Source organism: Bolinopsis microptera, chromosome 10 (genome assembly GCF_026151205.1).
Source record: "Bolinopsis microptera isolate Bmic1 chromosome 10, MBARI_Bmic_1.0, whole genome shotgun sequence".
Classification (NCBI taxonomy): Eukaryota; Metazoa; Ctenophora; class Tentaculata; order Lobata; family Bolinopsidae; genus Bolinopsis; species Bolinopsis microptera.
In genome coordinates, this window is record NC_087081.1 from 6,057,297 (window position 1) to 6,313,281 (window position 255,985).

Here is a 255,985-nt window from a genome sequence, read left to right on the forward strand (position 1 = left end):
AACCTTGAATTTTGTAACAATTTAAATTGACAATCCGCGACAGAACGCGGTAAATTTAATCAAATGAATAAAGCTAATTAGATTAAAGGTTGAATATTCAAAAACTTTTAATCTAAATATCAAATTGTATAGAAAATAGAAATTGGGCCCAATATACTGAAATTTGTAACATTAAAACGTCAGACGAGGTGAGAGCTAACGAGTTTATCCACTGAAATGGCATTAAAACGGTACAAAATTCAATGTTTTTGGTACAAAATTTGGTCAATAATATGATTGATGGAACCCTTTATGAGCTAGGCAAACTGGTTTGAACTTCAAAAACTATAATATAGCTTGCCTAATACCCCTCACACTATATACTCTATACATTTACATTCTAATGTTACGTTATTCAAGTTCCGCAGCCATTTTATCTAATTATACGAACAAGGATTGCTGTCCACAAGTTTCTCTAACAGCCCATTGAAAAAGTGTTACACAGAAGTGCATTACAAAATTCAATATCCAGGGACTAATTGATAGCATAGTATTATTATTTTGAGTTAGTATTACTATTTTGCACAGATCCGTGTCAGGTTGCATGAACAATAAAGTTAAACATATGGTTACATCGAAATAAATTTTTCGTGCACATAGAAATATACACGATTTTCAAATTCAATATGGAATTATATCAACTGGGCGGCGCTCGGCCTGTCACTCCGCCACATCTGCGTGCTTATAAACAGCAAAGACTGGGGTCCCCAGGTGGTATGGAACATGATAAAATACTCCATCACGGATCGGGAAATTGAGCGGCCATCCACAAAAGAAAAGCGGCCGCATTTCTTGTTAGAATCTTGGACCTCATTTTTTGAAAAATTTTTGAGGTTCAAGGCCTATCTCAAAATTCTGTCCAGCTAATCTCTTCGAAATAATCCCTAGAAAATATCCTGAAAGTTTCAGGGAGATAACTCAAAAACTGTAGAAGAAGATAGATTTTCAGACTCAACTTTCAGGGTGTGCGATTGAAACTTGCTTCGCAATACAATAACAGATGAGTGCTGACCTTGGATCAGTGATAACATCGGCTATGAAAAATATTTTTCCATGCAACTAAATGCAGCTGATGCAACGAATCACGATCGTCTATCAGAAACAGCTATTAAATAATTTTTGAGAAAAACCCCCACCGATATTAAACCCTAACTAATTTCTTAAGCTTTAGTCCCTCACCTGAGTTTTATCTTGGTATTCCATTCTGTTCTCAAACAAAACCCAAATTATTCTCCTCTAGGTGTTACCCTTTGAATTGTCCTCACTGATATTTTCTCTGACAGAGAAAAGCATGTAGTCAGTCAAAATGTTACATTCATGGAGGTGGATTTGTATTTTCATGGAAATGTAGACAGAGAGACGGCCGAATGCAGGCTTATGCTATACAGCAGTAGTGATGGTACTTACCTTATCAGATCAAAGGTGAGTTATTCAATCATGCATATTTCTATTTTAAATTCTAATGATTCAGTGGCTGTTTAAATAATGCTGGAGGTTGTCACAAAATATGTTTAATTAAACTACTTAAATAGATTCTGAGTCGTCTGATAAAAAATGGCTCTTTCAATTATAAATTGGGTCTCAACTGTGTTTAGCTGTATGAATTTTAATTTAATTTTCTATTATCCTTTGGATTTACGATCAACTGTTTTATCTAGGACGAGGAGAACTATGTTATAAGTGTATACTTTAGAAGACAGATAGCACACTATCTGATAAACAAACAGGTAATATTATGAAACATGGCCCATCTCAGCTCTTTATGTTGGGTGTTAAAACACATATTGGGTGTTAAAACACATTTGACCGGGATTGGCAATTTTGAGCTATCCCAGTCCCGGTCCCGGTCAAGTCACATTTTTCATCCCGGTCATGGTCCCGGTCAAATGCTGATTTATGATCCCGGTCCCGGTCTATCACTCAAATTTGCCGGGATTTTGACCGGGATCTTTAACATAATTTCATTCACTGTGATTTTAAGTTTTTCCTTTCATTCATATTGTGAATTTCATCTTTAAACATCCTCTGAGCCAAATAAAACAATGCTTAAAATTGCTAAACAAGTTTGAGTAATAAATTATGATCATGAATTAACCAGCAATTGACTGGAATTCCCGGTACCGGGAATCCCGGTACTGGGATTGGCAATTTTAAGCTATCCCGGTCCCGGTCCTGGTCAAGTCACATTTTTCATCCCGGTCCCGGTAAATTGATAATTCCGGTCCCGGTCCCGGTCAAGTCACATTTTGTATCCCGGTCCCGGTCCCGGTCAGGCCTGAAATCATGTCCAAGTCACCTCCTGCATTTGACACATATGGGTTAGCAACCACCTCACCCACTCATTCTTCTCTCTCATAATATATCACTATTAGTTACTATTGGTAATTATTTGTTACATAGCAAATTGGGATTTGGGACCATTTTGCGGATTATTTTAAATATAGTTTATTGTACATATTGTATACCAAAGTGTAGATCACCTCCTGACTAGTAACCACATTAAAAATAAGCTAAAATCTACAGGATGATGGTACGATAGTGTGGGATTCCAACCATGTGTATGAAAGTTTGGAGAACATGATTTATCAGCACAGTATTGAACCCGAGGGCATGGTAACACTGCTCACAGATGGGTGTCCTGTCCGGTACTTCATTGTGCAGGACTCACTCTTTCCTGGGCATCAGGTGGGCTTTATTAGGTTATTGGTTTATTTTTAATTAATTGGGAGTGGCCACTAGGGTTCGATAATTGTAGGATTATATACCTGTTATCGCTCAAATATTTATCCTGATTGATATCATATTCAAAGATTTTGAGGCATTTTCCAGATTCTTCTTCTTGTATAATACTAAACGGACAAGTGACATCTCAAATATCATCATACTTATCAATTAAAAACTACTACTTAACTAATTAACGATTAATCATTTAATTAACTAAATACTGACAATATGTGGCAGTGTGCTGGACTCTGCTGGTTTCACGGGAGACTAGCTAAAGAACAGATATCGCTGAGACTTGCAATTACTGACCCAGTAACAGGCTCTTTCTTGGTGACCAACAGTCAGTCCACTGAAGCTATATACATCCTTAACATCTGGAATAACAATAAAGTGAGTGGATTGTATTAACATGCTAGGCTGTAGTTTGGAATTTAAGTCATTTCCCTTTGCTATTTATTCAAAAAAATTCATTGTTTCTGCCATCTGGATGCATAGTATTTTTGGTGTAAAACTGTGTCGTGCAGATATTCCAAGAATTACACGAATTTCTATTAATTTCCTCTGGAAAATTAGTAGCTGTCTGCAGCTTAGTAAATGTACTTTATGAATTACAACAGTGTAGTATTATAGTAATTAAGTATTTCCTTATACATAAACTTTGCTCTAACGCATGTGTAAATTTGTTTTCAGCATTTGTATTTGGCATTTTGTGCAGATTAGATTGATCTGGTACGCCATAAAACCCGGATAATGCCTCTATTAATTAATGACTAAATGCATCTCCCTCACGAATCACATGTCATTACATATATTAGATAATATCATCAGTCACATAATATCATCACTCATCAGTCGATATAACACTGGTAATATAAGCTAGTAAACCTCAAATATTGTTATCATTTTTATCAGTGCAGTTGTTATCTGATGTTATCATTGTTATTTGTTGTTATCATTGTTATCTGATGTTATCATTGTTATCTGATGTTATCATTGTTATCTGATGTTATCATTGTTATCTGATGTTATCATTGTTATTTGATGTTATCATTGTTATCTGATATGATGTTATCATTGTTATCTAATGTTATCATTGTTATCTGATGTTATCATTGTTATCTGATGTTATCATTGTTATCTGATGTTATCATTGTTATCTGATGTTATCATTGTTATTTGATGTTATCATTGTTATCTGATATGATGTTATCATTGTTATCTGATGTTATCATTGTTATCTGATGTTATCATTGTTATTATCAGTTGGTGCAGTACAGTGTGCTAGAGAAAGATAACGAACTGTGTATCACACTGAACAGAAGATTCCGTAATCTTCTCAGTCTTATCGAACATTACTTGACTGACGATTCTCTCGGTTAGATACTTTTATTTTTTAATTGGTTCGTTAATTAGTTAGTTAGTAAGTTTATTGGTTAGTTAGTTAATTATTAAGTTAGTTATTTAATCAGCTGCGTTAGAAACTTATTTTAAGTTCATTAGTTTGTTAATCAACATATCATTTGGTTTAATAATGAAGTGTCGATATTTCAAACTTTTGTTTAATAACAATTTGGTGGAACCAGAACTGTTACCGTTACTTAACTTGTAAGATAATAATGATCGTATCTCCCCATGCCTCCGTAAAATTTTGTGTTTGTTTATTTAATTTATGTTTGTACACACTGACATGTAGCTTTGATCTGCAATTATACTCTAATTGAGACATTAATAATTGTAATCCTACATTGGTAAACTACATAGTTAAATACATATAAGTAGTAAAAGCTTGACAAGGTAAATAAAATTATCTGACCAGCTACCCTGACTCACCTCCAGGAACGAAGCTAATACAACCCTGTTGTGTAACGGTGTGGCACCAGCGTGGTCACCTCTCTCACCCCCCTCAAATATTACCACCTCACTTCTGTTCAAGTGACGTGGAGGCTTCCCTGTCTGACGGGAGTATTGGTGAGACGCGCAATGTGGTGCAGCGCACGCCCCAGCGCACTCAGCGCAAGGTGGCCATCCGGGGTGCTCGCAGGAAGGCAGCTAATCTAAATGTGGTTTTAAACCTGTGAGTTTCTTTTTAGCTTAGTTATATTATCAGTTTGGGTGGTGCTTCTATAAACAGTATTACCTATCTTATCACTTAATTCAGTTCTTTACTCCTTATTTAGGTTGCTTTTTATTGTATAATGTTTGAATTTTATTTTAAAGTCATATATCTACTTTCACGGCATGTTCCTATGTTATAGAATGGTAATTTTATCATTATTATTAAACGTGTGCTAATATTTCAGGTCGAACCTATCCTTATCAGATAACGATTCTCCGCACTGTGGTGAAACAGACATGGCCCTGGGCTTCTATAACATGACGTATAGTAGTGATGAGGAGAAGAAACCTAAGAAAAGTAACAAGGGTGAGCTCCTTCATAGGATACTGAACTGATATTTGCACAGTAAATGGGCCAATAGTTAATGGGGCACAGTAGATCTGCCTTTTCTGACAAATGTGCACTCTGCCAATTATTTACTTTAAAATCCTTTTGTCACATTTTTTGCCTGATTTGGCATTTTTAGTGGTTCCCAAAAAGAGATTTCCGCAATCAGTTCCGATCGTTACAAAGGTCTTGCCTCAAAAATAAATTTGAATAAAGTTTTTAAGCACTTTCGTTAGAAGACAGCAGAAATGTGGATTTAACTGTACTACTACTAATCTGACACTCAAACCTCAGATGATACAGGTATAACACTGGAGTTGCACAATACTCTATCGAGAAAAGGTAGTCACAGGATTAAACGTAAATCTATGGAGAAATCACAACGAAAACTACAGAAAATAAGGGTCAGTGCTTTTGAGTTAAGGGGGAGGGTTCACCCTGATTTTTTTGTGAAACTTGGTTTCGAGATAGCAGTTGACCAACAAACTAGGACCGGTGACCAAACTTTTGAGGGGGTCCCGGACCCCAACCGCCAAACGGTGCCCGCGGGGCAGCCACGCCCATATTTGGTCCAAATTAGGCCCAATTTAGCTAAATACCCTCAACATGCCCAAAACCCAGATTTTAGGTGCGTTACTTGTAGCTAGTGGTCCCCTGAACTCGTATATGAATTTTCATCAAGATTGAACAAAAAATGACTGAGTTATGAGCCAAAAACCATATGCCCATATTTGGGTATACGCACCAAATTTGGTCGATTTTGGCCCATAAATTGGTCAAATATCAATATTTTCGAATGAAATCAACTTTATATGGAAGGTAAGCCTATACTACACATTCTCTATGATTATCAGCTCAATATCTACCTAACTGTGGATTCTGTGTTCAATTAATCGCAAAAAATGAACAAAATCGCCCATATCTCAGTTCGCGATATTTGCAAAACTGATTTCGTTCAAAACAATAGAACTCAATAGGGTTTCAATATTTTTACATGAAATTTTCAGAATCAATGTAGAATCGCATTTCGACCTTAAGTTTTAATATGGGGGGGGGGGGGGGGGGGGTGTCACGTCCGTCTATGTCCGCTTGTCTCATAGAATCCAAAAAGGACAGGACATAGGCGGACATAAGCGGACATAGGCGGACATAGGCGGACATAGACGGACATAGGCGGACATAGGCGGACATAGACGGACATAGGCGGACATAGGCGGACATTAATAGACACCTAAATTGCTAAATAAAATGTTCAATTTTTGCTGTTATAGGGGGATCATGTTTTTTGTCCGTTCGGTACCCTATATTTTCAAAACAGACAAAAAATAGAGCGGACAAAAACGGATAAAAATGGACAAAAACGGACAAAAATGGAAATAACATTTAGATGCTTCCTCCTCCTACTCTTCCTCCTCCTCCCCCTGGGTCTTCCTGATCTTCCTCAGTCCTCTTCCTCCTCCCCTCCCCAGTCCTCCTCCTACTACTCCTCCTCGTCCTCAGTCCTCCTCATCAGTCCTCAACAGTCCTCCTCCTCCTGGGTCCTCCTCCTCCTCCTGAGTCCTCCTCCTGGGTCCTCCTCCTGGGTCCTCCTCCTCCTCTTCATCCTCCTCCTCTTCCTCCTCAGTCCTCAGTCCTCCTCAGTCCTCCTCCTCATCCTTCTCCTCAGTCCTCCATCCTCCTCCTCAGTCCTCCCCCAGTCCCCCTCCTCCTCCTCCTATTCAGTCCTCCTCCTCCTCCTCCTCCTCCTCCTTCTCAGTCCTCCTCAGTCCTCCTCCTCCTCCTCCTCCTCCTCCTCCTCCTCCTCTTCCCTCTCAGTCATCCTCCTCAGCCATCCTCCTCAGTCCTCCTCAGTCCTCCTCAGTCCTCCTCCTCAGTCCTCCTCCTCCTGGGTCCTCCTCCTCCTCTTCATCCTCCTCCTCTTCCTCCTCGGTCCTCAGTCCTCCTCCTCCTGGGTCCTCCTCCTCATCCTTCTCATCAGTCCTCCTCCTCCTCAGTCCTCTCCCAGTCCCCCTCCTTCTCCTCCTCCTATTCAGTCCTCCTCCTCCTCCTCCTCCTCAGTTCTCCTCAGTCCTCCTTCTCATTTCTCCTAAGTCCTCCTCCTGAGTCCTCCTCCTGAGTCCTCCTCCTCTTCCTTCTGAGTCCTTCTCCTGAGTCCTCCTCCTCCTCCCTCTCAGTCATCCTCCTCAGTCATCCTCCTCAGCCATCCTCCCCAGCCATCCTCCTCAGCCATCCTCCTCAGTACTCCTCAGTCCTCCTCCTTCTCAGTCATCGTCAGTCCTCCTCCTGGGTCCTCCTGGGTCTTTCTGATCCTCCCCAGTCCTCTTCCTCCTCCCCTCCTCAGTCCTCCTCCTACTCTTCCTCCTCGTCCTCAGTCCTCCTCATCAGTCCTCAACAGTTCTCCTCCTCCCCAGTCCTCCTCCTCCTGGGGCCTTTTCCTGGGTCCTCCTCCTGGGTCCTCCTCCTCCTCTTCATCCTCCTCCTCTTCCTCCTCAGTCCTCAGTCCTCCTCAGTCCTCCTCCTCATCCTTCTCCTCAGTCCTCCATCCTCCTCCTCAGTCCTCCCCCAGTCCCCTCCTCCTCCTCCTATTCAGTCCTCCTCCTCCTCTTTCTTAGTCCTCCTCAGTCCTCCTCCTCCTCCTCCTCCTCCTCCTCTTCCCTCTCAATCATCCTCCTCAGCCATCCTCCTCAGCCATCCTCCTCAGCCATCCTTCTCAGCCATCCTCCTCAGTACTCTTCAGTACTCTTCAGTCCTCAAAATGTTTGTCCGCTAATGTCCACCAATGTCCGCTAATGTCCACCAATGTCCATCCAAGTCCGCCAATGTCCGTCCGGGTCCGCCAATGTCCGTCCGAGTCCGCCAATGTCCGTCCGAGTCCGCCAATGTCCGTCCGAGTCCGCCAATGTCCGTCCGAGTCCGCCAATGTCCGTCCGTGTCCGCCAATGTCCCAAAAAACACGTCCGTTGTCTCATAGAATCCAAAAAGGACAGGACATAGGCGGACATAGACGGACATGACACCCCCCCCAATATGGAATTTTGAGTTAGGCCTTTAAAAAAATTTGGCGGCCAAATTCTGAAATTTGCCGGGCATTTTTTAGAATTTGGCTGCCAAATTTTTTTAAAGGCCTAACTCAAAATTCCATATTAAAACTTAAGATCGAAATGCGATTCTACGTTGATTCTGAAAATTTCATGTAAAAATATTGAAACCCTATTGAGTTCTATTGTTTTGAACGAAATCAGTTTCGCAAATATCGCGAACTGAGATATGGGCGATTTTGTTCATTTTTTGCGATTAATTGAACACAGAATCCACAGTTAGGTAGATATTGAGCTGATAATCATAGAGAATGTGTAGTATAGGCTTACCTTCCATATAAAGTTGGTTTCATTCAAAAATATTGATATTTGACCAATTTATGGGCCAAAATCGACCAAATTTGGTGCGTATACCCAAATATGGGCATATGGTTTTTGGCTCATAACTCAGTCATTTTTTGTCCAATCTTGATGAAAATTCATATACGAGTTCAGGGGACTACTAGCTACAAGTAAAGCACCTAAAATCTGGGTTTTGGGCATGTTGAGGGTATTTGGCTAAATTGGGCCTAATTTGGACCAAATATGGGCGTGGCTGCCCCGCGGGCACCGTTTGGCGGTTGGGGTCCGGGACCCCCTCAAAAGTTTGGTCACCGGTCCTAGTTTGTTGGTCAACTGCTATCTCGAAACCAAGTTTCACAAAAAAATCAGGGTGAACCCCCCCCCCCCCCCCCCCCCCCCTTAAGGGTCAGAGATTCCGCATTGTAAAGATTTATGAAGGAGATTTGTCTTAATTTCTGCAGCTGATTATCCCAGTTTTATTTTTCTGCATGATATAAATAATAAATTAATATGTTTAATTTAACATTTCTTAAAGTTTGTGTATCGATATTACTAAATCGTGGGGCGTAATGATTGTAGAATAAGGTAGAGATTTAATGTTGAGGGTTGAGAGGGGGGGGGGGGGGGGAGAGTATGCAGGAGAAAAGAGGTCCCTGTAATAATCATGCAGGCGTTCAACTGAAACTCAATCACTAAGAAACCTGAGAAAGTTATAAAACCAGCCAGCCCATGATCAAATGTTGTAAAGTTACATTGTATACTCTGCCTTAATCATGCTCATAAACAGGTCAACTAGCCCAGTCATCCTACCCATCCAACCTATCTAAAGGCTGCAAATTCGTCGTCGAATTGTTCAGTGTATTTTCTTCAAAATTTGCCGCACTTAAAACAATTTTAAGCAGGTGCGGGTTCGTACTATTGGCAAAATTTTACCGACCTGTATGTTGCCTAATGCCTATGGCAACATAATATGACAGTTTATCAATGAATCCATCAATCGAAAATAGGACAATTGCACCGTAGAGTCCTGTTTTCACCTCCCCATGCCGTAGAGTCTCACGCCTCACGGTGTAGAGTCTCACGCCGTCGTCCGTAGTTACATGCTAATTATGTGTATAATTACATGCTAATTATGTGCATATTTATATGCTAATTATGTGTATATTTATATGCTAATTATGTGTATTATTGCAGGCTACACAGCCCCAAGTTCAGAGCTCCTCTTCAGATGAACTTGTTCTGGATGGCCCCTCCTCTCGCGATCAAGCGCAAACTAAACTTAAACGCAGGTATGTATTAAGGGGGGGGGGGGGGTTCACCCTGATTTTTTTGTGAAACTTAGTTTCGAGATAGCAGTTGACCAACCAACTAGGACCGGTGACCCTACTTTTGAGGGGGTCCCGGAACCCCAACCGCCAAACGGTGCCCGCGGGGCAGCCACGCCCATATTTGGTCCAAATTAGGCCCAATTTAGCCAAATACCCTGAACATGCCCAAAACCCAGATTTTAGGTGCTCTACTTGTAGCTAGTGGTCCCCTGAACTCGTATATGAATTTTCATCAAGATCGGACAAAAAATGACCGAGTTATGAGCCAAAAACCATATGCCCATATTTGGGCATACGCACTAAATTTGATCGATTTTGGCCCATAAATAGGTCAAATATCAATATTTTTGAATGAAACCAACTTAATATAAAAGGTAAGCCTAAACTACACATTCTCTATGATTATCAGCTCAATATCTACCTAACTGTGGATTCTGTGTTCAAATAGTTGCAAAAAATGAACCAAATCGCCCATATCTCAGTTCGCGATATTTGCAAAACTGACTTCGCTCAAAACAATAGAACTCAATAGGGTTTCATTATTTTTACATGAAATTTTCAGAATCGACGTAGAATCGCCTCATGACCTTAAGTTTTGTATTAGAATTTTGAGTTAGGCCTTTAAAAAAATTTGGCGGCCAAATTCTGAAAAATGCCCGGCAAATTTCTGCTATCTCGAAACCAAGTTTCACAAAAAATTCAGGGTGAACCCCCCCCCCTCCTTAAATAGTGAGCTTTTAATGTATTTATATTACAAAACTTGTATACTTTTCTAGATATGTAGCAGTTTTAGTCGCACTGAAAAACTAGGAAATAATTAAATATATACATCATGTCAATGATCACAACAATAAGGTAGTTACATTCTCATTACCAAGTTTCACAATTCACACCCAGTGAAACACTCGCCGTTATTACACTGTTAGAGTCTATCATCTGACATTTTATGTCATACATTTCCCCAAGTTTGACACCTAATTACACCATCTAACACCTATCACCTAACTCCTGACACCTAATTAATAGTTCCTGTAAGTGCAGACACGCTCTTCAGTTGACGATGTGTGGTGTTAAGGAAACACACACTTTTTACATTACATATTTTAAATTCATGTAATTACTTTACACATCTAGAGCTTGATCACATAATTGGTACCGTTTATCGGTGAAACTCATACATAACTTAGCATAATATTCATTGTCATACATAATATCTGATAAAATAAATGTGCATTTTATTTTTATATTCAGCGTGTACTGCACTTCAATGACAGAAGATCACATATCATTATAATTGATGTGTGATTATTACTTTTTATCTTTACTTATAATAGATATGATATCATAATGTTAATTTTCGTTTCTATTTAAGCGTAACTTTATGTTTTTGTTTGTGTCCCTGGTTGTGTTATTTACAGTTTTTGTTTCAGTTTTTGTTTCTGTTACTTACGTTTCTATTTCTGTAACTTACGTTTCTGATACTTTCTCTTTCAGGAATGCTAAAGAAAAGAGAAAAAACAAAAAGCACTTTTTAAAGCAATCAGAAGTTGACGACTTGAAATCTTCTTCTGCGCGTCTCAGTTTAGACTTGAACAGTATTCTCTGCAGTGAATTACTAGGTAAAATAATGTTTTAAAATGTATTATAACAGTTTTGGTAGATGTAAACATCAACAACCTGGTGATTAATTACGGAAACTAATTGTCCAATATATGTTTTCTAATTAATTAATGTTAGAATTTATGTTTAAATGTGGAGTTAAATCCTGTAATGATACTGTGTGAGAAGAATATATTATTAAAGAAAATATATATAAGAATCGTCCCTACTAATAGAGTAATAAGATATCTTCAATTTCGCTGTAACGAATTTAGTAAGTAATTAATTGTTTGTCCCGTTATTCTTTTTCCTTCCTCTTTTCCTTGTCATCCCCTTTAGTTTTAAGATTCTTGCTATAAATGGCTACAGCTAACACTATTAATGCTAAGTACCAAACAACAAGTGGGAGGTGGATCGTTGGTACCATTAAATCGATTTAACACCGCAATTCCAGTCGCAAGCCTGGGACCACTACTAGCATAGTCACAACATCTACAAAGCTGCCATATAGCCTGACTGACAATTTTCTCGACTGACTGACAATGTTTCTTCTTTTTCCCCATTTAGAATACAAAGATTAGTACATTTTAGCTTATGATTAATATTATATTTTTACCTATAGTTTACTTAGACTACAGTATAATTCTTATTGAAAGTTTATGAATGTGACTGACTACACTACGATCACTTTAATTCTGATATTGAGTAATTTTGTGTGAATATGATAAATTCAGCCGTGTAAGTCCACCTTTACATGGTGTATATTTTCTCTCCTTTAGCATATTATCCTTGTAAACAGAAGAGTAACCCCATAAAGCAATATTAGTCAGTTTAAGACGGTGGGGGGGGGGGGGGGGCCAATGGCATAAATGGAGAAAATGGAGAATTACTCATGGGTTTTTCCATTTTCTCCATAGAAATAGTCTCCATTTTATGCCATTTTATGCCATTTTATGCCATGGAAAACCTGAAAAATTTAGAATTTCGAAAAAAATTATTTTAAAAAAAGATACTTTCGGCCAATAATGAACAGAGTATCATGAAACATGGAGAAAAGTGGTTTTCAGAAAAACTTTGAAAAATGTTGACTTAGAAAATGTTCGGTCCGAGTCATTTACGAAACGTACCTCCCGTATCGAGAGCTCCCGATTCCGAGCTCGTGTTGCAAAGGGGAGGCCTGCCTTCCGAGATCGCATTACCTCGAGTCCAAAATTGTGTATCGAGGGGAAGGTGTGGACTTCGAAAAACCGAAAAAATATTTTCGGCCAATAATGAACAGAGTATCATGAAACATGGAGAAAAGTGGTTTTCAGAAAAACTTTGAAAAATGTTGACTTAGAAAATGTTCGGTCCGAGTCATTTTCGATACGTACCTCCCGTATCGAGAGCTCCCGATTCCGAGCTCGTGTTGCAAAGGGGAGGCCTGCCTTCCGAGATCGCATTACTTCCAGTCCAAAATTGTGTATCGAGGGGAAGGTGTGGACTTCGAAAAACCGAAAAAATATTTTCGGCAAATAATGAACAGAGTAGCATGAAACGTGGAGAAAAGCGGTTTTCAGAAAAAATTTGAAAAATTTTGACCGAAAAAATATTTTCGGCTTATGAACAAGGTAGCATGAAACGTGGAGAAAAGTGTTTTTCAGAAAAACTTTGAAAAATTTTGACTTAGAAAATTACCCCTCGCTCGGTACACAATTTTGGACTCGAGGCTTCCCCCTGGTAATGCGATCTCGGAAGGCAGGCCTCCCCTTTGCAACACGAGCTCGGAATCGGGAGCTCTCGATACGAGAGGTACGTATCGAGAATGACTCGGGCCGAAAATTTTCTAAGTCAAAATTTTTCAAAGTTTTTCTAAAAACCACTTTTCTCCACGTTTCATGCTACCCTCTTCATTATAAGCCGAAATATTTTTTTAGTTTTTCGGTTTATCGAAGTCTGCACCTACCCCTCGATACACAAATTTGGACTCGAGGCTTCCCCCTGGTAATGCGATCTCGGAAGGCAGGCCTCCCCTTTGCAGTGCGAGCTTGTTTCGACTGTCGAGGATGTAGGTCTCACTTCTCAGTGCCTATTACTCTCCCCTATTACTCACTCCTGCTGTAGCCTGTAGAAATAACTTTACACTAGGCTTGAGTAATTATGAGTTTGCCTGAAGTGTGCCTCTACTAACCTAGTATAAGCATCTAGTAGCCTACTATGAGCTTTCATAAGCTTGTTACGCCCCTAGTAAGCGTAAATAAACATGTAAGGAGGTCCAATTTAGGTGTTAAAATGGTGTTAAAGATGAAATTTCGAAGACAAAATTCATGGCATAAAATGGAGAAAATGGAGAATTACTCATGGGTTTTTCCATTTTCTCCATAGAAAAAGTCTCCATTTTATGCCATTTTATGCCATTTTATGCCATTGGCCCCCCCCCCCCCCCCAAGACGGTGATGGCCCAGTATAAACAACATATTGAGGTTTTGTACGTGGTTATTGGTGTTAAGTTGGTGATGGAGATCATACCACTGGTATTGTGAACATATTGTAGTAATTAATCTGTGAACTGTTAGTGTATGCGAAAAATACCGGAACTGAACAGTTACACACACAGTTTTTAAATTATTTTATGTGAGCAATTATTTTTAATTTAAGTGAGATATTACTCGGGTGATAACTAAAATGTGCAAGTTAACAACCATGTGCGTGTGTGGGTGGGTGGGTAAGTGGGTGGGTGGGCAGGCACGTAGCCAGGGGGGGGGGCTAGGGGGGCGGCAGCCCCCCCCCCCCCGGAAAAAATCGAACCCCAGAAAAAAGATAAGCCCCATAGTCCCCATGGTCGCCTGGTAACTGGGCTGTGTTTATGACTGCAGTCAGTCAAAGATTTGAACTGTGGATTAGTAAATATATGTCATTAAATCCAAGCAAACATTCTAGAAGACTTCTATAATTATAGTCAATAGTGTCCCCTAGACCGTAGGAAATGTAAAAATCTTAAGACGATGAGGCCTGAGTAAGTCGTAAATTCTGATTGGAGAATGCAGATTGCTGTTGTGAAGTTACCAAATTTACGTGAGTACTTGATTCTTTTCAATCCCAGTTTATTGCTGTCCTACAAATTTCTTTAATGCCAAATGTCGTCTAAAACACCCTGTTTCGCAAAAAATTTCCGGGGGGCTGCGCCCCCCTAGCCCCCGCCAAGGGGCTCCGCCCCTGGACCCCGCTGAGGGCTGCGCCCCCCGACCTCTGCCACAGCTTGCTTGCTTCGCTCGCTGCGCAGCTTGATTGGACGCGTCGGCTCGCTTCGCTCGCCGACAGCCCCCCTCAAAGAAAAATCCTGGCTACGTCCCTGTGGGTGGGTGGGTGTTTGTGTGGGTGGGTGGGTGGCAGGGACGTAGCCAGGATTTTTCTTTGAGGGGGGCTGTCGGCGAGCGAAGCGAGTCGACGCGTCCAATCAAGCTGCGCAGCGAGCGAAGCAAGCAAGCTGTGGCAGGGGTCTGGGGGCGCAGCCCTCAGCGGGGTCCAGGGGCGGAGCCCCTTGGCGGGGGCTAGGGGGGCGAAGCCCCCCGGAAATTTTTTGCGAAACAGGGTGTTTTAGACGACATTTGGCATTAAAGAAATTTGTAGGACAGCAATAAACTGGGATTGAAAAGAATCAAGTACTCACGTAAATTTGGTAACTTCACAACAGCAATCTGCATTCTCCAATCAGAATTTACGACTTACTCAGGCCTCATCGTCTTAAGATTTTTACATTTCCTACGGTCTAGGGGACACTATTGACTATAATTATAGAAGTCTTCTAGAATGTTTGCTTGGATTTAATGACATATATTTACTAATCCACAGTTCAAATCTTTGACTGACTGCAGTCATAAACACAGCCCAGTTACCAGGCGACCATGGGGACTATGGGGCTTATCTTTTTTCTGGGGTTCGATTTTTTCCGGGGGGGGGGGGGGGGGGGCTGCCGCCCCCCTAGCCCCCCCCCTGGCTACGTGCCTGGTGGGTGGGTAGGTGGGTGGGTGGGTGGGTTTTTGGTGGGTAGGTGGGTGGGTGGGTGGGTGGGTGGGTAGGTGGGTGTATTTTTATATTCGTGTTCGTGTGTACATGTGTGTTTGTCTGTATGACTGTGTGTTTGTATGGCTGTGTGTATGTGTCTGTGTAATTGTATGGCTATGTATTATATATACATATATTATATAATGACTCAATGTCTATGTGTAACACCAGTTGTCCAGGTGGTGGTGTAAGCAGTAAAGTGTACAAAGGAACATTACACCACGCACCAGTTGCCATTAAGAAGGTTAACAGAGGATCCAGCAAGTGGCAGCACGAACCTGCAGCTATTGAACATGATAACATTCTGCGGCTTATAGGTGGGTCTTTATTCTTAATCTGTACTTGAATAATATGTAAACATATATTATATATCAATTACAACATACCCTATGAAGATATATACATACCCTATAAAGATATATTCATCATGATAGTTTGACCTGGTATGGAAAAACAACATTATGCTTCCTTTTGGTTGGGGACCGGCCCGAAGTACCAGCCAATGTTTACTCAAAAAATAATATATATAATAAGTGTTATCAATTCAAACTCAAAACTCAAAACTCATACAAGATTAGATCTCATTAAAACGATTAAAATGTATATAATAGAGCTTGTCGAACAAAACATAGCTGAGCACATATAAAGTTGCCTTTAGTTGAAATTATCATATTAATATGCTTTTAGAGTTGTTAGAGTGGAAACAGGCGCATAGCTACTGCTAGCTAGCTATTCCAAAATTTTTAAAATTTAACGACTGTTATCAGTAGCATAGCGTCATGCCGTGTTTGCTGGCGAATTGATGGCAGTGTAACTGATATGTTATGCAGTGAAATTGATTCTGTAATAGCGTGCTTATGGGACAGAGTTATTATTAGCATTACGGTTGATGTTGCGCTCTGATTTCCTTAGTCCCGTTATATTGTATAACATAAAGTTAGGCCATTCGTCTGCAATGCCCTCGTTTCGTTGATCAATGAGCATGTTTTTTATGCACCTTTTGTAGATGTTAAGGTTGAATAGACTTGGCAAGGAAGTTGCTGCGACACTATATCTGTTTATTGCTAATAGTGGACCTTTGTAGAATACTGAATTATTGTAAGGGTGTTTACCGTATTCATCTGACCATAAAGTTGTAAGACTCGAATCCGGATCGGCGACGTTAAATATTGGTGCACTGTTAGGTATCGTTTTCTTTATAGAGGGAGGCACTAGACTTGGGAAGTTTTTTAGCTTATGTATAAAAACTAATGCGTTCTTTACGATGATACTATGAACTGTCAATATTTTGTGCACATACAGAAACCAGACTTGGTACTTGCTGGTGGTGTACCATCTTTGTACCAGTAATTAACAAAACCTGGTAGTATTGCTCTAAGACCCATTTTCTGTTTAACAAATAGTGTTTCTATATGGGATTTGGCAGCAAAACCCCAGACGAGGGAGCAGTAATTAAGGTGAGACTGCACAAAGCTGTGATATATTTGTAAACGTGCTTCCAGAGGCAAATATTTTTTAAGTTTGTACATGACTCCAATGTATCTGGCCATTTTCATTTTCATGTCAGAAATATGTTGCGATCAGTTCAGTTTGTTATCTATTATAACACCTAAGAAACGGGCTTCTGTTTTTCTTTCGATTGTGACACCAGAAATTACTACATCGCGATAAATGAGGTTTCTTTGTCGAGAAAAGATCATATAATTCGTTTTTTTAAGATTTAGAGCTAATCCGTTGTTATCTACCCATTTAACTAAGACATCGCTAAGAATTTTGAGCTTATCATAAACCTCGTTTATATTTTCTCCTGTTAGGAAAATGTTTCTTCTTTTCTCCTTTTCAGTTTAATTCTAACTAACAGCTTAGCATACTAAATTCTTAAGAGCCTTAACACATGGTAATTCTTGCTCTGTTCAAAGGCAAATTTGAGTAATTAATCAACTGTATTTTTGGGCTAATTTTAGCGGTAACATTGCAAAATGATTAACGATTTGCGTGAAAACAAGTACTATTTGTTATGTGAGGCTAAGTGGAGATTTTACCAAAAATTCTCAAAGATTCGATTGTTTAATTTTCATTATTACGGAAAAATCGCTCCGTGAATCAGAAATCTCGACACATCATATGTGATCTTACTACACTCAGTTTTGCTTTTGAGATTAGGTAGAGTATAATTTGGAAACACATCCCTGTGTATTATGTCACTGACGGCGGGGAATGGTTTTTTTTGGTTTTGAGTAAAGAAAATTGTGAAATCTATTTAAATTTATCATAAAACATGGACACGTACACCATAATATAGAATTCAAAACACGGTATTCTATCATAAGTATTCGGTATCTCTAAATAAACATTATGTTGCAGTTCTGCCATCACAACACATTCAATTCAATGGAGTAATCCCAGTAATTAATCCTGATTTTTATTGAGCCCACCCTAAAATAATAGTCCCCGTCTTCGTCGTGTCGTTTACAGCAAAAACTGGGAATCTTTGCTTATCCTTGATTATACACAGTGACTTAGTTACTCTGCTCAAATCTGAAGTTGAGTAACAATCAAGTTGCTAACACAGATTATGTTACATGGTACCCTTGGGCAAGCGTAATATTTACAAATTTCGACCGGTCACTATTGAAGGTAGACTATCCTGTAACGCGCGATCAAGTTCATGGGATAAAAGTTGTTTTGAAATCATAATGTGCACAAGAGTAAAATTATATATATTAAGCACGCACGTCACGCGCAGTTTGAACTTATGTATATTCCGCGGCTCCGCGCATCAAGTAATTTTTTTAAAGCAACCGATTCAGCTCGGGTAAGTTATAATATAGAGGTTACCGGTATAATATTAAAGTCACTATTGTGACGGTGCATTAGAACTAGACAGAAGTTAAGTTTACATTTGTGGTGTGTTTAGTTTACATTTGTGTACAATTATGCTCACGATGGTATCCCCAGTGCCTGTAGCCTCTCAATTAAGCGTCTCATATTATGCGCAGAAGCTAACCCTGATACAGTAAAGTTAACCCTGAACAGCTCATATCTGGGAGAAGAGCCACAACTGAGTTCAAATAAACTTGTCTCTATCTGCCCGAACAGAATCGTAGTAGAGAGGAAAGCGTGCAGGCAGCATCCTCGAGTACACAGGCCATCCAGCCTTTGCGGGGTCGTCCTCTCAGTCTCTTTCCATAGTTTGGTTTCCAATCCAGTAAAAAATTGGAAAATCGTGTATCTGGCATTCTGACAACATGTCCGTACCACATTAATCTAGCCGCACCGATGAAAGTTTCGATAGACTTAATTCCAGCACGCCCGAGAACTTCTTCATTGGAGACATGGAAGAATCACTTTATCTTCAAGATTCTTCTCAGGGAGGTCAGATGGAAGACCTCAAACCGTTTCATCTGCTGTTGTGTTCCAGACTACACAATCCGGCAACACAAGTATAATTCAGAAGTATAATTCAGAAGTATAATTCACAAGTATAGTCCAAAACGTACCAAAACGTACCAAACGTACCAAACGTACGTAGTTCACAAGTATGATTCACAAGTACAATTCACAAGTATAATTCTCCTCACTTCTTTATCTATCATTCCGGTTCCGCCTTCCGTTAGTGATATTAAGTTTTATCGAACATTTAGCAACATGAACGTCCTAAGATTTGTGGTTTGCTTTGCTGCCGTTAGTGTTCAGATGGGCCTTGTTGCTGCCCGCGACGAAGAGGGAGAAATAGCTGAGATTGGGTACGTGACATACGAAAGACATGAATATGAAGATAAAATAGACGGTGGGGTGCAACTCGCGGATGTCTTTCGCGTTGTTGACTACGAGGTATTCTTTTCCAGATAAATATCATTCGATTTTCTTAATTAATACTAAGGACTACGATTTAAATTAGGGGTAATAGGTTTCACAGTAATAGTATCACTCATGACGTTACTTCATACTTAAAATTCATCTCTGTGAAGTTAGCTTCATCTGAGCTTACACAAAAAACAATTTCAGGGATCCGATTTGTTGGAAAGATATGTCCTTGTGTCTATCTTTATGTACGACAACAGGGATAAAGTCTGGATTGAAGCCTCTGCTGAGAAGGAGGTAATGGAAGGAGGTATCTCTGTAAGGAAACCACTGCTAGGGTACGACCTTCTCAAATCTAGTGGCTGTGAAGAGAAGGAGCTCAAAGAACAGCCCTTCACCAAAGAAAGATGGGGCTTTAAAGAAAAAGAAGAGGTCATACCAACATGCTACCTGCTCACACTCAGCTATAAAGACCAGACTGCCTCGCAAATGTATCCTGATAACTGTGTGGAAGATAGGACTGCTAAAGACAAGGACCTGGAGTAAGCTGAGGAAGAAGACGATTCCCACGGATCCAACAAACGGAACACCTACAGCACCTCCATCACCAAGCTCAGCAAGAAGAAGATAGGAAACATGCGGAAGTTTGTCTGCAAAGCAGCCCACACTTCCATGGGAGCATCAATGTCTCTTAACAGTGCCTTCTTAGAAGCAACAGCTAAGATCTACTACAAACCAAACAACAACGCTGATTGGGGGGACCATCTGTTGGACTTGAGTTGGGACCAGTATTCGGGTGGGGAGGACAGCTACGTGAGCTTGGTGTCTCAACATCATCTGAACCAACAGGGTGTCAAGTGGGGGAAGTGTTTTAAGTGCGAGGTGACAGTGGGTGGTGCTGTGGTGAGAAAGTGTAAGGGAGGGTGCTCTTGTGATTAGTGGCACAAACAACGTACTATGAGGTTGATGTGGAGATTTGAGGAATAAGGAATTTTAGTTGGAACCGGATTAAAAACTTGTTTATGGACCGTTATTGTACTTCTAGATTAGAATATTAGTTAGATTAGAATACATATTATGCACCCCACATGGTGGTTGAAGATATGTGTGGAATTTCAAATCAGGACGATGTTTACTGCTAATGTTATGACTTCTTAATGCTTTTCAAACAAAGTTACAACGAATTCTTCATGTAGTGCATCCTGGGCCTGGGTTTGGACAGAATATGCCCGTTTAAAATATTTCCATCACGTTACATTACATTATTCTGAAACATATATTATATTTGCAATAGATTATGCAATATCACAAGTAACAACAATATATGATTTTTACGTGTCGAACAAACTTTGGTAATAATTTTTACTTTTTGATTATGTAATTTCCTTAAAGTAATTGATTTTGATCATATATTTTTGTTTTAGTTCTTGATTGTTATGATAGCTTTTTAACAATACTTACTTTTTGTAGGCACAAAATACCATTATTTCGATCTGAAGTTAACCCTGAACAACCCATATCTAGGAGAAGCTCCACAACTAAGTTCAAATAAACTTGTCTTTATCTACCCGAACAGAATCATAGTAGAGAGGAAAGCGTGCAGGCAGCTTAGGGATCTGCCGAACCATATTTAAGGGAAATCCTAGTATAGTTTCCTTTATATAATACGATCTTTACTCTGAGAAAGGCAGTGGTGGGTGCAGGAAATTTTATTCATTCCTCTTACTTTTACTGTTCTTGAAAACTGTTCTTAACAGTAATTTCATTTTGACTGGTGAACATCTTAGTCGGAAATTGGACTATATTCTGTTGTCTGTTTTTATAACATTATGGCACTTCTGTCTAACTCATTGTCTGTTATCGCCAACTTTACAACAAGTTACACACAAACTACTTCCTGACAATCAAGAATGCACCATCTCGTGGATTCCGAGTTCTGAGGAACGATGCCAACAGCAATCATCTGATGTAACAGCGGGAACAACATTACCTATGAGTAGCAGAATGGTTCCAAGATTGCACCTGTTCGGAAGAACAGACGGTGCTACACATGTCACGTGACAATTGTTAGACTCACGTGACTGCAGTTGGTAGGAGCACGTGTCTTGTGGTGGTATCCGGCTACACAAGTACAATTCTCCTCACTTCTTTATCTATCATTCCGGTTCCGACTTCCGTTAGTGATATTAAGTTTTATCAAACATTTAGCAACATGAACGTGCTAAGATTTTTGGTTTGTTTTGCAGCCGTTAGTTTCCAGCTGAGCCTTGTTGCTGCCCATGATGAAGAGCACGAGGAAGAAATATCTGAGATTGGGTACGTGAGCTACGAAAGGCAAGAATATGGAGATAAAATAGACGGTGGGGTGCAACTCGCGGATTTCTTTCGCGTCAACTTAGAGGTATTCTTTTCCAGATAAGTATCATTCGATTTTCTTAATTAATACTAAGGACTACGATTTAAATTAGGGTAATAGGTTACACAGTAATAGTATCACGTATGACGTTACTTCATACCTAAAATTCATCTCTGCGAAGTTAGCTTCATCTGAGCTTGCACAAAATCAATTTCAGGGATCTGATTTGTGGGAAACTCTGGAAAGCTCTGATTTGAGAGATTTCCTTGTGTCTCTCTTTATGTACGACAACAGGGATAAAGTCTGGGTTGAAGCCTCTGCTGAGAAGGAGGTAATGGAAGGAGGTATCTCTGTAAGGAAACCACTGTTAGGGTACGACCTTCTCAAATCTAGTGGCTGTGAAGAGAAGGAGCTCAAAGAACAACCCTTCACCAAAGAAAGATGGGGCTTCAAAGAAAAGGAAGAGGTCATACCAACATGCTACCTGCTGACACTCAGCAATAAAGACCAGACCGCCTCGCAGATGTATCCAGATAACTGTGTGGAAGATAGGACTGCTAAAGACAAGGACCTGAGGAAGATGAGGAAGAAGACGATTCCCACGGCTCCAACAAACGGAACACCTACAGCACCTTTATCACCAAGCTCAGCAAGAAGAAGATAGGAAACATGCGGCAGTTTGTCTGCAAAGCAGCCCACACTTCCATGGGAGCATCAATCACTCTTAACAGTGCCTTCTTAGAAGCAACAGTTAAGATCTACTACAAACCAAACAACAACGCTGATTGGGGGAACCATCTGTTGGACTTGAGTTGGACCAGTATTCGGGTGGGGAGGACAGCTACGTGAGCTTGGTGTCTCAACAGCATCTGAACCAACAGGGTGTCCAGTGGAGGAGGTGTTTTAAGTGTGAGGTGACAGTGGTTGGTGCTGTGGTGAGAAGGTGTCGGGGAGGGTGCTCTTGTGATTAGTGGCACAAACAACGGACTATGAGGCTGATGTGGGGTTTTGAGGAATAAGGAATTTTAGATGGAACCGGATTAAAAACTTGTTTATGGACCGTTGTTGTAGTTAGATTAGAATATTAGTAAGATTAGAATAGATATTATGCACCCCACATGGTGGTTGAAGATATGTCATATGTGGAATTTCAAATCAGGACGATGTTTACTGCTAATGTTATGACTTATGATTTTTACGTGTCGGAAAATTTGTTTTGATAATGTTTACTTTTTGATTATACAATTTCCTTAAAATAATTGATTTTGATCGTATGTTTTCGTTTTAGTACTTGATTGTAATCATAGTGTTTTGTTGCAATACTTAATTTTTGTAGGCACAACATACCATTATTTCGATCTGAAGTTGATAATTTGCAGCAAGAAAGGAGAGTTCTTGAAAATATTTTCCATTAATGATGTATCAGTATTAGTATTATTTTTCATATAAAACTTACTAAACATAATCTTGTGAACAACTTGTCAAATATAAGTTACTTTCAAGTAAAATTGTGAACTGAAAAGTAAAACGACACCGTTAAATGGATAACAGATAAAGTAACAACAAACAACAAAAGTAACAACAAAAGTAACAACAAAAGTAACAACAATTACATTAAACTTTTATATGTTCGCCACTTTGCAGATATAGATTCTGTTAGGGAGATAAAGGCATAAAAAACTAAAACTACTAATATTTAAATTAACAACACTTTGTGATAATGATATCTAAGTGAGTAAGTTAACAATAATTATACGTTAAAGTGAGTAAGTTAACAATAATTATTCGTTAAAGTGAGTAAGTTAACAATAATTATACGTTAAAGTGAGTAAGTTAACAATAATTATACGTTAAAGTGAGTAAGTTAACAATAATTATACGTTAAAGTGAGTAAGTTAACAATAATTATTCGTTAAAGTGAGTAAGTTAACAATAATAATACGTTAAAGTGAGTAAGTTAACAATTATTATAGGTTAAAGTGAGTAAGTTAACAATAATTATACGTTAAAGTGAGTAAGTTAACAATAATTATTCGTTAAAGTGAGTAAGTTAACAATAATTATACGTTAAAGTGAGTAAGTTAACAATAATTATACGTTAAAGTGAGTAAGTTAACAATAATTATACGTTAAAGTGAGTAAGTTAACAATAATTATACGTTAAAGTGAATAAGTTAACAATAATTATACGTTAAAGTGAGTAAGTTAACAATAATTATTCGTTAAAGTGAGTAAGTTAACAATAATAATACGTTAAAGTGAGTAAGTTAACAATTATTATACGTTAAAGTGAGTAAGTTAACAATTATTATACGTTAAAGTGAGTAAGTTAACAATAATTGTACGTTAAAGTGAGTAATTTAACAATAATTATACGTTAAAGTGAGTAAGTTAACAATAATTATACGTTAAAGTGAGTAATTTAACAATAATTTTAAGTTAAAGTGAGTACGTTAACAATAATTGTACGTTAAAGTGAGTAAGTTAACAATAGTTATACGTTTGATAATAATTCAGGTTACGGTAAGGACCATATGGTGGTTACTGAGCTTTGTGAAATTGGATCGCTAGATACATACCTCCTTGAAAATGACCGCAAGTAAGTTTTATCATTCTATCTAAGTTTCAATCCACAAGTGAAATAAGCCCCAGATTTTTATTGAGCAGAATATTTAAAAATACAAGTTTGCAATATGTGAATAGGGCAATGTACGAGACATCACTTAAAACTGCTCCCCCGCCCGTGCTATCCATTAAATTAATTAACTAATTAATTAACTTAATTAATCACAGTTCTACACGACCTTAGTGTTCGAAAATTATCGTTAAATAATTTATGTGATTTAAACTATTTAACTTTAATCGCTCAAAATAGAGTTAAATGGAGAAGTATGCAAATTGCATGACTTTTGTGTGAGAAAGATTAGGGGACAGAAATGTTTACTTTGTTTACTATCTGTTTCTTAGAGCTTTTGTTTATATATATATATAATCACAGGGTCACCTCTCCCCTGAACGTGTTATCCTGGCTGCGTGACATCAGTAACGCGCTCCTCCACCTAGAACAGCTTAATATACCACTGCGCGCCCTCTCCTGTCGCAACATCCTCCTCAACTCCGCGCACTGCGCTAAACTCTCTCTCTTCTCCACCACCAGGCTTCTTAACGACCAGGTTTGATTGTGAGAAGGTGTTTTCCTGGGTTACTGTCACCAACATGTATAGTAACCCTGTATAGGAGCTTAACAGATGTTAAGGTCCTTAACATGTAAGTAGAATACATGTAAGTAAACCCCTGCGTATCTGTTTACGACCTTAACAGGGTAACATCTTGGTGACAGTAAGTCATGGTTGGAATGTCAATTATCTGGCAATTAATCAATTGACTCGTGAAAGCGAATCCGTGAATTTTGCATCTTGAATATTTTACCTTGCATGATTTTCTCTTCTCTTCGATTTTGGAAAACTGATATTCTTTCTCTTGTGATTTTCATCTTGGTATGAATTACCAGATTACCTCTATCTTCGTCGTAGGGAAAGAAAAAAGAAGCTTGTATATGTATTTATCCTACCCAAGTATGTAAAATAAGCACAGCTACGGACACACTTCTCTGTTTTGTTTTTCGTGCTTTTTTAAAACCAAGATACGCGGTATATCGAGGTTTTACTGTACTAGGAGTGAGGTATGCAATCTCCAATTTCTTTAGAGATGCCTCACTTTAACTCTAAGGTTGCGAATTGTAAAGACTTCTAGAAATTAGTGCACGATTGTTCAAGAGGCTGTGTTACTCACTTCTCAATTTGCGATCCTTGTTCTTTCAATGTTTACATTTGTGTGTTACATTTTTCAAATAGTTTAACAAAATTCTGTCTTATAAATTGTAATGAGTTTTAGCACTACAATTTATTTTATTGTTGTGCTTGAAGCATTATACTGATAATATAAGTATACATTTCTGTGAATATGCTGTGCATGTGCTGTAATGATTGTTTGATTTATTCAACATATTTTATAGCTGTTCAAACAGCCAACCCTCACAAATACCCGACATTAAGATATGCACTATCATTAATTGTTACAGATCTGATAATTATAATTAATTATGTTCAGGAAACCCACAAGATCAGATGGTATCCTACAGACAACAAAACGTGTTTAACTTGGAGTTTTGGTATCACACTTCTTGAAGCTATACACTACGCTCACTTTAAATACAAACATTTATTGGTATGATATGTTGTTTCGTCTTGTAATTGTTGGTATGGAATGTATTTCGTTCTTGATATCGATTTCTCGGTAACAGTTCGAAGTTGATTTTCCTGAATGATTGAACATTGAAATTATAACGGTCCCTCTGAGCTTGTTCTATGGGCTTATTTACCAGCTAAATTATGACTTGTGGTTATTCAAAATTATATTTCTATTATAAACGAGGTATTTTATTCAAGTATAACGATGGTTAGGTACTTTATTCAGGATCTCAAGTATAACAATGGTACTTTATTCAGGATATCAAGTATAACAATGGTATGCCGATAATCACATTCCAGCCCCATGTACCTATAGCAGTCAGGAACCTCATCAAGTCCTGTATCAGACAAAGGTTAGTAGCAATTTATTATTTATTTGTTGTTTGATTTAATCTATTAATTATCAATTTATTTGTTTCGTGTAATGTTAAATCTACTACCAAAAAGCTTATCTATTCTAAGGGGTCGTTCACGTAATCATTTTGTTGCAAATTTTAGCCGAGAAAATTATTATAACATCAATTAAATGTTTTTCAGGCCCTCGGATCGGCCAAGCTTAAAAGTAGTCGTGACAAGTTAGGAGTTATCCTTGACATTATCATTAAAGCGTACAATTGGAAAATCAAAGATCCAGCTTCTCTTATGAAAATGCTGAACTTGGACAGTAAAGCTCAATGAGATTATTGTTAATTAATCAGTTTAACAATTAGTTGATAATTGGTTAATTGGATAATTGATTGATTGGTTTACAGTATTTTTGCATATTATGATGAGTGAGGTTCACTGTTACGATTAACTTAGTTTTGTACAATTTTCGTCGTTATTTATTTAAGTAATTCAGAAGAGATCCCGGGGAATATGTGCCCGTCCTTACGTTTTAACCAAATTAAGTAGTTCGATTATTACCTTTTAAAAGTACATTGACTCAGGTTTATTTTTATAATATTGATAGAAATACCTTCTTCTTTCTATTTTACCTACTTTGATACATCGAGAATCATTGATATAAATTTCGTTTTTGGTATGCTTGCCGATGTTGATTTTTATCATTTTGATAACCAAGTAGATTGAATTAACAGAGATTAAGTGTGGTATAGGTGATTGGATAGAAGATTTTTGCTTGATATACCACGATAAATTTTTAAATATTATCATGAACCTTATTTGCCAAGATGATTTTTCAAGATGGTGGAAAATATTGATTTTTTGCGAAGATGTTATGGTATATTTGAATACTATTAGATATATACCGTAAATTGGGGTAAAATCGCCGTGTCGGGAAACTTCGCCACTATTTTTCAAATAATCATTTTACTGTTTTGAATTGTTAGGAGATCGAGTTTTTGTATAGTATTGTGTTGAACAAATGGTTATAAAGGTATTCATATTCAAAAATAAACGTTTACTATGTTAATTAAACTCAGGCAACATGAAATATTGCTATAAAGTGGCTAAAATTTCCTGCTTGCATATTTCCCATATTTTACAATTATATCCTTAATTAATTCTGTGTGACATCATTAGCATATGTCCTGTTCATTTAAGGGCAAATTTAGTTAGCCATGATGCACACAATTACTGATATTATAAAGTTTTCAAATTTGTGTGTGGCGAAGTTACCCTCTTCTGATCCCATCTGTTCGGCGAAGTTTGGCGCGAAATTCGCGCGCGGCTGGCAAAGTCACGCACGTGTATTGGCGAAGTTCGACTACATTTCTACTTCATCCCGGCGATGTTACCCGCAGCATGGCGATGTTACCCCGGCGACCAAATTGCCCATTGTAACACGCAGGCTAGAGCTAGATAAGTAAAATTGGCAGGTATACCAAGGAAATATAATTGAGTTTCGAGTGGTATGGTGCTTAGCACCGAATATGGTATAGTTTCAGAATGGCGAAGTTACCCCATATTGCAGGGTAACTTCGCCCTGATTTCAGTGGCACCAATCTAGCTGACTATTTATGCCTGGCTGATGTGGTTCATACGAAAACATTTGCTTTACCAATCCTGTTCATATGAGCTATAAACTTTTTCAAGTACTCGTGTCGTATTTTCTAAATAACATGAAATAGCTGTAAAACATGGCGAAGTTCCCCCATTCTACGGTAATCTAATGGTAAATTGTTGGATTGGAATTTATGGCGCTGTTCCTATGTCGCTGTGTTAAATGTAGCCAAATTCTCAGAAATATTTCGTTTCAACAACTTGTGTGTCTTTTTTGTCCTACAAGAGAAATCCGAATCGTATTCAAATTTCTAAATGGATTGTTATATGCCATTGTTCAAATCATATAATTTATTTTTCCTTGACCTATTGGACGATTTCAGGCTGAAAAACGACTCTTTCGGATGCACCAGTGACTACTTACAAGCTATTGGATCCCCCGGCCCCCCATTGGATCTACACCGAACAGTTGAAACGTGAACAAAACATGGCTACAAAACACCCCACCCCGAACAGTCACGATATGATACTTGAATGTTGAAGCAGCTAGCTGAATCCAGCTGATTGCTGTTGCAAATCATCTGTTTTGCTTGCCGGTAAGAGAGTTATTACCTTACCAACACTAGCAGATACACTGCAATCAATTTTAAATCAAGCACTTTTGTAAACTCTATAGCAACTTGCAAACTAAAAACGAGCGAGTATTCTATACGAGATATTGTTTAAATAACTTCATGTTGGGTTATCACCGCACGTTGTATTTGTAAGGGAATATAACTGGTGCGTGCACGCCAACGTGTCATATCACGTGATCACGTGTCAGGAGCACATGACGTTTAATCACGTGCACGTGGGCTGTTTAACTGTGCACGTGCACCTGTTGTGTACTCGCAACAAGCACAGTAATACAGAGTGCTTGGTTGCACTTGGTTGGTCACTATAAAGCGATTGATTGCATTTTTATCCACTCATTAATGGCTTTTTTCTCGCTGATGTTCGCTCAATTTGCTCCTACTTGAGCTTCACAAGTACACTGCTGGCCCCGTCGAAATGCCTGTGAAATACCGTCAAAACTGATTATTATTACCGACCATAATTTGTATTGATAAACACACATGCCCTAAAATGAAGTTTCATACCCTAGTTGTGTTTCATCTGCATAAAAAGTGATAAAAAGCTGAGAACTATATTTTGACGCACCACTGGCCCTATTCGACCGGGCCGGTAGCATATTGCACAACTGAATAGATCGTCGTAACTGTCTTGTTAAGTTGTTATAAAACACTTGGTTCCTGGAATTAATTTCTCTTATTTGTGCTCTGCACTGTATTTATGAAGTGTCATTCATTCCTCTTAAACAGTTCAACAAGTTTATTATTCAGTTGATTAAGATTTCTCATCAGTTGTTGATTAGGCTGTATTCATGCGCAATAACCATTTTAGAGAAGAGACTTAGTGTCGTTGGACAGTTGATGTTACATTATATTACAATGTATAAGCGTTGAGTTTGACGACATATTTAATATTTGCGTAGTTTTATGAGAGAAATAGTTTTATCGGCCTTAGCTTTTGAAGCGTTATTTGAAACTGCATTAATTTGATGTATTCTAAGAAACTTTGCTCAAACTCTAAGGTAACTCTAACAACAAAAAACAAAAACAAAACTGTTTATAAATTCATCTCCACCTATATAGTAAGTGACCCGTTACACGATGGTCGAAATCTCGAAGAGAGAATCAGAAGGAGAGGTGATCAAGAGGAAGGAATTCAACGAGGATGGCAAGGAGGTCAGGACCGAAGTAGCCTCCCCACCACCCAGCTCAGTCAGGGCTCAGAATATCGTCCAACAAGTTGAGAATGGAAGGGAGGAAGTCGTCCAGAAGAAGTAAGTTACACGTGACTATTTATGGGTGGGGGTGCTTATTTCGGCTTTTTTTCGATTGGTTATTTTTTTTTTTCGAATAAACGGCTAATATAGTAATATACCCCCAAAGTTACTAATGATTTGTAATATTAAATATATTAATAATATTATTAGTATTAGTTTTATTAGTAATTTGACCAAAACCCATAATCATGGGTAGAGTGGACCGCTGCCAGAGTCTCTCTTTCCAAACAAAAGGAACTGATATTAATATGAATAACCGTCCACAAATGGAAAATGATACGGAGAATGAAATCGCTCGCTCGCTTTTCCCATTCATTCACAGCTTACGAATTGTAATAAGTTTCGATTAATTACATCAATCGCATGCTGTAAAAATCTCTTTGGGTTGCTTTCGGGTCGATACCTAGTATTTCGGGATAAGGGTGATAGTTAGTGTCCAATAAGCTGATGTTTATTGAATCTTATTGCCGAGTACAGCTACCTTCGGGTAGTTCTTCTTAATCTATTACAATTGTAAATGATTGGGAAAAGCGAGCGACCTATTTCATTCTCGGTATCTTTTCGAATTTGCGGACAGTTGTTCAAATTAATATCATTTCCTTTTGTTTGGGAAAGAGAGACAATGGCAGCGGTCCAATCTACCTATGATTATGGGTTTTAGTCAAATATCATCTCTTTTTGATTATAATGTCAGGGTACTTTACAAAACTGAAAACTTATGAAAACTCTTTTGGAGTAAAAGCAGCCAAACTATGGAACCTGCTCCTCAAGGAAGTTAACACAATCCAAGTCTTGGAAACTTTCAAATCCTTCCTTGCTAAATTCTTGAAAGGGTTCCCGGATACCCCGCCCACAAAAGGGTATACCGCCATCTTCTGGAATGGACTCTACAAAAAGATCTAAGCCATGAGGAGTGATTGGAGGACGTACTTGATACTGTTGTCCAGAAGCGATCCCTGCCGAACCTACCTAAAGTAACCTAAAGTAAAGTAACAAAGTCGAGATGTAAATTCATAACTTCATTAATAAGGAGGTAATTTCAACAATTTCGAAATTTTACCTTTGAAAACATTTCCTTGTGCAATGTGCATGTGTTTAGGTAAGCATATCTGTCGATCACTGACTGAATATGCCACTTTATACTCATTTAAGTTGGCATTAAATTCATATATAATGCCATTTAACTGCCGTGGGAAAGCAAAATTTGTTCGAAATCACGAATGAGCAAAATTCTTACCTTTCACACGTGCAAACTTTGAGCGGACGTTGCGTGCGCATACAATATTTAATCACCATAAATTTTTGCATATTGGTGTTTTATATATTGTTTGATAATCATGCAAAGTTTCAAAAGATTTCAAATAGAACCTTGGATCACAACGGGATTTCAAAGTTGACAGAAAATGGTGAAAATAGCAATTTTCAGTGATTTTAGCAATTTTATATCAATTTGGGCGTGTCCCCACGTGTGCAACTTTTCGATTTTTAACTTTATAACTAGCCTAATGCACAATATAGACCTATATAAAGCAAAACTGAGCTCCACAACCCAAGGGATGGCCCAACACCAGAGAATACTATTACTAAATCACAACTTTTGTATTTTTATAAAATTATTCTTTCAAAAAGCACTAACTTCAATAGTGAATATCTTTATAAAGGATTTTCATAATACTTGAACAATTATCTAACTTCAATACGTCCTCAAATTTTGAGTTGTTACTTTGTCTAAAATCAAGTTTTAAAAACGGTTAACTTGATGACGTCATCAAGTGGTAATGATGATGTTAAATTATTCTTTCATATAATGTAAACTGAAGTCCAAAAGATTATCTTCAAGACCTGGGGTCCGAAATGGCTGTATCTTAAAAGCGTTTGAATCTACGGACACTTGAATATAACCTATAATTAACTGCCAAAGCGTATAATGTCTATCTATGCATGATACAGGATGCACTACATGAAGAATTCGTTGTAACTTTGTTTGAAAAGCATTAATATTTGTTTACAGTCGATTTGGTCAACATTTAGACGCCCTGCAAAATTTCAAATCTCTAACTCAATTTTATAACATGGTTTTTAAGGCACCTGAGGTTTTTACCGAATTTCGTAAAATAGTGCTGGCGCGTATTTTATGCAAATTTCTTAAAAATATCCACATAACTAATATTTATTCCTGTCATCTTTGACGGCGAATTAGAATGTGTTGAATTAAGAATAAACCTACCGAACGACTTCCAATGAGCCTTAATACCTGAAAAACAGTAAAGGCGGTATAGTATGGGAGGTGTAAAAGGCACGGTCATGCTTGCCAGCACTGTGATATTAGTGATGTTAGTAGTAATATATTATTAGTATTAGTAATAAGTAATCTAACCCCTAATCCCCACTAGATAACTCTCCCTCCCCCAGAGTAACGTTATATATATCAGTAATATTAGTAATATATCAGTAATATTAGTAATATATCAGTAATATTAGTAATATGTTAGTAATATTATAAGTACTGATATTATTACTCCCTTCAGAGTAACGGACGAGAAACTAGCAGCTCACATGTGGAATGAGCTAGAGTGCCCCATCTGCCGGGACCACTTCACCACCCCACGTGTCCTGCCCTGTCTCCATGTGTACTGTGAGGCTTGTCTTGCTCAGGCTGCTGGGTCTAACAGCTACGTCGTGTAAGTTGTCTTAATTAATTATGTTAATTATTTTAATCATGCTCATCATTATCATCATCATCATGATTATGTTGCTTCTTCACTCTTTTCGTATTTGATGTATTTGATGTGGCCAAAACGATCACAGTATGCGAATCAATTTCTGTCTTCAATTAGATTATTCTACTCGCTCTGAGAATGAAGGCTAATTATGATAATTTGACTAATTATGTTAAATAATGTTGTTTATGTTCTGCTCCTTCAGATGCCCCATCTGCCGTAAGGAGGTTGCCCTCATCAACGGAGATGTAAGGAACTTCCCCAAGCACAACATGATTGAGAACCTCATCCGTATCCTCACCCTCAACAAAGAGAAGGAGCACAAGTCTTGTGATGGCTGTGGAAACCGAGGTAATTAGTTGGTATAATTATAATACATTTATACTAATTGGATTATTCGTGAGTTATGAATAAATTAGAAGCAACTGGTCGAAGAAATTCGTTTAATTATCAAAATTAGTTGAAGAAAAGGTCTGGGTTTTTGATCTGATATTTTATTTGATGTTGTGATTTTGAATACATTGTGTTTCATAATTCATTCCAAGATGTACCAGGAAACCTATTACCTTACGAAATAAATTTTATAAGAAAATGCAAAATACGATGAAATTTTAATAAATTCAACCTAAAAACTAGTGTAAAGCTACCAAATATTTCTTAATGTACTCAAATCTGTTAAAAACAACTAACAATTACTGAATTAAACTAATTTACAGGTGCTGAGTTCTGGTGCGTAGAAGCTGAAGAAGCTTACTGTAAGGACTGTAAATCTATTTACAGCTCCCTAAAGTACACAAAAGATCACCACATCTTCAACTTTGATGAGCTCATCAAGGATAGGTCCCTTCAGGTAATTAGGAATTTAAAGTTATTTAATTAGAATTATCAGGTCTAGAATCTTCTACCATAAACATCATCTTAGCATTTATAATAATTGTCCGGTTTTATTTTCGACGTATTATTTAAATCATAATATAATATGTTCTTGGCTCTAGCTGCTCTTATGAAATTCAAACAATTAAATGCAAACAGTTAAATGCAAACAGTTAAATTCAAACAGTAAAATTCAAACAATTAAATGTGTTTCTTACCAAAGTTGCACCACACAATATCACATTAACACTAACTGTTTTCTCCGTTGGCAGGCTAACCACAGAATCCAACTGTGTTCCAAGCATCCTGAAGAGACACTGAGACTGTACTGTGAGACTACCAACGAGTGCATCTGCAGGGATTGTACCCTAGGTACGATTATAATTCACTGTTATTTATTTCTCCTTTACACGCTTGTGGTTGCGCTTTTAGTATTATATATTGTGGATTTTAAATCGATAAAAACATAAATTTGTACTATATTATATATGTATTTACTTGTAATTTAGTAAAATTATCTGTCTTAAGGAGAGTACAAGAACATGAAGGTGAAGCCAATCAACGAGATCATTGGTTCCCATCGGGACAACGTCAAGGTTGCTCTTGATGCCGTCCAGTCTAAGCTGAAGCCTCTGAACCAGAGCATCAGCATTCTCAAGGACGAGGAACATGAAATGAAGGTATGTAATTCCACATATCTGTCTGATTAATTTCACTTTCACTAACTCTGACATAAGTTTCGATTTCGTTTTTTTGCCTTCATTTATTTACACTCGTGAAATATGTGCCGTATTGCTAGCTCTGTAGATAATTCTAATAACACATCTTTGTCCAGGAGCAAGCCAAGAAGGCCCAGAACGACATCAAGACCATGATTGAGCGGGTACAGAAATCTATCAAAAACAGGGAACAACATCTCCTTAACACAGGTACTATTGAAGTGCATTTCTAATCGTGCATTCTGTTTGCTTTTTACTTTAGTCCTAGAGGAAAAATTCGAATGGTATCTAACAACAAATATTTTATATTTTTACTATGGGTCACTGATCAGCTTCCGATTGAAAAATGTTGTAAGCCCAAACTTTTGCACACTGACTTATGGACCACTCTGTGTTAACACCGAATTTCACAGGATACTCACATAATTTAAATGAACTCCTAAATAAACCTTTTGTATTTCAGTTGAGCAGATGAAGCAAGCTAGTGTGTCCCAATTGGAAGCCAAAAGGGAAGAGTTGACCGTTGCAATGCAGTCTACCCAGGCCGGTTGTGACTTCGTCGCTAACCTTCTTAACGACGGTTCCGATGTTGATATCTTGGGAATGGAAGCTCAGGTAAATATAGTAACCATAGTAACCATATTTACCATATTCATTGAATGATGAACATGAATATGTCGCTCCTCATTTAACTATCAATGTAGATCGTTCAGTGAAGTAATTAAGTCCATACCCAATTAATTAAATTTTGTCATAATTTCAGATCTACGAGCGAATGGAGGAGCTGAAGAATGTTGACCTTGACATTGGTGTTAAGAGGAAGAACATCGAGTTCCAGAAAGTAAACGAGACCATCATCACCACCTTCATTGACGGACTCGGCAAGTTTGTTGTTGAGACATACAACGCCCAGCCTATCAAGGAAATGAGAGAGAGGACTTCCACTGGAAGACAAGGAGCCAGCAGTCACGCTGCAACCAGTCATGGGCGTCCAATCAGGTATTATTTACATCTGTATTTCTTATGCATCCTCAAAAGCTCAAACCTCATGTAGAATCCGGCACAAGTGACATGATCACAGAATCTTACGATTGTTCGGGCAAATATTATAAATATTCTAGAAGGAATAATTCCTTATTTCTAAAATTATCTAACGAACTGTTCTCTATTTAGCCCCGGTGAGTTCTCAACTCTGAGATCTGCTGTTGACGGTGACGAGGACCATGTCAAGGGTTTCGGTGAGGGAATGGGAGACAATATCACTGACCATTACGTCGGTAAAGGTGCGTGATTATTAACTGTTTGGTGATTTAGCGATGATTTGCAGATAGTTGTGTCAACTACGATTGTCACGATTCTTCATCCATCTTTTACATTAATTAAAAATGCTATACAGTACATAAATTCTTCTCGATGATCCAAAACTCTCGCGAATTCTAAAAATCATCATTCCCCAGGTGTCCGTGCTATCGGAGCTCAAGGATGCAAACCTGGAACTGGAGTATGTGAATTCAAGAAACCCATGGGAATCAGTTTCGACAAGTCGGGCAACATGTTCGTAGCTGACACAGAGAACAACCGAGTACAGTGCTTGAAGAAGAGCGGAGTATTCTCTCACATCATTGGTGCTGGAAAGCAGGGCAGTGGCAAGGGAGAACTCAGCAACCCTACTGATACAGCTGTCGACAGTCAAGGGTTCCTGTATGTGGTAGATTCTGGAAATAGCAGACTCGCAGTATTCACCACTCAGGTACAAGCTTACTTTCAATTCTCAAACTGTTTAATCGATAAAATGTTTGAACAAACTTTGCCAACGATAAATTGGAAATTTAAATCCTTCGGCTATTTTCAAAAAGATGTTAACACCTGATTCTTCAGGGCAAGTTTGTTAAGACTATCGGAAGTGAAGGAAAACTAGAGGGACAATTCAACAATCCTCGCAAGATCTGTATCACTAAGGACAACTATCTGATTGTTACTGATTCTGATAACAACCGTGTCCAGATCTTCGACAGCAGGGTAATTACTCAATTATTAAATTAGACATTTATCATCAATGATAATCGTGTTATCAACATATCAATTACTTAATCAATTGATTGAAACTCAATTTAACGAGTTGTTGTAATAATCAATTAATTAGTCAATTAACCAATCAATTTATTGATCAATTAATTAATTAATTAACCAATTAATTTTTACAGGGTAACTTCCTGAGAGTAATTGGAGGTGATGATTACAATGACCCCAAGGGACGCCTTCACCAGCCGGTGGGTGTGTGCTGTGATTCTCACGGTCTCATCTACGTCACCCAAATGAAGCCTGCTGAGATCAAGGTACAATTTACAGCACAATTATATTCCTGTGATGAACTCGTGTAGATTTTGTGTTTTTGCGCGATCGTGGATGCAGATTGTCATGATGATTTCAAACAAAGTACAGGCGAGGTTTTTGCCTTTATACAAAATGCACCTATTTAATTGATAAATAATACGCAACTTCATTCCAGATCTACGCCTTCGACGGTGGATACATCGGTCATTTCGGAAAAGAGGGCAAAGGAAAAGGAGAACTTCTGGGACCCAGTGACATCACAGTTGACGCTCAGGGCGGTATTATTGTGTCAGAATGGGGTAACTGCAGAATCTCCATCTTTGACGAGCGTGGCCAGTAAGTTGACTATATAATATATTTATTACATTTACATAACATTATATCTGACTTTGACTATAGCTTTTGATTTATGTTGCTATAATTCATAATTGCTCCTTGAAATTCAGGTAATACTTACTTTAGGTTACTTTAATATGTTCTAGATTCTAGTGCTCAACGCTAAATTATGTTCAAATATTGCGTGTCCCTCCCAAAAGTTGGTTGGGAATTTGTGCATAATTCTTTACAAGTTGGATAATTTTTAAATCTATTTAATTTCAGCTATCACGGAAAATACGGAGTACGAGGAAAGAAGTACGGACAATTTGACGGTCCTTGTTGTGTTGAGCTGAACCAGGATGGTCGCCTGATCGTAGTGGACACCTGGAACCACCGTATCCAGATATTGTAAATCTGCACAAGGTGCACGTGCTTGTATACGTGATGCGCGCGCAAACGTCACACACACGTGGGTTTACACGTGATGTGCGCGCATACGTCACACTTGTGCTAGTCAGTCACGTGATGTCTGTGTATCAGTCACGTGACTGAGTGACCACAAGTAACGGGACACTTACGTGACCGTGAAATGTCACAATTGTAAACTCTCAATTTTGTATACCTTGGCCTCATATACCGTGAAGGTTTCACTTTTGCACCTTCAGAAATGTCTGAAATAATTTTAGATTTCTTAAATTTTTGAATTTGCCCTGGTTCCTATTTTTGGATGGAATTGTTCGCCGTAAGTGTCCACCCTGATGCTGCCTTGCCACTTCTATTTGGGGACGATTAAAATGTGCGGTTTTAAACTGTTAGTTTTTGCAAATATTTGTCATTTCTATCTACAATCAGCTGGCGTGATCTCAGTGTGATGCATTCTAAAAAATTTGAATGCTGAACACTTAACACTCTATTACATTTAATTGTTATTGTGTTTTTGGATTTGGCGAGAAAGTACAGTCGTGTTGACATGGCAACTTTCATTCAAAAGTACGAGTCACTGGGAAGCTTTACGGTTACTAAGGGGCCAATCAGCTTGTAAACTTGCTCTCTATTTATTGTATAATATATTCGTGTTCATAGTTTTCCATTTATTTTATTCTTAATCTTAGCGTCGAAGATCAAATATTTATGTATTTATATGTATTCAGTATTGTTAATGTCATTACTTTTTCTAAGATTAATAGTTATGATATGGTCGTTTTCTTTTTTAAAGTTTTTTATCCCAAGGCCATCATTAATTAACTACCGAAAAAGTAGCTCCAGATTTATTGTCGTTCAATAGTTGGCCTAGGTTGCAGCCAGCTGAAATTTTTAAAAAAATTCTTCTGCGTAACCCCCCCCCCCCCCCCCCCCCCCCCCCCCGTAATCAACCGTAAGCATTTGGAAACCCCCTCCCCCGGCCTCAACGATTTTGGGTTTTTTAACCGAATTCCGTATAACTGATTTGACCAAAACCCATAATTATGGGTAGAGTGGAGCGCTGTCAGTGTCTCTCTTTCCCAAACAAAAGGCAATGATATCAATTTGAATGACCGTTATCAAATACAAAATGAAACCGAGAATGAAATCGGACGCTCGTTTTCCCACTCATTCATGGCTTACGAATTGTAATAAGTTTCGATTTATAACATTTAATCTATTTCAATTGTAAATGAATGGGGAAAACGAGCGTCCGATTTCATTCTCGGTTTCATTTTGTATTTGATAACGGTCATTCAAATTGATATCATTGCCTTTTGTTTGGGAAAGAGAGACACTGACAGCGCTCCACTCTACCCATAATTATGGGTTTTGGTCAAATATCATCTCTTTTTGATTATAAATATAAAGTAAGGGTACTTTACAAAGCCGAAATGTAAACTCATAACTTCATTAATATTATTAAAGAGGTGATTTCAACGATTTCGGAATTTAACCTTTGAAAACATTTCCTTGTGTTTAGGTAGGCATATCTGTTGATAACTGACTGAATATGACACTTTTCAAGTCGGTATTAAATTCATATATATAATGCCATTTAAATGTCGTGGGAAAGAATTTATTCGAAATAAGAAATGAGAAAAATTGCTCACCTTTCGCACGTGCAAACTTTGAGCGGACGTTACGTGCGCATCCAATATCAAATCACCGTAAAATTTTGCATCTTTGTATTTTATATCTAGTTTAATAAGTGTGGAAAGTTTCAGAATATTTCAGGAAGAACTCTCATCACAACGGGACTCCAAAGCTGATAAAAATCGTGAAAATACCAATTTTCAGTGATTTTAGCAATTTTCTATCATTTTGGGCGTGTCCCCACGTGTGCAACTTTTCGATTTTCAACTTTAAAACTAGCCTAATGCACAATTTATACCTATAGAAAGCAGAACTGAGCTCCACAACCCAAGGCATGGCCTAACACCAGAGAATACTAAATCGCAAAATTGACGTTTTTATAAAATAATTCTTCAAAAAAGCACAAACTTCAATGACGAATATCTTTATGAAGGAACAAGCTAGAAAAACTTTCCGGTAGATTTTCAGAATGCTTGAACAATTATCTAAGATAAAAATTCCCTCAGATTTTGAATACAATTACTTTTTAATGGTGTAAAATCATTTTTAAAAGTTATTACTTTGTCAAAAATCAAGTTTTAAAAACGGTTAACTTGATGACGTCATCAAGGGGTATTCATGACGTCAAATAATTTGTTTATACAATGTAAACTAAAGTGTAAACAATTATTTTCAAGACATGTGGTCGGAAATGGCTGTATCTTTTATACTTTTGAATCTATGGACAATTAAATACAGGCTACAATTGACTGGCAAAGCGTCTATCCCTGAATATATATATATATATGTATATATATAGATAGATATCACGACAATCTGTCGTAAAACAGGGGTTCTAGAAAACCCACTTCCCGATGCTCCTGAAACCCGAAACTTTTTTTGCAGTCGATTTGGTCAACGTCTAGACGCCCTGAAAAATTTCAGATCTCTAACTCAATTTTAACATGGTTTTTAAGGCACCTGAATATGGCGATTTTGGGTTTTTTACCGAATTTCGTATAACAGTGCTGGCGAGTATTTTATGCAAATTTCTTAAAAATCTCAACGTAACTATTTTTTATTCCTGTCATCTTTGACATCAAATTAGAATGTTTTGAACTAAAAATAAATCTGCTGAACGACTTCCGATGAGTCTTAATGCCTGAAAAACTCCTACCGGAGGCGGCGGCCTTCGGCCGCCGCCTCCGGCCGGAGTGCACGCTTCGCGTGCACGAAAGAGGCTTCCAATGTGTACCAAAGGGGGTACAATAGTAAAGGGGGTACATAGTATACCCCAAATAAAGACACCGCTCGTGCTTGCCAGCACTGTGATAACACTTTGTCATACGTTGTATGACCCGCCGCGCACGAAGTGCGCGGCTCCCCCTGTATCGTCAGAACGACCGTGGGGGTCGCAACGTGATACAAATAACACTCAAACACTAACAGTGCTGGCGCATATTTTATTTATGCAATTTAAAAAAAACCTCCACACAACTATTTCTTATCCGTGTCATCTTTTGCATTGAATTAGACTGTTGAACTAAAAATAAACCTGCCGAACGAATTCCGATGAGTCCTTATCATTATGCCTGGAAAACCAGTAAAGGGCCGGGGTATAATATGTACTTGTAGTATAGGGGGGGGGGTACGTATATTAGAATATTAAGGGCGACAGCACTGCGTGATTAATTAACATTCTTTTCGTCCGGCGTGATCATCGCGTATTAATGTAAATGCAATCAGACTATCATGTTACCTGGGAACCTCAGATTAGTATATCAGGCGTATATAATAAATTATATATAGGCGGAATGACAGGCTGAGCGCGGCCCAGTAAACCATCATGAAGATAATTGTGTCGGGTACGTTGTTATTAATAGGCGGTGCACGATAAAAATAAACTTGCTCGGATTTTCAAAATTTTTGTACCATCGTTTTCTAAAGACTGTGAGAATTTTCACAGTACCAAATTTATTATACCTTTTTGGAATGATCAGTGAGTTTCGCCTAGGTGCCATATTTGATGGTGCGCGGCTTTTGGAGCAAAATTCGGTGTAAAAGTCGCGTAATTTGACGAAATTCGTTGATTTTTGTCGTATTATTCTGTCATATCTTCGGTTCCTGAACATGAATCATGCTGAAAATTTGTCAGAACCTTCCAATCATACTTAACTACCGAAACTAATTTAGTTGGGAGAGATTGGCCTTGATTAAGAGGTCTAAAAATGACAAAATAGGTATAAATTCGTTGATAACTCAAATTCTGACCATCAAAATTGCTCAAACTAAATTTTAATTAGGTTCAGTAAAATATAAGTGTTTACGTAAGCTAACCAAATTTCAACAAAATTGTTATATGGGAAGTATTATAACTTTTCGATTGTTTCCAAAATAATGTGCTGGCCGAAATAAAAGCTTAAAAACCATTCAATGGTCAGCGCGCGCGTCTTATTGTCGATGGCGCACTGCCTATTATTAAATTCATAGAGAAAGCATTATTTGGGGAATTTGTCCGGTAATTTGATTGGATACTATTAGTATTAATGTTGTTTAAAGTAATTCTACTTGCATCGATAATCAATCCCTATCGCAAGATCGTACGTTCGCGTTTCTTGGCAACGTTACGCTTACTAGGCGGCGCTCAGCCTGTCATTCCGCCGCGAATCGCCATGATTTAAATTATTATGAACATAAATATAATAGCCGGTGTCCCCAGGTAACGTTGTGCCACTGCATTGAATATTGCCTAACCGAGCTTGAATCACATACCTGTAATATTATATTGTAAGTGTAAAGTGTAAACCTTATAGTTAGTGTTATTTAAACCTTGTAGTTGTATAAGAGTTCAACTTCAAATTCAAGGTCAGATTCGATCTTTCATGGCCGCAAAAATGGCAAAAACTATAAATTATATCGCCTTCCAGTTCCAGTGAAAACTGAATTATCCTTTAATTTATTGGGAGGAGATTTTGTAACACATGTGCCAAATGAACAGGTTCCTAATATAATTTTTCCCTAAAATGTTAAACACAGATTCTGGAGAATCATAGTGCATGATTTGTAATTTAACTTCAAACTGGGACATCTTGTATAATAGTGAATAAATGATACAATAACTTATAGTAACAATTAACAATACATTACTATGTACATATTATTTATATCATAATTCACTGAAAGATAAAAAACGGGGTTGTAACAAAGTTCTAATTAATATATAGATGTCTACAATTTAATAGACTATTCGTGCTCATGCTTTAAGTAGTCCATGATCGTTCATATTTGTTGCAAAAGTGATAGGGGTCGTTTACATATTACGTAATCAATATTTTAATTACAATTTGTACCCCCTCCGCTCCCCCCTCCGTAATCAACCGTAATCAACACCCAGCCCCCCCCCCCCCTCGACTGACTACGTAATATCTGAACGACCCCATACCTCTCTTGATAACTATCCTGATAATGCTGCTCCGTCCTTCTGTTCGAACAGTCACAGTGCACAAGAACCCTTAAAACGTAGGTTTAAAACACATAGAAAAAATGAATGCGAAGAATTGTAGTGGTCTTATAAAATCATATTTAAAAAACTCAAAAAAGAGGAATGAAAATAATTGTAGTGGTCTTAGAAAATTATGTTATTGTTAAGACGTCATATTGATATAGAAAAGGATCAATAAAAAGAATAGTAGTGGTCTTAACGGGGTAAGTACAGTGGTCTTACAGTGGTCATGCTCTATCTTAAAGTTATAATGACAATGACCAGAGCCCACTACGAAGTAGAAGAATTAGTTTTAGAAACTTATGCTAAGAGACATAACAGAGAAGCAATGAAAATAATCGTTGCGGTTTTGTGAATGGCAGCATCGGAATAATCTCTCCGACCACCGGGAACTGTACAAAAGTGTGTACTTGCTGAGTAGGTACCACACTTGACCTCCATGTCTCGCCATCATCACACGTTAGAACCAGAATGTAGTCGGGCTCCACTTTGAAACCTACTTCCTTGTTCAGTGAGCCTCCTGGTATCTGAGGAAGGAAGGTTTTTAATTATTAAATATTATCTTAACTAAAAACTCGTCCAATTCTAAACTCAGCCAAAAATCAGACTTTGGCCTTTGCTGAAATCTTTACCCTAAAAGCCTAAAGAGAACAAAGGTCTCATCTTAACCCAAAGTTTTTTTTTATGGTTATGGCCTCTAGAATGAAACATTATTCAGACCTCATGTTCATTCGAGTAGAGTGTGGCAGCCTCATAGCGCATTTTTACAAATTGCCTGATATCCCCGATAATTTGTATGTTAAAGAATTGTTTTTGCTCCTAACGTGAAGATCTGTAAATAAAGATACTATTGTTATATAGTCAGATAACTTACTTCAGGCACGGTGCAGAGATCAAAGCATTGGTCAACTTTAGTAGACCCTATACCGTATGTAGTCTTATCTCCATCACACGCTATACAATCTGAAGCTCCCTCAGCTGCGTTGTATGTTGCTATCTCACATGCTACACATGCTCCGTCGACAGTCTTGTAACCAGCGGGACATTTTACTGGTGGAGGTGAAGGGGGATTTCAAATGAGGGAATTTGTTTAGCAAAGAATTCTTATCTATCGACTATATTCCTTGAAGTGAGATGAAGCAAATAATTTGTTTCATAAAATAATTAACTCGGCAATCATTTTAACGAGAGTAGTAGAGGACTTCAAACATCTGTCTCCTTAACTTAATCATAAATAAGTGTACTTTTAAGATGCAACAAATAACGATGCATTCTTTTAGCACTTTAACAGTTTAATGAAGAAAAAAAAATCGAGGAGCCTAAAATAGATTCTAATTTATAATTATTTTCTAATTTCTAATAATAGTTAAACGTACCACAGACTCCATCCTTGGTTACCTCCCCAGGTCCGCATGTCACCTTTTCTTCAACCTTCAGAAAATCTTTGTCAGCTGACATAGTGACCGACCTCCTTCTCCTCCTCTTTCCATCGTCAATTCTGAAATAATAAGTATCCAATTGGCATTTGTAATTAGCATTTAATTAATATCCAATAAGTGGAGATTAAACAAACACAATAGAAGGAAATGTATAGTACAATTTTATTCATCAAAGACAAAACATCAACAAACAGGGGCAAAATGAAAAATGCTCTTTCACTATTTTTGATTCTCTATAGGAGAAATAATTGAAAAAGCTAACGTCAGAGTGAAGGTTTCAGACGTCACACTATTTGTTATTTTCGTTTTAGCTTCCTCCAGCACTTCCAAGTTCAGCATATCACTAGTTTGCACCACGTCAAAATTTAGCACGATATCATCATTGCCCGGCGTACAAAGCACATCATTAACCTTGAAATGAAAGGGTTATAAAATTGGGATTTAATAATTCTGTAGAACGCTATTTTATTCATCGGTGAACAACAGTACGGTGTATCTCAGTGCGGTAAACTTCAGTACGGTATACTCCATTACGGTGTACCCCAGTACGGTGTTCCCCAGTACGGTGTACCCCAGTACGGTGTTCCCCAGTACGGTGTTCCCCAGTACGGTGTACCCCAGTACGGTGTACCCCAGTACGGTGTACCTCAGTACGGTGTACCCCATTACAGTGTACCCCAGTACGGTGTACCCCAGTACGGTGTACCCCAGTACGGTGTACCCCAGCACGGTGTACCCCAGTACGGTGTTCCCCAGTACGGTGTACCCCAGTACGGTGTACCCCAGTACGGTGTACCCCAGTACGGTGTTCCCCAGTACGGTGTTCCCCAGTACGGTGTACCCCAGTACGGTGTACCCCAGTACGGTGTACCTCAGTACGGTGTACCTCAGTACGGTGTACCCATGTACGGTGTACCCCAGTACGGTGTACCCCAGTACGGTGTACCCCAGTACGGTGTACCCCAGTACGGTGTACCCCAGTACGGTGTACCCCAGTACGGTGTACCCCAGTACGGTGTACCCCAGTACGGTGTACCCCAGTACGGTGTACCCCAGTACGGTGTACCCCAGTACGGTGAACCCCAGTACGGTGTACCCCAGTACGGTGTACCCCAGTACGGTGTACCCCAGTACGGTGTACCCCAGTACGGTGTACCCCAGTACGGTGTACCCATGTACGGTGTTCCCCAGTACGGTGTACCCCAGTACGGTGTACCCCAGTACGGTGTACCCCAGTACGGTGTACCCCAGTACGGTGTACCCCAGTACGGTGTACCCCAGTACGGTGTACCCCAGTACGGTGTACCCCAGTACGGTGTACCCCAGTACGGTGTACCCCAGTACGGTGTACCCCAGTACGGTGTACCCCAGTACGGTGTACCCCAGTACGGTGTACCCCAGTACGGTGTTCCCCAGTACGGTGTACCCCAGTATGGTGTACCCCAGTACGGTGTACCTCAGGTTATTGTACCTTCAAAGCTTCAAAGTGTATTAACTAACCTGGCAAACTCCTGATCCCAAGCAGGAGATAAGAAGCGTTTCTTGGAGGAACTTTTTTAAAGTTTCAGTTATTGCCTTTTTCTGAAAAAGTTTCATCAGTTGACATGCCACTAAGTGCCACAATTATATAACAGGTATGATTAATCTTTCGACGTTCCTTTTTAAGAAACCATGATATTATTTTTTATTCACTCATTGAGCTAAAGCTGTGGTGATCTGATTGAGATTACTTCTCTCATAAAGTCATAAAAATGTTCTTACCTCATCTTCAGTCTGACAGTAAATACTCTTGATCGTTACTTCGTTGCTTAACATCTTTTCTTCTGGTGCAATCATTGCTGAAAATTGGATTTATAACATTTATGGTTATTGAGATTAAACTTGTTACTCCTGACAAAATTCCCGTGACCAATGAGTATGACCAACCAATCTCGAGAATAGAACTATTAAATACTTTGTTGGTAACGTTTTTGTTAAATGTGGTTTATTTTAAACACATATTATCAAAGCCAGACCTGTATTTTATCAATTTCTAAATTCCTTAATAAATTTTTAAATACCCATTAAATACCCATTAAATATCCATTAAATACCCATTAAATACCCATTAAATACCAATTAAATACCCATTAAATACCCATTAAATACGCATTAAATACCCATTAAATACCCATTAAATACCCATTAAATACCCATTAAATACCCATTAAATACCCATTAAATACCCATTAAATACCCATTAAATACCCATTAAATACCCATTAAATACCTATTAAATATCCATTAAATACCTATTAAATACCCATTAAATACCCATTAAATGCCCATTAAATACCCATTAAATACCCATTAAATACCCATTAAATACCCATTAAATACCCATTAAATACCCAGGCTATTAAATACCCATTAAATACCCAATAAATACCCATTAAATACCCAATGAATACCCATTAAATACCCATTAAATACCCATTAAATACCCATTAAATAACCATTAAATACCCATTGAATACCCATTAAATACCCATGCAAGGCTGGAGTTCTGCAAGAGGATTGTCTGAATTCTGATGTGTCCACGTGAAACTATCGGCCTCGCACGTGGTTTCCTGAAATGGTTTCATGAAAGCAAACATAAATCACCCGAAATGCAAAATTGGGCTTTGTTGGTCGAACAAACCAAAACATTGACTGCTTTTCAGATACATATTAGCGCTAATTGACAGTTTAATCTTACAGTCCGTAGTAGTTACCTCAACTGCATCTTCAACAGCTAAGAAACTTTCTTTACAGAAAACGCTACACTTGCTCCCAGCTACAGCTTTACCCTCATCAAGTCCCGAGCAGGTAAAATCCCCGTTCTTGGGGGGACTTAACGGTACACATTGACTACCATCTGAAAATAATATTGGAATGTTTATAAGAAATGTCTTGGGGTACAACACGGTGTTTTATATCATATACAGATATACGAGGAAAAGGAAACGTCGCATTTGCATGAGATATTATATTCCATTAATATTTCCCATCCTTACCATCTGTAACACAAACAGGCGCGTCATTTTCCCAACCATTCTCCACACACCTTATCGGGTTTGTTCCATCCGGAAAGTAGTCTGTTCCACAAGTTACTTGTACTTCCTGGAGAGAATTGGGTTTTATAATTTATAGTGCAACTATATTTATAATTATACGTCACAATTATCACGGATGAATTAAGATCGATATCATAGGTACCTGGCACGTCCTTTTCATTTTTCACGTACAATCAAATTTTCCTACTGATGAGTACTCATGGGTAGATAGTTTCTAATGAGAATAAAATTAGCCGGGGAATAAACGGGTTGGGGGACACCCATATATGGGCATGTTACCAAGGTAACACTAACACTGCCATATAAAGTAATATAATATCGTTTTATGACTTGGTGTTCTCCTCAATATTTATCCTCCTTGCGCTATAGTGTGCGTGCTGTTCGCTATTGCTCACACCAAACGGCAACCTTGTAAAAGTTTTGTATGGACACCGGTCTCCATCACGATACAAAATTAGGATTGTAGAATTTATTGTATAACTATTAGGAGTGGAAGTAGCGGTGTGGTGCATTAAAGCATTAATAGAGTGACAGCCTACTGATTTAGAGTTGCTTTTAAGTGAGCATAATGGGTATATTTTTGGACCTAAAGGAGCTTTAGTATGACAACTTTAAAATTTGTTCTTTTAATCATTTATCAAATATCAGTTTAAAAATATATAAATCTGGAATTTGTTGACACTGTGAACCAGTCCTATAAAAATGACAAAAACCCTCCTAAATTAAATATTAAAAACGTCTCAATAATGGAAATAGTCATACAAAAAATTTACCAAATTCTTAATATCTAGTTCTATCTAAGAGAAAAATACCTACCCCTATCCGGATTTTTCCGAAATTCCAAAACCACCCCCAGCCCCCTCCCTATATTTGCCGGACGTCCTTAGTAGATGGCCCCTTAAGTACTTACATCATTAGTCAAGTAGGGATGCTTGATACTGAGTTTTCCATTTTCTACCGTAAACTCGTCGCAGTCGGTGTTGACAGCTGAACATTTTAAGGTTGGGATGGTAATTGATTGTTATGTTTTGTTTCATCCTTAAATTTATATTTTTGAATTACTGTTCGTGTTTTTCATTAAAAATGAAACACAGCCTTAGATATGTTATTAGATAAATTTAATCAATTTGTAATGTTGTAATTAATTATTTATGCAAAATTACAAACTTTCCTCCTGGATTTTCAAACCTGTACACTTAGGAGGTTGGCTGTTGAATTTGCCTCCTGCACTGCAGACCACAAAAGGATTCCCTTCCATAGCAAAGTTGTCGTTACAGATATAATTCACTTTGTCTCCATCCTTATAGTTCTCGCCTTCTTCCCTTTCCGAGACAAAATTTCCTCCAGGAATTACTACTTCTGCCTCCTCAGGGTCACAAGTCTCTAAAAAAGAACCAATTACCATGATTTAAACCCAGAAGCTTTGTGAGCCAGGGCTAATTTGGAAGATCAACGAACTTCACCCAGTGAAAGGATAAGGGTAACTAAAAGATTCGAACCCACCTCTTCTATATTGAAAGGTATAAGATGTGGCAACCAGAACAACAATAAAATTAAAAAATCGTAAGTTTTTTGGGTAACATTTAATAGAAAATTTACAAAACAAGTATCGATCAATTACCTTCACAATCTGATTCGTCTGAGCCATCATCACACTGAACTTCTCCGTCACAAACAAAAGAATTTTCCAAACATCTTTTACGATCAGCGCATGTGAACTGTTCTTCCCGACAAGAGATATCTGTTGGGTCTTAAGAGAAGTTTATCATTATTGAATTATGGATCATTACAGAATTATAATAAACTTTTGTGAATATTTTATACAACCCGGATTGCTCGGTGGAGAAATATACAATACATATTGTATACACTTTAATTCATTGTAAAGAATTTTTTATTGGTTCGATAATGGACAACCCTATCTGTCGGTGTATCAGCCATATTTAATCGTGAGAAGTTAAAGGTGAAACAATTGGATCGTTCAATATATTGTCAGTCCTGGGAGACTTCAAATTTTGTGTAGCTAAGTAAGTGTGCTCACATCAACTGCATAACAATAAAATCTAATACAGTTGATGTGAGCACACTTACTTAGCTACACAAAATTTGAAGTCTCCCAGGACTGAAAATATACTGACCGATCCAATTAAGACAGCTAATGCATAAGGGCTAACACACGCTAGACACAGGCCCGTGATAAGACGGAGTTAGGGATTTCAACTCTCTCACTCTGACTACGAGGACACACTGATTGCGAGAATTCCTGGCACTTCTTCCTCCAGTAACCACTTTTCAGGTCTTCTCAACTAGACAGCTAAGGGCTCATCTTCAGGCCATCACATTTAACATAGGGTTAGGGGACCGGGTTAGCTTTGCCACACTCTTCATTGAAGTGTGACTGGACGCTCTACAATAATCTAGTAGCAGCAGAGTTTGACTGACACCCTTACTGGTTCTAATCAGTTTCTACAGCGGAAGATCTCAACGCTCGAAAACAGTTCATCTCGGACATCCTGATGAGATGCTTTATCACAGCCTGTCCCATTACACGGAGAACCCTTAGATCTACAGAACCCTGGTGGACAGCATAGGTCACTAAAGCATAGCGGACCTCTTTAATTCTGAGACGCAAAGCTAACCGGACCAGGAATAAAAACAATGCAATGCTTCGGGGATGCAAATAGGACATACATCTTTTAACGAATGCATTACTCAAACTTTGGATTCAATTTATTAGCTCGACGTTACATGGTAACAATACAGGACAGACAATCCTCCTTCAGGTTCATTGAGGAAATCGCACCCGCTATTTGCGTTACACATGGCAAGTATCTGGACTAATGATAACTTAGGATCCCCATCAATCATTAATTCCTCTCAGATTCCCAGGCTGCATTTAAAGCGCTTAACAGCACTAGTTTTAACTCCAGGCTCGTTCTGAACATCTCAGACCAACTCAACTCACTAAGTATTCACATCGAGTAGAACTTAGATGTTCCAGGACATGAAGGAGTATACGGTAAAGAACTAATGGACGAATTCGCAAGGGACGATCAATCCAACAACATCCCCATAGGACCAGAACCCTTCCTCCCAATTAGGCCACACTCAGTGACAAAGAAAAATCACACTTGAGATGTTCCTCCACAAATATAAATGCAGGAACTTTTATTTAACATGGCCTCTGTCAGGATAGGTCACAGCCCACTAGTTTACTTTCAGAACGTGGCGAACAACATCAACTTCGAGATTCAAGATTGTGAACACTTTTCAGGAAAAGCAGAAACATCCCAGCACCTCCTCTGCAAGTACATCCAGCTCATGACGCTCAGAATGAGGATAATCGGTAAACCCCTACGGAGGATCTTAACAACAGTAAACTCAACCATATCTTCAAATTTGTGGAACAGTCGACACGACTGGATATGGAAAACTCTTCTAGGTAACATCCTTGGATTCTTCACCAGGAACTTTCGCTAAATCACACACTAGGAACTCAACCTAGGCCCATCTCCGCATAGAGACATATCTCCCAGGCTTTGACCTTGCTCGGAAGTCCCTTGTCTGCCCGCAGAAGTACTACAACGGAAGTGGGTTTGTTCTGAGACAGGTAGTGACATCTTCAAGACTCCAGAGGTCTGTTGCATTGATATTTATTAATTTATGATTTCGTATATACTTTGGGAGTCCTGGCGTGCAGCTAGCAGGAGTCGCATTCTGTGGGCACGGCGATAAAACCTCTCTCTCTTAAAGTAGGAGGCCAGAAACCGTTCACCAGAACAGAGAGAGAGTGTGTGCTCACATCAACTGTATAAGGATAAAATAGAATACTGCCTTATCGGGACTTTATTTTAGAGCAACCACAACAATTAAATTAAAAAATCTTAAGTTTTAGAGTCAAATTTAATAGAAAATTCAAAAAAAGTATCGATCAATTGCCTTCACAATCTGATTCATTTGAGCCATCATCACAATGAACTTTCCCGTCACAATCAAAAGAATTGTCCAAACATTTACTACCATCAGCCCATTTGTAATCTTCTCCACAATCGAGTGGAGCTGGTTCTATCGCAGCAAAACCTCTGGAAAGGCTCATTTGATAACGGAGACATACCATCTAGCATGAAGGCACAGTACATCACGCTTCTCTTCAAGAAAGGAGACTGAAAATGTGCTGCTAACTACCGCCGTGTCTCGATAACCTCTTACATCATTAAGATACATATTTGAGAGAGTGGTCAGAAGCATCTTTTGGAACATATGGAATCAAACAGCTTTCTCCCAATCAGCATGGATTCCGCAAGAAACGAGGCTGTTTAAGACTAATATCCTGAAAAATCTCAATGGCGGTAACGAGGTTGATGTGATATTTTATGATACATGATAACGCCAAATCGTTTGACTGTTTGATAAGGTTGATCAACAAATACTACTTGCAAAGGCAAATCGCTACGGAATAAAAAGAAAGACACTGCAATGGCTGACTGAATTCCTGACAGAGCGCCTGCAAACTGTGGTTGTGGAAGGGACAAAATCATCCTTTTAGCTATTAATCAGTGGGGCAACCCAATGAACAGTATTGGGACCCAATACCTATCCTATACATCCTTAGTGGCTCAGTGGCTTAGTTGGTTAATCTGCTTGTCTACTGGCCCTATGACGTTGCGAGTTCGAATCCCAGTTGGGCCAAGATTTCAAAATTGATGGGCAGCCGTCACTCACCAATCCATGGTGTGAATGGTAGTGACTCTCATTAAAGCTGCGAAAATAACACGAGTGTATTTACTATTTGCCTGGGGTTGCGTCCCGACTATGCTGCAGGGAAATCTGTACCAAAAGGACCGTGGCCGCACCGCATAAAGAAAAGGAGATCGGCCCCTTGATCCTAGCTTGCTAGGTTCGCCATTGTTGTTGTTTTCATCCTATTCATCCTATTATAGTATTATATTGACGACCAACTTGATACATTAAGGTTACCACTCTGGTAAAGGTCTTTGCTGACGACACCAAGATCACTAGAAAAAATCATTGACTTAGCTACCAAGACGATCGACCTTCTCAATGTAATCGGTTGGGCTTTAAACCCAATTACGGACTAAAACCGTCTGGAAATTAATGTTGCCATGTGTACAGGCGCACTATAAAATTACAAAATAATTGCACTTTCTCCGCACATAGTTATTTACACGTATTTAAATTTGTACGTATTCAACTTACCCTCGCTGTCGTCTCCGGAATTGAGAGGGATGAGGGAGATAAACAGAATCAGCGTTGACATCAGCGTTGACATTTTCAAAATTTTGACCCAATCAATCATGCTTTTACGTCTGCAATACTATAAAAAATAAAGTGTTTTACAGCCGTTCATATATAATTGAGTAGCTGTAAATTCAAACAGTAAATCGGATAATTAATAATTAAATTGGTGTACAAGAATAAAAACGACCCCAAGAGGGGTTAGATCAAATCAACAATTGATGACAATTAATTAGTGATGTGATCCATGGATACACTAGCAGGAACCCGTCTAACCCTAAAGTGGTGTCAAGACTCAAGAGACTAAAATAATTATTACCTATTTAATTCGCGTTTTTGACACCACTTGGGGGTCCAAATTTTGGGCTCTAAAACTCCTATTTCTTGGCCAATTTTTTATTTTTTCATGCTGATTTGAAGGCCATTAAAGCATTTGACCCAGTCAAAAAAGTTTCAGTTGTATATCTTTTACGGTTTTTGCGGAAAGTCGTGTTAAAGTTGATGCCGTGGTGTCAGTAAAATGGCATGGATAAATAAATATATATATAATAATCTTACTATATATAAAGCGAGACGATATATATATGTGTATATATCCGTGCCATTTTACTGACAGTCCAAATTTTGGGCACTAAAATTATTATTCCTTGGCCTTAGTAAGATATTGGACCCCTCCGGTCCTCCCTCGGTTGATCACCGGGAGACTTTGGGTCAGAAAACTGATCCGGCCCCCAAAAAGGGTCAGATCACGTCACCAATTAGTGACGCATAATTATTATTATTATTTTTCTTTATCATATAAGTGATGTGAATATAATTGACATAGAAATGGACTAGATCCATGGGGTAGAGTTCACATGACAATGACAACTCTGTACATAGAAGCTATAAATTAAGAAGTAAAAATGATGTCTCTGCTCGTGGATTCGTGGATCACATATAAAGCTAAAATAAAAAAAACGTTAAAAAAAGATGAAAAAATTAGGGTTTTTGATGGTTTGATTGCCGTCTAGCGTTCATATTAATGTCCGTTCATAACTATGTCCGTTCAAATAATGTCCGTCCAAATAAGGTCCGATAAGGTACTATCTGAGCGTTAATTTAATCATTCATTTACGTTTTACCGAAAAATAAATATTTCGGGGGAAAACGACATCCTGGAAATTTGGTATTTTTCGAGAATAAAATTCGGCTTGTATCGTACGTTTTTAAAACCGACTGCTTGTATCATACGTATTTAACCCCCGGTACGATACGTATTTCTCCTCTTAAATCGTGTCGTGTGGCAGGTTAAAAGTTGGATGAGTTGATAAGATGAAAGGAAAAATAATGGAGGCAGTTAAACAAGCGAAGTGAACATAATAGGTGAAAAATTTCAATTTGGCCGATATCCAGTTTTAGTAGAAGTAGAACATAATTATAGGCTCTGGTGCTCTGTTACAGTGAACATGAACCTGTGAACTAGGGACAAAACAGGAATTTTCCGCGATATAACTAAAGTGGACTGGTGTTAGAATGTGAGCTATACGGCGAATGGATTAAATGAAAACTTATATAGCCTATATAAAAGATATAAATGGATCAAAAGAATGTATGAAATGAAAGGACGCTGTGAGAATGAGTGCCTCTTAAGATGGCAGAGTGAATTTGCACAATTGAATCTGCGTGTGAAAGAAGATACGTATCTGTAGTCCCAAAGAGGGTTCCCATGATAGAATTAGAAGGTTCAGAGATATTAAAATAAAGGTGCAATCCATTAAAAGATTTAAACTGAAAATGTTTAAATCCTGAATCGAGTGAATAGAATAAATTCGCACAATAATGTGCCATCACAGCTGGACAGGGAGGTTTAAACAAAATATGAAATGGTAGGAAAAGAAGTGATCCGTTTTCAGAAGTGTGTTAAACAGTCAAAGGAACATGCAGCAATATATGCGATCGCCTGAAGAATAACTGAATAAAGAGCCATGATAGTACTAGTAGAATACAAGAGAGTGCCCGATAGAATTGGACTGTAATTACAGTAGGGAAATCCAACTGTATTTTTAGTAAAGAGATCCGAAAGGAAAATGATGTAACATATAAGAAATGTATGTAAACAATCAACAAGGAATATTAACGGGTGATAGTGATATTATTACTCGTAAAATAATAAATATTTGTTTCAAATATTATTACCTCATACCTGGGGACCTCAGGCTATTATGTTATCCGGCGGAATGACAGGCTGAGCGCGGCCCAGTAAAAATATTAAAGTTAAACGAGTTCAACTCGGCGCGCGTCTTCATGGTATATAATTATATGGTAGGTTATAAACCTACAACAAGGAATAACACTGGAGAAATGAATGAATATTGCATAGTCATAGTGTCAGTGAAGAATAACCAACATTTAATAAATGGTGACGAATAAGGATAATGATATGAACGGATGATAATTAATCACTCTACACTCGACTGTCACGTTACTTTTTCAACCCGTTCTTTAGCTGGTCCTGAACGACTATTCGAAACCCTTACCCTCTTATCTGATCCCAACCCTAACCCTAACCCAATCCTTAACAATAGCATATGCTTTGACCATTGTTAATGATCTGGCCCGGCGCGCGCTACTTCGTAGCACTTGCCGTCGGGCCACATTTCGAGAAGAAAGCGGCGCGCGCTACTTCGAAGAAATTTAGACGAGTAACATCCGTCAAGCATATGCTGAAACCCTAACCCTAACGAGAAATTAGACTAACTTCCTTATACGGTCATATCACGTGATCGAGACAGTTTTTCGCCTATATCTCGTCAGGGGAGCATTTTAAACCTATGTAATGGGGGTGATTTGGAATCAGCGTCCGAAAATACATCGATTGAAGTTGGTTTCAACTGTCGGGGGCCCTTTTAGAACAATCTCGAAGATCGACTGTAAAGTGATTTAGTACGCTCGGATATGAACTGTTGAAAGAAATATATATTTATATAATTAATAATAAATAGTTGTTGTTTGGTTTCCCAAAGAGAGTGCTCGACTGCAGTTAAGCAGGAGCATTATAATTCGAACAATTGAAACAAATCAAATTGGCGGGCAAACGATCCGTTTCATGATATGTATAAAAAACAATACCAATCATCAGTGCCAAATAGAATAATGAATTGTAGCGCTATGACATGTTGCTCCTTTATAAAATATTTTTATCGATCATGAAACATTTTCAAAATTATCAAAATTTACAAAATTCCAAAAAACAGTTTATTGTGTCCGTCCCAATTTTAAAATTGTCTATGAGTATGAAGTAAGGTAGTAAGATATCTTTGGCTTTTAAAGTTGTAAACTGCGTTGGCCTTCGTGTAGTGGTAGAGGAAAATTCTTTACTGAGTTCCGTGAAGCTGGTAGAATTAGGATCCGTATTTGAGTGTTAATTGTTGATTCTGGTTATCAAACGAGAGTGCTCAACAACGACGAGTCGAAGGAGCATAACTAATAAATAGTTGTTGTTTGGTTTCCCAAAGAGAGTGCTCGACTGCAGTTAAGCAGGAGCATTATAATTCGAACAATTGAAACAAATCAAATTGGCGGGCAAACGATCCGTTTCATGATATGTATAAAAAACAATACCAATCATCAGTGCCAAATAGAATAATGAATTGTAGCGCTATGACATGTTGCAGTTAATGCTCCTGCTTAACTGCAGTCGAGCACTCTCTTTGGGAAACCAAACAACAACTATTTATTAGTTATGCTCCTTCGACTTGTCGTTTTTGAGCACTCTCGTTTGATAACCAGAATCAACAATTAACACTCAAATACGGATCCTAATTCTACCAGCTTCACGGAACTCAGTAAAGAATTTTCCTCTACCACTACACGAAGGCCAACGCAGTTTACAACTTTAAAAGCCAAAGATATCTTACTACCTTACTTCATACTCATAGACAATTTTAAAATTGGGACGGACACAATAAGCTGTTTTTTGGAATTTTGTAAATTTTGATAATTTTGAAAATGTTTCATGATCGATAAAAATATTTTATAAAGGAGCAACATGTCATAGCGCTACAATTCATTATTCTATTTGGCACTGATGATTGGTATTGTTTTTTATACATATTATGAAACGGATCGTTTGCCCGCCAATTTGATTTGTTTCAATTGTTCGAATTATTTATATAATTATATATTTATATAATTATATACAGGGTGAGTTGAAAATAGTGTGTGGAATGTAAAGATCGATAATTTTTTTATGAAGGAGCAAATTTTGAAAGGTGTATTGCTATCAGTTCATAAACGTTACACATTTCATTGTTGCATCTCATTCGATTCTTACTCATAATTTGGATGATTTTTGGCAGTTTTTCAAAAATTCGTAAATTCGTCCTAATGGGGTTCTCAAATCGCGTGCCCTGAAAATCGAGTCTAAAAATATATCTTCTCCTACATTTTTTGCGCAATCACCCTGAAACTTTCAGGATATGTTCTAGGGATCATTTAGAAGAGATGAGCCAGACAGAATTTTGAGATAAGCCTTAAATAAATTTTTATTTGATTTTGAAAATCGTGGACCTCGAAAAACCATCAAAAAACGAGGTCCAAGATTTTAAAAATCGAATAAAAATTTTTTAAAGGCCTGTATCAAAATTCTGTCAGGCTCATCTCTTCTAAAGGATCACTAGAACATATCCTGAAAGTTTCAGGGTGATTGGTCAAAATATGTAGGAGAAGATAGATTTTTAGACTCGATTTTCAGGGCACGCGATCAAAAATCGCTCGCGCATTACAATTGCCACACACGCGCTGACCTTTGACTGGCAATAATTTCGGCTAGGAACGATATTTTTCCACGGGATTAAAAGCATCTGACAGATATTACTCCCCTCTATCAGAAACAACTAAAAAGTCGATTTTGAGAACATTTCCATGAAGACCCCCCCCCCTGCCCCCTTAATACAGTCAAGTCGGCTATAGACAATTGTCTTACACGTTATCAAAATGTCCTAGCTAATAAAGGACGATGGGTTGAGCAAATTATTAATTATTAGGAATTTTTATTGTATTATTATAATATGTATATATTTTCATTACCTAAATATCCAAAAATTAAGTGGAAATGTCATTTGTCAAAAAAACTAGAGCCATTTACATTCCACACACTATTTTCAACTCACCCTGTATATATATATATACTAGAAACCCGCTAGTCGAAAGCTTTGTTCGAGGAAATTTTAAAAATCAGTTATGTTTTAATTTCTCTTCATCATACAGCTCTGTTATACAGTAGACATAATGGAATTTATTTAACAATGGCGACAGCGTTGTTAGTATTCGGATTCCCAAAACGATACTTTTTACCGCATCAAAAAATACCAATCACAACTAAAGTTATGAATATAAGTCATAGCGTGAGCGTAAATGTGAGCTAGTTTTGAAATTATGACGTAGCATACAGCATAACAACGCGCGTAGTTAAGATGTTTTTGCTCGCGCACGTGCATTTTAACGTTGCTACGCAACAGCGCAGTAAACCTTTGCTAAAATAACGACATTATTCTAACGGTTATTTTACCTCACTTCTAAGAATGCTATAGCCTATTCCTATCCTTTTTCTACAACCCTGCTAAAAATGGCGAGGTTTCAACTCCATTTGCGAGCTGGGTTTGATTTCACCAGAGGGTCATTTTGAGGTCGATTTTCGGTGTTTTTTCTTCTATGTCCCCGTTGCCGGGGAAATTTCGTCAAGTTTAAAATATAATATAGATATATTATATACTATTTATATTATAGTGGCCGGATAGCACGGGTACGGTGAACAAATTTAAAATGATGTACAGAAAAGCTGGCGTTTAAAAGTTATTGTCGATAGAGTTCCAAAGTTCCTTTAAAAGTTTTAATGGCCTTTATTGGGCTATTAAAACTTCATGAAGGCCACGGTTGCTATGCGACAAAAGTTGCGGGCAACGATTTCCTGAATGATAGCGAAAAGCCCGTGATAATCAGATGTTCACAAACAGAGCTAGACGCTGTGTCTTAACTGCGGTCGCATACGACCCACTTGTCCGGGTCGCAAACGACCCATCAAAGCATCAAGTTTAACCACGTCATTAATAGATTAATTATCAGTACCAATATCATGCGGTTCCACCATCATTCGTATCGGTGGTAACGTTCTACTCGGACCCCGGTATTCTAGATGCAGATGTATATCAAGAATGCAGAATGATCACGAAGTAAACCTTGATACGTAATTCTAATTCTCTGTAGAGAAACAATAGGCCTAGAGAACATTTGTCGATGAAATATGGGCTTGTTGTAATGCCAATATTGCAATAGATTCTATAACATAGCATTAAGCAATAAAGCACACGATAATGCTATCAAAGTTTTCTATTTTTATCTTCGAAGTTCGAATTTTACCGAAATTAATTTTATTAAGGATTTTTCATGATTCAAGACTTAATATTTCTGCATTTTTGGAAGTTAAATTCAATTAATGATATTATATAACTACTAGAAAGCCCGTGGTCACATGGAGGAAGCTAATAGTATTCTTTGGTAGTCAAGTTTTTAAACACCACGTAATTACCACAAAACCGATCAGAGTGCCCCTCTCAAATCCTTGCACGTGCACGTGTGTTTAAGTTAACAACCTGAACCCTCGTTACCATGGTTATTATGTAGCTACCTATTTCTCATGTATTTTCACGTGGGCGGTCGTACAAAGATACAAAGGGAATTCTCTGAATTATAAGTAAGATATAACTAGAACTATATAATGACGCTCCTACTAAATCGCTCGCCCAAATTTTAAGAAAATCCTTGTGAAAAGGCCCTTCGGGTGTGAAATTGATCTGAATCGGTGTATTTTAGGACGCTGATTCCGAATCACCCCACATCATATAATGATGATGTAACAGGTACTTGAATTGGGCATAGGAGCATAATTCAAGTATGCAGAGTGCAGACAAATTACTTTTATTATCTTGCCAAATTTATCGCCGATAACCGATATTATCGCGATAATTTTGAAAAAGTTATCGATTATCGCGATACAAAAATTATACTGATAATGGCATTGGCAACCCTATTTCGTACGTCACCTCAAGATCAGGTACCAGGGAGCTGACCAGGCCGCCAGAAACCAATTGATTGGGTCTGATGTCACGTGATTATGAGCCTGAGGTCACGTGACTATGACGTCATCAGAGCTTGTTCTCGATCCGTTTTCCACTCATTGGACCAGGTGAGCTCACATGCTTGTGAATATGTGGAATGTGAGTGTATGTGTACTTAAAAAGTCTAGAGAACAAAATAGTTTACTGCTTGAAAGCTTAATAATAAACTGTGAAATCACAGAGTGGTCAACGTAAATAAAAAGTGTTCAATGTTAATAAAACTATAAAACAACGTAAATAAAACAACGTAAATATAGGACGCCGAGCTGCAAAAAATCCTGTTTACGTCGCGTAAGATCATATTTTCAAGCCAAATGATCTACAAGGTGGAATTTGCGAAAACGATTTTATGCTTAATGTCAGTCTGCGACCCAAGACGTCTTTTACTGGACCTCCAGGGATCATTATTTCAATAAAGCACCGCTATCATCTAATTCGATTGGAGAAGCAAGAAATAGACAAACAAACTCGGTCTTATCCTCAATGATTATATTTTCTAGTACAAACGACAATCAAAAGTAAAAAAATAAACTCTGTAATTCGCTTCCTAATATCGCCCTGACTATTGAGTAAGACTAAAATATTTCGACCTCGTACACCATAAGCATAACATTTCCGTAGAAATAAGTGATCAATAAAAATAACCAAGTAATCCCCTTCAACCGGTCATGTAATTGTGTTGTGATTAGATTCCTCGACCTTGCACATTATAAATATAAGAGTAAGACCTCGTACTAATATGTATTTCACTCTAACTGGCAGAAAGAACAGTGAGATGTTCTAAGAAAATTTTAAGACTGTCGCCCATAGTTTATTCTCAGAATTGTAAAAGTTTCGCCCACTGAAATATCATTAATAACGTATCATTTCGACATATGACATGATAGTACAGGGAAATCCGTCTGAAAAATCGATTTGCCGATACACAAAGCTTACAAAGGATTTTTGACGTTTATGAGTCCTAATAGATGTCCTTTTAGTTAGCAACAAAAGATGTAAAATTGCAGCCAGATATTTGACAGAAGTTGTACCATATAATAGGATCAAATACAAAATACGTTCGCTTTCAGCTTCCTAAGATTATTCTGTAATCACAACAAACTTTCGCTTACATGTCCAATGCTCATTGCTGTTAAAGGGTATAATAGTACAGGGAAAATGGAAATCCGTCTGAAAAAATCGATCTGCCGACACACAAAGCTTACAAAGGATTTTTGACGTTTTTGAGTCCTAATAGATGTCCTTTATGGCTGACCAACTTTTCCAAACTTTTCCACGTGTCTTAAGGCCACTTTTTGCCACTTAACCACTTTTTACCACCTTTCTTGTTTGTCAAATATCTTTAGTTGTGAACATCGTAGAAAGTTGCAGATTAATCGAGGGTGTTCATATTATCAGGAAGAAAAACTTTTGTAGAGACAATTTTTACCTCAGATAATCAATTAATTGGATAATTATCAATTAGCTTATTAGCAAAAATTTAAAATATTTTTATTGGCTCAAAATGATCGGAATAGCTTAAAACACGGAGAAAAGTAGTTTTTACAAAAACTTTCACAGCATTTTTTTTCGACAAAAGTTATTTAATTGCATGAAACATGGAGAAAAATGCTTTTAAAAAAAAACTTCGTGAATTTTTGTTTTCAAGAATACTAAAATCACTTACATTTGTAGTTGGAGTTCAGTAAATCTCGGAGTTTCACAATTAATTACAGTACATGCAAAGGGGATGGACTCGAAAAAGTTTTGACTTAAAAAAATATTCGGTCCGAGTCATTCTCGATAAGTCGATTCGTACCTCATGTATCGAGAGCTCCCGCTTCCGAGCTCGTGTTGCAAAGGGGAATGCGGAGGCCTGCCTTCCGAGATCGCATAACCAGGGGAAGCCTCGAGTCCAAAATTATGTATTGAGGGGTGGGTGCGGACTTTGAAAAACCGAAAAATATTTTCGGCTAATAATGAACAGGGTAGCATGAAACGTGGAGAAAAGTGTTTTTCCCAAAAATGTTTAGAAACCTAAATAAAAAAGTTGGCCCTTTTTGGCCCCTTCACCCTTGCCCAGATTTTATGGGGGCGATCGCCCGCCTGTCCTCCCCCCTTCCTGCGCCCCTGTCAAAACTGCTTGATCAGATACGACAGTTGCGCCCAATCCATATATTGAAATCCCTCCGATTATAAGTGAGTTATTGAGGATAATATGCGATTCTTCAGGGCGGACTGTAAGATGGCTCCCCCCCCCCCCCCGCACAGCGGGGTCAGCGGGGCCCTACTGTGTGACCTCAAGACATTTAATCGCTAGAATTGCAGATCGCCTGATCAATTATCCAATTTGAATTAATTGATTATCTGAGGTAAAAATTGTCTCCACAAAAGTTTTTCTTCCTGATAATATGAACACCCTCGATTAATCTGCAACTTTCTACGATGTTCACAACTAAAGATATTTGACAAACAAGAAAGGTGGTAAAAAGTGGTAAAGTGGCAAAAAGTGGCCTTAAGACACGTGGAAAAGTTTGGAAAAGTTGGTCAGCCATAAAGGACATCTATTAGGACTCAAAAACGTCAAAAATCCTTTGTAAGCTTTGTGTGTCGGCAGATCGATTTTTTCAGACGGATTTCCCTGTACTATAATTGTTGAAAGTTATTGCTGTATAATTAGGGTAAAGATTTTTGGGCTTTAGCCACCAGGTGAAGAGACCCAAATTAAAAGATTGGTAAAATGAAAATAAGCTCATTGGCATATTCGATCAATAATAATAATATTGAGATTTTCTGCTTCACCAATATAACCAAATTAAAATGATCTAATACTTTACTTAAACATTTGACGAATTCCTGCATGAGTCTGCACGAAGGATTGCTTTCTCTTCATCTTATAACTTAATAACATACCTTTCCAGCCATCAAGGCTGCAAGCTATACGATTTTCAGGTTCAGAGCGAGAAGACCTGCCACCACTGATGATCTAATAATCCCAAAAAGTGTTTGATAATGCATTTTGTATTAACCCCCATCAAAGTGACAGTGAAATAGAAAACGAAATGCGTGACTATATTGATAAAGCGATGTTGTTACAAATTGAGATTGAAAAGAGAAGCAAAAACACTTCAGTTATTATAAAGTTATAATAGGCACTGAGAAATTCTTAACATATATATTGTTACGAAATATTTTGCATTCCAGAAAATAATAATCAGTCGCGGATAAAATACAGGGGGTGGGACCAAAAGTCAGTACCCACTACCCATACGTTGGCCTTAATAATAATAGCTCAGTCACTGAGTGCCCAATTTAAATAATTCTTTTTGGTATGACTTACTACCACCACTGGTTCGAGGAATTTTTCAAATCGAAAAATATTCGAGTTCATTTTTTTCAAATGAAGGTTCATTTTCGCATTTTATATTTGATAGTTTAGATAATCGGATCGAACCAAATTTTATTGAATTGTGTTTGGTCATTTAAATTAAGGTTGTCCTGAAACAATGAGAAGTATTTATAGTATTCAACCTTCCTGACCCAATAAAGTGAGTAAAAATGAACTGAGGTTTGTTGCGTGATATGACTATAAACAGGATTAAACAGGATTAAACAGGATTAAACATGAAATTACCAGAGAGAACACTAACGGACTCGTCTTGGCTATACAAGAATGAATAAATCAATAAATAAAATTATCAAAACTGAATTATTTAAAAATAGTAAAATTTAACCGTTTACAATTTCACGAAAATAAAAGAAGATCGTCTATAATAATTTAAGGTAATACAGTAAATAAAGTTCGAGTACGAGGATTATGACTTATTCTTAGGATTTCGAAGGTTTGAAGAGTCTGTTATGTATTTCCCGAGTCATTAGTCAACTTGCAGCTACTTTTTTTAGAAAAACCAGAGTAATACCAGACCACACCTACACATGGCCCATAGCCAGCTGCTGGTAATACAGAAAAGTAACTTCACAGTCTGTTTCGGGGACATGGTTGGTATTTGGTGACAGGTCGGTTGTTATTAATATTATATATATTTTATATAAATATTATGAAACGTTATCTTTGACATTAAATTAGAAAGTTTTGAACTTAAAATATGCCTGCTGAACTACTTTCGGTGGATCTTACTGTCTTAATGCCTCAAAAAAGTAAAGGGGGTAAATAGTATAGGGGGTAAATAGTATGGTGAGTATAAGGGCGGCGGTTGTGCTTGCCAGCACTGTGATACTGATAAGACTTCAAACTTAGAAATTTTGAAATCGTATTATCCCATTATCAAATATTCAATATTAATCAAAGTTACCTAGTGAACACACTAATCGTTATTTTATCATGTACTTTCATCTTCGCCGAACATGATTAGAGATTACAATTACATGCCAAAAGTAGCAAGCAGAAGTTGTAGTAGTTGTGCAATGTTCCCTTTGTCTAGTTCGTCAGTTGTTTTGTCGTATATTTTAATTCGCTAGTTTCTGACAATTACGAAAAGATTTTTTTGATTTGCTCAATTAACCCTAAAAATAAACAAACAGGGAAATGTTTTCACTTGTCATTATTTGTCTGTTTGTCATGATCAAACGTCGAGTTCTTGCGCAAAGTTCCACCGAATTTCCCGTCAGTATCATGATCGATGGGGAACTTGGCTTGGATGGAGGTAAGAATACAACTACAAGTAAGCTATTATAGGTTTTGATTCTTAAATACACTGTTCAATGGACATGCTTTAGTGCTCGATATTATTGCGAGCTTAAATCAGCAAGCAAAATATTCACTGTTTTTATGATCACGATTTATCTATTCTTCAGGCCATCGTATAAATTCATCATAATTATATGATATCGCTTCTAGTTCTACTAATTCCACAGTAGATAGATAATATTATATTTATATTATAGTTCTACTATTTCTACAGTTGATAGTATTATTATATATTATAGTGGTATCTAATACATTTACTGGCACCCAATGTGAATTTAAATGTTTCCTTAACTAAAGATATGAAACGCAGTACATCAAATAAGAATTCACAAATGACAATGAATAGGAGAAGTTCACACTTTACTGCTTATATTTAATAGTTATATACGTGCCTCATGTGATTTGCCTGTAACTTGCCCGTGACTTGCCCGTGACGTCAAGTGCCTGTGACTTGCTTGTGACTTGCCAGTACTGTTTTATCTTGTAGAAAATAACTCAAACGTTAAATTTTAATACTTTCATCTTAGTCATACATGATTAATAATTACTACATGCAAAAGAAGCAAGCAGGAGACAAGCAATACAGCATTATCATAGTAGCTCGTGGTTGAGTAGGTACTTTGCCTAGTTCGGCAGTTTTCTGTCGTATATTTTAATTTGCTATCTTAATTCCAATAATCATACGAACAGATTTTTCTAATTTGTTTAACCACAAAAATAAACAAGCAGGGCAATGTTTTCCCTTGTCATTATTTGTCTGTTTGTCATGATAAAACGTCGAGTTTATGCGCAAGGTTCCATAAGTGACATCGATGGGGAACTTGGCTTGGACGGAGGTAAGAAAACAAATAAGTTATACTTATAGGTTGTGATTCTTAAAAACAGTACTGTTCGACGAATATATTTTAGCGCTCGATATAGTAGTGATCTTGAGTCGACAGGTAGACAATAAAATAATTTAATATAAGTAAAGAGTCAAGTCTTAATCAAAATTTAATTTTATTTAGAAACGTATAACTATAAGTATAAAGCACTGTACTAGTGGTTTCTTGATTATAGTTAACTTTTATTTCAGGGACAGCATGGTGGGAAAACGATGAGGAAGTGGATGCTAGAATATCACCTTTCTTCCCTTTTAAAGCAAAGCTTTACATCGAAATGCTTGGTTCTGGAATCTTGGAGGGAGAAGTAGTTAATTTCACAATTGAAGTCAGCTTACAGGAGTTAATAGACTCATTTGGTCAGGGTGGATCGACGTATTCCAACCTAACTAGCATTTATTTTACTCTACAAGCAGATGAATGGGGAGTAATAAAATCAAGTTTGGTCGTATTCGTCCTTGAACCGAACGAACTAATTACAGGAGAAAATCGTATAGAATGCTTTGTAACACAGAAAATGATCATTACTGAGACCATAGAAATAGACTTTGTAGCTGAACTGTTAACAATTGATGGAATGCAAGGGTTAAGTTGGAAGAACATTGGTGGCGGTGACTGTGGGATACAACAGTTTTTGGGGGAAAACATTCTGCGAGAGGAGCAGACATACAGGGTTAACTTAGTGTTGGAGTCACTGACTGAGGGATATTCGCCTTCACAAGTCAACGAGAAGCTTGGATTTACGTATGAAATGATCGGTGTTCGAATAGGTAGTATATCATACTTAACTTTCCATACATATCATTACACATTCAATGCAGACCATTGTATATTGTCAGCATATAGTTATATTTATTATTATATTACTATTATTATACTAGTACTGAATACTATATATTATGATCTTATGATGGTGGCTTTGCATGTTTCCTTAACAACAGATATGAAACCCAGTATATATCATTATCAATGAGAAGTGACGGTAGACGAGGCATTCTTGACTGTAATTACTGGCCAGTCTGCGGTGGTAGCTGTAAAAGTTAAAATGACGTGGGACCACTTAGCGGAAAGTTAGCCGTTTATAGATGGAGGTGAACACAGAACGAAAGTGGAGACAAGGAAACCAAGTTTCTGTTAAACTTTGGTTGGATGTCCGCCAAAAGACAAAACGAAATTGTAAGTTAATATTGACTTCCATACCAGTACCACCTTACTGGGCCGCGCTCAGCCTGTCATTCCGCCAAATCTATATTAATGAACATAATAGCCTGGGGTCCTCAGGTAAGTACCACCGGCACCTATATGGTAGTACTACTTGAAAGTGCATAAGTAAGGGATTTTTGGTAATCTGTTGATGAGTAGAGAAATTGATGACTTATTATTTCTCAATATCTTATTTCAGGATGAACCATTATTCAATAGAACGATAAATGAGTATGACGGAGTAGTTTAGGAGTAGCAAGAACTTGGAATGACTGAGAGGGAGACTGAGAGGATGTGATCGCTCAAAACGATTTTTGAGCGATCTGCACAATGATATTATTTCATTTCTGCACAACGATATCATCAAATTCAGTGTTTTTATACTCCAACCGGGCAATGATAGCGATAACTTTCCATTTAAATTTCATGTTTTCAATTGATGATTATGACATTGATAATTAAGTAGTATTTAATTTTTTTATAAAATGCGAGGCTTTTATTTTTAGATTAATAGCGGGTATCTATCAGTATCAAGCAGCATATTTTAAAAGATAAACTGTAATTTAGGGTTTTTGTTTAAAAATAATAAAAAGTTAAACTACAGTTTTGGTTTATAATTATACTTATAGCTCCAGTCTGTATTCACAATATTATAATATATTATTTGGACAGTTGTAATACAATTACATATATTTGATAATTGATATAAATTGTTAAAACTCAACTGTAAAAACGTTAAAAAGTTAAAATGGTGAAATAAAGTTACAATATAATTCGAAACTATGGAAATTAATCATTACCACAATTAAATTCAAATAACACCCACTTTATATTGACCATATTTTGGATCATAGCTAGTTAATAGACTTTACTAGTTACACTTACAGTAATAGTATGAAATCAATAAATTAAAATGAAAATATCGACACTCTGTCGCAACTACAATTAGTACAATCGTGGAAATATTACTATTTACTAATTCTAGACTTTAAGTTCAACTTTAACTAAGCCGCGTCAAGTAATTTAACTTAACCCTTCCGTGTACATATAAAATAATTGCAAAAGTAAATAGCTCAAAAATATTCTGTTCCAAAAATAAGAGTTTTTCACCTCCAAATTTTCACGTCATGATCGAGCACCCTTATCTCAGACCGATTTTGATTACTTATACTTGGCTTGTGTCACATGGGTTCAATACTGTCTTCTGAATCTGATTGGTTAGCTTAAACCGCATTGTGATTGTCACAAGGCTTTGAACACGTGATTTACAACACGTGTCACGGGGCTTTGAACACGTGATTTACAGCACGCGTCACGAGGCTTTGAACACGTGATTTGCAACACGTGTCACGAGGCTTTGAACACGTGATTTACAGCACGTGTCACGAGGCTTTGAACACGTGATTAACAACACGTGTCACGAGGCTTTGAACACGTGATTTACGCGCTCATGATCCACTAACTCGGACTGGTTCTGGCACCATACTCCGCAGAACTTGCAGATGTTAAGATCCATATGTTGAGCTTGGTGGGTGAGTAGCTTGCGTTGGGTGGAGAATGTCTTGGTGCAGAAGTGGCACACTTTATCAGCCTGACTTGCACTTGCACCGTCTGAAAATTAGACATTTTTAGTAGAGGCTTTTATTTTGGTCATTTTATAGACCCCTCTCCACTTTTATAATCATCTGTAAGTTTATAAACTTAAAGCTATTGTGTAGAAATTACACCAGCGTAACCATTTTTAAACTGTCTCCCCCTTAAGCTGCTTACGTTAAATGTGGACGATTCCTTAGGCCCTGGCAAGCGCCCCTTCTGAAATGGGGAGACATTCGGTCAGCTTATACCATTTATAAGGAGCAATTATATATTTGGCTGTTCACTGTTTGTTAGTATGATTATGGTACAAGTCGACCTTAACATTGATAAAGCTCTGAAGAGGCAGTCGAATGATGCATAATTTCTACTTAAAGTTGAATGAGCAATTTGATCCAATTCAAACGAAACTAAGTTTCTACGGCCGGTTAAATCATAAATAACCATATGAAAATAAAATAATTCACCCAGCTAAAAAACAGTTAAATAATAAAATCTGAAAAGATCGACCTACTTAGTTTAGCGTTAGCCTCCAGAATCTCCTGGTTATGAGTGTTAATATGTTTTAGGTAGTCAGCTTCAAGACAGAACTTCTTGAAACAGAGCGTACAGGTTCGGGGTGCCACAAAGTCTTTACTGTTAGCCGTGTTCCTTCTGAGGAGAGATATGTTCATTGTGAATGGTTCATGTTGGGAGAATCATTACCACCCGCGTGAGTCTAGGATAATATTTTTACATACCTTACTCGGGAATATTATAACCGGGATAAAGTGGTGGGTTTTTGAAGATTCCGCCATATTTTTCCCGGTCAAAAATTTTACCAGTCATAAAAAAACCCGCCGACTCAGATTATGGGGTTCCAAGGGGGTGGTGATCATCATATTTTACCTGAAGTCTCATATGTGCGAGAGAAGACTTTTGAAGCAGTCATGGATGGAGGGCTGTAACTTTATTGGCGGTTGCTACCATAATTTCGTTATAAAAATCACAATTTGGTTATAGAAATCAGATTTCAGGGTAGACCGTGATTCTCACTTCTCTTGCCCATGAATCAGTGAATCGTAGAGAAGAAAACAATTTATATGTTATAGAAGAAAACGAAAATAATAATAATATATAATACATATTATAATAATAATATACGTAACTGGTTAAAATTAATTAAAAAACAAACAAATGATGTCATCCTCTCGTCAAATGAAAAACTGTTGCATATGTACACAATTTATTTTTAAAAATGATTATTAGCGCTCTATCATAATCAGTGCAGGGGGCATTAGCGATAATGAGAATGAGAATACGCTTTATTGAAGATTTGACTTATTATTGCTTACATTTATTTTCCTTTAAATAGACGTGTCTTTTTTTCTATTTCTGAGTAATATCAATAACTGTAAATTGAAATAACTTCTTTAACAAGTAACAAAAACAGAAATTTCGGTTGAAAATTTGTTGACCTCTGAAAAAAAACTTGAAAGGTCGGCCACCGGTAAATACATGACCGGGATAATTTGGCGGGTTTTGGGAAAGTCCGCCATATTTTCCCGGTCATTAATTTTCCCAGTCATAAATTAACCCGCTATAATATTCCCGAGTAAGGTAATCTAATAATCGTGATTTATATCTTTATATGCGTTGTGACCTATAAAGCTATAAATATTAGCGTATGTAAATCGATATCCCTGTTTGAACGGGATGGTAGCGTTATCGCTGTCACTTATCTTAGTCGAAATTCTTCTGTGCAAATATTCATTACAAATACAAGCCCGCATGACTTGCTTTAAGAATATTTCAGTACGTTTACTTGCGCATGAAGTGATAATTTGCATGTTTGCAACTTTTTTCAACGAGTAGTTGAATTTGATCGATTGATTTTATTTGTGCTTCTCTTATGAGAAAGAGAACTTTTTACCGTGAAATCTAAAAAATATCTTGTTTTGCTTTTTTTCTTTTTGTAAGGCTAAGTAACGATATCTCATCAGGTAATGCAAATAAAACTACCAGAGGAGAAGTAAGAAGCTAAACAACCTGCAAGTTCGGATGAAATAAAAGTGATTGTTGCACCTGCAGACAATCCTCCTTTCTTCGTACAGAGTCATGAGATAACGCGATGGAGTGACGAATTTAATAAAAAGATTGAAAACGGGGTACTATGGCTGATTGATGGATTCAATGGAAATTGGAATGAAGTTTCGGACTGTATTAGCTTATTGAAAGGATGGGAAGTCGAAGTAACGTTCGACAATATCAAGGTTATAACAACATTTGCACTGACATTTGATATTGTTTAGCTTATCGAGGAGATTAATAATTGGTTCAAAATTTATCTAAAGGCAGAGAACTTTGGGAGGATCTTGAGAACAATTCACACGCTCAGAAAATTAGGATTTTCAGAGGAAAGGCTCACTAACAAAGTTACAGTAACTCAGATAGTGTTGGATTTTGTGAACAGCTCTGGAAAAGAAAATTTCAAAAACATTCTCACTGTAGAGTTCAACGATTTCGATAAAATCATTTTAAACACGCTATTGAAAGCAGAAAACAACCATTTTGATATTTTGCTGGATGTTCTGGTTGATAAGATAGACGTTAACGAGAAATGTAAAACAGTACTCGATTTACTTGGAAAGATCCTGAAATCAGACGAAGCAGACGTGCTATGTGTGTTCTCGCTGCAAGTTAGTGGATATTGAGATAAATCGGCACACTACTAGTTACCATAGTAACGGATATTGAGATAGTTAAATCACACTTTGCCAACTCGATTAAAGGTTTGTTTCAAACAAGCAACGTGGCTCCATATAATATAAGATTGGAACTATTGCGTCGGACTCGATGTTGGAGACAATATTCGATTAAAAACCGTAACCTAGAGTGTTGGCACTTCGCAGAAATAGTGCTTGACTGGATTGAGGTGAACGACCTTGACTTTTCTCTAAATTCCCTAAAGCCGAAACGAGACTATGATTTTAGAATACTTGATGAGTTGCGATCTATAGTTTATGACGATCTTAACAGGAACATGTCGAAACAGTGCAGAATTTTACGAATATTCAGTTCATATGAAGATAAAATTCGATAAAATATGCTCTTCAGCCCTTCCCAGTTATCATTAAAGGATGATCAATTGGTTGATGCTTTGATGGCGTCACCGGTGCATTTGAGGCGACTATTCCAATCAGTAACTGGATCTTTCGCCAGAATTGTAATGTTTTCTTTACGTATTTTCACTATTTTAGAGATTGCGTTTCTCCTTTATGTCATTGCATCTAGCATTGCAGAAGAGATTTTAAAAATGTAGAGATGCAGTTGACCAAGTCACATTAACTTAAGACTAGCTAATTATTCTGTAGTGACAGTTCATCCTTATTTTAAATCTATGGTACGGTTTTTACCTTCAGGTTGAATTGAAACTCTTTAATTTGAACGGTTAGGATTTTACTTGAGAAATGCCCGTTTTTAGGGGGGGGGGGGGGGTACCACCCCCCCTCCGTATATTATCTTTGCTACCGCAAATGAATTTCATTCAGATACTGTATTTGTATCTACTTTCACGAGAACTCACGGTGAATTAGTAGATTTTTTAAACACCTTTTTTTAAACACCTAAAATTAGATTATTCTAATTTCTTGGAAATACACAGCAAGCATCGATTATAAGTCTATTCTTGTAGTATCATTTTTGTATTCGACTGATTTGATTCAATTGAAAGGTTCCATAACAAAATTTTTCTAATTTGTAGAAGAACTAAAATGTGTATTACTTAACCAAAGAGCTAAAAAATTAAATAAATTAAAATAATAAATAATTAAAATAAATAATATGAAAGTCTAACCTAGACTGGTGGTTTTGGAGGCCGAGAGAAGTAGGAAATGATTTCTGACACGCCTCACAGCGTACTCCCAACATACTGCCGTGTAGTGCTTTGTGTCGTGTTATATCTCCTTCAAACCCAAACGAATAGAAACACCTGACACGTGACAGTTAGTGACACGTGACAGTTAATGACCGATCAGCAGAAAGTCTGTTTTAAGTCTGACTACGTTATTTTATAAAGTGTATATTTTCTAGAAACGTTTTGGAAAAATAAAATACTCCAATAGCAATGCAATGATATATTATTCCAACTAATCATTAAACTTCAATTGGCCAGCTAATTAACTAATTACCTTACTAATTATCTAATTAGCTGCACAGTACCTGGGACACCTGAGGGAGACCCTGTTGGAGCACTTTATCCTGTGACTATCCAACTGGAACTGCACTCCAAACACTCTCCCACACGTCTCACACAATGTCCCCCACGCACTCTTGTTACCTGGCAGGGTAGCGTGACGTCACGTGACGTGTGACGTCACGTGACGTCACACGTGACATCACGCGGCGTTACTCGAGGGAGGACCCCGGGTTATCTAGTCCAGTCTGACCACTTTATTTTAATACTTTCAGCACTACTATATGACGAATAATTTGAGGAAGCGATGGTGACACACAAGGTGACACACAAGGTGACACACAGGGTGACAGACAGGGTGACAGACAGGGTGACATACAGGGTGACACACAAGGTGACACACAGGGTGACAGACAGGGTGACAGACAGGGTGACATACAGGGTGACACACAGGGTGACACACAGGGTGACACACAGGGTGACAGACAGGGTGACAGACAGGGTGACAGACATGGTGACAGACAGGGTGACAGACAGGGTGACAGACAGGGTGACAGACAGGGTGACACACAGGGTGATACACAGGGTGACACACAAGGTGACACACAGGGTGACACACAGGGTGACACACAGGGTGACACACAGGGTGACACACAGGGTGACACACAGGGTGACACACAGGATGACACACAGGGTGACACACAGGGTGACACACAGTGTAAAAGTAACACACAGGGTGACACACAGGGTGACACACAGGGTGACACAATTTACACATGAATTATGATTGATGAATGATGATGAATATTAGGGAGACCCCGTAACAGTTCCTGAAGATAGTAAAACGTAAATGTGGCAGATCTGAGAGAAAAAGGATCTGAACCCCAGTATAATTGATATAATATTTAACTATTCAGTTGCATAGTAGTGTCCGAATTGCACTGATTCTAGCCCGAGTAGTGTTCGAAAGGGCGCCCTGTTTTGACATACCTCCTGAGCCGGTACTCATTTCCTCTCTGAGCTAGCTAGTGTATATCAGTTTCTTGTTGGTGTTTTGTCTGTGTTTGTTTGTCCGTAGTAGGAATTTACTGTAACTTTGGAGACTGGGCGCAGTAATGTCCCAGAGGGTTTGTAACATCATGGATGCTGACTAAGCTTACCTGATCCTCTCCAACTTGTATTAGTACACTACTTCATTCACACCAGTCATTTCACTACATTAAACTGATTGAGGTTAAATGCCCTTTGTACATGCTGAAGCGATATGCTATGATGAGTGGAATATGAGTTAGGATCAGTTTGGTCCGTTTCATGGCAAAAACATTTATTGATTTAATATTTAACTAACCATCTGGATGGTTTAGTTCTACATGTTTATCGTAGTGAGCTTGAACACAGAACGCCATTTTACACATCTCGCAACACTTTAGTGACCTGATAACCGGATGGTTAGATAAAACCAACAAAGTTGCCAAAAGGTATAAATGTGACGTTCTAGGCTGATTGACGCAAATTTTTAATCTAAAAGGAATTTAATGATTTGAGTTGCTGCAATAGTCCCTTAAACTTTAATTTGTTGATCTCTTCTAACATATTTAGGTAATTGTATTTGTACTACATCGGGACTTTATTTCTCATTATCTTCAGTTAACTATTCAGTTTATTCAGTTAATTATTGAGACACTAACTGGAAATGCTGGTCCATCTGTTGAGCGGAGTTAAAGGAAGAGTTACACTGTCTACAGTACGGGTTCTTGAGAGCAGGGGGTGCAATGTAAAGAGTACACCCTCCTTCGTTCATGCGTTTAAATAACATGTCGTTACTGATGATACTCTCCGGGAGCCGAACTAGCTGACCTGGGGGAGCGGGGGTTTTATTGATTAACTTATCGGACTTTTGAACGGACATTAATTGGACGCTGGAGGAATGTCCGATCAAATAACGTCTGATGAGGTAGAAGCTTGTCCGACAGTTATACCGCTAATTAAGACATTAATTGACAAATAATTTTGTGAATTGTAATTAACTGACTAATGTTGCAATCCAGAGAAATTATATTCTGTGCCATTTGAGTCTTCACCATGCGACCTATGCGACTATGCGACCTATGCGACTATACGACTATCCAACCTATGCGACCTAAGGTAGCTTATACTAACCAGCAACTAGCGTGTTATCAGATCCGTGGCCCACTGTAGCCACGATCTGACCAGGTGCCATTACACCTCCACTATTAGAAACCATGGGTACTGGCATAGCCATTATCTGAGGAGATGATGACGTCATCATTGGTCCTGATGACGTCATCATTAGAGAGGGAGATGACGTGATGATCATGCCGCTTTGAGGTGAGGTTAGGAGAGGTTGGAGGAGGTTGGAGCTGCACTGAGATGAGGTTAGGGGAGTGTTTGAGACGAGGGGTGGGAGGTCGCTGACAACAGTCGTGTTGGGTGGTAAACTGTCTAATTCAGAGGTAAACGGTAAATTCGCTGAGGTTTGAGGTTGGGTGTATGAGGTTTGAGGTTGAGAGTCTTTTTCTTTCATTGATTCCGCTTTTATTTCACCTGGTGTGGAAAATTGGGGTTAGTTATAACAGTGAAGAGCGTTATTTTATCATACATTTTATGATCGTTCGTTTCGTGGATACAATCTCGATATCAACTGTACAGTCACATATATCTCAGCTATTAAATTGAACACACCAAAAACTAGTCCTAGATATTTTTAAATCCGCCAAATTGCATGTTAAAAGGGTGCCAAGAACTATAAATGTTTCGCACTTGAAGTTGAAGCCACTGTTTTACCGAGAAATAATTTCATCGAACTAACTCTGCGTCATTGAGTTTGAGTGGTAATTTATAGCAATGTCTCGGCTGCGTTTAGTACTGGGTAAAAAGCGACCAGTGCACTTCTTGAAAAGTAGGGTCTGACGGGAGATGAACTATATTTTTTCTGACACACGGCAGCAATTAACCAATCAGTCAATTCAACCATGCAGACCAATCAAAACCAAGGGTCACGTTTCAAAACAAATCGTACATCTCTTCATGTTCACAGGACAATTAATCTGCTCTAGCTAAATAACGGTTTAGCCATGTCTCGGCTACAAAGCTATCCCCAAACGCGGGGTCTAGTGTCGGGGGAAGTGAACAATTTTTTCCTGACAGCGAAACCCCAATCAGCTTCCAAGGTCCAGCATTGACCTATCAATCTAATCCTAGAATCACTGTAATAATCCCAAAACTTCACTAACCTTCCCCACTTGGTCCCATCAGACTATTCACAAGGTCTTGCAGAAGGTCTGGCTCGTTTATCAACTTTTGTAACACATCCTGCAATTCCTCATTTATTCTGGATGTTTCCGAGCTCAATTCTGTTCTGGAATCTTCTTCTTCGCATTCCTCGCTCTGTGAAACGTCCTGTTTGAGTGGTATCAAATAAGATTAATAGCCACTCATTTAAGATCCATTTTAATTCCCATATTCAATGGTTGTTCACATATCCGAAAGTTTACCACTATCAGATTGGAATTTAGTGGAATCCGAATTAATATCATTCTAGAGGGTAAAATTAAAATTCTGATTACGTAATCAACAGCAATCCGTCATCATTCGGAAACCCAAATTACGTAATATTACGTAATATGTTAACAACCCTTAACATATGACTTGAAAATTGGATGTTGGGAGACTTAATCTGTCAATTCATTTTGACAAACTGAAGTGCCGCTACAGACTACGCCGATTATTACCATCATATTCGCACTCTTAAAACCCGCATTACTTAAATAAAATTATATTCGAGACTTGCGAAGAGCTCTGCAGTGACCCGGTGACCGTTAAACGAACGAGCAATTTGTCCATTTCAGCGAGTGATCATCAGATCATGTGACCCAATCACGAGGTGTCATGTTAACCTGGTGATGAATCACGTGGTGTCATGGCAACCTGGTGATGAATCACGTGACCAGTCGTATGAGATGTTAAAGTTTATGCCATACTGGGAACCTTCCTCAACCCATTATCTCGACAAGTCGACACGAGGCATTTAATTGGAAGGGGATAAAATCTTAAACTGTTATAATATAGCGATTGGGAGTCGTTAGTGCCGTTGAGTCACGGTGTGGCGGAGAGGGATTTAATGATTGGTGTATGCAGCAAAGTTGAGACACTAAATAAGAATTAAGCAAGCTTGAGAGGGATTTAATGATTGGTGTATGCAGCAAAGTTGAGACACTAAATAAGCATTAAGCAAGCTTGAGAGGGATTTAATGATTGGTGTATGCAGCAATGTTGAGACACTAAATAAGCATTAAGCAAGCTTGAATTTGAGAGGGAATGTCGAGATCGGTAGCTATATGGGTTATATAGTAGTGTTGAAAGTATTAAAACAAATAATTTGAGATCATGAATACGATGTTGTCACATTGAAACGTTGAATAGGTAATTCCTTTCCTCATAAGATTGGTAAGTGCCTTTTTCAAACGGGATCAATAGAAATTTACCCAAGAAAACACAGTAATGAATATGATATATAATTGCATATAAATGAGCTTCACGATAACTGCTTGACATTTCCTCATTTCAAAAGTTCAAATAACCCGCAAGTTATCGATTTCTTCTTAAGCTTGCTAGTAGATATAATATAGAGTGTTAAATCAAATTACATAAATCGAGACGATATAGGTATATCTGTTGCCATTTTACTGAGACCACGACATTAACTTTAATATGACTTCCCGTATAGTAACCGAAGACATCCAGAAACTTTTAAATTTAAGTTGCTATCTCAAAGCTTTCATATTTTTTGACGAAAATAGCTTTTTTAAAAAGAAAGGTGCAGGCCACACCCACTATAAACGACGACACCTTTTTACTTTTACAAAATCTAAGTTGGATCCATATCTGCGACCCTTCAAATTTTTCAGCAATTCTGACTAGAATTAGTATTACGTACGTTATTTAAGGGTGACCTGTGGGTAATGAGTCAGCTGGCCCACCCTGTAGCTGAAGAAGTGATTAAACAAGTGATATGTCACATACTCAGAGCAGGTTATATTTCTTGAAAGCCATTAATTCTATCAAGTTCTTCTTAAATAATAAAAACATAAAATGATAACCAAGATTCTGACCAGTATAGAAGATATATCAGGCGCGTTGTTATCTACGTCCAGTATGATATCCTGTGTTTCCACTTCCGGTTGTAGTGATGTGGATGATACTGAGCGTGATCTACCTGCAGAGGTTATCAACATCATCACACTGTAATTCTAAGATTAATTCTTATATAAATATATCTGGCGGGGAGGTAAAGGGGAGTTGACACTATTTGTTGTATTTAGTGCAGGCTCCAAGCAGAGCCCGCAAGAAAGGCCCTGACCCAGCTGAGTTGAACACATGTACTAATGTACTAATGTATCCTTTGTGCTATTGGACGGAGAATACATGATGTGCTGTATCTTAATTATCGGTGTGGTCTTTGATCGCCGCTACAACCACTCTAATTGGGACAAGTTTGGAATCAAGGAGCAGTTCTGCTTCACCAAGCCGTTTTGTCACTTCATATATTTATCATCAAGTTGCTTTGTCACTTTGTCGCTTTGTCGCATGTTAGCTCACTCATATCTCGTGATGTTGGTGTGTAACAATGCAGGTAAATGTTTTGTTGTTTGGGGACCGGTTTTTGGTACCCGGCCAATGTTTACAAAATAATATAATACATAACAATATAATTTTATTTAATATGCGTGAATATGAAATTGAAAATGTTGATTACGTCTATTCATTAAAAACAAAAACAGAAACTTTAAAAATTAAAACTTGTATATCATGATTTATTAACATAGTGACAATTAATTTGATTTGATACGACAGATGATCACACGCACTGTTTTATAAGCTACTTGTGTCAGATTACTGATCTAAATCCTTCCTTGGATTGAGTCTAGGTTTTAGCTGCATTGAATTATGTAGATTTTAAGGAGTATGATCGCAGGTGTACTTTGTGGCACACTTACACCACTTAGCAATGATTGTGGCCCTTAAACAACAGTTTGTGATCTACTCTCAGGAATTACTAAATAGGGTATTTAGGGGCTATGTAGATAAGCAGGCTAACCAGAAGAAGGCAGACTCAGTGATTATCTACAAATCTACATAATTGCACCTGAAACCGAATCTACAGTGCGTCTGACGAATAATATAGGCGGTAAAACCACTTTTAGTATGATAATTAGTAAAGATCGTTAATTAGCGAGCACTACTGAATAGCGGTTATGTTTATAGGAAAAGAGACTTACTTTCAGATTTCCTATTTTTTAGAAGAGTAGGCAGGTCTTGATCCAAATCCATCGTGTATTCGGGACTGTTCAGTTCCTTTATCAACTCCCGGCGTATCTGTAAGCAGATTATATGTTGTAACGTGATGCCCTTAGGTAAGGTAACACAAGACACGTGATACTCGCTAGTTATCGGCTAGGTCACGTGCCTCGTGATATCTGTACTCATGAATTTGAAGGGTTTCTAAGAAAAGTTTTGCGGATTTGAAATATGATGACTATTTGTGACTAGTTTATATTGGTGCTAAAACTCTAAAAGTAAGCTGAACGACGCTGTCAGAAATGGTGGAAAATTAATACAAGAGTTGCTCTTGAATTCTTGAACGGTACCTAACAGTGTTAAACGGTACCTTAAACAGTACTTAACGGTACCTTGTAACCCCCCCCCCCCCTTAAACGGTTTCTTGTAACCCCCCCCCCCCTTTAAACGGTACCTTGTAACCCCCCCCCCCTTAAACAGTACCTTGTAAACCCCCCCCCCCCCCCCCCCCCTTAAACGGCACCTTGTAACTGTTTTTACCTTGTAACTGTTCTTACCTTGTAACTGTTCTTAGCACCAGTCTTCAGCTTCCTCATTAACTCTATCGTCCTAGCCTCACCTAAAACACATTACCTTTATAAGCTCGTGATTTGAAGCAAGCAATTTATTCGACTTAGTGTATACTGTTGAAGTCGTTATATTTTGCTACAGTTTGATAAGTAAATGAATAATTTCGCAAGTCGTGAAATCAAGTTCTCAAGTTAAGTGATCGAAAAGTTCAAGTTGAGATTTGATAAAGCTCACAGCCATTTATTGAACTGTTTCAATTTCGTGTGCACTCAGATTGAAAATAGTCACGTGACCTGTGAAATGACTCATTTCAACTGTGAAGTGTGAGTTCAATATTTGATTGGTGGTTTCTAAGAAAAATTAGAACTATTCTGATTTAGGAGGGTGATTATGACCGAATCACCTAATTTAAGATGGTGATTATGACTGACTCAACTAATTCAAGAGGGTGATTATGACTGACTCGCCTAATTCAGGAAGGTTATTATAACTGGCTCACATAATTCAGGATGGTGATTATGATTGGCTCACCTAATTATGACTGGCTCACCTAATCTAGGAGGATGATTAAGTTGAGATTTGATAAAGATTTGATAAAGCTCACAGCCATTTATTGAACTGTTTTAATTTCGTGTGCACTCAGATTGAAAATAGTCACGTGACCTGTGAAATGACTCATTTCAACTGCGAAGTGTGAGTTCAATATTTGATTGGTGGTTTCTAAGAAAAATTAGAACTATTCTGATTTAGGAGGGTGATTATGACCGAATCACCTAATTTAAGATGGTGATTATGACTGACTCAACTAATTCAAGAGGGTGATTATGACTGACTCGCCTAATTCAGGAAGGTTATTATGATTGGCTCACCTAATTCAGGATGATGATTATGACTGGCCCACCTAATTTATGATGGTGATTATGACTGGCTCACCTAATTCAGGATGTTAATTATGACTGGCTCATTTAATTCAGGATGATGATTATGACTGGCTCACCTAATTTATGAGTTTATGATGGTGATTATGACTGACTCACCTAATTCAGGATGGTGATTATGACTGACTCACCTAATTCAGGATGATGATTATGACTGGCTCACCTAATTGAGGATGGTGATTATGACTGACTCACCTAATTCAGGATGGTGATTATGACTGGCTCACCTAATCTAGGAGGATGATTATGACTGACTCACCTAATTCAGGATAGTGATTATGACTGACTCACCTAATTCAGGATGGTGATTATGACTGACTCACCTTATTGAGGAGGGTGATTATAACTGGCTCACCTAATTTAGGAGGGTGATTATGACTGGCTCACCTAATTTAGGAGGGTGATTACTGATTATGACTGGCTCACTTAATTTAGGAGGGTGATTATAACTGGCTCACCTAATTTAGGATGGTGATTATGACTGACTCACCTAATTCAGGATGGTGATTATGACTGACTCACCTAATTTAGGATGGTGATTATGACTGGCTCGCCTAATTTAGGATGGTGATTATGACTGGCTCACCTAATTCAGGATGGTGATTATGACTGGCTCACCTAATTTAGGAGGGTGATTATGATCCACAGTTATCTCCACATGATCGCTAGTACTACCCTCACAGTAGTAAACCCTTGTATAACAGTTCAGCTTGTACTTGGCTCTACAGGCCCAAGTAGAGCCTTTACCTGAGGAAGTTTAGTGTAATTTGAGATTGAGCAGAAGTGCAGGGTTATAATAGCTCGGTGTGTATTATTAGTATAATAGCCCATATTAGGGGTTACAGGTATAATATAGTTATTATTATAGGTGGTGTTGTGTGATTAATAGGGGTGTAGTCAGTTTAGTGGGGTACTGGCCGGGTTAAGTTTGTCGAGCAAACTGAGGTGAAATCTCACCAATAGGAGTGATGAAACAATAAGTTGGTCGGTTAAAGCAAATATTTAAATTTCCAAGATCCTATATTTGCTAATGCCTAGTCGATCTTAACATGCAGTTTATATATATAGATCTTGAATATAAATACTAGGAAAAAGAGCTACTTTATTAATCAGTAATAAGGGTAAAACAGGGCAAAATGATGATATAACGACACGTTAAATCTATAACTAACCAGTTTCTCTCAGGTAATTGTAAAGATAACCATCCTGATCTATTAGAATCTTTCCACCACGCTGAGATTTCAGTATCTTCTTGAAAATAGGCATGATTCCGGGGTGGTTCCAACTGGGAGAACCCTTTAATTGTTGGGCTGTTATAGCAGTTATACAGGTCATACATTACAAGACACATTATATATTCATGTCTTTTCAACACCATGCGGACGCGTGTTTGGATTTCAAAATTGCTTATGTCATTACACTCTTTATATGGGATCAATACGATTTATTAGCCGATGAAACTTAATTTAGTTGGACAATAATAGCTGCTGAAATGAGTAATTAAGCACCCGGATTGAACAAACACGATGGGAAAGTTTCACAATGCTAGCAGGATAAGGTGAAAGGGGACGGCTACAATAGAGGGAGTCTAATTCGCACAACGAAACAAATACACCTAGCCACACAAGAGACCAGCTCTGCTCAAGATATCACCCTTTAACCCGGCGATGGGCTCTCACTGGTCCATACAGGTCACATGATCTTACTTGAGCTGGTCACGCGCTCGCGTACTGTCACGTGTTAGCGATCAGCTGAGTCACACGCGCACTTAGCCGGCCTATATGCGAACTGGCACGTGGGGTCACGTGACCGCGTGGTCTCATCACCTGACCACTCGCGTGGCTCATTACGGCTATTAAAAGTTGGAAATATGCTCTGCCTCGCTGTCTAGAGTCACGTGACTATCGCGAGAACACTGATGACCAATATACTGGCGGGTTGCTACCGTACTCGCTTATATAGGGAAAACATTATATATTGCGAAATTGAACCAGGTGTCACGTGTTACTGGACTGCCAATCCGATCGCTCTGTTCAGGTAGCGTGATCAGCTGAATGGACGAATTTTACTAAGAGAGGATTATACACATTATATAATATACGGAGAGTGTAGTTATGAGCTATAAGCTTTAAGATGCATTGGTTAGCATAATCTCCATATTTGGTGAGGACACGTGACCAAAGCTTATACCATATGCGAGGATTGCTTGCGGAGGTGGACGCGATCCTGCTCCCAGGATTTGCTAGTTCGTTCACTTCAGGATAATTTCACCTGTCCAAGTGCTGTTGAATATTTGATGTTTAGGGAGGTGAGATGTTTTCATAATTTGGTGGCCATCACACGTAATTCACTCATCTGCAGCGTATTTAATATGCTGGTTTCGTATCGAGCCCCCACAATTGGTTGGTTGGAATCCCGTGGTGCGGCTACTGTGGCCTTATTGGCTGGTTTATCATTATGTCAAGTGGTGTGTGTATGTGTGTGCATACAGTCCTATTCACTATTGTCATTGATTAATTTGGATCAGTATCACGTGTTCAACTTCATACACGGCCGATGACAGACGCTGCAATAAGATTAAGAGGCGTTTTTTGTTCTAACCATGAAATTTCCTTGAAAGGAAACAACCACAAAGCATGAATGGTCTTTAAATCAGTCTTTAAAATGAGAACTCAGTGAATATTTTCGTAACGCACGATCATATTTATTCCAAAAATTCGAGTCGGTAATGTTTCAATGAAAATTCGATATCTTTGACGGATTTTAACACCGCGTACACTGTCGTGAACTTAAAGTTAATGTACTTGTAGCTAATATATGCAAGTCATTGAATAACTTATCGGCTATAATTCGGTCGAGGTCGACTAAAATAACGATGGACTAAATACAAATTTGGGCGGTTAAAAGTATAATGTGCGGCCGTTTGCGTCCACGTACGTTACAGTGTAACGTACACTTACACTTTACAGGACTTAACTTATCAGACTTTATTTGAACGGACATTATGTGAACGCTGAAAGCCCTAGCGTTCATTTTTTATTTCTGTCAAAGTTAAAGTCTGTTCAAATTTCCCCCAAAAGTATTCCTCTACAAACATTTCAATTTTCATCTTATAGGGCCGGCCGCATGACTACTTTTTCATTACGAATTTGAAAGGTTTTGAAATATCTTCGAGCGTTCATAATCATATTAATGTCTGTTTAGAATTATGGTCGTTCACAAATTACAGTAAACAGTAAAACCCCGATTTACTGCAAACCCCGATTTACTGCGAACCCCGATTTGGTGATTTACTGCAAACCCCGATTTGCCGCGGCTATTTCCTTCCCCCAAATAGGGCTTAACATGTATATTGTAAGCAACTGCAAAACATCGATTTACCGCTGAGGTTTCCTTTCCCCCAAACTCCGCGGTAAATTGGGCATTACTGTAATACGTCCGATAAGGTATAATATTGCAATATAAATATATTATAATCCTAAAATCAGTGCAGTTCGATCACATCTCCATTTTATCAAACTTTTCTTTCAAACCCTGGTACGGTGTCGACCAAAAGCCTAGTTTACAAATCCTTGAGGGTAAAACAGATCACTGGACGGATTTACGTCTTTATATATTGGTCAATTACATTTACAAGATTTGTCGAAAAGTTGGTTGAAAAAACAATTGAACGATGTTATTTTCGTCCAATACTATTTTGCCCACTTGAAGTTGACCGGTACCAGACGTGCTTCTCGTCAGAAACAACGAGCGGACTCGGAGCCAATCACTGCGCCCACCCTTACACCCTAAAAAATTCCACTACTCTGGCAATTGCACTGAACCATTTAATTGTGTAAATAGTTATACTTACTAAGTCTAAGTGAAAGTCTAACTATATTCACTTAGTGTTGATTTAGTAATAGTATTAACTTTTGACCCTGCAGCATTTTTGATTGAAAGTCTTGTTTCGATTTTATTTTATCGATTCAACTTCAAGTTGGGCATTGTAAGTGTAACCGAATTACAAACTTAAACTAGGGTGTTTCGTTTAACGGGTGCATTAGCATACTCGTTAAATATTTGTTCAAGACTGTCGACTAGTCCAACTCAGCGCGCGTCTTGGTACGGTTATAGGTTATAAATATAAACCTACAATTTCATGACATTGTTTCGTTTGACTCTAATCGTAATAAATTACATTTTTATTAAATCTTTGTATTACTACTACTACTCTGTATGTAATAGTACCAGTATTATTTTGTTTCACGTCGCGTCGTGACCCCCACTTTTATTTCACTTATAGTGCCAGTGAGTGTCAGTCGTAGCTATAGTCGCGTCGTATTGCCAGATTCGCGAGAAATTTCAGGTGCAATAATTGAACGAAAAGAACTCGATCTAGATAGTTACTGCGTGTGTCATGGTATATATACCATGACACACGCAGACTCTATATATACTTATTATATATTATATATAGTAATAGAGTCACATTTAGAAGGTTCTAGACTATTTAGTAGAGGCTCTCACGGGCATTGTCTGCTCGATACGCTAGGGACCCCAGATACACCTTACTAGACGTATTTTTGACCGTAGAATCGATTAAAAGTGATTTTAAGATGATTGGACTGACTTTTTGGGGGTAAAATTGCAAAAAACCGATTTTTGGGCCAAAAATAGGCCAAAAAACCATGTTTTTTTGATATTTTGAACAAGTTAATTTTGTTGGCATGTCGGCAAAACTTGCATGGAGATAGCTAAAACACAGCCGCACAAGATGATATAAAAATTTGAAAAATCCCTCTATTTTTTTGGGGGTAAAAATCCAAAAAAGTGGTAAAAATTTGACTTTTTTTGCTTGAAGTTTGAATAATTTTTTGCAGTTGTATTAAATCAACCCAAAAATAGTCACATCGTGTTTGCCTAAATTTTTCCTTTCCGAGAAGTACCCACTTCATATACTTTATCGAAGTTTGAATATTGTCACTCCGCAAGCTTTTTTGCCAAATTTTCGACGCGCACTACGCGCAAAAGCATTTAGTTGTTATCAATTGGCAGCCGCGCGTTCATCATAAATTTCAAACAGCTATAACTCAGCGAGATTATGTCCGTTCTAGCTCATATTTTCACACTAAGTAGAAAATAATGTGATCTTATTGCTGACAAAATATGAATATAATTACTCTATTTGCCTTAGAGTAATAGACTGTCAAAGTTTAAAACGCGCATTGGTATAGCACGTGACTAATAAGGCCAAATTTATACTTCTTAACATATTATCGATCCTTAGACATCATACTATTGTGTCCAATTAGCGGTTAGGTCTCTAAACTCGTAGCAGAAAACACGTCTTTTTGCCCGTAAGAGCCTCTACTAATTTGACCTTTTAATTTTATGACAATCTTCCTCGATGACTTGATCGTCATTAACAAGCAAGCTAAATTTTTACTTTTTACAGTTTTCTTACTTACAGTTGCAATTTTCTTACTTGAAAAATTGTTCCAAATTAAATCAGTTATTTTAATTAGAAGCCGGCATTTTAATTTAAAAACATATCCCAAATTTAATTTTACCCACAAAACCTTACTAGCTGGATGAGGTATATCTCCGAAAGTAAAAAAGATACGGCCGGGTGGTGTAGTGGTAATTCACTTGCCTCCCAAGCGGAAGACCGGGGTTCAAACCCCGTCTGAGGCAGGCAGGCCAGGTCACCAAGCTGTGATTGGTACAGGATTTATCCTGGTAATTATGCTCGGAGGATATCAGTGACGCGATTCCCACTACAGTGTAAGCTGCAGTGTAGCTGTAAAGTCTACCGCCATTCGGAATGAGTGTGAACTTGCATACCAGGCAATCATGATTTCCGCTTGGTTCTCATCAGGTCTCTAAGAAAGCCAACAGTGTGCTGATATGCACTGTCATATGTACTTCCTAGAAGCAGCACACGGCCCATTTCGGACTTGCACGAGTTATAATTATAATTATATTAAAAAAGATAACGACTTCCGGTTTTTTGCATAATGTTCGTCTTGTAAAAGTAACGTTACCTCCCCGGCCCAAGAGGAAAATTGGGGCTTCTCATTTTAAAAAGTTATTACAGATAAATTATTATTAAGATAAATTTGAAGCTAATATTATTGTTATATCATGATAGAGTGCTTAAAAGCATTATATTGTTATGTCTTAAATTTTAATCAACTGTTAATAAAATTCTTAATAAGATAGACTGTGATCAAATTTACTTTCACATGTGATCAAATTTACTTTCACATTCTGAACATGAAGTTGAACTGTACTGATAACCAAAAACTATACATAGTATCAAAGATAATGTGTCACTTAACAATAAAATCACCATTTCAGAATCCAGAAACGAGCTTCATGACAAAGATTGGTAATGAGTACATTAGACAAAAGCACAGAACTCCGTTATTGTGAGATACATTTGTGTTATATATATTTGTGAATATATAATTTACTTAACTTAACATTAAATTAAATTCAAAATCAATTCAAAGATTTAACAAAATTTTGACGTATTGCTATCATATCACATTATAACACTTTATTTCAGACCCTCACTCAACAGGGACGAACCTTTCAACTGACAAGACAAAAAGTGAACCCTTTTTGAACCTATCTTAGGGAGCTGTGAAAAGTAAGAACAAGAAGAAAAAAAAATATTCTACTCGTCGAAATATTTCAACAAAATGTTCGTTGAATATCCAATAATTGTTATTTCATTCATTATTCTACTTTTACGTTCCGAACACAAACTGTTGTGTGGTGTTTACCAGATAGTAATACCAGATTTTTGTCGCTCGACCATTTCAGAATCCAGAAAAGAATCTTAAGTAACGAATAACGCGAAAAAAAGACATGTGACGCCATGGATAGAAACCAAACACGCAAAAAACTGCATTTGGTAAGATAACCTCGACACATACATCATTGTTCTGTTTAAATTTTAATTAACTGTGCTACTGAAAATGGTAAACTGTACACAGTATTTGAGAACTGCCCCATTTTACAGATTTTTGTAAGTCGACCATTTCAGGGTCACTCCGCAGTTTATTAACTAGGTGTCTCAACTCTGCTTTGTTGAATACTGCTGGGATTGGCCAGCTACCATGGGGTAAGACCCATATGATAAGACAGATAGTATGCCTGGTTTTGGTCTTTAGGTTGGGTAGTGGTCGGAGCCTGCAGCGGATCTGCAATAGAGAAGTCAGACGGGGTCATAAAAGTGGCTACCTCAGCCTACATCGGTACCACGCCTCCTGCTTCTCTAAGGCCCCGGGAGTCTTTATTTAGAGACGAGTTGCCCGGGTTAACAATAAAGGCTTTGTAGGCATCCCTCCACTTACCTGTACTCCGGAAAAGGACAAATTTAGGTAGTCGAGAGTCCTCGACGGTTGAAGCAGGAGAGGGACAAAGTTGTATCTGTGTATGTGGACGTCGGTTTGACACAGTCAAAGGCAGGAATATCCATCGGGGTCGAATGAAGTGCAATTGGGAAGGGGAGTCGTCGGCTGGCAGTATGCCTGTAACTTCGACGGAGGTATCTAGCCAGGAAAACAACCACAGTGCTAGAGATATCCGGGCTCTCCTTGACAAGATAATTTCAGTCGAACCACCTGCTAGCAAAAGAGACAAGGTGAAGTGGCCAGCGTCCAATGATGGTCGATGGAGTAAGTTTGATGAGTGTGTGGTAGAGAAGTTTGCAGTGGTTCTCAAGCGGAAACCATTTCAAGAGAAGATGGTGAGTCATTGTGATGTAGTGTACGACGAGGGTGTCAAGTTGTTTGGTATTGTTGAAGTAGGTGCTAGTAGTGGAAAGAAGTCCATGAGCTTTAAGAACAGGCGAAAGGAGGAGATTGACAGCCTGATTGAAAAGAGGAAGCAGTTGAGGAGGAAGAAAAGGAAGGCAAGGAGTGAGATAGAGAAGAATGGTTATGAGGCATTATTGAGAGTGTTGGCTGGTCGTTTGATGAAGTTTAGGAGGGCTGAGAAAAGGAGACAGAAGCAGAGAGAGAGAGATAAGGAGAGTTAGAGGGGATTTTGGACGCGACCCTTTCAAGACAGTCAAGGGAGTGCTAAATCCAAGTCCAGTGGGGGAGCTTAAGTGTTCAAAGGAGGAGCTAGATGATCACTTGGCCAGAACGTACGGAGATCCAGCCCGGCAGCAGCCCCTTGGTATACTTGAGGGTTTGCCTGAGTGTGCTCCTGAACCCTCTGTTGCCTTTGACCTCACAACGGTATCCAAGAAGGAGTTTGAGGAGGTTGTAAAGAAGGCAAGGAGCAAGAGTGCCCCGGGTAACAACGGGATCCCGTACACAGTATACAAGAGATGTCCTGGTATTGCCAAGAATCTCTGGGACCTGTTAAGAACTGGATATAAGTTAGAAGAATATCCTGACAATTGTAGGTATTTCGAGGGTGTCTACATCCCGAAGGCGGATGGCGACTTTTCACCAAGTTCAGGACGGCCTATTTCCCTGGGTAACATTCAAGGGAAGATCTATTTGGCGATCCTGGCAAAGAGGTTGACCAGCTTTGTTGTCTCGAATGGATATGTAGACCTCTCTATACAGAAGGGTGGTGTGCCAGGCGTCCGTGGGTGCACGGAGCATTTTGGTGCCATGTGGGAGGTACTGAAGGAGGCAAAGGTCAAGAAGAAGGATTTGAGTGTAGTATGGCTTGACCTGGCTAACGCTTACGGAGCGGTACCCCATGTTCTGATTGCCAGGGCCCTCCGTTTCTACAACGTCCCCGAGAAGGTTATCAACATTATCCTACGGTACTTCTCCGGGGTAGTCGGAAGGTTCTCCTCAAGAACGGTGACATCAGACTGGCAGCAGTTTGAGATAGGAATCTTCGTGGGGTGTGTGATATCAGTCATCTTGTTTTTTTTTTTTTATTTGAAAATTCAATTAATCATTATATATATAAATCAAGCGTTACATTTCAGCCATGCAAAATTACAATGACATATTTTGATATACTAAATGATAAATGGTACTGCAATATAAGTTGCTTAATGATTGGCCGGATGACAACTAACGAGAAAAATAAACTTGATATATAATAATTAATTCGGCTGAACCAACACATAGCAACAGCCACATTAACGTTGGGGCCGTCTACCAAATTTGAATGACAAACATTAACAAGAAATCAAACATATCATAAATAATTATAAGGATTTTGTTCATTACAATTCCGTCACAACTGATAAAGAAAAAAGAAAGGACAAGCAGATAGGAAATTGGACGGACAGAATTGTAACCAACAAAAACAAATTCCTGAGACTCATAAGACTGATGAGCTAATCTGGCCAGACTGTATCGGCAGCCCAGAGGTACTTGATCAGTTTGGCCTTAAAAGTAGAAATCCGCTCTGACTGCCGGATACATACTGGTAGACTATTCCATTTCAGCATAGATCTATGAAAAAAGCTATTTCGGAAGGCATCCGAGCAGGGCACAGTGGTACTCATGTAAGTTGAAGTATCCGACATATCAATTATTTGAGCATTGTGCCTAGTGTATCGGGTGCCCTCTGGACGGCATAGGACTATATATGTAGGAAGCGAAACTGGAATTATGCTATTCACTATTTTATAGAAGGTCATAAGATCGTTATAAATAAACTTCTGTTTAACAGGGAGAATATTTAGTTTCTTTTGCTCTGTAGCAAGTTTATCGTCATTATAACTGGAGTAAGGTTCACCATTGATCCATTTAATAGCCCTCTTTTGGATAGCAACAAACTGTTGAAGATGAGTTGCAGATTGAGGGGACCATATTTGTTTGTTTGGGGCTGGCTTTTACACCAGTCAATGTTTACTCAAAATATATAATAATTGTAATAATCAATATTAATCCCCGAAGGGCACGCAAATTACATGCCATCGAACTCATAGCTATTTCGTCTAGATTTTATCAGTTTATTCTGATGACCCTGATCTGCAAACACATTTAAAAGCTTAAACGTTTATATAAAATTCTTTACTTGATAATACTGTCGTAGGTGTTTTATCAGTATAGGTTTGCGCTAGTTGGCAGTGAAATATGGAATGTGCTGTCAGGATGGCACGATAAGTGATTTAGATGGGACACTGATATAATAGTGAAAGTTGAGCTGCATATGTTAGGTTGATATCTAGTTTTACTTATTCCTAAAGGTTATTCTCGGTAGTTGATTTGTTGAGTTCCTGATCTTGCTGATTTACGTAGCCCGGGTAAATTATGTAACAGAAAAGTTGGCCATTCTTCATCGTGTCCTGAGCTTTGTAGTTCTATCATTACACGCTTTGCTGATTTCTTATAAATGCTTATTGAGAAAATGCTAGATGGGCAAGTTATGCGACTAATGTTGTGCTCGGTAATAGCTAATATAGGACCTTTATACAGAACACTAGCGCGTAGATCTGGTTGAGAGTACGTTGTTAGCCAGTCGATATTGTCGTCATAAGATGTGCCATACTTTGGTAAATCGGGAGGAAATAAGTCTTTTATCGACGACGGCAGAAGGCCAGGCATGTAATTTATCTTGTGCATCAGAGTCAGAGCATTTTTTATGATTACCCCGTGTACAGTTAATATTTCGTACTCTTTAAACGTAGCTTTAGTATGATCCGGAAGTTTACCATCTTTGTAATAGTAATTCACGTAACCCGGCATAACTGCTCGTATTCCTTGTTTTTGTTTAGTGAACAGTGAGTTAATATGAGATTTTGCAGCAAAACCCCAAACGAGCGAACAGAAATTTAAGTGAGATTGTACAAAACTTTGGAAAATCTGTAAGCGTGCTTTGATTGGTAATTTGCGTTTTATTTTGAACATAACACCTATAAACCGTGACATTTTTGTTTTGACAGCACGAATGTGGCTGGCCCAGTTTAGTTTGTCGTCGACGATAACTCCTAAAAATCTGGCCTCCGTTTTGCGGAACAATGACAGAACAATGTTCAAATATAGACCTAATTAACGCTAAATAGAACGATCTTTTCTGCCTTTTATCAGTAGTGAAATGACATGTTCTCTTAAGTAGTCCAAGTCTAGAGGTAGCTTTGGAAACAAGCGCTTTACATTGTGCACCCCAATTAAACCTGGAGTTTATTGCGACTCCTAAATCTGACTGAGAGGGCACAAAGTCAATATCACTTCCAGAAAGTTTATAAAGAAGGTATTGAATGGCAAGTTATCCAGCACGTTTCTTTGCAGGGACACAGAGAGGGCTTTGCACTTTTGTGGGTGGAACTTCATTCGATTTCTCACTGACCAATCATATAATCTATTGATGTCATTTTGGGTGGTGAGGTGATTCCGAATGTGTCAGAGAAGCCGATAAAATTCCTTGGGAGATGGAAGGAAATGACAAATCAGTCATCGACTCAACCAAGGTCGACCTTAACACTTTTCTTCGGAGACTCGATAAAAGTTCCCTTACTGGACTCCAGAAGTGCTGGGGATATCAGTACATGGTCCTTCCAAAAATGAAGTGGCCTCTTGCCATCTATGATATTCCGATCACAACAGTCACCAGATGGGAACAGAATACCAATAGTTTCCTCAGAAAGTGGCTAGGGGTGGGGCACACTCTGAGTGGTCTTTGTCTGTTCAGTCAATCATCCAGTGTGGCCTTACCGGTGAGCAGCTTGACAGATACATGGAAGATAGAGAAGTGTCGACTGTTGCAATCTTATCAGACATCTAAGGATGACCTGATCAAAGCAGTCCAGCCCCAAGTTCGTTCTGGTAGAGTTTGGAGGCCTGAGACAGAACTGGAAGAGGCCAGAAGAGATTTGGTCTGTGAATCGGTACGAGGGATGGTGCAACCGCAAAAAAGAGTTGGCATCGGTTTTGGTGACTGGAAAAAACCTTGGGAGAGGATGGATGAGCGGGAAAGAGAGAGGGAGGTTATGCTGAGAGTGAAGGAGAACATTGAAAGAGAGAGGGAGGTGCAAGTAGGTTCTCTGGAGATGCAGAGCAGGTGGGGTGAGTGGAGAGAGCTCGTAGTGAAGACGGATTTGAGCTGGCATACACTTTTTAAGTATGGTGACTCACTTGATTGATTGAGGAGCACTACCCAGAGGCATTACTCGGCACTAACGCCTTAAAATCTTTAATTACAATCAAATATAAATATATGCACACAATGTATAAAATATCAATAATAAAATAAAATATGATTACGCTATTAGCAAATTTAAATAGTACTATTAAGAATTTCTAAATAGCTCTTATCTCTTGAAATAAATTTAGAACAGCGACACAGGGTCTGAAGAATGCGCGGTGATATTTTTATCTTGTAAATGACACTTATTGACCGCATAAAAAACTGTCTACCTATAAAACTGCACAAGCAGATATACCACACACTATTTGAATCACACCTTACGTTCGCCATCTCAGTATGGGGTGGTGTCTCTAACCAAGTTATCAACCCTGTATTCTTAACACAAAGAGATGTATTAGAATAATTTTTGGAGATGCAAACTCATACTAAAACAAATTCAAAACATGTGCTCGTTCTAGACCTATTCAATGTAAAATACTGGGTAAATATGAGTCTAATGTTAATAACTCTGTTAATCCACGTATTAAACCATGTGCAAAGTGTGTCCGCTCTAAATCGGTAGTTCATAATAAACTTGTTAGACCCTTATGTTGTCAAAAACTAGGAGCTGAATTCTATTCCAAGGAATCAACCAAACCATTATTTAACAGTCATAAACTCCTTACTGTTCATAATCTTTACAAACTTCGTACTATAACTGAACTTTTTAAAATAGTGAAATATAGGGTACCCATATCTCTCTACTCTTTACTTAACATGTCTGAACTGAGGGATGACCGTCTAATACCACCAAAGCCAAGCCATAACTTTATTTATAAATCTTCTTGGCTTTGGAATCAATTCAAGGACTCCAATCCACAGAATAAACCTGACTTTGTGAACACATCCTGTAACTCAATCAAATCAAGGCTAAACCGATCTCTTCTAGATGCCCAAAGCAGGTTCGATAATGAGTGGCATAATGACAACTTTAACAGTTTTGGACCATGCTAGATTATTGATAAAAACGTGGAATTTATGTAAACAAATACTTAATTACTTAAATATTGCCGTTTCCGTACGGCGCTATACGTAATATATGTTAAAAGCGCGCCGCAGCTACTCCCTTCCTCAACATTTGCGCGGGTTTCTTAAGCGCGCACGTACGTTTATTCTTGGCCGTTAATCAGACCCATGACATAACGCTATAGGTGGCAGTGACTGTAATTTTCTTCAACAATTACTGAATTATCCATCCATAAAGTGATTTACAAAATGACACCTAAACCTCGTGTTTCGGTGTTCACTTAAACGGTACTTGGCGGCTGAACTGTGGTGTCTGACGTTTGCAGCTAGATCGGACTCTGCATGATATTGTATTAGCAAATTTGTATAGTGTATAATTGTTTAGTGTTTATAATACTCTGCAACCTGGTAGCACGGCTGACACAAAAACAAAATGTTGGCCTGGCTTGTGCATAACCAAGTAAATAACACGCACTCCGATAAAAGCCGTCTGGAGAAACTCCGCAAAATGTTCATTGTAGTCAACGGGCACAAAGAAGCACTACTAGCAATTGTGTCCTTTACCCTCCTACATAATTTGAACATTTTTGTGGCTAACTCATTGAACAACATCTGAATTAAAATGTGTCTAGTATTAAAAGATTCAATAAGTAATTTTTTCATGTACGCTGTACACTGTAGTTAGTAAATCAAATCAAACTTTTTCGATCAGCCGCGCGCTGAACCAGTGTTGCACTAGGTAAAAATTGTGTATATTTTGTTCATTTTTGAGTGTAAATTAATTTATTAATTTATCACAAATTATTTTATTATAATATAACAACTTATGTGAAATGGTTATTTTGACTTTAAATATTTGAACTAAATATGAATTGATTGTGGGTATAAAATAAAATTTGTTTTATTTTTATTTTTATTTTTATTGGGTTCATGCTAAGTGCTGTGTACGGCACCCTCTTAACCCCCTCTATGGTTTCCAAGAGGAGTGAAGATGAGGATGGGAAGTGCAAGCTATGTGAGGAGAGGATGGGCACCATTCAGCACATTTTGGCTGGGTGTAAGGTGGCCCTTAGTCAAGGAAGGTATAGATGGCGGCACGACAAGGTTCTGAAGCAGATATCTGAACAGGTTGTCTTCCATTGTGATCGCCGAGTGAACACTTATAAGAACAAGGCCGGCGATGGAAGACAGTTCATTGATTTTGTTCCTGCTGGGAGGAGGAAAGCAGGTACAGACGACCGGAAGGAGAGTCGTGGTTTTGGAATCCTGAGTGGGTATCGGGATTGGATAGTGCTGTCAGACCTTGAGGGGCAGCTTAAGTTTCCCAGTGAGATTGTGGAAACACGGCTGAGGCCGGACCTTGTGATATTCTCAAGGTCGGCAAAGACAGTTATTTGGTGGGAGCTAACAGTACCATCTGAAGAGCGGATCGCTGAATCGCACGAGTACAAACTCGACCGATACAGCGGTCTGCAGGCTGAGATTCAGGCGAAAGGTTGGTGCTGTTATAACTTATAATGCCGCAGTCGAAGTTGGAGCTAGGGGAGTGGTGGCGCAGAGTTTGGAGAGAGCTGCGAGGAGGATTGGTTTTAGGGGAAGAGAGCTGAAGAAGCTGGTACGGGACAGTGGGAAAGAGGCAGCGCACTGTTCCAGATGGATCTACTTGTTGTCGGGGAGGAAAGAGTGGGAGTTCCGGAAGGTTGGAGCTTGAGAGTTCACTATAACATCTAGAGGTACCATAAACGTTATCTCGTCGCCAATTGCGATCAGCTCTAACGGGTCTCCTCAAGTGACTCTCGGATCAGATGGTGGTTCAAGGGTGGACTGCTGGGGCGCCTGACAGGAAACCGTATTGCGATTAAAGCCCCGAAACGGTGTCAGGTTGGTAACTGATGATTCTGGTCCATGCTCCTGTGAGTTTGCTGTTGTATCTCAACTCGCTAAACTGAGGCATCTCCGCATCTTGGGTGAATATGCGTACATCTTCATACTAAACCCAGGTGTGGCATGTGGCAGTGAATACGGGCGAGCGGATGCAATAGCGAAGGTGGTGTGGCAAGGCCTAAAAGACACAGTCAGATAGTTGTCAGCTCGCTGACTGTCGTATTTCGCTGCTACTGATGCAGTCCTTGATCTGGCAATCAACTGTTTTTCGTCTAACTATGTACCGTTGGGCTTGTGGAACCCGTAGGGGGGACATACATAGGTTAGAATGGTTTTGTGCACCAAGAGGAGTGAGGGAATGAGGGTTGAAGAGAGAGAGCTATAGAGTTGTTAGGGTGGTTAGGATCAGTAGGTGGTGTGTTTGGTTAAAGCCTCCTGTTTTTGCTGTATAGCATTTTAGTCACGCCGCAGTTTATTAACTGTGTCTCAACTCAGAATCTTGTAACGAAAAAAGACACATAACTCCTCTGCATTGTATGATACTGCAGACACCAGACATTCCAAGCTATCTAAATGGACAATTTTACTTCTGTTAACCTACCACTGAAGCTGGTGAACATTATACATACTATTATAGTTATATACCGTACCGAACAGTAGCACTTATTTTCAAGGAAACCGAATAAGTTCAAAGTTATTACGTTTAATTCAGTTCTAGGTGCTTTTCACAAACATAACATTTTGATCTGATAGGGTTTTTAAATCGAATTCGAAAATTAATACATCAAATATGTATTTATTATATCATTATATAATGTGACATGTTGGAGAAAAATACCAATTTAGTATTTACCCATATTTTCTAAGTATGTGTATTTTAGGAAAACTGCGTATTTTAGAAAAACCGCGTTTTCAAATAACCCTTTGCATTCCTTTATATAATTTCTAATTTTTTTACATTATTTCAAAAATGTCGATTATCATTTATTTCAACAAGAGATCGAAGGCTTTAATCTTATGAAATGATATTTAATATAAGTAATGTGAGTATACTATAGAATAAAATCTAAATTAGAAGTCTTCAAATTAGACGCAAATTTACAAATTAAGAAGGCTGGTTACCGCTAATTATTACATTTACTGTAGTCATATCAATAGAACAATTCAGCGAGTCTACATGTGTCTATCGAAGAGCGTTTATTCATGAAGTCTATATCCGCACAATTATTGTTAGGACGCTCTCCTGCATGTGATTCAAGGTCCTTTTTACAGCCGCATAAGCGCATTCAACGCATTTGTTATTGGTCGGTCTCCCATATGACATCTGTTCGGACGTTCAATAGTATGTGTCCTCAAGTGTTTTTCTAAGGTATCTTTCCTTGCGGCTGCATAATCACACTTATTACACTTAAAGGGACGCTCTCCAGTATGGGTCTTCAGGTGAGAATTTAAGTTTCGTATATGTTTTGTTGAATAATCACACTTCGAGCACTCGTAGGGACACTCCTTTGCATGCGTCTTCATGTGGTTTGATAATGTTGATCTTGTTGCTGCTGCATAGTTACATTTGTCACATTTATATGACCGTTCCCCCGTGTGAGTAGTGGTGTGTCTTTTGAGGCTGTGTGTGAAAACTGAGGAATAATCACAGTATTCACACTTATAAACTGGTTTACCATCATGACATGGTCTTAAAGAAGTGTGGATGAGCTCGTGTCTGTCCAGGTGTGACTTATACATTGTCCTGAAATCACACTTGCTGCACTCTAGTTGGTGTCTCGTTGCTTTCGACACGTGTGAACTTCTTCGTGTTTCGTTATCATTTGCAGATTTAGACATGAACATCATGAAATCTTTGCAGGGCTGCTAATATTACGTAATTAAACATTGCATTTAACATGTCTGTGGAGTGTGGATGTAATGACTGAACAATACGGCCATTATCTATATATGATATGCTTTATATTTACGCGGTTGGAGTCCGATTAATACAATGTTGTTTTTAAGAAATCCTTTCACAGTGGTCACAGTGGTCACAGTGGTCACAGTGGTCACACTGGTCAGTGGTCACACTGGTCACAGTGGTCACAGTGGTCACAGTGGTCACACTAGTCACAGTGGTCACAGTGGTCATAGTGGTCATAGTGGTCACAGTCGTCACAGTGGTCACAGTGGTCACAGTGATCATGTAACTAGCTAGAAGAGCATGTCAAATATCAAAACCTTGCAGTCAACGGTTAAATTGACTACAATTATGTTTAAACTTACAACAATGGATAACTCAGCCAATCAAAACGTTACATAAATCCGCTAACAGCGAATTTTGCGATCAAATAGCGGTTAAGTCGATTAAAAATGTGTTGTCTTAAATCAAAGACAGAAAAAAATCGCGATTATTTAGGCCAAAAATCGCGGCGCCGCGACAAGCCAAACTAAGCAAAACCGCGGAAATAATTTCTAAAATCGCGGCAGATTCGCAGACATTTCCACGGCTCTTCAAGTGAACAAGTTGTTCTTAGACACGACACGTGGTTCTGGAACGAGTAGTCCTATGGCATATTATCATTATGGTTATCGGACAGAATGAGTTTTAAATCACTTAACATCTTTAATTCTATCGAGTAGTGGCAACATTTTGCAGCTGGCTATTTGTGGGCAACTTAGAGGTGGTGGCATGTTGTCAGCATTGTGGCATCATTTGTATAAGTTTTTCACTATCACTATGTTCGTAGAAATATTTACTTTACACTCATTGTATCACATCGTGACCTGCAGATCGTCGTTTCACTCAGTGGTGTCGGGGTCGGGGGTAAAAGTCACGATATGTGCAGCCGCGCATTCGTGCGCGGCGGGCCTACAACGTGAGGCAATAGCCAATACCCTCATGAGTTTTTTTTTCATATTGTGTTCGCAAAGGTATGTTATAAAGCTATAACATAGATTAATTGTCTTAACAATTGGTCAATGTTCTCATTGTTCCAAATCTCACTTAACAGATTAACTCCTTGCTAACCTTATGCCTAACACATTTGATATCAAATTTCATGGCTAATTCCTGTTTTATTCCTATTTAATTCCATACGTTACGTATTACGTACTATTACTATTATGTTATTTCTTCATCTTTGCCTTTGTTCATAAGAGGGCCTTTATGTATCGTCTTCTGAATGTTTGCAGTTTTCCAGAAATAGATTGGGGTGTCTAGTGGTTAACTTTATGTCTAGTGTCAAACTTATGTCTATAAGTATTAAGTGGTCTAAGTTTTTATGTCTAAGTTTTAGGCTAACAGTTATATGTCAGCAGACGAGTGGGTTAATAAATGCTTGTGAAAGTGTATTCCTGGAAACCAATTTTTCCACGGTTCATGCTACCATGATCATTGTGATCCTAACATATTTTGTTCAGTTTCCTGAAGTCCTTATAGTAGTAGTAGTACCTCGTAGTATTAATAGTACCTACCTCTCGATATACGATTTTGGAAGTTTTTCCTGAAGCTACTTTTGTTCATGTTCCATGCTACTCTGATAATTATAAGCCTAACAGATTTTTTTCGGTTTCCTGAAGTCCGTACCTACTGCAAGGACAAAAAGAAGATCAGATTTAAAGGAAAATGCGCAAATTTGGTTGTCAGATTTAAATAAAAATACACAATTTGTCGCGGAGAATTGAAAAAATCGCGAATCGTCATGGAGAATGGGAAAAATCACGATTCTGCACGTGCCGCGATTTCCTTTTGACCTTGTCTTATAATTATATAGTCTTGAGATAGTGAATTTGACAATCAAACAGAAAATTTATAAAATCATCAAATATAATTGCCAAAGGCCCAAACTAAAAATGTTCGATTGATCAGCGTAAACAGGGAGTTTTGCGCGGTCAAACAGGAAAAATAGAAGGGAAACAAAGACTATGGAGTACAATGATAAGTTGGAAATGTGGTTGTTTGTCCAGTTGAACTCATATATAAAGAGTAGACTCGAGAGTCTGATTCTGCCGAATGGAACTCTTCATTTGCATATGGTATAAGGACGCACATTGATACGGTTCGGGCATTAATACGATTCTGTCGAATGGAACTATACACGCACATTAATACGTTTCGGGCACATTTATCCGTTATCGTGATAGTTAGGTTTGCAGTGTGGGACGATAACCGAGTGCGTTGTTTATTTTTAAAAAGCTCAAAACTATTTGTATTATTGCAATCGACGAATGTTTTTGCTATTGTTACAATTACATCCAACTACATTGATCTAACCCTAAAAGAGAGGTAGTGCAAATGATTAGTTACACAGTACACTCGATATCATGTCATGAGGGTAACTATTATAGTTCTGCAGAAATAATTATTATTATTCTCGTAGCAGATTAAACTTTGTAGAAGGAAATTACCTTCTTATATTCACAAACGTATCGGTTATTTCAATTTCAAGTAAGCCATAAATTACACATTTAAACTACAAAAACTCTTCGTATTTAAAAATATACTGGAGCTATACATGAAGTTCAAATTCACACTTTCAGCCCTCATTTTTCCCTAGCCCTATTTATCCACTCTCCAGGCTTCAAAAGGTAAGCCATCACAATCGCCAAAAACCCTATTCCTGAAACTGCAGACACGACATAAAAGAAATAGGACCATTTCTGCCTGTAAACTGAATCATAGTCCTCAGTATCCGAATGAGAGCTACCATCAGTATAGGACCCAGGAAACCGGGCAGTTGAGCAAAACTGTTGAAGACAGATACGAGGATGGCCGAGTTTTCTGGATCTATTTCGTAGTTGATCGTGTAGATATACTGATATATATCCGCTGAACAAGTTCGAAGCAGCTAGAGCGCTCAACAAAAGAATAAAGATACTGCACAGTGACGTACATGTTGAGAGAGAAATGTGGCAAAATTTGCAGAACCATCGGAACTAAAGTGAAAACCATCCTACTCTGAATCCAAGTTAGCACCTGATCGACTTTAAGGAGAAGAAATGAGAACGCCACCGTGGATATAGCTATTAGGAGGCAGAGACTGATGTAGAGATAAGAGATGAGGAGTGGTTCAGCTCCCAGCACCATGTTGAGAAAGAAGGGGACTACGTTGAGCTCCCAGCACCATGTTGAGAAAGAAGGGGACTACGTTCAGCTCCCGCACCATGTTGAGAAAGAAGGGGACTACGTTCAGCTCCCAGCACCATGTTGAGAAAGAAGGGGACTACGTTCAGCTACCAGCACCATGTTGAGAAAGAAGGGGACTACGTTCAGCTCCCAGCACCATGTTGAGAAAGAAGGGGACTACGTTCAGCTACCAGCACCATGTTGAGAAAGAAGGGGACTACGTTCAGCTCCCAGCACCATGTTGAGAAAGAAGGGGACTACGTTCAGCTACCAGCACCATGTTGAGAAAGAAGGGGACTACGTTCAGCTCCCAGCACCATGTTGAGAAAGAAGGGGACTACGTTCAGCTACCAGCACCATGTTGAGAAAGAAGGGGACTACGTTCAGCTCCCAGCACCATGTTGAGAAAGAAGGGGACTACGTTCAGCTACCAGCACCATGTTGAGAAAGAAGGGGACTACGTTCAGCTCCCAGCACCATGTTGAGAAAGAAGGGGACTACGTTCAGCTACCAGCACCATGTTGAGAAAGAAGGGGACTACGTTCAGTAGGTTGTAGTAGATACGATTGTATGCAGGGCTGTGAATGCAGAAAGCTAACAGATACAGCCGACAATCACAAAACAGTGATTTCAAAGATGCCGGTGGTTTTTTAACATTTTCAGAAGAGCTCTGACCACAATCATCCGTCGTTGTATTCGCTCTGGTGATAATCTTCTTTTCTGCGTCGGTCATGTACCTGAAACAAAATATATAATATAGGTCGCTTATTTATTTGTGTAGTTCATGTAGTTCGTGATGGACTCGCATGGTTGCTGCAACCAGACTATCTATACCCCTACGCGAATGATCGCTGTAGAACTGGTCACCGTAATCCTTGTTACCAATTGCTCTTCTCGGCTTTGCTACTTGGAATGTTCGAGGTTTGACGAAGACAGACAAGCAGTGCTTGCTTGCTAACGACTGTGATAGGTATGACTTGGACATTATAGGGATTCAAGAGACTAAAATTTGTCAGTTTGAGGATAAGAAACTACCAGGAAATCATCGCCTCCTTTTGTTTGATCAGAAGACAGGACGTCATGGTGGACTGGGTTTCTTAATCAACGCTCGTGTAAATCATTATTTCCGTTCATTTCATCAGATCAGTGATCGAGTTGCTTTCATGGACTTTTTTATTCCATCCAAGTTTGTTAACAAACCACCATGCAAAATGCGAATCGTGAACTGCTACAGTCCAACCAACCCAAAAACTTTATCAAATCCGGCTGCTACTGACCAGTTTTACTGTGAGCTTCAGGAAGCAATTAATGTGCCTGCAAGACATGAAATCTGGATCCTAGGAGATTTCAATGCCAAACTTGGCAAAAGGTCTGATCATGACTTTCAAAATGGCCTTCATAAGAACATTGGAAGGCATGGCGTTGGAAGACGAAATGAAAATGGTGGGAGATTATTGGATTTTCTCGTTTCTAATGGTTTGTTTGCTGCAAACACTGCATTTCGTCATTCCAGTCGTCATATAACCACAAGAACTGGTTGGGAGAAAGACAAGAAGACCAAAAGAAGTTGCCCTTATTTTTCTCAGATTGATTATGTTTTATGCCGGTCACGCAGCACTGTTTTTCTCAATGATGCAAGGGCCTATGCAGGAGCTAAACTACATTCTGATCATAAGATTGTAAAAGCTACCATAGACCTGAGGCAGCAAACTAAGTTATACCGAAACAGAACATCAGCTGCTAAAAGGTACAACACGACATCGCTGGTTTGTAACAAGGAACTACAAGATCAGTACCAGCAAACTGTCACTCAGCAAATTGACAGTCTTCCACCTTCCGCTGACACTAAGACAGGATTCGAACAGTTGTTTGAAACTATCAAGTCTTCAGCCTCTAACACTGTGGGTGTCAAAAAGAAAACCCAAAGACATCATCATTCATCAGATCAGCATGTATGTAATATGTCTGACGAGAGACACAAACTTTTACAAGAACTGAACAACAATTCAGTTAGAGACAGGACAGTATTGAGAAAACGTATCAATAAACTCAAGAACGATATCAATAAACGTCTTAAAGTGCTAGAGACAGCTCTAGCCAACCAACTAGCTGACACCATCAACGCTGCAGATGACACGAAGAGGATGTTCGAGGCTACCAGAGCTCTTGCTGCCAACAAAGAGTCAGAGCCAATATCTGTCTTCAACTCTGAAAATCAGCTAGTTGCAAGTGACGATGAGAAAGCAAGTATCATTAGAGAGTGGTTTAAAAATCACTACACCAGCTCAGACCCTCCTTTGGTACCTTTCACTGGACCCCCACGTCCTTTGAATACTCCTATAACTTCCTTCTGAACCTCAACAGAAGACTAAATTTTTATTGACATTGTACTGTAATTTTCACTTTCCTACCCACACCTCCCCCACCCTCCATCCCTGACACCACTCAATCACATATAAGCATTGTCCACCACATCACATTCAGCTGACGACGATTAACACATGTTTATTGAAAGCTTCTACAAGTTAAATCATCGTATCTCTTATATGTTTTTAACCCAACTCCACTCAGTTTTATTTTGATACGCAACACCACCCCTATGGATCAGACAGCAAACAGTGCAGAATCCACAGAAACACCTAATCAACACACCAACCTTACAACACAAACACCTAATCAACACATCAACCCTACCACCCAACTTTCATTTAATGACTCACTCATATCACTATTTGGACAGTATGCATCCACACTGGCCAAAACCACCTCTCACAGCATAGAACACATGGCCATTAACTCATGTCACATATCATTCCTGAAAGCCTGCCGTGATCACTCACTCATCCCTAAGGGACTCAGACTCACCAACCCACTATCCACCAAACGCTCAACTGAAGTCCTCACTCACGCATCTAACCTCCTCATCACTGAAAGACTCAACCACTATCGCCTCAAATATGCACAACACAAACGCACTTATGAGCACAACCTCAGACACATAGAATCACTCATAACCCCTCAATATTTTCAGAAACTAGGACACCTCAACACCAAAAAATCCTCATACACCCACAGAAAACAACTCCTTACTCACCAAAAGAAGTTCGCGGTACTACTCTCAGAATACGACACCCCGTTCCTCTCACCCTACGACACTCTTAAAACGCTCGACATACCCTCTCCCACATTTCATGGTCCCCTCCTCAAGACCTCACCTACCCCCAAGAAAGACACCACAGCCAAAACAGTGATCAACCTCTCTGGACAGACCCTCTCCACAGCTGAAACTGACGTCCTCTCCCTTGGACTGAAGTTCGTCCCGACACCCACCTCAGATCCTACCCCCGACCTGGCTCCCCTCATACAGAATATCACTAAACAACTAGGAGAAGGCATGGAAGCCTCAGCCACATATCAGGTCACCTCTGTATTATCTAAATTTGACAATAAACGTGACATGACCACCGACAATTTGACTCCACAACAACGTACCGCTCTTAAATCTTTAAAATCTAAGAAATCTGAATTGAAATTTCTTCCTGCTGATAAGGGCAACGCCACTGTTGTACTGACTCACGATCAATACATAACCAAAGTTACCGACCACTTATCCTCAGGTAGTTACACCCTCTTAACGAAAGACCCCACTCAATCCGTTACCACTAAACTACAGAAAGTCCTCAAGAAACTACACACCGACAAGAAGATCACGACCGACCTATACCACAAGATGCGCAACCTACATCCTAGATGGCCTCAACTTTACGGACAACCTAAGATACACAAACCCGGCGCACCTATCCGTCCCGTAGTCAGCTTCTACAACACCCCCCTCCAAGCCCTCCACAAAGTCCTCGCATCTTTCCTCAAACCCCTAGCCCAGAACCCCTTACGCCTCAAAGACTCTTCCGACTTCAAACATCGCTTCGACTCCTCTCTCAATCCCTCCTTCCACTACCACGCCTCCTTAGACGTCCAATCCTTGTACACCTCCTGTGACATGCGCCTAGCCCTCAAAACTGTCATCTCCTCCTTTGAACAGAACCCCTCTCGTCTTCCCTCCAATGTCACCACCACCACCATAGGCTCCCTTATCAACTTTTGCCTTGACAACTCATACCTTGAATTCAACGGCTCCTTCTACTCCCAAGACGAAGGTGGTACAATGGGATCCCCCCTCATTGTTGAACTAGCTGAAATCCGCCCTGCTGAAATCGAGACCTTAGCTTTATCCTCATGTCCTGACCCTCCGAACACTTACTCCCATTTCGTTGACGACGGCCTTGGATCTTTCAGAGACAGAAACCACGCAGAATCCTTCCTTACATTCCTTAACTCCCTTACTGAAGACCTCAACTTTACCCAAGAACATCCCTCTACAGACGGAACTATACCCTTCCTTGACGTTCTCATCCACCCTGACAAATCCACATCAGTCTACAGAAAACCCACCCACACCAACCTCTACACCAAGTACTCCTCCTGCACCACCAACTCATCTAAGAACGCAGTCATCCGATCACTGACCAGAAGAGCCCACAACATCTGCTCACCCCAACACCTTGACGACGAACTCCAAACAGTACGACACGTTTGCCTCCAGAACGGCTTCCCTCCTCACCGCATCACCACCATCATGGACGAAGTACAACGGAAATTCACCAACCCCTCTCGCCATGACCAATCCCTAGCCTCATTCAACCGACAGACCCGTGAACATGCCCTTAGTGTTTCTCTTCCTTTCCATCCCTCCCTATCCAAACCCATCTCCAAGATACTCGGACAACACGACATCAAAGTCACCCACTCCTCTGCTACCTCCCTCCGCAACCTCCTCACCAAAACGAAGACCACACCCCCTACTCACCTCACCCCCAACACCATCTACGAAATTTCCTGCTCACAGTGCCCCTCCAAATACGCCGGACAGACCTACAGACCCTTGGTCCACCGCATGAAAGAACACGAACGATGTTACAGACTCAACAACGCCATCGACGAATCCACAGACAGAATCAAATCAGCCCCTGCACATCATGCCCTGACCACCGGCCACACCATCTCCTGGAACAACATCGAAGTCCTCAAATCCCTCACCTCACGCTCCCAACTAGACCTCACAGAACACGCAGCTATACAAATACGACAACCAGCTATGAACAGAACAGACCGCGCACCCAAATGTAGTTCCCTCTGGGACCCCATTCTTCCTAAAATTGCCAAATCCTTAAAGTCCAGACCATCTGGCATTTCCTTCTGAACCTCAACAGAAGACTAAATTTTTATTGACATTGTACTGTAATTTTCACTTTCCTACCCACACCTCCCCCACCCTCCATCCCTGACACCACTCAATCACATATAAGCATTGTCCACCACATCACATTCAGCTGACGACGATTAACACATGTTTATTGAAAGCTTCTACAAGTTAAATCATCGTATCTCTTATATGTTTTTAACCCAACTCCACTCAGTTCCTTAGAAGTCCAATATGCTGCTTCAAAGTTGAAAAATGGGAAAGCAGTAGGTCCTGATGAGATTCCTAACGAGCTGCTGAAGTACGCACCACCTGTATTCTTCCAGCAATATGCATGTCTCATTAATCGATCATTTGAAGTACATGAGCATGTACCCTCTTTTACGGAAGGGTTTCTAACCCCTCTTCAGAAGCCAGGGAAACCAAAAGGACCTCTAAAGAGCCTTAGACCTCTTTGCCTTCTGAATGGAACTAGGAAACTGCTCTCCTTGATTACTCTACACAGAATTCAAAGACAAATTGCAGAGTACACAGGACCATGGCAAAATGCCTACAAGGCTGGTCATAGTTGTGCCAACATTGTCTGGACTCAACGAATTCTGATTTCTGTTGTTAAAGAAAAGAGATGGGAGTTCCACAAGATGGGAATCGACATGAGCTCGGCCTTTGATACCATCAAGAGATCAGTTATCCTGGAACTTTTGGCTGATGCTGGTTGTTGTGAGGATGACATTCGTTTGGCGAGATACTTGCTCTCCAACACCAAATTGAGGATAAAAATCAACAACACCATTTCCTTAGAGTTTGAAACATCCGAGGGTTCGTTTCAAGGTGATGCTGCATCTGGTGCATTCTTCACACTGTACTTTGCTGGAGCTTTGTACCATTTCCGTGCAGTAGTGATTACCATTCGGCCTAACCCACCGTTCAACCCCGAGACCCTCATGCCTATTGAATGGGAATACGCCGACGATGGCGATTTTGCAGACGAGGATGAGGAAACTCTTAAAGAAATGCTGCCCATATGTAAGGAGATCCTTGAAGAATGGAACCTGTTTGTGAACGAGGACAAAACAGAACATGTCCACTTCTACATTGCAAATAAGGACGAGGTAGACGCCAAGGGTGAACCCGTGAAGAACAGAGAGCCCTGGCGCAACACTATTTCTCTTGGATCCAAGCTCTGCAGTAAGGCTGATATCTCTCGCCGATGCATCCTTGCTTACGTTGCCTTTGAGAAATACAGCAAGGTATGGGCAGAAAAATCCCGCATTTCTCTTCCTGTAAAAATCAAGCTGTATGAAGCATTTGTTACCCCTGTTTTATTGTACAACTGTAACAGCTGGGCAGCTCCACAGAACATTATCAATAAAGTTGATGTGTGTTGCAACGCAAACATCTAAGACGTATCATCAACATGACCTATCCCCGTATCATAAGCAACAAGGACTTGTATGCTCGTTGCAATGTAACTCCACTTTCAGAGAGAGAGTTCATAAATCCCGCTGGAAAATGTTTGGGCACATTCTTCGTAGCGACTGCAACTCACCACCACAATTCTAGCTCTAAATTTTGCTGTTGATAGTATGTCAAATATGAGGGGAAGGATTGGTAGACATCAATGTAATATTTTTAAAACTATTTTAGACGATTTGAATAAAAGAAATATTAATTTGAATAATAGTGACGACTTGACAGACTTAAGGTATTTAGCCTCGAACCGCCAATTGTGGAGAAATTTATTTTAAATTTGATTAGTTCGATAATTTCAGTTTTAAGTTCAATTTTTTGCATAATTTTTGATTTTGATAAGTTCAGTTTTAAGTTCCATTTTTTGTATTTATAGTAAGTTTTCAGTTCTACAAGTCTTTTAAGTAGACTTATCAGGTCTTTAGGATGTTCTTAGTAACTACTTTGGATTTGTGTAAAGTTTGATAATAATAATATTTATTTGTAACTATTAGTGCTTTTTTGAAGAATTATTTTATAAAAACGTCAATTTTATGATTTAATATTCTCTGGTGTTGGGCCATGCCTTGGGTTGTGGAGCTCAGTTCTGCTTCCTATAGGTACAAATTGTGCATTAGGCCAGTTTTAAAGTTGAAAATCGAAAAGTTGCACACATGGAGATACGCCCAAATAAATAGAAAATTGCTAAAATCACTGAAAATTACTGTTTTCACCATTTTCTGTCAACTTTGGAGTGCCGTTGTGATTACAGTTCTTCTTGAAATACTTTGAAACTTTGCATGCTTATCAATTTTAAAGTGCAACTTGCAATTCACAAGTATTGTGGAAAAAACAGGTCGGGTGAGCTGCAAATCGAAGTTGGAGAAAACTGTTGTAAGTTCAAAGTTATTTGTTAACATTGAAATAATGTGGGCAGTCAGTATAATGAGTAAAAAGTATTTCAGTTACTCAGCAGTGTGAACTCTGTGTAGGTATTTATGATCTACTCTGTGTAGGTATTTATAATGCATTAATTCATCATTTTAAATTTTATTCTAGCAAGTATAAAAGCCGAAAATGTTCGGAAAAACTCCTATTATAGAGTTATAGGTCACAGCCCACTAGTTTACTTTCAGAACGTGGCGAACAACGTCATCTTCGAGAAGCAAAAACATCCCAGCACCTCCTCTGAAAGTGCATCCAGCTCATGACGCTCAGAATGAGGATAATTGTTAAACCCCTACGGAGGATCTTAGCATCAGTAAACTCAACCATATCTTCAAATTTGTGGAACAGTCGACAATAAATTACCATCAGTTACAATCTGTTATTTTAGCTTTTGCAACACTTTTATAATTGCTCTGTTATCAGTAGTGTTATCTCAACTTGCTGTTACACCGACACGTCGTGCTGTACGCCTTACCTTTTGTTAAATGGATTTTTCCGTCGAACATCTGAACAGATTTCAAAAGGAATTATCGTCAGCAATGAGATTTTGAACTATGTAAATGCGCGGCCAGTACGATAGACAAACTTAAATCTGATCAGCTTAACTATCAGAAAGACCAGATCAAACAGCAACAGGAACAACTCGACTCTTTTAAAACAACTGTTCATACCGAGATGAAAACAGCGTGGAGCGACATCGCGAAGAAGAACTGTGAGACTGATCTACAATTAGTACTCCGTTGATCAACAGTATAAAGACAGCTGTAAAAACCGTAGTTGAAGATGGCATCAGTAGTATTACTACGGATGTCATCTTCAACTACGGTTTTTACAGCTGTCTTTATAGTGTTGATCGACGGAGTACTAATTGTAGATCAGTGCGCCATCGACAGTAACTAGTAAGAATTTCATTATCTACGGTGTACCGGAAAATACGGCAGTGATCCCAGGCACATATAGTAGCAGAAGAAGTGATCACCGAGATTCGGGAATCGTCGGGGTGTGATCCTATAATAAAATTGTGGCAGCAAATTCAATCGGGACTAAAACAACTTCAGACAATTGGTAAACCGAGACCGATAAAAGTAACATTGGCTTGTGCGAAATCAGTAAAAATGGCACTTGCTCGAGCATGAAGAAATCTGAAGAAATCTAAATGTACATTGTATAGCGTACCGCACATGGTACATCACACCTGACAGAAGTAAGGAGGAGAGAGCAGCCCATAAGAAACGTGTTGTCAAAGTAAAGGAAATGATCTCTGCTTAGCCAACAAAGTATCATTATATTACTTTAAAAGTTGTAAAGGACAAAGTTCTTGTCCGTACACGAAAATTTTTTTAGGTCAAGTTTTTGTTTGTCTAGTAAGTAACGTACAATGTTGTCCTTGTAGTTGTATGAATTAATAAACTTATCTTGTAACTTAGGTACGTGGATGGGAAGGATTTTATTTATTTCGTTTATTGTGTTGTTATATAATCGTGGTCCTACGTTAGAGATGCTATAATCGGTGATGCGTAATCTGTTGAACTTAATTTCAAAATACTTTGGATTTCTCCTTTCCGTTTGTCTAAGCGGTGACTTTTCAAATATACTACAGATACTCGATGGTGCTACTCCCATATAAACCTTGTGCATCAAATTAGACAGCTTTTAGCAATGAGATTAGGAAGAGCCAAAACTCCTATTTTGTTGAAGATGGATTTTTTGTGAGATGGTAGTTTACGTTTTTCTTTGTCGTAAAAATAGTTATGATATTCTGAATCAGTGGCGCGAATAGCTTTCTTTTGATCAGAGAATAAAGACTGAATGGAATTTAAAGATTTAGTACCCCAAACAGTAGCGCAGTAATACAGGTGAGATTGAATTAAGCTATTGTATAGCATTTTTTGAGCTTTATTCGGAATGGAACTTTTAAGTTTCATCATTACGCCTGCATTTCTGGATATTTTAGTTTTTAACTGTTTGATGTGCTGGCTCCAGCTAAGTTTTGAGTCAATAATGACACCTAAAAATCGTTCATGTTCACTTTTCACTAGTCGCTGTCCTTCTATACTAATATTTATATCCTCTGGTAATCTGTTAGTAAATATCATGTATTTAGCTTTGCCTACATTATGATTAAGTTTAAGGCCGTTGTTTTTAACCCATGTCTGTACAGTATTTAAAACTCTGTTTGCACGCATGTTCAGTTCAGTGTACCTGTCGGCAGAAACGATGATGTTTGCATCATCAGCGAAGAAAATATAATGGGCTATATCGCTTACATTTGCAAGGTCGTTTATGTAAATAATGAACAATATAGGACAAATAATGGACCCTTGAGGAACTCCATGTTCCAGTCCCATTTTTTCTGAACTGCAACCGTTGACGTGAACATACTGTTTCCGGTTAGTTAGATAAGACTCGAACCAGGATAAGCTGAGGCCTCTTACACCATAGTGCTCCAGCTTATGTAGCAGTATCTCACTGTCTACTAGGTCAAACGCCTTGGAAAAGTCAAGAAGCAGTAATGCTGACACTTGCTTCCTTTCTAGAGCTTTATGTAAGTTAAACTGAATATCAGAAGTCGATTTGTTCTTAAGATCATGTATGATTTCAGCGATCGGTATTGTATTTGCACCTATTTATACAGAATATATATTATAAAGGATCGGACACTAACATATGGACCACCCTGTATTAAGATTTAAGAGGGTAAACTTTAAAAATGTACATACTTTTAGCCACCAGTGACTATACTAGAGCATCAGCATTTATATGCTTATAATTCGAACTAAAAAACAAACTGATTGTATTACGAAATTGAATCATTACAAATAAGCATCAGTGATTGGAACACTGCTGTGAAATGAGTGCATATTTTAAAGTTTGAAGAAACGGTCATATATCTTCTTGTATAAGATAAACTAACGACCCCGGTACTTTCAAGCATGAGATGTAATGCTCATGACATCTCCTGGCCCGTAATTCGGATTAACAGTCGCTCAACAGAACTCTGTATAAAGGCCCAGGTTTGTAAGTTACTAAAATAACCTTTTTTGGGAAAATGTGAAAACTTATTCTCCCTGATTTTTTCGCAGGTTTTTTCTAATCATTCACGTGTGCATTTTTGTTTTTCCCCTATTAGCCCGGTATCGAGGTTTTTACTGGTGATATTTTTTACTATTTCTTTGCTCAAGATTAAATAGGATTCAACTTAAACTAGTCGAGCGGATACTGCTGCTGGTACGGTTGGTGTGCCACACACAATTCTTTGGGGTTTTATTCTCCAAAGAAAAGATTTGATCTCACTCCCTCACAGTCCCTTAAATCTCAGGAGACTTGTACACGGTTTTTATAAACCGAACTAGAAGGGTGGACTCTTGTGGAGTCATGGACCCATCAGAGTCTCATTACCCTTGAGGAGGAGGTCAACCACAACTACTGCCGGTACGTTCTAATTCTCATGCATTCCAGCTAAATCTGCCTTTTTTTGGTTGTTTTGGTTGGTTTGTTTAGGGAGCAAACTTACCATATATGTTCCATGATAGAGATCAAAGTATAACAGCAAAGTATAATTCTGCAATCTATTCTCGCACTACTTGCTAGCCATTGGTGTGAAGTACCTGCAGGTGCACACTTCGCATCCTCGGCCCACTTAGACGTGTGTAGACAAACCACACCATGTCGACAGTATGGCTACGTGGCTGGCATCTGGTTTGCTAAATTTTTAGGCGGACTTTGGGAGGAATTTGTTTTTTCCGTGTGGCTATATTTCAGCACGGCCTCCAGCGGTTATCAAATGTTGCAGGGTTCAAATTAGTATAAATTGCCAATTTTTAAATAATTATCCCGGTTATACCGGAAGCGTCCAGCCGCCAAGATTGATGTCACAGTTTTTTTGTACAGTTAACCAAATATAGAAAAGCGTGTGGTTAATTACATAAAACATCGATCTAATCTTGGGAAAATTTTGGCTCCGATGTTATTAATTTTAAGGAGGAAAGTATTGTGTACCTGGTTAGAAATGTGCCAAATTATTCGCAACATTATGGCGGACCTACTTTAAAGAATAATTTGTTGATCGCTCCACTTCCATCCTGATGTCGATCCATCTGCATACTAAAGCTTAATTTTGAATAGAACAAAAGTGTATAATAAAAGGTGTCGATGTTGAGTTGCTGTTATTTAAACTCTAAATTATCCTGCAGTTTATATAAATATAACTTGCCAGTATTCAACAGGACTCCACCATCATGTCTAGTGTTGCTGATCGTGAGGAGCAGTGCATGTTTCACATATCTCACTTTACTTGAGAACTTGTGAAAACACCGTTGAATCATCGCCCTCCATCAAGAAAGCAACAATCAATTTAACAATCTCACCGGATAAATCGGTTAGGATTATCATACATAATTATCAATGTCCCCTTGTCTCAGATGTTTCCCAGAACCTGTCCACGAAACCTCCGTACAGTGTCTACAAACGGACAGAGACAGCCATGTGACGTTGCCAAGTGCGATGTCTCCACTTTGCGGATCCAGTGGTTTAACTTCCTATTCTTTAGAAAACACTACCACTACCCTAACTATCCGATTATATCCCTACGATTAACATCCTACTTCAAGGTAAAACTGTCTCTTAAAAATGTAAATTTAATCTGTTTTTTGCAATCATTTAAGTTTTTTGGTTATAACTCATTTTTTGAAGACGATTGTCAAATGAAAATTGAATGTTTGATCTTTGATTTGCTCTTTGTTGGGCGCGATTGGGGACAGAGTACTATTTTGAGAGAGTACTTTACAAGAGGTGTGAAATAATTCCCAAATAAACCCTCACCACCCTACTCTCAGCACGACGTTGTATCCGACGACCCCCGCCTCCACAGTACTGGTCCAAGGTAAGAGCCATAAACGACAGCAGGCAGCACATGTCTGTCATCTTACAAGAACGGGTTTCTGAAGCTGGCCGTCAGTCTGGACTCTTATAACACAGAGAGGGAAGGGTCGCGTGTTCATGTCCTAGGTCCACCGTGGTTCGATGTCTAGGTCACGTGGTTCAAATCTATGTTCATGTGACTTTATGTAGATCTTATAGTTTTTGTGAATTTGGTGTTAAACGTGTGAAACGTTTCCATCATATTGGAAATTTCATGAAGCCTTCATTAGACACCATGTAGCTTATGGATATATTTAAGTTTAACATGTTTAATGTTTATTGATCACTATTTTCTTTCCCCACAGTTGTGTATGGGGGTCCCGTATCGTATGGGGACGTTTCACTACGTATCAGTTAATCGGTCTAGGTCCCAAGTATTCACACAACTCAACGAAACGCATCCCAACTTCCACCCTTACAAGCAAGGTTAGTTTAGCCAGGAAATTTCAGTGGCTGTCTTTGCAGTTTCCAGGATTGCGGGCGTGTTTTTGGATCTTTGTGTGCATGTGATCTTTTAATATTCTAGTGTATTTGATTAGTTAATATGCGAATTGCCTGTGGAAATATTTTTCCTGTTTAAGATCAGGAATCTATGGGATATTGGACAACATTTTTCTAAATGCTTGAAACAAAATGTAGTAATATCGGACCCATACTTTCCTCCCATCAAACTCTGACACCTCGCAACGAAACAAGAAAGACCAAGAATCCAAATATCAAGTGTAAAAAGTTTGCATATCGTGCGTGCCTGGCTACCACATGTTTGCTCGTACCACAATAGCTAAATGGTACACAAAGCACCGAAAGCATACCATAATTTACTTCCTGTATTACTACAGTTGCATTGTAGACCCTAGAGATTTGACCTATCACGATAAGCCTCAGGGTCAAATGGTTAATGTTTAAGTCCGCTGAGATGAATTGTTATCTTCCATGTAAAACTCAAATACTCGTTTGTTGCTGTCCGTATAAATCTTTAAATCCGATCATCGCATACTTTTAGTATACTTATCTCGATTTCGAATCACCAATATTTTTTGTATTTACTTGGCTAAGTATGGGCTACGAAAGTACGAACGTTAAGAAAAAAATTGTTTAATACAAAAAAAAAATTGTTCTATTCCTCTTTCAATTGTCAAATAAAAGCTGGCGAAATCAGCCAAAAGTTAGATTTTGTTTCATCAAACTAAACACGGTGCCCCTTGTAGGACACGAGTTCCTAGTGTCCCCACACCCTACAAGTGATGGATGGAGCAACTACTACGGTCTGCATGACCGGTCTCGTATCGGTACCCTTATTCAGAACCACAGACTGTAGAGCTCCTGTCAGAGTCGACCCTTCCCACTCTACGACGGGTAAGATGCTTGTTTGTTACAACTCAAGAAACCTGCTAACCAAACTGTTCGCAATTATATTGCAGAATTTTGTGCAATCGTTTTTTATTTTTAACCATCAACATTGACCAAAGAATTTACGGACTGGAACATTATTATATAAGTCCGCATAAAACAAATAGAGCAGTTTTTGGTCGCAAAATCAGAATAATCAAACTTATTTGGAACTCCCAAAAACTGTCCATTGTCATCACCATTACTAATCAGAAATTTCATTATTAAAATTGCTTTGTTGCGAATTTTTTTTCCGGACAAAGGCCTTAGATAGGAACGGATTCGAAACTGTACTATAGAATGTTGAAGAGGTTTTACAATTTTTCAATATTTTTAAATGTTTTTTGTTTCTGAATTCCTATTGTTAACAATACCAGGAGTGAAATAAAGCAGTTTAACGATCGAAACGCTAAAAACGGTAACCCCACCAATCGGAGCAGTGCGATGTTCGCCCCAACTACGTCGTTAGAAACGTTACAGGATGAAAAGAGAGATCTTCCCCAGACGCTCACTGTGTGAGATATATTTTTACCTTTGGTTTCTGAGATGTTTAGATTATAATATGACATTAAATAAGGTGAATAAAAATTAAAATAAATATAAATCACATTGTAATTTTAAAATAAAAACTGAACTTGAAATTGTGTCCTGAACGTTGGTCACAGTGGGGTCAATGAAACATTGTTTACTTAAACTTTAAACGATGATTTTTCTTTATAAAATGAAAATATATATTAATATACAATTAAGGAGGTCGTGTGTCCATTAATTTATCAGTTGATCACCACTCTTCGCTTAATATCACTTTTGAACTGTCACCCATCCCCACTGTCTTTCTGTATCCAAGTACATCCGTCGCCTTGGTCTTTCTCAAATATCGTGATCCCCGCCACCCATTGGGTCCCTCTGTATATATTGTGTAAATTTACTCGGTTTCCTTTCCTCTCCTCTCCTCCTTCATGGTAATTACGTTGAGAGGGTGGTCTCCTCCAACACACAGTTTAACTGGATCTACTCGTCTTGGTATACTCTGACCCTGAACTTATTACAACAGCTGAGAGTTACCATGGCTCGCTGCTTCTTCTTTCGTTTTATAACCGTGATTCATACTAGTACCTGAGAGTACAGAAATGAATGGTAGAAGTTTTATAAAAAATAAGACTTGGCAACGGACTGGATTGTTTTAGTAATATCTAAAACAACTTTCCCTCAAATTTAACAAGTAAATACTGTTTAAAAAAACATGGTGTTTTATCAGTTTTGGAAACTGTTTTTTTCATTTACAAACTCACTTCTGTGCTTATGCGGGTATGGTGCTCCCTCCCTTCCTGAAGAAAACACTTGTAAATCAACAATCCTTTGTTATTCCTGAGTTCTGCCCCCGACCTCGACTCTCGATATCTTCCTGCTCAACTGGTCTTTTTTCTTTCAGAGGTTGAGCCTTGAGGCTCTTCGAATTGTGGTTTTAGGGAATTCATTCGATATGAATCTCTCAGAAGTCGTACAATTTAATGCTGGGGACACTTCTCGCTCCTTTTGGTTGAGGTTTCATTACTTTCTTTCCTGAAGAGTGAGTGCCACTAGGTTTTTCGAACCACTGTCGTCTCGTTCGTTTTTCTGAAGCAACTTGTCATTACATTTTGAACTCTATTCACAGTGGGGATAAATTGCAGTGATTTTGATTTTATGTCCATTGTACACGTAGCGGGAGCAAATAATGAAGGTACGGAGTAAATTTACCACCTCCTACCCCCTTACAGTAGTTAACCGCTTCCATACCCCTAACATTAGTTAACCGCTTCCTACCCCTAGCAGTAGTTAACCCGCTTCCCTACCCCTAGCCAGTAGTTAACCGCTTCCCTAGCCCAAGCAAGTAGTAAACTGCTTCCCTACCCCTACAGTAATTAACCGCTTACCTACCCCTATCAGTATTTAACCGCTTCCCTACCCAAGCATTAGTAAACCTGCTTCCCCTACCCTAGCAGTAGTTAACCGCTCCCTACCCCTAGCAGGAGTTAACCCGCTGTTCCCTACCCTAGCATAGTTTATCCGCTTCCCTACCCTAAGCAGTAGTTTAACCGCTTCCCTACCCTAGCAGTAGTAAACTGCTTCCCCCTAACCCCTAGCAGTAATTAACCGCTTACCTACCCTATCAGTAGTTAAACCGCTTCCCTCCCCAAGCATTAGTAAACTCTTCCTACCCCTACAGTAGTTTAACACGCTTCCTAACCCCTATCAGTAGTTAAACCGCTTTCCCTACCCCTAGCAGTAGTTAATCGCTTTCCCTAACCCTAGCAGTATAAAACTGCTTCCTACCCCTATCAGAAATTAACCGCTTACCTACCCCTATCAGTAGTTAACCGCTTCCCTTACCCAAGGCAGTAGTAAACTGCTTCCCTACCCCTAGCAGTAATTACCGCTTACTACCCCTATCATTAGTTAACCGCTTTCCCTACCCCAAGCAGTAGTTAATACTGCTTCCCTACCCCAGCAGTAGTTAACCCGGCTTTTCCTATCCTATCATTATTTAACCGCTTCCCTACCCCCCTAGCAGTAGTTAATCGCTTCCCTACCCCTAGCAGTAAGTTAACCGCTTCCTACCCCTGCAGTGCAACGGGTCCTGAATCACTGATTTAAACCGTCGTAAGACGATCTTTATCTGAAATCCACGTCCAAGTAGCACCTAAAGATAGCGACCACACAACAGGCAGAAAACAATTGCTGTTACTTCTCGTATCCCCTCAGTCCGAGATCAGCCTTTGAAAAATATGAATATCATCAGAATTTTCCAGTGTATCATCCCTGAGTTAATTTAAGGTGTTTGTGGCTTCATTTCGGACTGAACATGTGCCCTAAAAAGCCTGTGATTCTCTGCGTGCATGAAGGTTTAAGTAATGAATTTCAACTGTTAGTTTTTTCTTTAAAGAAAACCAATCATTCAATAACGTGTACAATATTAATTGAAGACGTAAACTCCTTTCACGAAATAAAAATCAAACAACAAGGTATTTGGCTTCTGGGCGATCACGTTCAGTTTAGCTGTTGTATGTATATACGCACTTATACAATGTAGATATTGTAAATAATATAAAGCAACGTAGATCCATTCACCATGCATCAATAATTTGGGCCGGGAAAATTAGCTTGAAATTAGCAGAAAAGTATTTATTTCTAAATTCAATCCGGCTAAGCACAAAAACAAAATACTCCAAAGAAAATGGAATGTTACATGATGGAAAATTAAGTTTAGGAGAGGCTTTCATGCAAGTGTTTGAACGAAAATATTCCAATATTTGAGTAAACTGATACGAACAATTTCAAACCAAGTTCCTAATCTTTGATAACATTACGTCACTAAATGACCGGACCACGCGACTACACATTTTTGTTCTGTTCCAAAATATTAATTTAATTATTTTCGACATATGCTCATTTTAAAACACTGTACATGCCCTACCTAAATAATTAGGGCATATAATAGGGCATATAATGCTTTTGGACACGAAGGGAAACACACAATTAAGGCTTGAAATGTCTTCGTAAAACTACATCATTATATAAATAGATATAGAGGTGGGCATTGGGTAAAGGCATTTAATGACAGATCTCTACTAAAAGATTTTAAATTAAGCCCTGTGGGGTTCCAGTAGAACTATGAGTAATAGCTCTCAAATTTTTGCCCCTAACATTGTGCGAACTGTATAGCCGGAGCATGCTAAACACTCTACAGTCGATCTCGAGATTGTTCAAAAAGGGAAAAAGGTGTCCCCGTACGGTTGTAACCAACTTCAGGTCGATGTATTCCGTTGTGGGGGGCCTTCAGTGGACTGTATGTTTAACGGAGAGATTAATTGACGCTAGAGGTGCCTAGCAATCATTTTAATGTCCGTCCAAAATTATTGTCCGTTCACGCAATGGTTCGGTTCAAATACGTCCTATAATAATAAAATACCATATACTGTATATTTACAGTGAGAATAGGCGTTATAAAGCTGTTCGAAATTGCTAATGACATACCTACACCACCCTTTTCCCCAGAAAAACCTACCGGAAGCAGCAGTGGAGATTGTACCGAAGAAGGGGACACTTGATCAGCGGTCCATCATCATCATTATCAGTGGCGCCTCGGTGTTATCTCACTCTTACCCTCGTCACCCTGATCTTCGTCAAAGAGGAATCATGAGTTTTACACCGCAGGGCACAATCTTGAGGTCATTTGTTCAAATTAATGTATGATTTCTTCATGGTAGACTCGGTTGTTTTTCAATTGGTCACGTATCTTAATTTTTCGTTCGTTTATTGTTTTGTAAATACGAATATTTAGTACTTAGAACAGTCCATTCTTGATAGGAACATAGGTTATTGACAATTGACCGGTACGGCCTTAACGGTTTTATAGTTTTTAACGAGGCCATCACGAATTTAGTTATTATTTGAAATGTGAATTTGAAGTTAAATTGTTTTTTCGTATGCATTATGATGACATTCCAAACGATTGTAGGATTTCAAATATAAGAAGTGCTCCGTACACAATCGTTCCGAATACTAAATTGAAACTAATTGAAGGGCCAATATATAGATGGCTGTCACAATTTTTATAATGCTATTTGGTATTACTAGAGATAAAAAATGATGCACATCAAATGAAGCCCATTAGGAACACTTTATAATATGCTCAATAGTATGCAATTTGCAGTATCATTCAGTTCTTTTTTGCAATTTTATTACTAATAGAGTTTTCCAAGTTTGATGTTCATGTTTTTAAATTACTTCAAAAGATTTCGTTGATCATATCTATTTGAGCATTTTTTCATCAATGTGGAAATCTCTAAAACTAATAGCTATATTAATTTATCAAGCTTATTTATTAACCATGACAGCAGAATTTTCGTTTGATTTTGTTGGCGTAGAAATGATTAACGTGTTAGTAGCTCATACTCGTAAATATATCTTTTCAAATTTTTCTATTACATTCGATGAGCTAAAAAACAAAACCAACTCGGCACTGCGTCTTTTGTAGGTTATATTTATAAACTTACAACAATTTTCCAGACATTAATTGGGTTGACAAATATGTTGTACGTTGCGTATGATGGTATGAATACCATCATCAATTAACGGACTAATTGTTCTCTGGGCAAAAAGTCCATCCAATCTTCAAAATTTGTGTTCAGAAATTTTACATATTTTGAAAAATGGGACAGAATTGGAATTATAGAATTTTTCGTTTTGTATAAGCTTTCTGCTGTGACTGTAAGCTTTAGGTTATAAACCTACCAGGAACGCGCGCCGAGTTGGATTCGTCGACGTCCCCTACATATTGGAACTAATATAGGGAACAAGATATTTTAACGAGTATCACCCGTTAACTAACTTGATGAGCTTCCTCCGACTGATACAACCTTCCAGCACCCCAATCGTGTCATACGCCCTCTTAAGTATAGGTGACTGACTAATTGTTGCGGGAAAAGAAATTCAGTCAAAAACTGTAAAAATTTCGGTCCTGGAAATTTCATTTTCAAAAACTGAAAAATTGGTAAGAATTTGGGACAATATGGTTTTTTTCAATTTTATCAAATTTTGAACTTCCAGTACTCAATTTGGGTTTCATACCATCATCAATTAAGTGACTAAATTGGGTCTCTGGGCAAAAATTCCATCCAATCTGTCAACAGTTCCAAATTTGTGTTCAAGAGTACATTTCCATATTTGAAAATGGGACAGAAATTGGGAAAATATAAATTTATTCGTTTTGTTAATTGTTAAGCTTTCTGATGTGAGCTTCCCTCGACTGATATCAAACTTTCCAGCACCCCGATCGTGTCATAAATGCCATCTATAGGTGACTGACTAATTTTGTAATTGGTTGCGGGTAAGAAATTCAGTCAAAACTGTAAAATTCTGTCCTGGAAATTTCATCTTCAAAAAGACTGAAAATTGGGACAGAAGTTGACAGTAATAGTAATGTGCAATGTGGTTATGAATTTTTCAATTTTTATTCAGACGATTTTTGACTTCCAGTACACTCAATTCGGTTTCATACCATCAATCAATTAACTAAGTCAACTTGGTCTATGTGGTAGAAAATACCATCAAATCTCCAAATCTGTAAAATTTGTGAATCAGAACTTTTCATATTTTTTATTTAAAACGGACAAAAATTTGGCAAAAATATGATATGGATGTAACAATTAAGAATTTTGTTTCGTCAAGCGTTTTTGTTTTTGCTGTGTTTTTGTTCCATTTAATATTTAATCGTTTTGATCGTTTGATGGGACTGAGCTGGCCAACTGGCGCACTAACTTTCCAAAAAATTTAAACGAGTAACACCTATCATCCGCGTCGCAACTGTGAGCTCAGAGATTTCTCCGCGAACCTGAAATCAAAGCTAAAGTTTTGTGCACCACTTTAATCTTGTCACATGCCATTTATTAAACTGACTAGACTAATTGTGAATTGGTTGCGGATTTGTTTTGATATCATGGTCGTGGACCGGCCCCCATCCGACGTTTCACTATAGCATAAGTGTTTTTAATATCTTAATAAATAGTGTTTAATACAGTGGATTTCCTACTGATACAGGGGGAGCCGCGCACTTATCGTGCTCGGCGGTTCTACAACGTAATGCAGTTATCAAGTATGACAAGGATTGTAGCTTTAACGGGGATACTCCCATACTCGTTTGACGATATTACTCGTCTAAATGTCTTCCGAAGTAGCGCGCGCCGCTTTCTCTCGAATGTACCCGACGGCAAATGTTTACCAGACGGCAAGTGCTACGAAGTAGCGCGCCGCCGGCCCGACCTTAACAATGCAAAATACTCCGTAAAAATATTTGTCCAAACTCCGGCGCGCGTCCTGGTAGGTTATATAGTTTGTAAAGGGGTGGGGCCAAAATTCAGTGGTCATGTGTTGGCCTATAATAGCTCCGCCGTGTTTTATATTTGAGAGCTGTTGCTTATCAGATGGCATACTGTACCTTTCTGGTTCGAGGATCCCGTCGTCAAAATTTGACAATTCTCCCAGCGCCATCCTAAATAAAACACCTATGGCTATATTGTATTCAGAGACGTAGTTATTAAATGTTGCATCCTGATCTGAAAGTTTTCACGTGAATTTGGTTTTTATGGTTTTGCAGCCGTACAAAACGGTTTTACTAAACGGTTTTATTAAAATCCCCAATCCCACACCCTTAACCCTAACCATAACCCCGAAGCTAACCATAACGGATAAAGCCCTTACCAAAACTAGGTAGTGCGCCATCGACAAAAAAGCCCGCGCGGTGTTGCCGACTGTAGGATGGATTTTTAGCGCTAATTTTGGCCAGCACAATTTTCTTCAAACAAATAGATATTAAGTATCCCTTCCCAACCATCCGAAGCAGCAAAATTGGTAACTTAACTCATAGACTTACAAGGAAGTGTCCAAAAGTAAAGCAATATCCATTTCCAACCATCAGACAGTATGTTACCAGCTAAAAGCAGAGTTTTTGTACCCCAATTTGATCACTTTATCAACTCCTATATTCCACCAAATGTTGTCAGACAGTTGTGGAAAAGCCCTATTGGAAGGTCGCGCCAATTTCAGAATGTTCTCATTTTAAGGAACTGAAGATATATCCCAAATAAATACGACAAAAATCAACGATTTGTGTCAAATTTGGTCAAAGATTAGACGCGAGTTTTTACAGCTAATTGTTGCTCCAAAAGCCGCTCACCATCAAATATGGCACCTAGGCGAAACTCACTGATCTTTCCAAAAGTATGGACAAATATGGTATGAGAAAATTCTCGACAGTAACTAGAAAAACCAATAGTACTAAAAATGTTCAAATCCTAGCAAGTTTATTTTTATGGTGGCCCCCCAACCGCAACCCTAACCCTGAATCCGAGCCCTAAAACATCGAATTCCAGTTTTACTACCTTCAGGCTGTTCACGTTACCAAAACGTTTTTTTGCCCATAACTTCTTCCGTGAAGCAATTTTCCCCTAACTGTCATGTGGGTGATTCCGGATCAGCGCAGCGTCCAAAAATACCCGATTCCAGATCAATTTCACACCCTTAAACATTTGGGCGAGCGATTTAGTAGGAGCGGAATTATGTGACACGTGACACGAACACCTTAATTGTGCATCCTTAACGAATCTCAAAATGGTATAATGGGTTTGTTAACGGGGTGACCTATCACTTGATTAGGTAAGCCAATCACCTGATCACACGTAATGAATTAACTCGTTATTCTTCGTATTCCGCCATACGAAGAAGCTAGACAACTTTGTAATTTGTTCAGGACAAACGTGAATTACGAATGCCAAACACAATTCAAATAAAATTTAGCTCGTTCCGACTATCCAAACTATCACATAAAAGTAAACATGACCTTCTTTTGAAATAAATAACTCTAATATTTTTCGATTTGAACAAATTCCCTCGAACCAGTGGTGCCCTGGTGGTAGTAAGTAGTAACCAGAAATTAATAATGTATTTTAAAAGAATTAATCTTATTTTATTTATAAAATAATTCGTGAAGTTCTATAGAAACACATAAATTTATAACCAAGTGAAACAAGCTCATTGGGGGCTTTTTGATATCGAAAAAATGATCGAATAATGAATGCTGTAAAAAGGAACAACAGCATTATAAAGTAATTTTTTTGGATTTTGTTTTTTTTTGTTTTTTCTTGATTTGCCTCTTTTAACATTTTTTGGTTTTTTTCTGGTTTATGAATAATAACAAGAAAACGATTAATGCAATATCCTTAATCCCATGACTGTGGTGGAATCTGCAGTTGCTGCTGCAGAGCGGTGTCAGAGCAGTTTCAGAGCGTGTGTCCGAGCGTGTTGTCAGAGCGTTTGGTCAGGACCGTGTGTCCGACCGTGTGTCCAGCGTTAATTTCATAGCGTGTGTCCGAGTGTTATGTCCGAGCGTATGTTCCAGACCGTTTGCCCAAGCGTATTTCAGAGCGTGAGTCAGAGGTATGTCCAGCGTGGTCAGACCGGTGTGTCCGAGTGTTTAGTCCGAGTAAGCGAGCGTGTGTCAGAGTCGTATTGTCAGAGCGTGTGTCCAGAGTCGTAAGTCTGGCCGTGGTGTCCGTATGCGTGTGTCCGAACCGGTGTCAGAGCGTATTTCAGGCGTGTGTCAGAGCGTGTGTCCGTGTTAAATGTCAGAGCGTGTATCAAAGCGAATGGTCAGAGCGTGTGTCCAGAGCGTAATTCTGGGTGACCGTGTGTCCCGACGAGTTTGTCAGACCGCGACTGTGTGGTCCGAGTCGTTGATGTTTCCGAGCGTGTGTCAGAGCGTATTATCAGAGCGTGTGTCAGACCATGTGTCAGACCATGTGTCAGAGCGTATGTCAGAGCGTGAGTCCGGGCGTAATGTCAAGCGGTGTGTCAGAGGCCGTGGGTCAGAGCGTGGTGGTCAGAGCGGTTTCAAGCGTTGGTCAGAATGTGTGTCCGGGCGTTATGTCAGAAGCGTGTGTCAGAGCGTATTCATAGCGTATGTCAGAATGCGTGTGTCCGGGCGTATGTCAGAGCGTATGTCAGAGCGAGATGTGTCCAGAGCGTATTGTCCCGAGCGTAAGTCAGAGCGTGTGTCAGCGCGTATGTGCGGTGTAGACTTTCAAACAGTAAGGCAATTATCCTGATCCCCCTGATTCTGCAGAGATAAAATAATTAAATTAGGCTAGGATCCCGCCCCCCCCCCCCCCCCCCCCTCCCTCTGCAATACGAATCATGTATTGCTCAATTGATTTTTAATAGATTGCAGTTACATATTTTTCAGATCAGTTGATAGCTTTCAAGGAAAAATTATAATGATTGGAAATCACAAGGCGGGGACATTAGCGATAATGAGAATGAGAATAAGCTTTAATGAGTTTTGACTTATTATTGCTTAGATTTATTTTCCTTTAAATAGACGTGTCTTTTTTTCTATTTCTGAGTAATATCAATAACTGTAAATTGAAATAACTTCTTTAACAAGTAACAAAAACAGAAATTTCGGTTGAAAATTTGTTGACCTCTGAAAAAAAAACTTGAAAGGTCGGCCACCGGTAAATACATGACCGGGATAATTTGGCGGGTTTTGGGAAAGTCCGCCATATTTTTCCCGGTCATTAATTTTCCCAGTCATAAATTAACCCGCTATAATATTCCCGAGTAAGGTATGCAATTTAAAAAAAACCTCCACACAACTATGTCTTATCCGTGTCATCTTTTGCATTGAATTAGACTGTTGAACTAAAAATAAACCTGCCGAACGAATTCCGATGAGTCCTTGAGACCAGTAAAGGGCCGGGGTATAATATGTACTTGTAGTATGGGGGGGGGGGGGGTACGTATATTAGAATATTAAGGGCGACAGCACTGCGTGATTAATTAACATTCTTTTCGTCCGGCGTGATCATCACGTATTAATGTAAATGCAATCAGACTATCATGTTACCTGGGAACCTCAGATTAGTATATCAGGCGTATATAATAAATTATATATAGGCGGAATGACAGGCTGAGCGCGGCCCAGTAAACCATCATGAAGATAATTGTGTCGGGTACGTTGTTATTAATAGGCGGTGCACGATAAAAATAAACTTGCTCGGATTTTCAAAATTTTTGTACCATCGTTTTCTAAAGACTGTGAGAATTTTCACAGTACCAAATTTATTATACCTTTTTGGAATGATCAGTGAGTTTCGCCTAGGTGCCATATTTGATGGTGCGCGGCTTTTGGAGCAAAATTAGGTGTAAAAGTCGCGTAATTTGACGAAATTCGTTGATTTTTGTCGTATTATTCTGTCATATCTTCGGTTCCTGAACATGAATCATGCTGAAAATTTGTCAGAACCTTCCAATCATACTTAACTACCGAAACTAATTTAGTTGGGAGAGATTGGCCTTGATTAAGAGGTCTAAAAATGACAAAATAGGTATAAATTCGTTGATAACTCAAATTCTGACCATCAAAATTGCTCAAACTAAATTTTAATTAGGTTCAGTAAAATATAAATGTTTACGTAAGCTAACCAAATTTCAACAAAATTGTTATATGGGAAGTATTATAACTTTTTGATTGTTTCCAAAATAATGTGCTGGCCGAAATAAGAGCTTAAAAACCATTCAATGGTCAGCGCGCGCGTCTTATTGTCGATGGCGCACTGCCTATTATCAAATTCATAGAGAAAGCATTATTTGGGGAATTTGTCCGGTAATTTGATTGGATACTATTAGTATTAATGTTGTTTAAAGTAATTCTACTTGCATCGATAATCAATCCCTATCGCAAAATCGTACGTTCGCGTTTCTTGGCAACGTTACGCTTACTAGGCGGCGCTCAGCCTGTCATTCCGCCGCGAATCGCCATGATTTAAATTATTATGAACATAAATATAATAGCCGGTGTCCCCAGGTAACGTTGTGCCACTGCATTGAATATTGCCTAACCGAGCTTGAATCACATACCTGTAATATTATACCCTGCGGTTTCTTTGCGTTCGCGACTATACCCATTTGTGATTCCACTGTGTGGACGCAGGTATGACAAATCATATATTTTCGTAAAGTACATCCTCTGACTAGGAAATCACAAGTTTAATCAGTTCTGGGGACTGTTCCTGGACAGAGTTATGACAGTTTAAAGCTTCTGCGCCGCGCAATAGCCCCAAAATGGCTAAAAATGTACACCGTCGTAGAATAACTTTGCGAAGGGAATGCGCGAGCACGAGAATATGATAGTTAATATTGATTTTCGGCCCCCGGAACGATAGCTTAGTTGGCTAAGAGGGCGATTGACCGTGCTAGCTGAGGGTTCGAATCCCGGTCTGACCTTTAATTTAGTTTGAACTGAAATAAGTTGTTTACTATTTTCATCAAAAAGCTTCTCTAGTGTTAAGTTAATATTGATTAGTTAATCATATTACAAGTTGTACTATAGGATGAAATGCATAATTAGAAATGGGAAAGCAGCTATACGCAAAGCGTCATTATGCTACAATATTATAGTAATAACATTGTTTGTCTCAGATTATTTTTAATACAAGAAGCGACCAGTATCGCATCTTCATCGATTAGTTCGGAGTCGTCGCTACATTGATTTTTAATTGATGCTATATAGCAGATATGAGCAGCTTTAATCAGTCTGATTTGGTAGGTTTTGGGCTGGGCACAGTTTGCTAAGGATTCTGTTTCTATCTGTTGTAAAACTTGATGGTCTGCTGTGAAAAGAACAAGGCAGAAGGCTCTGGATTGGTCTTTTAAATGCCTTTCTCAACGACAATCCCTCCTTAGCAGTTACTTATATTACAACTTTTTGTTCGGACTATTGACATGTAGTGTCTGGAGAAGGAGGGCAACAAAGGAGCACTTCTCAGTTGTACAGTGGGCATTTCTAGACGCTGCTATCCATTACCTTCGACATCTGAAACAGATTTTAATATAAGCAACCAATTAATAATACGGGTGAGACTGAAGTTTCAGTGAAATTAAATCTGACACTTGTGTGCAGTAATGAGAGAAAATCCAGTGCATCTCAAACTGCTAAACTTGGCTTACTGTTTGAGAATCGTGACCTGGAATTGTTGAAATTCCAGCCTCCAAGATCAGAGTTGCTTTTACGTCCTCTTAAGAGGCTATCGAGATTCCACACTGTGTATGCTCTTTTCTCTGTACTTCCGGGGGTTGTATAAACCTGAGAAATTGAACAGTTCAATACCAGAGAGAATGCTGAAGACTTTGAAAGTTCTGCCAAAATGTTTATTTTCTATACACAAATCCGAATTTTTCTCTTTAGTGGCGATTTTAGACAACATTTACCTTCTTTCGGACTAAACTTTGAAACTGAATTGAAGTTTAAATGATTGCCTCTAGAATGATATAGACAGCTCAGGAAAAACACCACCAGAAGTTAAGAAATGGTGGATTTTTAAAGCAATAAGCTTAGATTTTGAACAAAATCATTCGACGCGAAAGCGCGGCTTTACGCGCGCCATTTAGCGCGAGTTTAATTGTCTGAAAGGGCTGACATTTCATATTTGACCAACAGAAAGACAATGTGACCGACATGAGATACTAAAACTCTTTCGATAGACTAAAACTCTTCTAGACTGTTCTTTATGGCGGGAGTTTATGAAATTTCAAGATTAAGGTCAAATCCAGACTATCTTAAGCTTTAGAAAATGTTAATGACGCGTAATGCGTATACAATTTGTACGCGTAAAAGGGTGTTGAAAACCAATAAATACTGGTGTCGTACACTGTCAGACACCTTACTTCTTGATAATATATGTATAGGTTCAATCTTATCAGCACTGATCAGTTGAACATAATCATTCATGACCCGTATCTAGAGACATATCTAGTTACATTTTGATATGGTTGGGATATCAGTTTCACTTTCAATTTATTAAAACCCACCTGAGTTGTAGAACAAGAAAGTGTAGAGGAAATCTTTTAGCTTGCTGTTTTTAAATGGAGGATATCTGACGTCGTTAGCGAACTCCATACCAGCGTTCCAGCAGTGCACAGATTTGTAGTTTGTGAAGCGTCCTGTAAAATATATACTAATCATTAATAAAATATGATGAACTAATAATTAGTGACAATAATAGTAATTACTAAAAATTTATAGATCGCTTCATATTGGAGAGCTATTAGTTTGTGTTATGACGCAACTCCATTGAGACAAATGAGAATACATTTAAAAAGTTATGTTTACTTTTAAATCGTAAATCACATGGTAGCTGATTACAAACAGTGTCCACAGTTACTTAGCTTAGGTTTACAATACTTTCTAACAACTACAGGTAGATAACTATTATGTAAATAGGGCAAACTAATAACTATTTAAAGACTTACAATTAACAATATTTTTAACAAGAAATTGTACTAAATTATAAAACGGTTTTTGATATATCTGACGAATGCTTCATGCTCAAGTATGGCGAACTCAAAACAGCCTGGCTCTTACTAAAAGTATGATGCCAAACCAGCGAAACTTTATATTAAAAAAGAGAAGTATTTTTGTTTGCAGGCCGGAATGAGTTATACTTATAGCTTCTTCTCAATTCAAATACAGTCTGTAAGGATACGATCAAGCCAATCATTCCCAATTTTACTTAAATGAAGCCCATCCAATTCCAAATGTCCGCCAAATAAGTCCTTCACAGTACCTTTCATAAACATGGCTTCTAGAAGGCTAACAAAAGATATAACAGAACTAGGAAACCGTACTTTCATGACCTTTAGTGTAAAATCCCGGATGATCACATTCAGCTTCTTGATAAACATATTTGATGACATAATGCTTGATCCGACGAGATGGATATTTTTACAATGGGTTTGCTGGAGTTCACTGTGGCAATATTTGCAATATGCTCTCGGCAATAGTCCAAGAACTACAAGGTTTTGAGGCTCCAGTCGTGACATAATATTTATGAGCAACGACGACAGATCGTCGGTGAACTTTTTGACTTTGAGTTCAGAAAGAAGGAGCTTCTCGAAATATGAATCATTTGTCCCAACCATGACCACACAAGTACCAAAGTAACCTTTTGCTCTTGAAGACAGCTCAGTTAATTGAGTATTCAATCCCTTCATACGGTAGCCACCAAATGCCCGAGTGTAGCAGGTAAATCGCCGACTTAATGATGAGCCAGGCTGCCCTTGATTCCGCAGCATTTTTTTTATCTAGACACTTATTTTACTTCGGAGTATTCCAACAGCCATATTGTTACACAAGTGCAACCAGCCAATTACAGGAAGCCGAAGGATTTGTTTTTAGCCAGTGACGGTTAAGGTAGTGTGTACCATACTTTCTTCGCCCGAGACTTTGCTGCAATGTGCAGCTCCTCATTTAACCCTCACACCCGATTTCTCGAATATTCGGCTGAGTAGACCGGGGGGCTGCATAGACCGCTCATGATCCTTAGCTGAACGTCAACGACGCTCACCCCACGACCAGGCAGACAGTGGGATTTGAACCCGCAACCTCACGATTGCAAAGCTGGCTAACCAACTGCGCTACCTGGCCGTTAAAAATACTATCAGAAAATATTAGCAATGTCTTCTTACCGAGTACCTCAGTTTTTGAGCAATCATCCTGAAACTTTGCTCACGATCCAAAAACTTTTTTTCACCTTCCCAACCAAGGTCCACTGAAAATACATACATTACACAGATCTTAATAATTTCGGGTACATAGATTAAATGTTACAGACTTTTCTGATCATAGCGGAAATGTGACACAGATTTGAATAATTTCGGGACAAAAATGAAATGTAACAAACCTTCTGATCATGGTGGAAAATGGAGAGAGCCTTTGTAAGAGGAAAGGAAAATCTTCGCACTGTTCAATGAACTTTTTAGAATATGAAATTTCTGGGCGCGGAGAATTTTTCAGAAAATTTGTCATCTTTTTCGAGTACCCACTGCTCATATTACTGAAGTGAGTTCCATGATAGTGCCTAGTTGCCTCTAACCGCCTCATGACATGCAATAATAGCTGAGGTTTTGAGTGCTGTTGGTTCGTAAAATTTCTAACAATGTTTTTTAACTGCCGAAACATGTCTTCGTGACGGCCTGCGTTGAAGCTGATAGAATTTTGAAGCTCAAATGCAATAGGCAGGTAGTAGATTACATTCACACAGTAAGTGGACCTAATGATTGTTTCTTTACTAAATCTTGGAAGAACATTTTCAAGACTTTGTAGAAAGTAAAAAAGCAAAAAGGTCAAGTTATGCAGCCTTACAGCTTCGTAAGAATTCCTTTTAGACTCATGCTTATAGCCGTAAAGTTGAAGTTCGCACAATACCCGATAGTAACCAACAACAGTACATTTCAGACATTTCTCAATTATGGATATAGTGAATAGATGGCCACATTTATGACATTGGTCAATCAGTCCAGAGGGGAAATATTTCTCTTCAAGATCTTTACATATATCAACTAAAGCTTTTGCCAATGATTCAGCAGATTGTTTATCTTTAAGCAAATAAAGCTCATCTCCTGTTTTGTGTACTATAGCATGGATTGCTTTAAGGGTACTATAATCATTATCATTAAGGTGAATAGAGCCAGGAATGTACTCCAAAGATTTTTTGAGGAGACCTTTCAGATCATGTAAAACCTCTAGTGGAAGTACTGACCACTTGTGTAGGTTAAGGAGGGATAGATCAGTATAAGGATGATTTGATAACATGGCTGGCATACTTTTAATACCACAAAGAAATTGTACGTGTTTTTCCCTAGCATCCGCTGCATCGACAAAGGGTATTTTTGCCTTTTCGCAATACAATCTAGAATTAATTTCCTGAAGATTTACATTAAGGTTATCTCCAGGTTTATCAAAGAAGTTTCCTTTGCTTGCAATTAGACGCTTGTCACTAACTGACAAGTGATCATAGGTCAACAAGTCTTTGTATGAAGCGTATTGCGAAATATCCATAGGTAGGGAGCACAGGCGGTATGGTCCGCTCTTATTTTGGCCATTTTCACTACATCTAACAGGGTTGTCCCCAAAGGAAATTGTGAAAATATCGTTGAAACTTATACCATTTACTGATTTTGGAGTAGATAATGTAAGGATATCATTCAGGCGCATTTTATCGAATTTTCGCTCCGCCTCAGTGGTTGATTTCGACAAACCAAGCACATAAATTTGTGGAGTCTCAATTTCTTTTTGCATATCGTCCTTGTCCATGCCAGGAGGGCACACATATGTTGCGATATTGTAAATTATTTGAAACGTGAATTGAACATGTGATCGATTCGCTATGGTTGCATGGTCATACCATATCCCAATCTCTCGGGTTGTTTCGTATTTTCTTACCAATTTTTGCAACTCTCCTTTTTCTAAGTTTTGATGACAGCTGTTTAATAAGTTAATATTCCATACTCTTTAAACATTTTCAATATTGTTGCCTTGGTCAGAGTGCTGTAGTAGGAGGGTTCTTTAGCGCGAAGGTATTTTTCATGTTTATGAAGAGTAAACTCGCGTAACTCGTCGAAAGTCACTTTGCGTAATTCTAAGTTGATTTCAATTTTTTCACCAGTTACGTGATGGGTGGCAGTGATTGTTTCTGCCGATTGTGACTGACCTATCAAAATTATCTTATCTTTGACAAGGCGATTCATGGTTTCATAGGAAAACCGTGGAAATTTATATTTGCCAATCAGTTCGAATTGCTCTAGTTTGGCGCGTCGCCGGAATCCAATTTCAAAAGCACTGAACAACGTACTAAAACGATCTTGATCCCCATTTTCAAGCTTTTTTATATGATGCATCACTATTGTTTGGGCATAGATGCCTGCAGCCGAGACGTGCCCCCACGAGATCCTATGATCTGATACTTTTCACCTAATGCCTGAAAGAAAGTTTTCTGCTCAGTACCAAATTCTGTGATATGTTTTTCATAATCTAACAATAGAAGGTTAAAATCGAGTTCAGGAATGGATGACTGTATGTTCTTCATCTGTACATTAGGATGCAATGCAATAATTTCATCAACTGTTTTGTGTACTTTTTTCGGTTTGCAATATAACTTTCGGTCCAAAGATACTATTTGGTTATTGGGAATGGCTGTCGCAAAGTATAGAAGCGCTGACTGTTCGTTAAGGTTTTTCTGAAAGATTTCTAAGTTTTCGGCTACTTGATCTGGAAGATTTTCAGTGACTAAACTGAACTCATCGAATGCGGTATTGTTTAATTTTGATAACAAAGTATGCACTTCTAGTGAGCTTTGACCGGATTTTAATCTAGATTCGTACAATTTAGTTACAATAGATTTTAACTCTGTGTCAGTTATAGGATCATCATTTTGAATGCAAATTTTGCAAGCAGCGTCTTTAACAAATTCTTTCATAGAGAGATGCTGTTCGGAAGAGCTCTCGAGGGTATTTTTTGCGAAGGACCTGAATTCTTCATCAAGGCTACTTAACTTTATTCGCATTCGTGCAAAAAAACTTTTTACAAGATGGTCCCTTGTAGTAGCCTAAGAATTTTGGCATTCTGTCTAAAACTGACGATTTTGTATTTTCAAGATGAGCAGACTCCTTAAACAAATAACCTATAGCACATATGCAGTTAGGCAATTCGTTTATATTTTCAAGTTTTGTTAGACATTTTTTAAGTAACTCGTTCTCTGTCAGTGGAGCATCAAATATATTTAATCGCTCTCTAACATCAGAAACCATGGCCGTTACTGGAGTAACGACGGAAGAACTTGAAGGTAGAGAGGATCTTTTGGAATCAGGGGTGAAAATTTTTGGAGTTCTCCCAGGTACAAAATCACAATCAACAGCCATCGAAGAACTAGAAGAAGTCTTAGGAGTTTTACATGCGACTGGAGTGTAATTTAAATTACGAATGTTGATTGTACCTTTAACTTTTCTTACCTTAGGAGTTGTTTGAACATCCAAATTGGATTCACTGATCCTACGTTTGTTTTCGTTGATTGGAGTTGTATCCATGACTATGTCAAAAACGAAATTTGACGAAACCTGATCGATTTAAAAGCATTTAAATATAAAGTAAACAATAACATCAACGATTAATACATAATACATTGCTACTTATTTCGTTATTTCAGCCTTGGAACAATTTTTATAAGTAGTAGAATTGTAAATTGCAATCGATCGAGAGACAGTGATGAGCAAACGAAATATTTAGCAAAGACAGCTTCATAATTGATTTTTTACACCTGAAAATAAATTGCTTGCGGAGTGTCTATATGAGAATTTCGCACTCTGTGTCGAATTCGCTCAATTTGATATTGCGCGCTGATATATGATAATCGAAATCGCTAATATCGCCAGCACAGGCCTGAGGCCCTGTGCAAAATAAAATTTAAAATAATTTTTAATCATTTTTATGTAAACTTTTTCAAATAAACTTCACCACAAATTTACTCAGCACCCAAATTCATTTTATAGTTACCAGTTCACTTGTAGCGGATGCACTGCTGGGTTGCGCCGCGCATCAAATAATTCTTCTCGCAACCACTTCGGTAGATCGGCGAAATGCACCACTGTGCCTCACCGAGCTGCGAAGGATTGACATCGTGAATCAACCAGTTCACCATTACAAGGTACGAACATGATCATTAAACTTTAAATGATTAACTTAAACTGTACAATAGAGCTTTATAGTTTATAACTGATCAGCTGCATGAGTTAATATATTAGTTTGAGTATTTATAGTCTATAAAATGATACGAATGATATTATTGTTAACATTATATCTATTTACTATATTATAACATAGTTATCAATTATTAACAATTATAATCTGTCAATAACAAAAATAAAGAACCGTCAATTACAAATTACTTATTATTCATGTTAGAAACTAGTGGCTCTATTGATCAAAATTCTAACCGTTCATAAAATGACCGCAAATATATTTGAATAACATAATTTCCATTGCCAAATTTGCAGAACTAAAATTTTAGAAATGTTGCGATTGTTGAGATATAATTTTCAATTACAAATTAGTCGCTAGTGTTGCATTGCCAATTGCGCGCGGCGCAAGTGACCGTCCGTTTAACACACTCGCTGCTAATAATGTATGCGTCTAAAGCATAGTTAATGGAAGGCGCGCCGGTGTAATTTTTGCGCGCGAATATTGGATTTAAGCGCGAAGAAACCGCAGGGTATTGTAAGTGTAAAGTGTAAACCTTATAGTTAGTGTTATTTAAACCTTGTAGTTGTATAAGAGTTCAACTTCAAATTCAAAGTCAGATTCGATCTTTCATGGCCGCAAAAATGGCAAAAACTATAAATTATATCGCCTTCCAGTTCCAGTGAAAACTGAATTATCCTTTAATTTATTGGGAGGAGATTTTGTAACACATGTGCCAAATGAACAGGTTCCTAATATAGTTTTTCCCTAAAATGTTAAACACAGATTCTGGAGAATCATAGTGCATGATTTGTAATTTAACTTCAAGCTGGGACATCTTGTATAATAGTGAATAAATGATACAATAACTTATAGTAACAATTAACAATACATTACTATGTACATATTATTTATATCATAATTCACTGAAAGATAAAAAACGGGGTTGTAACAAAGTTCTAATTAATATATAGATGTCTACAATTTAATAGACTATTCGTGCTCATGCTTTAAGTAGTCCATGATCGTTCATATTTGTTGCAAAAGTGATAGGGGTCGTTTACGTATTACGTAATCAATATTTTAATTACAATTTGTACCCCCTCCGCTCCCCCCTCCGTAATCAACCGTAATCAACACCCAGCCCCCCCCCCCCCCTCGACTGACTACGTAATATCTGAACGACCCCATACCTCTCTTGATAACTATCCTGATAATGCTGCTCCGTCCTTCTGTTCGAACAGTCACAGTGCACAAGAACCCTTAAAACGTAGGTTTAAAACACATAGAAAAAATGAATGCGAAGAATTGTAGTGGTCTTATAAAATCATATTTAAAAAACTCAAAAAAGAGGAATGAAAATAATTGTAGTGGTCTTAGAAAATTATGTTATTGTTAAGACGTCATATTGATATAGAAAAGGATCAATAAAAAGAATAGTAGTGGTCTTAACGGGGTAAGTACAGTGGTCTTACAGTGGTCATGCTCTATCTTAAAGTTATAATGACAATGACCAGAGCCCACTACGAAGTAGAAGAATTAGTTTTAGAAACTTATGCTAAGAGACATAACAGAGAAGCAATGAAAATAATCGTTGCGGTTTTGTGAATGGCAGCATCGGAATAATCTCTCCGACCACCGGGAACTGTACAAAAGTGTGTACTTGCTGAGTAGGTACCACACTTGACCTCCATGGTCTCGCCATCATCACACGTTAGAACCAGAATGTAGTCGGGCTCCACTTTGAAACCTACTTCCTTGTTCAGTGAGCCTCCTGGTATCTGAGGAAGGAAGGTTTTTAATTATTAAATATTATCTTAACTAAAAACTCGTCCAATTCTAAACTCAGCCAAAAATCAGACTTTGGCCTTTGCTGAAATCTTTACCCTAAAAGCCTAAAGAGAACAAAGGTCTCATCTTAACCCAAAGTTTTTTTTTAATGGTTATGGCCTCTAGAATGAAACATTATTCAGACCTCATGTTCATTCGAGTAGAGTGTGGCAGCCTCATAGCGCATTTTTACAAATTGCCTGATATCCCCGATAATTTGTATGTTAAAGAATTGTTTTTGCGCCTAACGTGAAGATCTGTAAATAAAGATACTATTGTTATATAGTCAGATAACTTACTTCAGGCACGGTGCAGAGATCAAAGCATTGGTCAACTTTAGTAGACCCTATACCGTATGTAGTCTTATCTCCATCACACGCTATACAATCTGAAGCTCCCTCAGCTGCGTTGTATGTTGCTATCTCACAGGCTACACATGCTCCGTCGACAGTCTTGTAACCAGCGGGACATTTTACTGGTGGAGGTGAAGGGGGATTTCAAATGAGGGAATTTGTTTAGCAAAGAATTTTTATCTATCGACTATATTCCTTGAAGTGAGATGAAGCAAATAATTTGTTTCATAAAATAATTAACTCGGCAATCATTTTAACGAGAGTAGTAGAGGACTTCAAACATCTGTCTCCTTAACTTTAACTTAATCATAAATAAGTGTACTTTTAAGATGCAGCAAATAACGATGCATTCTTTTAACACTTTAACAGTTTAATAAAGAAAAAAAAATCGAGGAGCCTAAAATAGATTCTAATTTATGATTATTTTCTAATTTCTAATAATAGTTAAACGTACCACAGACTCCATCCTTGGTTACCTCCCCGGGTCCGCATGTCACCTTTTCTTCAACCTTCAGAGAATCTTTGTCAGCTGACATAGTGACCGACCTCCTTCTCCTCCTCTTTCCATCGTCAATTCTGAAATAATAAGTATCCAATTGGTATTTGTAATTAGCGTTTAATTAATAATTAATTAGTGGAGATTAAACAAACACAATAGAAGAAAATTTATGGTACAATTTTATTCATCAAAGACAAAACATCAACAAACAGGGGCAAAATGAAAAATGCTCTTTCACTATTTTTGATTCTCTATAGGAGAAATAATTGAAAAAGCTAACGTCAGAGTGAAGGTTTCAGACGTCACACTATTTGTTATTTTCGTTTTAGCTTCCTCCAACACTTCCAAGTTCAGCATATCACTAGTTTGCACCACGTCAAAATTTAGCACGATATCATCATTGCCCGGCGTACAAAGCACCTCATCAACCTTGGAAATGAAAAGTTATAAAATTGGGATTTAATAATTCTGCAGAACGCTATTTTATTCATCGGTGAACAACAGTACAGTGTATCTCAGTACGGTAAACTTCAGTACGGTGTATCTCAGTACGGTGTACCCCAGCACAGTGTACCCCAGTACGGTGTACCCCAGTACGGTGTACCCCAGTACGGTGTACCCCAGTACGGTGTACCCCAGTACGGTGTACCCCAGTACGGTTTACCCCAGTACGGTGTACCCCAGTACGGTGTACCCCAGTACGGTGTACCCCAGTACGGTGTACCCCAGTACGGTGTACCCCAGTACGGTGTACCCCAGTACGGTGTACCCCATTACGGTGTACCCCAGTACGGTGTACCCCAGTACAGTGTACCCCAGTACGGTGTACCCCAGTTCGGTGTACCCCAGTACGGTGTACCCCAGTACGGTGTACCCCAGTACGGTGTACCCCAGTACGGTGTACTCCAGTACGGTGTACCCCAGTACGGTGTACCCCAGTACGGTGTATCTCAGTACGGTGTACCCCAGTACGGTGTACCCCAGTACGGTGTATCTCAGTACGGTGTACCCCAGTACGGTGTACCCCAGTACAGTGTACCCCAGTACGGTGTACCCCAGTACGGTGTACCCCAGTACGGTGTACCCCAGTACAGTTTACCCCAGTACGGTGTACCCCAGTACGGTGTACCCCAGTACGGTTTACCCCAGTACGGTGTACCCCAGTACGGTGTACCCCAGTACGGTGTACCTCAGGTTATTGTACCTTCAAAGCTTCAAAGTGTATGAACTAACCTGGCAAACTCCTGATCCCAAGCAGGAGATAAGAAGCGTTTCTTGGAGGAACTTTTTTAAAGTTTCAGTTATTGCCTTTTTCTGAAAAAGTTTCATCAGTTGACATGCCACTAAGTGCCACAATTTTATAACAGGTATGATTGCAGATCTTTCGACGTTACTTTTTAAGAAACAATGATATTATTTTTTATTCACTCATTGAGCTAAAGCTGTGGTGATCTGATTGAGATTACTTCTCTCATAAAGTCATAAAAATGTTCTAACCTCATCTTCAGTCTGACAGTAAATACTCTTGATCGTTACTTCGTTGCTTAACATCTTTTCTTCTGGTGCAATCATTGCTGAAAATTGGATTTATAACATTTATGGTTATTGAGATTCAACTTGTTACTCCTGACAAAATTCCCGTGACCAATGAGTATGACCAACCAATCTCTAGAATTGAACTATTAAATACTGCGGTGACCATATCATTTACATTTGGCCTCACGACGTTAACAAATAAACAAATGTTGATTTTATGGCATGTGCGTTTGAGTATTTAATTTTAAAACTGTAAACATAATCCATACCATACCATAATACATACTATCCGATATAAAAGTTTAAATATGTTTCATGCAGTTTATTTTAAGCACACATTATCAAAGCCAGACCTGTATTTTATCAATTTCTAAATTCCTTAATGAATTTCTAAATACCCATTAAATACCCATTAAATACCCATTAAATACCCATTAAATACCCATTAAATACCCATTAAATACCCATTAAATACTCATTAAATACCCATTAAATACCCATTAAATACCCATTAAATACCCATTAAATACCCATTAAATACCCATGCAAGGCTGGAGTTCTGCAAGAGGATTGTCTGAATTCTGATGTGTCCACGTGAAACTATCGGCCTCGCACGTGGTTTCCTGAAATGGTTTCATGAAAGCAAACATAAATCACCCGAAATGCAAAATTGGGCTTTGTTGGTCGAACAAACCAAAACATTTACTACTTTTCAGATACATAGCGCTAATTGACAGTTTAATCTTACAGTCCGTAGTAGTTACCTCAACTGCATCTTCAACAGCTAAGAAACTTTCTTTACAGAAAACGCTACACTTGCTCCCACCCACAGCTTTACCCTCATCAAGTCCCGAGCAGGTAAAATCCCCGTTCTTGGGGGGACTTAACGGTACACATTGACTACCATCTGAAAATAATATTGGAATGTTTATAAGAAATGTCTTGGGGTAAAACACGGTGTTTTATATCATATACAAATATACGAGGAAAAGTTGCATTTGCATGAGATATTATATTCCATTAATATTTCCCTAAACATCCTTACCATCTGTAACACAAACAGGCGCGTCATTTTCCCAACCATTCTCCACACACCTTATCGGGTTTGTTCCATCCGGAAAGTAGTCTGTTCCACAAGTTACTTGTACTTCCTGGAGAGAATTGGGTTTTATTATTTATACATACATACATGTTACATGGTAAGGTCTCCTCCTAGTCGTTGGAGTGGCCTGCATCACACACATCGCGTTGGCGGCGTAACATATGTCTCCACTGTACTCGGTTGGTAGCCAAAGCTTCTGTTGTGTCGTTGTCGATGTTTTCAACACCTGTAAACTTAGCAGCATCTTCGAGTACGCAGGACTTCCAGTTCTTACGGGGTCTGCCCCTTGACCTCTTTCCATAATTTGGCTTCCAGTTCAACAGAAACCTCGGTAGTCTAGAGTCTGGCATTCTAACTACATGTCCATACCAACGTAGCCTGGCAGCACTGATGAAAGTCTCAACTGACTTGATGCCAGCCCTCCTAAGAACTTCGTCGTTGGTCACATGAAAGAACCATTTAATCCTAAGGATCCTTCTCAAGGAGGTTTGATGGAAAACCTCGAAGCGTTTCATCTGCTTTTTGGTGGTGTTCCAGACTTCAGCTCCATACAACAAGATGGTGAGGACAGCAGCCCTATAGATCCTGATCTTGGTTGGAGTCTTTATAGTTCTGCTATTCCAAATGTTCCAGAGCTGATGAAAGGCGCCATTTGCCTTCTGGATACGGACATCCAGGTCTCTGTTGATTGTCCCATCCCCAAGAGATAGAACGTTCCATGTTCCAAAACGTAAAAACTGTTTGCAATAATTTACTGGGTTGGATTTGTTGGAAGCAGAGTCAACATGGATGATCTGTTGACTAATAAATCTGGTCGGATGACGAGTACCCCCTCTTCTCATCAGGCGACTGGGGTCCCGTAGACTTTGCCCAGCCTCCGTCATGCTGAAACCATCCGTCCTTGAATTGGAAGTAGCACTCCGTCCATTTGATGTGTGTGTTGTTTCAGTAGCGTTGTTATTTGAGGTGGAAGGGATGCTGGCCCTTCGCACCAAGGAGGATTATTTATAGTGCAACTATATTTATAATTATACGTCACAATTTCCACGGATGAATTGAGATCGATATCATAGGTACCTGGCACGTCCTTTTCATTTTTCACGTACAATCAAATTTTCCTACTGATGAGTACTCATGGGTAGATAGTTTCTAATGTGAATAAAATTAGCCGGGGAATAAACGGGTTGGGGGACACCCATATATGGGCATGTTACCAAGGTAACACTAACACTGCCATATAAAGTAATATAATATCGTTTGACTTGGTGTTCTCCTCAATATTTATCCTCCTTGGGCTATAGTGTGCGTGCTGTTCGCTATTGCTCACACCAAACGGCAACCTTGTAAAAGTTTTGTATGGACACCGGTCTCCATCACGATACAAAATTAGGATTGTAGAATTTATTGTATAACTATTAGGAGTGGAAGTAGCGGTGTGGTGCATTAAAGCATTAATAGAGTGACAGCCTACTGATTTAGAGTTGCTTTTAAGTGAGCATAATGGGTATATTTTTGGACCTAAAGGAGCTTTAGTATGACAACTTTAAAATTTGTTCTTTTAATCATTTATCAAATATCAGTTTAAAAATATATAAATCTGGAATTTGTTCACACTGTGAACCAGTCCTATAAAAATGACAAAAACCCTCCTAAATTAAATATTAAAAACGTCTCAATAATGGAAATAGTCATACAAAAAATTTACCAAATTCTTAATATTTTTTTTATCTTAAACTTTTCAAACAATACATATTTATACAAAATTGAATGCTTCTAAATAAACCCAGTTATAAAAGGAGAAAACCGATATAGCCCTAAATTCCACTATCCCAGTATGAAACCCAAATTATGTATTGAAAGAGGGGTAACCAAAACACAGTAGTGTGCAGTAAGAAATACCACACCCGCAATAACATTGGGCCCTAGCAACAAATTAATTAATCAATGAATTAAAACATATAATATTGTATTTATAGAAAATATATCACTCTAAAGGCTCCTTCTCCGAGCTAATGACTCTAAAGTTCCTGATAACATGAACTTTGTCAGGCTCTGCTGTCCTTTTATTTATCAGTTGGTCGACAACTTTCTTGTAGGCTATTCTGTTTGCAGCTGATCTATCAGGAGTGATGTAAACTGAACTAAACCCGTCTACATGTCTTAGTAGCTTAGTCTTGCTCAAGATGGTACGAGCTTGATCTGAGCTTGACAAAATGAATTTCACTGGCCTGACTCGTTCACTTGTGTCCTTTCCAACTCGTTTACATCTCAAAATTTTCGGTTTTTCGTTGAGATGGTCCAACAAAATACCAGATACCTTAGCATCCAGGTTTTCCTCCGTCTCTGGAAGCCCCTTCTAGGGCAACTCTTTTCACTGCAGCTTGGATCTTCTTCGGTGCAAAGGCGTTTTTGCACGTGTTTTTCAACAGAGACGAAAAGGTTTTGATCTCTTTCTGAGCTGCACTTTTCACAGTTCCAATCTCGTCATCCTTCTTCAAAGCTAACTTCTCCTGCAAATCATTGATTTTAGCCATATCTTCTTCTTGCTTGGTGAGTAACTTCTCTTGTAGTTCTATGATTTTGGTCGCATCAGCTATTTTTTCTTTCCTGAACATTCGGTTATCGTCAGCTGTTTCTGTGGCAGATTGTAACAATGGTCCACAATAATTGTTCAGTATCCAGCACATTATTTCTAACCATTCTGATAACCTTTCTCTAGGCACACTTCTCTGGTTCAGTTTATCAAATCGCACATCATCGTTGTGTTCAACTCCGATTTTACTTCTAATCTCCTTGAAAATACTGTCCGTCGCCATGTGTATCTGATTCACATATTCCGTAAGGAACTGGCCATTCTCAACCATAGCATCATCTACCATATCAAAATGTACACTCTGTAGCGGATAAGGCATCGTACACGTTGTACAGAAAATGTACAAACAATGTATACAAATCTGATCTAGTTCTATCTAAGAGAAAAATACCTACCCCTATCCGGATTTTTCCGAAATTCCAAAACCACCCCCCAGCCCCCTCCCTATATTTGCCGGACGTCCTTAGTAGATGGCCCCTTAAGTACTTACATCATTAGTCAAGTAGGGATGTTTGATACTGAGTTTTCCATTTTCTACCGTAAACTCGTCGCAGTCGGTGTTGACAGCTGAACATTTTAAAGTTGGGATGGTAATTGTTTGTTATGTTTTGTTTCATCCTTAAATTTATATTTTTGAATTACTGTTCGTGTTTTTCATTAAAAATGAAACACAGCCTTAGATGTTATTAGATAAATTTAATCAATTTGTAATGTTGTAATTAATTATTTATGCAAAATTACAAACTTTCCTCCTGGATTTTCAAACCTGTGCACTTAGGAGGTTGGCTGTTGAATTTGCCTCCTGCACTGCAGACCACAAAAGGATTCCCTTCCATAGCAAAGTTGTCGTTACAGACATAATTCACTTTGTCTCCATCCTTATAGTTCTCGCCTTCTTCCCTTTCCGAGACAAAGTTTCCTCCAGGAATAACTACTTCTGCCTCCTCAGGGTCACAAGTCTCTAAAAAAGAACCAATTACCATGATTTAAACCCAGAAGCTTTGTGAGCCAGAGCTAATTTGGAAGATCAACGAACTTCACCCAGTGAAAGGATAAGGGTAACAAAAAGATTCGAACCCACCTCTTCTATATTGAAAGGTTAGGGTGGATGGTTTTTTAATCGTATTTATGGAATTGTTACCGTTGTAAAACTTACATTATGACAGTTCAGATGGCGAAAGTTTTATCGAAAATGGACCTGTCATTGTTCTGGAAATAACAATAATAAACAATAATATCTATGACCAATTTAACCATATTAAGAAATGTGGTCGGTGATCCAGTATTGAGCATATGTGCAACTGTGTGAGTTCAGTATTCTAATTGCCCCCTTCAAGCAGCTAAGGTGCGTCTTACTAGCAGTCATGTGACCGAGATCACGTGATAACACCTTTAACTAACTTATTGCCCTGAGGATCAATTGGTACAATGTGTATTGAGGTAAATTGGTCGGGGTATGTTTTATTATATAATATCAGTATTTACACTGAAACATTCAATAGCTTTCCTTAGCTGTTGGAACAGTGAAAGACCAAAATATTAGATGTTAACCCTGAGCAAATTGTAGCTTGTAGTTGTACATTTAATATAATCAATAATACTACATACTACCTTGTCGGACTTTATTTAAACGGACTTTAGTTCATAGTTGGATGCTAGAAGCCCAAGTTTACAATTTACCGCAGAAATTTATCTCGTACCGTTTTAAAACCAGATCTCGGAGAAAGGTTCACCTTAGAGTATTTTAAACCTAATTCTCGGGCAGACGTTTTACAATCTCCGAACAGTGTGACTATATTAGGTACAATCTCCGTACAGTTTGACTATATTGTGTACAATATCCGAACAGTGTTCTGTGCAGCGTACCGTGTTATTGTAGAGTATTCTGTGCAGTGTACCGTGTTACTATAGAGTATTCTGTGCAGTGTACCGTGTTACTATAGACTATAGAGTATTCTGTGCAGTGTACCGTGTTACTATAGAGTATTCTGTGCAGTGTACCGTGTTACTGTAGAGTATTCTGTGCAGTGTACCGTGTTACTATAGAGTATTCTGTGCAGTGTACCGTGTTATCATAGAGTATTCTGTGCAGTGTACCGTGTTACTATAGAGTATTCTGTGCAGTGTACCGTGTTATTGTAGAGTATTCTGTGCAGTGTACCGTGTTACTATAGAGTATTCTGTGCAGTGTACCGTGTTATCATAGAATATTCTGTGCAGTGTACCGTGTTACTATAGAGTATTCTGTGCAGTGTACCGTGTTACTATAGAGTATTCTGTGCAGTGTACCGTGTTACTATAGAGTATTCTGTGCAGTGTACCGTGTTACTATAGAGTATTCTGTGCAGTGTACCGTGTTATTGTAGAATATTCTGTGCAGTGTACCGTGTTACTATACAATATTCTGTGCAGTGTATCGTGTTACTATAGAGTATTCTGTGCAGTGTACCGTGTTACTGTAGAGTATTCTGTGCAGTGTACCGTGTTACAATAGAGTATTCTGTGCAGTGTACCGTGTTACTATAGAATATTCTGTGCAATGTACCGTGTTACTATAGAGTATTCTGTGCAGTGTACCGTGTTACTATAGAGTATTCTGTGCAGTGTACCGTGTTACTGTAGAGTATTCTGTGCAGTGTACCGTGTTTCTATAGAGTATTCTGTGCAATGTACCGTGTTACTGTAGAGTATTCTGTGCAGTGTACCGTCATACCGTGTTACTATAGAGTATTCTGTGCAGTGTACCGTGTTACAATAGAGTATTCTGTGCAGTGTACCGTGTTACTATAGAGTATTCTGTGCAATGTACCGTGTTACTATAGAGTATTTTGTGCAGTGTACCGTGTTACTATAGAGTATTCTGTGCAATGTACCGTGTTACTATAGAGTATTCTGTGCAATGTACCGTGTTACTATAGAGTATTCTGTGCAGTGTACCGTGTTACTATAGAGTATTCTGTGCAGTGTACCGTGTTACTATAGAGTATTCTGTGCAGTGTACCGTGTTACTATAGAGTATTCTGTGCAATGTACCGTGTTACTATAGAGTATTTTGTGCAGTGTACCGTGTTACTATAGAGTATTCTGTGCAATGTACCGTGTTACTATAGAGTATTCTGTGCAATGTACCGTGTTACTATAGAGTATTCTGTGCAGTGTACCGTGTTACTATAGAGTATTCTGTGCAGTGTACCGTGTTACTATAGAGTATTCTGTGCAATGTACCGTGTTACTATAGAGTATTCTGTGCAGTGTACCGTGTTACTATAGAGTATTCTGTGCAGTGTACCGTGTTACTATAGAGTATTCTGTGCAGTGTACCGTGTTACTATAGAGTATTCTGTGCAGTGTACCGTGTTACTATAGAGTATTCTGTGCAGTGTACCGTGTTACTATAGAGTATTCTGTGCAGTGTACCGTGTTACTATAGAGTATTCTGTGCAGTGTACCGTGTTACTATAGAGTATTCTGTGCAGTGTACCGTGTTACTTTAGAGTATTCTGTGCAGTGTACCGTGTTACTATAGAGTATTCTGTGCAATGTACCGTGTTACTATAGAGTATTCTGTGCAGTGTACCGTGTTACTATAGAGTATTCTGTGCAGTGTACCGTGTTACTATAGAGTATTCTGTGCAGTGTACCGTGTTTCTATAGAGTATTCTGTGCAGTGTACCGTGTTACTATAGAGTATTCTGTGCAGTGTACCGTGTTACTATAGAGTATTCTGTGCAGTGTACCGTGTTACTATAGAGTATTCTGTGCAGTGTACCGTGTTACTATAGAGTATTCTGTGCAGTGTACCGTGTTACTATAGAGTATTCTGTGCAGTGTACCGTGTTTCTATAGAGTATTCTGTGCAGTGTACCGTGTTACTATAGAGTATTCTGTGCAGTGTACCGTGTTACTATAGAGTATTCTGTGCAGTGTACCGTGTTACTATAGAGTATTCTGTGCAGTGTACCGTGTTACTATAGAGTATTCTGTGCAGTGTACCGTGTTACTATAGAGTATTCTGTGCAGTGTACCGTGTTACTATAGAGTATTCTGGGCAATGTACCGTGTTACTGTAGAGTATTCTGTGCAGTGTACCGTGTTACTATAGAGTATTCTGTGCAGTGTACCGTGTTACTATAGAGTATTCTGTGCAGTGTACCGTGTTTCTATAGAGTATTCTGTGCAGTGTACCGTGTTACTATAGAGTATTCTGTGCAGTGTACCGTGTTACTATAGAGTATTCTGTGCAGTGTACCGTGTTACTATAGAGTATTCTGTGCAGTGTACCGTGTTACTATAGAGTATTCTGTGCAGTGTACCGTGTTACTGTAGAGTATTCTGTGCAGTGTACCGTGTTACTATAGAGTATTCTGTGCAGTGTACCGTGTTACTATAGAGTATTCTGTGCAGTGTACCGTGTTACTATAGAGTATTCTGTGCAGTGTACCGTGTTACTATAGAGTATTCTGTGCAATGTACCGTGTTACTGTAGAGTATTCTGTGCAGTGTACCGTGTTACTATAGAATATTCTGTGCAGTGTACCGTGTTACTATAGAGTATTCTGTGCAATGTACCGTGTTACTATAGAGTATTCTGTGCAGTGTACCGTGTTACTATAGAGTATTCTGTGCAGTGTACCGTGTTACTATAGAGTATTCTGTGCAGTGTACCGTGTTACAATAGAGTATTCTGTGCAGTGTACCGTGTTTCTATAGAGTATTCTGTGCAGTGTACCGTGCTACTATAGAGTATTCTGTGCAGTGTACCGTGTTACTATAGAGTATTCTGTGCAGTGTACCGTGTTACTATAGAGTATTCTGTGCAGTGTAAACTGTAAACTTGGGCTTATAGCATCCAACTATGAACTAAAGTCCGTTTAAATAAAGTCCGACAAGGTAGTATGTAGTATTATTGATTATATTAAATGTACAACTACAAGCTACAATTTGCTCAGGGTTAACATCTAATATTTTGGTCTTTCACTGTTCCAACAGCTAAGGAAAGCTATTGAATGTTTCAGTGTAAATTATTAAATCAAAGTTCTAAACAAGGGATAGTTTTAAAAAACAACGCCCAAGTCTAATCTTTCCCTAAAACAAAAACTAAAAATTAAAAACTTCATTGCAAATTCCGCCAATATCTCTTGTCATAACTCAAATTACGGAGATAATGCAGGTCAAAGATATTATTTAAATAAAGATTTCTTTTACACAAATCATGCACAATCAGCGAGAATAGATTGCTTTGGGGTCTTCCTCTTCTCCCTGGTAAGTCCAGTGTATTGATGGCAAAAATGAGGGAAGAAAACGCTGGTCCGTCAATAGGACCCCGCAAAACATGTCCTAACATTCTCCACCGACTACGGGCCACTTTTTCTGACAATGGTTCAGCATTGCAGCGTTTATACAAGTTTTTGTTGGAGATGACTCCTGGGTACTTTATATTCAAAATAGTGCGAAGATGTCTGCGGTGAACAACATCTAGTTTTTCAAGGATTATTTTGGGGACGGCCCAACAGGATGAGTTGTACATAAGAACCGATACGACTAAAGCATTATACAGTATTAGACGTTTGTTTAGGGGCAGTTTATCACTCCAGGCCTTCTTGTAATTGTTAAAGGCAGCATATCCCAGGTTTATGCGACGCTGAATATCAGCTTTGCTACACAAGACGGACCCTAGAGTGATACTTTTCCTCCATGCTTCATTCAGTGTAAATACTGATATTATATAATAAAACATACCCCGACCAATTTACCTCAATACACATTGTACCAATTGATCCTCAGGGCAATAAGTTAGTTAAAGGTGTTATCACGTGATCTCGGTCACATGACTGCTAGTAAGACGCACCTTAGCTGCTTGAAGGGGGCAATTAGAATACTGAACTCACACAGTTGCACATATGCTCAATACTGGATCACCGACCACATTTCTTAATATGGTTAAATTGGTCATAGATATTATTGTTTATTATTGTTATTTCCAGAACAATGACAGGTCCATTTTCGATAAAACTTTCGCCATCTGAACTGTCATAATGTAAGTTTTACAACGGTAACAATTCCATAAATACGATTAAAAAACCATCCACCCTATTGAAAGGTATAAGATGTGAAAACCAGAACAACAATAAAATTAAAAAATTGTAAGTTTTTTGGGTAACATTTAATAGAAAATTTACAAAACAAGTATCGTTCAATTACCTTCACAATCTGACTCATCTGAGCCATCATCACACTGAACTTCTCCGTCACAAACAAAAGAATTTTCCAAACATCTTTTACGATCAGCGCATGTGAACTGTTCTTCCCGACAAGAGATATCTGTTGGGTCTTAAGAGAAGTTTATCATTATTGAATTATGGATCATCACAGAATTATAAAGTTATAATACACTTTTGTGGATATTTTATACAACCCGGATTGCTTGGTGGAGAAATATATAACAATACATATATACACTTAAATTCATTATGAAGAATTTTGTATTGGTCAGATAGTGGACAACCCTATCAGTCGGTGTCTCGGCCATATTTAATTATGAGAAGTTCAAATTGAAAAAATTGGATCGTTCACTATATTGTCAGTCCTGGGAGACTTCAAATTTTGTGTAGCTAAGTAAGTGTGCTGACATCAACTGTATAAGAATAATATATAATACTGCATTATCGGAACTTTATTTTATTGGACATTGAAAAGCATAAAATTTATCAACCAGAGCAACCACAACAACCACAACAATTAAATTAAAATATCTTAAGTTTTATAGAGGCAAATTTAGTATAAAATTCAAAAAACAGGTATAAATCAATTACCTTCACAATCTGATTCATCTGAGCCATCATCACACTGAACTTCTCCGTCACAAACAAAAGAATTCTCCAAACATCTTTTACGATCAGCGCATGTGAACTGTTCTTCCCGACAAGAGATATCTGTTGGGTCTTAAGAGAAGTTTATCATTATTGAATTATGGATCATTACAGAATTATAATAAACTTTTGTGGATATTTTATACAACCCGGATTGCTTGGTGGAGAAATATATAACAATACATATATACACTTAAATTCATTATGAAGAATTTTGTATTGGTCAGATAGTGGACAACCCTTCCAGTCGGTGTATCAGCCATATTTAATCGTGAGATGTGAAACAATTGGATCGTTCAGTATATTGTCAGTCCTGGGAGACTTCAAATTTTGTGTAGCTTAGTAAGTGTGCTGACATCAACTGTATAAGAATAAAATATAATAATGCATTATCGGAACTTTATTTTAGTGGTCATTGGAAAGCATAAAATTTATCAACAAGATTAACCACAACAATTGAATTAAAAAATCTTAAGTATTATAGAGTCAAATTTAATACAAAATTTAAAAAACTGGTATGATTCAATTACCTTCACAATCTGATTCATCTGAGCCATCATCACACTGAACTTCTCCGTCACAAACAAATGAATTCTCCAAACATCTTTTACGATCAGCGCATGTGAACTGTTCTTCCCGACAAGAGATATCTGTTGGGTCTTAAGAGAAGTTTATCATTATTGAATTATGGATCATTACAGAATTATAATACACTTTTGTGGATATTTTATACAACCCGGATTGCTTGGTGGAGACATATATAACAATACATATATACACTTAAATTCATTATGAAGAATTTTGTATTGGTCAGATAGTGGACAACCCTTCCAGTCGGTGTATCGGCCATATTTAATTATGAGAAGTTCAAGGTGAAACAATTGGATTGTTCACTATATTTTCAGTCCTGGGAGACTTCAAATTCAGTGTAGCTAAGTAAGCTTGTGCTCATATCAACTGTATAAGAATAAAATATAATAATGCATTATCGGAACTTTATTTTAGTGGTCATTGGAAAGCATAAAATTTATCAACCAGAGCAACCACAACAACCACAACAATTAAATTAAAAAATTTAAGTTTTATAGAGGCAAATTTAGTATAAAATTCAAAAAACAGGTATAAATCAATTACCTTCACAATCTGATTCGTCTGAGCCATCATCACACTGAACTTCTCCGTCACAAACAAAAGAATTCTCCAAACATCTTTTACGATCAGCGCATGTGAACTGTTCTTCCCGACAAGAGATATCTGTTGGGTCTTAAGAGAAGTTTATCATTATTGAATTATGGATCATCACAGAATTATAAAGTTATAATAAACTTTTGTGGACATTTTATACAACCCGGATTGCTTGGTGGAGAAATATATAAAGATATAACAATACATATATACACTTAAATTCACTATGAAGAATTTTGTATTGGTCAGATAGTGGACAACCCTTTAATAGTCGGTGTGTCGGCCATATTTAATCGTGAGAAGTTCAAGGTGAAACAATTGGATCGTTCAGTATATTGTCAGTCCTGGGAGACTTCAAATTTTGTGTAGCTAAGTAAGTGTGCTGACATCAACTGTATAAGAATAATATATAATACTGCATTATCGGAACTTTATTTTAGTGGACATTGAAAAGCATAAAATTTATCAACCAGAGCAACCACAACAACCACAACAATTAAATTAAAAAATTTAAGTTTTATAGAGGCAAATTTAGTATAAAATTCAAAAAACAGGTATAAATCAATTACCTTCACAATCTGATTCATCTGAGCCATCATCACACTGAACTTCTCCGTCACAAACAAAAGAATTTTCCAAACATCTCTTACGATCAGCGCATGTGAACTGTTCTTCCCGACAAGAGATATCTGTTGGGTCTTAAGAGAAGTTTATCATTATTGAATTATGGATCATCACAGAATTATAAAGTTATAATAAACTTTTGTGGACATTTTATACAACCCGGATTGCTTGGTGGAGAAATATATAAAGATATAACAATACATATATACACTTAAATTCACTATGAAGAATTTTGTATTGGTCAGATAGTGGACAACCCTTTAATAGTCGGTGTGTCGGCCATATTTAATCGTGAGAAGTTCAAGGTGAAACAATTGGATCGTTCAGTATATTGTCAGTCCTGGGAGACTTCAAATTTTGTGTAGCTAAGTAAGTGTGCTGACATCAACTGTATAAGAATAATATATAATACTGCATTATCGGAACTTTATTTTAGTGGACATTGAAAAGCATAAAATTTATCAACCAGAGCAACCACAACAACCACAACAATTAAATTAAAAAATTTAAGTTTTATAGAGGCAAATTTAGTATAAAATTCAAAAAACAGGTATAAATCAATTACCTTCACAATCTGATTCGTCTGAGCCATCATCACACTGAACTTCTCCGTCACAAACAAAAGAATTCTCCAAACATCTTTTACGATCAGCGCATGTGAACTGTTCTTCCCGACAAGAGATATCTGTTGGGTCTTAAGAGAAGTTTATCATTATTGAATTATGGATCATCACAGAATTATAAAGTTATAATAAACTTTTGTGGACATTTTATACAACCCGGATTGCTTGGTGGAGAAATATATAAAGATATAACAATACATATATACACTTAAATTCACTATGAAGAATTTTGTATTGGTCAGATAGTGGACAACCCTTTAATAGTCGGTGTGTCGGCCATATTTAATCGTGAGAAGTTCAAGGTGAAACAATTGGATCGTTCAGTATATTGTCAGTCCTGGGAGACTTCAAATTTTGTGTAGCTAAGTAAGTGTGCTGACATCAACTGTATAAGAATAATATATAATACTGCATTATCGGAACTTTATTTTAGTGGACATTGAAAAGCATAAAATTTATCAACCAGAGCAACCACAACAACCACAACAATTAAATTAAAAAATCTTGAGTTTTATAGAGTCATATTGAATACAAAATTAAAAAACAGGTATGATTCAATTACCTTCACAATCTGATTCATCTGAGCCATCATCACACTGAACTTCTCCGTCACAAACAAAAGAATTCTCCAAACATCTTTTACGATCAGTGCATGTGAACTGTTCTTCCCGACAAGAGATATCTGTTGGGTCTTAAAAGAAGTTTATCATTATTGAATTATGGATCATTACAGAATTATAATAAACTTTTTTGTGGATATTTTATACAACCCGGATTGCTTGGTGGAGAAATATATACAATACTACCACAAAAATTTTTTTATGGAAAACCCCCGATCTGCGGTAGATCGGCAAGCTAAGCAACCACTTGGGCCTCCGCCGAGCTGCAAAGGATTGACATCGTGAATCAACCAGCCGTACATTCGATCAATTCCACCAAATATCCATTTATGGATTAAGAACATAAATCTAAAAACTTGGGTCCCCAGTAAGCTTACCTGTCTCAATAAAATTGACCTCCAGATCAATAAAATTAGAAGTGCTGGGGAGAGCTACATATAGTCCACTACTAATCAATATTACCCCCTTACAGGGATCGGACCCCAGGCTATAATGTTCATAACTAAAAATTCATGTTCGGGCGGAATGACAGCTGAGCGCCGCCCATAACAAATAACAGGTAACCTACGTATTTGAATATCGAGTCTTCACTGTCAAATGTTGTTTTGTAATTATACAAACAAACACTAGAACGGCAACATGTAAAAAAAAAGTCGGAATAACTTCGGACTAACTGGAAAATTGACAATATTCCAACATTTTTTGTTGTTTCTTGTTCAAATTAAATAAAAATCATTGTACAATTTTATTTTATGAAAATATTCAATTTATCACTTCCAAAATTACGGGTCCCATAAAACCAAACTGTTATTACAAAATCTCCTTTATCCTTTGAAATAGTACTGAATATTTTAACTACAATAACAAGTTTAGTGCATGACTGGATGCACTACTGGTGTAGTAAACCAAATTTTTTTTACTGTACTGGGCCGCGCATCAATAATGATTTCTCGCCACCACAAGAATGCTTCAGTAGATCGGCAAGAAGCACCACTGGGCCTTGCGAGCTGCGAAGGATTAGACATCGTATCATAATACAAAAACGAAATGAAAATAAAAAACGTTTATCATAGTCCTCGCAATATGGAATAAAATCATTTGATCCCTTGGCCAGGACCAATCTGCACAGGAAACACAATAAAGCGGATCTCATCAAAATATCGGGCAAAAGAGGCAAACAGTCTTGCTAATTGTAGCACGTGGTGACCCCCACTGTCGCTCCACTTAGTAACCCTGTAAGTTTCGACGATACAGGGGACAGAGATCTCTTCCAAAATAAACTTCTTTGTTTTATTTTATACATTTACTCTTATCTAAAATTTATCTATACTTTTGAAGTGTAGTCAATTGTTTATATCTTTATGATTGTGATACCAATAAAAAATGACTATATTCGCACTCCTACCTGTCCAACCAACTTCATTCTCCAGGAAGACCTACACCCAGGATTGAAGCCCTCGGACGTAGCAGCTGGTGGACAGTATGCACCATTCGAAAGAACATTCTTTGACATCAGGGTCCACCCAATCCTAAAATGTTGCGACGCCAATACATTTAAGCCACTAGATAAACTACAGGCGCATGAAGAAAGAGAAGAAAGATCTATATGAGTCAGAGAGTACTTCATCAAGAAAGGGTCCTTTGTCCCCACAAGTCTTTACACACCGGAGGTATTGGCCCACTCTGCACTGTGTTTGTAGATCGTATTTCTGAAAGGATAGCTCACGGGTCCCGTATTGCCTGATTAAGTACAGAAAAGCCAGCGGATGGCTAGCGGGCGCCGAACGGAGTTGCACTAAAATGCAGACATTCCATACTAGCGAATGGCTAGCGGAGTATAGCGGACGCCGCGCTCAAAACAGCGGAGAATAGTACAGCTTCATTAACACACCCGCTAGTTTCCGCTAGCTATCCGATATTGCCGCTAGGGACCCGCTAGCTTTTCTTCAACTAAATCTGCAAAATCGGCTATATACGGACCTGAGCTGACGCAACAATAAAGAAGCTAAGAGCCAGGTCAAAAATCACATCAAACACCGGGAAAAAAATAATCAGGTTTGATCTGCTACAAGCACACTCATAGCACTCAGGGGAATCAGAGGGAAGACAAAAAGCCCCACCTGACTGGATGACGTATCCTTCAATCTCATTGCTCAGAAGACGAGCTTTTAGGTCTCTTAAGTTTGTTTAAGTAAATTTTTATAGATATTATGTAGCTATTGGTAAATGTTGTAAAAGTTTACGGACGAAATGATCCAGGGGGGAATCCCACCCACCGCCTCGGCGGTCGTTGATACACCCTTCACATGTAAGAGCCACTTTGGTCTACTTGCTGTGAGGTGGATCAGCTTACATGGGTTGGGGGTCCCCCCTTTTTTTTTTTTTTTTTCTATTCGAAAGTCGAATTTCTCAAATCGACTTTTTTAGTGTTTCTGCAGAGGGAGAATATCTATCAGAAGCTATTAATCCGATAGAAAAATAATGTTCCTAAGCAGAACTTATTGCTGGATCAAAGATCAGCGGGTGTGTGTAATGTAATTGCGCGAGCGATTTTGATCGCATGCCCTGAAAATCGAGTCTAGAAATCTATCATTCTCCTACATGTTTTAGAGCAATCATCCTGAAACATTCAGATATGTTCTAGGATCATTTAGAAAGATGAGCCGAGTAGAATTTGAGATTAGGGCCTTAAAAATTTTTTATCGATTTTGAACATCGTGGACTTCGGAAAATCATCAAAAGACAGGTCGCAAGATTTTCTAAATCGAATAAAAAATTTTTAAAGGCCTAGCTCAAAATTCCGGCCCAGCTCATCTCTTCTAATATCCCTAGAATCATATCATGAAGTTTCAGGGTGATTGCGCGAAAAATGTAGAAAGATATATTTTTAGACTCGATTTTCAAGGGCATGCTATCAAAATCGCTTTCGCAACACAATTTCACACACGCGCTGAAACTTTGACAGCCAATAATATCAGCTAGAAACGATATTTTTCACGGGATTAAAGCTATCTATAGATATTACTCCCCTCTAAAGAAACAACTAAAAGTCGAGTTTTGAGAAAATTTGTCATGAAGACCCTCCTGCCCCCTTAAACACCTCTTGTGTTAAAGAACCACTCTTGAATGTTGGATATTTTTCCAAAGTTTGATTTTAGGGAACTATCTCTAAAACCATCCGAAAACAATAGACCCAATCCCCAGCCCCAGAGAAAATTTCCTTTTTGAACCCTACCATAGTGACATTATTAAAAATGGACAAAAAGTGTTAAAATTTGTCCCGTTGATTCTCCAGCCGAATATCTTAACCTTGTCCTGGCCCTCATTATATTCTGATTAATTATAAAGATAGACACTTTCTTAGACAACTGAAGTAATACATCTGCTAGATCTCCTTCAAAATATTAATACTGCTTTTCACTATTTTATCTAAAACGCATTATTTTTCAGGATATGTTTATATATGTACATTTCATTGGAAAACGAATAAATCTAAACGACAAAGTAAGCGATAAAAACAAAACAAACGATCTAAACAAGATAATGGATGTCGGTTATACCTTGCGAGTCAAAGCCCAATGATATTCTTCTAGAACTTCCTGTCCCGCACAGGGTGGAGTGATTGCTACTCACTTAATTAGAATAGAAGAACAAAGGGACAAAAACCGACCACCGATTTGAAGGTGCCTGGTGCATGGCATCCCTTATTAAGCACCGTTTTAGAACCAAACAACGCCGGCTAAAATCAAGCAGTCACTGACTGGTCAGTTAGTCAGTAGGTGTCACTTCAAAAGTGGTTTTAAGCCAGCTAATTTGTGTGTCTGGGACGACAAAGCGCAAAATGAGTATGCTCGATCATAGTTCAAACTTATAGTTATAATCTGGGGACCGTTTTTAAGAGCAAGGGAGATCGCAATACTAAGCCGTGGAAATTATTAGGTACGAATGTTCAAAATAACAATATGGAAGACTGATAGTTGATATAATATAATGCGAAATGTTCGATATTTAATAAACAATTACTCAATATTTCCTAACATTCACAAACGAATTTGGACCACGAGGAATTTTCCAGGACGTTGTTAATCTCGGTAAGGTGTATACTGTATACCGTATTATTTACAATATTAGTCGCAAAATCATAAAGGTTTTATAAAATTGCACCGCGTGTCTCAACAACTAGCCGCTTTTCAACTTTATTTCTGCTGGAGAGGTTGTTGGAATTTGAAAATATCGGATGATTCAAGAAAATCAGGTCCAGAGATATAAGGATCTCGAACCTCAATTCATAAACAGTACTTTCAAACCCGTGATGTGCGCTTGAAACAAGTGTAAACTGGATATAATTCCATTAAATATAATAATATATAATAAGGTTTAGCTGAGTATCAAGAAAATTCTGTTCTTTATTCATTGATTCTTTAATTAGCTGAGGTATCAGATTTGATTTCAACCCAATAAAAGAGATTTTTATAGCTTTTAATAGAACATAAAATCTAGCAATGAGTCAGAGTGGAGCTTACAGTTACTACAGAAAAAGATCATCAAAGAAAAAATAAATGAAAGCGCATAAACAACACTATCGCTAAACGATTAAACTACTTAACGAACATTAATTGATTGTGTTTGCGTCTGTCGTGTAAATGTATTATGAAATGTATTTAACTATTTGTCTAGACAACTGCTAAGCGGAAAAGAATATAATTCATGAAAATGTGTTACATCTAAAGCTGCATCTATCAACTGTCGCATTTATTATACCCGTCATTATATATTACCTTATATACTTATAATATGGGTAATGTTTGTACTGAAGGATATTATATAGACGCGTTCCACAGAACAGTACGATACTAATAATAGTCCAAAAAATCAGGAAGAAATTTCATTAAAATCTAATTATATGCTTTCTGCTTACAGGCAAAAGCGTAACTGTAAATCGACAAGGTTATTAAATTTTATGAATAATACTAAATGAGGCTGCTATATAATAGACACCACGTGCGACCTAACACTAAATTTATTCGGAGGCTTATAGTTATGGCGAATAGGAAACTATGGGACAACGATTTAACACTTGGACACAGAAGCCAGCTTAAATCAGTCGAATCAAGCAAGTCATTGGTCACAGAACGTGGCTTGCGATAATAACTGAGGCACCAATAATAGGCAAAAGCAAACGCGACAATAAGAATTGGGGTTGGCACCAAAAGCAGGAACGACAAATTCCGATGTTTTGTCACTGTTCGGCAGTCCTATAACATACTTCGAAGCACTTTAAAGTTTAAATGTGCCACTCCAAAGTGCTATTCAAGCGCCAATTTCCTATTATTAGAAAGTGAACTCAGCTGAGCCTACTCAAGAAACATGACCTCAACAAAACACTGAAAATACGATAAAGTTACGTAATAAATCGCAGAAGTGCTAATAATAATTATATTTTGCGTTAGCACATTTGTTTTTAAAGATTGACAAAATCTCGGTGGGTCCGAAATTTGGAATTTAATCACTTGAGAGCTGAGAACGGATTAGTGTCAGAACGTTTTAAATTTTAAATAATGCGTGATTAAAAGGGGTTACAAAATTTTGATAGCGTATGTTTTGTCTTGAATATGGGTGCAGTACCCGTGAAACCGACAAAGAAGCAGTAAAAATTGGGTGGCACCCGTGAAATTGAACGCAGAATCACTAAAAATCCCGGGAACAATGGACTTGGTTCTCGGCTCCAGGTGACAATTCAGGATAAAAATAACATGAAATCGAGTAGCAATGAAATCAGTCACATACCAGAGGGTTAAAGTGAGGAATCTGTGAAAATGTGACAAGGCAGAGAGTTAATAAAGAGAGTGTATTTTAACAGACTATGAGCATTTTAACACACTTTTCTTCCATTCACCTAGCAGAATATCCCAGCACAATATCCCAGCGGATAATGTGAGACAAGGATCCAATGAATTTACAGACTACACAATACACAGAGTATAAAATACGAGTATAGCTTCTGTTATCGAATTACATGCGGCACGATGGGACCACGTTGAATAGAGCCGCGCTATTTTCTATCCCGTTTGGCGCAGCTAGTCGCGCTTGCGTCCGCGCGTTACGCGTACGTCATGTAAAATATTGAAATCACAAATGCGACCTTATTGTTGCGCGCGCGACCATGCGCTACCCATTTCCATGTTTTGAATTAAAAAATCGACGTACGACCACAGTATATAAATTTTAAAACAATTAATTATTTGGTAATTGATGCATCTAGAGTCATTTTATTATAGCTTGTATACATTTTTATTGTTATGCATAGATAGATAGCCTGATGAATCGAGCGCTAATTCTAATGCAGAAGAAATGACTACTTATGAGCAAACAAACCGCCTAGTTTGATGTTAACTTTCGTATTCTTTACTATTTAAGCAAATTGTATTGTTGGCTGATATTTTTCCAGCTTTAAATTTGATATCGTCCACAAGTTTCGGGAAATGATGTTTGTAGACTTGAGACTGTATGCTCACGACCTTTTGTAAATACATATATGAAGAATAGAACATCATATCACCTATTCTTTGATATAAAGTGAAAAAGATATTCAAATCATTGGTAACATATTGATTGTTGTAGATCACAGGTCTATGAATTCTCACATACCATCTCCATGACGAAGTACACAATTTTTCTTACTTGAGGCCGTACAGTGAGTTCTAATGGCTTGTCCCAAATGCATCAATGTGCTTGACTTCTATAACTTAACATTATGAGCCTTTAATCTTATGTCCCAACTCCCATCGTATAGATGATTGATATTTCTTACAAGCACACAAGCAGAATTTCTTCTATAGGCTTCTTTTGAAAATTTCTTTGTTGTCTTTTTAAACCAAGAATATATTGCTCTATGAGATAATGCCATTTTCGAAAGATTTGAAGATGAATGTTTATTAGTGGGCTACAAAATCCTGCCACTCATCATTGCCTATTGTAAAGTAAAATTATTTCTTGGAGCACTTAAATCAACCACTTGCCACAATACAAATTCTCGCATTCCAATAAATGTTATTATATGTTTATTGTTTCTTTTTACCCATATTTTGACCAATTGTAAAAATATATATGCTCAAATGGATATTCTTTTAATTAAGTACCGGGGAAAGAAGGTGGACACCAAACATGAGATCCATCTATCAGAAGTCTCCTACAATCTCATCCCTGCCCCTTAAATGGAGTCTAAATAATGGAGCAGATCATGCGTTTTGAAACTTTTATATATTAGATTGTTAAAGATTTAAAATATTGTGCTCTGCCAATTGCAACACTAAAAATTTGATTGTGCTCTGCCAATCGCATCACTTGATTTAATTGAATGTATATTAAATACATTTTGACACATTTTTCCTTTTATTTACTATCGAAACTTCTATTAGGGAAAACGAAATCTTTGACATACTTATTCTAATCAATTCAATTTAGGTGCCTACAGTTCAGATCATGTATGATGAATCTACTGTTTAGTGGTGACGACGCAGTCTTAACATTGGAGTGAGCCAATCTAATCCAAGCAAGTGAGGGAAATAATTTTATTTTAAACCTGGCGTGCACCAAGTTGGAAATGCAGTATCCAAGACAACCCACCATTATTAAAGGCTAGTTAGACATTTAAATTGAGTACACAACAGTTTGGTTAGGAATAAGGTTAAGGTTCCTAAAGTCATAATAACTATCTGTAACCCCTACCCTTGCATTATTTTAAATTTGTTTTACTAAAAAGTTTGTTTCACTATTTCTCACTCTTATCCTAAAAGTAGTTTATTATGATCATAGTTCTATAATACATGGGAAGTATCTGTGAAGCCCCACAACCAAGTCTACTCTTGGTTTTAGGGCTGCACAGATACTGCCCCACTCAATTCCCAATCCCAAACTGGACACCTTTTAGGTTATATAACTCAATGCACTCAATGATGGTAGCCATAAAGCACATCACTCCATTTGTATCCTTTAACACACTATGATTTATTAAAACATTGTTACAGGCATTATTACTCAAATTTCTATTAAAATGAAACTGTAACCTTGCAGTGCAGAGTATGAATCAACCCCGAAATGTTGCTATTTAACAATTAACATAGCAATTAGAAAGATTATTGTGTTTATCCTTAGAATTCTATTAGTTGTATAATGTAAAACCGGTATAGTGTTGGAATTGTTCTCTGAATTTTGTAAAATTGATCCAGAAGATCAGAAAGGGATGCACTTATGCATCAAAATGTTATGTATCCCAAATTTCTTGTTCCCAAGGTATTACATTTTTCACTCAGTGAGTGTTTCTGATTAAAGTATGAGTGTTGGGTGTTTGTCATGTAATGTAGGGCTGATCAGTGGTCAGTTATTTTGATTGATAATTAACTGGGACTGTTGAAAAGCACTGCGCTATTTCTATTCCGTTTGGCTCTGCTAGTTGCGCTTGACCACGCGCTACATGTATGTCATATCATTGATCATGTTTTTATTTGTTTAGATACAAGCTTGTCACGTTTGGCCATCATAATTAAAGTGAAGTAAATAATTCAGTATCTTAATTAGGTGGCTGCATTTTGTTTTGAGTTTAGTAGGTCCTAGTATTTATCCCTATGCAGTCACTCAGATAAGTTTTATACCAGGACACCTTAACAAAAACACATATTCTGCCCACAATAAGGGGCCATAATTGTTTCAATTATGCAAATGTATAGGATTATTATTATCATTACCTTGATGCAGTTATCTGTGCACATATGAATAGTCCAAATATACATTTTTTTAAAAATTGTGCATAAAAAGCGGCCACTTTGTTGATTTTATTTGGATTCGATCTAAGTACCACTGATCTGATATTATTTTCATTGTCGGGCTGAAATAAAACTTGTGAAAATTCCAAGAATGCACTGAGCACATTTATGCGCATTGCTAAGCATCTGGCTAATTTAATACTGCAACTGGCTAATGTATAATTGAGATAATTAACATGACCTTTATTCAGATGACGGTAAGATGATTTCGATGATGTCAAAACCGTTGGAGAGATGGATGCCTCATCTACCCCTGGTTGGCTCACAATACATATGATTATTCTGTTTGATATTTTTTCCTCCTCTTCAATCATTGTTGGTCTTCAGCTGTATGAGGTAATTTATTTCAAACAACTAAGCCTGATGCAAATGATGTTAAATATTATTAAGATCTGTCTTTCTTGTATGATCACATAATTCCGTGTTCTTGATGGAAGGCCACATGCACTGTTTTCAAACTTTAAAACAACGACCAAGCACTGTGTTGTTTTTGTTCTTATCATGATCAGTTTATAGTTATCTTCTGATCTATTTAATTTGAGGCAAGCCACGCTTATAATACTTATTGTATCTTTACTAATAAGCTTGATCATATTCTCAGTAAATGAAGGTTTTTAAATGAGCATGTGCTTCGTTACTTTTAGGATAAACTTACTTGTCGCTAGCTGCTGTAATGGCTACATTGTTATTTGTTGTGCTAATGATACCAAAATCGTAGAATAGAGAGAGAGACTGAGAGAGAGAGAGAGAGAGATTGTGCTGACTGAAATAGTGGTGACTGGAGAACTCAGAAATACAAATCTGTGCAACATCTTAAAATTCCTAGTTTGATAGCCCTTACAACTCCCTCTGACACACACCGTTTAGTAAGTACTGTAATACTATTTTAAATACGTCCTTAGATAAAGAAATATTGGTCATATTTTACCGGGGGAGGAGGGGGGACCCCGGGATCAGGTACTGAGTACTGTTAACTGTACGTGACGTTGGGGTGGTGTGTCATATATTCTTCCAAAACACAGTTAGTACTTTTGTACTAAGTGGTGGATCTGCTGCTCATTTCCCAGAAAAACAGTTTGTACTGTATGCTACTAAATAGTGAGTCTTAGGTCTAATTTGCCCAAAAACAGTTAGTAAATTAAGATATAATTTATTAAACAGAGTGCGATTGATCTTTTGTATAATTTTAAAAAGTGGCCTTTGGCTTTGTTGACTTTTCCGTTTGAGAAGGTGCAGTGTTTAATTTATTTTAAAATGTATTTCAACTACTGGTTCTTAAATGATGTGTGATATGTATAGTACACATTACATACATGCCATGTGTGTAATTGTAATCTGTAAACATGTGGGCGTGTGTTAGTGTATGTTTTTAATTAAGCATAGATATCTCAACTGTTAGTTTCATTGTTTACATTCAATATCGGATCCTTTTAAAACTAAAAAGTCATATTTAATGAGCTGTTTAAAGCAATTTCTGGGTGGGTATCTTATTTTATAAACCAAGACATAGTACAGTGATTTCTCAACAGTTAGTACCACAAAAGCCGGTAAAAGGGGGTGGGTGTCTTAATTATTATCCTAAAAACAGTTAATACATGATCCCTTACCCCCGGCCCCCCCCCCCCCCCCCCCCCCCCCCCCGATTTTACTGCTGCTAGGTAAAAATACTTTCATAGGTTCAATAGGTAGGTACTGCAATTGTATGGCATGAATATCTATAAAATTGTTTACACGTTTAGCGACAGTGAAAAGAAATCATAACAGCCACTTATTCTTGGAGATGGCAAAAAGATTAAATAAGCTAAAAGAAGCTTGTATTAATCCTCTGGATGTGGTATCTCCTCTATTTTAGAAGTCTTGGCCCATATTTCTCTGGTCTACTAGACGTGGAGCACAGGTGTAAGTCTACTTCAAATGTTTGTTGAGAGTGTCGGTTGAGTGTTAGCAAATAACTCTTTCCAACGTAGATTGATGGCCATTGCAGAAATATTCTCCTGTACCGTAGCGAGTAGATCATCTTTTGCTTTCTTGGACCAAGACTGAGTGCTGTGTTGTGAGTGTGAGTAGAAATGGTGACCTTTCCTCTTCGGGGGCGGGGGAGGAGTGGTAGTGAAATGTTGATGGGGGAGCGGGAGAAGTAGAGAGGGAGTTGTGGAGTATTTTGTGGAGCGGTTTGAGGAACAAACTAAATAACCTTCGAATAGATTTCGTAATTCCTGCTAGCATTGTACAAAATTTCAGGGATTAAATCCTGAAAAGTAGCGAATAGTATTGCCGATCAGGCCAGGACCATGTAAAAGTGTAACATTCCTTCTCCGAGAACAAATGTAAGTTGAAGCAAAATTACTATTGCCAATTATTTGCCAATGCTGATGAAAAAATGTTATTAAGATTTAGAAAGTTCTGAGATTATTATCTATCATACAATTTTGACACAACTCACGACTTGCTGAGGTTATGTTTCAAATTCGTTTCACATTATTAATCTTTGACAGGGAGTTAATTCTGCCACAAAAGAAAAGAATGAACTGATGAACTCGTTCACACTACCCCTCGCTCTTCAACTGTTGGAGAAAACTTCCTTCTATCGCTGCTCGCAACACAGCAGAACTTGGTTTAATTCTGTGCGCTAAAATTTTGCAAACGAGGCCTAAAATACTGTTATGTATAGGATAGACTGTTATGTAGGATAGACGGAATCGTTTCAGTAACTTTCTTGATCATCTTTAGAAACTCTTTCAACAACATTGATAAAGTCCAGTTTGCCTTCTGAAATTTCAGAATCTTGCTCTACTTTACGGAAGGCGCGAATGTAAAATCTATGAATTGTAAAAAAAGCAATAATTGTCAGTTAAGAGTTAAAATTTGAATATGCATGATATGGTCGGTCGAATATAATATAATGAATTGATCCAAAGCCAGCAGGCTTTTCGCACTGGCCAGTAATGCTTTTTGAAGGGAAACGCTACAATGCTCATCAACGAGCAAATCCTGGTTCGCGTAACCAATATCAAACGCATCATGGAATCCATTTTCTGAGATAGGATTCACATCACTCTTTTTACTGTTTGTTTAACATAATGATATTAAGTAGTGGTCGTTTTGAGTTATTTTCAGACTTTCAATACCGATGGGGTTTGAGAATAATTAGGTCTTGGGAACATAGTTCTAATCCGGAGTTATGGCAAATTACGTGTTAGTAATAATGTCAATGATTATATCGGTGTTCGTGTTTTAATCTAACTACTGACTTTATTTGTTTATTTCAATAAGGTATTGTATTTACCTTATATTTATAAATAATATAGATAGAGCAAAAGCATTCGATGTGGGTTCGAGTCCAGGCCAGGGGTTGAAATCTTCGATTCGATTCGAAGATTTCAACCCCTGGCCTGGACTCGAACCCACATCCGGTCTAACTTTTACTAGTATCTGTTCTTTGGAGTAGTCCTCTGCTCTCATGATCAAGCCATTGTGGTAACTGATCATTTTGATACTATGTGTTATTATATTGTGCTACAATGCACTAATCGATCAAATTAATAATAGTTTCAATTCTTATATTGGTAGAATTGGCGTTAAAAATTGCACGCGAATGTATTAAAATTACACAGAAACATCGTCTTTGATCATCTCTATCTCAAAACGATCACAAAGTAGCATCCTGAAAATTTGCACACATACAGTTGAGATGATGTCTAATATCTTCTAAGTTTTCTGGGAGCCTACTATGTAAGCTTCACTTGCAGTGGTCTGTCGAAAATTGGTTACTTTGCGCACATTTAATAGTCGACTTTATGAAAAAAGTTAACTAATCAAATTTATACTGGGATGCAGAACAAAGGATTCTCTTTAAAACTGAAACATGAACTAGTGATATGCTAAGTAAAGATAGGGCTGGTGGTCAATAGGAATCATGATGAAATATTTGCCTGGCAACACTCAGCGCGCGAAAAAATCTGTAGTGCAATGCGCTTCCAGTGGTCCCATCGTGTGCGGGTGATTTACCAAACTCGATCTTGCAGGCAATAATAATTTAATAAATTCCGGCCAAGAAATGAGAAACAGATAATTTAAAGCTCGATCAAAGCACCAAGACATCATAAGACCTGGCTCCAACGAGCATTGTACACATTACAGATGGTATGTTATATATACGATGCCACTACTGGGAAGGCGTCTGTAGTAGCCTGACAAGTGTTCACAGTAATGGTACATAGCCATATCAACACCATACAAATAAAGTCATGAGAGTCATTTAGATATGAGACACGATAAGATGACTTGTAGGCTGTATGAGCATATATTATGCTCATATTACTACATATGACTAAATACGCTCCCTTTAATCAGTGACATATACAGTAATATGTCAGGCCAGGGTTGATATATTCTATGGGTTTCATAAGAATTCTACACGGGTGGTATTCGGAGGAGTGTTGGTTAACACAATGTTAAGAAATCAATAAGTCCAGGAATAGAACTAAGTTGCAGCCGGCACGTCGTTCCCTCAGATGTGACCTATATCCCTGCTCACAACACATCATGGAGTTTAAAACGAGCCGAGCATGACGGTGATGCAACAAATCCCTAAGGGTCAAGCTTTTAAGTGACTATAATAACCTCACAACCATTACCTCCATCGCAACTCGCAACAAAAAATCACAAAATGAAAGTGGCCACTGAGGCGGGAGACCGGACTTTAAGAGAGATCATAGCTTCATAACCATTTTACATATTTTATAGACTGGGCATCATCCCAAATTACAATAAATTATAACAGATCTCAAATCTCGATGAACTTAACAGGGGCCTGGATACTTTGAAATGGATAGATCATTATGTCACTGAAGGCCGGTGAGTTAGCAATGATGATACTGTGATATAACGGATCATGACGGTTCTAGTAACTTCACTGGGATGAGCAACAACCAAACAAATATGGGAATCTGACGACGCTCACCATTACAACTCATAAAGTTACAACTCATAAAGTTACAACTCATAAAGTTACAACTCATAAAGTTACAACTCATAAAGTTACAACTCATAAAGTTACAACTCATAAAGTTACAACTCATAAAGTTACAACTCAAAGGTTACAACTCATAATAAGTTACAACTTATAAAGTTATAACTCACTATAATGATTAAAGATAGACGGTTGATCACTTCGTAATGGACCGGGACTGATAGGCTTCGTTATAAGATTACATGATTACATCTTTACATCTGTGTAGGAAACTAATCTAGGAACTACAAATTGTCCAAAAATATAGCTAGGGACAGGTTCGTCCCGGAAACTACAGGAACAGGTTCGTCCAGGAAACTACAACCGACACTAACCCTCAACAAATCTCATCTCAACGAAACTACAATCTCTCATAACGGAACTACAATCACACAACTCTGACAATCACGTTACCCAGCCCATTAACTAGATCTCATATATAGAGTGATACGTATTATGGCACTGTCCAGGCCTCTGACCACGTCATCTCACACACTCTCACACTGTTGGTAGCAGCACACGCCCACCCCTTATCAGCTGACATCTCCAGGAGCCTTATTATGTAACCTTTCCAGGAACCTTATTAGGTGATCTTTCCAGGAACCTTATTATGTGACCTTTCCAGGAACCTTATTATGTGATCTTTCCAGGAACCTTATTAGGTGACCTTTCCAGGAACCTTATTAGGTGACCTTTCCAGGAACCTTATTATGTGACCTTTCCAGGAACCTTATTAGGTGATCTTTCCAGGAACCTTATTAGGTGACCTTTCCAGGAACCTTATTAGGTGACCTTTCCAGGAACCTTATTATGTGACCTTTCCAGGAACCTTATTAGGTGATCTTTCCAGGAACCTTATTAGGTGACCTTTCCAGGAACCTTATTAGGTGATCTTTCCAGGAACCTTATTAGGTGATCTTTCCAGGAACCTTATTAGGTGATCTTTCCAGGAACCTTATTAGGTGACCTTTCCAGGAACCTTATTATGTAACCTTTCCAGGAACCTACACAGCGTCATTCAGTAGCGTGATTAAGCAGGTATGTGTGGAAATTACGTCAACATATTATATACATATTACATATATTATATATTGCAACAACACTGGGCAGAGAGGCAAATATTATGTAATCGAATTAATCGTGGCTGGCCGATCATTACACAGCTACAGACAACAAATTCCAGCCAATAAATTATGAACAGTACGACATAATTTAAAGCTCGACCAAAGAACCAAGACCTAAAGGGCATCAGCATACATAATGTAATAGATTTTCACAGATTCGATTACCGGATTAGCTGGATATGATATATCAGTACACTTGACTGCAAAAAGCACAAAAACCTGCCCGCCCAGTAACATAAACAGTGCTGCGTCACGTCCGCAGTCCAGCCTAAATTGAATTTTGAAAAACTGAAATATTCTCGGCCTTTAAAAATTTAAAAACGGGCTGTAATCAATATAAAAGTATTCAACTAAAATAAGTAGAAGTGTTGACTGTTGAGCGCTAAATGCACCGATCGGAGGAGTAGGCAGGGTCATGGCACGTTCGAAACTGACACGTGGCGATATCTGACAGAAGGAGCTGGCTCCAGAGAATGCAGAAACGGATCCCCCTAGAAAGTGCACGAGAACATGAGGTCCAGAAGCCGCCAAAAAGTGTCACGAAATAAAAATTCTGGTTGTAGAACTTGTAGCAGCTCGGAGGAGAAACTTGAGATCCTTATTTTGGTCATTAGCTTGAAAACTTATTAGATTTTGTACACTTTTGTGGAATTGGAAACGAGGCTCCCTAATGAAATCATTTCAGGTCAGGGACTTACAATTTGGGTATTGGAACCGCCCCAGGAGTAAAACCACCAACCGGGCATAGACGATAACATACACTCGGCTCGGCTAGAGAAAGCCGCTTCAATTTTGTGAATTATGAGTCGAGCGTTTTGTTATCATGCAGGAGGTTGCAATCACTGCAAGGTTGAGTGGAGGCCGTGTGTTTTAGGAGGCAGGTTCTCTACACATCATGCAGAGCATATTGAATCTTCATAAGAGGAGTGAGGGAGTTATTAAGAGTTTTAAACTTTTTAAAATTGCGGAGGATAATACGATATTTGATACATTTGTCGGAGTCACTGTAAGTATTATCGTGCTCTTGAGAAGAAACAGGCACTGAAACGAACTGAGCTCATCAACAGATCAAACGATGGACACACTTCAAATTTAAAAATCACTGACAAAAATACCGCTTGCGTAACCCGACAGGGTTTTTGTACGACAATGTATTCAAATGTAATACAGTGTATATTAATAAATACACCCATTAGTAAATGCATTTTATCAAGTTGGACTGGCCGCCTCAAATCCAATCACGTGGTCAAAACACGTGGGTAGCAAGTGAGTAACACTTGGACAACTTTATACCTACTTCCAGTATGGTTTCTATGACGACATCACGTGGTTTGACTTTGTATACAGTCACGTGGGGTGTGAGGTAGGATATTTACTGGATGGATTGTGCTGAAGGTGTTGATGGGAGCTGATACTCTGATGTTTCAGTAAACAGGCTCGAAAAGAAAGTTTACAATTGTAAACGATTTAAAAAGATTTAAAACAAGGACGAGGAACGTTTACAGTCGGTACCAATTCTCTAATCAATAGACCAGCCTTGTTCCCTGTAACCCCTCACATTTCAAACTAATAAGATAATACCCCTAGGAAGTTCTGCGTATCTCGTATCGCAATGCAAGTAAGATGATAATATCATCAATATTATTATTGATGATAAACGAAACCCAGCAAAGGATATCTCACAGACATTCATAAAATGTTGCTGGGAAGTTGACTTATATAGATTCAATCTACGGCCATAACGCTTGGAAGATACCTTATTACAGCGTACAGATTGCATCTCAGATCGTTTCTATAGAAACTCTCCCGGAAGTGGGGATCAACTGTGATATCTGTCACCCATCGAGCATGGCTCCACTGTGTAGGTGCGGGTGGGTGCGCATCCACCCAAAGGATGTTGCACCCACTCAGTTTGGACTTGCACCCACCCAAACGATTTGAAAATGTGTACACCAAAATTGTCAAATTTTGTATAAATTACGGGTCAATTGTCAAGCACAATTAAATGATTACTTTCTTCTGACTTCATCGCACAAGCTACAGAATCGTTGGACTCTATTAAAAGGTCATGAGACTCCATGCATCAGGCTTTGCTATGGATCTGGAAGACTCTGCTCAATATATGGCAGACTCTGTTACGGAATATGACGGACTCTGTTACTGATTGGGCTGCAGAACCTGCTAGGCTATAACATACTCGACAGCTTGATAGTAATGGACTCTACCACGACTCAGACTGCAGTCTACGGTCCGTCCCCAGTCTGCTGAGTCTGCTCACTGCTGAGTCTGTACTCTGTCAGCGATATTGCCGAAAACACTTGTCATACTGTTTGTTTGATTACTAAACCAACAGGAAGTACCACCGGCTGCTACTACAAACAATCTTACCAACAATTGCATTATACCTACTCTGTGTTACGTGTGGACTCTCTTTGTTTGGTTCCCTTGCTCTTGCCAACTAATCCATTAATCCCCTTAAAGCTTGGTGAGTTTTAGTAGATCCAATACCATGTATATATCCTATTGGTATTAAATTGGTGTGAAGTCAATCTAAAGTCTTGATTCAGTATAATAATATCATCTTCATTTTTATCGTCATCACACCGAAAGAACCTAATAGTAATGAATAAGGGCGCTAGCCGCTACCTTCGAAAACGGTTGATAGTAAAATAGAATAGAATACAATTGAACAGCATAACATAGCATAAATAGTAATGATAATAAAATAATTCAATAATATGGGGCTTCTGGGTGCTATGCAAGGTTTGACAAATCAGGCTGATACTGTTAGAATAATGTCCTACTAAAGTGCTAAAGAATACCCTACTAACTCTAACTCTAAGTGCCTTAATCTGCCCCTTAATTTTGTAAAGAACTGTGGTGATGCAGCTGCAAGGTATATCTTTTATTACATCGATATTAATTCAGCAATTAAGGCTAAACCATATCCTATTTTCAGCATAACTCAAGACAGAATAAAATCAGCAGGAATGCCACGGGAATGCGTTTCCCTCCACATAGGTCAGGCAGGAGTACAGATTGGGAGATCTTGTTGGGAGCTGTATTGTTTGGAACACGGTCTGGGGAATGATGGAACACTTAAAGAGGGGCATGACTCAGGTTTAACATATATTTAACATATTTTAACATATATTCAACATATTTTAACATATTTATTTTAAATTAATCCGGCTCTCAATCGACTAGATTTTAAATCTAGTTTAACAATAAGAAAATTACTCTTGTTAAAAAGCAGCAAATTTAGAACTAAGAAATAATTATCAGGAACCTAATTTGGTAACGGTACGGTGGACTACATTTTCTTAATTTAGAATGGTCGGAATATCGCAGCACATTTGCTTAACTTAGGCGTGTCACGATTGCAACCACTCTTCCCTAAATTTGTAAAATAACTGTTATACATGCAGTAGTGCACCTGATCAAACGAACACTGTCAATATTATGGATTTGAAAAGAAAAATGTTCGAAGCGACAAAAAGGGTGGGTGTATTTCTACGTGGCTGATAAATGATAGATCATCGCACAAATTAGACAGATGGAAATTTGCCAACAAATCTCAATATCTTTCAATCGAGATACTTGATTGATTTATCGTGATAATCTATCAATTTATCCAATATCAATGAGACAGGCTTTGCAGTTTGCACGAATCAATGTGTAAATTTATAAATTAGGACTAGGAAAATCGATACTGATGCTGCTTATATCTTTATAAGTCAAAGTGCTAAAGAGGTCAAATATTTCATCAGCTGATCCATGGATTCCAGAAATATCCGAAATAAGTATTATAAGTTAATCATTACCTGATTTCCTCATATATCCACACATTTCCATACTATTATATGGTTAAATTTACAATATTAATTTAATTTAATAAAAGTAATCGTTATTTTTAGAGTCTAGCGATCTGACGACATTGTACTCGGAGGCATCAAACGGGAAATATGTGCCCAGAGCACTTTTTGTGGATTTCGAACCAACCGTGGTGGACGAGATAAGAAATGGACCGTTTTCAAAACTATATAATCCTAGCAACATGATAACAGGTGAAAGATTTATAACGGAAATGACCAAAAAATAGAACCGTTCGAAAATATTGATTATTGCCCCAAGCTGCACTGTAAAATATGATGGGCACCTAAATAAAACACAGTTAACACATACCATCGAGCTATATTTATTATGTCCGCAATTACATGTACCAAATAAATTAAATGCACCCAATATAGCAGAACTGTTATTTAAACTGGGTGCCGTGCGAGCCGATGACAAAGAAAATCCTTTTTCTGGATATATTTCGAACTCTAATCAAAATTCTTAAATGACGTATAATCGATTCGGTCTTTTTTTAGTTATAAGTCACAAAGTTTTCGTTTTAGCTTAGGTGGGCAATATTTCTACTGACGAACGCATCTAAATAAACATTTAAACTAACACTTGTATGTGATTATTGCCGAGAATGAACAAACATTGACAGTTGACACCGCTATAAATATAAGGCAATATTGTATTGGTGTATTATATCGCTCTTTTTTACCACAAAAACACTTTACTTTAAAATATGGTTATTTCGGAAACACTATATTTCCTATAAAAGCTTTTCTTAAGAAGTGAAATAAATTCTTCATATTATGTAGCTAAAGAGTGTGGACTATTATAGCTATACCTGGTTAAAACGTTTCCATCCCACCACATAATAGTTAATACTAGCGATAAATTTAATAGATTTTAAGTGTTGTTATAAAGTCTAAAAATACATTCAACCAGGAATGGAGGATTCGGCAGACAACTTTGCTCGGGGGTATTATACGGAGGGAAGGAAGCATATCAACAAAGTTTCAGATCAAATGAGAAGGATGATAGAGGCATGCGAATCAGTTCAGGTACATTAATAAACTAATTAATTAACTAATTAATTCTCAGATATAATGAAAGATGACATATTATACTGTGCGCAAAATAGTGGGTGTTACCAACAATTTAGGACATATATCTGTTATATAGCTGCAAAAGAAGATGCCAAATTTAGTTAGCCATAAGCTATAGTTTGTATATTGTAAAACAGCAGTATAAGCTTCCGTGTGGACGGAAGGGTGATCAGAAATCTTCAGAGCATACTATTTAACATTATAATATTGGTCAACGTACTCTCAGTCTACATATATATTATATAATAATAAAATAGATCGTTCTTGACAGTTGCGCAACAAAACAGATTTAGCTCGTGTATTTCACTGACCGGAAGATATATAACGATACAACAAAGTCTATAAAATAAAAGATTAATTAATATAGTAAAATTCTATTTATATTTGTGAATATTATTATTATCATATTATGGAGAGGAGCAAGTTATAACACTATTATATTTATTATCTTGACAGTTGCTGTTGTAACTTAAGATTCGAAGTTTGTATTCCTTGTATTCGGTATTCCTTGTATTCCTTGTAAGGATCGACACTCTTATCAACCCTGTCAAAGAATACCAAAGCAGAAATGAAATCAAGACAAGTTTAATCTAGACTTACTTAGGGCTGACATTTTATTGTCGAGTTCTGATTAAGGTTCGCCCGATCATATGACAGATGTTCTGATTGATTCAGCCGATCATATGACAGATGTTCTGAGTGGACCACTTATTGATCACGCGACAAGAGCCAATAATTGATGTCAAGAAGGCTATACAACTGAACCTTCTTATCAGCATCATTATCGTGCAGTCTAGTATGGAGTGGTTATTATAGCTGTATCTGTTCTGCAGCCAATCAGCATCAAGCAATTTAGTCACGTGACTTCTAAACAACCAATCATCAGCGATAAAGATAAGCGCCACGCGTTCGAATAAGATAAGGGTTTATCTTTGTAATAGCTCTAATGGCAGCTAATCAGCATGAAGCAAGTTCGTCACATGACTTCCTGTAAACCAATCAGGCCCAGACTTACACTTTACAGACTATAATAGATGAATGTGCAGTGATTATCAAGTGGGAAATATGCTGCTTATATCACCTTATCTTTATCTATTTCCGTAATTCTTATGTTTGCCGAATAGATAAAACTGGACGGTGGAAATGAGACTTGATCATGACTTTAAATGACAACCTTGGTTCCGACCCTCAGGGTCGAAACAGACGCACTACACAAGGTCGGAACAGGCACTGAGGTTATAACACAAGTGTTAATCTAAATGATTTAACAATCCAATTTCGGAAAACTATCTTTAAAAATACGGGATTCTGGATTACCCTAGTGAAGTTAAAATTATTTTGAGATTCAAGGGCGTTAAATTCCCCCATTTCAGGGATTTCTAATGTTCAGATCGTTCGGCGGCGGTACAGGGTCGGGTTTTACTTCACTTCTAGTCGAGGAGCTCTGCACAAACTATGGGAAGAAAATAAAACTGGAGTACGCTATCTACCCTTCACCTACGGTTAGTGGATTGGATTTAGTTGTTACTTTTAGCTGAGTATCATGTTAGTAGGTAACACTTAAACTGCACTGGTGAAGAGTGAAGACTCCATAGTCCATTTGCACAGGTCGTTCCATAATCCGGAAGGCGAGTGCAAAAATACCGATTAGACGATTAGCAAAGTAAACTCAAGAAAACGATCAGATACAGAAGTGAACTTTGCATCTAATCGTGATAACGCAGCGTGCAGACGCAGCTAGGAGGCCAAATTGGCCGGGCGAATTCCCACGCTCCTGCGCGCATAGCAGGGTCACGTGATCACATATTAGAAACACGTGGTACACAAAAAGAACGCCTTGGCTAGACGCTTAAAATTATGAGTCGTGTAAAATGTGTAAGAACTTATAAATTGCAAAGATGACTCCCATTATAGCTTCTAATTATAGTTTGTAATTGAAACTAGGGACGTAACATTAAACTTGTGATCTCACCGCAGGTGTCTACATCCATAGTAGAGCCATACAACAGTATCCTTACTCCCCACCAAACTGACGTGTGCTTCATGATGGATAACGAGGCTATCTTTGATATATGCCAGAAGAAGATTGATATTGAGTGGCCTACGTATGATAACCTGAACAGACTTATCAGCCAGGTTAGAGATAAGCCATTCATGGGTGATGAGTCTATAATCTTAGATCTGGTATCAAATTGGTATCTCCTCTAATATATCCACATCTATCGATTGATTTAAGAAATCTTAAATTTACTAGATAGCATGCAGCGTAATATTAACTCGCTCAGCTCAAATAACCTGATAACGTGTGTTACACTTACAGGTAGTGAGCAGCATAACTGCTAGTCTGCGGTTTAAAGGGTCCCTGAACGTGGACCTGAACGAGTTCCAGACTAACCTGGTACCCTACCCCCGCATACATTTCCCTTTAATTAATATGAGTCCCCTCATATCACGTGAGTTATAGTGAACAAATATTGATAGTAATGAGTGTGAGAATGAAACTAATTTTTACCTTATCGGACCTTATTTGGACGGACATAATTATGAACGGACATTAATATGAACGCTAGAAGGCACTCAAAACCATCAAAAATCCGAATTTTTTCTTATTTTTTTATTTCAAAAAATGATTTTTAAATCCATTTTTATACAGTAAGTAAGAAAAGCAGTCGTTAAGCAGTAAACATGTTAAAAGATGTGTACATGATCAGTGTTAAATATTGCATATCATCTTCATCAAATGGGTTTTCGTGCATGAAATAGTTCAACGTTAAAAAATTAACCAACGTTGGCCTATAAGACGTTTAAGAACTTTTCATTCACAATCTAAAATTAAATACAACGTTAAAACGCTGTTAAATTTTAAACGTTGCTCATATCAATTGGTTCATCTTTTTGGGCGTTCGTCAGTTCGTGTAATGTTTTTTATCCCAGTTTCAACGTCTTTTCAGTTTCAATGAGTCAGCTAGAAACTTGATCTCTATTTCCAGACTTTCATAATGATCATTAGGCTCACAACAGCTGGAATAAAATAAGTTAACCTCCTTTCTGGCTCACTTGTGGGCTGCTTCAGAAGGCTATACTATATATAACTGTCTAATTGAATAATTGGAAGAGAACTCCATCAGGCCTAGATGAACCAAGCGGGGAGTTGATACACCTTTCACAAGCAAGAGCCACTTTGGTCTACTTGCTGTGAGGTGTCTCAGCTACGCCTACATGGGTTGGGGGTCCCCCCTTTTCTTTTTGTTGGCTTTGCTGTTTGGTCTGCACTGATCACCATTATTTAGGACTCGACATGATTTAGTGTTTTACAGTGTGCCGTGTGGGAGCTTGGGAGTAACTCTTAGAGGGAATATCTTCGATCAGATTTGCAAGGGTTTTGCTTGGCCGTCCTTTTTCCAGTTACCGTCCTTTTTCCAGTTGCCGCTCTCATTAGCGATTCATCAAGAGCGCTTTTTCCATGGGATTTATTTTCGTTGACTTACATATTGCGTAGTCTGAACTCTGATATCATTGTGGTAATATAATTGCAAAGCTGCAAGATTTTGCAGTTTTTAATTCCCGGGTGCAGATAATTATAATTTATATAGACTTAAAATAGAATTAAAGTCGATGTACCAAGCGCTTAAAGGGCCGTTGCAATCTATTAATCAATTTCATATTGGAGAAACTCTTCAGTCTCGTCTAATAGTAATAGACAATGTCCTTGGCAACACGATTTACCGTAATTTATGTAGAGGCTGGAACAAGTTTGTGATGTTGGCGGGGACTAACTCATGAACTATGTTGTTGAGTGCCATACTTTCGTTGACTTTTTCCGCAAAGTTCCCCTCGAAAACATCATATTATACTAGTCGAGTTTTCTGTGCCTCCGGCAGCCAAGGAGAACCTTTCCGTCGTTAACTTACGGCACAATAAAGTTCTCATAGTTGTCATATTCTGGACAAAAAGTTCGAATTTTTGAAAAAAATTTAATGGACTTTAACTTGGACGGACCTTAAATGAACGGACTTTATTTGAATGGACATTAAGACGAACGTTAAGGCCTCCAGCGTTCAATTAATGTCCGTCCAAATAAGGTCCGATAAGAGGCCCCTTCCAGCCATTGCCACCTGCCACCTAATTTGGCAGGTTTTACATTAAGACTGATAATCAATTTGAAGTCTTAAAATGATTCCTGCAAAATTAACCGAAAACCTGCCTATTTATCGTATTCGTGCAGAGATTTATCTCACGTAATTATTTAATCGAGTTGTTGATTTATAGAAAAGCCTGCAAAATTAACACAAAACCTGCCTCACCTTTCACCTACTCTCGGCAGGTTTGCTCTATTTTGGCAGGTTTTCCGTTAAATATAAAGTCGAATGCTGCAGATTTAACGCAAATCCTGCGTAAGTTGAGATAATTTGAATCAACTTGTGGCGTGATTAAACCTATATTGGCAGGGGTTTTGGATAATTTGAGTGTACAATGTGGAATACTGTAATGATCGTATAACCTTATTACTAGGTAGGGTGTAGGACTGAGACTTGGTTTGTGCAAAGCTACAGAAGTACAGAATGCTACATGCCTACATGGCTCTATAGTTTATACTTTTATACATGCAGTCACTAGTCAGTGGCGAAACGACCGCCTGACACTCCGGCAACCCCTGCTATGCGGAAGGGGATGGGGGGGGGGTGCAGCTGCGGCCTCTTAGGTACGTTTCGCCACTGCATATTATCCACTGTTACCAACACGGGGTCTATGATAAGTTTGAGTATAAAAGTATGTATAAAAACCGATTATTGGAAAATAACTGTTTGCTTAACTTCAGTTCTTAGGTTGCCATTTTTAGATTAGATTGCTATGTTCTTAAGTAGTGAGGACAGCACTTTTTCAGTTGCAGTGCCTCTACCTGTTCATTGTTCACATTGTAAGATTTAGTGAATGAAGTGATTCTGAAAGAATCTTCAATTACAATTAATATAATAGTTCTAAATATGCAGTTATTTTCAGATTATGAGATATTTGATCGGAAATTTGTCACACGTTAAAGTGACACTTAATAAGTTGGACCTTAATCGAAATTCGTATTCACGAATTGGAAATAGCTCGTACTATAATTTATAGGTTGACCTCCCACATATGCTGGGAGTGGGAGGTCAACCTATAACTCAAATTATTGCTATTTACCAATATTAATTGATCACTGATGTGGCACTTTCAGCGGAAAATTAGTAATAGAAAGCGGACAAACCAGTTTTGGTGAAGGATGTATATCTTATACTCTTATAGTAGTTGTACACTGTACAGCAATGCTAAGGTAATGAGGTAATGCTGTAATGGGACTACTGCGGACCCTCTACCGGCCAAACATATTATCTCATTATTTAAGGGTGTAGACTGTAATATAGATGTAAGAACTTGCTAAATTGGGAGGTGACTGTTTTAAAATGATCAGATGCTTGCTTACTAACTTATTAAGAATGAGAGGTGATAGTGATTTACTTTATCTTGACAGGACAGTTAAGTATTTAAGCTTAAGAAACCACGTGTAGCTAAACGGTGCAAGTGATATAATACTTGAAAATTGACCCCCCCCCCCCCCCCCCCCCCCCCCCGACAATTGACCAAACAAATATATTTATTATACTAACCCTAACAGTAACCCGATTGGGCGACATCTGTCCGACAGCGACATCTGTCCGACAGCCGAATTGGGGATTTCGGACAGATTTCGCTGTCGGATAGGAGTCGTTTTTGGCGACATCTGTCCGAATTTCGGATCATATTGTAATTTCGGTTCAAATTCGTATTTCACAAACTCACGGGTAATTTCGTGACGTTGCTCCCATTGTTCGAATGCTGATTTGATCCATTGAGATCTGATCCATCGATACGTGATTGACTATTTAAGGACAGGATTGTGCTAGCCGTACACTAACAAGCTGTCGATCACATCACAGGACACAGCCTACATGAGTACATATAGGATAGCAGCCGTATGGAGATCAGTTATCGCAATCCACAATGGCAACCAATCTTCAGTAAACAGACCCAGATCTGCAGCAAACAGACCCGAGAGATCTGGAAACGCTATCCATTCCTGCAAACTAAATCCTCTCTACCGACAACAGTCCAATGATGCTCTGGGACTCTGGATGGGACGAACAGACTCGTCGATCATTCCTTTGGGGGACTCCTAAGAACGCAGATCATATGGTGGACGCGGAGCATTGCGTAGTCAACGCCCAACGGTACCTTCAAATCCGCACCTAATCTCTTCCATCAGCTCTTCACAGTCCACGGACTCTTCCCTGACGGCTGGCACCTCCCCCTCTTCTAAGGACTCATTCCTGGAAAATCGACGACCCTCTACCGCAACATGTTCGAGGAGATAGACACCTGGGCTTCTGAGGCCTTGGGGCTACCAACCACAATACATTCTCATGGACTACGAGCTCGCCATTCACAACGCAGTTGCTTCATGCCTGCCTGCCTAGGTCGAAAATAAACTAGTAGTACACTATGGCTCAGATCATATCTCAAATTGGCAATGTTACGTATTCAAATTAACAGTTCAGATCACGTCTCTAATTGGAAATGTGTTGTATTGAAATCAGATCACAATTTCGGACAAATGTCGTTTTTTCTGGTACCCTGAGTCGGACAGATGTCGCTGTCGGACAGATGTCGCTGACAGGAGTCGTGTTACCCAGTAACCCTAACCCTGACCCTGACCCTAACCCTGACCCTGACCCTGACCCTGACCCTAACCCTAACCCTAACCCTGACCCTAACCCTGACCATAACCCTGACCCTAACCCTGACCCTGACCCTGACCCTGACCCTAACCCTAACCCTGACCCTAACCCTTACCCTAACCCTGAATTGACCCCAGTGTAATTACATGGGGGGTCAATTGTCGGGGGTAGATTGCATCAGGGGGTCATTTGTCGGAGGGGGGGGGGGGTCAATTGTTGCGGTACCGTACTATATAAGTATATAGCGTACTATACCTCTCATTTGGAGATTCAGTGCCATGGTTGTCAGCTTTTTATCAACTCCGGCCAATTTCTTGACTGCGCTAATCAACTCGGTTTTATTGACTTTTAGTTTTGGTGCCAAATAAGCAAAATTCCAAATAACTTAAGAACTTAAAAGAAAGATAAAAGAAACCTGCCAATTTATAAATTTAACGCTGCCATAATAAGATTATAGCATTATAATCTATTTGGCATGGATTGATAATTTTATAACAAATCCTGCAAAGTTAATGGAAAACCTGCCGATTTAACTTTATCACTGCCGTAATCTATCCGGCAAGGATTGATAATTTTATAAAAAATCCTGCCAAGTTAATGGAAAACCTGCCGATTTAACTTTATCACTGCCGTAATCCATCCGGAAAGGATTGATAATTTTATAGCAAATCCTGCCAAGTTAGTAGAAAACCTGCCAAATTACAAATACCTGCGCTGTTGATGCAGGATCACTAGTTAATTAGGCAGGTTTTGACATAAAAAATTAAGAGAAAACCTGCAGATTTAGTGTAATATACTGCTGATCTGGACAGGGTAAATTAGATTACTAGGCAGGAGTGGTAATTTCGCAGTCTTCGCTATTAACTGGGCAGGTTTTAGGTTAAATTCGCAGTGGCAATGGTTGGAAGGGGCCTGATAAGGTATTCGAAAAGTTTATAAGAATTTACGATTCTGGAAGAATCAATAGACATTGCACTGATCTTTTTAAGCTTTATAGATTCCGTGAACCATTATATTTTCGTTGACATGTTCTCATAGCTATACCGGTAACACCTGCACCAGGTGAACGCATAAACCACCAGAGTTACACAACGGGTGAGGTTACAAGCGAGGTGTTCGAGGAAAGCAGTCAGATGGTCAAGTGCAACCAAAAGTTAGTTTTCAAAAGTAACCAAAAATGAACTGCATTATTGATTATACTAAATGATAAACGAAAACTTACAGTGATTGTTGACTTCTGAGAGTGAGTTTATCTTCTCCGATGGCTCAACTAAAGTTTAAAGTAGGTCGTATTTTTCAATTTCATGAGAACATACCATAATTTGATTGAATCCTATAAGCCATAAGGCCATGCAAGGGGTCTATCTAGCTTCTGTCCGTGTCTATTTAACCTGCTTCCAACAGATCAGCTTGATATTGTTACTGAACCTCTGTCATAGAAACAACAACCCATAAACCTGAAACCACACTGACCATCAAAGCAGTGATTATAACAGATGAAGTGGAGAGCAATGAGGACCATTGCCGACCCAGCCCATCCCACCAATAAGCCCAATTGAGGCTTGCCGATGCTAGCTCCTACTTCAAAGTTTGACGTTCCGGAGTAAATTCACGTCGTAGAGGACATTGGTGTAGCCCAAAAAGATTTATCCCGTCCAAAAACTTAGTTATGAAGGTGTTAAAATCGCTATCCGCAAGGTTATGTGGTGTGAGCATTCAGTACAAAAGTTTGCTACGTATACTAGGAGGAAACAAACCCCCTGCAGTTTACGAAATCCAATCTTGTCTTTTATCCAGTGCATAAGGAATAAAGGGGTTATACCTGCGAAGTTTACCAAGTGCCAAGTAACAAGAGTTCGGCCCTTGAGTCATGGTAATGGAATGAATATTTGGTCCTGATCTTTATTCTTAAAGCAGCTGGATCAACGCTGGAACGAGGAGGGTGATCGACCAGCATTAAAAGTAACACAAGATTGAGCAGCCCCATATTTTGTGGTTCTAGCTGCAAAAGTTTGAAACTAGTCTCTGTTTCTTGCTGTTCTGCTACGTCTTCTGACCCTTCTATTTTGGGCCGTTGTTCTTTTTACACAGAAGGTGAAACCATGATGATCGGAGAATGAGTACGGGCAATGTCGAGGAAAGTAGAAACTTCCTCATCCAATCAATTAAGTTGTAGGAACCCCAACACTGATGCCACCATTTGCCCCGGGCAGGCAGTAAAGAATATGTGTGTTTATTAAATTAAAATTCCTGTTTAGAATATCTCTATTGGATGCTATGTCAGCGGCCCAAACATAAAAGACAGTTGTATCTAAGTCCACATCAAAAGCCAAGGAGGGCTCGAGAGACAAGGAAAGTGCTGTAAAGTTTGCAACTATGCACAGATTACTAACTGCATACACTCTGAATATAGCGAGGTGTTTTTTAAAACCGTCTTCGTTTTCCGAACCTGGACACATTATCATTAAATCTATTTTTCGAATTCTGTACTATTGTAGTAGTAGTATATCTATCAAAGTGACGAAATATCTCTTTAAAAGAGCATCCTAGGACCTTATAGATTCAAAACGCATAAAAAGAAAACATAAAACATCAACCATATTCTAATTCTTCCACCCTCCTATCTAAAGCTAAAAATCTATGGTCTTCGAAATCTGTCAAATTCTTAAGTCTAATATCAAGATTTTACTAGTTCAAGTCTTTTCTAATAACATCTATTAAGTTTATCATGGTTTCTACCCCGTTTCTCCCTTCCATAAAAAAATATCAGAAATTTTAGAATAATAACTTTGAGGTGTATGCTGGTGAGTCTTCCTGTCCTCTTAAATAGTGTCCTAACATTCTCATCGAATACTTTAGAGACTCTCACAGACTAGAGGGATGACATAACATACGAGCATTAGAGTGCGTCATTAGAAATAACCCCAGTAGCCCATCTGATGTTGAGGATTCTTCGGAGGTTTTGCGCATGTGCAATATCAAGTTCATTCAACGAAGATAGTGGTGCAGCCCAGGATTATTTCTGTTACTACTACTAGCAAATGTTTCACTGCTGCTTGATGGTTACAAATAAATGTTATGAAAATAGTTTGACCCTCCTTTTTTCGCCAATGGTCTGTATTCATAACTGAAACTGTAAGGAGTAGAACAGAATGCAATCCAATAATCCTTTCTTTCCATTGAGACAGTCCAATGTCACATGAAACTGTTGAGTTAACATTCCTGATAGTGAGGAAATATGGTTTTATAAGGCTTCTCGTGTGTTTTACAGATTAGGAGTGAGGTTTCAATTACAGGTGACTATCTTGTAAATTTCATGTGAATGTTAAAAATTTTCACTTCAAAAATTAAATCGGGACACGCTTTGAAAGTTACACCAACCAGGCTAATCCAGCTCTGTTCCATCTGCAAAGATCGAATAGAAGAACAAACATATCAACAACTTCTTATCATTCCTTATCCAAGTTGTTTTGCTGGTCGTCTCTTTATCAACCAGGAACGTCATTCTACAGTTTTTTCAGTATCCATTTGGAAGCTTCTTCTGGTTTGAGGGTTGTACTATCATAACATTGAAACGATCCATAAAACAAACATATTGCTATAGTGCCGTCAACTTTCAAGATCATCCGTTAGTGTTACAATACCCGTTACTAATAGGGCGTCCCGCTGTGGGCTATACGATTTGTGAGTCTCACGTGACACAGCCACACGATACAGGTTCGTGGGGCGAGAGAGGGTTGGTTTGTTATGTTCCTGTGTATGTTTATTTAATGGTGTTGATGCCTTCTAGCGTTCATATTAATTCCGTTCATAATAATGTCCGTCTTTTAAGGGGAGGGGGGGGGGGGGTTTTCACCCTGATTTTTTGTGGATGAACTTGGTTTTCGACGATAGTAGGTGACCAAAAAAACTATGACAGTGACCGATCTTCTTTTGACGGGGGTGCCTGTACCCAACCGCCAAACGGTGCCTGCGTGGCTGCCCGCCCATATTTGGTCCAAATTAGGCCCAATTTAGCCAAATACCGTGAACATGACCAAAATCCAGATTTTAGGTGCTTACTTGTAGCTAGATGCGAAAATCAGAATTGGGCCGCCCAAATTTTTTTAAAGGCCTAACTCAAAATTCTGTACAAAACTTAAGGTCAAATGCGTTCTACGTTGATTCTGAAAATTTCATGTAAAAATATTGAAACCCTATTGAGTTCTATTGTTTTGAGCTATGAAATCAGTTTTGCAAATTGCGCGAACTGAGATATGGGGCATTTTCTGTTCATTTTTTGCGATTATTTGAACACAAGAAACCCACAGTTAGGTAGAACTGAGCTGATTAATCATAGAGAATTGGTAGTATATGCTTACCTTCCATATAGGTTGGTTTCGTTCAAAAATATTGATTTTTGACCGATATGTTGGGACAAAATCGTCAAATTTGTGCCGTATGCCCAAATAATTTGTCATATGGTTTTTTGCTCATAACTCAGTCATTTTTTGTCCACCTTGGATGGAATTCAATTCGGTTCAGGGGACCACTAGCTACAAGAGAGCACCTAATATCTGGATTTTGGGCATGGTTCACGGTATTTGGCTAAATTGGGCCTTATTTGACCCAAATATGGGCGTGGCTGCCCCGCAGGCACCGTTTGGCGGTTGGGGTCCGGGATCCCACTCAAATGTTCGGTCACTGGTCCTAGTTTGTTGGTCAACTGCTATCTCGAACCTAAGTTTCACAAAAATCAGGGTGAACCCCCTAATGTCCGTCCAAATAAGGTCGATAAGGTTAATAAGGGTCGGATTAAATTAAAGTGTCGCACACCGGGGATACTTACAAACCTCTAGCTCGGCAAGCAACACGTGCTGTGATAAATGAATAATACGTAATACGCAAGTATCGGTAACTATTGTACTTTAACTCGTACTGGGTACATGAATATTACTTTCAATTATGATCGAATGACTTGATCGGATCCTAAGTAAGGTAATGAATCAAAGGAAACAGTGTATTCGAACAACAAGTTTCGATTTTCGAAGCGTGATAAATTACAGTCAATCAATAAACGTAGACTAGTGAATCGCCGGCCACGTTACAGTGTTTTTCGGGCCAGAGGTGTAACTTATTACACTGCACCTAACAAGCCACTCGAAGAAACTGCTTGTAACGGGGAAGATGAGAATACCAGCACTGCGTTTAGCGGCAACACGTGCTCAGTCTGGCCTATAACATAAACGAACTAACCAACCTGACTACCACGTGTCCCTCCAAAATCTATCCCTTAATCTATAACACTAATCTAAATCTAATCTATCACTAATCCTAAACGGTTTTTATTCACTAAACTACATCTATCCTAACTGTAATTTATATCACTACACTTAAACTGCTGCACTCAGCTACCACATGACACTACATAGGGCACTAATACATTAGTACTTTAGTACTAGAACATGACATTGAACTGTTTTTGTCAGAACGTACAGATTATGATTACTTGGCAGAATGGCAGGGTTCGAGATTCGACCTTAAAACGCTCAGTTTAGGTAGTGATTAGTAGATAAATACTGCCATGATATGCGAAAACTCCAACTTGACAAGATCATGCTTAATCGAAGTGTCCTCGACGTGAACTTAAGCCTTGTAACCTACTTGAGTTTGGGCCACTGAATCGAATACGACCTGATATTAAATTTTAGGATGTCGGGAAAATTCTTTAGATTTTTATTTTTGGTTTTTCAATTGGGCTACGAATCCGTGTTTAAGTTGATACCACCGTATTTTCCTGGTTTGACTCTCAAGAGAGAAACCAAGCATAGGGTCCTCTTTTTATGGCTCGGGAATCCATCTTTTTAAGATCGGACTTCGGAGGTTCCTTGCGTTTGGAGATCATTTAAGGTGTAACATCTGTACCGGAGATCAGTACTTTTTTGCTTGATATTGGAACTAGAACAAGCGGGAGTAACCAAGGTTAATTTAGATAAGATTTACCAGTTTTCGGGTTTTTAAGACCCCATGAAAGGCAGGCAGAAGGCAGGCATTAATACGTTTCGGGCACATTTATCCGTTATCGTGATAGTTAGGTTTGCAGTGTGGGACGATAACCGAGTGCGTTGTTTATTTTTAAAAAGCTCAAAACTATTTGTATTATTGCAATCGACGAATGTTTTTGCTATTGTTACAATTACATCCAACTACATTGATCTAACCCTAAAAGAGAGGTAGTGCAAATGATTAGTTACACAGTACACTCGATATCATGTCATGAGGGTAACTATTATAGTTCTGCAGAAATAATTATTATTATTCTCGTAGCAGATTAAACTTTGTAGAAGGAAATTACCTTCTTATATATCACAAACGTATCGGTTATTTCAATTTCAAGTAAGCCATAAATTACACATTTAAACTACAAAAACTCTTCGTATTTAAAAATATACTGGAGCTATACATGAAGTTCAAATTCACACTTTCAGCCCTCATTTTTCCCTAGCCCTATTTATCCACTCTCCAGGCTTCAAAAGGTAAGCCATCACAATCGCCAAAAACCCTATTCCTGAAACTGCAGACACGACATAAAAGAAATAGGACCATTTCTGCCTGTAAACTGAATCATAGTCCTCAGTATCCGAATGAGAGCTACCATCAGTATAGGACCCAGGAAACCGGGCAGTTGAGCAAAACTGTTGAAGACAGATACGAGGATGGCCGAGTTTTCTGGATCTATTTCGTAGTTGATCGTGTAGATATACTGATATATATCCGCTGAACAAGTTCGAAGCAGCTAGAGCGCTCAACAAAAGAATAAAGATACTGCACAGTGACGTACATGTTGAGAGAGCAATGTGGAAAAATTTGCAGAACCATCGGAACTAAAGTGAAAACCATCCTACTCTGAATCCAAGTTAGCACCTGATCGACTTTAAGGAGAAGAAATGAGAACGCCACCGTGGATATAGCTATTAGGAGGCAGAGACTGATGTAGAGATAAGAGATGAGGAGTGGTTCAGCTACCAGCACCATGTTGAGAAAGAAGGGGACTACGTTCAGCTCCCAGCACCATGTTGAGAAAGAAGGGGACTACGTTCAGCTCCCAGCACCATGTTGAGAAAGAAGGGGACTACGTTCAGCTCCCAGCACCATGTTGAGAAAGAAGGGGACTACGTTCAGCTCCCAGCACCATGTTGAGAAAGAAGGGGACTACGTTCAGCTACCAGCACCATGTTGAGAAAGAAGGGGACTACGTTCAGCTCCCAGCACCATGTTGAGAAAGAAGGGGACTACGTTCAGCTCCCAGCACCATGTTGAGAAAGAAGGGGACTACGTTCAGCTCCCAGCACCATGTTGAGAAAGAAGGGGACTACGTTCAGCTCCCAGCACCATGTTGAGAAAGAAGGGGACTACGTTCAGCTCCCAGCACCATGTTGAGAAAGAAGGGGACTACGTTCAGCTCCCAGCACCATGTTGAGAAAGAAGGGGACTACGTTCAGCTCCCAGCACCATGTTGAGAAAGAAGGGGACTACGTTCAGCTCCCAGCACCATGTTGAGAAAGAAGGGGACTACGTTCAGCTACCAGCACCATGTTGAGAAAGAAGGGGACTACGTTCAGCTCCCAGCACCATGTTGAGAAAGAAGGGGACTACGTTCAGCTCCCAGCACCATGTTGAGAAAGAAGGGGACTACGTTCAGCTCCCAGCACCATGTTGAGAAAGAAGGGGACTACGTTCAGCTCCCAGCACCATGTTGAGAAAGAAGGGGACTACGTTCAGCTCCCAGCACCATGTTGAGAAAGAAGGGGACTACGTTCAGCTACCAGCACCATGTTGAGAAAGAAGGGGACTACGTTCAGCTCCCAGCACCATGTTGAGAAAGAAGGGGACTACGTTCAGCTCCCAGCACCATGTTGAGAAAGAAGGGGACTACGTTCAGCTCCCAGCACCATGTTGAGAAAGAAGGGGACTACGTTCAGCTCCCAGCACCATGTTGAGAAAGAAGGGGACTACGTTCAGCTCCCAGCACCATGTTGAGAAAGAAGGGGACTACGTTCAGCTCCCAGCACCATGTTGAGAAAGAAGGGGACTACGTTCAGCTACCAGCACCATGTTGAGAAAGAAGGGGACTACGTTCAGCTCCCAGCACCATGTTGAGAAAGAAGGGGACTACGTTCAGCTCCCAGCACCATGTTGAGAAAGAAGGGGACTACGTTCAGCTCCCAGCACCATGTTGAGAAAGAAGGGGACTACGTTCAGCTCCCAGCACCATGTTGAGAAAGAAGGGGACTACGTTCAGCTCCCAGCACCATGTTGAGAAAGAAGGGGACTACGTTCAGCTCCCAGCACCATGTTGAGAAAGAAGGGGACTACGTTCAGCTCCCAGCACCATGTTGAGAAAGAAGGGGACTACGTTCAGCTCCCAGCACCATGTTGAGAAAGAAGGGGACTACGTTCAGCTCCCAGCACCATGTTGAGAAAGAAGGGGACTACGTTCAGCTCCCAGCACCATGTTGAGAAAGAAGGGGACTACGTTCAGCTCCCAGCACCATGTTGAGAAAGAAGGGGACTACGTTCAGCTCCCAGCACCATGTTGAGAAAGAAGGGGACTACGTTCAGCTCCCAGCACCATGTTGAGAAAGAAGGGGACTACGTTCAGCTCCCAGCACCATGTTGAGAAAGAAGGGGACTACGTTCAGCTCCCAGCACCATGTTGAGAAAGAAGGGGACTACGTTCAGCTCCCAGCACCATGTTGAGAAAGAAGGGGACTACGTTCAGCTCCCAGCACCATGTTGAGAAAGAAGGGGACTACGTTCAGCTCCCAGCACCATGTTGAGAAAGAAGGGGACTACGTTCAGCTCCCAGCACCATGTTGAGAAAGAAGGGGACTACGTTCAGCTCCCAGCACCATGTTGAGAAAGAAGGGGACTACGTTCAGCTCCCAGCACCATGTTGAGAAAGAAGGGGACTACGTTCAGCTCCCAGCACCATGTTGAGAAAGAAGGGGACTACGTTCAGCTCCCAGCACCATGTTGAGAAAGAAGGGGACTACGTTCAGCTACCAGCACCATGTTGAGAAAGAAGGGGACTACGTTCAGCTCCCAGCACCATGTTGAGAAAGAAGGGGACTACGTTCAGCTACCAGCACCATGTTGAGAAAGAAGGGGACTACGTTCAGCTACCAGCACCATGTTGAGAAAGAAGGGGACTACGTTCAGCTCCCAGCACCATGTTGAGAAAGAAGGGGACTACGTTCAGCTCCCAGCACCATGTTGAGAAAGAAGGGGACTACGTTCAGCTCCCAGCACCATGTTGAGAAAGAAGGGGACTACGTTCAGCTACCAGCACCATGTTGAGAAAGAAGGGGACTACGTTCAGCTCCCAGCACCATGTTGAGAAAGAAGGGGACTACGTTCAGCTCCCAGCACCATGTTGAGAAAGAAGGGGACTACGTTCAGCTCCCAGCACCATGTTGAGAAAGAAGGGGACTACGTTCAGCTCCCAGCACCATGTTGAGAAAGAAGGGGACTACGTTCAGCTCCCAGCACCATGTTGAGAAAGAAGGGGACTACGTTCAGCTCCCAGCACCATGTTGAGAAAGAAGGGGACTACGTTCAGCTACCAGCACCATGTTGAGAAAGAAGGGGACTACGTTCAGCTCCCAGCACCATGTTGAGAAAGAAGGGGACTACGTTCAGCTCCCAGCACCATGTTGAGAAAGAAGGGGACTACGTTCAGTAGGTTGTAGTAGATACGATTGTATGCAGGGCTGTGAATGCAGAAAGCTAACAGATACAGCCGACAATCACAAAACAGTGATTTCAAAGATGCCGGTGGTTTTTTAACATTTTCAGAAGAGCTCTGACCACAATCATCCGTCGTTGTATTCGCTCTGGTGATAATCTTCTTTTCTGCGTCGGTCATGTACCTGAAACAAAATATATAATATAGGTCGCTTATTTATTTGTGTAGTTCGTGTAGTTCGTGATGGACTCGCATGGTTGCTGCAACCAGACTATCTATACCCCTACGCGAATGATCGCTGTAGAACTGGTCACCGTAATCCTTGTTACCAATTGCTCTTCTCGGCTTTGCTACTTGGAATGTTCGAGGTTTGACGAAGACAGACAAGCAGTGCTTGCTTGCTAACGACTGTGACAGGTATGACTTGGACATTATAGGGATTCAAGAGACTAAAATTTGTCAGTTTGAGGATAAGAAACTACCAGGAAATCATCGCCTCCTTTTGTTTGATCAGAAGACAGGACGTCATGGTGGACTGGGTTTCTTAATCAACGCTCGTGTAAATCATTATTTCCGTTCATTTCATCAGATCAGTGATCGAGTTGCTTTCATGGACTTTTTTATTCCATCCAAGTTTGTTAACAAACCACCATGCAAAATGCGAATCGTGAACTGCTACAGTCCAACCAACCCAAAAACTTTATCAAATCCGGCTGCTACTGACCAGTTTTACTGTGAGCTTCAGGAAGCAATTAATGTGCCTGCAAGACATGAAATCTGGATCCTAGGAGATTTCAATGCCAAACTTGGCAAAAGGTCTGATCATGACTTTCAAAATGGCCTTCATAAGAACATTGGAAGGCATGGCGTTGGAAGACGAAATGAAAATGGTGGGAGATTATTGGATTTTCTCGTTTCTAATGGTTTGTTTGCTGCAAACACTGCATTTCGTCATTCCAGTCGTCATATAACCACAAGAACTGGTTGGGTGAAAGACAAGAAGACCAAAAGAAGTTGCCCTTATTTTTCTCAGATTGATTATGTTTTATGCCGGTCACGCAGCACTGTTTTTCTCAATGATGCAAGGGCCTATGCAGGAGCTAAACTACATTCTGATCATAAGATTGTAAAAGCTACCATAGACCTGAGGCAGCAAACTAAGTTATACCGAAACAGAACATCAGCTGCTAAAAGGTACAACACGACATCGCTGGTTTGTAACAAGGAACTACAAGATCAGTACCAGCAAACTGTCACTCAGCAAATTGACAGTCTTCCACCTTCCGCTGACACTAAGACAGGATTCGAACAGTTGTTTGAAACTATCAAGTCTTCAGCCTCTAACACTGTGGGTGTCAAAAAGAAAACCCAAAGACATCATCATTCATCAGATCAGCATGTATGTAATATGTCTGACGAGAGACACAAACTTTTACAAGAACTGAACAACAATTCAGTTAGAGACAGGACAGTATTGAGAAAACGTATCAATAAACTCAAGAACGCTATCAATAAACGTCTTAAAGTGCTAGAGACAGCTCTAGCCAACCAACTAGCTGACACCATCAACGCTGCAGATGACACGAAGAGGATGTTCGAGGCTACCAGAGCTCTTGCTGCCAACAAAGAGTCAGAGCCAATATCTGTCTTCAACTCTGAAAATCAGCTAGTTGCAAGTGACGATGAGAAAGCAAGTATCATTAGAGAGTGGTTTAAAAATCACTACACCAGCTCAGACCCTCCTTTGGTACCTTTCACTGGACCCCCACGTCCTTTGAATACTCCTATAACTTCCTTAGAAGTCCAATATGCTGCTTCAAAGTTGAAAAATGGGAAAGCAGTAGGTCCTGATGAGATTCCTAACGAGCTGCTGAAGTACGCACCACCTGTATTCTTCCAGCAATATGCATGTCTCATTAATCGATCATTTGAAGTACATGAGCATGTACCCTCTTTTATCAGTTATTTAGAATATATATTCGCATTTATCCACACTATATTTACATTACACGTACAACGTGATATCATTATCAGTGCAGTGTGTACAACACCAACTACACCGATCAATTGCCAATCTGCGAAACATTTTAATTATTATTATCACTTCGAGATGGCCAGGCCTACTCTCATGCTGTCTATATGTGATGATTAACTCTGAAAAGCTAGGGACAACTGGGGAATGATCCCAGAACCTCGAGATTTCGCGTCTCTTGCTCTACCAATTGAGCTACTGACCCTGATTCTCAGAGCGAAATCACCACTCATATACAGCACAATTTCATGCTTTGTGTGGAATATAATTTTATCAGTTATTTAGAATATATATTCGCATTTATCCACACTATATTTACATTACACGTACAACGTGATATCATTATCAGTGCAGTGTGTACAACACCAACTACACCGATCAATTGCCAATCTGCGAAACATTTTAATTATTATTATCACTTCGAGATGGCCAGGCCTACTCTCATGCTGTCTATATGTGATGATTAACTCTGAAAAGCTAGGGACAACTGGGGAATGATCCCAGAACCTCGAGATTTCGCGTCTCTTGCTCTACCAATTGAGCTACTGACCCTGATTCTCAGAGCGAAATCACCACTCATATACAGCACAATTTCATGCTTTGTGTGGAATATAATTTTATCAGTTATTTAGAATATATATTCGCATTTATCCACACTATATTTACATTACACGTACAACGTGATATCATTATCAGTGCAGTGTGTACAACACCAACTACACCGATCAATTGCCAATCTGCGAAACATTTTAATTATTATTATCACTTCGAGATGGCCAGGCCTACTCTCATGCTGTCTATATGTGATGATTAACTCTGAAAAGCTAGGGACAACTGGGGAATGATCCCAGAACCTCGAGATTTCGCGTCTCTTGCTCTACCAATTGAGCTACTGACCCTGATTCTCAGATAAATGCGAATATATATTCTAAATAACTGATAAAATTATATTCCACACAAAGCATGAAATTGTGCTGTATATGAGTGGTGATTTCGCTCTGAGAATCAGGGTCAGTAGCTCAATTGGTAGAGCAAGAGACGCGAAATCTCGAGGTTCTGGGATCATTCCCCAGTTACCCTCTTTTACGGAAGGGTTTCTAACCCCTCTTCAGAAGCCAGGGAAACCAAAAGGACCTCTAAAGAGCCTCAGACCTCTTTGCCTTCTGAATGGAACTAGGAAACTGCTCTCCTTGATTACTCTACACAGAATTCAAAGACAAATTGCAGAGTACACAGGACCATGGCAAAATGCCTACAAGGCTGGTCATAGTTGTGCCAACATTGTCTGGACTCAACGAATTCTGATTTCTGTTGTTAAAGAAAAGAGATGGAAGTTCCACAAGATGGGAATCGACATGAGCTCGGCCTTTGATACCATCAAGAGATCAGTTATCCTGGAACTTTTGGCTGATGCTGGTTGTTGTGAGGATGACATTCGTTTGGCGAGATACTTGCTCTCCAACACCAAATTGAGGATAAAAATCAACAACACCATTTCCTTAGAGTTTGAAACATCCGAGGGTTCGTTTCAAGGTGATGCTGCATCTGGTGCATTCTTCACACTGTACTTTGCTGGAGCTTTGTACCATTTCCGTGCAGTAGTGATTACCATTCGGCCTAACCCACCGTTCAACCCCGAGACCCTCATGCCTATTGAATGGGAATACGCCGACGATGGCGATTTTGCAGACGAGGATGAGGAAACTCTTAAAGAAATGCTGCCCATATGTAAGGAGATCCTTGAAGAATGGAACCTGTTTGTGAACGAGGACAAAACAGAACATGTCCACTTCTACATTGCAAATAAGGACAAGGTAGACGCCAAGGGTGAACCCGTGAAGAACAGAGAGCCAGCTGGCGCAACACTATTTCTCTTGGATCCAAGCTCTGCAGTAAGGCTGATATCTCTCGCCGATGCATCCTTGCTTACGTTGCCTTTGAGAAATACAGCAAGGTATGGGCAGAAAAATCCCGCATTTCTCTTCCTGTAAAAATCAAGCTGTATGAAGCATTTGTTACCCCTGTTTTATTGTACAACTGTAACAGCTGGGCAGCTCCACAGAACATTATCAATAAAGTTGATGTGTGTCAACGCAAACATCTAAGACGTATCATCAACATGACCTATCCCCGTATCATAAGCAACAAGGACTTGTATGCTCGTTGCAATGTAACTCCACTTTCAGAGAGAGTTCATAAATCCCGCTGGAAAATGTTTGGGCACATTCTTCGTAGCGACTGCAACTCACCACCATGCAACTAGCTCTAAATTTTGCTGTTGATAGTATGTCAAATATGAGGGGAAGGATTGGTAGACATCAATGTAATATTTTTAAAACTATTTTAGACGATTTGAATAAAAGAAATATTAATTTGAATAATAGTGACGACTTGACAGACTTAAGGTATTTAGCCTCGAACCGCCAATTGTGGAGAAATTTATTTTAAATTTGATTAGTTCGATAATTTCAGTTTTAAGTTCAATTTTTTGCATAATTTTTGATTTTGATAAGTTCAGTTTTAAGTTCCATTTTTTGTATTTATAGTAAGTTTTCAGTTCTACAAGTCTTTTAAGTAGACTTATCAGGTCTTTAGGATGTTCTTAGTAACTACTTTGGATTTGTGTAAAGTTTGATAATAATAATATTTATTTGTAACTATTAGTGCTTTTTTGAAGAATTATTTTATAAAAACGTCAATTTTATGATTTAATATTCTCTGGTGTTAGGCCATGCCTTGGGTTGTGGAGCTCAGTTCTGCTTCCTATAGGTACAAATTGTGCATTAGGCCAGTTTTAAAGTTGAAAATCGAAAAGTTGCACACATGGAGATACGCCCAAATAAATAGAAAATTGCTAAAATCACTGAAAATTACTGTTTTCACCATTTTCTGTCAACTTTGGAGTGCCGTTGTGATTACAGTTCTTCTTGAAATACTTTGAAACTTTGCATGCTTATCAATTTTAAAGTGCAACTTGCAATTCACAAGTATTGTGGAAAAAAACAGGTCGGGTGAGCTGCAAATCGAAGTTGGAGAAAACTGTTGTAAGTTCAAAGTTATTTGTTAACATTGAAATAATGTGGGCAGTCAGTATAATGAGTAAAAAGTATTTCAGTTACTCAGTAGTGTGAACTCTGTGTAGGTATTTATGATCTACTCTGTGTAGGTATTTATAATGCATTAATTCATCATTTTAAATTTTATTCTAGCAAGTATAAAAGCCGAAAATGTTCGGAAAAACTCCTATTATAGAGTTATAGGTCACAGCCCACTAGTTTACTTTCAGAACGTGGCGAACAACGTCATCTTCGAGAAGCAAAAACATCCCAGCACCTCCTCTGAAAGTGCATCCAGCTCATGACGCTCAGAATGAGGATAATTGTTAAACCCCTACGGAGGATCTTAGCATCAGTAAACTCAACCATATCTTCAAATTTATGGAACAGTCGACAATAAATTACCATCAGTTACAATCTGTTATTTTAGCTTTTGCAACACTTTTATAATTGCTCTGTTATCAGTAGTGTTATCTCAACTTGCTGTTACACCGACACGTCGTGCTGTACGCCTTACCTTTTGTTAAATGGATTTTTCCGTCGAACATCTGAACAGATTTCAAAAGGAATTATCGTCAGCAATGAGATTTTGAACTATGTAAATGCGCGGCCAGTACGATAGACAAACTTAAATCTGATCAGCTTAACTATCAGAAAGACCAGATCAAACAGCAACAGGAACAACTCGACTCTTTTAAAACAACTGTTCATACCGAGATGAAAACAGCGTGGAGCGACATCGCGAAGAAGAACTGTGAGACTGATCTACAATTAGTACTCCGTTGATCAACAGTATAAAGACAGCTGTAAAAACCGTAGTTGAAGATGGCATCAGTAGTATTACTACGGATGTCATCTTCAACTACGGTTTTTACAGCTGTCTTTATAGTGTTGATCGACGGAGTACTAATTGTAGATCAGTGCGCCATCGACAGTAACTAGTAAGAATTTCATTATCTACGGTGTACCGGAAAATTACGGCAGTGATCCCAGGCACATATAGTAGCAGAAGAAGTGATCACCGAGATTCGGGAATCGTCGGGGTGTGATCCTATAATAAAATTGTGGCAGCAAATTCAATCGGGACTAAAACAACTTCAGACAATTGGTAAACCGAGACCGATAAAAGTAACATTGGCTTGTGCGAAATCAGTAAAAATGGCACTTGCTCGAGCATGAAGAAATCTGAAGAAATCTAAATGTACATTGTATAGCGTACCGCACATGGTACATCACACCTGACAGAAGTAAGGAGGAGAGAGCAGCCCATAAGAAACGTGTTGTCAAAGTAAAGGAAATGATCTCTGCTTAGCCAACAAAGTATCATTATATTACTTTAAAAGTTGTAAAGGACAAAGTTCTTGTCCGTACACGAAAATTTTTTTAGGTCAAGTTTTTGTTTGTCTAGTAAGTAACGTACAATGTTGTCCTTGTAGTTGTATGAATTAATAAACTTATCTTGTAACTTAGGTACGTTGAAGGGAAGGATTTTATTTATTTCGTTTATTGTGTTGTTATATAATCGTGGTCCTACGTTAGAGATGCTATAATCGGTGATGCGTAATCTGTTGAACTTAATTTCAAAATACTTTGGATTTCTCCTTTCCGTTTGTCTAAGCGGTGACTTTTCAAATATACTACAGATACTCGATGGTGCTACTCCCATATAAACCTTGTGCATCAAATTAGACAGCTTTTAGCAATGAGATTAGGAAGAGCCAAAACTCCTATTTTGTTGAAGATGGATTTTTTGTGAGATGGTAGTTTACGTTTTTCTTTGTCGTAAAAATAGTTATGATATTCTGAATCAGTGGCGCGAATAGCTTTCTTTTGATCAGAGAATAAAGACTGAATGGAATTTAAAGATTTAGTACCCCAAACAGTAGCGCAGTAATACAGGTGAGATTGAATTAAGCTATTGTATAGCATTTTTTGAGCTTTATTCGGAATGGAACTTTTAAGTTTCATCATTACGCCTGCATTTCTGGATATTTTAGTTTTTAACTGTTTGATGTGCTGGCTCCAGCTAAGTTTTGAGTCAATAATGACACCTAAAAATCGTTCATGTTCACTTTTCACTAGTCGCTGTCCTTCTATACTAATATTTATATCCTCTGGTAATCTGTTAGTAAATATCATGTATTTAGCTTTGCCTACATTATGATTAAGTTTAAGGCCGTTGTTTTTAACCCATGTCTGTACAGTATTTAAAACTCTGTTTGCACGCATGTTCAGTTCAGTGTACCTGTCGGCAGAAACGATGATGTTTGCATCATCAGCGAAGAAAATATAATGGGCTATATCGCTTACATTTGCAAGGTCGTTTATGTAAATAATGAACAATATAGGACAAATAATGGACCCTTGAGGAACTCCATGTTCCAGTCCCATTTTTTCTGAACTGCAACCGTTGACGTGAACATACTGTTTCCGGTTAGTTAGATAAGACTCGAACCAGGATAAGCTGAGGCCTCTTACACCATAGTGCTCCAGCTTATGTAGCAGTATCTCACTGTCTACTAGGTCAAACGCCTTGGAAAAGTCAAGAAGCAGTAATGCTGACACTTGCTTCCTTTCTAGAGCTTTATGTAAGTTAAACTGAATATCAGAAGCTTAGTTGTAGTGAACGTACGGAACGTTCACTAAAAATAGTTTGTGAACGCGTTCGCTAAAAGATTTTAACGTTCGGAACATAAGGAACGTTAATTGCTATTATGAAATTAAAATGCCGGACATAGCCCAATTATCCGGCAAAGATGCTGACAGATGAACGAGATTCTCTAAGACGGCAGGCCCAGGTGGACGTTTTCCAGAAACGGCTGATCACTGAGCAATTCCCATGTACCCTAACAACTGATGGTTGGAAGGATCTATCCTCTCACCCTCTCGTTAACTTCATCCTCGTGCAAAGGCAGGACATTATTTTTCATGACGCGGTTTAATGCTACAGGGGTTGAGAAAACTGCGAATGGTCAGTATGAGATTGTAAAAGCTTAAAGCCAAAATTTAAGAAATTGGCGCCGACAGGATTTGCCACGTTGTAACAGACAATCCAAATGTCAATAAATCTCTACGACGCTTAATCGAAGCTGATTATGAACACATCATAGGATCATGCTGTGTAACCCACCAGTTCGATCTACTTGTTGAGGATGTCGGGAAGTTGAGCTGGACCAAGGAGACATTGTCGAATTGCAACAAAATAGTTACAAATGTGAAGAAACGTTTAGAACCCATTCTCATGTCAATTTGCTAAAACCAGGGGAAACTCGGTTTGCCACCCAGTTTATTATGTTAGAGAGACTGAAGGGTTCCAAGGATACTTTGATTAAGACTTATATTGATCCAACCCTTACTGAGTCTGTTAGCAATAAAAGTAATGCATACAAGAATTTGTTTGAGTGCGCTAAAGATTTAGTGTTTGACCCCCATTTCTGGATAGAAGTCGACTATTTATGCTCAATTCTCGAGCCGATAATAGTCTTGCTTAGATTTTCAGACAATAGTCTTAAGATTCCTGTTGGTTTCATCGGTGTAATTTATTACAAATATTATCTGTTCACCTTAAAGTTAGCAAATTTTGCTTTCCGCAATAGAAACCATAAAAGTGATATGGTTAGTCTTGCCAACAAAAGGTGGCTCGAGCTCCATTCCCCCCTACATGAGTACATTCAGTAGGGTTTTGTGTTCACCCGGCTTATCAGGGATATGATCAGCACACGAATCAGGATGTCTGGAAGTTAAAAACTATCGGAAAAATTATCAAAATATTGACTAACGTTCACTAACGTTCACAAACGTTCACTACAAAATGATTGGAACGTACGTTCAGTACGACTAAGTTCAGCGTTCACTACAACTAAGATCAGAAGTCGATTTGTTCTTAAGATCATGTATGATTTCAGCGATCGGTATTGTATTTGCACCTATTTATACAGAATATATATTATAAAGGATCGGACACTAACATATGGACCACCCTGTATTAAGATTTAAGAGGGTAAACTTTAAAATGTACATACTTTTAGCCACCAGTGACTATACTAGAGCATCAGCATTTATATGCTTATAATTCGAACTAAAAATCGAAATTATTAAACATTGCCATAGTGAAAATTAATCTACTCGAAATTGTGCTCTACGAGCAGCTCACAGCGAGAAATATATTGATAATGATAATGAGTATTAGAAAGCTCATTCTTCAAACCCTTGTGTATCATCAAACGTTCTCTATTTGTTAATCCTCTAACTTGAATTCCTTGTATTGCCTTGAATCCCTTGTATTCCCTTGTATTGCCTTCAATCTCGTGAGGTTTTATAAATGATTATTTAACTTATAGTCCCCTCCAGCATGACAAACTTGTTCCAGCCTCTAGATATTACGGTAAATCGTGTTGCCAAGGACATTGTTCGACGTTGTTATAGTTCATATTACTCAGGGGAGGTAATGAAACAGTGCTATAGGAAAGCTCCACGTGATGTTAAGGTTAACCTGAAGTTGTCTGAGATAAAACCACTTCACGCCGAATGGCTTGTAAAAGTTAACACTGAAATGCAGGACCGGGGTAGTTTGATAAAAAAAGGTTTTCATAAAGCTAGAAATCACTGATGCTTTAAGTTTAAGCATGGACTATTTCATGCACGAAAACCCATTTGGTGAAGATGATATGTGACACTGATCATGTACACATATTTATTATTTAAACATTTTTACTGCTTAACGACTGCTTTTCTAACTTACTGTGTAAAAAATAAATTGAAATATCATTTGCTGAAATAAAAAAACGTCAAAAAAATGGGAAACAAATTCGGATTTTTGATAGTTTTGAATGCCTTCTAGCGTTCATATTAATGTCCGTTCATAATTGTGTCCGTTCATATAATTTCCGTCCAATTAAGGTCCGATAAGGTAGGCAAAATCGCGGCGAAAGATAATGTATTATATTGCAGAGCTAAGTTAGATGTCATATATTCGTTAAACTAGCCAGCATTAGGTTAGTTAGATTAGCTGGAGTGATAAGCAAAACAATAGTATATAACTTACATTTGTTGGATCATTCGAACTTTGCCTCCACAGTTCTGAGTTCACCACGGCACCTCTTTTGGATGCCTCCTGCCGGGCAACACCAGCTCTCAGACACTGGCTAACTTACCGCGCACGGTTTAGTTTCTGTGTCTTTTCTGTGGCCGTGTAATCCGTTTTATGCCACCCTCTCTGCCGTTCTCGCGCTTGCGCTCACCCACTCCTCAGTGGGCTGTTCATTTGACAGAGTTACTGGCTGGCACTCCCATCATCCTCTCACTCACCATCACTGCCCAATCAAATTTATGCAATCAAAATCACTATACACCCATAATCATATGATCAAAACACAAAGCTTGAACGAGCGTGCTTAAAGTTAATCACTTTACAGTCGATCTTCGAGATTGTTCTAAAATTGGAACTAACATATCAAATAAGAGGGTCGTTCAGGGCCAGCTAGAGAACGGGTTGCAAAAGTTACGTGACAGTCGAGTGCAAAGTGATTAATCATCATGATCATCCTTAGTTGAACAAATTATGATGCTGATATTATTTTGAACGTGTTTGTCGAGTGCAGAGTGATTGATTTGTTATACGAAATGGACCATAAATGTTATTATGACTATGAGATACATTATGATTACCACTTACCAGTACTACAGGTTTCACGACTACCATTTTATTTAATCGAACAACTTATAGTTATGTAGACTTGTAACAACCATTCCTTCACTTGTAAACAACCATTGTAAACAACCATTCCTTCACATGGCTTTTGTTTTTCAAACTTTTAACTGCATATCAATCACCAAACAGGCGAGCATGCTAAATCACTCTTCGGTCGATCTTCGAGATTGTTCTAAAAGGGCCCACGACTGACGACAGTTGAAACCTACTTCAATCGAAGTATTTTCGGACGATGATATTATCACGTGATGGTCATGCGCGCGAATTTTACATTGCTTTTATGTCAAGGTGTACTCTATACCATGACTGCAGCTGATAAATCGCGTGTGCGTCGCGCGTAGACAATTTCTCTTTCCAGTTCCACTATAATACATTTTGTTTTGTACTGATATTTGTCGTTTAAGCTTTCGTTAACTTCATGCGATACAAACTTCTCATTTTGTTGTGGGTGCTTGGTGCAACCACCGACTTGGCTCCCGATATTAGTAATCCTTTATTATATTGTTGTATAAACCATGATGTTGATTTTATGTTGGACATGATAATAGAGAGATTGATTTATTATACGGAATGGACAGTAGATTTTATTATTTTTAACATTATATTACCTACAACGGATTTTACGACGACCACTTTACTTAATATAACAACTTATGTAAATAACCATTCGTTTATGTGGCTATATAATGTAGAATGAATAAGCATTATTAATTATTTTTGCCAACATAAATTTAAACGATCGACAAAAGGTAATGCCTACGGTCGATGGAAATCTAGCGTCCGCTAACCGGCGCAATTTTTGTTAATGTGTCAATTATTGATAATTCTAGTCCTAAAACTTTAGAAGTTTGTGAACATAAATATATTCAACAACTCAAGACTTTAAAACCTTTGGGAATAAACACTATAAATCCTTTTGGTCTTCCCTTACTCCTAACATCTTAATTTAAATTATATAACCGTTTTAAGAGTTTTCAGATTTTTAAGAAATTTTGGGTTTTACTAACTTTTTACAATTTTTAGGCTTATGTCACTGAAGATGACGCCTTGCAACATGTTTGACGATAGCCTGTAAATTGATAGTTTGATCTCAGTATTTACAACAAATCATCTAGCTTGATTGATTCAAAGGGAGAATTAAATTCCTCAATAGTACATAACTAAGCTATTACATCCAGGTAGATGCGGATCGATAAAACGGAGTACGACGGAGACTTGAAGTCATTTATTCTCGATCAGCGTGCCTCAAGGAATCTCTAATAGAAAGCCGAACCGCATGGAGATCAATGGCACTATGCACAAGACAACGGCACCTTGTATTCATGTTTAGCTTGTACTAGCTATTCAAGGCAAGTTTCCATAAACGATATTTTATGATCGTCGCCGATAATCGCTTATTGAGCGCTTTTTCGGCGCTTTTTTAAAAAAAAACCGTTTACAATCGCTTTTTTTACGATTATAAACGGTTCAAAAAAAATCGCTTATAATCGACTATAATTGATGTCATAATTCAAAAAAGCGCTTTTTTGAATTTAAAAGCGCTTATAAGCGCTTTTAAGCGCTTACTAGCGTCGCTGAGCGATTTGAAAGCGGTTTTCCAGTAGGATTGGCGCCAAAAACGGGTGGATAAGCGGTTGGCCGGATAAGCGATTCGTAGGCGCTTTTTTGAACCATTTATAAGCGATTATAAGCGCTTATAATTGGGGTGCAATTTAGCTGTTTATAAAGCGCAAATAAAGCGCTTATAAGCGCTTTTAAAATTGAGTCAGGAAAACGCTATATTACATCTTATAACCGCTTATAATCGATTATAAGCGTTTTTTTAGAAATCGCTTATTACGGCTAATTCATCGCTATTTCACCGCTTTTACCGCTTTTCCTATCATCCATGGCCAGGTGAGCAGGAATTAAAAAGCGCTTATAAGCGCTTTTTCGATGCTGCCCCTAGCCTGGTCGGAACGGGGTAGTACCCGGAATTTAAAAGCGCTTATAACTATAAGCGATTTCTCAATTCCCCTTAACTTGGTCGGAACTTGCATGTGCTTTTCTGAGCAACCTGGGGTGCACCGGCAGAGTCAGGATTTAAAAGCGCTTATAGGCGCTTATGATCGCTTTTCTACCACTTTTCCTATCACCCATGGCATGGGTTGGCAAGAATTATAAAGCGCTTATAAGCGTTTTTCAATGCTGCCCCTTAGCTGGTCGGAACGGGGGAGTGCCCGGAATTTAAAAGTGCTTATAAGCGCTTTTTTAACGCCGCCCCTAACCTGGTCGGAACGGGGTGGTGCCCGGAATTTAAAAGCGCTTATAAGCGATTTCTCAATTCCCCTTAACCTGGGCGGAACTGGAGAGTGCCCACTTGCATGTGCTTTTCTGAGCAACCTGGGTTGCACCGGCAGAGTCAGGATTTAAAAGCGCTTATAGGCGCTTATGATCGCTTTTCTACCGCTTTTTCTATCACCCATGGCCTGGTTGGCAAGAATTATAAAGCGCTTATAAGTGTTTTTTCAATGCTGCCCCTAACCTGTTCGGAACGGGGGTATGCCCGGAATTAAAAAGCGCTTATAAGCGCTTTTTCAATGCTGCCACTAACCTGGTCGGAACGGGGGAGTGCCCGGAATTAAAAAGCGCTCTTAAGCGCTTTTTAAATGCTGCCCCTAACCTGGTCGGAACTGGAAATCAGAGTGCCCGCTTATAAGTGCTTTTCTGAGCAACCTGGGGTGCACCGGTAGAGTCAGGATTTAAAAGCGCTTATGATCGCTTTTCTACCGCTTTTCGTATCACCCCTGGTTGGCAGGAATTAGAAAGCGCTTATAAGCGCTTTTTCGATGCTGCCACTAACCTGGTCGGAACGGGGGAGTGCCCGGAATTAAAAAGCGCTCATAAGCGCTTTTTAAATGCTGCCCCTAACCTGGTCGGAACTGGAAATCAGAGTGCCCGCTTATAAGTGCTTTTCTGAGCAACCTGGGGTACACGGCAGAGTCAGGATTTAAAAGCGTTTATGATCGCTTTTCTACCGCTTTTCCTATCACCCATGGCCTGGTTGGCAAGAATTATAAAGCGCTTATAAGCGCTTTTTCAATGCTGCCACTAACCTGGTCGGAACGGGGGAGTGCCCGGAATTAAAAAGCGCTCATTAGCGTTACATTTCAGCCATGCAAAATTACAATGACATATTTTGATTACTAAATGATAAATGGTACTGCAATATAAGTTGCTTAATGTTTGGCCGGATGACAACTAACGAGAAAAATAAACTTGATTATATAATAATTAATTCGGCTGAACCAACACATAGCAAGAGCCACATTAACGTTGGGGCCGTCAAAAACCTGGTCAGAACTGGAAATCAGTGTGCCCGCTTATAGTTATAAGTGCTTTTCTGTGCAACCTGGGGTCACCGGCAGAATCAGGATTTAAAAGCGCTTATAGGCGCTTATGATCGCTTTTCTACCGCTTCTACTAAATCGCTCGCCCAAATTTTAAGGAAATTCTTGTGAAAAGGCCCTTTGGGGCATGAAAGTGATCTAGATCGGTGTATTTTTGGACGCTGATTCCGAATCACCCCCCATGACGTAGGGTTAAAATGCTTCCCTGGAGAGTTATGGGCAAAAAACCGTTTTGGTCACGTGACAGGCTAGTAAAATACTAATTCGATTGTTTAGGGCCCGGGTTAGGGTTAGGCTTGTGGTAAGTGTTATGGTTAACTTCGGGGTTATGGTTAGGGTTAGGGTTGGGATTAGGATTTATGTAAAACCGTTTTGTACGGCTGCAAAACCATAAAAACCAAAGTCACGTGAAATTTTTGGGCGAGCGAATTAGTAAAAGCCGAGTTGGACTCCAATATATGGAACAAATATTTTACGAGTGTCACCCGTCAATTCTCGCAATCACATTCAACATTGCGCTTCGCTAGTTTGGTAAAAATTCACCACTAGACTGGGCCTCACCAAGCTGTGAATTGAAAGATTGACATCGCATTGTGAGTCAATATTTTGTCTCATGTTAGTTCATGCTGTAAAATGGGCATATCAGCTTGTTTACCGATTACCGCGCAATTGTTTAATTTACTTATGACTATGTCACGACGCGACCTGAATGATACAAATAGACCCAATACCGTACCCATGGTTAACAGGTGATACTCTTAATTGACGGATGTTACTCGTCTAAAGTAGCGCGCGCCGCTTTCTGCAAGGTGCGGGAAATTTTGGGAACCAATATATGGTTGCCAAAATCGATGGAGGGTTGGCGACTAGATCAAAGCTCAACGGCTCTGGATTAGGGGTGGACGATAAAATAAACTTGCTCAGATTTTAAATTTTTTTGTAACACTGTTTTCTAGAGACTCTGAGAATTTTCACAATACCAAATTTGTCATACCTTTTTGGAAAGATCAGTGAGTTTCGCCTCACTAGCTGGGTGCCATTTGCTCTATCCAGAGCCCTTGCGCTTGCAGTAGCGCGCACCCACTCACTTCTTGACGTACTTGTGAAACAAGCGCGCCCGAAGTGGCGCGAAAACACATGGTTAGGTGAAGGGTGCCATATTTGATCGTGCGCGGCTTTTGGAGCAAAAGTAGATGTAAAAGTCGCGTAATTTGACCAAATTCGTTGATTTTTGTCGTATTATTTCGGACACTTTCCTCGTAAGTCTATGAGTACAGAGTGAGCTCACCAATTTTTGTTGCAATCGGAGGTCGGGAAAGATACTCAATATCTATTTGTTTGAAGAAAATTGTGCTGGCCGAAATTAGCGCTAAAAAACTATCCTACTATACAGTCGGCACGCGCGGCTCACTGTTGATGGCGCACTACCTATCTGGATAGAGCAACGGCAGCACAAAGGCACATGGTTAAGTTAGGTGCAAAATAATCGAACATGCAGAAACTCTTAGCTTTATTGCATTGTATATCATGTGTACGCTTATTTTTGTATAAAAACCGCGACCGGCTTTTGCTAATTCGTTCGCCCAAAAATTTCACGTGACCTTGGTTTTTATGGTTTTGCAGCCGTACAAAACAATTTTACATAAACCCTTATCCCAACCATAACCCCGAAGCTATCCATAACCCGCGTACCTTAACCCAAACCCTAACATGAGCCCTAAACAATCGAAATCATGTTTTACTAGCCTGTCACGTGACTAAAACGGTTTTTGCCCATGTAACTCTCCAGGGAAATATTTTTACCCTACGTCATGGCGGGTGATTCGGGATCAGCGTCCAAAAAATACACCGATTTAGATCAATGTCATACCCAAAGGCCTTTTCACAAGAATTTTCTTAAAATTTGGGCGAGCGATTTCGTAGGAGCGATTCAAACGCGCAATCTGGCGCGGTTTATTTGTTGCAGTTTTACTATCTAATAACCAAATTTTACAAGCTATCTCAGCACGCCTGCACGCGCACGGCTTTACTAGCGTATATATACATTACTTTTTTCCTATTGGTACTCAGCGTGCACTTGTTTTTATGTCCACGATTGATTATGAACAAGTACGTGAATGCTGGTCACGCACACACTAACTTTCAATGAGCACCGCACTTTTTTCAGACGTCGTGATTCGCTCAGCCCGACTAGAGATTCCTTGGAATGACATAAACAGGCCTGTCATACTCGTTGACAGACTGAGCGTGGCCCAGCGCAATAATTTAATTTCATATACTATATTTTTCTTTTGCAAGTTCTGAATGTGAAGTGTGTATGACTGATGACGCAGCGCGCATCGACCGCCACCAGGACAACCACCACCATTAACAACATATAAATAAACGCTTGCAAGCGCTTTACAATTTCTGACAATTATTGTCGGAGAACTTTGCCGCGCCGTGCACTTAGCCTTCTTGCTTGGCTTCTAGATCGCCAGTCAAACAACTATGTTTAAATCCATGTTGATAAATGATAGATAAATCGGTAAAAACCAGCAATAAAAAGTGATTGTAATCGCTTATAACTTATAACCGCTTTTCAAATCCTTAGGGGCAGCATTAAAAAAACGCTTATAAGCGCTTTCTAATTCCTGCCAACCAGTCCATGGGTGATGGGAAAAGCGGTAGATAAGCGATCATAAGCGCCTATAAGCGCTTTTAAATCCTGACTCTGCCGGTGCACCCCAGTTTGCTCAGAAAAGCACATACGAGTGGGCACTCTCCAGTTCCGACCAGGTTGAAGGGAATTGAGAAATCGCTTATAACTATAAGCGCTTTTAAATTCCGGGCACTCCCCCGTTCCGACCAGGTTAGGAGCAGCATTGAAAAAGTGCTTATAAGCGCCTTTTAATTCCGGGCACTCCCCCGTTGCGACCAGGTTAGTGGCAGCATTGAAAAAGCGCTTATAAGCGCTTTCTAATTCCTGCCAACCAGGCCATGGGCGATAGGAAAAGCGGTAGAAAAGCGATCATAAGCGCCTATAACCGCTTTTAAATCCTGACTCTGCCGGTTCACCCCAGGTTGCACAGAAAAGAACTTATAAGCGGGCACTCTGATTTCCAGTTCCGACCAGGTTAAGGGGAATTCAGAAATCGCTTATAAGCGCATATTAATTCCAGGCACTCCCCCGTTCCGACCAGGTTAGGGGCAGCATTGAAAAAACGCTTATAAGCGCTTTATAATTCTTGCCAACCAGGCCATGGGTGATGGGAAAAGCGGTAGAAAAGCAATCATAAGCGCCTATGAGCGCTTTTAAATCCTGACTCTGCCGGTGCACCCCAGGTTGCTCAGAAAAGCAGTATGCAAGTGGGCACTCTCCAGTTCCGACCAGGTTGAAGAGAATTGAGAAATCGTTTATAAGCGCTTTTTAATTCCGGGCACACCCCCGTTCCGAACAGGTTAGGGGCAGCATTGAAAAAACGCTTATAATCGCTTTATAATTCTTGCCAACCAGGCCATGGGTGATAGGAAAAGCGGTAGAAAAGCGATCATAAGCGCTTTTAAATCCTGACTCTGCCGGTGCACCCCAGGTTGCTCAGAAAACCACTTATAAGCGGGCACTCTGATTTCCAGTTCCGACCAGGTTAGGGGCAGCATTTAAAAAGCGCTTATGAGCGCTTTTTTATTCCGGGCACTCCCCCGTTCCGACCAGGTAAGGGGCAGCATCGAAAAACGCTTATAAGCGCTTTATAATTCTTGCCAACCCATGCCATGGGTGATAGGAAAAGTGGTAGAAAAGCGATCATAAGCGCCTATAAGCGCTTTTAAATCCTGACTCTGCCGGTGCACCCCAGGTTGCTCAGAAAAGCACATGAAAGTTCCAACCAGGTTAAGGGGAATTGAGAAATCGCTTATAAGCGCTTTTAAATTCCGGGCACTACCCCGTTCCGACCAGGCTAGGGGCAGCATCGAAAAAGCGCTTATAAGCGCTTTTTAATTCCTGCTCACCTGGCCATGGATGATAGGAAAAGCGGTAAAAGCGGTGAAATAGCGATGAATTAGCCGTAATAAGCGATTTCTAAAAAAACGCTTATAATCGATTATAAGCGGTTATAAGATGTAATATAGCGTTTTCCTGACTCAATTTTAAAAGCGCTTATAAGCGCTTTATTTGCGCTTTACAAACAGCTAAATTGCACCCCAATTATAAGCGCTTATAATCGCTTATAAATGGTTCAAAAAAGCGCCTACGAATCGCTTATCCGGCCAACCGCTTATCCACCCGTTTTTGGCGCCAATCCTACTGGAAAACCGCTTTCAAATCGCTCAGCGACGCTAGTAAGCGCTTAAAAGCGCTTATAAGCGCTTTTAAATTCAAAAAAGCGCTTTTTTGAATTATGACACCAATTATAGTCGATTATAAGCGATTTTTTTTGAACCGTTTATAATCGTAAAAAAAGCGATTGTAAACGGTTTTTTTTAAAAAAAAGCGCCGAAAAAGCGCTCAATAAGCGATTATCGGCGCCGATCATAAAATATCGTTTATGGAAACTTGCCATACTTGTAATACTTGTAATACTTGTAATACTTGTAATACTTGTAATACTTGTAATACTTGTAATACTTGTAATACTTGTAATACTTGTAATACTTGTAATACTTGTAATACTTGTAATACTTGTAATACTTGTAATACTTGTAATACTTGTAATACTTGTAATACTTGTAATACTTGTAATACTTGTAATACTTGTAATACTTGTAATACTTGTAATACTTGTAATACTTGTAATACTTGTAATACTTGTAATACTTGTAATACTTGTAATACTTGTAATACTTGTAATACTTGTAATACTTGTAATACTTGTAATACTTGTAATACTTGTAATACTTGTAATACTTGTAATACTTGTAATACTTGTAATACTTGTAATACTTGTAATACTTGTAATACTTGTAATACTTGTAATACTTGTAATACTTGTAATACTTGTAATACTTGTAATACTTGTAATACTTGTAATACTTGTAATACTTGTAATACTTGTAATACTTGTAATACTTGTAATACTTGTAATACTTGTAATACTTGTAATACTTGTAATACTTGTAATACTTGTAATACTTGTAATACTTGTAATACTTGTAATACTTGTAATACTTGTAATACTTGTAATACTTGTAATACTTGTAATACTTGTAATACTTGTAATACTTGTAATACTTGTAATACTTGTAATACTTGTAATACTTGTAATACTTGTAATACTTGTAATACTTGTAATACTTGTAATACTTGTAATACTTGTAATACTTGTAATACTTGTAATACTTGTAATACTTGTAATACTTGTAATACTTGTAATACTTTGCCGATGACACCCGAATAGGCAGAAAAATATCGACTTTAAACGACTGCAATCTTCTTCAAGAAGATCTAAACAGAATCATACGTTGCTCCGAGGACAACAACATGAAACTGCACGAAAACAGGTTTGAACTTGTTTGCTATAGAACACCGGCCTCTAAATCACTTTCAGAGGAGCTGCCATTTATGAGTGACATCACAAACTACACCACTCCAAATGGATCAGTCATAGAAAGAAGCCCATTAGTGCGTGACCTAGGAGTCAACATGTCCGATGACTACTCCTGGACACCACATATCAATATCATGGTTGACAAGGCACGTCAGATGGCATCTTGGGTTCTTGGAGTATTCAAAGACAGGACAACACCTGTTATGCTCCAGCTCTACAAATCCCTGATAAGGTCCAGAGTGGAGTACTGCTGCCCGCTTTGGAATCCAAACAAGATCTATGATATCCAGTCTATCGAGAGCATACAACGCCAGTTCACTAGACGAATTCTAGGGCTCAGAGACACCGATTATTGGAATAGACTGAAGGAACTGAAACTTGCATCACTGCAAAGACGCCGAGAACGCTACACCATCATACATCTGTGGAAAGTTCTCCAGGGTATATGTCCAAATGACCTAGATGTACAGTTCAGAGAGAATGCTAGACTGGGAGTTATAGTTATACTCCCTTCTCTCACAAAAAAAGCATCAGCTGCTGCACGCTCCACCTACGACCACTCATTCGCAGTGAGAGCTGGAAGACTCTGCAGTTAGCTGGAAATCAATGGTAGGTTGATACTTTGTTTAAATGAGCCAATGAGGATCATAATTTTGTCAACATTTAGCGAAAACTGTTCTATAGAATCATACTGCTCAGAAAACATCAAATACGCTTCATTTAGTGGACCGTTCCTAAAATCGCCAAAGTGGTAAACACCCCCTGAAATAACTGGTCAGCCCTCTGATTGGTACATGTGACTTCAAAGTAGCTGTCCATTTAATTTTAGGGGAGCCCATTAGCCCGTTTAAGTGTTTGACGGTGCTGTGGCTGATGATTAATAAACTATAAAGGGGTAACATCCGAGGAATGATCAACGACCACTTCGGGTCCGCAACTCTACGGCGTGCCGCGTGATACGTTATGAAATCTAATAGAGTCTCACCACGTAGAGTATCAGGCCGTAGAGTCCGGACTCAACAACTTCATGTGTGCATTGGGAGCATCCAGGAAACCATTTACACAATGAAGATATGTAAGCTAAATTAGTTGAGTGTATATCGGGTCGTGATATGCAGCTAAAAGCTTTATTTTGAATGCACTTTTTGTAACTTATTTCACAATATTTTACAATATTTCTCAATATTTCACAATGTTTCACAATATTTCACAATATTTCTCAATATATCACAATATTGCACAATATTTCACAATATTTCACAATATTTCACAATATTTCACAATATTTCACAATATTTCCCTTACTGTGCTCGGACTATTCACACTGAGACTAAGTTCGTACCCCAACTAAGCCTGCCCTAAACACACACCAACTCATGGCTTCAACCGACGTCCGACAGATCACCAAATAACCGATCAAAAAGTTTAACGGGCCACTTGAACGAACTCCGATGCAACAATAAGACAACATTAAGACAACATTAAGACAACAATAAGACAACATTAAGACAACAATAAGACAACATTAAGACAACATTAACGAAACAAACACCAATAAGACCAATATGTCCAAATGACCTAGATGTACAGTTCAGAGAGAATGCTAGACTGGGAGTTAAAGTTATACTCCCTTCTCTCACAAAAAAAGCATCAGCTGCTGCACGCTCCACCTACGACCACTCATTCGCAGTGAGAGCTGGAAGACTCTGGAATGTTCTCCCCAAAATTGTCAATACTCAAAGGACTTTGACAAGCTTCAAGACATCTCTTGGAAACTTCCTAGACACCCTTCCAGACAAGCCCCCTACTCCTGGATACAGTGCAGAAAACTGTAACTCGATAATAGACTGGTGCAGTCAAGGAGGTGGTCCGCAGATTGCGTGATGGCCGTGAAGATGCCTACTTCTAAACCTATCAATAGGTTCAATAGGTAGGTACTTGTAATACTTGTAATACTTGTAAAGGAAGAGGAGGAGGAGGAGGAGGAGGAGGAGGAGGAGGAGGAGGAGGAGGAGGAGGAGGAGGAGGAGGAGGAGGAGGAGGAGGAGGAGGAGGAGGAGGAGGAGGAGGAGGAGGAGGAGGAGGAGGAGGAGGAGGAGGAGGAGGAGGAGGAGGAGGAGGAGGAGGAGGAGGAGGAGGAGGAGGAGGAGGAGGAGGAGGAGGAGGAGGAGGAGGAGGAGGAGGAGGAGGAGGAGGAGGAGGAGGAGGAGGAGGAGGAGGAGGAGGAGGAGGAGGAGGAGGAGGAGGAGGAGGAGGAGGAGGAGGAGGAGGAGGAGGAGGAGGAGGAGGAGGAGGAGGAGGAGGAGGAGGAGGAGGATAACTTAACCTTAACGAAAACAACATACTTTGCTCACATGCACTATACTTTAAAGGACTGTGGTGGATCAAAGTTTGGGCAGGGAAAGAAGTCCACCTATTTCTTTGACCATGACCATTAACAAATATTAGTGGACCCAACCTCAGTGTTCTGAAATATCTGCAAACAATGCCATTATATAAAGATATAAATAGTGATTACCAATGATATGAGTCTGATAAAGTTTGTGACTATTAAAAATTGAGCTTGGCACCTGGGCAACTGCAAAGTTTAATATCTTGATGATATTAGAAAGAAATTAATTTAAATGTTGCCATAGTGGGTGCTCTGAGAATTCCCAAGAAAAAATTATAAAATTTCATTAACCAAAATCACACGTACCAAAATCACACGTACCAAAATCACACGTACTAGCATTGTATCTTTATTAGTTGCTTTTATTTGCAGGGTTGTGAAATACGTGTTTTACGTTTTTTTTTGAATTGGAGCATTTTTAAGTTTTGGGTGTTACTTATAGTTATGAGTTATTGCTGGATGTAAAAATGCGAACGTTTTTTCTCGTTTTTTGAAAAAAATAGAAAAAAGCTCGTTTTTAACGTTTTTTGAGTTTACCATTTACGTTTTTCACAACCCTGTTTATTTGTCAGAATAGAAGGCTCCGGCTAATAACATTTTGTGAAATTGAGAACATGAGCTTTATTATAGATACCAGGCAATTTCATATTCTTCATCTGGGTGCTTTTTATTTGATTGCCTGCTAGAGTTTTAATTTTGGTATAAAATAGGGCCTTACGGCGATTTTCTGTTTGATACGCTGATAAGACCTAGGGGTCGTCTCTTTTCAGTCCGTATCGCTTAATACACCACATAAATTTTGATAGGGCTACAGTCATGGCTGCTGAATCTGTTCGGGTACGACCGGTTCCTCTTCTCATGTGGTTCTTTGCGTGGAACCACATGAGCTGTTGGTGTGAACTCCAGTGATCACCGGGTCCACAAATCCTCGACTATGGTTGACAACTTGATGAGGAAACCCGTGGTGTTGCAGGGCGTTATAAATTTTCCACTTTTTGGTGAGAATAGTTGTACCCGGTAGAACGTGCTCCTTGAAGAAAGAGGCATTTTTCGATCGCACTTCTACAGAAAAGGGTGCATTACATGGGCAGCACTCGTGGACAGACAATCCCTCGAGAGCTCGTTCCTGCAGCTACGTAAAGTGACGCTCCAAACCGTATACCCAGCGGCGGGAGATATTTGTAACAGAAAACATAGAGAATTTCGCTGGATTGTACAACTTTCGTCTTGGTAGATTCCAAACACAAGGAAATTTTCCTCTTGGTTGGTAATATACTCAATGATGGAAGTATAGTGTACTGGCTATGCCCCGCTTACTAGTTTAGCTCTTTCTAGTCCCCTGCTACACGGCATGTAAACAGGGATTGGCTAGTTAGAGGCGGTCCGTGTAGGCCTTACACTGTGCTTTCAGCAATACTCATAGAGACTTAACAAGCATCTATGCTCAAGGAAACGCCCTGATGCTCAACGTATTTAAACGATTCACAGAAAAGTAATATAGTCCAGTCGGAACCTATCCAGTGGCGTAACGTTGCCTGTTGGCGCCCCCCTGCCGAAAAAAGCGCCCCCCTGTTGGCGCCCCCTCCCCTTTTGGTGCCCCTCCCTAAAATTGAACAAATTAGGTGATTTTAAAGAATACGCCGGTAAAATCTCTAAAAAAGTGTGTATCTAGAGCAAAACGCGCAGTTTTGCTAGTACTTTAGTTAAGTTTTCAAAATTGTCCCACATTCAAACGACGATTTGGCGCCCCCCTAAGACGGCGCCCCCCTGCACAGCGGGGTCAGCAGGGCCTTTCGTTACGCCACTGAACCTATCATGCAGTTAGCTGGAAATCAATGGTAGGTTGATACTTTGTTTAAATGAGCCAATGAGGATCATAATTTTGTCAACATTTAGCGAAAACTGTTCTATAGAATCATACTGCTCAGAAAACATCAAATACGCTTCATTTAGTGGACCGTTCCTAAAATCGCCAAAGTGGTAAACACCCCCTGAAATAACTGGTCAGCCCTCTGATTGGTACATGTGACTTCAAAGTAGCTGTCCATTTAATTTTAGGGGAGCCCATTAGCCCGTTTAAGTGTTTGACGGTGCTGTGGCTGATGATTAATAAACTATAAAGGGGTAACATCCGAGGAATGATCAACGACCACTTCGGGTCCGCAACTCTACGGCGTGCCGCGTGATACGTTATGAAATCTAATAGAGTCTCACCACGTAGAGTATCAGGCCGTAGAGTCCGGACTCAACAACTTCATGTGTGCATTGGGAGCATCCAGGAAACCATTTACACAATGAAGATATGTAAGCTAAATTAGTTGAGTGTATATCGGGTCGTGATATGCAGCTAAAAGCTTTATTTTGAATGCACTTTTTGTAACTTATTTCACAATATTTTACAATATTTCTCAATATTTCACAATGTTTCACAATATTTCACAATATTTCTCAATATATCACAATATTGCACAATATTTCACAATATTTCACAATATTTCACAATATTTCACAATATTTCACAATATTTCCCTTACTGTGCTCGGACTATTCACACTGAGACTAAGTTCGTACCCCAACTAAGCCTGCCCTAAACACACACCAACTCATGGCTTCAACCGACGTCCGACAGATCACCAAATAACCGATCAAAAAGTTTAACGGGCCACTTGAACGAACTCCGATGCAACAATAAGACAACATTAAGACAACATTAAGACAACAATAAGACAACATTAAGACAACAATAAGACAACATTAAGACAACATTAACGAAACAAACACCAATAAGACCAATAGTTGTTTTATTCTATATTTTAAACCAGTTATTTCAGTATCAATTTATAATCATTGATAAATGATAATTTCAATAAATCTGTGTGTGTGTGTGGGAAATTTCCGAGCGGCTATATGAAAAAATAATAGTCGTGGTACAGAGTGTACTATACGGAAGTTAAACCGACTTTTAATTAACGGGTTAAAGTATATTACATATTCTAAACATTTTGTTGCATCAATGTAGTCGTAAACGAGTTTGTTGTACTTGTCTTAATGTTGTTTTAAATGAATTTGTTGTCTTAATGTTGTCTTAATATTTTATCATATTTTGTTGTCTTATCGGTGTTTGTTGTCTTAATGTTTGTCTTATTGTTGTCTTAATGTTGTCTTATTGTTGTCTTAATGGTGTCTTATTGTTGCATCGGTGTTATTTCAAGTGGCCGTTAGACATACATAATTCCATCTTTCAGATAACCCATAGTTGAATCAGAATAAGCTGCCGGAGGTTCCCTTTAATTTTAGCAATATCTGCCAGATCTTCAATGTCGTTAATCCATTCATTGACTTTTCTATCTAAAAACGATTTTCCCCTCCTCAGTTCCACTGAATGATCCAAGATATCTGTGCCCAACCTCCGATACCTGTATATGTGGGAAATTTTTGTCAGCTTTCCCTTTGCAATGTGGTTTAACAATGAGCCATGTTTTGGCTGCCTAACGCCAAACAGTGGCCCGGTTTCATTAAGTTTTTCCCACCATCTAAGAACATCATCCAATTTTCCCTCCACCTGCTGCGTCATCTGCATACCATACCTGTTTCACTTTGCTCGCATCAGGTGTTGATTGTGCAACAATTTGAACCAGGGGCATGAGGGAGCAAGAGTATTTTTTGTGAGTTTGAGGAAAAGGGCTTGACGGCAGACTGAGTCGAATGCTTTTTTAAAATCAACAAATACTGCATATACAGGTTTCCCCAAAAGTTTATATTTTGAAGCTAAAGTTTTCATGGTTAGTATGTGATCGTATGTTTGAGCTTTCTTCGTGAAGCCTAGTTGGTTAGGTGGATCAGGGCAGTTTTCAGAGCGGAAGTGAATGAGTCGTTCTAAGAGAATAGTTGAGAATAGATTTCCTATGACACTGCTGACAGCAACTGCACGGTAGTTGTCAGGATCTGATTTATTTCCCTTTTTATGAAGTGGAGATATAATGCTGACGTTCCAGGGATAAATTCCTTGTGAGAAGCAGGCGTTGAAGAGGTTCAACATAATCAATTTATGATTGGTGTCCAGATATTTTATAATTTCGTTATTAATCATGTCGAGTGAGGAAGCTTTACCATTTTTTAGGGATTTTATACTAGAGTCAAGTTCTGTTTTGGTGATTAAGGAGTTGAGTGACTCAGGATGAGTTGCACCTTGATTTATCAAGTCAGCTTGATCAATCATGGAAACTTTTTTATTTTCATTTATTGTTTTGTGGTTATCGAAATCACATGACAGTTTAGTAAGTAGCTGTGTATTATGAAGTATATTAAGGAGTGTTTGAGCTCTCGGTATGTGAGCAAGGTTGACTATCTGTTTGAGATTGCCAAATACTTTGGCCATGAGATTGATATTGAGTAATGTATTCTGTATGTAATTATTATGTTGGGTTTGAATTATCATTATCTTGAAATAAGATCGTTGTCTTAATTAATGAGTGCAGAAATATTTACAGCACTGCAGCTGTGAAATCTGTGGACACCTGAATGTTTGAAGTATCTCCAGAGGTTCCTAGTTGTCGGCCGTCGGGGATATGTCATGATTGGTTCCTAGTTGTCGGAGCTGATTGGATTTCCCAAGCTTGCATGTTAATTAGTTAACTAGGTAAAATTGAAAGGTTCCTAGTTGTCCGTCAGCCTACCATACCTGTTTCACTTTGCTCGCATCAGGTGTTGATTGTGCAACAGTTTGAACTAGGGTTACCCCTTCTTCTCTTAGCAGTTCCTTGTCTGAGTTGGAGATAAAGAGTCTCGCCGGATTCCTATAAGTGTTCATGAGGTAAGTAGCAATCTCTGGGCAGATAAATTGTATCTTACTATTATTATATAAATTATAAAGCGAGACGATAGTTTTCCGTGCCATTTTACTGACACCACGGCATAAACTTTAACGCGACTTTCCGCAAAAACCGTAAAAGATGTACAACTGAAACTTTTTTGACTGGGTCAAATGCTTTGATGGCCTCCAAATCAGCATGAAAAAATTAAAAATTGGCCAAAGAATAATGATTTTAGAGCCCAAAATTCGGACCCCAAAGTGGTGTCAAAAACGCAAATTAAATAGGTAATAATTATTTTAGTCTCTTGAGTCTTGACACCACTTTAGGGTTATACGGGTTCCTGCTAGTGTAAATAAACTGAAATGATTAAACTGTTTTTCCCGGGTAAAATTGCAAAAAACTGATTCTTGGTCAAAAATTTGGATAAAAATGCTAAAAAATAATGCGTTTGTGTTCTCGAGCTGCACACTACACACTCACACTGCACACGCTAGCTAATTCTTTTAAATTTAATTTCATAATCGTTCATAAATCATAAATTTAAACAATTACACTGGGCAATTCGTCAAATAAAATGTCAGCTTGGCTCTCCCATTGCATACCTTTCCTGTTTTCCCTGTCTGGCTCTTTATAATCTTGCTTTCAGTTTAAAAGAGAAATTACGTTTTTTGTGATAATGAGCACGCCTGGGGATCAAAATTTCGATTAGCTTAATAATATAACGAAGCTCAAATGGAGCTACCTCTGAAGCTCTGAGAGAGGTGTCTTTTTTACTCTTTATTATAGCTGTTGTTCCGTGATGGAGTTTTATATAACAATTGTTGACTACGTAATCCTTGTAATCCTTGTAATCCTTGTAATCCTTGTAATCCTTGTAATCCTTGTAATCCTTGTAATCCTTGTAATCCTTGTAATACTTGTAATACTTGTAATCCTTGTAATCCTTGTAATCCTTGTAATCCTTGTAATCCTTGTAATCCTTGTAATCCTTGTAATCCTTGTAATCCTTGTAATCCTTGTAATCCTTGTAATCCTTGTAATCCTTGTAATCCTTGTAATCCTTGTAATCCTTGTAATCCTTGTAATCCTTGTAATCCTTGTAATCCTTGTAATCCTTGTAATCCTTGTAATCCTTGTAATCCTTGTAATCCTTGTAATCCTTGTAATCCTTGTAATACTTGTAATCCTTGTAATCCTTGTAATCCTTGTAATCCTTGTAATCCTTGTAATCCTTGTAATCCTTGTAATCCTTGTAATCCTTGTAATCCTTGTAATCCATCATACTTTGCTCACATGCACTATACTTAAAAGGACTGTGTTGAATCAAAGTTTGGGCATGGTCAGAAGTCCACCTATTTCTTTGACCTTGACCATTAACAAATATTAGTGGACCCAACCTCAGTGTTCTAAAATATCTGCAAACAATGCCATTATAGCATTATATAAAAGTATAAAGTTATAATTAGTGATTACCAATGATATGAGTCTGATGAAGCTTGACTATTAAAGATTGAGCTTGGTACCTGGGCAACTGCGAAGTTTAATAGCTTGATGATATTAGAAAGAAATTAATTTAAATGTTGCCATAGTGGGTGCTCTGAGAATTCCCTGTTCCCAAGAACAAAATTTCATTAACCAAAATCACACCTACCAAAATCACACGTACTAGCTTTATACATTTTATAAGTTGCTTTTATTTGTCAGAATAGAAGGCTAATAACATTTTGTGAGATTGAGAACATGAGCTATATTATAGATACCAGGCAATTTCAGATTTCTCATCTGGGTGCTTTTTATTTGATTGCCTGCTAGAGTTTTGGTATAAAATAGGGCATTACGGCGATTTTCTGCTTGATACGCTGATAAGACCTCAAATACACTATGTATTTTTGACCGTTGCATTGCTTAACAGTGGTCCTGAGATGATTGGACTGTTTTTATAATACCTTGGTTCGATTATCAAAACTGCGTTAGCGACTGCAAAAATATTATCTCTGCAAGCTGGATTTAATCAACATTTTGTTATTAATTCAACGATTACGAGATGGTCTGCTTGACATTTGTGACACAAAAAAAAAGCAAATTTCAGATATCAACTATATAGTGCAATCATTAAAATTGCGTGAGCTCAATTGAAACGTATTGTCTCTTAGGGTTTAATCTTATCATGATCACGCGACATGTCATGCTATTAAGATGCAAAAATGACCGCATATTCATATCGCAACAGGAAAATTTCTGCATCTTGATTTGAACAGTATGATAATAGTTTGGGGACCAAGGCATGTGCATTGCAAATTCCGAATAATTTTTGATATTCGGTACAGTAAAATTGATAAACCCAGACCGGCTTAACTACTATAACTACTACTACTACTACTACTACTATGTCGGAACTAAGTCCGATCTACGCCAGATAACCCCCTCCATATATCCCTGTCCCGCATCAGGGTTCGCAGTTCCTCTTTAGAGTTTGTCCCAACTTCCTTCAGTAACATAGACATTAGACAAGTAGCTTTGTCTTGGTCGGCCTTGCTGTGCTCTACCGTGCGTAGGTTCCCATAAGACTAAATCACTGGCAAGTAGCTCAGGATGTCGGATGCAGTGTCCCGCCATTTTTAGTCTCCTGCTTCGTAACAAGTACAAGTAGTAAGTAAGTAAGCTTCGAAACTTGTTTGACAGCCTTGGTAGACTACCATACAAAGTTATATTGCTGACCTTGTCCTTCCATGAGATACCCAGCACCATACGCAGCATCTTTGTGTATGTCCAAACTTTTTTCTTGAGCCTTTGTCAGTGTCCAGGTTTCTGATCCTCAGAGCAGTACTGACTCAAAAGCCGCTATGAACAATTTAATCTTTAGGCTCTTTGAGAGATTGGATTTCCAGATATCCTTCAGTCTATGTAGGGCACCCCATGCTTTTCCCTTTCTAACCCTTATCTCCCTATCTGTGCTCTCAATCCAGGAGCCTATTATATAAGTAGATGAAATCATCCACATTTTCTATGGCTTTCCCAGATCGACTTTGGAGGTCGCTAGATCGATCCTCCATATTCAATGTCATAACCTTGGTCTTGCCTTTGTTTACGTGAAGCCCCACGCTCGCTGCCACCGATTCTACTCGGAGCAGGAACTCGTTAGCCTTGTCCATGTCCTCAGATATAAGTGCTATATCATCTGCAAAGTCCACATCGGTGATGATCTTGGGCCCTACTCTTCTGCTTATTTCTACGTTCGAGAGTGAGTCCAAGTCGCGCCGTATCATTGCACCTATGGCTTGCCTCATACATGAGTAGTCGATGACTATTGCAAAAAGGTAAGGTGCTAAGGTATCACCATGTAACAGACCTGCTAGTATCTCAAACAATTCCGTTTCTCCGTCTGGAGTTATGACTTTGGCCATTGTCTTCTCGTACATGAGGCTTATAAGCTATACGATCTTGACTGGAATGCCTCAAGCTTCTAGAATCTTGAGCATTTTCCCACGATGTACACTGTCGAAAGCCTTATGAACCGTACTTTTAAAAGTACCGTGGAAGAATACTTCTCATGAGCATATTCAATCTCATTATCTTTATGGCATATATGTATTACAAATTGTTGCATCAGTATACGATTCATACTCATTTTCACCATTCGCCATCTCCACTATAATTCATTGCACGTGCAATGATTGTTTTAACGTCATTTTGGTCGGTTTTGTTGATATTACGCTGTGTTTAGTACAAGCAACATTTTAATCGGCTGTATCTTTGGTTGATATGGATATTTTTTGACGCGATTTAAACTTACTAAAAAAAATACTATTAGCTTTCTCGCTATGACCACGGGTTTTCTAGTAATATTATAATATCAGCAATCAAAGAACCAGCGTTATATAATGTATATGGTTCTAAGAGGGCTGCTATGATAACACTAAAATTGATTGGATAAGAGAAACGGCTATTGTGACAAATCAAACCAAGCTAATTCAATCTGGTCATGAAAATTGAAAATGATCAATCTAATCAGCAGAAAATATCTGGAAATCATCAATATGTCATAACTTCTCACTATAACCACATCTGGAGAACTCAGAGAACACACTGCTGTTCATTTTGCTATTGTTTGTTGACCTCGCCATAAAATGGAAAGATCCGATCAGAAGACTGAGTGTTTTCAAGTTAGCAGAAGGACAGCTAAATCCACATCTGTGTCTTGGAGTAGCACCCACGGGTCAGTTAGTTAATATTATCCCCCCCCCCCCCCTCTTCCTACACCCGTCATATTATATGATCGTTTAAATCATCGTCCTGGAAGAACAGTACTGTTTTTATTTGTTGGACGTTGTTCATTATAGTGAGGATTTGTTTCATGGCTAGGGGATCGTGCTATGGGGGACTGCAAGAAATTCAGCTGTATCAGTTTGTAATATAGTTACACACAGCTGGCAGTTTCCGACTCTTGACACACTCTATTACTATTAGACGCCTCACTACCAATATCTGCTGGGCTGTTGAATTTCCTGGTCTGAATCCGTTCTGGTTTCTGTGCAGAATTGTCTCGATCTATGGTTTCAACCGGTTCAGGGCCATTTTGTTTGGCAACTTAGGTCTAGGATGACAAGCAATTATTCCCCATCAAAAAAAGCGCTTTTTTGAATTTACGCGCTTATAAGAGCTTTTAAGCGCTTACTAGCGTCGCCACTTGTGGGCAAAGTTTCCGTAATCGATATTTTATGATCGTCGCCGATAATCGCGTATTGAGCGCTTTTTGGCGCTTTTTTAAAATAAAAACCGTTTACATATCGCTTTTTTTACGATTAGAATCGGTTCAAAAAATAATCGCTTATAATTCGAACTATAATTGATGTCATAATTCAAAACAAGCGCTTTTTTGAATTTAAAAGGCGCTTATGAAGGCCGCTTTTAAAGCGCTTACTAGCGTCGCTGAGCGATTTGAAAGCGGTTTTCGTAGGATTGGCGCCAAAAGGGTGGATAAGGGTTGGCGGATAAGCGATTGTAGGCGCTTTTTTGAAACCATTTATATAGCGATTATAAGCGCTTATAATTGGGTGCAATTTTAGCTGTTATAAAGCGCAAATAAAGCGCTCTATAAGCGCTTTTTACATATATATAAATTGGAGTCAGGATAAAGCTATTTACATATATATCCGCTTATAATCGATTATTAAGCGTTTTTTAGAAATCGCTTATTACGGCTATTTATCGCTATTTACCGCTTTTACCGCTTTTCCTATCCTCCATGGCCAGTGCTGAGCAGGAATTAAAAAGCGCTTATAAGCGCTTTTTCGATGCTGCCCCTAGCTGGTCGGAACGGGGGTAGTACCCGGAATTTAAAAGCGCTTATAACTATAAGCGATTGTTCTCAATTCCCTTAACTTGGTCGGAACTTGCATGTGATTTTCTGTAGCAACCTGGGGTGCACGGGCAGAGGCAGGATTTTAAAAAAGCGCTATAGGCGCTTATTGATCGCTTTTCTTACACTTTTCCTACAACCATGGCATGGGTTGGGGCAAACAAAAAAAAAGAATTATTAATAGCGATTATAGCGTTTTTTCAATGCTGCCCCTTAGCAGGTCGGTACGGGGGGGAGTGCCCGGAATTTAAAAGTGCTTATTGAGGGCGCTTTTTTAAAAAACGCCGCCCCTAACCTGGTCGGAACGGGTGGTGCCCGGGGAATTTAAAAGCGCTTATAAGCGATTTCTCAATTCCCCTTAACCTGGGCGGTAACTGGAGAGTGCCCACTTCATGTGCTTTCTGAGCACCTGGTTGTCACCGGCAGAGTCAGGATTATTAAAAGCGTTATAGGCCGATTATGATCGCTTTTCTACACGCTTTTTCTATCACCATGGGCTGGTTGCAAGAATTATAAAGCGCTTATAAGTGTTTTTTCAATGCTGCCCTAACCTGTTCGGAAAACGGGGGTATGCGGAATTAAAAAGCGCTTATTAAGCGCTTTTTCAATGCTGCCACTCACCTGGTCGGGAACGGGGGAGTGACCGTATTTAAAAGCGCTCTTAAGCGCTTTTTAAAATGCTGCCCTAACTGGTTCGGAACTGGAATATCAGAGTGCCCGCTTATAAGTGCTTTTCTGAGCAACCTGAGGTGCCACCGGTAGAGTCTGGATTTAAAAAGCGCTTATGATCGCTTTTTACCGCTTTTCGTATCACCCCTGGTTGGCAGGATTAGAAAGCGTTATTAAGCGCTTTTTCGATGCTGCCACTACCTGGTTCGGAACGGGGGGGAGTGACCGGAATTAAAAGCGCTCATAAGCGCTTTTTAAATGCTGCCCCCTAACTGGTGGTCGGATCTGGAAATCGAGTGCCCGCTTATAAGTGCTTTTCTGAGCAACCTGGGGTACACGCAGAGTAGGATTTTTAAACGCGTTTTATGATCGCTTTTCTACCGCTTTCCTATCACCATGGCCTGGTGTGGCAAGATTATAAAGCGCTTATAAGCGCTTTTTCATGCTGCCACTAACCTGGTCGGAACGGGGGGAGTGCCCGGATTAAAAAAAGCGTCATTAGCGTTTACATTTCAGCCATGCAAAATTACAATGACATATTTTGGATTACTAAATGATAAATTGGTACTGGCAATATAAGTTGCTTAATGTTTTGCCGGATGACAACTAATAGAGGGAAAAAATAAACTTGATTTATAATATTAATTCGGTGAACCAAACACTTAGCAAGAGACACATTTCCGTTGGGGCAGTCCAAAAACCTGGTCAGAACTGGATATCAGTGTGCCCGCTTATAGTTATAAGTGCTTTTCTGTGCAACCCTGGGGTCACGCGAGAATAAAAAAGTTCCCCGGATTCCAATTTAAATGGGTAATAGAATTTCAAAAAATTTTGTTTTAAACGAAATATAAATTTTTCCCTTTAAAAAATTAAAAAAAAAAAACCTTTTTTCAAAATTTAAAAAAAAAAAAAAAAGGGGTTTTTGGTCACAATACACACTCACACTGCACACGCTAGCTACTTCTTTTAAATTTAATTTCATAATCGTTCATAAATCATAAATTTAAACAATTGCACTGGGCAATTCGTCAAATGTCAGCTTGGCTCTCCCATTGCATACCTTTTCTGTTTTCCCTGTCTGGCTCTTCAGAATCTTGCTTTCAGTTTAAAAGAGAAATTACGTTTTTTGTGATAATGAGCACGCCTGGGGATCAAAATTTTGATCAGCTTAATAACGAAGCTCAAATGGAGCTCCCTCTGAAGCTCTGAGAGAGGTGTCCTTCTTACTCTTTATAGCTGTTGTTCCGTGATGGAGTTTTATATAACAATTGTTGACTACGTAATCCTTGTAATACTTGTAATACTTGTAATACTTGTAATACTTGTAATACTTGTAATACTTGTAATACTTGTAATACTTGTAATACTTGTAATACTTGTAATACTTGTAATACTTGTGGCAAGTTTCCATAAACGATATTTTATGATCGTCGCCGATAATCGCTTATTGAGCGCTTTTTCGGCGCTTTTTTAAAAAAAAACCGTTTACAATCGCTTTTTTTATGGTTGGGATAAGGGTTTATGTAAAATTGTTTTGTACGGCTGCAAAACCATAAAAACCAAGGTCACGTGAAATTTTTGGGCGAACGAATTAGCAAAAGCCGGTCGCGGTTTTTATACAAAAATAAGCGTACACATGATATACAATGCAATAAAGCTAAGAGTTTCTGCATGTTCGATTATTTTGCACCTAACTTAACCATGTGCCTTTGTGCTGCCGTTGCTCTATCCAGATAGGTAGTGCGCCATCAACAGTGAGCCGCGCGTGCCGACTGTATAGTAGGATAGTTTTTTAGCGCTAATTTCGGCCAGCACAATTTTCTTCAAACAAATAGATATTGAGTATCTTTCCCGACCTCCGATTGCAACAAAAATTGGTGAGCTCACTCTGTACTCATAGACTTACGAGGAAAGTGTCCGAAATAATACGACAAAAATCAACGAATTTGGTCAAATTACGCGACTTTTACATCTACTTTTGCTCCAAAAGCCGCGCACGATCAAATATGGCACCCTTCACCTAACCATGTGTTTTCGCGCCACTTCGGGCGCGCTTGTTTCACAAGTACGTCAAGAAGTGAGTGGGTGCGCGCTACTGCAAGCGCAAGGGCTCTGGATAGAGCAAATGGCACCCAGCTAGTGAGGCGAAACTCACTGATCTTTCCAAAAAGGTATGACAAATTTGGTATTGTGAAAATTCTCAGAGTCTCTAGAAAACAGTGTTACAAAAAAATTTAAAATCTGAGCAAGTTTATTTTATCGTCCACCCCTAATCCAGAGCCGTTGAGCTTTGATCTAGTCGCCAACCCTCCATCGATTTTGGCAACCATATATTGGTTCCCAAAATTTCCCGCACCTTGCAGAAAGCGGCGCGCGCTACTTTAGACGAGTAACATCCGTCAATTAAGAGTATCACCTGTTAACCATGGGTACGGTATTGGGTCTATTTGTATCATTCAGGTCGCGTCGTGACATAGTCATAAGTAAATTAAACAATTGCGCGGTAATCGGTAAACAAGCTGATATGCCCATTTTACAGCATGAACTAACATGAGACAAAATATTGACTCACAATGCGATGTCAATCTTTCAATTCACAGCTTGGTGAGGCCCAGTCTAGTGGTGAATTTTTACCAAACTAGCGAAGCGCAATGTTGAATGTGATTGCGAGAATTGACGGGTGACACTCGTAAAATATTTGTTCCATATATTGGAGTCCAACTCGGCTTTTACTAATTCGCTCGCCCAAAAATTTCACGTGACTTTGGTTTTTATGGTTTTGCAGCCGTACAAAACGGTTTTACATAAATCCTAATCCCAACCCTAACCCTAACCATAACCCCGAAGTTAACCATAACACTTACCACAAGCCTAACCCTAACCCGGGCCCTAAACAATCGAATTAGTATTTTACTAGCCTGTCACGTGACCAAAACGGTTTTTTGCCCATAACTCTCCAGGGAAGCATTTTAACCCTACGTCATGGGGGGTGATTCGGAATCAGCGTCCAAAAATACACCGATCTAGATCACTTTCATGCCCCAAAGGGCCTTTTCACAAGAATTTCCTTAAAATTTGGGCGAGCGATTTAGTAGAAGCGGTAGAAAAGCGATCATAAGCGCCTATAAGCGCTTTTAAATCCTGATTCTGCCGGTGACCCCAGGTTGCACAGAAAAGCACTTATAACTATAAGCGGGCACACTGATTTCCAGTTCTGACCAGGTTTTTGACGGCCCCAACGTTAATGTGGCTCTTGCTATGTGTTGGTTCAGCCGAATTAATTATTATATAATCAAGTTTATTTTTCTCGTTAGTTGTCATCCGGCCAAACATTAAGCAACTTATATTGCAGTACCATTTATCATTTAGTAATCAAAATATGTCATTGTAATTTTGCATGGCTGAAATGTAACGCTAATGAGCGCTTTTTAATTCCGGGCACTCCCCCGTTCCGACCAGGTTAGTGGCAGCATTGAAAAAGCGCTTATAAGCGCTTTATAATTCTTGCCAACCAGGCCATGGGTGATAGGAAAAGCGGTAGAAAAGCGATCATAAACGCTTTTAAATCCTGACTCTGCCGTGTACCCCAGGTTGCTCAGAAAAGCACTTATAAGCGGGCACTCTGATTTCCAGTTCCGACCAGGTTAGGGGCAGCATTTAAAAAGCGCTTATGAGCGCTTTTTAATTCCGGGCACTCCCCCGTTCCGACCAGGTTAGTGGCAGCATCGAAAAAGCGCTTATAAGCGCTTTCTAATTCCTGCCAACCAGGGGTGATACGAAAAGCGGTAGAAAAGCGATCATAAGCGCTTTTAAATCCTGACTCTACCGGTGCACCCCAGGTTGCTCAGAAAAGCACTTATAAGCGGGCACTCTGATTTCCAGTTCCGACCAGGTTAGGGGCAGCATTTAAAAAGCGCTTAAGAGCGCTTTTTAATTCCGGGCACTCCCCCGTTCCGACCAGGTTAGTGGCAGCATTGAAAAAGCGCTTATAAGCGCTTTTTAATTCCGGGCATACCCCCGTTCCGACCAGGTTAGGGGCAGCATTTAAAAAGCGCTTAAGAGCGCTTTTTAATTCCGGGCACTCCCCCGTTCCGACCAGGTTAGTGGCAGCATTGAAAAAGCGCTTATAAGCGCTTTTTAATTCCGGGCATACCCCCGTTCCGAACAGGTTAGGGGCAGCATTGAAAAAACACTTATAAGCGCTTTATAATTCTTGCCAACCAGGCCATGGGTGATAGAAAAAGCGGTAGAAAAGCGATCATAAGCGCCTATAAGCGCTTTTAAATCCTGACTCTGCCGGTGCAACCCAGGTTGCTCAGAAAAGCACATGCAAGTGGGCACTCTCCAGTTCCGCCCAGGTTAAGGGGAATTGAGAAATCGCTTATAAGCGCTTTTAAATTCCGGGCACCACCCCGTTCCGACCAGGTTAGGGGCGGCGTTAAAAAAGCGCTTATAAGCACTTTTAAATTCCGGGCACTCCCCCGTTCCGACCAGCTAAGGGGCAGCATTGAAAAACGCTTATAAGCGCTTTATAATTCTTGCCAACCCATGCCATGGGTGATAGGAAAAGTGGTAGAAAAGCGATCATAAGCGCCTATAAGCGCTTTTAAATCCTGACTCTGCCGGTGCACCCCAGGTTGCTCAGAAAAGCACATGCAAGTTCCGACCAAGTTAAGGGGAATTGAGAAATCGCTTATAGTTATAAGCGCTTTTAAATTCCGGGTACTACCCCGTTCCGACCAGGCTAGGGGCAGCATCGAAAAAGCGCTTATAAGCGCTTTTTAATTCCTGCTCACCTGGCCATGGATGATAGGAAAAGCGGTAAAAGCGGTGAAATAGCGATGAATTAGCCGTAATAAGCGATTTCTAAAAAAACGCTTATAATCGATTATAAGCGGTTATAAGATGTAATATAGCGTTTTCCTGACTCAATTTTAAAAGCGCTTATAAGCGCTTTATTTGCGCTTTATAAACAGCTAAATTGCACCCCAATTATAAGCGCTTATAATCGATTATAAACGGTTCAAAAAAAATCGCTTATAATCGACTATAATTGATGTCATAATTCAAAAAAGCGCTTTTTTGAATTTAAAAGCGCTTATAAGCGCTTTTAAGCGCTTACTAGCGTCGCCACTTGTGGCAAGTTTCCATAAACGATATTTTATGATCGTCGCCGATAATCGCTTATTGAGCGCTTTTTCGGCGCTTTTTTAAAAAAAAACCGTTTACAATCGCTTTTTTTACGATTATAAACGGTTCAAAAAAAATCGCTTATAATCGACTATAATTGATGTCATAATTCAAAAAAGCGCTTTTTTGAATTTAAAAGCGCTTATAAGCGCTTTTAAGCGCTTACTAGCGTCGCTGAGCGATTTGAAAGCGGTTTTCCAGTAGGATTGGCGCCAAAAACGGGTGGATAAGCGGTTGGCCGGATAAGCGATTCGTAGGCGCTTTTTTGAACCATTTATAAGCGATTATAAGCGCTTATAATTGGGGTGCAATTTAGCTGTTTATAAAGCGCAAATAAAGCGCTTATAAGCGCTTTTAAAATTGAGTCAGGAAAACGCTATATTACATCTTATAACCGCTTATAATCGATTATAAGCGTTTTTTTAGAAATCGCTTATTACGGCTAATTCATCGCTATTTCACCGCTTTTACCGCTTTTCCTATCATCCATGGCCAGGTGAGCAGGAATTAAAAAGCGCTTATAAGCGCTTTTTCGATGCTGCCCCTAGCCTGGTCGGAACGGGGTAGTACCCGGAATTTAAAAGCGCTTATAACTATAAGCGATTTCTCAATTCCCCTTAACTTGGTCGGAACTTGCATGTGCTTTTCTGAGCAACCTGGGGTGCACCGGCAGAGTCAGGATTTAAAAGCGCTTATAGGCGCTTATGATCGCTTTTCTACCACTTTTCCTATCACCCATGGCATGGGTTGGCAAGAATTATAAAGCGCTTATAAGCGTTTTTCAATGCTGCCCCTTAGCTGGTCGGAACGGGGGAGTGCCCGGAATTTAAAAGTGCTTATAAGCGCTTTTTTAACGCCGCCCCTAACCTGGTCGGAACGGGGTGGTGCCCGGAATTTAAAAGCGCTTATAAGCGATTTCTCAATTCCCCTTAACCTGGGCGGAACTGGAGAGTGCCCACTTGCATGTGCTTTTCTGAGCAACCTGGGTTGCACCGGCAGAGTCAGGATTTAAAAGCGCTTATAGGCGCTTATGATCGCTTTTCTACCGCTTTTTCTATCACCCATGGCCTGGTTGGCAAGAATTATAAAGCGCTTATAAGTGTTTTTTCAATGCTGCCCCTAACCTGTTCGGAACGGGGGTATGCCCGGAATTAAAAAGCGCTTATAAGCGCTTTTTCAATGCTGCCACTAACCTGGTCGGAACGGGGGAGTGCCCGGAATTAAAAAGCGCTCTTAAGCGCTTTTTAAATGCTGCCCCTAACCTGGTCGGAACTGGAAATCAGAGTGCCCGCTTATAAGTGCTTTTCTGAGCAACCTGGGGTGCACCGGTAGAGTCAGGATTTAAAAGCGCTTATGATCGCTTTTCTACCGCTTTTCGTATCACCCCTGGTTGGCAGGAATTAGAAAGCGCTTATAAGCGCTTTTTCGATGCTGCCACTAACCTGGTCGGAACGGGGGAGTGCCCGGAATTAAAAAGCGCTCATAAGCGCTTTTTAAATGCTGCCCCTAACCTGGTCGGAACTGGAAATCAGAGTGCCCGCTTATAAGTGCTTTTCTGAGCAACCTGGGGTACACGGCAGAGTCAGGATTTAAAAGCGTTTATGATCGCTTTTCTACCGCTTTTCCTATCACCCATGGCCTGGTTGGCAAGAATTATAAAGCGCTTATAAGCGCTTTTTCAATGCTGCCACTAACCTGGTCGGAACGGGGGAGTGCCCGGAATTAAAAAGCGCTCATTAGCGTTACATTTCAGCCATGCAAAATTACAATGACATATTTTGATTACTAAATGATAAATGGTACTGCAATATAAGTTGCTTAATGTTTGGCCGGATGACAACTAACGAGAAAAATAAACTTGATTATATAATAATTAATTCGGCTGAACCAACACATAGCAAGAGCCACATTAACGTTGGGGCCGTCAAAAACCTGGTCAGAACTGGAAATCAGTGTGCCCGCTTATAGTTATAAGTGCTTTTCTGTGCAACCTGGGGTCACCGGCAGAATCAGGATTTAAAAGCGCTTATAGGCGCTTATGATCGCTTTTCTACCGCTTCTACTAAATCGCTCGCCCAAATTTTAAGGAAATTCTTGTGAAAAGGCCCTTTGGGGCATGAAAGTGATCTAGATCGGTGTATTTTTGGACGCTGATTCCGAATCACCCCCCATGACGTAGGGTTAAAATGCTTCCCTGGAGAGTTATGGGCAAAAAACCGTTTTGGTCACGTGACAGGCTAGTAAAATACTAATTCGATTGTTTAGGGCCCGGGTTAGGGTTAGGCTTGTGGTAAGTGTTATGGTTAACTTCGGGGTTATGGTTAGGGTTAGGGTTGGATTAGGATTTATGTAAAACCGTTTTGTACGGCTGCAAAACCATAAAAACCAAAGTCACGTGAAATTTTTGGGCGAGCGAATTAGTAAAAGCCGAGTTGGACTCCAATATATGGAACAAATATTTTACGAGTGTCACCCGTCAATTCTCGCAATCACATTCAACATTGCGCTTCGCTAGTTTGGTAAAAATTCACCACTAGACTGGGCCTCACCAAGCTGTGAATTGAAAGATTGACATCGCATTGTGAGTCAATATTTTGTCTCATGTTAGTTCATGCTGTAAAATGGGCATATCAGCTTGTTTACCGATTACCGCGCAATTGTTTAATTTACTTATGACTATGTCACGACGCGACCTGAATGATACAAATAGACCCAATACCGTACCCATGGTTAACAGGTGATACTCTTAATTGACGGATGTTACTCGTCTAAAGTAGCGCGCGCCGCTTTCTGCAAGGTGCGGGAAATTTTGGGAACCAATATATGGTTGCCAAAATCGATGGAGGGTTGGCGACTAGATCAAAGCTCAACGGCTCTGGATTAGGGGTGGACGATAAAATAAACTTGCTCAGATTTTAAATTTTTTTGTAACACTGTTTTCTAGAGACTCTGAGAATTTTCACAATACCAAATTTGTCATACCTTTTTGGAAAGATCAGTGAGTTTCGCCTCACTAGCTGGGTGCCATTTGCTCTATCCAGAGCCCTTGCGCTTGCAGTAGCGCGCACCCACTCACTTCTTGACGTACTTGTGAAACAAGCGCGCCCGAAGTGGCGCGAAAACACATGGTTAGGTGAAGGGTGCCATATTTGATCGTGCGCGGCTTTTGGAGCAAAAGTAGATGTAAAAGTCGCGTAATTTGACCAAATTCGTTGATTTTTGTCGTATTATTTCGGACACTTTCCTCGTAAGTCTATGAGTACAGAGTGAGCTCACCAATTTTTGTTGCAATCGGAGGTCGGGAAAGATACTCAATATCTATTTGTTTGAAGAAAATTGTGCTGGCCGAAATTAGCGCTAAAAAACTATCCTACTATACAGTCGGCACGCGCGGCTCACTGTTGATGGCGCACTACCTATCTGGATAGAGCAACGGCAGCACAAAGGCACATGGTTAAGTTAGGTGCAAAATAATCGAACATGCAGAAACTCTTAGCTTTATTGCATTGTATATCATGTGTACGCTTATTTTTGTATAAAAACCGCGACCGGCTTTTGCTAATTCGTTCGCCCAAAAATTTCACGTGACCTTGGTTTTTATGGTTTTGCAGCCGTACAAAACAATTTTACATAAACCCTTATCCCAACCATAACCCCGAAGCTATCCATAACCCGCGTACCTTAACCCAAACCCTAACATGAGCCCTAAACAATCGAAATCATGTTTTACTAGCCTGTCACGTGACTAAAACGGTTTTTGCCCATGTAACTCTCCAGGGAAATATTTTTACCCTACGTCATGGCGGGTGATTCGGGATCAGCGTCCAAAAAATACACCGATTTAGATCAATGTCATACCCAAAGGCCTTTTCACAAGAATTTTCTTAAAATTTGGGCGAGCGATTTCGTAGGAGCGATTCAAACGCGCAATCTGGCGCGGTTTATTTGTTGCAGTTTTACTATCTAATAACCAAATTTTACAAGCTATCTCAGCACGCCTGCACGTGCACGGCTTTACTAGCGTATATATACATTACTTTTTTCCTATTGGTACTCAGCGTGCACTTGTTTTTATGTCCACGATTGATTATGAACAAGTACGTGAATGCTGGTCACGCACACACTAACTTTCAATGAGCACCGCACTTTTTTCAGACGTCGTGATTCGCTCAGCCCGACTAGAGATTCCTTGGAATGACATAAACAGGCCTGTCATACTCGTTGACAGACTGAGCGTGGCCCAGCGCAATAATTTAATTTCATATACTATATTTTTCTTTTGCAAGTTCTGAATGTGAAGTGTGTATGACTGATGACGCAGCGCGCATCGACCGCCACCAGGACAACCACCAACATTAACAACATATAAATAAACGCTTGCAAGCGCTTTACAATTTCTGACAATTATTGTCGGAGAACTTTGCCGCGCCGTGCACTTAGCCTTCTTGCTTGGCTTCTAGATCGCCAGTCAAACAACTATGTTTAAATCCATGTTGATAAATGATAGATAAATCGGTAAAAACCAGCAATAAAAAGTGATTGTAATCGCTTATAACTTATAACCGCTTTTCAAATCCTTAGGGGCAGCATTAAAAAAACGCTTATAAGCGCTTTCTAATTCCTGCCAACCAGTCCATGGGTGATGGGAAAAGCGGTAGATAAGCGATCATAAGCGCCTATAAGCGCTTTTAAATCCTGACTCTGCCGGTGCACCCCAGTTTGCTCAGAAAAGCACATACGAGTGGGCACTCTCCAGTTCCGACCAGGTTGAAGGGAATTGAGAAATCGCTTATAACTATAAGCGCTTTTAAATTCCGGGCACTCCCCCGTTCCGACCAGGTTAGGAGCAGCATTGAAAAAGTGCTTATAAGCGCCTTTTAATTCCGGGCACTCCCCCGTTGCGACCAGGTTAGTGGCAGCATTGAAAAAGCGCTTATAAGCGCTTTCTAATTCCTGCCAACCAGGCCATGGGCGATAGGAAAAGCGGTAGAAAAGCGATCATAAGCGCCTATAACCGCTTTTAAATCCTGACTCTGCCGGTTCACCCCAGGTTGCACAGAAAAGAACTTATAAGCGGGCACTCTGATTTCCAGTTCCGACCAGGTTAAGGGGAATTCAGAAATCGCTTATAAGCGCATATTAATTCCAGGCACTCCCCCGTTCCGACCAGGTTAGGGGCAGCATTGAAAAAACGCTTATAAGCGCTTTATAATTCTTGCCAACCAGGCCATGGGTGATGGGAAAAGCGGTAGAAAAGCAATCATAAGCGCCTATGAGCGCTTTTAAATCCTGACTCTGCCGGTGCACCCCAGGTTGCTCAGAAAAGCAGTATGCAAGTGGGCACTCTCCAGTTCCGACCAGGTTGAAGAGAATTGAGAAATCGTTTATAAGCGCTTTTTAATTCCGGGCACACCCCCGTTCCGAACAGGTTAGGGGCAGCATTGAAAAAACGCTTATAATCGCTTTATAATTCTTGCCAACCAGGCCATGGGTGATAGGAAAAGCGGTAGAAAAGCGATCATAAGCGCTTTTAAATCCTGACTCTGCCGGTGCACCCCAGGTTGCTCAGAAAACCACTTATAAGCGGGCACTCTGATTTCCAGTTCCGACCAGGTTAGGGGCAGCATTTAAAAAGCGCTTATGAGCGCTTTTTTATTCCGGGCACTCCCCCGTTCCGACCAGGTAAGGGGCAGCATCGAAAAACGCTTATAAGCGCTTTATAATTCTTGCCAACCCATGCCATGGGTGATAGGAAAAGTGGTAGAAAAGCGATCATAAGCGCCTATAAGCGCTTTTAAATCCTGACTCTGCCGGTGCACCCCAGGTTGCTCAGAAAAGCACATGAAAGTTCCAACCAGGTTAAGGGGAATTGAGAAATCGCTTATAAGCGCTTTTAAATTCCGGGCACTACCCCGTTCCGACCAGGCTAGGGGCAGCATCGAAAAAGCGCTTATAAGCGCTTTTTAATTCCTGCTCACCTGGCCATGGATGATAGGAAAAGCGGTAAAAGCGGTGAAATAGCGATGAATTAGCCGTAATAAGCGATTTCTAAAAAAACGCTTATAATCGATTATAAGCGGTTATAAGATGTAATATAGCGTTTTCCTGACTCAATTTTAAAAGCGCTTATAAGCGCTTTATTTGCGCTTTATAAACAGCTAAATTGCACCCCAATTATAAGCGCTTATAATCGCTTATAAATGGTTCAAAAAAGCGCCTACGAATCGCTTATCCGGCCAACCGCTTATCCACCCGTTTTTGGCGCCAATCCTACTGGAAAACCGCTTTCAAATCGCTCAGCGACGCTAGTAAGCGCTTAAAAGCGCTTATAAGCGCTTTTAAATTCAAAAAAGCGCTTTTTTGAATTATGACATCAATTATAGTCGATTATAAGCGATTTTTTTTGAACCGTTTATAATCGTAAAAAAAGCGATTGTAAACGGTTTTTTTTTTTAAAAAGCGCCGAAAAAGCGCTCAATAAGCGATTATCGGCGACGATCATAAAATATCGTTTATGGAAACTTGCCCTATTCAAGTATAAGTTGCTGGGGTTAATAATCAAAGAGACTAATTATAGCTTCCATAGAACAATAGCACAGTACATTCAACAACTGCGTAGAGTTCGAGGAGGTAGTGGCTACTAGAATCAAGTACGTTTGCTTTAATCAAGGACAATTTGCGTGGTAATATTTAAGACAACGTTAAGACGGTGTTAGTGTAACTTATTGTTTCCATAGGGTGTTATATAAGTTAATGATCTTAGCTTGGAGGGGGAAATGTTTTAAAACATATAAGAAATATACGAAAAGTTTGTTTTCGCAGGAGCTTTCAAAATACATGTGTAAATCGTCTTCAGCTAGGGATGATGTTCTCTCTCTATCTCTCTCTCTCTCTGTTCTGGTCAACGGTTTCTGGCCTCTTACTAAAAAGTTAAAGGCCTTATCGCCGTGCCCACAGAATGCAACTCCTATTAGCTGCACGCCAGGACTCCCAAAGTATATACGAAATCATAAAATAATAAATATCAATGCAACAGACCCTTGGAGTCTTGAAGCTGTCACTACCTGTCTCAGAGCAAACCCACTTCCGTTGTAGTACTTCTGCGGGGAGACAAGGGACTTCCGAGCAAGTTCAAAGCCTGGGAGATATGTCTCTATGCGGAGATGGGCCTAGGTTGAGTTCCTAGTATGGGATTTAGCGAAAGTTCCTGGTGAAGAATCCTAGGAGGTTACCCAAAAGGGTTTTCCCTATCCAGTCTTGTCGACTGTTCCGCAAATTTGAAGATATGATTGTAGTTTACTGATGTTAAGGTAGAGTTTACCAATTATCCTCATTCTGAACGTCATGATCTGGATGCACTTGCAGAGGAGGTGCTGGGATGTTTCTGCTTCTCCTGAAAAGTGTTTACAATCTTGCGTCTCGAAGTTGACGTTGTTTGCCACGTTCTGAAAATAAACTAGTGGGCTGTGACGTATCCTGAAAGCGACCATGTTAGCCATCTGATGTGAGTTCCAGAAAAATTAAAGTTCCTGTATTTATATTTATGGAGGAACATCTCAAACGGAATGTTCCTTTTTCACTGAGTGTGGCCTAATTGGGAGGAAGGGTTCTGGTCCTATGGGGATGTTGTTGGATTGATCGTCCCTTGCGAATTCGTCCGTTAGTTCTTTACCGTATACTCCTTCATGTCCTGAACGAAGTTCTACTCGATGAGAATACGTAGTGAGTTGAGTTGGTTTGAGATGTTCAGATCGAACCTGGAGTTAAAACTGGTGCTGTTAAGCGCTTAAATGCAGACTGGGAATCTGAGAGGAATTTATGATTGATGGAGATCCTAAAATATCATTAGTCCAGACACTTGCCATGTGTAACGCAAATAGCGGGTACGATTTCCTCAATGAACCTGAAGAAGGAATATCTGTCCTGAATTGATACCATGTAACGTCGAGCTAAAAAATGAATCAAAAGTTTGAGTAAATCGTTAAACGTTGTATGTCCTATTAGCATCCCCTAAGCATTGCATTGATGTTTATTCCTGGTCCGGTTAGCTTTGCGTCTCAGAACTAAAGAGGTCCACTATGCTTTGGTGAGCTATGCTGTCCACTAGGGTACTGTAGATCTAAGGGTTCCCCGTGTAATGGGGCAGGCTGTGATAAAGCATCTCTGCAGGATGTCCGAGATGAACTGTTTTCGAGTGTTGAGAACTTCCGCTGTAGAAACTGAATATAACCAGTAAGAGTGTCAGTCAAACTCTGCTGCTACTAGATGATTGTAGAGCGTCCAGTCACACTTCAATAAAGAGTGTGGCAAAGCTAACCCGGTCCCCTGAAAAGTGGTTACTGGAGGAAGAAGTGCCAGGAATTCTCGCTATCAGTGTCTCCTCGTAGTCAGAGTTGAAATTCCTAATTCTGTCTTATCACGAGCCTGTGTCTAGCGTGTGTCAGCCCTTACGCATTAGCTGTCTTAAGGGGGGGGGGGGGGGGGGGGGTTCACCCTGATTTTTTTGTGAAACTTGGTTTCGAGATAGCAGTTGACCAACAAACTAGGACCAGTGACCGAACTTTTGAGGGGGTCCCAGACCCCAACCGCCAAACGGTGTCCGCGGGGCAGCCGCGCCCATATTTGGTCCAAATTAGGCCCAATTTAGCCAAATACCCTGAACATGCCCAAAATCCAGATTTTAGGTACTCTACTTGTAGCTAGTGGTCCCCTGAACTCGTATACGAATTTTCATCAAGATTGGGCAAAAAATGACTGAGTTATGAGCAAAAAACCATATGACCATATTTGGGCATACGCACCAAATTTGATCGAATTTGGCCCATAAATTGGTCAAATATCAATATTTTTGAATGAAACTAACTTTATATGAAAGGTAAGCCTATACTACACATTATCTTTGATTATCAGCTCAGTATCTACCTAACTGTGGATTCTGTGTTCAAATAATCGCAAAAAATGAACAAAATTGCCCATATCTCAGTTCGCGATATTTGCAAAACTGATTTCGCTCAAATAAATAAAAACAATAGAACTCAATAGGGTTCAATATTTTTGCATGAAATTTTCAGAATCAACGTAGAATCGCATTTCAACCTTAAGTTTTGTATTGGAATTTTGAGTTAGGCCTTTAAAAAAATTTGGCGGCCAAATTCCAAAATTTGCAATGCGAAATTCAGAATTTGGCCGCCAAATTTTTTTAAAGGCCTAACTCAAAATTCCAATACAAAACTTAAGGTCGAAATGCGATTCTACGTTGATTCTGAAAATTTCATGTAAAAATATTGAAACCCTATTGAGTTCTATTGTTTTGAGCGAAATCAGTTTTACAAATATCGCGAACTGAGATATGGGCAATTTTGTTCATTTTTTGCGATTTTTTGAACACAGAATCCACAGTTAGGTAGATACTGAGCTGATAATCATAGATAATGTGTAGTATAGGCTTACCTTTCATATAAAGTTGGTTTCATTCAAAAATATTGATATTTGACCAATTTATGGGCCAAATTCGATCAAATTTGGTGCGTATGCCCAAATATGGTCATATGGTTTTTTGCTCATAACTCAGTCATTTTTTGCCCAATCTTGATGAAAATTCATATACGAGTTCAGGAGACCACTTGCTACAAGTAGAGTACTCTGGATTTTGGGCATGTTCAGGGTATTTGGCTAAATTGGGCCTAATTTGGACCAAATATGGGCGTGGCTGCCCCGCGGACACCGTTTGGCGGTTGGGGTCCGGGACCCCCTCAAAAGTTCGGTCACTGGTCCTAGTTTGTTGGTCAACTGCTATCTCGAAACCAAGTTTCACAAAAAAATCAGGGTGAACCCCCCCCCCCCCCTTAACTGAAAATACCTGAAAAGTGGTTACTGGAGGGAGAAGTGCCAAGACTACTCATTATCAGTGTGTCCTTGTAGTCAGGATGAGCGAATTGGAATCCCTATAGCTCTGTAGTGGGTGACTTTGATGGGACCTGAAAGCTGAAAAAGAATTTCCTGGTGATTTAATAGCTCTTAGAGCTAGGTATCTGTGTCTAACGTATCGTCATTTGTGTGTGTACTATCTTGTAACCTGATATCTGAAAGAGAAATTTCCTGGTGCTTGGTAGCTGTTAGTGTTGACTTCCTGGTTCCTATTGGAACTTTGAGTTGGCAAGTCCCAACCTTTGTACTCAACAAGAGAGCACACCACCCGTTAGTGCCAACCAGGCCACACCACGTGGAGGTTCGGAGAGGATTTGACTCTAGGGATGATGTTGTGAAGGGATGATTATATATGATGGAGTGGTGTCAATGATGAGAGGTGTATGGTGTGCAAGGGTGGATTGGGGAGAATGGATGATGATGATGATGATGATGGGAAAATGTTTTAAGTTTACATTACAATAACATTCAAATTAAAAACTAGGCTTCTGAGGTACAGGTAAACCGCCCCTAAAATGTCACCCACCCCTAAAACGCCACTCTTGATTGATTGGATCCCATCTTTTTAGAAAGTATCTTACCTAATCATTTGGAGCTCCTAAACATAAAAAAATATCATTCAGACCCTGCCACATCCTGAAATTGAATCTAAATGATGCCATAAGGGCATTTTTTCACTTTGTACGAATTTCTTACTTTTGAAAAAAAGCGCACAATTTTATAACTCTGGAATTCATTAATATTAACTCAGTTTTGGTCTAGGATAGTGATATTTACATATTTTAGCAACTTTGTACATATGACTGGAGATATGGAAAGTTATACATTACTCAATATTACTACCCTCCCCTAAAATGTCACCTGGCCGCCCCCTAAAATGTCATTTTATCAGATTCTGGCTTTGAGACTACAAGCACCATAAAATGGAGGTACCAGCCTATTAAACATCATATTTAGCATCTAATGGTAATATTGGAAAGCTTTGGCAGCTCAAGGAATTAGTTTTATTTTATTAATTGCAATAAACATCCCCTAAAATGTCTAATTATCCCCCCTAAAATGTCATTTTAACATGATCAAATTACTCAGGCTTTTCCTAAGATGCAATGCATACTCACATTTCGTTAATAGTTGATGTTAATAAATAATAATAATAATAAAATTTGGTAGCTTAAACACAAACTCTAAGCCCAGTGGATAAACCACAAAACTTATGCTCTATTGTGTGAAACAAAGATACTAGATCAAGATAACTATCCAGGAGTGTATGCATAGGACATAAAAAGTTTTGGAAAGAAGATGATATGCTTATGAAGCGAGCTAACAGTCTAATTGCTAATAAGTTCAAAAAGATCATGACATTAGGTTGCATCCTAAACAGTTTAAGCAAATAACATAAAGTTATATTGTCAATTAATCGCTCAAGCCATAACTTTTCTTAAACAGGTGAGTTTTTAATAATGTTTTGAACAGATCAACATCAGAACAAGTCTTAATTTCAATTGGTAGTTGGTTCCAGATTTTCGGAGCAACAGTCTGAAACGCTCTTGGGTGCGATCTTGTAGATCCGACAGGTAGGTGTAAGGAGGAAGTTCTTCTGCTACTCGAACTAACAAATGTTACTAGATCACACAGATATGCAGGAGCAACACCATTGACTGCTTTGAAAATCAGTAAACATAGCTTAAACTCAATCCTTTCCTTCACCTTGAGCCAATGAAGGGATTTGAGCTTCTCCTCGACTGAGTCTCTCTTCTTTAATCCAAAAACCAGACGGCATGCTCGGTTCTGAATGTTCTGCAGCTGCGTAATTGAGGCTTGACTACAACCATAGTAAAGCGCATTGCAGTAGTCAAGCGATGAGATTACAATTGCTTGAGTCAGTGTTCCCATCTGTTTGGTTGTGAGGAATGTTTTCATCTTAGCAAGGTCTCTTAGTTTCAGAAAACACGATGTTTTAAGTTGCTTGATTTGCTCACCAAAGTTTAGTTGAGAGTCGAGACGAAATCCGAGGTTCTTTGCAACAGGTAACAAGTGCCAAAACAAGAGCTATTATCGCACACCATGCGAACAAAATACAAATTTGACATTTTAGGGGAGAAAAAAATGACATTTTAGGGGGCATATCATAGGTTTACCATAAACTAGTAAGTACCAAAAACCGTAGTTTTTGACATTCAATTTTGCTAAAAGCAGTCAAATCTAGTCTATAGAGAAGGTCAGATCGATTACTGGTTTGAATTAGTTAACTACAGGTCACTAAAATTGCCAAAATGCAGGATGATGTTAAAAATCCCAAAAAATGCAATTAAAACATGCAATTTGCACAAGGTTAAAATCACATTGAATCCATTTCTTTTGTGCCAATTGTTAGTTTATAACTAGACAATCTAACTACAGGTGTTAATTTTGTTGACTGAGTTACTGTTTTGCCGTAAGTTCTGGGTATTAAAAAAAAAGTCCCCAAAATGTCACAAAAAGTAAATTGACTAAATTCCACCATTTTTTTTTTCAACAGAGAGAGAAGTTCTGGTCGACACCTCTCAGAAATAAGTTATATTTGTCCCAGAAGTGGTTAAAATTAATAATTGAGTAACATTCTGAGTGCTACACAACCTGTTTTAGCTGACGTTTTAGGGGTGGTGCACGTGACATTTTAGGGGGTGATTACGGTTTTGAGGTACTTCCTTTAGTGAGTGAATGTTTTCAAGTAGCTTAATGTTTTAATAAGACAAAACAAATAGTACTAGTGACAAAAGATAAATCAGGCCTCCTGTACATTTTGTAATTATCACACATATAGAGTTGACATTTTAGGGGTGGTGTTTTAAAAGTGACTCCATTTCAACGTCAAAAAAATTGTACCTGATTTTATTTTCAAATTTCCAAATATGATTGATTGGGAACTGGGTTTTACTACCCCAGTTAATGTTTACTAAAATAGATATTGAACAGCAATTTAATAAGATAAAAATCGTACCAGCGTATTTTAAAATCTGTATGATTCATGAAATTAAAAGTAGCTATGACCATTAAGAGTTAAATATATTGTTTACCTTACAAGACATTTTTGTGGCGGACCAATTTGCGACGACCGAAATTTTGGCGGTCCGAAAATATGGCGAAATTGAACAAAAACCGTCACATTTCGGTCGTCACAGAAAATAAGGGTATTTTTCATCATTTTGTTTTCTGATACAAAGGAAATTCAAAATTTTCTAAAAATCGGTAAAATCATGTTGAAACAAAATGAAACTTATAAATCGATTTCTTCATCTTCCTCTAAGGGGTCCGGCTCGACTTTTCCAGTTTCACTTATTGAGTTTGGTATTAAATTGTTTATCTTGACTTAGTCTCTTTACGTTTATGTTAGCACATAAATGTAATTTATTGTAAATTTAAAACGTATTACTTGACATTAAATTCATCATGGAATATTGTGTTTATTTGTCCCACCATCATATCACTAACTTTTCAAGAACAAAATGAATCGATGAAGCCACAATTATTGGAATAAGCTAAAAATAATGCGACGGATTCTATTACGACGACCGAAATTTTGGCGGTCCGAAAATATGGCGAAATTTCGGGAAAACTGTCGCATTTCGTACGTTATGAAAAAGTCTTGTAAGGTATATTCCCCATCATGGACTAGTGGCTCAACAAAACTGCGTCGGAAATTAAAGCTCAGCTAAAGCCTGAAGACTATTCAGTCTTGTATAGAAAATAACTACAGCTACCAATATGTCCCTCACAAACATGGTCCAAAACATATCAAAACAGCACACGAAACACACACTCAAAAAAAGTTGTCAACCGTTGCTCTCATCGGCACAATAAATTTGCCCGTCCTTTATGTAAAACTTTTTGGTCGGTTCTGCAAGTGCCCGCTTCTTCATGTCCTGTACCAGATCTTTCCGGAGCTTCCTCTGTTCGACAGACCGATCAGGGCTCAAGAAAACTGTCTTAAACTTCTCACTCTGCCGCAGGTTCCTGGCATTCCTCAGAATCTGATCAACGATGAGCGAGTTTGAGGTGATATTGATAACTTGAACTGGTCGCGTTGAGTCAACCGTTTTCTTTTTTCCTATTCTCTGAGCCTCTACTTTTGGCTTTATGCCAATAGTTTCCAGAACTTCACTGACTTGAGATTCGAGCTTCTCTTCTTTTTCCTCAGGCAGACCGAAGATAAGAAGGTTCCTGCTGCGGTCCTCCTCTGCAACAATAGTCTTGACTACAGACGTCAATGCTTCCGGGCTGATTACTGGAGACTGTGCTGGCCAACTTTGAACGACAGAGCTGTAAGATTGGAACTCCGCTTTCACTGAATCAGCAACTAAACTTGACACAGCTTTCTTCATCGCTTCAAGTTGCTCAGTCTTGCAAGCTGATAGCTCGGCCTGAACACTGATAACCTGCTCTTGCTTCTCAATTAACTGACCCTGAAGTCTGGTCAACACATTCTTATACGTTTCAACGGTCTCCATAAGATAGTTCGTATACTCAAAAGATCGACCACACACATCGACAATCTCCGGCTTATTCAGTCTGTTGAAGTTCTTAGCGTCCGCAATGTCCTTTAACTTTCCGTACGGCTTGCCAAATTTCTTCAGAGTCTCTTTGCTCCAGGTGAACATCTCATTCCACATGTAATTGATACTTTCCAAGTCCAAATCTGCCATCGTAAAGATCAGCACAACAAGCTAGCAGCGCAGTAGCGGTGCAATTATCATATCAAGAGATAAGCAGTGCGATAACGAGAGCTAACAATTTTAAAACAGCAGTGAGAGTGCATTTCGACTAATGAGCAGTGAGAGTGTATTCCTGGCAGGCTAGAAAAAGGTTTAAATATTATTCCTAGACACTTCAGAACCCTGTAAATTTAGCCCTAACTCGGCAATCTGGGCTCAAAAAACAGGTGACGTTTTAGGGGCGGTTTACCCGTAGATGAAAAGGAAAATGTTCTTTTTTACCCTCTAGAATAATAACAATTTGACAATATTTTAATTCTGTCCAAAAGAATTCCTTAAGTTTAATCATCCATTCGCCATCCAAGCTTGTAGGTTTACAACCTACCAGGACGCGCGCCGAGTTGGACTCGATGGAACAGATATTTTACGAGTATCACCCGTTAACATCCAAGCTCAAAAATATGAAGTGTCTAACGGAAACATGCTGTACCGCACTGATCAAACGGTGAAAGATCTAGGAGTGACAGTTTCCGCTGATTTGTCCTGGACCCCACACGTCAACAGGATAGCTGAACGTGCTGGCCAGCGCTATAAGTTGTCGCTATCCAGCGTTAGACTTACTCTTAGTTGTCGCCATCCAGCGCTAGTTGTCGAACTGTTTTCTGCGATGGCCAGTTGCGTTGGCCATCACAAACTATCGGGTGCGACAGTGTCGCATAGCCAGCGACAACTAGCGCTGGATAGCGACAACTAGCGCTGGATAGCGACAACTAGCGCTGGATGGCGACAACTAGCGCTGAATAGTGATAATTATCGAAAATTAAAATTTTGCGCTGGATAGCGTTATCCAGCGCTGGATAGCGACAACTAGCGCTGGATGGCGACAACTAGCGCTGGATAGCGCTAGTTGTCGCGTTTTGACCATCGCAAAAGAACTCATTATCCTAATATTTACCAATATCCTCAAACTTCAATGAACGTGTCCATAATACATATAGTCCTGCAGAGTGCAGACTGCTAACCTATTATTGTCCAGGTCAAGGTAACAACAATTCCAACTGCTCTCTACTTTATGAAAAACAACGTACTATAAAGCATAATTGTTTCCTGGTTATTAATCCATTTCTTTGATAAATAGATTCCACGGCCACATATTTTCATAATCTAATTTCCGAGCAAGGTAGGTACATGTCTCCTGATTTCTTCAATGATGTTTCGCAAATCTTTTCCTAGATCGAAAAACACATACCTTCGCTGTGACACAAGGAACATTTCTGTTGATTCATAATTATTGGGGGGCGGAGGCTGCATTAAATTTAAATCACATGAGGTCCGCGACTGAATTTGTAAAAAAATATTGGTGACGTGGTTTTCAATCTTGCAACCTGTTCTAGATTTGAATGTCCATTCATGCAGTTTTGGCGAACTTCCGTCCTAGTTTATTTCATGTAATGTAAACTATTATGCAAACAATTATCTTTAAGACCTACAGCCGTTGGAAACGGCTGTATCTTTTATACTTTTAAATCTACGGACTGTTAGATACAGGCTACAATTGACTGGAAAAGCGTCTATCCCTGAATATATAATTATATGTACGTATGTCGTATATATGTATCACGACAATCTGTCGTAAAACAGGGGTTCCAGAAATCAATTTCCCGATACTCCTGAAACTTGAACGTTTTTTTGCAGTCGATTTGGTCAACGTCTAGAGTGACTCTAGACACCCTGCAAAATTTGATAAAGCGAATCGTTACCTATGAACTAAAATGACCCAATTCCCATAACACAGAAAATGAAATTTGTCGATCCATGCTTCAAACTGTGGGGTCACGAAATCCTCTCCGAACCTCCACGTGGTTGGCACTAACGGGTGCATGGTGTGCTCTTTTGTTGAGTACAAAGGTTTGGCCTTGCCAATTCAAAGTTCCCATAGTACACGCACAAATGACGACACGTTAGACACAGATACCTAGCTCTAAGAGCTATTAAATCACCAGGTAATTCTCTTTCAGCTTTCAGGTCCCATCGAAGTCACCCACCACAGAGCTTAGAGCTAGTGATCCCAATTCGCTCACTTTGACTACAAGGACACACTGATAATGATCAGTAGTCTTGGCACTTCTTCCTCAAGACCACTTTTCAGGTCTTTTCAGTTAAGACAGCTAAGGGCTCATCTTGAGGCCATCACATTTAGGATTAGGGGACCGGGTTAGCTTTGCCACATTGAAGTGTGACTGGACGCTCATCTAGTAGCAGTGGGGTTTGACTGACACCCTTACTGGTTCTATTCAGTTCCAACGGTCGAAAACAGTTTATCTCGGACATTCTGCAGAAGTGCTGAGATGCTTTATCACAGCCTGTCCCATTACACGGGGAACCCTTAGATCTACAGTACCCTGGTGGACAGCATAGCTCACTAAAGCATAGCGGACATCTTTAATTCTGAGACGCAAAGCTAACCGGACCAGGAATAAACATTAATGCAATGCTTCGGGGATGCAAATAGTACATACAAATTTTAACGAATGCATTACTCAAACTTTGGATTCATTTTGTTAGCTTGAAGTTACATGGTAACATTACAGAACAGACAATCCTCCTTCAGGTTCATTGAGGAAATCGTACCCGCTATTTGCGTTACACATGGCAAGTATCTGGACTAATGATAACTTAGGATCCCCATTACTTATTAATTCCTCTCAGGTTCCCATGCAGGCTGCATTTAAAGCGCTTAACAGCGCCAGTTTTAACTTCAGGTTCGTTCTGAACATCTCAGACCAACTCAACTCACTAGGTATTTACATCGAGTAGAACTTAGATGTTACAGGACATGAAGGAGTATACGGTAAAGAACCAGCGGACGAATTCGCAAGGGACGATCAATCCAACAACATCCCCATAGGACAGGAACCCTTCCTCCCAATTATAGGCCACACTCAGTGACAAAGGAAAATCTCACTAGAGATGTTCCTCCACAAATATGAATACACCTCTTAATATTGCTTCTGCGGAACACTCCTGGCTTCTCAATACTCCTTCCGCGGAACAAGTAGAGATCAGTTGGAATTTGTGTTACCTGGACTATTAGATTCGAGTCTGTCATTCGCCGGGTTCTCCATAGGAGTTTATGCAGAAACTTGCAGAAACTTTTCCGGTGCAGAAACTTTTCCGGTGCACAATCTAATTGCAAAGCGGTGCCAGGTATAAGTCAATTACCACCAGAAATAAGATCATGCTTTTCAGTTTGAGTTAAAGATTCACGCGTTGCAAGGAACGTAGCCATCTATAAAACTGGCCACGTTGCATGGTACGATAGATTTAGAGTAATTTAGTATGGCTCCTGTCTTGCGGGCCATATTGCATGTTTCAAGTAATGCTTTAAATTCTTTCTGTTTATAAATTTGACCAAAATTCATAATCATCGATAGGGTGGACCCCTGCCAGTGTCTCTCTTTCCCAAACAAAAGAAATGATATTAATTTGAATAATCGTCCGCAAATGCAAAATGATACCGAGAATGAAATTGGTCGCTCGCTTTTCCCATTCATTCACGACTTACGAATTGTAATAAGTTTCAATTAATTATATCAATCACATGCTGCAAAAATCTCTTTGGGTTGCTTTCGCGTCGCTACCTACTTACCTAGTAATAGTATTTCGGGATAAGGTTGGTAGTTAGTGTCCAATTAGCTGATGTTTATTGAATCTTTATTGCGTGAAGTGCGCACGAAGTCTGGGATACTGCTAAGACGGGATAGAAAATAAGTTGCGGCGTTATTTTGTAAATAATCCCTGCACAGTTTTAACAATCCTATACTACTCCTTATACTACTCCTTATTCATTTAACCCGGTTTGGTTTGTTGAGTGATAATTCGTCTTGTCTGCACGTGCAAGTCCTCATTATCATCGGTTGTTTTCATTACGTTGAGTTACATTTCATCGGCTGTATCTTAGGTCGGGATGAACATTTTAGACGCCTGATTTTTAGAGTCCTATTTTTTCACATCTCCCATAGTCAGCCTTTATTAAAACTGATGTTTATTAACACTTTAACAATGTTTTTACAGTAGCCTAAAGTAAAGAAGCTAAAATGAACATAGCAATAGCTATAATAGTGGCAATGGTGGCACGAGCTCAATCGCTTGATTGTTACAATTGCAAAGACATAAATTTGGAAACAGGGATTGTACTAGCATCCGGGGTTGCACTGATACCTGTAAATACCTGCGACTCAGACAGCGTTGTTCAGGTATAACCAGCTAGTTGATATAGCGTATGCATTTATTCCACTCAAGTCTATTTATAATATAGTATGTTACCATCTTAGCATCTAGGGCCAAATTTAGTTGGGTATTGTTTATTCGTTTATTAATAATTTGTGTGATAAATTGGTAATAAAATTGTCTTTTCTCAGTGTCCGAGGGGTAAAGTGTGCTCAACTTTTTCCGTGACCTTCCGTGATGGTGACACTGACAGGTTGAGCCATGTGAAAGATTATAAATGTATGGCGGAGGCAGATGTGAACTCAGAATTGGATAAATGTTACGATTTCGAAGATAATTTTTTTATGATTGTCGACGATTTGAAGGATTATGCCTGTGGAATTGAAACGTGCAAGGACAACTTATGTAACTCAGAACTGTAAAATAACGGTAGGATATATAAATTTGTCAGTATTTATCACGCACATCTTGCAATTTGAAGCCTGACTTTATGCATGTTTTTAAACCGGAATTGAGTAGAGTGCTTATGTTTTATAGTTTTTTTTTTATTGAAAATCTTTTCAAAATAGTACATACATCAATGTAATTGCATGAAAATAACACGGTCAAAAAGTGATTTCTATGTACTATAATGACGGGAAACCAGAACGTAGTTCGTGCAAAAATTACACCTACAAAATATGGTCCCTGACAAAGAATTTCATACAATCAACACATATAAATGTAAGATATATAGTAATAGAGATGATTGTGCAATAATAAAATACAGCGTGCATAAAATATCATAATGTTAATAATTTGTTAACTTTTTAAAGAAATAGATTATATCATACAATACTTTTAAAAACCCAACCCACAACCCAACCCACCCCTAACCCCTTAAATAGTTTGGATCGGTTATTTTAGATTAGAGAATTGGCATTGGGAGAAATGAGATGCATCTAATCATTATCAGACAGGTAGAATTCAGCGTGACTATCGTTTGGATCTGTGGGTAGCATTTCCGACCATAAGTGAAACATTATTTCATAATACAAAATACAATGTGAATAAAACGCAATCATGTATCAAAGTTTGATTCAAACTACGTTTGACCGACATAAAATTTTAAGCTAACAAGATAAGTATGAACTAAGAATTTCTATTTCAGGCTAGGTGATAACTGGAGTTGAAAATGATGTAGGTGCATGTTCATCGTAGTCGAACATTGTTCAATCGTACTACCGTCAAAAAATATGGGGAAAATGAAGAAAACTGTTCAAATTTTACATTTATGATTTAAAATGTTATCTTTTAGTTTTTAATTATTTTAAATTGCATGACAAAATTTGGCATCTAATTTATTTAACACTTTTGTGGCGGCATTGTAGTGACATTATTCCATATTGGCTTCTTAAGTTATGTTTTATAGTTACTGCTTATCGTATTTTTCTTATAGCGAACATATTTACTCACTCATCATTTATCGTGTTTAATTCTATGAGTCTACTGTTAATTATTGGAAAGATAAAATGCTGACATTATGCAACAGACAGTTAGTTAGTTTGCTAATTATAAGATATGAAATAGAAAACTTAGCAAAGATCAACAAACAATTACAAATTAGTAAAGCGGGTTTTGGATTACCTACTATATTCCATAAGGCATAAACCTTAACATTATGATCTTTTTACCTTTTTCGGATTCTTAATTTTGTAACGGCTTGAGTTTCACTAACCTTTTAACATTTTTTAGGTTCAATGTCACTGGAGATGACTACAATCGAAATATATTTGGCAAGAATCTGAATGTTTTCAGTGTTGAAAGTTTAGTTTCTTAAATCCTGGAGTAGTCATTCGTGTCCCTAATATTTGGGTTAATTCTAACTCTAGTAAAGCGGGTTATTGAATCCTCGAGTCTGGCGAGCGCTAACCTGTGTTTCTCAGAGTTCCAGGCTAGCTGTTTTCTAATGAGATCCTTCGAGTCTGAAACTTCCTGGGCTATAATGGAGCCCATCTGTGGATCCATTGAGAAGTCCTGAACAAGATCGATCATTTAACTAAACTAAGCATAACTCTCGTGTGATTAATCAGTAAGTCATTTTATTAAGTTATTTGCACTAATTTTCCCCGTTATTTGTCTTCAATATATTGTTTTTAACTAATTACAACACTACAAATCTATTACATTTATTGATAATCATGTAATATAACGTGATGGAAATATTTTAAACGGGCATATCCTGTTCAAACCCAGGATGCACTACATGAAGAATTCGATGTAACTTTGTTTGAAATGCATTCGATCTGTCTTCATTATACGGCCATTTAGCTAGCTTCTCGTAAATTATACACCTTCCCTGTGCATACTTACCGTTCTTCTACTAATCGGTACTAATCGGTAATTTACCCCTTATTATTTCCACTCTATCTCCCACGTGACAACAACACGTGATGCTCGCCTTTACGATATTTGTTTTCATGCTTTTATAAACTTCGTTATTATGCAATATTTACACCATATTACTTCACACCACGTTTTTATAAAGTATGAATTAGTATGAATTTATACTTTAAAGCAACGGCGTTTTTAATTCAGAGGGAGCATTTTCCCAACTATTTACTTTAAAAGCCTAAATTGTATCACTATCAGAGTGAAATTGAGTGGAATTTGAATTAACATATTATTGTCAAATTGTTATTATTCTCGAGGGTAAAAAAGAAAATTTTCCTTTTCATCTACCTCAGAAGCCTAGTTTTTAATTTGAATGTTATTGTAATGTAAACTTAAAACATTTTCCCATCATCATCATCATCCATTCTCCCCACTCCACCCTTGCACATCACACACCCCTCATCATTGACACCACTCCATCATATATAATCATCCCTTCACAACATCATCCCTAGCTGAAGAAGATAAACACATTTATATTGGAAGCTCCTGCGAAAAAATCTTTCGTATCTCATTAACTTATACCACCCTATGGAAACAAGAAGTTACACTAACACCGTCTTGTCTTAACGTTTTACTCGTAAATTGTCCTTGATTAAAGCAAACGTACTTGATTCTAGTAGCCCCTACCTCCTCGAACTCTACGCAGTTGTTGAATGTACTGTGCTAGTGTTCTATGGAAGCTATAAGTCTCTTCGAATATTACAATACAATGGGTCGTTCACATATTACGTAATCAATATTTTAGCAATTTTTAATCAACCGTTATGATTTGGGAACCCCCTCCCCCTCGGTTGATTACGTTATATGTGAACGATCCCTAATACCAAACTTAACCCCTCAAGAACTGAGCAGACTTATTTTCTAGTTACCAGACGGTAGGCTGACTCATATGAGTAGCATGTTCAATTATTATTATTTTACTCAATTCTAAGATCATTAGCTTACACCACCATAGTCCCTACCTCTTCGAACGTACTTGATTCTAGCTCCTACCTCCTCGAACGTACTTGATTCTAGTAGCCCCTACCTCCTCGAACTCAGCTACGAATACAATGTATTGTTTTTGTATATTAGAGCTTTAGCCACAGGTAGGTTGGTCTACCCAGTGAGTTTCGCCAAGGTGCCATATTTGATGGTGCGCGGCTTTAGCAAGCAACATTAGGTGCAAAAGTCGCGTAATTTGACGAAATTCGTTGATTTTTGTCGTATTATTCTGTCATATCTTCGGTTCCTTAACATGAATCATGTTGAACATTTGTCAGAACCTTCCAATCATACTTAGCTGCCGAACCTAAATTAGTTGGGAGAGATTAGCCTTGATTAAGAGGTCTAAAAATGACAAAATAGGTATAGATTTGTTGATAACTCAAATTCTGACCATCAAAATTGCTCAAACTAATTTAGGGTTAGTAGATCGTAAGCTGACCAAATTTCAACAAAATTGTTATATGGGAAGTATTATAATAGTCCAGTCATTTATGGACATTTATGGAAATGAACCTGCAAATTTTCAGATACTCACGAAACTTTGCACAGACCTTCCCAAAGGTATGAATAAACAATTTTCGCTTGGAGACATTTTTTTTACCGTGGGGAAAACCCAGGAGGGCCACGCCCATATTGACCCAATAACGTAACTGACCTCTTGCTTCTGAAGGTCGTAGAGAATTCAAAATAGGCTTAAACGAAGCCGCATATGCATAATTATATAAGAGTTATTGATCAACACATGGCCTAAAATCCTTACTTTTCGAGAAATTCGCCAAAAACCATTTTGGGTGTGGCGCTGAGCCCATTTTACTAACTTTTGATAGGATTGTGATAGAGTCTTTGAATAGAGTGCAAAAGAACCGCAATTGGCATATTTATGTATGACTTACGAAAAAAACATATGCCTTAAAGTGCTTACTTTTTCAGTTACTGGCGAAAAACTGATTTTCGGTTCCAGAAATCATGCAAAAATATGGGTATCTGGTAAATTGGGCTATATATAAAGGCCCTAGAGATTTTTGAATGAGTGAAAATTGTGCAGAATGGCCATGTTTATATACAACTTATGAAGCAATATGCACCCAAAAATGCTTACTTTTCGAGTTATTTGGGGAAAAAACAGAGAAGATTTGCAAAAAATAGAGCAAAATTGGTTATATCAGCCATTTTTGCCTCCCGTTCTATGTTAATAACTCGAAAAGTAAGCAGAAATTTTTCCGGTGCAGAATCTAATTGCAAAGCGGTGCCAGGCATAAGTCAATTACCACCAGAAATAAGATCATGCTTTTCAGTTTGAGTTAAAGATTCACGCGTTGCAAGGAACGTAGCCATCTATAAAACTGGCCACGTTGCATGGTACGATAGATTTAGAGTAATTTAGTATGGCTCCTGTCTTGCGGGCCATATTGCATGTTTCAAGTAATGCTTTAAATTCTTTCTGTTTATAAATTTGAGTTTTGACCAAAATTCATAATCATCGATAGGGACCCCTGCCAGTGTCTTTCATTCCCAAACAAAAGAAATGATATTAATTTGAATAACCGTCCGCAAATGCAAAATGATACCGAGAATGAAATTGGTCGCTCGCTTTTCCCATTCATTCACGACTTACGAATTGTAATAAGTTTCAATTAATTATATCAATCACATGCTGCAAAAATCTCTTTGGGTTGCTTTCGCGTCGCTACCTACTTACCTAGTAATAGTATTTCGGGATAAGGTTGGTAGTTAGTGTCCAATTTATAGCTGATGTTTATTGAATCTTTATTGCGTGAAGTGCGCACGAAGTCTGGGATACTGCTAAGAGTTAAGACGGGATAGAAAATAAGTTGCGGCATTATTTTGTAAATAATCCCTGCACAGTTTTAACAATCCTACTCCTTATTCATTTAACCCGGTTTGGTTTGTTGAGTGATAATTCGTCTTTGTCTGCACGTGCGAGTCCTCATTATCATCGGTTGTTTTCATTACGTTGAGTTACATTTCATCGGCTGTATCTTAGGTCGGGATGAACATTTTAGACGCCTGATTTTTAGAGTCCTATTTTTTCACATCTCCCATAGTCAGCCTTTATCAAAACTGATGTTTATTAACACTTTAACAATGTTTTTACAGTAGCCTAAAGTGAAGAAGCTAAAATGAACATAGCAATAGCTATAATAGTGGCAATGGTGGCACGAGCTCAATCGCTTGATTGTTACCATTGCAAAGACATAAATTTGGAAACAGGGGTTGTACTAGCATCCGGGGTTGCACTGATACCTGTAAATACCTGCGACTCAGACAGCGTTGTTCAGGTATAACCAGCTAGTTGATATAGCGTATGCATTTATTCCACTCAAGTCTATTTATAATAGTATGTTACCATCTAAGCATCTAGGGCCAAATTTAGTTGGGTATTGTTTATTCGTTTATTGATAATTTGTGTGATAAATTGGTAATAAAATTGTCTTTTCTCAGTGTCCGAGGGGTAAAGTGTGCTCAACTTTTTCCGTGACCTTCCGTGATGGTGACACTGACAGGTTGAGCCATGTGAAAGATTATAAATGCATGGCGGAGGCAGATGTGAACTCAGAATTGGATAAATGTTACGATTTCGAAGATAATTTTTTTATGATTGTCGACGATTTGAAGGATTATGCCTGTGGAATTGAAACGTGCAAGGACAACTTGTGTAACTCAGAACTGTAAAATAACGGTAGGATATATAAATTTGTCAGTATTTATCACGCACATCTTGCAATTTGAAGCCTGACTTTATGCATGTTTTTAAACCGGAATTGAGTAGAGTGCTCATGTTTTATAGTTTAAGTGAAACATTATTTCATAATACAAAATACAATGTGAATAAAACGCAATCATGTATCAAACTACGTTTGACCGACATAAAATTTTAAGCTAACAAGATAAGTATGAACTAAGAATTTCTATTTCAGGCTAGGTGATAACTGGAGTTGAAAATGATGTAGGTGCATGTTCATCGTAGTCGAACATTGTTCAATCGTACTACCGTCAAAAAATATGGGGAAAATGAAGAAAACTGTTCAAATTTTATATTTATGATTTTAAAACTTACTTTTTAGTTTTAAATTGCATGACAAAAATTGGCATCTAATTTAACACTTTTGTGGCGGCATTGTAGTGACATTATTGCATATTGGCTTCTTAAGTTATGTCTTTTTGCTATCTTAAGTTATGTCTTATAGTTCTTGCTTATTGTATTTTTCTTATAGCTAAAATATTTACTCACTCATCATTTATCGTGTTTAATTCTATGAGTCTACTGTTAATTATTCATCGGTTGAGATGGATATTTTTTGATGCGATTAAAACTGTCTTTTAAAGAATACTACTAGCTTCGTCCCTGTTACCACGGGCTATCTAGTAGATCTATAAAACGAAGTACGAGTTTCCGGTACGGCACCTTTGCAGTTGAACCACATTGTGATAATTTCACGCTAATAAAGTAATAAGTAGACATGATTCTTCACATATTCTTCTGCAAGATGTTAATTGTACAAAGATATGAGAGTTGAAGATAAGATCTTTGGTACAATTCAGTACCCAGTAAGATAACATGTTCTTTGAACTTGTATTAACTGACTTATAATTGATTGTTCCTCGGAATCTTGAGACTTCATGCTGGAAAAACACGCACATAAAAATACAGATTCACGTACTCTAAGTCCTGGAATCTCGTTCTCCGTTTTATAGATCTAGATTTTAGAGTGCATTGTATTTACCACAGATTTCATCCCTTGTACAAAATCAAGGGAAAAAAGCAAATGATCGACAGTGTTCAAATCATGATGTTATAGTTGCCCTAAGGGCTACTATTATAACGGCTCAATGCAATACTGACGGAGACATCGAGTTGTTTCAACGGGTTTACTTTACGCGACTCTCACGTGGAAAAACACGCACAATCTTACTATATATAAAGCGAGACGATATATATGTATATATTTATTTATCCGTGCCATTTTACTGACATCACGGCATCAACTTTAACACGACTTTCCGCAAAAACCGTAAAAGATATACAACTGAAACTTTTTTGACTCGGTCAAATACTTTAATGGCCTTCAAATCAGCATGAAAAAATAAAAAATTGGCCAAGCAATAGGAGTTTTAGAGCCCAAAATTTGGACCCCCAAGTGGTGTCAAAAACGCGAATTAAATAGGTAATAATTATTTTAGTCTCTTGAGTCTTGACACCACTTTAGGGTTAGACGGGTTCCTGCTAGTAAACATAAAGACTCACCGTCACGTACTACTCTAGTTTAACAATAACTTTAATATAATGCCGACTTACGAGCATTCAGATACAGATACAGATACAGATACAGTACAGATACAGATAATGAATCCGACGACCAGTTTCACTTTATCAACGTCATGAGACACGTTTTATCTCAATCGTACCTGGGGGCCTGGGAACCCCACGCCATTATATTCATAAACATAATTGAGCTGAGATTCGCGGCGAAATGACAGGCTGAGCGCTGCCCAGTAATACTAATTGTACTTAACATACATAAAAGTTGTAACATTCAAGTTCAACTTGAAATAACTTGCAAAGTTCAAAAACTGGTCTGTGACTCTGTAAACGATCTTTTGAACTTTTTCTTGATTTCAGAATTTTGTGTTGATGTACCTCAAAACCCATAATTTAGGCCGTTATTTAAAGGGTTATTTAAAGGGTCGATTCCATACTTGGTTAGATTTATGAAGGATCCTTCATAAATCTAACCAAGTATGGAATCGACCCTTTAAATAACCCTTTAAATAACGGCCTAAGGGATTTATGTGTAATTTGTTTCGGTGAAATTTTTTCTGAAATCATTCCTTAGACTAATAAAGTGCACAGCTCTTCAAGCGATAACGAAACAAATAGAAAACTGTAGCTCTTAAAAAAGCTCTCTTTCATAACTATCGCAATAAAATATAGTCGGGCGGACGCAACCCGGAATTCAGGGGAACTGGAAGCTTCAACATTCAAGTCCAATAATCCACATTTTTCTCTTCCGTCGTGATTATCGACGACATTTAACTTCTTTCCTCTTAATTGGACTTCGTTTTTAGACTGAACTGAACTGTAGTTTAAAGGATTATCTCTCGAATAATCAAGACTGCATCAGCATAGGAAACTGACCCTCAGAAGTCAAGTAATGATCGTTTCTAAAAGCTTGGGTAAGCTAAAATTTTACGCAAAATTGTCTACGCGCCAATAATTATGACACCCTGCTGTATTTCGATGAGCAGATCATGTGGTAATAATGAAGACCGATTTTCGTGTTATTTCATGATCCCATGGCATACAATGGTGCCACTCAGATCATGTAAAGATATAACTGTAGTATAACTGTAGTTGCAAGCTATCGCGGATCACTGGATCACATATAAGGGGGATCGTTCACATATTGATATTACGTGAGAGCCATAGCCTTCATGCAACATGTTAGCATTCATGGCCCACTTCATGAGTGATATGTGGACTTTCTTTAGGGTTTTTTTTGCTGTGTCTTGTGTTTCTGTACGTGTTATAGTCCGTACTACCGTTTGAGAAAACCAAACGGCAATTTCTAATCTCAAACAAATCAGTTTTTTTCCTCACTAATTTATTCTTGATCATGCTTCAAATGCAATGACCTTTCTTATCAATTTCCAGATTATTAGGCGGCGCTCAGTTTTTCATTCCACGGAATCTCTATTCGGCGGAACATATGTTTCCAGGTAATTTCCAGATACCGCGACCGTAACCAGACTAGATAACGGACTTTATTAAATCTTCACAACTTGGGACTACTTAAGCGTGCGTAACCAAAGTTAAATTCAGTTTAATAGGACTCAACACAATATGCTGAACTTATTCCTTATCCTACTTGTTCCACTTGATATTGCTATTTTCTGTATTTTTAAGTCTTTATGTAAGATTATTGCATTTAGATTTTTACTCAATCTTTAAACCTTCTCATTTCTTTTACATATATATTATATTTTAAACTTGACAAAATCACCCCGGCAACGGGTACTATATATCCTTTTGAAATCTGATAACTTCGATAATAACATCTGGTAATAATTTCGATTTTTAGTTCGAATTATAAGAATAAATGCTAATGCTCTTACTTGTTACTAGTCACTGGTGGCTAAAAGTATGTACATTTTAAAGTTTGCCCTCTTAAATCTTAATACAGGGTGGTCCATAAAATAGTGTCCGATTCTCTATAATATAGGTATACCTTATCGGACCTTATTTGGACGGACATTATATGAACGGACATAATTATGAACGGACATTAATATGAACGCTAAAGGCATTCAAAACCATTACCGAATTTTTTCATCAATTTAAGCAAATGACTATTAAATTCATTTTTCATACAGTAAGCAAGAAAAGCAGTCTCGGTTGAATATCCCAAACTTAACCACTAGCTTACACCACCCTAGTCCCTACCTCCTCGGACGTACTTGATTTTAGCTCCTTCCTCCTCGAACGTACTTATATATACCCAGTCCTAAGCACAAGAGAACTGCACCAGCGAACGGCACTAATTTGTCTTTATGCTTAGCTAACTTGTACTTGTACTACAAGTTGCATCTTCAAGTTGTAGATGCGATACTTCATAAGTCATACTGTCATAGATTAGTTCATAATTTATCTTTCATCTTCCAGTATATACAGTGTATACTCCCCTTGCAAGCTTTCGACACGAAAGTCTCACGTCCCTTAATACTAGAACCACCCCCATTAGCAAGAACTCCCGTATCTTGTGTGATCTACGAGTCGAGCAGACAAATCTTAAATATTATTTTAACTACTTAATGTACAGCTACATCTACTGGTGGATCACACCACTAAATAATAAATATACGTCACTATTTGGTGATATGATCTGACCCCTAATTAGTAATTATTGGGGCCCCTTTTATAGTCGGTCTCTCGTCAGCTGCACTGCTCCGGTCATATTTGTTTTAAAAACCTCACAAATCTGTCTCGGGCATTTTAAGATTAAACAGCACCTTCAGATTAAACAATACGATATTTTTGGAACAAAATAAAACAAGGTAGAGTTCGATTGTTGAGACACGATGAGTTCAGTTATCCCTTTTAAAAGAGCTGCTCTATGCAGTTCAGTAACATTCAGTTCTGCTCCAGGGACTTTGAGCCTCGTGGACGATAATTCAGTAACTCATTTTTGTTGTGAATTTCACACAGTACTACTCTAACCAGAGGCTACTCGCTTACAATTACAAAAACTTATTTACTATCTTAACAAGTTTCGCCTTCAAGATAAACGTCAATACTTTCTCTCACGAATGCCTAGATGTCGTATTTTTCAGATCGCCTAGATTATTATGTGCATAATCTAACTGAGAAACGGATTAGACGAAGGTTATCAAGCATTCTACGTTAGCAAAATTGACTCGGTGATTATGTACACGCGACAGGACACCTAAGACGCAGCTTCGATTCCTAAGTTAAGGCGGTTTAACGAGGTCAGCTAACCCCGTGTGGAAACACAACCTGATCACAGTAATGAACTCCGGCTTAATTCGCATATTCGTCAGAACGACTAGAACTCATCATTATTAGGGCTCACAATGCAGAATAACATGGCCAAACATTCAATAATTGATCCCGCATTATGACAACATTATAATGCAAGACTTTCTAATAACTGCACTAGTAGTGATGTCATCTATAAGTAGTTGCCTATATGACATGTGAGACGTGCTCAAATTACCTAAAACGGATGTGACCCATCTTTCAATTAATCCTTGAGTTGTCTTGAGCCTTGATTCAGTGGAGGTCACTATGATTCTGGCTCATGTAAAAATATCATAGCGTACTTCACTAACTTAAAAAATACAAGTATGTGGACCTAGAGTCAACTAGCACAGAACAGTCTGTGCAAAATGATCATTGGACAGTATTAAGACTGGAGTCCTCGCGGTTCCCAGCATATAATCGTGGTGCAGGTGGTAACGCACCAGTCCACTGAGGTTGGGTGTCACTATATTAGTGGAACTGTACGATCCCTGACCCTGGTGAGACCTGAAGGAGGATATGATCGAGGTAAGTGATAGCCCGCATCTCCTGGCTAATCAGGCAAGATCATATTTCGAGAGCGGTAGGTACGCTCTCGTGGAGCCTATAATAAGTATCCTGACCTAGGTTTTATTAGTGTGTTTCGGTCCACCCCTTTGTAGATATTATCGTTTCAACCGAGCGTTGTGTCTTACATATCTTAACAAGTTTTTGTTTGTATATACAGGGTGGGCCAAAAGTCAGTGTGCAAACGTTGGGTCTTATACGTCCGCCGTGTTTTATATTTGAGGGTTGTTGCTTTGCAGATGGTTTACTGTACCTACTGGTTCGAAGATTCCGTCACCAAAATTTGAAAATTCGAATATTTTAGACCACGCCCATTCAATATTAAAACACTTATATTGTTCTCCCCGAACATGCTAGATGTCTAATTTTTTCAGAAACGGTAGATTATTAAATGTTGCATATGATCTGAAAATCTGAGGCAAAACAGATTAGAAATGACGAAGTTATCAAGCATTTTCTGTATCTCGTTAACAAAATTGACTGGGTGA

General features: G+C 38.8%; 6 protein-coding genes and 3 long non-coding RNA genes across 15 annotated transcripts; 6 read left to right on the top strand and 3 right to left on the bottom strand.

Moving 5' to 3' along the window:
• The first annotated feature begins 1,326 nt into the window (after positions 1 to 1,326).
• Positions 1,327 to 28,169, top strand: LOC134821885 (tyrosine-protein kinase SYK-like). Of its 4 annotated transcripts, XR_010161075.1 has the most exons (18): positions 1,327 to 1,461; positions 1,698 to 1,766; positions 2,563 to 2,724; positions 3,001 to 3,153; positions 4,027 to 4,138; positions 4,600 to 4,837; positions 5,064 to 5,185; positions 5,501 to 5,610; positions 9,781 to 9,875; positions 11,409 to 11,533; positions 15,737 to 15,874; positions 24,235 to 24,316; positions 24,716 to 24,890; positions 25,251 to 25,292; positions 25,828 to 25,944; positions 26,226 to 26,320; positions 26,505 to 27,656; positions 28,040 to 28,166. XR_010161075.1 is itself a non-coding variant. In XM_063832699.1 (17 exons), exons 1-17 carry the CDS (start codon positions 1,357 to 1,359, stop codon positions 26,545 to 26,547), a joined length of 1,983 nt encoding a protein of 660 aa, XP_063688769.1. In that variant the 5' UTR covers positions 1,327 to 1,356; the 3' UTR covers positions 26,548 to 28,169. The 4 variants fall into 4 exon arrangements, 2 of the variants coding, with proteins under 2 accessions (XP_063688769.1, XP_063688770.1); XR_010161076.1 differs by lacking the exon at positions 25,251 to 25,292; XM_063832699.1 differs by having other exon boundaries at positions 26,505 to 28,169.
• LOC134821888 (uncharacterized) lies at positions 19,141 to 20,771 on the top strand. The gene is made up of 2 exons (XM_063832703.1): positions 19,141 to 19,391; positions 19,566 to 20,771. The coding sequence occupies exons 1-2, from the start codon at positions 19,206 to 19,208 to the stop codon at positions 19,905 to 19,907; spliced, it is 528 nt and encodes a 175-aa protein (XP_063688773.1). The 5' UTR covers positions 19,141 to 19,205; the 3' UTR covers positions 19,908 to 20,771.
• On the top strand, positions 21,511 to 22,454 carry LOC134821887 (uncharacterized). The gene is made up of 2 exons (XM_063832701.1): positions 21,511 to 21,762; positions 21,935 to 22,454. Exons 1-2 carry the CDS (start codon positions 21,574 to 21,576, stop codon positions 22,379 to 22,381), a joined length of 636 nt encoding a protein of 211 aa, XP_063688771.1. The 5' UTR covers positions 21,511 to 21,573; the 3' UTR covers positions 22,382 to 22,454.
• Positions 28,170 to 29,604: 1,435 nt separating the features above from the next.
• Positions 29,605 to 37,956, top strand: LOC134821891 (E3 ubiquitin-protein ligase TRIM71-like). The gene is made up of 15 exons (XM_063832706.1): positions 29,605 to 29,796; positions 32,328 to 32,480; positions 32,725 to 32,870; positions 33,236 to 33,369; positions 33,665 to 33,764; positions 33,921 to 34,072; positions 34,228 to 34,321; positions 34,575 to 34,726; positions 34,875 to 35,110; positions 35,285 to 35,394; positions 35,569 to 35,861; positions 35,990 to 36,130; positions 36,316 to 36,447; positions 36,621 to 36,781; positions 37,046 to 37,956. The coding sequence occupies exons 1-15, from the start codon at positions 29,624 to 29,626 to the stop codon at positions 37,173 to 37,175; spliced, it is 2,307 nt and encodes a 768-aa protein (XP_063688776.1). The 5' UTR covers positions 29,605 to 29,623; the 3' UTR covers positions 37,176 to 37,956.
• A 4,580-nt stretch (positions 37,957 to 42,536) lies between these two features.
• On the bottom strand, positions 42,537 to 150,885 carry LOC134821552 (low-density lipoprotein receptor-related protein 1B-like). Its single transcript, XM_063832258.1, has 21 exons — positions 150,828 to 150,885; positions 150,526 to 150,654; positions 149,906 to 150,034; positions 149,286 to 149,414; positions 148,666 to 148,794; positions 148,062 to 148,190; positions 147,475 to 147,603; positions 146,864 to 146,992; positions 48,458 to 48,586; positions 48,025 to 48,219; positions 47,747 to 47,823; positions 46,777 to 46,882; positions 46,495 to 46,637; positions 46,269 to 46,350; positions 45,503 to 45,579; positions 45,242 to 45,322; positions 44,004 to 44,152; positions 43,679 to 43,800; positions 43,177 to 43,352; positions 42,728 to 42,829; positions 42,537 to 42,572 (listed from the first exon to the last, which is right to left on the bottom strand). The coding sequence occupies exons 1-21, from the start codon at positions 150,883 to 150,885 to the stop codon at positions 42,537 to 42,539; spliced, it is 2,436 nt and encodes an 811-aa protein (XP_063688328.1).
• Positions 64,558 to 66,841, top strand: LOC134822323 (uncharacterized). Its single transcript, XR_010161167.1, has 3 exons — positions 64,558 to 64,772; positions 65,012 to 65,993; positions 66,220 to 66,841. It is a non-coding gene; the product is annotated as an uncharacterized LOC134822323 (long non-coding RNA).
• Positions 66,638 to 80,925, bottom strand: LOC134822322 (zinc finger and BTB domain-containing protein 20-like). 3 transcript variants are annotated; one of them, XM_063833316.1, is made up of 14 exons: positions 80,786 to 80,925; positions 80,232 to 80,360; positions 78,663 to 78,724; positions 78,087 to 78,183; positions 76,920 to 77,023; positions 75,042 to 75,207; positions 73,948 to 74,352; positions 73,476 to 73,644; positions 73,136 to 73,221; positions 71,814 to 71,931; positions 71,449 to 71,583; positions 68,128 to 68,267; positions 67,791 to 67,832; positions 66,638 to 67,631 (listed from the first exon to the last, which is right to left on the bottom strand). In XM_063833316.1, the coding sequence occupies exons 1-13, from the start codon at positions 80,877 to 80,879 to the stop codon at positions 67,810 to 67,812; spliced, it is 1,728 nt and encodes a 575-aa protein (XP_063689386.1). In that variant the 5' UTR covers positions 80,880 to 80,925; the 3' UTR covers positions 66,638 to 67,631; positions 67,791 to 67,809. The 3 variants fall into 3 exon arrangements, with proteins under 3 accessions (XP_063689386.1, XP_063689385.1, XP_063689384.1); XM_063833315.1 differs by lacking the exon at positions 67,791 to 67,832 and having other exon boundaries at positions 75,042 to 75,195; XM_063833314.1 differs by lacking the exon at positions 67,791 to 67,832.
• LOC134821927 (uncharacterized) lies at positions 125,573 to 127,175 on the bottom strand. The gene is made up of 3 exons (XR_010161087.1): positions 127,049 to 127,175; positions 126,188 to 126,323; positions 125,573 to 126,053 (listed from the first exon to the last, which is right to left on the bottom strand). It is a non-coding gene; the product is annotated as an uncharacterized LOC134821927 (long non-coding RNA).
• A 7,203-nt stretch (positions 150,886 to 158,088) lies between the features above and the next one.
• Positions 158,089 to 162,060, top strand: LOC134822205 (uncharacterized). 2 transcript variants are annotated; one of them, XR_010161150.1, is made up of 4 exons: positions 158,089 to 158,139; positions 159,597 to 159,741; positions 161,647 to 161,732; positions 161,901 to 162,060. It is a non-coding gene; the product is annotated as an uncharacterized LOC134822205 (long non-coding RNA). The 2 variants fall into 2 exon arrangements; XR_010161149.1 differs by lacking the exons at positions 158,089 to 158,139; positions 159,597 to 159,741 and adding an exon at positions 160,146 to 160,271.
• The last annotated feature ends 93,925 nt before the right edge of the window (positions 162,061 to 255,985 follow it).

What these genes read in the sequence shown, in the direction of transcription:
- LOC134821885 (XM_063832699.1), top strand. Translation starts at nt 1,357, where the DNA reads ATGGAGGTGGATTTGTATTTTCATGGAAATGTAGACAGAGAGACGGCC. An exon ending in ACATCTGGAATAACAATAAA is followed by an intron (nt 3,154 to 4,026) that starts GTGAGTGGATTG and finishes TGTTATTATCAG; the next exon opens with TTGGTGCAGTACAGTGTGCT. An exon ending in TCTCTGCAGTGAATTACTAG is followed by an intron (nt 11,534 to 15,736) that starts GTAAAATAATGT and finishes CCAGTTGTCCAG; the next exon opens with GTGGTGGTGTAAGCAGTAAA.
- LOC134821888 (XM_063832703.1), top strand. Translation starts at nt 19,206, where the DNA reads ATGAACGTCCTAAGATTTGTGGTTTGCTTTGCTGCCGTTAGTGTTCAG. An exon ending in TTCGCGTTGTTGACTACGAG is followed by an intron (nt 19,392 to 19,565) that starts GTATTCTTTTCC and finishes AAACAATTTCAG; the next exon opens with GGATCCGATTTGTTGGAAAG.
- LOC134821887 (XM_063832701.1), top strand. Translation starts at nt 21,574, where the DNA reads ATGAACGTGCTAAGATTTTTGGTTTGTTTTGCAGCCGTTAGTTTCCAG. An exon ending in TCTTTCGCGTCAACTTAGAG is followed by an intron (nt 21,763 to 21,934) that starts GTATTCTTTTCC and finishes AATCAATTTCAG; the next exon opens with GGATCTGATTTGTGGGAAAC.
- LOC134821891 (XM_063832706.1), top strand. Translation starts at nt 29,624, where the DNA reads ATGGTCGAAATCTCGAAGAGAGAATCAGAAGGAGAGGTGATCAAGAGG. An exon ending in ACAACATCTCCTTAACACAG is followed by an intron (nt 34,322 to 34,574) that starts GTACTATTGAAG and finishes TTTGTATTTCAG; the next exon opens with TTGAGCAGATGAAGCAAGCT. An exon ending in TGACCATTACGTCGGTAAAG is followed by an intron (nt 35,395 to 35,568) that starts GTGCGTGATTAT and finishes ATCATTCCCCAG; the next exon opens with GTGTCCGTGCTATCGGAGCT.
- LOC134822322 (XM_063833314.1), bottom strand. Translation starts at nt 80,879, where the DNA reads ATGCCTATTTTCAAGAAGATACTGAAATCTCAGCGTGGTGGAAAGATT. An exon ending in CAGATGGACCAGCATTTCCA is followed by an intron (nt 73,222 to 73,475) that starts GTTAGTGTCTCA and finishes TCCGGTTATCAG; the next exon opens with GTCACTAAAGTGTTGCGAGA. An exon ending in AGAACTAAACCATCCAGATG is followed by an intron (nt 71,932 to 73,135) that starts GTTAGTTAAATA and finishes CTACCCTGCCAG; the next exon opens with GTAACAAGAGTGCGTGGGGG.
- LOC134821552 (XM_063832258.1), bottom strand. Translation starts at nt 150,885, where the DNA reads ATGTACGGCTGGTTGATTCACGATGTCAATCCTTTGCAGCTCGGCGGA. An exon ending in AGACGAATCAGATTGTGAAG is followed by an intron (nt 48,220 to 48,457) that starts GTAATTGATCGA and finishes GTTCTTTTTTAG; the next exon opens with AGACTTGTGACCCTGAGGAG. An exon ending in TGGGATCAGGAGTTTGCCAG is followed by an intron (nt 44,153 to 45,241) that starts GTTAGTTAATAC and finishes TTTCATTTCAAG; the next exon opens with GTTAATGATGTGCTTTGTAC.